General features: G+C 38.6%; 4 protein-coding genes and 1 long non-coding RNA gene across 21 annotated transcripts; 3 read left to right on the top strand and 2 right to left on the bottom strand.

Annotated features, from left to right (window-relative positions):
• Positions 1-9,051: 9,051 nt before the first annotated feature.
• Positions 9,052-130,608, top strand: EML6 (EMAP like 6). Of its 13 annotated transcripts, XM_042789657.1 has the most exons (44): positions 9,052-9,793; positions 47,537-47,696; positions 54,227-54,325; positions 56,414-56,482; positions 59,146-59,331; positions 61,222-61,357; positions 65,270-65,471; positions 71,169-71,306; positions 73,897-74,153; positions 74,534-74,746; positions 75,690-75,857; positions 76,746-76,852; positions 79,938-80,056; positions 80,724-80,910; positions 81,602-81,707; positions 85,273-85,366; positions 88,754-88,854; positions 90,725-90,927; positions 92,275-92,386; positions 93,118-93,245; positions 94,832-94,973; positions 96,180-96,332; positions 96,602-96,733; positions 98,464-98,552; positions 99,171-99,347; positions 99,458-99,659; positions 99,893-100,019; positions 108,802-108,816; positions 110,121-110,129; positions 111,716-111,794; positions 112,847-112,976; positions 114,174-114,272; positions 115,563-115,583; positions 115,949-116,122; positions 116,831-117,039; positions 119,049-119,206; positions 119,910-120,024; positions 121,203-121,391; positions 122,510-122,682; positions 123,278-123,440; positions 124,170-124,273; positions 125,456-125,609; positions 125,926-126,026; positions 127,860-130,608. In XM_042789657.1, the coding sequence occupies exons 1-44, from the start codon at positions 9,597-9,599 to the stop codon at positions 127,882-127,884; spliced, it is 5,922 nt and encodes a 1,973-aa protein (XP_042645591.1). In that variant the 5' UTR covers positions 9,052-9,596; the 3' UTR covers positions 127,885-130,608. The 13 variants fall into 13 exon arrangements, 8 of the variants coding, with proteins under 8 accessions (XP_042645591.1, XP_042645594.1, XP_042645592.1 ...); XM_042789660.1 differs by lacking the exon at positions 54,227-54,325; XM_042789658.1 differs by lacking the exon at positions 108,802-108,816.
• Positions 130,609-130,641: 33 nt separating this feature from the next.
• RTN4 (reticulon 4) lies at positions 130,642-179,182 on the bottom strand. Of its 5 annotated transcripts, XM_042789665.1 has the most exons (11): positions 179,075-179,182; positions 178,338-178,559; positions 177,106-177,576; positions 161,258-161,314; positions 157,978-160,419; positions 143,190-143,397; positions 140,156-140,294; positions 134,232-134,301; positions 133,510-133,556; positions 132,258-132,316; positions 130,642-131,774 (listed from the first exon to the last, which is right to left on the bottom strand). In XM_042789665.1, exons 2-11 carry the CDS (start codon positions 178,480-178,482, stop codon positions 131,732-131,734), a joined length of 3,681 nt encoding a protein of 1,226 aa, XP_042645599.1. In that variant the 5' UTR covers positions 178,483-178,559; positions 179,075-179,182; the 3' UTR covers positions 130,642-131,731. The 5 variants fall into 5 exon arrangements, with proteins under 5 accessions (XP_042645599.1, XP_042645600.1, XP_042645601.1 ...); XM_042789666.1 differs by lacking the exon at positions 157,978-160,419 and having other exon boundaries at positions 178,338-179,092; XM_042789667.1 differs by lacking the exons at positions 157,978-160,419; positions 161,258-161,314 and having other exon boundaries at positions 178,338-179,092.
• On the top strand, positions 147,137-161,247 carry LOC116960788. Its single transcript, XR_004406573.2, has 3 exons — positions 147,137-147,303; positions 157,728-157,825; positions 160,604-161,247. It is a non-coding gene; the product is annotated as an uncharacterized LOC116960788 (long non-coding RNA).
• Positions 179,183-227,791: 48,609 nt separating the features above from the next.
• On the bottom strand, positions 227,792-238,774 carry CLHC1 (clathrin heavy chain linker domain containing 1). Its single transcript, XM_042789799.1, has 7 exons — positions 238,578-238,774; positions 235,508-235,603; positions 234,195-234,362; positions 231,361-231,461; positions 230,223-230,465; positions 229,117-229,315; positions 227,792-227,984 (listed from the first exon to the last, which is right to left on the bottom strand). Exons 1-7 carry the CDS (start codon positions 238,772-238,774, stop codon positions 227,792-227,794), a joined length of 1,197 nt encoding a protein of 398 aa, XP_042645733.1.
• Positions 238,775-239,052: 278 nt separating this feature from the next.
• Positions 239,053-241,274, top strand: RPS27A (ribosomal protein S27a). The gene is made up of 5 exons (XM_032989209.2): positions 239,053-239,263; positions 239,738-239,792; positions 239,927-240,012; positions 240,682-240,813; positions 241,092-241,274. The coding sequence occupies exons 1-5, from the start codon at positions 239,216-239,218 to the stop codon at positions 241,239-241,241; spliced, it is 471 nt and encodes a 156-aa protein (XP_032845100.2). The 5' UTR covers positions 239,053-239,215; the 3' UTR covers positions 241,242-241,274.
• The last annotated feature ends 304 nt before the right edge of the window (positions 241,275-241,578 follow it).

Below are 241,578 nucleotides of genomic sequence, written 5' to 3'. Positions count from 1 at the left end.
CCATTGCGCTTCTGTGATGACATACATTTAATGCAGCTAAGGTGATTCCAAAGCTCACTATTTTCTTGACCTTGTCAGTGTTTCAAAGACCAGCATCTTGTCAGAATGTTCTTTAAATTGGATGCCATCTAGCAAACCATCTAAAGGGAATAGCTCCAGGAAACTCTAATAGGTATTAGGAGTTTTAAAATCAGTGAACTGTAAGGAACCTGATTTTTAATTTTTTGATTGTTAAAATACACTCAACTGTAATTTTAGGTAGAAAGTGGCTAGATAAGCTGCAAACTAATGTGTTCCTAAGCCACCGTTTCCTGAACATGTGACAAATACAGTGTCTTAATTCTTTTCATGGAGTATACTGTGTTTTCTGGGTTTTTCTTGTTTTCCAAAGTTTTTTGTTTTTAAACAATGGAATATTCATGCGCATGAGTTTTTACTTTTGTGATATTACATTGTTCCAGTCTAACTATTAGTAAAATGTAGGATAACACTGCTAGTCTTGTATAATTGAATACAATATAAAAAGCTGAGGTTTAACATTCGAAGAGAATATGAAACATTTGTCTTAGTTGATTAAAGTACACAAAAATGTTGATGCCTTACCATATTTGTCACTTCAATTAAGATCTTACAATGAGTAGTTTATCAGATTGATCTTGATTATCTGTTGTGTGTAATTGTGTAGTGTCTGGGTTGAACATGCCTTCAGAGTTATTTTTGTTTGTCTTGCCTCTTACTGCAAGTTTTTCCTGAAAAGTACTCGAATAAAAGTCCTTTCTGATTAGGAAATGATTTCAAGTTGCTGAGGAACAAGAGCAAATTCTAGTAAGCCTTGCCTGTTCTCCCTTGGGACTGTGAGGGTGCAGTTTCTGTGCAGAGAGAATTGGTGGATCAGGAAGAGCCTCCTCGGACAAAGTCAAGTCAGTGCGCGCACCCAGTCGGTGGGTGCGCTCGTTCCCGAAGGGAGGAGGAGTGGGGGAATCTCGCTTGGATTATGCGAAGGGACTGCTCAAACATATCAGGGGGAGGAGGACGACTCACTGTGGATGACAGAAACGGGACTAAAAGTGGAGCAGGTTGTCACTGCCACCGGTGTGAAGTGTGGCAGAGGTGGCTGTGTTACTTTCTGAATTGCACCCCTAAACATGGTTACGTCCCTGATAGGTGAAACGTTCTGTCCCTTCTGGTTACCACACTGAAGAATGAGGATTTGTAGTCCAGTTTACCACTATATTGCAGTTTCTTTTGTTTGCTGGGTTCATAAGCCAACCCTTATTTAGATTGTTTATATGTCCTCTGGAGGGAGATACATTGCAAAAGTAATACAGAACCTTAAAACTTTCAGAGAAAAATAATTCAGTCCAACCACTTTTTCAGCTACATTACTATGATTGTTATGAGGAAGAGAAACCCTCCTGTCTTTTGTCCTCTGGGGGGGGAGCCTCATATTGTCTTCTAGGTTGAGCTGTGCCTGGAGGGTCCTTCCCTTATCCTGGTGAATTAAGTACAATGAGGGGGAAAAACCCCAGCTCATTAGCCATAGGAATGAAGCATGTGTTGGGTGGGAGGGTTTTCTTTTAGATTGATGCAAATAATCTGTTAATCCATCTGTTCTGCATAGCAAATGTGTTCTATTGTAGGGTTGTACTCCATATGAGGAAGTTTAATGGTAAAGTAAATGTGTGATTAATCCCTGTTCCTGTGAAATACTGTTTTAGACGGTTTTTCACTTTACCATGTTCTTTTTATGATTGGGATCACAGAGAACGGACTTTAAGTGTCGAGGGTCTTTAATAATATACTTTTGTAATAAATAACTTGCAGGTATGATACAGTTTTGCTTTTTTATATGCATATTTTGGGTTTTGTACCTTAACTAATTACAGGTGGCTGAATAAATACAGAAACTGAAATCACAATGAGTTGGAACAAACATTAGTGCTTTTTGTTCAAAACAAAAAAACTCAGAAAATCAAGCTGTGCTAAGTGACTGACTTAATGTTAAGAATTAAATTACTGGAAAAAGCAGAATTCAGCTCTCTGACATGACAGCTCTGCCTCTGGACTGAACAGTGGAGGCCACATCCTGACACCAGGAGGGACAGGAGCTCTCGGCCAGCAGAAGTGGAAGAAGGGTTCAGCTTGCTTTTCTGTGGCCTGGTATGAAGAAGGCATGTTTTGAGGTCGAGCAGAACAAAACTCAGGTAAGAAAGCACTGTGTTCTCAATGCGTCGGGATTTTAATTGTCCCCGCGACGATGGGTGAGCAGGGCCTAGCTGAGGAGTCAGTATTCAGCACTTGAAGCTAATTGATTTCTTTCCTTACTGCTGAATGTAATTTATCCCGTTAAGCATTTTTCTATAGCCTTGTGACAGCAATTCAATGAATATTCTGGTTCTGGTACATCACTGTGTTTTGTTTCAAAAGACTTTAAACAAGATTGAAGTACAAACAAGGCGAAGCTTAAACCGAACCTACAATGCAGTGCTGGCAACACGGCACAACACAGGACAGCTAGTGAGAATAAAGAGAAACATACTGCAACACAGAGCAATTCAGTGATAAAAGTGTAGGAGTTAGGGGCTTTGCTTCTAATTTGGCTTGTACTTTTTGGTGCTCTGCATTCTGATGACAGCCTGGCAGGGTGAGATGTGCCAGACTGGGCGCTGAGGCCAGCGAAGCAGATCGGGGCGAGCTGCGTGTGCCCGCGCCGGGCCTCAGCCAGCCCCCACCCTCAGAGGCGAGAGCCTCTGCTCCCCCGCCCCGGGCCGGAGAACCGGGGGGCTGAAAACGGGCTGCTTTGCAGTAAAAATACTGATTTATTCTGTAAAGTGTGAAAGGAAGGATTTTGTGCATCAGCATCTATTTCCTAATGAATCCTCCCTTGCTGCTTAAGCTCGGCATCCCAATTAACCTGCTGATTGTGAACATCAAATCCACAGCGCAGTTTAATTACACATGTCGCTCTGTGCTTGAGGTATCATTTTATATTAACGAATTTCACATAATAATCTTTAACTGTTACATGAGATGGTGTGGTGGTCCATTATGTAATAGCAGTAGAAATCATCTGGGCCTAACATGAATTTTGTTACTACTTTCTTATTAATACTGCTATTCTTTTACTCCCACATGTAGCTGAGAAAAAATTTCCCTTATTCAGAGAGTCCCAGTGGTATCCATGAGAGGTCACTCTATCCAGAGAGATGCTTAGCTGCAACAGATCAGCTATCACTGAGCATTATATGTGCACTCGAGAGAATTAAGAGCTTGGATGAGAGTTCTTTTAACTTGGAAAACTCAGATTTTTAAACAGTTATGTAAACTTGTGGCAAGATTGAGACATGTCTCAGAAGAATAATCATAGAATGGGAGCAGAGTCAAGTATGGCAGCTAGGATACTTGGCTGAAAGGTGAGGAATGCCACCGTCCTTGCTGTGGCAGAAAAAATGGGTGAAGTTTCTGTGGGAAGATCCGAGATCTCTGCAATGGCGATAGTAATTTTAAATTGATCACTGAGATTCAATGAGAAGATTACAAGACAGCCCCAGAGGCATAAAGGCGGGCAGTAACCCACTGGAGATCAGGTCTCCTGTTAGGCTTGGGAGACCCTTCAGGCAGGAGGTGCAGCAGCGCGGCGTTTGCCGTGCGAGGTATGAGGGGCTCGAGTGGGCTGCTCGGGGGGCTGCATCTCCGCCGGCCACCTCTTCCCTCCCGGCCTTGGCTCTGCACGGGGATGGGCTTAACGCAGATGGTTTTCTCAATCTGCTGCACGTGGCAGTCCTGGACTGCACTTGGACGTGCAGCACAACAGTTGCGTTATGGTTGGTCAGAAGGACTTTCTCTCCAGGCTAGGGTTTGAAAGAATACGGTCTTTCAGAAATGGGCTTGCTTTGCCTCTGAGGATGAAAAAGACTCCTTTTTTTTTTTTTTTTTTCCCCTAACACTATTTCTGACCAGATCCTAGCATTCCATCAATGCAAATCAGTGCTTCCACCCACAAGGAATAAGAGCTTAGAGCCAATTCCCCTGTTACTATTTTGTAGTTAACTTGTAAAATCACTGAAAGGCATCAATCAGGATTGGATTCATGTAATGCCAGGCAACAAACAGAAGTAGATCACAGTTCCTGCTTCTGATCCCTCCCCCCACCTCATTACAGATTTATATAACTTCAAAAATTATTTACAGCCTAAATAAGAGGTACCTATTTTGAAATACCAATTAATATGCCATCTCAATGCATCTGCTGTACATTCATCCATAAAAATATGAGTTATAAATGGTATTTAGCGTAGCAAAGATCTAGGACATAACACAGATGTTTCTGGGAGGGAAGATCTCCATGTTCATTGTTAATCACAGCTCTTATGTATAGAGTGGGCAGGATATATCACAGAGGATTGGAGTTAATTTGAGATGTGTTGCTTTTTGGCATCTTCTATACAAGGCATGCTTTAAAACAAACAAGCAAGCAAAACAAAACAAAACAAAACAAAACAAAAAAAAACACAAAAAAAAAAACAAACCACCCCACAAAAAAACTCCCAAACCCCACAAAACCCTCCACAGCAGTTAATGATCCCTTTGGCAGAAAGGGAGTGTGGTAACTGTCATTCAGGTACTACTGGTACAAGATGCTGTATCAGTCTGTTTTTACATTTAAAGCAAAGAAGAAGTAAAAATCAAGGGATACATGTTCTAGGCTAGGCTAAGTGGCTCCTTGCTGCAGGGAGGAGGAAAAACAGTGGTGCTATTGCAAATTTTAAAGTATCTTTTAATTACGTTCTTAAATATATGTTAAAGCATTGATTTTTACAAGTGTTATGTTAAATTGGGAATACGTTCAGACTAGTTCAGACTAGTCATTTTTGAACATAAATGCCCTTTTTTACTGAGGTTCCTGCTGTCTTGGTTTGTATTGCTCCCTTTGAGCCTTCCTCATATTTGTGATATTGAGGATTCCAGAACTTCCCATGTGTTTTTCACAGCTGCCAATCTAAAATAAAGCTTATGTTATTAGGTCTGTACCTCAAGAATTACTTTTAGTTAGTTTTATACCCGATACTACACTAAAAACAAAACACAAAATCATCAGTGATATTTGTTGTACTGACAATGAACAGTAGGTTGCAGTATTGAGGAACAGTTTTAGCAACATGATAGCTCCTAGTGGGAAAGTAATAATGCCTTTTTTTTTTTTTTTTTAAATTGGGGAAAAAAAAAAATACCAAAACCAGAAAAAACTCATTGTGAAAGGTAATTCACACACAAAAAAATTTAAATTTCACAGAATCATTGACAGTACAGATTATAGGAAGATAAGCGGAAACTGAACTTGTAGTTCCACGTAATTTAGTTTTAAGGGCTTTCGGGATGTTGGTTCATGAGTAGTGTATTTCATTGCTACAATAATGATAATGATTTATAAAAAATATTTTTTTCTGAAACTGAGGATATATTTTTAGTAAAACAATGGCTATTGTTTAATGCCTCCACATTTTGATCATACTAAATATCACAAATGAAAAAAGAATATGCCAAGGTTCTAGTGAAGACTGAAATAACAAAGTTGACCAATAAATAACTTGACCACTGTTGCTCACAGAAAGGTGACAGCCACACAAGCAGGGACTTGAAACTAGTTTTTTGTCCTTGTTGAGTAGGTGAAGAGCGTATTTGTCATATGTATTCATTTTTAAAATGAGAATTATATAACAAAAAAATCATAAAAAGAAAGCTAAGATCACATGGAAGTTATTCCATTGAATATTACTGAGATGAGAAAGGATGAAGAATTCATAATTCATGGGAAGTCGTATTAGGTACCCACATCTGCTAGTTGACAAAACAATCTTCCACATTCCGATGTTTCAGAGAAGACAAAAATAAAATAATGAGATTGAAATTGTTTCATAGCTACATGAAGAAACTTCACCCAGGTTTCCAGCACAAGTGGGTTTGTGTGCCTGTGGGTAATGCAACACACAGTGTCTTTAAAGCTGTTCTTGCCCCTGCCCTTTGAGGCTATCTAAAGATTACAAATATACAAGGATGTGAGAGGTTATATCAAGTTTCTCTTCTAGGAGAAGAATCTCCTGCCTACATGTAGGTGGCTGTGGGACTACCCAAGTCCGTTACGTGACCCAAGAGAGGTGAGCAGATTAAAAATCATATTAAAAGGCTAGCTGTATTTTATTAGCTGTTTGTTGGTAAAAGAAGGAAAGTAACACTAAGAGAATAGTGTAAATAATTACCTACGTGCTGGGTAACTAAAACAATACCATAGCATATCTAATCGACAATGCCATCCGTAACAAAATGCTATATTTATGTCAAGATTCCATTATTTTGAATTAATGCCTACAGTGCAAATATTATTTCCTAAATACAATGTAGCTTAGCAGTTTGACATTCAGAGATAATATATCACCTTATTATTAATGCTGCTGATCCTAGAAATCTTTTAGGACAACTTTATTGGACAGAAACTCGTGTTCAGTATTAAACTATTTGCTCTTAAGGCAGGAAACATTAACTTGTTTATTCAGGGACATCACAAGGTTCTTCCAAGACTAAATCTTGTAACAACAAAATATAAGAAAATATAAGAAGCATGTTAAATCCTTAAGAGTTTGTTTATGTTAAAAGTTAAACACATTTTTATTTTTTAAAACGTATTTTCTAAAGTTACCCAAAAGGAGGTAGGAGAGGGGGTTGATTTAGCAATTACATATTACTGAAATATTCAAAGACCCTGAGTTACTTTATCTAACTGAGTGGGAGACAGTCACAAAGGCGCTCATTAAAATGCTACACCCTATGCAAATTTGAAATATTTTAAATAGCTTTTAGAAGCATTCAAATTAGGTGCAGAACTGACCTTAACATGAGTAAATAACAGTATGAAGAGCCTTTGCAACGACATTCCTCAAGGACTACTGGAAAATAAGGTATTTTTATACAGGTGTACCACGCGCTCTGTCCTGAAGACCTGGCGTATTACCACAGGTAATGTGATTCAAGACAGAAAAACGTGTCCCAGCAGCTTTTAAACCACAGAGATCAGCACACAGACATAAATGTGTTTGCCGTTTTCTGTGTTCAGTTACTATTCCTTTTGAAAAGGGCTTTTGTAGTAATGGATTGTGTGCTTGGTAACAACAGTCATTTTAATGGCTGTATGTGTTTGGACAAAACAAGATGTGTGTTTTGGTGTGTGGCTGCTATGCTCTCCTATGTTAACTGCTGCAGAAACAATCAACTGCAGTAAAAAGCTGACTGTGAAGAAAGGACCGGCTAATTTTGTTCTATATTCATTTTTATAAATTCTTCTATCCAAACGTCTCACAGCTGTGAATGGGAAGATGTTTTTTATTGTGTACATGTGCATGTGGCTAGTGGTGGCAAGCCACAACATTTGGGGGAAGGACTTGGGTGAACTTGTATTCAACATTCGACACTTTTATTTTCAGATTAATGGAACTATTCTGAAGTCACAGGATGGTTTGGGTTGGAAGGGACCTTGAAGATGATGTAGTCCCAACCCCCCTGCCCCGGGCAGGGACACCTTCCACCAGCCCAGGCTGCCCAAAGCGCCGCGCAGCCTGGCCTTGAGCCCTTCCAGGGACGGAGCCGTATGAGCGAGGTCACTCACACCGCGATTATAAGCGAACACCGCGGCAGCCCCGCGGCGCGGCCACCCCGCCCCCGCCCCGGCCTCCGGGGCCGCCGCGGCCGCGCCCTCAACAAAGGGCGGGAAGAGCCGCGGGCGGCCGTTGGCACCAACCGCCCCCTCCTCAGAGCCGTCACCACAGCAACCTCCCGCCGCGCCGCCGCAGGGCACGCTGGGACTCGTAGTCGCCCGGCCGCTGCCTCCCGGGCTGGCGGCCGCCCGCCGGAACTCGCATCCCCATGAGGCGCCGCGGGGGCCGGGGCGGGGGGAAGAGGGCAGAGCCCGGCCCTGAGGTGCCGGGGGCAGGTCCCCTCGCCGCGGGGACGGCGCTCCGGGAGCCGGGCTGCGGGGCAGCGCCCGGCTGACGGCGGTAGGGGTAGCCGGCCGGGGGGCCGTGAGAGATGGTGCTCCCTCTGGAGACTGTCGCTCTGGGTGCGAGGCCGGGTTTTACCCTCAGATTTGCTTCAGGCGTGGAGCGTAATTCACTGAGGGCGGGTTGTATCGCTTGCGGGTTACACTGCCCGTGTCCCTGGCGCTGTAACCCTTTATGTGAGCCGGTGTCAACACGCTGCTCTTCAGTTTGGGCAGCCAGCGCGAGGCGTGTTGTGTGGGGAAAGGCAAAGGGGTTAGCCCCGTGGCGGGTGGTTCACTCTTCCCTTCCATCTGGCTCTGTGCTCTATGAATGAGGCTTCGAGTTTGCTCCTCTGATTGTAGCATCCCTTTCCCAGCGTTTGTGGCCGAGTTTCTGGAAGGTTGGGTTTGGTCCTCTGTTGAGCAATACTATAAAGTGGTGGATGTCTGATCACAAACAACATGCAGCGACCGCGCTCGACCGATAGTGGCAATACAAATCTTGCTTTGGTAAAGGCAGAAGACAAGCAAGGAAATGTGTTCTTTGGGAATATCATGCCAAAGGATGACAGTAAATAAAAACACAGCCCCCCACTACTTCATGGCAAATTGGGAGTGGTTTGTGACTGAAAAACGGGAACAAAAAATTGTTTTAATTACATAGTTTATGTAATTATATAGTTGCTGTAGACTCCAGAAGGAGGAAATTTGGGGTTGCTGGGGTTATAAGGAAAGGTGGGGTAATACTACTGTATTTATGCTGGATGGTGCATACGAATCCTCTCTTTCAGTAGTATCTCATAGAAAGACTCAGAGCATTGGGCCCTGAGGAAAAGGCTTAGAAGACCCCAGACCACGTAGGACTTCCACAGCACGGATCCAAACAGTGCTCCCCGCCTCAAAGTAGTCCCTTTGCATTTTAAGTACACAGATATTCTGCAATTCAAAACCACGTTGGTTTGTGGTTTTTTGTTTTGGGTTTTTTTTTTTTTTTGTGTGTGTGTGTTTTTTGGGTTTGGGTTTTTTTTTCCTCTCTCTCAGTTTTGACCCAAAGACAGATACCTTGAAAAGAAAAGCACCCAGGAAGCTTTTTGCAGGAAGCTGGGAAGGTGCAGTAGGGGAGATGGAGCAGGGAGCCTTTGGCAGGTGGTGGTGGTGGTGACGCACAGAAGTTACTTTGCCTTCGGAAAGAAAAAGCCCTGTCTGCTGCCTCTGTAGGTGTATTTTCGCGGTCTCCCTTCTCCCCCAAGAAGTTGCCTGGGTCGCGCAGCGGCGGGGAAGCGGCAGCTCCTCATCCTGGGCGGCAGCGGCAGCGGCGGCGGCGGCGGCAGCAGATTATGGTGGCAGCGCAGCGGGAAGAGCGGCGGCGGCGGCGGCGGCGGCAGCCCTGATCCGCGAACGCGTTTTTCCGTTGAAGATCGTCGCTGGAAAGTGCCACCTGAAGCTTCGGCAGCTGGGCAGGGGCCGCTGACGCTTTAAAGGGGAAAAACCCTGCAGGGGGAAGGAGTTGAGGGAAGGAGGGGCAGCGCTAGGTTTTGTGTGTGCCTGTGGGGAGAGGGGATTGGTTATCATGGCGGATCGGACAGCTCCTAGATGCCAGCTCCGTCTGGAGTGGGTTTACGGGTACAGGGGTCACCAGTGCCGCAACAACCTGTACTACACGGCAGGAAAAGAGGTGGTTTACTTCGTGGCTGGAGTCGGCGTGGTCTATAACACCAGAGAGCACAGCCAGAAATTCTTCCTCGGGCACAATGATGATATTATCAGGTAAGGGGGCTGACTTTTCTGGTGGTGGGGTGGGGTGGGGTTTAAAAGGAAGGGAGGAGAATGTAGGGCTGGCAGCATACCCTCTCCCTGATTCTTACTGCTCTGCTTGTACCTGTCGTTTTAAAGCAGCTCAGATTTGTTACCAGCAGGCTGGGTGAAAGCTGGGTTTCTACATACTGTTGATTTTTATTATTTTTGTAGCAATGATTCGAAATATTGCAATAATAAGAGAGAAGGTAAGTTTCTCTATTACACTGCACCAAAAGCATGGCACTTTTTTTTCGGTATGGAAATGCACTGGGAAGATCTCTGTGCAACAGTGCTGCAAAATCGTGGATCTGGCACCTTAATCTTCCCAGAGCTGGGACCACAGCTCACCGATTCTCGTCCTACAGAAGGCAGGTGTAGCGCTCTCTACACTCAGCAAATCCCAGCACAAGAGTGCCATAGACCTGGCACATAGGTCAAACTAATCATTTTTATATATATCATCTGGAAAATTTCACTCAAAATTAAGTTTAGCTGTTTGTACTCCAGCCAAAAAATCCCAAGCATGCTGGTGCAAGATGGCTACAGAAGCCCAGGTCTTATTCCTGGTCTGACTAGGTTTCTTGCCTCTTTCTCTCAAATTCTGCCTAGGAAGTAGATTTAATTGATGGTGTCCTACAGAAATACTGATTTTACTGCACCCCACAAAATAACACACTAAAAATGTGGTTTGAATTAGTGTTGTAAAAAATCTGTCCAAAATACAGAAATTCACACTAATAAAATAGAAAATTAATGTTGTATCTACTACTTTGAGACAGAAATCTGAACCTAGAATATCCTTAAAGAGGGTGTTGCATGGTAATGACACTCCTCTGAGCACAGCAAAGTGCTGCCCTCCCTATTCTAGCATGAATGAAGCATTTTCTTGATGATGTGAAACCAGAATAGTCCCAGGTGACTCACAGTGTGGTAGAACTGTGGAAACATCTGCTGAAGGCAGAGTTTTGACACTCAGTAGCAAAATCACGTAATTGTCATGTAATCATTCCAGAGCCTTGTTTACAGAAAACCATCTGCTTTTCCCAGTGAGAACTTTTGGCTGCTGTGTATCCTGGTATCATTATTCTTCTCCTTTTTATAACATGTTAAAGCAGCAGCATTTCATGAAGTACAGTGGATGTGCATAAAAGTTTATTCTGGTTTCAAAGGTATTATCAGTTCCAAAAGGCTGTTGAAATAGACACTTGGCTGCTCAGATCCTTCAGAGAAGACACTGTATTTTAGATGTATCAGCAGTATCATGAAAATAGTTTTCCTTGTTGTATGGACATAAATATTGATACTCTATGGAATATGAAGTGTAACCCATGCACAGAGTAGTATATTTCTGAGCTTATGTTTGAATTCTCATTACATACTAGAAATATAATTTGTCAAGACACAGCTACTTATCTACATATATCCACTGGTTTTTGGTTGGACAGTGATGCTTTGGTTCTCCTTTTTTTTTTTTTTTTCTTTTTTTTTTTTTTCTTTTTAATATGCTGTCAGCTAAGGAAAAAATGTGCCAATGATTATACCTGATGACACCTCCCTCCAGAAACCAATTGCATTGTACAGCTTCTGTGCCTTTTATTTCAAGACATCTCATATTAGGAGACTGCTTTTGGCAGTGTCACGTTTAGAATGTACAATGGGAACAGAAGGACTATGAGTGTCTGATATTTGTAGTTTGTTGCTGCCTGTGCCTGTTCTGCTCTTTAAAGAAAAGTGACAGCTACCCAGTCAAATTAGCAGGTGTTTTGAGGGACTCGCTGTAGTCCAACTAAAGCTTTGGAAAGATGAGTTTTATGTCTGCTCTGCAACAAGATCAGAATTCTGTAGGACAACAGTAGTTTCAACAAAGAATGAAGCATTTGGATCCAGAGAGCATGAACAGGACCCAAATAACAATTAATTTCAGCTTTTAGTGTCCAAGGAACATTGATGTCACATGGGGTTAAAGGAAGTAGAGAGTCTCCAAGATGTTGCTAGAATATTCTGTCGTTTGCACCTGGTTATGGTTGCCTCCTTTGCTTTTGATTCACTTTGCAGTCCTTATTGATGTAATATCCCATCACTGTGAGTACTTTTAAGTAGATGGATTCTTGTGTGGTTATTACTGATATGACTAATAAATGCATAGAATTTAAGTTCTCACATTGTAGGCTTCACCGTGTCATCCAGTTGAGATAAATGGGATGACTGTACTTAACCAATTTTTCTGGTTTTGTTGGTATTTACTTGTCTGAGACCATACATTCCAACAGGTTGCAATTTCCAAAGACATTTGAAACAAAAATTAAAAAAAAAGAGAAAACTTGCAGATTTTGGAAAATACTGTGAAATCATTAAGACTGGAAGACCTTGAAGTGGGAAGATCTCCTGCTTCTGAGGATTGCCATTAGCTCCTTCTGTATTGAAAGGTTTCAGTAAATACTATTTTGTGGGGGAAAAAAAAATAAGAACCCATGATTCAGAGTGTTGAGGACCTGTGTATTACCTTGAAGTGTTTATTAAAATCATGAAAGTGAGTATTTGTCCTTGGTGAAAAGGTCAGATGTTTAAAAGTGTATGTTTAGTGTGTTCTTGCAAGTTTAATAGTTCTGCCTCCTGTTTTGTATCAAGATAATGCAGTTGGACATAATTTAGTTTGGGCTAAAGTAGGCCAGACTGTATTGGTTAATTGAAAAATAACATTTTTTCCAAGATTCATATTTGGAAAAGTAAGTACTGTTTGTATAAGGAACTTAACACACTGCACTCAGCTAGTAAGGTAGATGTTCAGAGTACAAACAAGTGAGCTCTGAGGCGTTCTGCTTGCTGTGCAAAGCCACTACAAGGTGCTGTGCTTCTCAGCTCTTCCTCCTTTTAACTTCACGATGAGGTGAGGTCCTGAACTACCCGATTGAACTTTGAAGTGAGCCTGCTTTGTGGAGGGGTTGGACTGGGTCACCTCCAGAGCTCTCCACCTAACCTAAAGTATTCTGTGCTTCTTCTGTTACTTCCAGTTGTATAATACAGTTCTTCTTGCGTGTCATGTAGCTGTGGAATATTTAATACTATTGATTAACATGTGCTGTCAGTATAAAAGAGGATAAACACATGATTGAAATGAACAGGATTGATTCTGGTCTCTGAAGACTACTGATGCATTTTGTTTGGAGATTAAAAAGACATGCCATTTATGAAGTTTACTTTATAATCAAAGAGCATGAAATACACACTATTCTTCTCTGTCTCTTTTTTTTTTTTTTTTTTTTCCTAATAAAAAATGAAAGCTTTGGTTATTGAGTACAGCCTAGCACATCAGGGGTGGTGAAGGTCAGAATACTTCTTTCTCTGAGCTGTGAGCCCTACAGTTTACCCTAAGGTCTGTGTTACAGACCACAAAGCACTCATGGAGCGTCTTGCATGGGAGCTCTACATTTGATTGTTCTTGAAACGGGATCTAGCTGAAGCATCATAGCTAATGTACAATAGCTATATAAAAGCATAGCTACTGCAACACTTTAACGTACAAAATGTCCTGTAGACATATCATTACACATGCAACTGATTTTCATTGAATTCAATCATTTGTGCTTCACAGGATTAGGTTTCAGAAGCTGTAAGATTAACATATGGGGATTGTTTTCCTTCTTCAGTAATTTAAAAGTGGGCTTTTGCAGCAGCTCATTGTCATAGCTGTAAGTTAATGTATTAATGACAGTCTTGCAATTCGTGCAGCATCACTGCTTTCAACAGAATTCATGCAAGTGTAGGATTTATGTTTAGCATAACCACTTGCAGGACGGGTTCATTAGTTTTGACAGTAATTGAACACTTTCAAAAGAACAGAAGGTTTTCTTACTTTTATACTGTGCATTACTTGTATAATAGCAAGCAGTTAGATCACTCCTCTTTTCCCTCCCAGTGAAATGGTGAATGGGGGGAAGTTCTTTCCTATTATTTTTTTGCAATGCATGTATGTGAAAGCCAAAAAAGCTTGCCACAGAAAACAGCAAAAATAAAAACATAACCAGTTGAAATACTTCTCATTATAATTTAAATACAATAGATTTAATTTATTTTTACAGAATTCAGTCATAAACAGAGGTTCTTAACCTTGAGAAATTTTTCTGATGGTGTAGTAATAAAATTGTATCTCTGTGTTCTTGTAGTTTCAAGAATTTCTGCAGTATTGAACAGTTTTCCTGAATACGTCAAAACTTACTGAGAGAAAACCTTTGACAGCATACGGAAGATTTCACCTAAACTTTTTACATACCCGTTTCCTGTGTTACCTGATATGGTGTAGTGATATGCATTTACTAAAGCAGATTTTGCATTCCAGTTGCCTTCAGGCAAGCCACTTGCTAGGCAAAGTGCCACAAGAGACTGTTGCCTTCCTCAGGTCTCTCTGCAGTGTTTGCTGCCTGGGTACAGTACCTGGAAAGCCATCCTGTTGTCTGTGGATACTAAAGCATGTTGTTTGTGTAAGGCTGCTTACAGTGTAATAGCAGTGTCTGATTTATCAGAATATTCCTGTAAGTATGCTGGTGTGCGTGTTCTGCTGTGCTGACAGATTGAGATTAAAAATGTGGATGTGCCACTGGTGATGAGATTTACAGGGCTGTGCGAGTGACTAGAGGCCTGGTTTCTTCTTTGCAGTGATTGTTTCAGGAGACAGGGTGCATATTGGAACATGACTGCACATTTTCCTGTCTTTCTGCAGCTGGGAAAAAGAAACGTGATGCTTGAAGCAATGTTGTATGTTGTTGACTGTAGTAAATGTCATTTTGGAATAAGTAAATTGATGGCAGAGGTATGCAAATCAAAACCTCAGAGTTAAAATATCTAACTTGTACGTTAATATTTTTATTTAAAATTATGGAATGTATGTAGTAATATTTCTGTTTATAGGGTGGTGCTTATTTGAAGTGATCTAAAATACTTCGAATTTATGTTTAGTTGCCACCATTCGGAGGGTAAGCAACAGCACTTGTTTGCTATAGAATGATGTTCAAGTTACTGTGGTTATTTCTTAACAAAAGTGCATGGTAGAATGTACTGTCTGTAGTTCATGCTTAACGTGGACTTTAGTTGCAGAAGGTGCGTGTGCAGGACTGCTGAAATGTAGTGACCTAAAAGATAGCAAAGTAGCAAGGAAGCCATCCGAGATTTTCAATGACAGAAATGCCAGACTGGTTTCTTATGTGAATGCTATGCATGTTGCCATGCAAAGCCATGAAAATTTGAAAGACATGGCTTTGGAACAGGAAGGCTGAAGCAGAATGTGAGATCTGTGTATACTAACGTGCTTGGGGATTTGTTCTGAGACAGTAGGTTGTTAAAGCAGTTTCATATTAAAGAAATTAATCCCCCATAAAAACTCATCAGCTTATTGCTTCTTTTCATCCAGTCTCAAAAATGCAGGGGGAAAATGCCATTTATTTCATGAAGTTCTAGTGGCCACTCTTTTTGCTTTGCTTGATTGCTGTGCTGCATTTAGATTTTAAGTCTTTACTGGGGCATGAGCTACTATAAATATTTGTTTCTTCAATATCCATATTAATGCATCAGATATGTTGGAATATATAGTTACAGTATCTTATTGAACATGATTTTAAAAATACGTGGTTAAAAGTGTAGAGAAACTCAGTAGCCATTTGTAGCAATATGTGTATGAGAATGGCTGTCAGTTAACTACAGTATTTAAGCGGACCAGTCTCTACACATCCCAGTGGTACGTCAGATAGGGTAACCGAAGAATAAGTAAGATTTATTTATTGCTTGTCCAGTCACAGCTCACTTGTGCGTTTGGACAAGTGTTTATTATTAGACATCACAAGTAGGGTTTTGAGTGTTTAAATCATCAGATTGATTTAACTCATTTTCAAAATGAGAAAGAAAGAAACATGCCCAACAAAACAGGAAGCACTTGTATTCCTCTGTAAAAAATGTTTGGATCTTTATTATGTTTTTATCTTTTCACAGCTGAAAAACAGACAAGTGTTTAAGTCTATATCAGCTACTATATTACATTTTTTATTGGATTTGTGTGAAGCAACTTATTTTCACACAGCACTGAGTATCCAGCTTATTAAATATCAGGGGTTTGGTATGCATTAGTCTTATATTGGAATTTTGCAGTTAGAGATTTCCCTGTCAACATTATTTTACCTTTTTTTTTCCCCCACTGCTTACAGTATCTTAAAAAAATAAACTAAGCTTAATTTAATTTTTTAAATTATTATTTATTTTTACATTTGCTCTGTGTTAACTCTCTGCAACTTTTATTTTATTTCAGTTTGATTTAAGATGACTAGACATCATCAGGTAGTGGTGCATAATTGCTGTTTAACAGGATGAAAGCTTGTAGAAAATGTTTTGATATGAGTAACCTTGATTTCAAATTATCTTTTCAGTTAGAAGGATGGGGAAGGACCTATGGGACAGTTTTGTATTACCATTTTCTACTACAAATCTTCCTGCAAAAGTATACAAATTCTAATTTTTACAGAAGTTTATAAACTGTATCTTGTAGGACAGAAGAGATCAACCTTCATGAACTATCATTCCATTCTTTCTTTCTGACTAAATGATGTCTGGTAGATTTATCTAGACAATTTCCAGACACTTTCTTTCTTCTACGTCTTGATTAGGGTTTTGCAGGAAGAATCACATATTTCTTTTAACACTTAATGGAAAAATAATAATGTGTATTTCAGCAATTAGTATTAAAAACTCATACTTTTGCCTATGATGACTTGTTCATAACTGGGTATCTCAAGAAAGAATTGTGTCTGGTAGGGGCTACAAATGTCCTTCCAACATTTTCACCATGCAAACTGGAAACTGAGACTTTTCAGATGAGGAGGTGCAAGTGGCTGCAGACTGCTTTGGGCTGGGCTTTTCCTCAAGGACACAAGGGCTGCACTTCGGTGGAAATGGAAGAGAGAGATTTTCGGTTTTGTACTGCATTGGAGAAGAAAACTCCTTTGCTATAGTATCTATTTGTGAATAGAAACAGGGTTGTCAGTTTGAGGAAGGTTGTTACTTATTAAAAAAAAAAAAAAGAAAAGTCTTGGACAAGAAGAAGCTGCGGCAATATTTGTAGCAATATTTCTGGTATATGTCTGTAGAAGGACAAACTGCTGGAACTGTTTTCAGGTACCATAAATACTTCTATGAGGTATCCTCAATGACTTTAGTACTAGGCTTGCACATAGTATCCATCTGCTTTCTAGACCTCCATGGGTTTGAATACTTCTCTGCAAAAGTAGGAGGGGTTTTAAGGTCTTTAAAAGAGTATTCTGCTCACTTGCCTACTGCTCACTCAATTTTTTAGGAACCTTGGTAAATGGGTACTTTTTTTTTTTTTTTTTTCTACTTAAAGACTCTTCTTTGAAACAGCAGCTTGTTTTTCATGAGATGCATTTCCACCACAAGAGCATTTAGTTGTCTGGAGTTTCTGTCTTAACAGACATGTTGAATTTAAATTCTTCTTTAAAGGTGGGAATTATAACAGACTTGGAATGACACCTCCAAAGCTTTAGGTAGGCCTGAACTTAAGGCCAAGTATAGACCATATGTTTATGTCTGTCTTGAAGACCGACATGATGAACCAACCCAAGAGATCTCTAAAGGAAACATCATTCAGCCCTGCTGCATCTTCAGGACCATGACATTGGATGCATCCAGGGAAAGAACATCGTAGTGCTTTTGTTGGGGTCACTGGTATTGCACGGGAAGGGTTAAGCGCATTATGCAAATATACTGGAAGTTACTGGTTTAGTTTTCACATCATTTCTATCTTACATTCTGAACAAAATTGTGCAAGTTGTTAAGAACAACTTAATAATGATGTATCACTCAAACAAAACAAAGAGGTATTGTGATTTGTGTGACTGCGTAATGGTGATTTGGATGTGCATTTGCTTTTGCAACCTCTTGAGCTATTTGCACTTACCAGACACAACTAGCAGCATGGTGAATCAACTCAGCAGTCAGAGATGGACTTGTTGATTCCAAATTTTGATAAGTGTGTTGTGTTGCTATGTGCATTCAGATTTCAGAATTATTGCTGAGGTGTTTTGCGTTAACTAATGTGGTTTTAATATAACATGTTTCAAGTTTCTTTAAATAGTTTAACAGTGTAATGAACTTTGGTAGTCTGTATCTTGTTGATATAATATCTGTTGATGCTGTTGTTGAAGTCCTTTCTTTTGTGACATATGGATTGGAATACACTGGAACTATGGTAATAAAACTAGAATAGGAAATAAACTATACTCCGAGGGAGAGATTTAGCAACCCCTTTATTTTGGTTGCCTAACACTCCTTGTTATGAAAGACTTTACTGCATTTTTATTGGGAGTTTTTAGTGCCTTCGTTATTTTTAGCAGACCTGAATGTTCAAGGGATAATCCTACACGAAAGTTGCTGACTAGTAATAGAGTTTATATATAGTCATACTAATATTGATTCATTCACATCAAAATTGGGCGTATATTTATGCAAAACATCTGCTTCCTTGTCTTCAGAAATTGTCTTCCATATGCAGAGATAAAATTGCAAGTGTCATTTAATCTTATACTGTCTGTAGTAGTAACTCGTTACTTACAAATATTAATTGCAAAATAAGGATATTTATAACAGTTTTGGGCAAGATGAGTTGAACTTCTGCATAATTCAGGATACAGTGTAATATTTCCCTCTTTTTTTAAAAAAAAAAAAAAGTTGTATATTCTAGAAATTACTAAGTTAACTGTAGTAAAAAAAAAGACAATAAAATATACCTTCAGCTTATTACAGCTCTACTTACAATTAAGGTTAGAGCATTTTTTTCCTTTCACCCTGACTAGTCAGACTATGCTTCTTTCTTCTTTGTATCTTAAGACATTTAACAAAAGGTAAGTCACAGTCAGCTTCTGTCTAACCAGAAAACATGTTAAATGTACATTTCCTTATTTGTTTCTTTCATATCTCTAGTCTTTGAACTTTATTCACAAGGTACCTAAATGAACTTTTGGCTTAGTTCTCCAAATGCTGAAATCTGCGATCAGGTAAAAGTTGACGTTTCTCTTTGGCCTGTCTGGCAGAATATGAGAAAGATGATTACATATATATGACAAGTTTCACTAACAGGACCAACTTTCTGGCTCTGCTTACGCTGGTGTAGAGTATGTACTAGTAAGCCTGCGTTTAAACAAGATTTTAGTAGTAGGTCTATAGAAGATTCCTTATTTTGAAATATGTGGCAACAGGAGGAGGCCACAAATGTCTAAAAGGATATTATATTGAGGCTTTAGGAAAACTCGTTGGAAGAACTATTTGAAAACTTTTGCTTGTCAGGCTGGAGAGGTCTGTCTGGTTATATCTGGGAATTAGATGTAACTATCTCAGTTTGACAAGCTGCTTTTTGGGGTGGGCAGTTCTGTGCTGTATTCCTTACAAGACTGCTTATAATGCAGTCCTCACTTCCCAAGAGGTAACTAATGTAAATGCCTTTTGGCTGTAGCTCTGTGCTCCCATGTCTGTGCAGCTGGCACCTTCACTGGCCGCAGTTAGGGCCAGCTGTATTATAAATTACCTTCCAGCAGCGGTAGGCCTTTTCTATGGTGTAAGAACGTAATGGTATGGTACAGATGAGGATCTAACCCAGAATTACTCATATCAGACTACTCTTGAAGAATACTCTAGTTTCAGCCTGTAGTGGCCATTTTGCATTCTAATCCAGGAAACAGGTTTTAAAGAATTGCACCTGAGCTATGTGGTTGCAGAAAACAGCATTTTACAAAAGGTACTTGAATCAAATAGCAAAATCACAAACAGGAATATTACTTTATCTTCTTAGATGCATGTTCATTTAACATAACACCATAGGTCTAGCAGGTGAGTATCATTAATTGGGTAAACAAGTAATAATCCGTTAAACATTTTAAGAAAAAAAAAACAAAACAAAACAAAAAAAAACACAACAGAGAACTTTATTGTCTAGTAATAGGTACCTTAGTGGTATGTTTTCATAACGGGTTTTATCAGAGCTTGTTCAGGTAGTGCTGTTTCAGGGAACCTGCTAGATTCATCTGCTTGAATATAACCACCTGGAAGGAACAGAAGTGGATTGTGCACTACGGTTTAACATAGACATGACATTTATTGTGGCAGGAAGGTTGCTTATCTGAAAGCTTGCTCAGAACCTTCCTGATATTTTTAGAAGATTAAGATTATTGGAAATGGGCTCATGTCCTGGTTTTGGTTGGGATAGAGTTAATTTTCTTCCTAGTGTCTGGTACAGTGCTGTGTTTTGGATTTAGGATGAGGATAATGTTGATAACACACTGATGTTTTAGTTGTTGCTGAGCAGTGCTTACACTCAGTCAAGGACTTTCCAGCTTCTCATGCTGCCCTGCCAGCCCAGGCTGGGGGGCACAAGAAGCTGGGAGGGGACACAGCCAGGAGAGCTGACCCAAACTGGCCAAAGGGGTATTCCATACCATATGGCATCGTGGCCAGTATATAACCTGGGAGGAGTTGGCAGGGGTGCACTGTGGCTTGGGGATTGGCTGGGCATCAGTCAGCAGGTGGTGAGCAACTGTGTTGTACATCACTTGTTTTATATATTTTATTTTTCCCTCCCTCCACCCCTTCCTTTTTCTCATTAAACTGTCTTTATTTCAACTCACAAGTTTAATTTTTTTTTTTTTTTTCCAATTCTCTCCCACATGCCACTGCAGGAGCAGGGAGCGAGCGAGCAGCTATGTGGTGCTTAATTGCCAGCTGGGGTTAAACTGTGGCAGCTCAGGATACAATATTTTTTTCTCTTTGAGACTTGATAAAATTTTTGAATATTTAATGTTGTTAAATAATGGTGTTAAAGAAATACCATTGTATTTTTTCTTTTATGCATGGCACTTTCCTCCTCTATGCATTTCCCACACTTCTTCATTTAATGAATTGGTTTCTGTACCACATGTCATGCCATTCAGAGTGTAATTAAAATTTTAGGAGGCTTCTTTTGGATATGGGACTCTTTTGAATATAGAATTTTGGATATAAATTGTATCACAGGTACCACATGAAATATTTCAATTTATAGATGAAAATTTGACACCATATTGTGACAGAAAATTTTAACAAAGAATAAATTTAAATCAAGAGAGCTAAGTCTCTTTATTTCTCTTCTATTGAATGGAGGGAGAATACCTTTTTAAAGAAATCTGCACATGTGATTTCTTGAAAAAGAAACCCACTTCGGAGGAGCCTCCTTCTCTCTGCCAGAGAGAAGCTGGGAGATGGTAAGGCTCGCTAGATGAAAGCTGGCCTTTGTGAACATCACTGGAGTCTGATGTTAGCTACAAGAGCTTTTGGACTCCTCCTTTCTTCTTTGTGTATACTCTCAAAAGTTTTGCAATGGTAGTTTAAGAAATGAGTCATGGTGTTGCCTGAGTAGGCTGAAGTGCTCTGGGAGCAAATGGGGGAAGAGAAGAGCAGTCTGTATGGTGTATGGTTTGGGATATGACTGCTGCATAAGTGACCTCAGGATAAACGGAAAATGGGCTAGCAGCAATAAAGAGGATAGTTAAGATTATTAAGTGGATAGGCCAGTAATAAAGTGGCTGTCAAGCAGTTTGTATCCATTTCCTATGCATCAATTTGTAAACTTTACTTCTGGATATTGTTAAATTGGCCTAATAGCCAATAAATAGGCACTAGTAGCCTACTGTATTCTTAAAAAAAGTGTTGATGATTAAGGTGAAGAACAACAAATTGATTTTGGAATAAGGCTTATGTGCTATCCATAATTAGTTTCTGCATTTTGTTACCTTCTGATCCCATGACTTTCTGAATTGAAGAATATTATACAACTGTTGCTTTGTTTCAAGTGAAACTTGCTTAATTTACCCAATAACAAAACTTCCGCTGGTGCATTGTTCACGGTTCAGAAGAGTTGTTCTAAGAAGCAGCTGTGCAGGTGCTAAATACTTTATTTCAAACTGGAAACTGAAAAGCAAGCTGCTTGTAGGTCACGCTACAGATCTGTATAAAAGGGTTTGCTCTTTAACGCTATTTACAGTTGTGGTCTTCTAAACGTTCTCTTTTTGTATGGGTGGGATGTTGCTGCAGTCAAGACAGTGACAATGAAAGCTGATGTTTGAGGAAGAGGCAGTAGCTGCAAATTATGTTAAAGAATAGATTTGTTCTGTCAATAGACGTCTGGAAAAACTGATTTAGCTGTAATTGCCACATTTTAAAAAAGTATTATTTTGTAAACAATGACTAGTCAGGATGACTAGTGTATAAGATGCATGCATTTATTATTGGTGGTGGTAAATCATTACTTTGAATCCAGCTAAAAGCGTGAAAGCTTGTACATTTCTGTTAAAAAATGTATTTTTATAAATAGATGAAAAAAGGTAATATAGTTTAATCCACACTACATAAGTATAGCCATTGAATGTAGATAACTAGATTAATCCATGCAGTTATCCTCTACAGTCTCTAAATTTATACAGGGGATCAGTGAAGGTATTTATTCCTTGCTAAGGTAGATTTCAGCATCTTTAAAACTTACATACACCCTTCTAAACTAAGGATAGTAATCCTAAATTTGTTTGGTTTTGTTGTTGTTTTTTTAGTTACCGTACAGGCTAATATTTCTGGCTGAGTGAAAATATTTATTCAGAGATAGAACTAAGATGAGAAAATGTTCGGGGACCTCCATCATAAATCCCTGTAAAGTGAAGGACAAAATTAAAAGACAGTAATACAGTGTGTGCACATGTGCGCATGCGCACATAAAGTAAATACTGTTTTAAGAAAAAATGAGGCATTAAAGAATCTTGATACGATGAACTCCATGTACCGACATTTTTATTAAATTTGCATTTAATTAAATCCTTCAAATTCTATCTCAAAACAGAATGGGATCAAAACATGATGTTTTTTATTTTTTGCTGTGGGCAAAATGTCTTGGGCTGTGTCTGGAATATTACCCAGCCAACTAAAAGGGAGATTTTAATTATTGGAAGGAGTATAGAGACACCAAATTATCACAGTTGCATTCTGTCTAATTGAGCAGCAAATCTATATCCCTATTCATTTTATATTACAAATTTATACCACTAGTATACAATTTTGGACTATTCTGGTATTCCTGTAGCTTATAGATTGCAAGCTACTTAAGTGCTCTTGTACAATGCTGCTTCCATTAATTATATGTTAGCTGAAGATGAACTGCTAACGAAATCACTTTTGATACTAAAACATTTCTTGTATGACTAATGTACTAGTCTGCATGGCAGCCTAAAATGACTTATTGCCTTCTAAAAATTATTCTTTCCTTTTAAATTATCCTTACATTCTTTTAAAATCTACCTTTCATAAAGTCAAGTCCTCCCTGGCAGAATACTAATGGTTTTATCAAAAAAGCAATTTTATAAATAATTACTATCTTAAGAAAATAGATATAAAGTAATTTCTTCATCTGAAATATAACCTAGCTAAGAACTTAGAGTTTTGAGGGGCTTTAATTTTTTGTTCGTTTTGTTTCATATTTCTCTGGATTTCTATCAGATTTTCAGATTTAGAAATCTTATTGGTTTGCTCCTTGTAAGGAGATTAATTTATTGGAGAGAGAAATAAAATGCAACATGAAAGAATATCATATTATTTCAGTTCTGTTTGCAGAGTGGGTGGAGCGCATACTGCTAATGAAGATCTCATACTAATTTTTGGCTGCTCACCTCCAAGGCATCACTGCTGTATCACAAAGCTAGGAAGGAGTCAGTAAAGAGTTGTTATGAGCAACCAGCAGTATTGTTATAGTAGAATCTATAGAAAATAATTCCTCTCTCCATGTAGGAAGAAAATATAGAAGTTGGTAAGTGTTGGTACTTTTTAAGGCTTTTAGCAGAATATGACCTATTGTTTTATTGCCTGCTCTGTAGATGTAGAGAAGAATTTTAGAATAAGAAATCTTAAAAGCACATATTGCAGAAGCCTACAGTTTTCAACTCTTGCATCAAACTAGTTATGTCAGTGTATATTTTAACAAATTTGATGGCAGTATAGATTAATGAGTTACCAGAGAAATTATAATACAATGCATTGTACAGAAAATCTATGGCTTGCATTAACATTGTATTTTTTAGCTTAGGTTTATACTGAAGTATTAGGTATGATACATCATTTTGTAATAGGTATCTAGCATGGATGCAGTTTCACTCCCAAAATCCTTTCATGGAGAGAGGATATTTTGCTCAGGAAACCTCTAAGAGAACAGAAGAGCAAGTAGGTATCTGAACTGTGTACAAGGACATACGACATCTTCTTTAAAAGCCTGTACTTTTTTAAAGCTTTGAAATGAAGTAATATCTTAAATCAGTAACACAGGCCTGTTTCTTTACAGCTCTGCACACAATTAAGTCCCTTGCTATTTCACACTCCTGCCTGTGTGCTGTCATATGGTTAAATCTGGAAGCCTGCTAAACCAAACCAAATCCAATTGATTAGCTCATTTGGTTGAAACAGCACTCCCTTAATATTAAATTGGGTTTATGCTCAAATACTCTGTTCAGTTTTAGCCTCCAAGTATTGTATGAGCAAAACCCACTTCCTATGTGTAAGGGGAGGGTGTAATGAATGCTTTGTCTATTGAGGCAGGAGTAAATAGAAAAGATGGTATGAAGAGGAAGATATATTTTGTTCTTCAGATGAACCTGGCAGTTGTGGTATGAAGCCTGCTTTCTCTCCTACTGTGATGTAGAAGGCAAAACCCCCTGTAACATCCATGACACCACAAGCTAGAGAAAAGCCAGAGTATTAGAAAATTACAAGCAGTAAAATAGATTGTAACTGCCTGAAATGACATGGTGCCAGGCAGTTACATAATTGCATGGAACTCGTCAGTCTCCACCATAGTACTGTACCGAAAATACAGCAAAAAGGTCTCCAATGAAACCTGCGCTCTGAGATTTCACAGACAGCAGAACTCCAGGTTCAGCATCTCTGCTTTGAACAGTTTGGTAAGAAATCAAGAGAACAAAAGAAATAATAATAGGCAAGAGAATTAGTCATAGTGCTTATATAAAAACATAAAAAGTCATAATTACATGTTTGTTTATATAACTGCTGGTATTAGTCTCACAAAAAAAGTTTAAAAGGCATTCTTTGGATAGCTGCAATCTCTCTCAAATAAGCATTTCATGGATTTTGGTAGTGTAATAACTTTACAACACCTGCTCTTTCATTTTTGCATCTGTGACTGCACATCCAATAAAACACAGGTAAAATTAATCACTGTATGGATAATTAATAACTGTACATTGCATAAACAGATACGTGAATTTTGGATAATAGGGGTGTCCTATGTTATGAGGGTACCTAGGGCAGCCAGTTCTACTGAAGAAAAAAAAAAAGCTGAAATGGTGTGTGAATATCTCTTCAAAATGTATGATCAGTCATTCACCAGAACATGAAGATTGATGAACACTTCCAGTGATGCTCTGGTTCCTCAGAAATTTAATACTGAAAATTTTATCTACTTATGTACAATATTAATTCAACTTCATGGCATTACTTTTTATTTGAAACTTAGGGCATTTACCTTTTGTAACAATTTATTTTTAAGCAACTATAAAGCAATTCTGTCAACATTGCTTAACTCAAGACAAGTTAATATCAAGTTAGATTGTGCATGTAGCCTGTGGCCTTCAAACAGTGTTTCAAGTATTTATGTAGTTTCTTTCCATTATGTAGCCTAGGTGCTACTTGAGAAACTAAAGTCAGGAGCCTAAGCTTATTCAGTTGTCAAAGGAGAAGTGTTTCCACACAGGCAAGTCAAACCTCTACTAGGTTTGTTGTCTAAAATAAGCTTAAGTGGAGGTACTGAATGATTTCGCTTTATACCTTTTTTTTCCAACTATCCATTTTGTAGCCAGCGCAGAAGAGAAATTATCTGATTCAAAGAAGGTGCTAAATTTCCAAACTCTGTCTTCATTTTTTGATATTTCTTTTATCTTTCTGTAGAGTTACCATAGACATAATTTGCTTTTCAGCTATCATGATAGCTTTGTGGGCACTACCTTATGTGGTAACATACAAATTGCTCTTGTTAACACAGATGGATCATTTTAAAAATTTGGAAGTAAATTAGTCTTCAATGTCTAAAATTTCTAGAAAATAACTTGAATTTTCAGGGCTTATATGTATGCTGTGATGGGAACTAGGATGTAGATCTTTAACTATAAAATACTAACACAAGAAATCTAAAATTCTTTATGCTTTTCCAAAATCTTTACTAATGTAACTCTGCTGAAACTTTTTATACAAATTTATGTGATTCAGTTGATGTTGAACCTAGCTCTGAATTGTATTATTTTAATACTGATGAAGAAGCTCTTCTCTTTTAAATCATCAGCCTGAAATGTCATTCAAATTAGATTGTGTGAGTGATGAACATAACAACTGCAAGAGGTGGTAGTAATCCTGGTGTAACTAAAGACTTCTGATTTAAGTGTCTGTATGTTATATAATTCTTCATGTGTTCGCTAGCAATGATAGCACTGACTCTATCTGCATGGGACCTCCACTGTTCTTCAAGTAGACTGGCTAGGCTGAGTTAAAAACAAGTGAAAAATACTTCAAATTGTATAAATCAGCATATTAGATTTTGGATGAGAAAGAGATTTTCTTTCCAAAATCTGGTGAATGCATGAGTGTGACTAGTCATGAGAGGTAATCTTAGATCTACATAGAAGATGGGTGACAGCTATTTATTTTTGTAAATGATGATCGTAAAAATATTTTAAATCTGGATAGTATTTTTCTTTGAGAGTTGGCATCATGTGAGATACAATATGATTTTTCTGTAAGGGAGCTGAGAGATCAGTGTCCATTTATCTGAGCAAGGAATGTTTTGGCACTTGTGTCTACATCAGTTTAATTTTACAATTAAATTTCAGTGAACTGTTAGATCTGGTGATAGGTCATAAGAGAATTTAAATTAGGAATAACCATGGTAGTTTTTTTCATCAGAGGACAGATTGAATCAGGTACGAATATACTGTTGTTAAATTAGACAGCTCTTTAGAATGCGCTGTTTCTTGCTGTACTAAATAGATATTTAATGGAATTATTCTGAATGTACACAGTACACAGTGTATTGCATTTCACATTTTCCTTGTGGCATCTGTTATTTTTAATTTTGAATCTATGGAACTCCCTACTGCCTAGAGGTAAATGTTCTTTTACATTGTCATTTAGTTTGGTACGAATTACTTTATACGTGAATGACAGTTAAGTGCATTGCACGATTTTTTTTCTGTCTTCTTCCTCCATATCAGATATAACTGGTTAATCAGCCTAACCCCCTTGAAACTGAGCATTTTCTGCAGCTGTCACAGGTTACTACTTGTTTCTGTGTACTGATCCACTTCAGTCTTTGGTCAGGACTGTGTTCTGGTTTTTAATTTTTTTATATATACATATATATACACACACAGAGAAATATATATATAATATAATATTATATAATATTACATATATATAATACACTATAATAATATATTACATATATAATACATGTAATATAATATATAAAATATATTTATATTATACACATATTATATATATAAAAATTATACCATTATGTGGAATTATAGAACACATAAATATAAAAATTATATATATTTGGCTTTCAAATTAATTGTTGACTAAATGTTTTATGTAAATGTTCAGTATTAAAAGAAGCCCCAAACCTCTATTCCATGTTACAGCATCTTGTGTGCTTCGGGTTTTTGGATGATTGAGCTGATCACAGCCACAGTCTATGCAATTTTGAGTTATCTCTAGATAAACAGGAATATGTCTCTCCCAGTAAAACATGTGTTCATACAGCAGCAAATTTGGGAATGAGCCTCCCTTCAGCTTTCCAAAAAGTCCATTTCAGATCAGTAGTATTAGAACTCTTGACAATGAAATTATACTGATTGTGGCCACCTTTGGATTACTCCTTTTAACTTCTGGACACTTTTGTCCTGATGGTAGTAGTAATGAGTGATGCTGTCTTTCATTCAGTTTATGAATGTACCAGATTTAAACTTGTAATTGCTAAGTAGTTGCAACTAAATAGAGATGCTCAATATCACGAAATCTGAGATTTTTCTGAGTTGTGACAGAATTTTAGACTCCTGGGAAACCTTACCAGTAAAAAACCCTAATAACTTGGATTGTGACAGGAGGGGGTTTTTGGCATTGGTGTGTGATATAAATTAAAAAAAAAAGTGATAGTCACCAGAAAAAAAGTGATAGTCACAAACATTATTTATTCTTTGTAGTTTGGTCTACTGGCTTTATAACATGTCGAAATCTAGTTTATTGGTAACATTATATTGCCAATAAATCACAAACAGAAGAGCTTCACTATATTTCAACATAAATTTAAGGCATGAGCATAAGACATTACATTCTGCTTGGAATATCATGGGGATTTCTAGCTCCTTTCTGAAGACAGATAATGACATTTCACATGTCATTTTCAGTTATCTTCTGTACTGATTACTGCTGTGGGAGTGTTAGCAGACTCTTTCTAACATGTTATATTCCAGTTGTTCCTCTGGCTCCCTTGAGTAAGTTAGCTACAGCTAGTTTCTCATTACCTTTGGCATCCACCACCCCAAACGGAATAGCTTTGGAGGAACTAAAAGCAAAGTAGATTTGTCTCTTTCCTATCTTGTTCTTGGATTGCTCACTGATGTGGGACATCCCAGACTCAATTTGTCATACAATGTGCCAACATATTTTACCTATCTTATTTTGAAAGTTTTAGCATATGTCTTTGATCAGCTGTTTCAGAAACCAGTCAAAAAGTCTTGAAGTATTTAGTTCATAGAAAAAGTTGGCAGCATGTTTTAAGTTTGGAACATAATTTTGTTGTTAGACAATTAATCTTTATTTTTCTTAATTAGAATCTTCATTTATATTTTAAAGCATACTTCTCTTAATTGAATAATTTTTTTTTTAATCAAATTTATTATACTTCTTACACTGTTGTAAAAAGGAAGCTCAGCTGACACAATGAATAAAAATGAGTGCTTTTGGCTAGCCTTTAGGGAGATGACTTCATAGTTATCAGTCAAACTCCCAAGCAGCTGCAACAATCTGCTTTGACTGATGACCCTGTGTCACCTCCCTAAAGGCTAGCTAAAGGTCTCTCTTCACACTAACTCAGAGACATTCTTTGACTAATATGTGGAAAGTTTTCTGGCTGCCTTATTTTCTCTTAATTCTGTTTAGCTTGCATGCTTTTTTTTTTTTTTTTTTTTTTTTTTTTCTGTTCTATTTTCACTCTTCTGTATAAATCTAGGTATTTGTGTTATAGTTCCTTGTTAAGGATGTGTTAAGATGGATAGCCCTTGGGTAAAGCTATAGTTTGTTATGAATCTGCATTGTTTCACCAAATCTGTGAGAGTTAGATGCTTATTTACACAGCTAAGAGTATTTCTTTCTCTAAAATAAGATTCAGTTGATTGTAACCTTTCAAAACAAGGAATACTGTTGGGTCAAGAGACAACTGGCTGCTTCTTCTAAATAAAACAGTGAAGGCATTTGGTTCTTCAGCCTTGAGAACAAATAGCATTGTACAACTTGCATCCACACACTTGCCTGGTTTTCTTCCTCAAAAGATGGTGACAGCATCCAGATCATAGGAAGTTTCCATGCCATGTTTTGTCTTCCAAACATTGTCCAGGCGTTGTCTGGGAAAGCCCTAAATACCATGGGCGAAAACCGCTGCAACTTTAATAGCATACATGGTAGTGGGTCAGTGCTGAATCCATGTTCTGGAGTAGTTTATCTGCTAGTATAGACAAACCTGGTAACATAGTTTATGCCCAGGGCTTCGCAATATCCAACTCTAAATAACAAAAGTAAATCAGGAGATTGCTAACAAATGTGTGTGAGAATTTGAAGACCCTCTCATGTTGAAATGCTGGGGCGATAGTAGATTCTCATCAGGCCACAGTGCCAGAGATCCTGGAGGTACGACAGGTCAAGGTGGATACGGAACTGGCACTTGGCCGCTCCAAAACTCAGTTACTTGTAGAAGCTCTCAGGATCATGCTGTGCGTCTCAGTATGTTCACATTTGTAGAAGTAGATAAAGTAAAGGTCATCAGACTGTAATAATTTCCCTTTCTCTTCTTCTTTGTTCTCGTATGAACTTAATACAAATATGACTGTCTCTGAAAATAATTTCCTTTGAAATTTGTTTGCATGCAGTACTGGTCTACAGATTTCCAGGAGAGATGGCATTGCCAGAAGAGTGTTGCAGAAATTAGTGGCATTAATCTCTCCCACACTTTGGTGGCTGAACTATTTTATTCAAACTATCCAAACTAGTATGAAACAGAAAGAAATAATGGAATATCTTCCCTATTTGTTATTATTTTTATTTTCTATACATGTCCATAGTGTCTTGCAATTTCAATATATGTTGCTTGTATTCAGTTGTGCATCAGAAAGTAGTGAAATGTTTACTGTGTTCATCAATAGAAATGTTCTTCCTGAAAAAAGGGACTTTGTTTCTTTTGAGGATTGTTCCTAAAATACTCAACTGAAACCTAAGAGAGATCATCTTTATATGTAACAAGCTATTTCCATCTAGTTGGGACCAACTGTATCTCAAATGTGTGTGTTGGCTCTAAAGAGATTAAATGAAAATGTAAAAAGGGTCCTCTTCCTAAACGCTAAACTTCCTATAGATATGAAGGTGGTTTTAAAAGGAGGAATTGTTGGGAAAATTTATGGCAATCTTCAGGTTTTATTTTTTTGTTTGACACCACTGAACTGCACCTGAAGGGATATTTATGTTTGTTCTTGTTGCATACAAAATAACAAAGTATATAGATTTATTCTGTTGTGGCAAAAAAACCAAGGGGTGACATCCTGCTGGACCTCGTATTTGTGAACAAGAACTGGTCAGGGATGTTAAGGTCAGAAGCAGACTTGGTTGCAGCAACCATGGAGGTGGTGGAAATCAGGATCCTGAGAGACAGCAGTGAAGAAATTAAGCAAGATTGCCAACACAGTTTTTGGGAGTGCAGACTTTGGCCTTTTCAGGGGTCAGCCTGGCAGAATCCCATGTATTGGCATTTGTTACATACTGCTAGTGCTAGTTTGTTATGTACTTTTAATTTCATTAATTTTAATTTCAAATCTTAAACGTGGAGCACCTTCTTGCTTTAATGTTGACAGGCCATCATACATAATTTTTAAAATTGTAAAAAAAAAAAAGTCCAGTGAGCCATATTTTCAGTCAAGTAAGATAACATGAATATCATTAAACTTAAATGCAAGTATTTCAGTCATTTTCCAATTAAATAAAAAAATAAGATCATCTAATGCCATGTAAAAAATAGAAAAACTGTTTTTTTTTTTTTAGGTAAGTTCCAGTCAGGTTATGAAGCTCATTTACAAAGTAAAAATGCAAACATTTCTAAATATATTTATGACTTCATTGTGAGATCATAAAAGCTGAAGTATATAATTTTACTATTTTAATATTTAAATCATGAATGCGGAATAAAGCTTTGGCTTTCAATTTTTTTAATTCTGAGATGATTACAGATCTTTTTTTACTTATTCCAGCTGCCTTCATAATACAAAAATAAAAGCAAATTTATGCAAAATACATCGCACAAATTAACATATATTAAAATTCTAGTTGTTTCTCAACTAGTCTGATATTTTTGCAAGAGAGAGAAGAATGTGGATAAAGCGTCACACTTCAGTCGGCTGTATTAATATTTTGCTTTCAAAAATACCAGTGTAATCAGAAAATATTGATGGCTGTATTGTTGGTTGAGCTGAGAGTGTATTAGTTCTGCAGACTATAATATTCTTGGAGATATTTTAAACTAGCTAGCTTAGGTACCACTAGCATGGAACTCAAAAAGGGCAAACTTATCCTTAGTTTTATTATTCCTTCTATGGCAAATCTGGGAATTCCTCCAATGCAATGCACCATTACTTAAAATATGCCTGCTTCCCACTTTATCTCTTTGCCTATACTGAGAGCACAACACAAGATATGAATACCTAAATCAACTCAGAAGCTGTTTTGCAACACAGAATTTTTAAAGCTATATCCTGAGTATGCTGCATATATGGTATATCCCATAGAACCTGTAGATGTGGATTTATTGTATTCAAGTCTTAAATTACATTTTAACATGCACTTAAAAGTTTATGATAGTGTAAACAATTATTGGGAAAACAGCATTTTGATTTATTTCACTTCTAGCAGTTGTATTTGCTGTCATACACTTCTGTTCTGAAGCTAATGAAGAATGAAATCTGTATATAATTCTTCTAGCATTGCAGCCAAAGCTTGGAACATATTAAGTAAGACAATTTTGTTATATATTCTTCTCCTTTATGGAATTTCACATTTATGAATGCAGTGCCACATAGTACGTTTGGCTTGCTCCTTGAGAAGATGTACTGGGTGCTCTCATCCTGTTCTTTGACTTGTTCTGGTAAAGTATGACTGTCCCATGACGTAAGAATTTACAGAATTTTAACTGTTATTAAGGTAGATAGCTTGAGTCTTTTTGAACTTTCTTATCTATCATTTCTATTGCTTTTAGCCATACTAATTTATGATGCTTCCTTTTGTACATCAGAGACATTTGGGAAAAGTAGATTCTGGTCTCCTCTGCAGCAGAGGCTGTTGAATCTCGGTGTCAGAACAGAGACAAAGCATGTCTGATGCACCTGCAATTTGTCTTTTATACAGTACCCAGGGTACATATCACAGGGTTGTTTAGATATAGACTGTATACTAGCTTGCATGTGCATACTCTTTATGTTGTATATACATTATTATGCAGATACATATAACATCTTACCATGCTTTCAGACAGTTATCATGAAGATTAGAGGAAGTCCATGTCTTTTTCCTAATTATCATTAAAATACTATGTTGGTATTAACTCCTGATTTTTTGAATTTATAATCTCAAGAATAAGATTTTATATCATAGAAGCCTAGGAATTAATTTAATTTTCTAGTCCTGATGAACTACACTTTCTCATCTGAAATCACTTCTCATGCCCACATTAGCCTGAAAAAATATATTTTTAGCACTTACACAGTCTTCTGTGAGTTTCCAAAAAGCGAAAGCAAAGAAAGATTTTATTTTGGCTTGTGTACTTAGTATTAGCATTTACATTTGAAGCTGCTTCTTTCTTTTACTTGGTTAGACAGTGGGTTGATGAAATAATGTAATCAACTTTTTAATGGACTTTGTAACTCCTCAGGCAGTCTGCTTTTGTATGGACTACTGCACTAGGGTGAACTCGGTGTACTGGGTAACTAATAAAGCCATTTACTTTTTTTTTCCTTGATTTATTTATGTAAGAAATGCATAAAAAGTACTTCTATAACATGGCAATAAATTGCTTAGAAGAAATACTCAATAATATCTCATTTTTATATTTTTTATACAAATTTCATAATTTTTAACTAAGGGTTAAAAAGAAAGTAAAAGTAGAACCATTAAAACATTTTTTGAGTGACTACACAAAGTTTATTTGAATATTAAGTATCACAGAATTATTGTAACACATAAAAATGATCAATGAACCAGGAAAGACATTAAAAATTTAAAATAAACCTTTTCCTGATTTCAATTTCTATATACAGTTAAGTTCTAAAAATGACCAGCTAATTTCTGTCTTTCACCAGATAAAGGTGAAAGAAACTTGTTTAATTCATGTAGTTTTGGGGGTTTACACTTATATGGCAAAGGGTAATATTTTCATACTCTTTTAGTGATTTCTGTGAAGATAAACTCAACAATATTTGTATGTGTTGAATGAAGTAAGATTTTTAAGCATTTTCAATGTGTTTATGTAGTTCTTGCAGTGTTTTTAGTAGTTTTAATAGGAAATGTAGGTCTCCGTGAAATGCCAGTGCGAGGTTAGTTTTAGTTAGCCAGTATCCTAAAATATAACTGTTACAAAAACTTGGCAGAATTTGACCCTTAAATTTGGAAAAATGACAGTTTATTGAAATAATTTGCGTTACCGTTCTCAAACTGACAAAGGCCGCAGGTTATATGGCCTAGATGTAGTCACCATTTACCTACAGTTTCTGAAGAAATAACTTTAGATTTCTTTTCACAGATATATTTGGTATCTGCCCTTGTTTGTAGTGGATATATTTATATGTACGGCCCTCAGGAAGAAAGGGTGCTTCCTTTATTATCGTGATGATGAGGGAAGCACTAAGCTAACTGTACATATGTTTTATCTTTTACATAGGCTTTTACAGTCCTTTAACCTTCACAGTGCCTCTATATGAATAGCAGCTAGAAGGAAGTGAGATAAAGTCTTTAAACCTCCATCTAGTTGGTAGCAGTAATGTGGAGATAGAGAAATTTTGAGTTCACTTCCAATTTCTGAGAAGAAATGGACCTTGGTAGTCCCACAGATTTCTGTTGCTGCTAGATTCAACAACTCCAACGTCTTTAGACATTTTCACCTCCTTGTTCCCATTTCCTGCATCTAGTGTAATAGTCAGAGATGGAGCAATCATAGCTGAAGTCCTGATGCCTGCATCTGGGATCTTCAGGGGATTCCATGGGCAAATAGGTATGTCTTGATGGTTATTTTCTAAGACACATGAGTTGGCCATAATTAGACATATTTTCACAAGTGCAGCAAAATACATACCATCCTTCAGCTTGAGCAGCTGCATTCTGGAAACATTTTAAATAACTGCAGGCTGTGCCATGAGCCAGATTTCCATTAAAATTGTGTCTTTTGATTAATAAGGATTTTATTTCACTATAAGGCTTCAAAATGAGCTACCTTTTCCTAGACATCTGAAATCCTCCACTTGGCCAAGTGAACACCTTAACTACATGAGATGTTTAGTGTAATATCTGTGTCCTAGACACCGGAGATTCCACTGGGAAAAAGACCCTGACTGTAGAATGAATTCTGTGATATCAAATTGATGTGGATGTGAATTTTAGATTTCTTCCGATAAAAACCAGGTCTGTCCTATGGGCATTGTCTGTTGTCTACCACCATTTAGGCACACATTTTTCTCGTATGAGTCTTTCACCTCTACTTAACCTGCTCAACTTGAAAAAGCAGAACTCAGTAGTTACAAATAGCAGTAGGCGATTAAAATACTTGCACCTGGACTTGCCAGGGTTGTCAATCTGTAACAAATGTGAATCAGCTGGTACAGAGAGGGGACTATAGTTGTGGGTTAGCTGGAGAATTCAGTTGTTAAATTGAACTCACAGAGGCTGCTTATAGGACTTGGTAAGTACTGATTTTGCTTATTTATGCTTTTCAGAAAAAAAAAAAAGTAAAGTATTTTCCAGTTTCATTTGATGAAGGAATTGAATAATAATTCCTCAAATATTTTAGGGTTTTTTCCATTAAAAGGTAGATTTTTCCTTACATAGTGGTTCAGGTTTATCAAGGTTAATTTGCAGTCAAAAGAAACATTCTATTTAAGCTTCAAATCAGCCATAGATGCAATCAGTTGGGTTGCAATGACTGACAAAGCCTGTGGTAGAAAGGAGAGAAGGTTAAAAGGTAAGTAGTGGAAAATTCTGATGAGCATTAATTTCTGAGTGTGTTTCTTTTGTTGTCTTACTGCGTACCCTTCTGGATTTTATGCAGAGAGTATTGGTATGTTGTTGGTGAACCAATTTGTTGTTTTTACCATGGTGCTGCATAACCATCATCAGAAATATAGCAGAGTATGATGAAACCAAGGCTTTGTTTTTAATCCTGAATTATTTTCTATCTTGGTTTTTAAAAAATAGTGATACTTAGCTGCCCTTTGCTTAATAATGGGCTATAGCTGGGTGATATGCCTTTCATATATGGTAGCTAGAATAGGTTCTGGGAAGCTAGATAAATTCTGTTACGTAAGAGGTTTAACATGTAGTACTGGATGAACTCTAGTAGCATCTTGTCATGGTAATTGGTAACTGAGATACAGAATTTTTGTATAATCTATCTGATCCAAAAAAGATACTTGATACTTGTCTTCCGGTTGTGTTAGACAATATAAAGCAAGCTAGCAACTGTCATATTTATTTTAGTAAGTACACTTTTTGAAAAATAAAATTGGTTTGTGGATTATTTTAAAGAAACTTTTCTTGTTTTAATGGCTAGAAAAAGGATAAATGGATTTATAATATGTATTTTGCAACAGTAATCTTTGAATTTTTAAAAATAGTGTCTGTATTTATGTTCTACACAATTAGCTGTTAAAACACAATTTCAGAAGCTTGTCAAGAGTGCTTATAAAACTGATATTCATGACCTTGCCACTGATGCACTGTAACTCAAAATTTAGGGTACAGGCCTATTTTAATGCTAAATGTGGCTTCTGTGTGCTTAGCAGTGTCTTTCTGCTCCAGTGTAATCTTTGTTGTTATTCACTTCAGCACACCAAACAGGGAACAGGATTTCTATACAATCATACAAGAATTGTTTTTCTCTTTCTGCTATTTTTTAACCTCTGTAAAATACAGTGAAAGATAGTTTCTCTGAGAATCAAAGAGAGCATGAGCTTTCAACTGAATATGACAAAATGGCATTAACAATTCTGTCCTTTTTGCAGCTCTTAATGGAGCAAGGTGTGTCAGTTTTAGGTGAAGCAGAAATACAACTCAGAATTACAACAGAGCTTATCTGATCTCAGACGCTTAACCATGCTGTCTCAGAAGTTTGACATTTTATTGCTGCCTAGATGAAGTCCTAAAACTGAACTATATCCATATATGTAGCCAATGCATCAGTATTACATGTCTTCTTCTACAGCATGCTTAACAAAGATTAGTGCTTTTTGCAGCAGCTGACTAGTGTAGATACTTCCAATTCCTATGTACTGTGCAAGTTTCTGCCCTTCGTTATACCTAGAGGTCTGTTAGCTTATGGAGGTGTAACTGCCCACAGAATGTGGACTGTTGTCATTCAGAAAGTACAAAAGTAAACTTAAATCTAATTCATTTTCCACCACAGGACATGTCTTTTATTTTCCTCAGTGTGATGTGATGCAACACCGTATTTTTTAAAAGTAACAAAATTGCTGGTCTTGGCTTTGCATTTCAGTGAGATAACAAGAAATGTCAGCTGGCAGTGTTTAAAGGGGAAGAAAACGTTCTTGCTAGCACTGAAAACTCCCCATAGTCTAGAGCGTCTAAAAACTAATGGTTTTCTTCAGCCATATTTACTATTGCCACACTTATAATTTCTGTAGACGTTCTGCATAAAAAGAATCATCATCTGCTTCTGACCAATCAAATGCAGCTCGGTGTGTGTTCATTTGTTATATTATTGAATCAAGCAAGCTCTTACTCTTTTCTACTTCTTTCCATTAAAGTTCTTACACTCAAAATGTTTCATGACAGGATTATCATGAGAAGAATGCCTAAGTAGGATGGAGCAGTAATGCCATGCATTCATTGGACTTGAAGAAAGAACAGCATTCCTAGGCTTAAAATCCTATTTCTGCTAATAAGTTTAAGGCAAACATATGCAAACATTATTAATCCAATGTGAATTTTTTAACAAGAACCTGTGAGTTTTGTCAGATCATGCAAGTTTTGATAAATGTGAATATACCCAGGGATTTTCAATGGAACGAGATGAAATCTCTTAAACTAAAAATTAAAGTGGGAGTGATCCAGAAAAGTTATGATAGCAGCTGGGGTTTTTTTCCTTGTTCTCTAAATGATTTCCTGTTTCTCCTTGACTGTTCTCTGGACTTTCTGGTTATTTTTATCATGCTTTCTGTATTTTATTCATTTTGTAGCTCCCACTTGATTCCTCTTTTTGTTAGCTATATCTATTGCTTGTCCTGTTTCCAAGATTTTTTTTTTTTTTTTTTTCCCCATTTCCTCTCTCTGCTTTCTCAGATGTTTCTGCAAATGTTTTGACTTGGTTTGTGTCTGGAGTGATCTGCATAGTTATAGCTATATTCAATGACTGTTAGCTATACAAAAAGTAGAGTAGATCCAGGAATTCCCAAAGCAGTTAATTAGTGAATCAGCCTCTGGAAAGAATACCTTCAGCTGTGCTGTGGAGCATAGGACCCATCTGCAGCCAACACTATTAAAACTTGATTGACATCATCATGCTGTGGGCAATTAATTAGTGCACAGATATTTGCTGTTCATTGTGACCACCAGTTTTAGAGATGTTGGCTTAATCTTTGCCTGAATTACAATCGCATCTCTGCATTTGGGAGAAAAGCCATGGCTACAATCAGTCTCTTTTCAGTTATTTCAGCCCCAGAGTGTGACAAAATCAGAAAAATAAACTGTTTGATTACTAGCAGCAATGTACAGTTCCTGTCATCTGTTTTGACTGCACTTTGAATCTGGTATTTCAACAGAGTCAGACTGAAATAGAGTGAACACATGAAATAAAGGAGGCCACAACATGTGACAGTGGACATGATTTCTTAACTTACAGATTTTATCAGTTGTATAAATTGTATTTTTCAATTGTAGTGTTCAGACTGGCCTTAACACCTAAACTTTATCTGGCTTTACAGCAGATGAACATGAAGGTTTTGCTAGTTTCTATTGAGCAATACCAAATTTACAGGAGTGTGTAATTAGTTTTCCATGTATTGAAAAATCATTGAGTTAATATGATATCGTTTATATTGCTGTTTTTATCTCAATGTCATAGACCAAGTGTCTACTTGATGTTTTACTATGCATTTTATTTAAAAACATTTTACATTGTCCATTTAACTATCATAAACATAGAGTAGAATAGGGTAGGGGGAAAGTATAATTGGAACTAAATACATAGCTCTTTCCTCTTTCCTGACCCTCTTAGTCTCCAATTCTAGTACATTCTTCTTTACAACTGATTGATTTGGCTCTACCTTACTTATTTTGTCAAATCACAGTGCTTAAATCAAGATGTTCCATGTGTATCTGTCTGTCCTGGGTATGTATTTACATGTCTTTTGGTCAAAGTCTTTATAATCTCAGTACTTCTCACTTTTAGTAGTTGCCATGATTTTCAGACTTGCATACCTGTAATTTTCAAGCAGGGCCAAGAATGAGGCCAAGCAGCAAGAGGTTATCCAGAAATCCTTCAGGTGTCTGAAAAGCCAATTCCTTCTCCTTTCTAATTTATAGTTTTGGTGGCTTCCTGCTCTGTTTCTACACAAAAAAATCATGAAGTTTTATTTCAGACCAGAAAAAGTACTATAGCTGTTTTGGCTAAACCCCACACATCAACACAACTTCATCCAGCGTGTGTTTGTTTAGCAGCATCTCTACTTCTCTCAGCTTGGGCTGAGACCCTCTCTTTCCAGTATATCTTTAGATCCTTCCTGAAAAAAAAACTCATACCATGCTACATATGACAAGTTCTGGAAAATGCATAGTTGTGTCATAGTTTGGGAGTTATTTTCAGATATTGCAGCATGCTGCAATCACCATCATGAAAGCCAATCTAATTAGACTCAGATGGAAACTCTATGCATGCGTGTGAAAGCTGAAGGGGGAAAACTGGTATATGGTAGTTTCATTTCAGAATTACCCAATAGGGTCTGTTTGTTGTAGTGCAGCTAATAAAAACTACTGCATGTTTTTCCTGATCACTTTTTGCTTAGAAAACACAATTCATGATGACATCAATCATTGTTTATACTTACCTTTCAATGTCATTAAATGGGCTTTGGAAAAAATCTCTAGGACTTTTTTTCACTGGCAGAAGCTCAGAGTTGCAAAATATCCATATGAGATATATAATAAATAAATATGTATGAGAAAAATACATCATTAGACAACTGTGTGACCTTCGTGTTGCTGCAGCCATGTGTGACAAGGAACCATGCTGCTGTAGGACTGTGCTACAGTGCTATTCTCTTTTATTAAATCTGCCAACTTTTTCTCTGTGTACAGATGTATATGAATGTAAATCAGAGCTCACTGTAATTAAAGTGCAGAACAATTTTGCTCAAAGTATTACATTTTAAGAGGGCTTTTTTTCTTGCTGCTTTCCCTTCTGTTTTGAGGGAAATTTTAATCAGTTGACCAAAAGCAATTTAGTCTTTAAATCTGGCCTGACTCTGTGACAGCTCTGTAGCTCCACGGTGCAGCCATAAATTCCGTGTTCTGCTAGGTTGCTTATACAGCCTTATGGGCCTGATCTGTCAAGACTTCTAATAAGCACTCAATAGCCGAACAAACCTTACTGAGATGTGGTGGAGTAAGTCCATAGGCTTGAATAACAAACACTGGCATGGGGAGCAGGTCAGCAGTAACTTCTCAAGGACAAAGAGGGGTAATTTTAGAGTGGCAGGAATGGTTATAATTTTGCATGCTTCTGGCACCCTGCTACCAGCTTATGTGTTCTGGAAAATGGAGAGAAAATCTTTCTCAAAATGCCCCTTGCGTTCCCAGGACACTTGAAGTATACCTTAGCATAACAACAGTTATTAATGTGTGTGCTTCAAAGACCTTTATTAAGTCCAGCTGAGCTGTTCATCTACTTCATAAATGATTAAATTTAGACTCAGTTTATGGCCAAGACCAGTTAGGAGTGCCAAGCCAAACACAGTAATTTTTCAGTCGCAGTCTGCATTGACTTTATTCAGAACTGTGTTTACTTCCACTGACAAGCAGATGGTAGCTGTCTGAAGAGGGCCATCAAATTCAGAAATTGCTGCTGAGAAAGTTAGCCTGCAATGACTTGTTCTAGGTAGGAAGCCAGTGTAGAATGATGAATAAATGCTAGAACCTCTAGCTGTATCACTCTTCTTCCTACACAAGGAATATGGAAGGGAAAAGCAAGCAGTAAGACAGTTAGTAAGAACTTAAGAACTAAAAAATGCCTTATTTGCCATATTATCTTAAAAACATATTTCTGTACACATATGCTGTTCTGTGTTATATAAGCAAGATATTACCATATAAAAATCAAGGCAGTAAATTAAAATTTTTGTCATTGCCCTTACCCAGTGGTGTTTCCATGAACATTTATATTCTTGTTTTTTCAGGACAAATATGTTCTGTACTTGTCTGAAAGAAGTGTGTGGCAATATTTTGTGTATTTAAAGGTGTTATTACAGCTATATGTTCACATGTGTAAAAAGCAGTTCAATTGTATGTGTGTGTGCATTGATTGCGTTATACATGCCTATATATACACATGCACAGTCTATGTATCAGAGCCACTAGATCTCTGTTGCCTCTGTTCTCCCAGTGAGACTTGTTTCATATGCCTGCAGTGCACTCCTATAGCCTCTATCACCTGTGCTGTGGTACGTGCCAAATAAAATTGGTTATCCTGGTGTGTGATCTGCCTGCCAGCTCTTTGCTGCATGTGGGAGTCACAGGCTTGCACTGGAAGAGCAAAAGGTTGAGAGCTGTGTATATGCATGAGTAGCAATCCCCTTCATTATTAAGAGACTGATTTTTTTCAAATGATAGTTGTGGTGTTTGTGTGTCAGAAGTAACCTGGGAGGAGATTATATGCAGAATGAACCTGCCAAGTTCTTGGAGTTTTCTTCTGAACACTCTTCTCCATTTTCACAGCATGATCGAGTGGGGTTTGTGCAGGTTGCTTTGTTCTTACCTTGTTGCACTTCCCTTTTTGCAGCTCCCCTTTCCTTTCTGTTGTTCCCTTGCCCCCACATTTACTTCCATTTGACTGCTGGTCTTTATTCCATTGCTTCTTCTAAGTAGGCTTAGTTATGGTTTTGTGTTGTATTCAGAAATAGGGATCAGGCTTCCTCTTGCCTTATTTTGGTGATAATATTGCTCTGTTTGTACAGTGAATTACAGTCTTCCCTTTTGGCCCCACAACTGAGGAAAGAAACTAATTGTGTACTGTGAAATTAGGAATTCCTGAGTGTTTGCTGACGTGTGAAGACAGCTCTGTCCTTAGAACTGTGTGAGCAGTAAAATGGAGCTGAAAAGCTCCCTGGTCTTCAGACATGCCTGCTGGCCTCTCAGGATCTCAAAAGCGTCACTTCTTTCTGCACTGAGAACTACCAGTGCAAAGCAGGAGGCGGCAACCAAGAAAATAATACCTATTGGCACATAATGGCCTCTCCCAGGGCAGGCTTGGAGCTTCTTGAAATTTTTTTTTCTTTGGAGATATTTTTTGCTACAAAATCTTAAGAAAAAACATAGATGTGTTATTTATCTGTCTGTCATTCAAGTATAGTACAGTCAGTGTGCCCTGAGTACTTCGCAGCAAGTTTGACCTAAATTCTGAGAGAAGACCCACTATGTTCTTTGTTCTGATAAGCTGTAGGGTTTTTAGGAGATTCTGAGCAAGAAAGCACCAATTCTTTCACTTATTTCTGAGGAGAATTAATTGCATACAGGCAGTAGTATCTGCATTGCTATAGGATTTGATTTTAAATTTTCCTTGCATTTCTCCCCAAATCTTCATTATCATTGTATAGCATTGTGTTACATAAAACTGCATAATTCTGTAAAGGTTTGTCTAAACATGCAAGTTATTCCAAATTTAAAACAGGGTGGATTTGAAGTAGAGAATAATTTATCAGTGTCTAACTACCTAGAGTTATTTTAGAATAACATTAAATTTGCACACTGCTTTAAGGTGCAAAACACCCCTAGCACTGAGGATGAATTGCATTGTCAAGAGACGGATGACAAGTCCATCTAACACAGTGATTTTTTCAATCACAGTCTGCATTGACTTAATTTAGAACTGTAGATGTTTACTTCCTGCTTCAAAAAAGCAGGAAGCTTCTTGTTTGTAAGGTGGGATATTCTGCAAACTAGTTTTAGTTTGTATGGAAAGTGTATTTGTTTGATTCATGTTACTCAAATAATAGTTAATAGGATGGTTATGAAAAAATTCAATTTAATATGGCATTCATAAATAGAAAACAAACCTTGAAAAACTATACACTCAGAACTTGCTTTTATGCAAATATTCAGCCTTTAGCTGCTGCAGTGAAAAAGTGTTTTAACTACCTGATAAATAGGATAATGCAGTGATGTATTTAAAAGACCCAGCATAGTGAGTTTTAAAATTCGCTTATCTGATACACCCATTTCAAGATTTCTATGAACCCATCAGTTCCATATGTATGTATTAAAGATAACAGGAGTTGCTTTCTTTTTGGAGCATCAAGAAGCAATTATCTAATGTAAGTAAACTGCTGTGAGCCAAAATATGTTTTTACTTTGATTACTTTAGACTTTATTGATATATTTCAGTATTTGGAATCATAGAAAAGTCTAGTTTGGAAGGGGCCTCCGGAGATCATCTAGTCCAGCTTCTTGAGAGCACGGCCTTAGATTAGGTTATCTAGGGTCCTGTCAAACCAAGTAAGTCTTGAATTGTTTCCAATGAGAGGGGGCTTGTACCACTTCTCTAGGCAACCTATCCCAATCTTTAATTCTTCTTATGTTGAAGAATGTTTTTCTTGTATCCAGATGGAATTTCCCATGAAGCAACTTTATCTCTCTTGCCTTTTGTTCTCCTATATGCATCCTTGTGGAAAGAGTACCTCCACGTTCTCTGTAACTGCTTTTGATATTCTGGAAGACGGTCGTTAAACCCACCGTGAGCCTTCTTTTCTCTCCTTGGAACTTCTCATCTTCAACCATCATCAATTCCCTCATCCCTTTTTTTTGTTCTTCCCAGTCATCCATTCTTTCTAGTGTCAGTAATTCTCTGGTTCTTTGTCTATGTGCTTTATGAAGAAAAAAAATTATCTGCAGAGTTTCGGAACAATTTAAATACAGAAATTACAATTTAATATTCAAGTACTTGAAGTAGTTTGCATTTCATATCTAAGCTTCTCTAGTTCCATCTCCATTTTAAACTTGAGATCTGTATTATATATATATAAGTGTATGGAACTTGTTGTGGAAAAACAAAAAAAATACAATATAGACAAGAAACAAATACTTTCAGTCCCTTGAAATTCTAATATGGTTATAAAAGAAAAGGAAAATCTCGAAGTGGGATATTATTGCAATAGAAATTGCAGAGGTAATAAGAGTTTACCATCTGGCAAGGCCTCCAGACCAGATGGATCCACTAATGACTTTTATAAAGCATTTCATCAGACCCTGCCAGAACATGTGACTGGCATCTTTAATTATCCTAAATTAACAGGGTTCCAGCCTTGGATGCTAGATTCAGAATTGTTGATCTTGGAAGGGAAGGAAGAGGAAATGTTTCCTGAAATCTCTTCTTCCTAACAGACCTTTTTATTAATAAGGTGTCATGTTAAAATATTACCTAAAGTTTATTGGTTCATCTTTAATGGATTGTTTGCTTAAAAGAAGTGCTGATTGAGGGACTTTAATAAAAGACATTTTTTTGCAAACACGTCAGAGTGCTTTTGGAATTCAGTTAGCTTTATGCATACACAGAAGCATTCAGCTGCTCAGCAGAGCAGACTGCCAGGAATCCCCTTGCTTTCTTTGCCCTCCCTGGAAGGAAGGGAACATGCGCTTCCAGAGCAGTTGATCTCTGCCTCTTTCCCTAGATGTGCATCTGCTCCTGTTACTGCTCCCACAGAGAGGTCAAGTTGTGTGGGGAAGTGACTGCCACTAACCAGCAAACAGTACCAGCAGCAATTGCTGCTACTTTTATCCTTTCTGTTTCCACCCCAATTATTTAGCAAGGGACCATCCACTTCTTCTTCCCACGAACTGGGAAAGAAGAGAGAAATTTTTCTGTGAAATTTCTTCTGCCCATATGCTTACGTCTTGTGGGACTACTCCCTGGTCAGTGAGGGCACTGCATGTGCCACTACGGCTGCCCTCGGTTCCCTGCTCATCTCTCCTCATGGAGCAACCCTGCTCTCACTGCTTGTTGCTGGTAAAGCCTTTGCTAGTATAATTTGTATAATGGGCTTGTGGGAATTCTGCGAAGTACTTCTAAGAGAAATCCTTGTGATATTAAGATACTGATTTTATTTTTTTTTATAGATCTTGATTTTATTTTTTCCACTTTATTTTCATTATAGCTGTTAGGTACTGGAACTGTTATGTATTCTCAATGATGAGAATAGGTCTGCAAATGTACATCCACTAATAAGACTGTATCACAGTATTTCAGTATTTTCCTGTGGCACAAATAGTTTTGTGGTATCATTATAAGGGCTTTAGATATAGGATAGGGTGTTTGCTTAGAAAGGTTGAAGAAACGCACCTAACAGTTCAAAACACGAGCAATGAAGTTTGTACTCATTTTAAAAGGCAAGGAAAGCCACATAACCTGTGCGAGCAGGAAATCTTACAATCTGAAGACAGGAAGTGACCCGTACAGCAGAGATATTGTATAGTTGTGCATACAATTTTTATATTTTAATTCACAACAAACATGTAAATAGTATACACAAGTATCAAACAGTCACCAAGATTTGTTCTTGAAATTGAACTCCCATTTCCTTGCTCTGTAACCCACTGTTCTATCTGACAAATATAAACACTTGGTTATCTACTAGCCAGACTGAACGTAGGCAGTTACAGTGCATTGTAAAGGCTGTTAGCAGGAGATGAATGTCCTTAGCAGTTCTGAAAAATCAGACTACTCATTTAGGTGCGAAAAATTTATATTAGTTCCTAGTTTTGGTTCTCCCACTAGTCGACTTCATGTATCTAAAGGGATAAAACAAATAACAGACATGTTGAATAAAGACAGTAAATTCAGTAATTTTTTTGTTGTTGTTGTTGTTGTAGGAAATGTGTTCTTGTTCTTAACCTTATATCCAGGAATGGAAATACAGAACATAAAATAGGAAGATCTAGTATGTGAAAACCAAACTGTACAAAACAGTGGTAGATGTAATTAAGCTGCAGTTCTGTTCTAGCAGTGAGATGGATTAGCCTAATTAATCTTTTCAATCTGCTTTTTATCATTGAAGAAAAGTATTCGAACTTAATTATAGGTATCACAGCTTAAGTACGGTGGAGTCATCCTTTACCCTCCTTATAGGTTTGGAATTGAGGTGAACTAGTTGACACACAGTATAATGTAGAATCCAAGCCTAGTAGTGCTGGGGCAGATAACACAGTTTTATTGGGCACTGTGCTAAAATTGTTCTTTTTGCATGAGTTGTTCTTTAACATGAAAAAAATCAATACATACATTTGTGAAACTTCCTTAAGTTTTTTTGATTAATTCTTCTTAATAAATAGTTATTACCTACTCCTGGGATAGAAGAAATACTCAGCTTTCCTAAGCCATCTGTTGGATGTCAATTTATTAAAAGAAGATTTTTCCTTATTCCATCTGTAACTCACATACTTAGACATTGTTCAGATTTGTTTCCAGGATAACAGTGTAAAACTGTCTTTCTATTCACATTACTTTAGAGAGGGTTTTTTATTATCAACATCCCCAAGCTAGATTTTCAAACCAGATCCTCTGGGTTTTGTCAAAGAGGATACATCAAAGGTTTAAGGATAGCTTGACAACAGCTCAGAATAATTGCAAAGAGCAGCTTCTGATATTGTGTTGCTACTGGTAGCCTGCATTCCTCTTGTTAATATGGGGTGAAATTTGCTAAATGGTGGCCTTCTGTCTTTTGTATTACCATGAAAATCTGTTATGTATGATGAGGAAAATATAATTTTTTTTTTTTAAATGATACTACTGCTTGGTTCCAGAAAATGTTTGACATCTAAGAGAAAATGCTTCCAGCACAACAAAATGGAAGTAAATATTAGTGTTCACACTTAGGCAGGGGTGAGAGAGAAGAATACTGTGAGCCGCCTGGTGCAGATTTTCGTATCTTAAATATTGTGAACAGAAACATAGTTGGTTTCCGCAAACAGAGCCTGCATTAGAATGCAGTTTGTAGTAACATAGCTCTGTACAAATACTACAGAGAATAAAGTTAAGTGTTTAACATGTTTAATAAACGTATATGAAAGAGTTGGTCAAAGCAAGTCCTCTGAATGCTAGTGGAGCTAATCACTGAAAACCAGGAAAGTTTTTGAAACGTTGGCACCTTTCTTGGATTTAGGTAGTAGAAATACAGCTTCATGTGACAGTTTTTGTTCAAAGTACTGTCTCTAATTGGCTGTTAGAGAAAATGAGGTAAACTAATAAAGATACAGTAAATTATACCTCTCCTTAGGCATCAGTAACTAAAAGATCTTAAAATACGTGTCATTGATCTTCAAATACAGGAGAGATAATTCTCTGTCTCTTCTGAGGTTACTATCTTTAAACATGTAAAGATGAGAGGTTTTCTTACATGTATTTTTTATAGTCAAAATTGTCCATTTCAGTCACTGGTCTGTATTTCAGAATATTTGAGCTGATGTGTAAAAGAGGAATAAATTGTAGAAAATCATCTGCTGAATTTATAAAGCTATGAAAGACTCAGGTAAAAGCCTGTGTGATCAATCAGCTTATTAATCAAAAGTATTTAAAAATTCTCTTATTGTTTTCCTTAAATGTTCTAGTTAAAATATTGTTACATGATAAATTCTGTTCTGTACTAGCTATGCTGTTCTCAGTAAAGCATATTAATTTAAGTAAATAATGGAATAGACTGTGTTCTGAAGACAGTTGATATCATTCAAATAAATCAAAAGAAGCTGAGGTTTTCGAGGACTAAAAAGTTATTTCTTAATTAAATTTTTACATTTTATACTATTTTGCATATTCAGAAAGTGTATTATAACTTCAACTGTGTTCTATTTCAGCCTTGCAGTTCACCCGGATAAAACTTTAGTAGCTACAGGGCAGGTTGGGAAGGACCCTTACATTTGCATCTGGGATTCCTACCGTGTACAGACTGTGTCTGTTCTTAAGGATGCACATACACATGGAGTTGCCTGCTTAGCTTTTGATTCAGATGGCCAGGTTTGTATATCTTTTTTCTCCGTGTTTTGAATATAGTTTTATTTCTGGTTCTAGAAGATATGTACATTAAAGCGTTTTTTGTTTAGGTAGCTACATGGCTGAGGTACTGAAACTCCTTTTACAATCAAATTTTGAATTAATGGACTGCAAATACAGCTTTCAAAGCTGTTTTTGAGATGAAAATCACAACCTAGCATTCAAGTCAAGACATTGGGTGTTGGACAAATATCCATAGAAGAAATGGCCCTCTGTGGCTCAAATGTAATCGCTTTGCCACATACGTGTCACCTACTGTTCAAAGAGATCAGTTCCTGGCAATGTTCTCACAAACCTGCTGCTCTTTTGGCAGAGAAGCTCCAATAATCTCACTGCTAGGAGAGTCTCATTGGCTGGGGTGCACAGTCAACTTAATTGAATAACAAGGTTAGAACACAGAGTATGTGTCTTTGTATAATGTGATTAGATTATATAATATCTTGAGACAAAATTTAAAATATGATTTGGTGGTGGGCTATTCACAGCTAAACACACTGATTCTTAATTTATTATTTTTTTTTTCTCCCAGAAGCAAACTATTAAAAGCATTTAGTTGTAAATGTGGTAGGAGGAAAATAGATCTACAGTTCTCATAAACCTGAGAAATATTTCACATCTATAGTTTTATAAATACTTATGGAATTTTGTCATTATTGATACCCAGATCAGTTTTCTGGTGTAACACTGTGGTCATGCCTTATAACTGGTTACTAAAGTATTTTAAGGAATGCTTAGATTAGCTGATGCCTGGATTCTTGCACGGATCATTATTGGTTTTGCATTTTCTTGTGTACCTCAGAATTGTATCCCAATAGGGCAGACCTGCCCTTTGATGGTTTTCTTAAAATCATGTACTAGATGGTTAGCTGTCTGTTGAAGTGCTTTACTATCATATGCCTAGCTACTCTTCCACTGACCACACAGTGCTTTTATTACTCTTTCTGAGATCAGAACTGTCCATACAATGCATAAAATGTAGTCTCATGTGAAACAAAAGTACTTTTATTTGTTCATGATCTTGTGTATATTCAGTTTAATGATTGGTCTGAGATGAAGGGCACCAACATGAGTAATTGCCTTTAACATCTTTAAAAAGCAGTGGGTAACTTGAATTGCCAAACAGCACTATGGATTATATTTCCTCATCAAAAATTGGAACTAGCTTTCTATTTTTAGCCCAGTTTTCAACTGTCTTCCTCCAGTTTTCTTAAAGTAAAGCCATTTCCTCTGAAATCTCCTGTGCCAGTTCTAATTAAAGAAAAAAGTGTTCCTGGGAATCGTGGAATAAAAATCAGATGAGAAAACTCTCAAATCAACAGAAGATTTCTAATACTGTAGTATTTTTCAAGGTACGGTTCATTCAGAAATACCTGTTCCTATTTTTAAATCATTTTTAACTTCAGAAGACTGGTGGATAAACTTTAAAAAAACAAACAACGACAACAAAAAACCCAAACAAAACAAAAAACCACACATCTATTAAGCACCTAGTGGGAATAAAGGCTCAACAAAGAGCCCAATCAGTAGGAGTTAAAGGTGGAGGCTCTTCTGAAAATCCAGCTGAGTGCCTCGCTATAATTAAAAAATGAATTTACTGCTGTGTTTACCTTGCAGAACAGTAATGTTCTGTTTCTGGAAGTGCTGGAGAAGTTGCAGTTAATTCTGGAAATAAAAATTTGCACAGAACACTTTTATATCTGGAGAAAGACCAGTGCTGGAAAACATAAATATGGATAATGTATCTTGGCTTTTTGCTGCTCTTTCTGGCTTGCAAAAGAAGCTGCTGTGCTGAGCCAAAATTAAAGGGCATGGTAGAAAGACTGAGTATTTGGAATTCAGAGCTGCTAGCACTTCCAGTTTATTTAGTCAGCACACCCAAGGGAGCTGGCATCTTTGTGATAGGACAAAACAGACTTCGCATACATTGCTTGCACCTTTCCTCCCAATGCATACTTTTCATTCTTTTATATTGAAGGTCTATTAATATCCAGGAAAGATTTGTATTTTAGCCCCAAAACACAAATAAATTAAACAGCCATGTGAGGTACAGATGCAATAAGAAAGGTATTCTCTGGTCTGCTGTCAGCTGTCCACTTTCTAATTTAAAGTAGGCTGAGAAGAAGTCCAGATAATTCTGCCTCTCTACCTGAGCTGGATCCCCATAAAGTCAACTTGGCTTCCTCCTGCTCTGCTGCGCACAGCTGCTGGTTCCGAGGGTAGCTGCTTGTTGAGCGTTGCACAGCTCCTGTATGTGCATTTAGCACGGGTCTCAAAATAGTGATGCTGTGCATCTGTATTTTAGCCAAGCTAATTAGCTCTTCTTGTACCAGAAACTCTGGAGTGTCTGTTTCAGGCATTCTAATGAATTAGTTCTGAAATATTACTCCCTGCTGGACTTCAGCTGACACTGCATGGGGACAGCTTAGTTGTCTCTGCAGTGCTTCCCTGGCATAATTTGCCACAAACTGGGTAATGGAGAGTTAACAGCATTTGTTGTCTTTTGTAATATGTGGAGATCAATATGCAACCTAAATCAGGGTCTGACTTATGCTTCCTTTACAGTATGTACCTTCAGTGCAGCTTTAAATTTGGAGACAAATATATTCTGGGTAAATTTCCTGTTTTGTACAAGACCTGTAATTAATACAGTATTTTAAAAGTGCTGATGGGAGATTAATATCTTACAGAACTGTTACTATTTAAAAATGTGTTTTAGTTTTGGCTTTTCCTGTGTGACCAGGAGATGACATTTGGTGGGAGGGAAGCTGCGCTTGCTTCAAATGTTTAATGAAGAGCTGTCAGTTGGCCTGTAATTAAAAAAATGTCTCTTTGTTGAATCAGGAATTAATTGCAGTTTCTCCTTAAAAGGACTAACATCTACCCTTCACAGAATTACCTACAAAGCTGATGTCTTTTATACTGAAGTGTTTCACCGATTCTAAACAGTTCAATTTCTGTTCTATTTTAGATTAACCCTTTTTCTGTGCTTTCTAAAAATATTTTTTTTTTCAATGGAGGAGTGCACTGCCATAATACATACATAAATACATTTCTAAATTTGGCATAAAGGCAGCAGTAGGCTTCTTTAGCCAGATATTCTAAATCTATATAGACTTAAAAATAATTGTTTAATTATGTGCATAAATGACTTGGCTGATATTTTCTTCCGGTAGTTCTATGAATTCTCTGAAGACAATTCTGTTAAATTCTATTCCAGAAGGAGGACTATAAGTGTGTTTCAACCAGAAAGGAAATTCAGCATTTATCACTTTTCTGCCAGCAGGAGACCTTCCTCAGTAGACCTATGTTAAAATATAAGATACTTCTTCATTTCCTGTAGTACTTTTTTGCCCATCTGCCCCACTAATGGAAGTTTCCTGACTGGTAGTTACAGTTCAGGTCTGATGTTGTTCACATCATGAATCTAAAAGATACTGTAAGTACTGCCACGGTTTCCATGGTGAAGGGAAGATTATGAGAGAGGTGAGAACAAGTTGAAATTGGTGAAGGTTCCATGAAAAATATCTTGTGTGTTTTGATCAGTACATCTAAATCCCTGGGTAGGAGTAGATTGCTCAAGGGCAAAGAAAATTTATTTTTGCTGCAACAATAGTCCTTTCTCAAAATAAATATTTTTATGTTGATAATGGGGAGGAGCATATTCATTCTTTCCCATATTTGATTTTCTTTCTCCTTCATTACCATACACCTAATAATCAAGCATGTTGTCCTAGGTTAAATGCATATATTCTGTACACATCTGAGATGGAAAGAATTTGGAGTTCTATTGCTAGATGTGATAGAACCCCCAATTTTTTCCCTCTCTTCATCTAGATTTTAAAAGTCTCACATATGCAGAGTTGTCATGGTTTAACCCCAGCTGACAGATAAGCACCACACAGCCGCTCACTCAGTCCTCCCCCTGTTTCTGGTGGGTTGGGGAGGAGAATCAGAAAGGAAAAAAAAAAAAAAACCTCATGGGTTAAGAACAGCTTAATAATTTAAATATTTAATAAGAATAGTAATGAAAAGGAAGATAACAAAAAGAGAGTGAAATAAAACCCAAGAAAGATAAGTGATACCCAATGCAATTGGTCACCACCCTTTGACCAATGCTCAGTCTGTTCCTGAGCAGCAATCCACCCTTCCCAGCCAATTCTTCCCAGTTTATATACTGGCCCTGACGCCGTATGGTATGGAATCGTTTGGATCAGCTTTCCTGGCTGTGTCCCCTCCTGGCTTCTTGTGCCCCCTCAGCCTCTGCTGGTAGGGCAGCATGAAAAGCTGAAAAGTCCCTGGCTTAGTATAAAAACTACTTAACACGCTGATGTTTTTACTTGTTGCTATCAACCTTATTCTCACACTAAATCAAAAATACAGCACTGTACCAGGTACTAGAAAGAAAGTTAACTCTATCCCAGCTGAAACCAGGACGAGTCTTCAAACAGATTTTGATGTAATACATCCTAATCAAGTCTTCTGACTACTTGTTGTCTTGCAGTTTCCCGCAACAGATTCTCACAGTTTGGTTTAACAAGACCTTAGGTGTTTTTATTTCTGTGACAGACAATGTTAATGTAGACTCAAGTCAGAGGAACTTGTGGTATAAATCTGTAAATAGATGTTAGGTTTTTTGGGGGGGTTGTGTTTTGTTTTGTTTTCATTACTACCGTATTGCTTATTACACTTGCTGGTAGGATATTGGTTGGGTTATACATTATTCACTAGGCAGAGTTCAGGTATTGCATTAAGCATAATTCATGTTGTCAACTCCCATGAAACCAAAGTTTAAAAAGAGGTATTTCATTGCTCTAAAATAAAGGAACTGTACCTATTAAGAAGACAGTGAAGGGTGCGTGTGTACCTACTGCATTTAAATCAGAGACTTTTGATAGAGGATGTACACTATGATTTTATACTTGTAAATGACATGAAAGGGCATGGAGTACTTTGAATTATTTTGCTACTGAATGAAAACTGGAGCCTTCTTTCTATTTGTGATTAATGATTTCTTCTCTCAGTTGTACGGTAATTGATAGCCTTACTGCAATTAGTATCTCTTATTATAGCATTTTAGAGGAATCTCTGGTGATTACACTTGCTTTCTTTGTTGGCTCAGTCCTTTTGTATCATCATAGACACCTTTAAACAATTTGCGTATCGAAAAATTGTGGCAGATATTAGTGGATGTTTAGTTGAAGGAAATTCAGCTGAAGAGATTCGGTTTGCAAGTCATCTTCTTGAAGCAATTCTTTAAAGAAAGGGTCTAGTCAACGTAATCTCTGAAACATATGTTTGTTTGGACCAGATGGTTCATCTGCTGGTCTTTGATGCAAAAAGAAAGGTTTCATTTATTGCATGTTCTTGAAGTGCAGGCTTTCCTGTAACAGAGCAAAATGCTTAGGAGCTTCAGTTGGACTCTTAATCCCTAATGATAAAAAGTTACTAGACAGGACAATGAGAAGAACAAGGGACAGGCAGCATATGGCTATTCTTAAGAAGTCCCGTTACTGAGCTATAAGATTGTTTCCAATGAAAATAGTCTCTCATCTTCCCATGATGCAGGTTACTCAGGTATATTCCTTTTACCAATATATGTTGGACAGATCCATTATATATCATTATCCAATCTATTATATACTGTTGCAGTACATTTGGTACTAGCTTAGTCTTTGCATTGGTACAGATCACCACACCCAGTTCTACCATCTCAGGTCTGCAGTCAAAGATCTCTCACCTAATAAAAAGCTCTGAAGGCAATGGGAATCACCTCAAGTTGGAATAATTAGTGTGGTCACTGGAAGGGGAAAAACCTACAACCTCCACAATAACCGTTCATCTTCTGGATATGTTGCAAATGTGTGCAGTCTACCTTCTCCTTTCCAGATCTTTCCTTCCTTTTTTTTCTTTTTTTTTTTTTTTTTTCTTTTCTTGCATTATTGAGGTTTAAAAGTATTAAAATTATTAGTTATTGTAGTTGGTCATCAATTAATAATTTCAGTCAATTTGGTGATGAATAATTTTAGTTATTTTAATTAGTGATTTGATATACTAAGCTATGTAAAATGCAATTATTAAAAGTATATCCAATTCTGATTCTAAAGCTCAACAAAATGAGTATAATGAACAAAATTGTATTTGGAAATAGTGAGAGTTTTTATTTCCCATTCACTTTCATTATCAGGTTAATAAATCAAAATGCTAGCATGGTGTGCACCTGAAACAAGCATCTCAAATAGTTCATGGCAAGAGCTGTACTTGAGACATTGGTAACCTGAAATTAATAACCTGACTTCTTAGAAAAGATTAGATATGTCAGTGCTTTCTCCGGTGAGTAAATTATAAGTGTGAATATCTTGATGGTGCCTTTGCAGTGTAGTTCAAACACAAGGCACATGTGGGAGTAGCAATTTGTACGCATAATAATCTGAATTACAGTAAAGTGATTTTTGAGTTTATTTTCAGTTAACTGGATTACTGTTGTTTTTCCTTAGCGTTTAGCTTCAGTGGGACTCGATGCCAAAAATACAGTGTGTATTTGGGACTGGAAAAGAGGAAAACTACTGGCAACAGCTACAGGCCATTCAGACAGGGTAATTGTATGAAGCATTTTCACACCTCCCAGACAAAATTCAGTAAATGTTTTAAAAGTAACTTTGTTTATATTACATTAATGCAAAAATAATTTTGATTATTCTACCTGGCTCTTAAAATAGTGAACAAGGTATTTATTTCTTCTTATTATGCCAGACATAGCACAAAGCACTGTGTTAGTGAATGAGGGACATGATGGATTCTTGAGCTGACTGTCTAGTAAGCCTAGGGAGGAAATACTTCGTAGCTACACACTGATTAGGATGATTTATAACTCTTTACGTGAGGTATGAAATGCTAGCAAAGTGGACAAAGATCATGTTCTTCCTGAATATGTCAAGAAGACAGTTTATCCTGAGGGAAGGTTTGATTATCTCCCTTCTGGTTTTGTTTAAGACAGTTACCTGTACAAGAAACATAATTAAGATAAATATTCCTTTTCTATCTATTAACTTCACGTAAAGGATTGTAACTTCAGTGATGCGAGAACTGAACAGGTTTGAGTTTTTAATATTATTCAGGATTAGGAAATGTTTAAACAGGTTTAGCATGAGCAAAATACCTGCCCAACATATATAAGCACAAGGATGCATACATTAAAATAAATTCTGGACACAGTCTGACAACTCTTATCATATTATGATATTATAACATGTTAGAATGCTATAATATTGATTTGTTATAATGTTTTACTACACATGATGGAGTATTTATATATGCAAAGCAGCAGACTAAACCCTTCTGTACAGTTTGTGTGTACATACAGTCAATCTGCAACTTATGTGTCATCTGAATAAATCTGGTAGTTAATTTTTACTTACCATGTTCACAACACAACAGAATCTTAGTCCTTGAACTTCTCTTTCAGAATCAGTGAAGGTTTTGCTATTGACCTCAGTAGGTACAAGATCAGGTTCTGAATTAGCAGAAGACTCCAGGACAGGCAAGAAGTACTAAAATATTAGTCCCAGTACACATTCACAACCAGCAAAAGGAGATTTTGCACTGAAGAGGGAGTGGAAAGAATGCATATCTAATTAGGCCACAAATTCTGATGATTTAGTTTGCAGGAGTCATAAAACATTTCTGAAGGTGAAATGTCTTGTGTGTTCTAACAACATTTAAATAAAATAGTACTACAACTACTGTAAATCCTGATGTTTATAAAAAAGACAAATCTTCTGCAGTAATGTAATGCTTCCTCATGTGTAAGATGAATGATGGATGAGCTTAAGACAATATGTTCCTGTAAGCTGATGGAAATTCTCTTGTGATTTATATGTAACAGCTGAAGAGCTAAAAGCAGCAAAGAGTCTCACTGTATTTCTCTACAGACATACATTTCCTGAAGTAACTAATGATTGTGGTAACCTCCTTGGTTTTCAGCTTGGACATTGAAAAGCTGAATGCCAGAGGTATAAAGTCTAAAAATTACGTATTGCTGAAAATGACCCAAAATACAAACTTTTTGTACCTAAACTTCGTACAGTATTTTTCATTTGGTATAATCTCATAATCATAGAATACACTGTAAGTTTGTTCTGGTAAGGTAAATAGGATCTAATATTTATTTTTTTAATGCATACTGTTGTAAATGTAACATTATTGAAATGAAGAACTCTATTTTAACTCTGTAGATTATGTCAGATGGATGATATTCACCTGTTTTGTCACCAGGGTCTCTTAGTAATCAGGTTAAATTAGATACTATACCTTTCACCTGAAGTAATGAAGAAAGATAAATGTACCAATCTTTTATCCCTAAACTTGAGGAACATTAGCTTACACCACAATTCCCATTATATTTGAGACAGTAAATATTGTTTATTCAGTAATATCTTGGAGCTAGAATGGATTGGTAGTGTGAAGGCAGGAATGAGGTGTGTTGACAGAACTATCTGAGGAAGCCTGCATATTTGTCTTAATCTTTGTTTACAGAGAGTTTTTAATTTAACTAAATAGTGTTCTTTAATTTTTAGTAATATGTTGCAACAGAAATGATGCCTAAAAATTGGTAAAAGCAAACTGAGCCTAGATGCAATTACTGTATAATTTAAAATATATCAGCTTACCGTATTTCTTAACAGATATTCGATATTTCCTGGGATCAATATCAACCAAACAGAATTGTCAGCTGTGGAGTAAAACACATAAAGGTAAATAGCTTTTATTGCTTACTTGTTAAAAAGTAATTAAATGTCACAAAATAAATATATCCTGTTATGATGAGGGCTTTAAATATAAGAGAGCTTATATTTTCTTTCTTTACTCTGTGAACATTTTAGCAAAACTTTTTGTTTGAAGTCAGTTTAGACATTCAGCAGTGACTGAGGTGCAGATCCACTTAACAAGCAAGGCAGGAAGATCACTTGGTGTGGTTTTCATCATTATATGCTTGTAATTTTGGGGTTCTCTGCCCTCTTCTTTCCACCTAAATTGTCTCAAAATTGTCCTAGCCTTTAGTGATTTCTCTCATCAATCACGAAGCGTCACTGAACAGGTATAGGAGCAACTAAGTTGAAAGTATTAATTGAATGAACCACTATTTGGCCTATCATGGTAACAGCATTTGTAGGAATACCACAGGGAAGGTATGTAAGACCTGCAGAGATGAAGAGGTGAAAATTCTAGGGCTTCACGATTTACTCCCTCTAAGTCACCTTTTCTGGAGGTAATTTAAATATGAACCTGGATATATGCTGTAAGTTTAGGATAAAATATTATCATGCCTGTGAAAATCTTAGAAAGAAATCCTTCCATTTGCCAATATTCCCTGCAGGTTTCTGTTTTTCTCCTGTCTCATCAAAAGCATTCCTAACAGATGGCAATTATTTCACATGACTGGAGTGGGAAGTGTTTTAACTAGAAATTTAGGAAACCAGTTAATACCACTAGTTCTGGTTACTGAGAAGCTTGTGCCCTTAAAACCACCACTGTTTTCAACCTGTGGGTGGTTTTGGCAGCAGTGTTACCATCTGTTGTATTCTGCAAGCTGCTTTCCAAAACCTGTCTGTCTTTGGCACCTGTATTCTCTTTAAAATTGGCATAATTACCCTGAACATGCATAATACCAGGCAAGGTAAATACATATAGATATAGGCATGCCAAAAAAAAAAAAAAAGTGTGGAGGGGAAATGATTAGATATTCCCCTCCAGTGATGCTCAAACAGCAGTCTATATACTTGTCATTCATTATAAGGCTGTGGGTATGTGCTAATTACTTTAACTTGCAACAAAGGAAAAGAACAGCTCTAAAGTAATTATATCACTGTGAGAATTGGGACTAATACTTGGGAATAGTGCCATTTATTCCTTTAGCATTTCAGTTCTACTGGCTCATTTGACTGAGTGGATGTTAGGAGCTGTGGTAAAGCCTAGGAGCTAAGGCATCTCACACTGAGCTCAGGATCTTCCCTCCACCCATTTCCTAACACTACTACCTGCTCTCTTGCCCTTCTGCAGCTAGTCAGAAGTGAGGAGAGTGTATGTTTTACAGGGCAAATTCCCTGGGGGAAGTATTCTCACTGCCTTCCCATAAATTGGCTTATATTCAGAGACAAAGAAAAAATTTAGTTGAATTAGAAATAGAGAAGGATCTGAAATAATTCTTGATCCAAGGATTTTTTGGAGTTCAGCTCTATAGGAATTTTATAGGAGTAAGTACAAAGAGAAAGACCTAAAATTCTGACTTACAGCCATGACAAGATGTAGGCATATAAAGTGGGAATGAGGTAGACATTACACATCTATGTCAGACACTTCAATATTCCTGTTCAATCTCTGAAGGTATCTCTCCAGCGTGCAATGGACTGCAGAGCATAGATGCTTCAACTAGTAAAGACCTGAGCTGGCAAGTCCATTCAGGACTGCGCTACACCACATAGACTTACTGTTCTGGTTATGCATGTGTCCAGAACATCCTAGTGCTGGCAGGCCTGGATACTTCAGCACTTCTCTTACAGATCTAATTGAAATTCTCTTTACTCTGCCTTCCCTGGAAAGTCTGATCCTTAAGGGGGGGAGCTGAGTGCGAAATTATTTAAAAAAAAAAAAAAAAAAAGCACGCTGAACTGATTAAAAAAGAAATAATACGATTTTTCTAGCCCACCACTAAAGACACCTTTCTAAAACAAACTTTGTGTTCCCTTGACTTTCTCTTCCCAGTCAGTCTTATATTATTTTTTGCAGAATGTTACTGTGTCTGTGTAGAAGTCCAGAAAGTCACCATTCTACACTTAGAGAACCTATTACTCTCATAATCAGAATGAGTTGTTTCATGTACAAGCATATGCAGTCTCCATCCAAGAGAGAGTTTCTCAGTAAATGTAACTATATTAGAAAGATGTATCTCTTTCAGTGCACTGGAAAAGTGCAGAAATATCTACTTCAGGCATGTAAGTTCTTTATCGTATTTTATTACTTTACAACTGTAGCTGTATTTTAAGTTTTTCAGACAAGAAATGGGACATTCCTGGCCTTAAAAGCTATGCATTCATATTGACAGGTACCACCCAGCAGAACATGATAAAAGATAGTGAGATGAGAAGGGGTAGTGTAGCAATAGTGAATCAGAATTGTGCCTCACTTTCTCAAACAGTTTTATCATTTTGTTTTGTTCTTAGACTTACTTCATTTGCCTGAGTGTTTCCTTGGTAAGTGGGTAGTTCTTGGAGTAATGGGCATTCTGATAGGGCTACAGGAGTCATTTAAGTGTCTGTCCCGACACTGTTCTGTAAGGAGGTACATCTGTGAGATCTGCACACTAATATGAAACACTTTTAATAATACCATTTTTAATAATAACATATTTACATTTCAGTTTTGGACATTGTGTGGAAATGCACTGACAGCAAAGAGAGGAATATTTGGTAAAACAGGAGATCTCCAAACCATCCTTTGTTTAGCATGTGCAAAAGAAGATATCACGTATTCTGGTGCTTTAAATGGCGACATCTATGTCTGGAAAGGCCTAAACTTAGTCCGCACAATTCAAGGAGCACATAGTGTAAGTTGTGTTTTTAATTGCAATTTCTGAAATGAACTGTTCATTGAATTGAAAAACTTCTTGAAGACTTGTCTACAAAAACTTTCTTCTGTTTCAGGTCAGAAGAATGCTTAAGACTGTTCATCAATTAAGATCTTATATGTAATCTTATATTTTGTTTACGTGTTGTCAACAGATGCTAGCTGCTGAACAGAACTGACAGAACTGCTGATATTTATAGCATTGATTTAACCAAGCAGACTAAACCTAAAGTGAAGTTTCTAAATGTAAAGTTTCACAGATTGAATAGCTTCAGTTATGTTCAGTTTACTTAAAAATAGTTGGTAACCAAATGATCTTATTTAAAATAGAAATTTAGCAGTAAAATTCCCAGCACTGAAGACTGATTGTTCATGAAAGCTTAAATGTGGAGGAAACCTGTTTAATCTGTGAATTGCATTCTGACTCTATTCCAAGGACATCTTACTCCAATTGGCTTCATAACAACAACCCCTAATTTGGAGCACCTATAATTACAGAGAGAAAGGGGAATGTATAGAATTGTGTTAGATTTCTAACCACTCTAATATAATAAATTTACATCTCTCTTGTTGCTGCAATTTAGGCACAGTAAGATTTTCATGTCATGTTGGAAATGTATTTGAGAACTATTCCTGTTTTGAATATGACTGTGGCTAATGACATTCTAGCATGGGTTTTTTGGATGAAAGGAAACAAGAACATTTTCCTTAGAGTGATACGAAATCTAGCAATTGCCACTGTATTTTTCTTCTAGAACCTTTCTGGAAAGAGTGCTGCAAAACTAACAGTTTTTTTCTGACCTCCCAAAATTAGTTACGTTGGCAGTGCATTAAGATTTATAGTATCTCTTCTAAGTGTGCAGTAGAGTAATTGTTATTTGTAGAAGTATTCCCTAATTTATGAAAGCAGTCAGACTGGTCAGTGGGACAACTTACCTGCAGAACTACTGTGTAATTGCCAGGTTGTGGTTATGTGCGACTATGGTAACATGGGAATATCTTTGGCAAACAATAAACCCTTGTAGTGTATTCTCAGAATTTTTTTTAGATTGATTAGAATGATTAAATACAATGTCTTTTTATATAATGTGTTCCATTTCATCCTTATAAATTGTGGGGTTTGACATGGCTAATATGCATTCTCTTGCCCAATTTCTAATCTCTGTAATTAATTATTAGAAATATTAATTTATTAAGATATTGAACAAGGCCACTTTGAAAACAGAGGTCTTCTCTTTGTTGTGTTAATTTCCATGCAGTTCAACTTGTCTCTTAACTGAGAGGTTTTCCTAATAAAATACTGAATCAGCAGGCATTCCATGAGATATTCCATTGTAGTACAGCCCAGTCATCAATAATGAGGCATTTTCAAAAATGAAGAAGAGATTCAAACTGTAATAGAATCTTGTTGTTCAACAAAGAGAATGAATTGACACTCTTTCAGTTCCTGTCAGATGCCAAATGATGTCTGAACTGAATTAATGAAAGAATGTCTCAGTCGTCTCCACACCTGTAAGAATATTTGTGTTGCTTGTTTGCTTGTTTTTGTTTATTCTGGGCAACTATTTATTTTAAGTGTTCCATTATTTATTTAATAGTCCTTGTAATAATATTAACTAATCTAAATGTAAAGGTCTGCAAATAGGCTATATCACTGCTATTTGTACAAAAATTTCTACATAAATCCCTAAAGTAAGAGCACTTGAAATAAAAGTATCCCCCTGTGTTTGCTGGTTTGCTTTCTGGATGGACAGCATTTTACTACCTAGCAGTTTCTAGCCTTTAATAAGAGTGTGTTCAAAAATATTTGCTTTGTGTGTTTAAATCGATTGTAAAGAACTTTAAAACTTGTTATACCATTGATTAACAGGCTGGAATTTTTAGTATGTATGCTTGTGAGGAAGGTTTTGCCACTGGAGGGAGAGATGGTTGCATTCGGTTATGGGACACTGATTTCAAACCAATTACTAAAATTGATCTCAGGGAGACTGAACAAGGATACAAAGGTAATGAGATATTACTTAAATGGTTTTTCACACCTCTAGATAATGGACTATGACACAATTTAATTTGAAGCATAGATGTCTTTGTGTACTGCTGATTTTTTTTACTTAATGACTGTATTGACTTTTGAGATTTGTATTCCTGTTTTTCTCTGACAATGATGTAGCTTGAAGAGTCTTCCATGTTTCATAGTATAAACAGAGGTATGCTTATAGTTGCAGCTCCCCACCATGCAAAGACAAGAGGATAAGTAAAAACTAATTAAATGCAAAAAGATAGGAGAAATAAGTTAGTCTTTAGCTTAATTTAATTGCAATTCATTTAATTAATTAACAAATATTTCTGGAACCCAAAGATGCTGAGTGTCTCAGCACTCTGTTAGGTTAATTTAGAATGATAGCACTCGGCATATTTAATAGAGAATGTCATTAAATTCTTGATTATCGTATTTGTTGAGTCTGATCATGTTTCCTATGAGCTTAGTCATCACTTTATGACTGGACTCTTAGAGCGTTTATAATCTCAATAGATCATAATGCATGCTTTACCAAGATTTTATTCTTCTGGAAATTCTGCACATCCATTTGGATTGAGAGTATAGCAATCTGCTGGTTTGAAGTAGGCTTTATACACTTTTGGCAGCCAACTTTGTAATGGTTGATGTTAATTTCCTCTGCTGCTTAGGGTATGCTTTTAGACCTAATTTTCATATTAAAATTACCATTAAAATAGTCAAGAGGCCATTAAGAAGGATAAAGTTTTCTTTGAGTTATGAATATTTTAGCCTGTGATCTAGTAACAAGTTCATTCTGTTTATTTTTCCTCTTACTTAAACCAGATGAGCTGATGATTCTCATACTTGTAAAATGCGTAGGTTTGCAATAGCTAGGCTCATCCAGCACGCAAACTGCCAACAGCCTTAGATGAACGCTGCTCCACCAGTTTGTCTTACTGTAGTGTAAACTCATGGAATTTAGCCCTCAAAAAAGTTGTCTAAGACACCCAACCAGTAGGCCCTTTGCTTCGTAGTTCTGGCTTTATGTAATGTTTTGCAGCCAGAATCATAATGTTTAACATTTATTTCTAGAAAACAATAGTAGTACCTTATGACCATTTACAGCAGTTTTGATCAATTTAGAAATACTTTCTAAAAATTATGCAGATATAAGCCTCTACATGTGGGTTAGACAGATTCATTCTGGCTAACACCAGTCTTGCAGGCAGTCCGTTCCTAATAAAAGTCAGAATAACATATATGAAAGGTTAACACAGAGAGCGCCGTGGTCACACATGAAACATGCATCTTCAACCTCCTTAGTTTTTTGTGAAATGATTCAGGGAGGGAGCTTTGTTACACGCATTTGTGAGACCAAAGTAGAAGCCATTTTTTTTGCTCTTACTACTGTCTGGGATGCGTCCACATTCCGTGCAAAACAGACATTAGCTGACTTGAGTTACTTTTTAATTGACTGCAGTTATCTTCTGTGGCAAATTATTGCTTCAAAATTATAATTTAGATTACAGAGCTGTAATGTATTCATAAAGGTGTTTTTTTTTTTTCTAGCACATTGTCTGCAGAAAGCACCTAGCTATCCTTGTACAGGTTGCCTAGGAAGTTTTTTATCTTGTTGGAAGTTAAATCAAGGAAGGGCTTATTGAAGGTGAATTCTCATTAGACATGCTATGGAGTGATTCTAACTTGATGCCATTATTTCTACCATCTCCTAAATGCTACAGGATACAGAATATATAGATGAGAGCAGCTGAGTAGAACCAGGCACTGTAACAACAGCTATATGGGCTGAAAGACAGTCAGTAGAGGTTTTTGCTATCTTCTTAATTGACAAAAGTAGTAAGAAATTTAATTTGCAGAAAGCAAATTGAGTTACCATTTAGTTATATATGTAGATGTTAACAAAACGAAACTTTTAAAAATTGATTTCTAAAAACTAAAACTAGAACGCTGTCCAAATCTTGTCTTAAAAGCATTTAAATCCTTCAGGTTTAGGTATGTTTGTCAAAATAAAAACATCGCCTATTTTAATGGCAAGAAACAGATTTATCAAAATTTTATCAAAGCTTAGTCAAAGATGGTATGCCCGTGAGCACAATCATTGAGATTAAGTAAAAAGACATCACGATGTATCTGTGAAAACTGCAGTTGGACTGCTGATCTGACTACAACTGTAAAAAATTAGGACCTTGGGGATGACTGCAGGTCATAAAATCCAAGCGTGCCCTTATACCCTGTCACCATCATTTAAAAAAATTTATATCTTTTTCCTGTTTCAAGGGTTTTCTCTCTCTGTGTTCTTTCAATCTTGCCTGCGATGTTCCTGTTAGGTGTCTGTCATCTTCTGCTGTTCCTGTCTCCATATGTCATCCACTGATGGTCACTTCCATTTAGTGCTTGCTGCTAACAGACTCTGGAAATTTTGTTTCATTTTCAGTGATGTCCATGGTACTGATTATTTCAAGCAGGTATTTAACTTCAAGCAATGATGGTAGCCATAATGGTTTACCTGTGACCTTCTGTCTCTCCTTTCCAATTACTTTTTTCCAAAGCAGTTTGCACAGGCATCAGCTTTCAAACTTAAAATGTCTTTCAAGAGTGCCAGGAAGACTTCCCCCCCCCGACCATATATATACTCATTCATTGGTTATCCCATACTAAAGACTACTAAACACTTTTTAAATGAAAAACGTCACCTGATCACTGGCCTGGCTTTTATATTTAAATATGCGTGTCTATTAGTAAAAAGATCCAATAATAGATAATCTTTATGTGCAATACATCACAGAATTCATTACCTTTCCCACGTCAAAAGATGTCTTTTGTATTCTAAAACTTAATACCCATTTTCCACTTAACATCTGAACTTCATTCCTTGTGTGGCCTTTGGTGTGTATCAAGAAAAAGATGTAAGTCATAACTTCAGTATAAATTTAACTAAGTCACAAAATAACATAATCAAAATTAAAAGGTACTGGAAGTGGACAACACAATAAATGAAGATTTTTGCCCTTCTCAAGAGATGTCACAAAATGCCTACAATATATTTTATTTATGTGACCAGTAGTTAATTGCACTGTGTATTTGGTTCCAAAAGATGTTAAAATGATGATGTCATTGACCTTGACTACATGACAAGTGAATTCTTTATCTATTCACGTCTCGCAGCATCTAGAACTGTTATTCAAACTTCACTTTTCATATACTGGAACAGAAAACACAAATTCTGCAAGCAGTCAACTGGAGAATGCTAGCAAATTGCTCAGACTGCTAAGAGGGTATTTTTAAGCTTTTGCTTAGTAAAATTCCAGCTGCAAAGTTAGGATTGGATTTGTGGAATAAGATCGAGCTCTCTGAAAGTTTTGCAAAGCAAGATTTTGTCAGTTTGGGGTTTGTTTTGTTGTTTTTTTGTAATAATCAGTTGGGACTAAAGTGGAGAAGTGTGATAACATGGGCACAAACTATTTAAATTCACCATTAAAATTCTATTCAACACTTTATTTGAATGTGCAAAAGAGTAAAGTACTGAAAAAAGGAATAAAACCAGCTTTAATCACAGGAGCCTTGCCTAATCTAAAATTTAGATCTTTAAATCATAAGAAAGTGAATTGTTTTTTAAAGTAAATTCCCAAGGTGTACACAAAGCTTGATCCCTTACGAAACTGGCAGCAGAAATGTTAGAGACTCAACATTTTCCCAGGGTTGAGCCTTCTCTTTTTCTGTCAAATGGGGGATAATTAACAGGAGTGGTTTGAGATTTTCATCAGCTGTGATGTATTATAAGACTTATAATAAGTGTCAAAACATAACAGTTGTAAAATAACTCTTGAAGTCTTAATGATCTTCACTGTACTATCACTTTGTCTTGTCATTAATCTCAGATTATTCTGTCCTCTGTCAGGTTTGTCCATCCGAAGCGTGTGTTGGAAAGCAGACAGACTTTTAGCAGGGACACAGGACAGTGAAATATTTGAGGTGCTAGTAAGAGAGAGAGATAAACCCATGCTGATTATGCAGGGTCATTGTGAAGGGGAGCTCTGGGCCCTGGCGGTCCATCCAAAGAAGCCTTTAGCAGTCACTGGCAGTGATGATCGATCTGTACGGTAAGACTAGATCTTATTTATTTTTTATCTATTCATTTATGTACACATGAATTTGTAACTTAATTGCTTTCTGGCCTTATGTTAAGACTCCATTAAGACAACATTTGTTATTTCCATGTTTTTCTTAGCAGCTTTGCTTTTTCCCTTCAGCCCTCATATTTGGGCTCCACACATCATGTAAAAGTAATCAGAATTTCTGTTCAAAACATGCTGGATTTATATACTCTGCTTTTAAGTATTAATTCATTACTGTTCTGAACAGCAGGTATAGGTATTTAAATGAAGAATGGTCACCTCATACTTCACTTCTGTTAATATGCAACAAACACAAAACATAAATACCTTCTACCAGTGTTTCACACAGCAGGTGTCTGCCTCAGCCTTGGGTGTTTAGAAAATCTGATCTAAAACCAATTCGGTTAAAATGCCAGAAAGTAAGATTAGTGAAAATGCACTGGTGTACCCCAATGAAAAGGATATTTCAGATGTTTGGTTGTAGCACTTGTGCCTCAAGGCTTTGTAGCAGAGATTTGAAATGTTTTACACCTATTGGTGGAAATTTTCACAAAGTCAAGGATGTTCCTTTTCCTGTACCCATTAAAATTTGGTAAATTGATAAGCCTCTGAAAAAAACTAAGCATTTTTGATATTCTTACTAAGATTTTACTGTAAAGTTTAGAGGTTAAGCTAAGATTCTCTCTCTAGTGGATGTACTCCCATACCCACGCAGCTGTTGTGTGTCATCTCAACAGGGTATGGACGCTGCCCATTGTGACTAATTATTTACCTGTAATTAAAGAGATTGAGATTTTTCATGACTGCCAAAGCTATCCATGGGGACTGGAGAGATTTTTGGGAGACCCGGCTTTATTATGACAATCCCTGAGTCTTTCTTCAAATTGTGGTTCTGCCCTTGCCCTGAAGCCCTGCCCCTTGCAGCACAGCACGTGCAGTGGGGTTCACAACAGCTTGGTTTCCCAAGCTCTCATTCCCTTGATGTACTCCTTAGCAGTTTCTCCTGACCCTAGTATCCTAGTTTCTAACCCCTCCATGAGGTTTTTCTCCAACCCTATGCCAGATGGATGATACTGCTTTTCATCTTATATAAATAATTTGATTGCATAATTTCACATCAAACCCAGGCACTTGCCAAACAGTTTATCAGATTTTGTGGACTCTACTAGTCAACTTATTTCAGAAACATACATGTGGATTCTACAATTTGGCCATATTTCAATGGGAAGAAACAGTCTTCTACCATATATATGGGTTCTAATTTATGCTCCTTCAGATTCCACATTATGATTCACCTCTGCCTTGAAGCTTGCTGGTCAGTTGGAAATTCTTTTTCCCTTTCCTTTCTGTCTCTTTACTTGTACTGGTTTCCTACTCCTGCCATCCCTCATCTCTTTCTAACAGCAATTAAAATCCACAGTGTGAAACTAACAAAACTGCCGGTTGTTCACTACAGCCACGTTATCTCCCAGTTCCCTACACATTAGTATTACTTCTTCCAGTTTATAAAAATGCATGAATAGTCTCTTCTTCTTGGGTTTGTCTGCACAGTTTAATAGAGGCACAAATTCACACTGCCTGCATTCTAGTAGGATGCAAGCCAGTTCTGAAACAAGGGCTGCAAAGCTGGGATTAGCATTGTACTGCCCTCAGGCTAATTAGCCATGCTAAGACTTTGGATTTATTGTCTTGAACTCATCTTCTGGTTAGCATGGTAATTCAGCTCTGGCTTGAAGATGGATAATGTACTGCTGACTCAGTCTGCTTGAACAAACTCGTGCCCTTCTAGGAAAGACTGTGCAAGCATGCTCTTTGTGCACATAAAGTCTTAATTAGTGTGCTCTTATGGTTATTATCATTGTTATAGTTGTTATTATTATATTACTGATGCCTTTTTACATTGCTATTCTATAAAATGTGTGCTTGTTAACATTGCAGGTATTTTACTGTACTACGTCATACATCCATTTAGCTGTTTAGGCACTAGAGAATGTGGGATTTGAATTCTAGTTCAGACAGTGGTTTATTTTAGATACTGTGGCTTCATGTGAGGAATTCCAGTAAAAAATATAAATGTTTTCAATAAGGTAAAAAAGTACGCAAAAACTTTCTTACAATTTTTTTTTCCAATAATAACATTGTGTTGACAAGAGTGTTTCTACATTGCTGTTCATTATGTAATTTTTCTTATAATTTGGTTATCACATTACTTTGAAAAGAGTGGCTATATAATATCTAAATTGTTTCACAAATAAAAGTATTTAGTGGGCTAGATTATATTCTGATGTCTAAAAGAGAAGGACCACTGTAGAGTTAAGGGAAATTACAGTAGATGTTCCCTAGCACAGCTGAGAAAGCTTTAGCCAAATACAGGTTTCCTACATTTTAAGCTTCAAAAATGCACCAACTAGGAAAGCTGCCTGCTTCCTGTCCTTTACAACAGGAACAGGAAAAAGGCATAATTCTCATCAGAATGCTGAGGCATACAGAATTTTTTATTACATTTGTTCAATGGTGCTCACAGATGTCTTTATGTAACCATAGTGCTAGAATGTCTAGCTGCAGGACCACAAGTAGCTGCCATTCGGGCAAAACATCCCCACTATGCTGTCTTCTTCCTGAATGATCTCCTTCTGTATTCCTGCATTTATAAGACTGATTAGAACATGGCTTTATATTAATCCGTTTCAGTATTTATACATCTGATTTTTTTGTGTGGAGTATTGTTCTGCCAACTGAATGAAACAAAGCAGCAGTAAAGCTTCTGTCATTAGCTGTGGCTTTTTCTGCAAATGAAGTGGTTGCTAGTAAGCCTCTTGGGAGGCTGTAATTGGTGTGTGCTTCAATAAATAAACTCACCTGTCAGGTATGTGACAGAGACTGGAATACTGACTAATAAAATAATGTTTCATTAGCTTGTTTAGGTTTTTTAAACATGGCTATTTAAACAAATGCATAGGAAAGTTGCCGAAGAATGGTAAAAGCATGTCTTTGCCTTATTTGAAAATACATACATGTTTTGTATGGAAACAGCTTATTTATCTGGCTTTTTCAAAAACAATATACAGAAGTATTTTGCCAGAAATACTTTTTGTATTCTCAGTAGCAAAGCCAGGCTTTTATTTTGTCAGTTGTGGATACAAATTCCTGTACTGTACAAAATGCTTTTCTCTGTTACCAAATTAAAAACCTTATGTTTGGAATTATCCTTCCATTAATTCAAAAAATGTTGTTTGTTTGTTTGCTTTTTAAGAGAATTGAATTATTCTGCTTATGCTACCATGTATTGCAATTACACTTCTAAAATATTGGTCAAGGTGATCCATGTGAAAACAACATTTTGGAGGAAAATTTTATCCTGGTGTCTCTTTGAAAAGCTTTTCAAATCCTTTCTGGTCCGTTCTTTATTATATTGGGCTCATAGCTTTTCCCTAGCAAGACTGCTAAGAATCTTGTATCTTATCTACTTCTGTTTTGTCTTTGAAAACAGTTTTAGCATCCCACATCCATTTTTTTCACCAGGAAATGGTCCTTGCTGTTTTTTTCAGAGAAGCCTTTTCAAGTTCCTTCTCATCCTTGAATTCTCTCGGCCTAAGAGGAAATGATCTTTCAGGGTTGTTGATTCTAGACTGATCCTAGTAATATTAACCTGACAAGGCCCAAAGGGTTTCCTTCTCAATGCAGGCAGTCAAATTCTATAATTCTTTTACTAAATTTATCAAACTCTATTTTTTTCTCCTGTTACTCTACTTCAAGGCTGTATCTAAGTGTTATTGCTGGGGTGGTCAGAAACTTCCTTCTTTTCAGGCTATATTCAATGTTCTGTTTATGCTATTTGTTCTAGTGCCAACATGGTCCTTCAACATAACTTTTTCTCCTTCTTTGACGTTTATCCTACTGATGTATTTTTGGAAGCAATACTATCCCTTCCCGGCCTTTGTTTCACTAAGGTATAAAAGTTAAACTCTTTTGGTCTTCTTTAATGTGATACAGTCTTCATTCTCTTAATCATCCTAATAATCCTTCACTGCATCTGGTCCTGGTTTTATTCAGATTCCTTGAATTAACTTGTAAAGAACATGCCAGATGAGGTCACTATGTGTTGTGTGCTATTGTTTTTGTGTACCTCCTGGAATAGCACCCAGGGTATATTTTAGGATCAAATTTCCTTTTTCTTGTCTGCAACTCACTCATGGATCATAGTCATTCTATAACTGAAAAATAGTGTGAGATCTTACTTCTTTTTGCTAGTTCCACTTGTGTTTTTAGCTGACAGCGCAGTGCCAGACATAAAGGTCTGAAAGTACAGGCTTTGGTTAAATTTCATTCCATGTCTATTTGTTTCATCATCAAGAAACCTCTGTTTCTTCCAATATGATAAATCAGTCTCTGGGTTCACAGTGCTTCCCGGCTTGCTGTCCATAGCAAATTTCATCAGCATTCTCATCTTTTGTGCCAGTGTCTTCAGTGAAAATATTAAATGTTACTATTCCAAAGCTTGTACCTAGAAATCTCAGTAGTATCTTCCATCTAGCCTAATTGTTTCTTTCTGTAAAGATTGCTATAAAACTTCACCCAGTATCATGTTACAGTTCTTGTACAAATTGTAATTTTCTTGAGTTTAGCCAAAAATCCCATAGGCTGCTATTCAAATATTTTATAAATCTTTTACAAATGCATTAGATTTACAACACTGTCATCAAAATATAGTTGGGTATTGCTGACTTAATTTTTCTAGCCCAAGAGGTCTTTTGTGCATTTTCTTCCTTAATTTTAATGATTCTTTTCTTTAAATTTTTTTTTAAATCTTGCATACCACTGAGATCTGATTAACCAGCTTGTAGTGATCTTGGAAACTCCCTCCATTCCTTCTTAAAAATACAGGTACATTATTTGTTTTTCTCCATCTTATGGAATAATCTGATTGATTCTTGTTACTTAAAAGTATATAAATAAGCAAATCAGCATGCAGTTTTGTCTACTAGTTCATTCAGGGTTATGACAAGAAAATTCTCCCTATAGTTGCAATGTTTATGCTTTCTGAGTATTTCACTTTCAGTCAAAATTTCAGACTGATCTTCATTGACCCTCTTCGTCTACAGAAACTGCTGTTTTTTTATAATTATTCATGTAGGAGAATTCTATTATATCAGATGAGTGAAGTCCAGAGATAGCACCAAATGATTATGTGATTTACCTTCACCCTGTTTTCTCTAATACTATCACAGATATTTATTCAGATCTGAGGTGCCATCCCTGCTAGATCTAGGTACAGTAAAGACTCATTTTGAAAGAAATTTGAACATGGAATTTCACTTGAAGGCATCTGAAATCTTCATTTGATATTATTTACTACAACATTCAGTGCCACTGTCAGAAAATTCTGTGTCCATTTATTGATTCAGGCAGTCATTGTATACCCTCTTTCTCTTCTTCTAGATTGATAAGCAGTTTTGAGTTTTTAAAAACTACATTTCTGTAAATCTGTAAGCTCATGTCACTGAAATTTATTTGTTCAATGGTTGGGAAGTAACTCAATACATTATAAAATCGTACTAAAAAGTGTGCATGCAAATGAGTCTCTGCCAATTGAGTTAGACTTTTTGGTTTTTCTCTTCATAATATTGAAATGTTGTGCAGTCAAGAAAAATCTGCTACTGCTTTCCATTTCCTTTGATGCAGATTATGGAGTCTTGCTGACCATGCCTTGATAGCTCGCTGTAATATGGAAGAAGCAGTGCGGAGTGTGTCTTTCAGTCCTGATGGATCGCAGTTAGCACTTGGAATGAAGGATGGCTCTTTCATTGTTCTTCGAGTGAGGTGAGGAAATCTTATATTAGTTTCTCATGTTAGGGTTTGGATTTTTTTCTGAGTAACTCAATATCATATTATGAAGTCTCTTATTCTTATAAAAGAAAAAATCATTGGGTATTGTATCAGAAACAAAGAGTAAAAATTGAGTACATGCTTCCATAATATCACTTGGTGTTTTAAAAGGTGGTAGTTTGGAAATGAGGAGCAATGCTTTATTTAATTCAAATATTAGATCTTAGTAATAATATTGAAAAATTTAAGATATTCAGGTCTGGCTTTTTTTCTTTATTCTGAAATTATGCAGATATTTTGTGTAAAGACCTGTGCATAACAGAGATAATAGTTTTGAGAGGGATCTCCTTGATCATATGGTTCATTTCTTGCCGTATACAGGAATGGACACTGCAGAATAGTCAATGACTGAAAGACATTTTTAAGCATTTGCAAGATATGTTTGAATTCTGCTTTTCATATTAGATGACAAGTCTCTTTTTGCATGAATGCGTTGTACGCAGTAAGCGTTTTGTGTGTGGAATACTATTATGGAAGACACACAAAAGCAGGTGAAATAAAATTGGCCATAGAGCGAAATAGCCAAACAGAACAGTGTGATTTCCAAATAAGCAAGCTATTTTAATTGATACTTGGGAAGAGTTTGCTGCTTCCTTTACATCAGTCCATATCTTTGATAAGCATATGTTTAAAGTACTTCGAACTACTAGCCTTAGGAGGGAAAAGCCTATAATCAATAGAAGTTCTGTGAAAACCCCTGTAATGTACTGCTTTACTTAAGTGATCTGTTTGTATTAATTTTAAATCCTTTACAAAGACCAGAGTTTTTCTGAAGAAATTAAACATCCTTATCTCACAGTAATCTTGTCTTCACTAATTTGGCTGTTACCTAACATTATTTGCGATTCAGCTGGTAGAGACTGATAAAGAAAAACCCAGCATTATTCCTGAAAGTGGCAACATCCTTGTGTAAGGCCATGAATGCAATTGCTTCTCCATCTGTTCATTTTCTGTGACATATCTTCTGACAGGGTAACAAATCTGAAGCCCCTGATCCAGGCAAACTGGACAATGGCAGTGTGTTTCATTGGCATTTTTTTGATTCATGTGCTCAGCAGTATGAATCTTCGTTCTCCTTTTTCTTGACCATGAAAGATCTGGATTTATGGAATAATCCAGAGAATTAGCTGATCTTCTTGGTAGCAGTATTTAACACTATTGGAATAGTAGTGTTACCGCTGTTCAGTAATAAGGCAGAGCTAAGATTTTTTTTTTTCTTTTTTTCCCCCAAAACACTTTTTGTAAGGAAAAAAAGTGCTATGGATAAATAAGAATTTTTCCAACAAAATTTCTATTGTTAGTGATATTTTTGGAGTTTTTCCATTTTAAAAGAAATTTCTAACAAAATACTTCTGTTAGGTTTTTTAAATGATCCTGATCATCTGTAATATTAATCTTTCAATTGATATCGGCATCTTCCAGAAATCTCTGTCTATAGTTACAGATGATTCTCCTTTCAGGAATCTGCTTTTAACAGTACTATGTATCAACATTTTGAAGATATATTAACAAAATTTATTGGTTTTTAAATAAATTTGAGTATTTTCATAAATTTGATGCTGCTAGCAATATTTAATTAAAGCAGACATCAGGAAAAATATTTTAAAACCTTAAAATGGAAAGTAACAGAAGCATGACATCTGCAGAAGACTTTCTTGCAAAATTTATTTACAGCCCAAATGTATAATCTGGTATGGATTGTCTTTGTAAATACAAAATTAGTGGCCCTGAGGCTTGGCTCATTGTTCAGTCAACGCCAGGGAAGATGTTAAAATTTATTTTTACTTTAGTTTTACTTCTTTTTTCATAGCCAAAGAGTTTGGGGAAACCTACTTGCAAAAATTCTGTTTGCTTTCACTAACATTGCAGGTTTTGATTCCTTGACTGATAGGAAAGGAGTTTATATCAAATGTAATTTGATAGGGAAGAATTGTGTGGTTTTTTGGAAACTAGACAATATAGCTGTCTTGATTTCCACCACCTCACCCCCTTCCAAACACACATGCAAGATACTGTCACTTCTCTGTTTTTCCACTGGTGGCTGATGGTGTTGCTGGTGCTGGAACCCCCGAAGCCAGTCTAATTGTTAGCCTCTAGCCTAAACTGTTTGCCTGTCTCCCCAAGAGAGTCAATATGGAGAAGTGGGTATCTCCCAAAGGCCATTTCAACATGGTCTTGAGAGACAGGATAATCACTCTTTAAATGGAATTATTTTTCCATTGTCTATGTTAAAGAAAAATTAAGACTGGTCTAGTTTAGACTAGACAGCTAACTATTTTACAGATCAAATTAGGTAAATGGAATGAAGAGTATCATTAACAAGTAAAGTTGTTTCTAACTTTTACTTTAAACATATTCTTCTAACCAATGAAAGCAGTAGAAACTTCTCAAAAGATTTTATTGGTGAAATGTACCTTCTGGAGTACAAATTATTCAGTTTATCTAGCTTCATATTTGTCTAAAGTATTTTTGGATCGCGTGTTCAGAAGTTTACAGTTCACATTTTCACTATTGGTTCTTGCAGAGACATGACAGAGGTAGTTCATATTAAAGATCGAAAAGAAGTAATCCATGAAATGAAATTTTCACCAGATGGCTCTTACCTTGCTGTGGGTTCTAATGATGGCCCGGTGGATATCTATGCGGTTGCTCAGCGATACAAAAAAATAGGAGAATGCAACAAGTCTTCTAGTTTTATAACTCATATTGACTGGTCTGTGGATAGTAAATTCTTGCAAACAAATGATGGTGCAGGAGAGAGACTGTTCTACAAGATGCCATGTAAGTTTACAAGTGGCTTATATTATGAACAAGTAAACATCAGTCTTGATTTGAAGAGAACAACAAAAATATTATATAAATAGTATATCTGCATGAGGAGTTTCTTGACTGGAACTTAGCTAAATATCTGATGTTTTTCTACTTTCGTGTGTCTCTAGCATGTTTATGTGCAGCTGCATTAGAATTTGTTAGATCTATGATGTTGTCAAATACCACAAATGTGAGATTACACTAATTTAAAGTAAAATTGTGAGTCTTTATAATTTATTGAAGCTAAAAGACTAATCCCCAAAAGAATACACAGATAAATGTGATAAAAAGAAATGGAATTTACTAAAAAACAAATGATTAAACAGATTATTCACTTGAATTATTTTCAGCTGGGAAGCATCTAACTAGCAAAGATGAGATCAAAGGAATTCACTGGGCCTCATGGACCTGTGTGATAGGATCTGAAGTGAATGGAATTTGGCCAAAATACACAAACATTACAGATGTCAACTCTGTGGATGGAAATTACAACAGCTCAGTGCTAGTGACTGGAGATGATTTTGGACTGGTTAAATTATTCAGATTTCCATGCCTGAAGAGAGGTAAGAATATTTTGCATTTCTGAAGAATGCAATATTTACTTTGATACCATATCAGTATATCATATAATGGTGGGTTTTGATTCTTGTGTATAATTCAAATTAGTGTGTGCACAATTCATATGAGTACTAATGGACACAAAGATGAGACTTTAACCCTCTATGTATCTAGTGATTTCCAGCCAATATGTATATACTTGGTTTTAGAACTGTTGAGAACGTATAGTTTATGTGCTTATTCTGATATTACATTTTGAGAAACAAATTCAGCAAGACTTTACATCACATCAGGATTGTATCAATACTAGATGTGCTACTATAATTCACCCAAATTTATGCCAGTAGCAATTTCAGAAACTTCAGTTAGGGTTTCACGGTCTGTTAGCGTGCGTCCAGTGTAGCTCTGTGTGAACTATTTGCTTCATATCTGTAGTAGATTTTTAACACAGATTTCTTTCCTCAGTATTTGCAGTGTGCTATGTATAAAGCCAAGAAAACTAAAAAAACCAAACAAACAAAAAAAAAAGTTTTGGCTTTCAATGATCTTCAGTGTTTAGTTTGATTTCATATCAGTATATTTTCTGATAGTGAATTAGAATTTATGTGTATAGTGTGATAAACAATATATGTGTATAATTCACATTAGCAGTAATGGCCATGAAGGTGAAAATTAAACCCTGTGTGTATCTAGTATATCCTGCCAAGATTTAAGTGCTTTTTGGAAAACTGAATTCAACATACCGTTCATATTATTTTATGCCATTTTATTTTTATTTCATAATTACTACTAGTATCAGAATATTTAGAGGCATTTAAACATTTTTTTTTTGTTTTCAGTTTTCATAAGTGTGTTTAGACTGTGTTTCCATTAAAAGCCTAAGTTCATTGGTTACAATGTTAATTTTTTTCTTCTTTCATACTAACAGTTCCATTTTTGTTTTTTTAGGAGCTAAATTTAGAAAATACGTTGGCCATTCAGCACATGTAACCAATGTCCGTTGGTCCCATGATTTTCAGTGGGTTTTAAGTACAGGAGGTGCTGATCACTCTGTTTTTCAGTGGCGATTTATTCCAGAAGGGATAACAAATGGCATCCTTGAAACATCTCCACAAGGTAAAAATGATCTTTTCTTATTTATTTAGTAAATAAAATCAATAGAGAATGCAGCATTGTTGCAAAAGCTTTTATTGAATTAGCAAAAATACTTATAGTTCCCTGGGATTACATATACTTAGAATATTTGGGACATTTTACGTCTCCTAGACAAGCATTTGTTTCAGGCAAGGTACATTAAAAACTCTTCTGCAGTCTCATTATATGTTTAGGAAGACACAAGTAGTATTTATCAAAGCATGTGAAAAAAGATATTTAGAGGGAGATTATTAGATCAAAATACATTTCTAAAATTAGCCATCAAACTTCCATTCTAAGCCTAACTACACATGTTGAATTGTTTAGTTTTCTTTTCAATGCAAATTCACATACACATGTGATCACTGTATTTTAGAATTTTTTTCTTGTTATATCCATGATATGGCTTTTGCAGAATATTGACTGATGAATTACATAGTGGCAGTTGTTGAAAATGGGATTCTTCTCAGCAAAAGAGCAAAATTCACTCCATACCTGCACAATTTGGTGAAATAACTGTGTTACAACAAATCTATTTAAACAGACAGTGATCACACTGAAAGTTTTTATTTCCCATCTCTGTATGTTTTCACTCCAAAGCCTGTTAAAAGCCCAATATTCTCTTAGATGATGGAAATGTACCAGTAACTACTCAATTACTCCACTTCCGTCTGCTACCTTCCTGCCCCAGGCATTGGAACAGGAGAAACAGAAATGAAACCCAGCACGTTGTCAGCCCCTGTGATATTTACAAGTTCTTGAATACTGCTTTGCACATAATCTAAATTATATGAAAACATCACATACTATTTTCTTGTGATTAGATGTGTTCAATATATTGTTTTTGTTTTTTTTTTTTTTTTAATGCAGAGGGTGGTGTTGATTCCTACAGTGAAGAATCAGATTCAGATTTATCTGATGTTCCAGAGTTAGATTCTGACATCGAGCAGGAAGCTCAAATCAACTATGATCGCCAGGTGAGTAAAAGTTAACACACTGTGCCAAATACCTTGCAATTTATTGTGACTATTCAGTAAAGATAAGTAAAGTTTGCAGCTAATGCATCAGACTGCTCCAGGAAGATTGTTTTGACAGTATTCAGCTGATTATGCAACCAATATACATAAAAACATATTTTACTTTAGCTGGAGATGAGAATTTTAAAAGGGTTTGGAGAAGAAACATTAATGTATATACAACCATATGTTAAAGAATATATCTTAAAAAGCACAAAATCAAACAAGATTTTGTGAGACCCTATTGCTATTCCCATTCCCATGATAGATATTAGGGAAGACTCTTCAGTCCTATCAAATTTAGAGCCCCAACTTGTAGAATATGGCTCATGGAGTTTTTGTATGACTTCTGCATATTCAAAGCAGAATACTCTTAGTGAGTATGAAGACTGAGTAATACATTTATTTGTGACAGATGCTTTTTTATTGCCAAGGACAACAAGGCCCAAGAATTAAAATTGCTCTAGTTTATGGGAACGAAATAAAACTGGTGTTTAATAATCACTTAATACACTTAGGCTTTTTTCTGTTTTCAGTACAACTATGTTCTGAGATAAATTAAGATAAATTGCTTCCATGCAAGAAAACAAATCAAATAAGTATTCTTTACTGCACTGATTTTTTTTTTTTTCAAGGATGGTAGTATGCCATTCCACTCTTCAACCTGGTCTTTCAGTGTTGGTTTAGGCTTTGGGCTTGCCTGGTGATCAGAACTATTTCCTGAATGTGGTTACAGTCACCAAACCTGCTGTGCTCATGCCACTCTGGCACTGTGGGACTGCACCTCTCTCTGAGGGTGCACTCTCTTGGCTGGCCTTGTTATCATGCTTGGCTCTTGGCTCCTCTTCTTTTACAAAGCAGTTTTACCCTGCTGCTCCCTGATGTGAGGTTTCACCCAACCTGCCTCTTAACAATTTGCACCCACACTACTATATTAGAAAACATTATTCAAGTCACAAAGTTACATGAAGTTTAGAAAATACCATAGTAAAATGTAGTTTTGCCCTTTTTAGGTGCATGGGTTACAATTATGCATTTCTACAGGACTTTTACTTAATTTGGTGTATGGGCTATTTAGTTCTTACTTAACAAGGAACTATTCACTCCTTTTTCATTCATCAGGCTATTCCATGGCCACCTCTATTGCACATTGCTTGGACATATCTCTGAAGACAGAAATATTTTCCTTATGGTTCTCTCCATTGCATTCATGATACCGAGTGCTTTGCAAACACTGATCTTTATAACAGGCTGTCATGTGGAAGGGTGCTGTCATCCTTGTTTTGAAGGAAAGGAAACATTAACATAAAATTCTGCTATCTGTCTTCTGGCTTTCACTACCATTAAAAAATACCTGGGACCTGATCCTTCCGGAGGTGTTGTCATTGTGAATAGAATATTACTTGTCACCTTGTGCTGTTACCTTATCAGTTGCAGTGGTGAAAGGTCAGAACTTCCTCAGACCAGAACTGGGAACATGTACTAAGTGTGAAAAATACACACTAAGCTTGGTTCAAGTTGAGGGATTTAGTGTCTGACATTGAGCTGATTTCTAGAATGTGGAAGGATCACCTCTAATGTTCCATGCTTCAGCCAAGGGCCATCCTTTGTCTTTTCACCTCACTTTCTAGATTCTGCAATAAATTACGTAAGTCCTTCTGACAACAGCTTATTTTACCTCTGCATTACAGAGATCAAGTGTGTTTCTCAAATGAATAAGATTTTTGTCAAATTTTCTCCATTCCATCTCTTTTACTCCAAGTCTCACTGGAGTGCTTGTCCCGTCCTCCTCCTCCTCTTCTTCTCCTGATTTTCCATCTGTATTCAAATTAGACAGCATCCTCCTCCACCTTATGTGTCAAAAAGGATGTCTGGGTTTAAAAACTAAAAGTGAAAAAATAGTTGTAGGCAATTAAACAGCAATATTCCAGTCAGGTTAATGCATGAAAAAGCTAGAAGCAACTTAAAATAGAATCTTATACAGGAAGTGTGAGGCAACCCCAAGCATAAGCTGTGCTTTACATTTTGTTAAAGGAAATAATTTTCAAAAGCACATAGAAACAAAAGCATTCATCTTGTTTTGAGAAATGGGTTTGGGTTTTTTTTAATATTATAGATGAAACACTATAAAGGATTCTAGATTTTGAGATGCATTAGAAAAATGATGATCCTATATTTTATTTCTATTGGTAGCATTCGGTGAGGAGCCAGAGTAAATGGATGAGAACACTCAGGATAAAGTACAGTACATACGAGTGACAGGCACAATATGTTAAGTCTCTGTTTGCCTCCCATTTCAAAAGCTCAGCTCATTATATGAACACCTTTCTTGTAAAAATCCAGTATTCCATCTTTGCAGTCAGGTAGATGTCTGTGGGAATGGCAATTTCACTGTCCTTTTGCAGGGTCCGAGAAATGTAGGCACAGAAAACAAACAATAAGGCTGTATTTCAGCGTTATAATGGATTTTGTTTGGTGCCACAGTTTTTGAAGGTGCTTCAAACATCTTTAGCAGCTCCATAGAGTTTCAGCATTTCTGAAAGATTTAAATGTATAGTATTTTGTGTATTTATAGAGCTGTAATTCTATTTCGGGATTGTGGACACATTGTCAAATCACTTAAATGCTGTGGGTTACTGTATATTTCTACATATTCCCTAGATAGAATTAATTCATTATGTTCAGCTTTGAGTATGTACACTGAAGCACGTATGAAGTTAAAAGACACTTAAAGACTTCCAGTCAATATTTAAATTCCTTTTTGCTAAGTGACACTGGAATCTTCTGGAAAAAATACACTCTGCTGATGCTACTCCAGAGTAACGTTCTGGGCCACTCACATGTCAGGGGACTTCATTGTCTGGAAAACATTTATTATTATCTGAAGTTCTGTAGGGAGCAATAGTGACTTACTTTGTTTTGTACCTACTGAGCATCACATTAACATATATTAAATTCAATACTTAAAATAAAGTCACTTTCATTCATATATACAAATATTTAGAAAACTGGAGATGTGCAATTAACTTTAAGAATTTTTCTTCAGGTTTACAAAGAAGACCTACCTCAGCTGAAACAGCAAAGTAAAGAGAAAAACCATTCTGTGCCCTTCCTTAAAAGAGAGCGAGCGCCTGAGGACAGTTTAAAGTTGCAGTTTATACATGGGTAGAGTAATATTAGATAATACTTTTTTTTTGTGATTGTTAAAACATACTAGCCATGTTAATCAATTCATGTCAGAGCATTTAGCAAAGCATTTTTCAGTGCTTACCCACAATTAATTTGGTCATTATTACTGTGGGTAATTTTTGGAATATCAGACATAGATTTTTCTTTTTCATTTTTATTTGTTAAGGAACAAGAGAAAGTTATAATGCTGTAGTCATGTAATAAATAATATATCATTGTTGCATTTTATAAAATTACATTTTAAACTAGCTGTTGGCTACACCTTATGTTTCCTGGAGCAAAGGTTCTCTTAAGTTGATAGTGATAACTGTGAGTTGTAAAAATACTTGATAGATTTCTACTTGAATCCAATTCCCTGCAAAATTTATCTGGACACAATTCTATGTGAATTATGTATTCTTTTTGTGAAATCAATACTACTCTACGAGTGAGATGCAAAGTGTAAACCATGAGAAGATTCATGAATGTCTGCTCTTGGTGGGAATAGGCTCTCACTGCCTGTGTGCTGTCATACTTTTGAGCTAAAGTTGACGCTGCATCTGTACTCTTTTCAAGTTAATGCACAAATTATTTGCACAATTTGTTACACAACTTACCAGAATAGTTTTGAAACAGAATATAACTTGGTTTGTATTTACTTCAGTTATAGAGGCTATGACTGTCGAAATAACTTGTTCTACACACAAACTGGAGAAGTGGTGTATCATATTGCTGCCGTAGCTGTTGTATACAATAGGCAGCAACACACTCAAAGGCTGTATCTTGGTCACGATGATGACATCCTCAGCCTAAGCATTCACCCAGTGAAAGACTATGTTGCTACTGGACAGGTGGGTATTTAGAAGTGATGATCTTAGCAAAACATGGAAATAAATTCCCTTTACAATATATAATTGGGAAAAATGTGTGATTCTTTGTCCTTCAGTTTAGTGTTTTCTCATAAATATGGGTAAGCTGTGTATTGTTTCCTGTATTCCTGACAAACTGCTGGGGAATACTGGACTGGAAACTATTTGAGGTGATTATTAAATCATTCCTATGTAACAGAAAAACTGCCTTTCTTATGCTGTGGCCTTACAAAAGAAATCTTATATTCACTTTGAACCTCTGCTTTCACCTCTGAAATGCAGGAGCTGCATTTTATCTTCATCCTAGGAGGTTTTGGTGTTTTATTAGGCAGTCTCAGTATTTTTGTATTGTAGTAGCGTTCAAAAGCCTTACTCAGATAAAGGCTACTTAATGTTGGGCACTCTACTGATATCTGGTACTGAATATGATATATTCAGTATACTCCCATATCATGATAAATTCTATTATTAACATTATACTGAATACTGATGTTTTTGAGAATATGTATTGATATTTCTCTAACAGAAAAAACAGATCTTGAAAAAGACAAGATGGGGCAAGTGGAAAAGTAGTTACCTCTGGAGTGTTTTGGAGATGTAATAGTGCTAATTACTGATACTGGTATGCTTTGAACTTCTATGAGCAGATATTCCAATTAACCCTCTGGTTTAGGTTGGAAGAGATGCTGCTATCCATGTTTGGGACACACAGACACTGAAATGTTTATCACTGCTCAAAGGCCAGCACCAAAGAGGAGTGTGTGCACTGGATTTTTCAGGTAAGCCACAACCTATATTTATCTAAATGGTTAATTAAAAAGCAGTCCATATGACAAAAATCTTAATTTGAATATTTAGCCAGTTTTATAACCAGTACAAATTTTACATAAGTCTGCTGACAGTTTTGATAAAAATAGTGTATGTAGCAAGGTCAGTCATGGGCCTTTTCTCAGTCGATCAATAACAGATTTTTGTTGTTGTTGTTTTGATGTCTAATACATAATACCAAGTGTTGCATCCAGGACTCTGGTGGCTGTCTATATGGTGGTATAATAATTTAAAAGCAGGTAGAATGGTGGCTTCAACTGTATAAATGAGATAGAAATGTCATCTGTAACCTTATACAATTCTTCAGATTTTCTAACGATTCCCACATTTTTCAGTGAGTTTACAGAAGTAGTAAATATGACAAACAGTTGTCTGCTATTTCTTCTACTTGTCTCTCTGAGATGGATGACCTAGGTTGTCTCAGTTCTTGAAGGATAATTCCTGTATTCAGCATTGAAAAACTTAATCTATATTGTGATGACTTACATACTTTTACATTTTTATAAAAGTGCTTACAAATCCATTCTCCCTTCTTCTATTAAAAAAAAAAAAAAAGGATTACTCTAGCTGAACTGTCCTTTTCTTAACTCTTTTTTTTTTTTTTTTTTCAATTACAAATAATTTATTTCATATTCTCCTCTCTAGAAATGTGGTAAAAATTCATTAGGACATAGCACATTTATGAGACAGGACTATACAAAAGAAGTGTTACTTCCACAAAGATAAGTCTGTGGAACTGAGTCATATTCTGTTACCAGAAGAGGAGCCTTGGTGTTCATCCAAGAGCTGGATTTCAAATGTGAAATTGCTGATCCACTGTGGCATGTTAACTTTGCTCTGAAAGTAGAGATGGTACCAGAAGAAGGGAAAATGGATAAGGATGATCTAACTGACATAATGTACGTAGATGTTTAAAAACTTCTCATTAAGATCCCCAGATGAACAAATGTTCATATATTTAGAAAATACTTTATGGTTTTCTTCTTTAGCAAAAATTAGATTCCTGTACAGATAGTAGTACTTCATGTGTTAGAATCCATGTATCTTTATAAAAGCATAAAGAATAAGCTGGCCACATATGTCTTGGACATAAATCTGTACAAAGCTCTTTTTAAAGGTAGCAACTGCTGGCATCATTACAGCATTGTTTTAGGACCTGATCGTGAGAATGCACATATTGCATTCCTAGCTGGGTTTAGTTAAGAATCTTGGCATAGAAAAGGAACAGATAGTTGTGCAAATACACACCTCACTGTGGGATCAGAGTGCTACTTTGGTCTACTTTGTTAGGGAGTTTTCACTGTGTTTGTAACAGATATTCTAAATTAGGTACGGGTCACACTAGTTGAAGCTTAAAGAAAGAAACCCAAAACTCCAAAGATACCTTTTTTTGGCTGGACTTGATTGGCAGCTGACTCTGTACTACCAGTTCTCTTTGTCCTTACTCACTTTCTAAAGCATCTGCCCTTGACCATTACTGAAAAAAGTGTAAAGGGCTGGATCACTTTTGTAGGATCTTTTTGATGACGTTATGATTCTAAGATTATAATTGCCTTCATGCAATGCTAGGTTGTGCCCTCTGGTGGCTAATTTAATGTCTATAATTTTGGATATTGATCAGAGTTTATAGTCCATGTTAATGCATAAAACTTCCTGTTTCAGGTAAATAATATTTAAATTGTATTCTTACCAGCAGAACTTTCTCAACCATGTTCCACTGACGTAATTGAGTTACCCCTAAAAATAATTATTCTCATCAAAATACACAAATATTTCTCTTTAAATACGTATTACATAATGTATATTTACCTTTCAAATCGGCTAACTTCAGAGCATATTATCTTGCTAAGACTATTATAGAATGCTTGTTACTGTCTCTTTTATTTCCTTTCTCATTAACTTTTTGTGTTTCCTTTTTTGTGTGTCTTTTCTTCCCCCTTTTTTTTTTTTTTTTTCCAAATAAACTCAATTTCGGTTTCCTATCCTGTTTTTCAATTTCATTCCTTCTTGTCTACCTACACTCCTTCCATCTAGGCCTGTTTCATTCAACTGTGAACTCTTTTCCTCTTTCTGTAATTTCCCTTCTCCTTGACTTGCTTCTTATAGAACTCAGTTGCTAAATACTGAGGCCAGTCTAGCCACGAGGACCTATTCAGCCTTATGAACTTTGAAGTAGTTCTAATGGATTAATCTATACCACTGGCACTCTTTCGATTCTTGAAGTCAATTATGCTTAAGCACAGAGTCTTTAACATCTGTTAATTTCTACAGAAAGTAACATTCTCAAATCACTGTTTTCATTCAGTCTTTTGGCCATCTTACCAGTTCCCTACTTCCTCCAACTTTAACTTCAGTTAAAAAAAAAAAAAAAAAAATCAGGTAATCAGCTCCTGTTACAACCTATAAATTTCAATTCTCTTATATACTTCAGCAATAATTGTTTGGTTTTCAAAATTTTTTGAAATTTCACTGCAGTAGTTTGTCTCTAAAAGTTCAACAATGGTGGTGTTTATTGTTATTTCATACACGTAGCAAGGATGCCAAGGTACTGCTGAATTATGTATGATGTTCTGGTTTTGCTTTTCTTCCTCTCATTATCACTACTGCTGTGTCTTTCCTGCAGTAGAAGAGATGATAGCCAGCATAATTTTCTATCATATTTATAGTTTCATTACATTGTCTATTAACTTTTAATCACCCATTTCATTATACACTAATAATTCTTGTCACCATTTCAAGCAAAAAAAAAGAAGCATCTGATCAGAAGTATTTCAAATAAAATGTAATGTGATTTTTGGAGTACTTGGAATTTATGAAATTGATTTTCATTGACTTGTTTGTTCCTACCTTCCTTGTACTTACACAGAGGAATATTTTGTGTCTGCCTTTGGGAAAGTTCAATGATTTGATTAGGAATACAAATATCTAAAAAAAAAAAAAAGGTCAGGTGTACAAACATAATTGAAGAAAATGAAGTAAAAAAAATGCCTTTTCTAGAAAAGAATACGCTGTCTTGTAATCATCCAGTTAAAAATTAAGTAGAAAAATCTTTCTGTGATTCATAACACAACCTGTTCTGTCTCTGATAAGGGTGAGACCATATTCAGAGTTAGTTAAGAGAAGGAAGGCTAGGTCATGGATTAGGAGAGTGCTCTGTGGTTCCCAGTCTGATGTGTCATCACCCAGTAGGTATTCATTCTGGTGCTAAGTAGTGCAACATGGATCCTCCTGGTGGATAAAACTTCCAGCAAGTGTAGACTTCAGTCACGTTAAGAGGATGGGAAGTTTGGCTGTCTTTCTCAGTTTGTCCAATTCTGTAGGCAGTCTGCTTTAGGAACTGAAGGCGATTAGTGAATCTGAACCCTAATCTCTCGAACTATTAGTTCTTTTTTTTTTTTTGCTTCACTTATAATGCATCATTTGAAATTCAGGTTACAATGTATTTGTGTTCATTGCCTGTTCTATTTTAAAGCTAAAGTCTTGTCACCTTTAACATGAAGTATTGCTTCTGTACAGCTGATGGAAAATGTTTGGCATCTATTGGGCTAGATGATAATCATGCCATTGTGTTTTGGGATTGGAAAAAAGGAGAAAAGCTAGCAACAACCAGGTAAGAATACATCTCTTTGTAAATATGCCCTGTGATTACATTCTTCTGAATAGTATCATCCACATGTGTTTCAGAGCAGTTCTATCAAGATTAAAAAGCTTGGGATCTACAGTTTAAGTGTTTGGAAATCCTGTGAACTATTTCTGTCAGGAGTTCCATAGTCTTTCTGTTAGGATAGCTACATTGATGTAGCTAAATTAGTGATTTTCAAGTTAAGTTAGTATTTTCTCCCAATTTTATTTCCTGATTCATGGCAGAAATCATAGATGTCATATTTTCCTTTATGCATTAGATGATATGCCAGATTCCAACAGTGTACATATGCAGATCACATTTCTAAAAAGAAAAAAAGTGTTCCCTCTAATATAAATAGATTTTTCAAGGTCTACTGATCTTGTTTTCCTTCTAAGTCAGCTTTTTCTGAGATATTTGCTTTTTGCAATTACTAACAGAAAGCTTAACTAATAACCCTGTAGTGAAGAAGCTTTTGCAATTGCTTGAAGGGACCAATGTTGGGAATAGGATTGGTTTATGGTTTACAAGTTTGCTTTTTTTCTTTTAAAATATTGAATTGCAACATTTTCTTTATACTAAGCTAATTGCACATGTTAGAAGAATCAAACTGTTTGAGGACCTGGTTTCTGTCCAGCAAATCAAACATACCTCTGAGGTCAAGGTACTGGAATGTTGAGAATTCATGTAAGCGTGGACTTAGGTACCGTAAAGGCAAGGAGTTCATTTCATATGCTGTCTGCAACCATGTAGCATCTAGCACTGGTCAGTAGAAATTATTAGTATAACTGGAAAGAAGTGCCTGCAAAAGATAGTTTAGTTTACTTTTATGTAAGTATTACACTATTATCACTATTACATGGTACATGTTCCAGAAGAAATAATGAGAATTTCTTCTGGCAGCTCTATCTGTTAGTAGTATACCATTAGTGAATAAATAAACATTTTGATCCAAGTGTGTGTGTACCATAATCTGTATTAGCTATATTGTTTTGTCTCAGACATCCAGTTTATTAGGCAGTAAGATTTTAAATCCTATTTAAAATTTGTGATGTACAGCTTGCTTAGCAACAGTGTTGTCTGTGTTGTTAAAAGGTGACATTTTAATTTGCTTTCCAATTCTAGTTTTACTGTCTCCAGACAGATTGTGCTTCAGACTCACAAGTGAAGAAATAGCTTATATATTCCCACAGAGAACTTCTGAGTTTTTAAAAACAAGATAATGATGGGCTGTATGGTTACCTGTCTCTTGTTGCTCACAGTGAGAGATATAACATTAAGTACTCAGGTTCTTTTCACTGTATAATACTGTATGTACCTAATTTATGTACTATTATTGCTTATATATTATTTTGAAAATACACAGGGTTCTCACAGCATAAGAAAATAGTTTATCTTCTAAAAAGTTCTAATTTAAGTTATTGTTTATGTTTTAGCAGTGCCTAAAGGGAAATCCCTCATTCTGGTAAGCACAATAGGACATATAAAGAGAGAGACCAAAACCAAGGCAGGAGAGTTTACATCCAGATTTTAGATAAGACCCTCGTGTGGCCTTAGCAGACAGGAAAAATAGAAAGATATCTTAAAATAATATAGACCCATAAGAACATTTAATCTAAATGACTAAACTTGAAAAATTAAGTGTACATTCACTATGTACAAATATTCATTATGTTTATTATGTAGTTATTTTATATTTTTTTGTGAATATTTTTGTTGCTTAATCTTGAGATGATTTATTTCAGCATGACTTCTCAGTTTTGTTTCCTTACCACAATGTTTGGAATATATTTATTTGTTTTAATTGCTCACTAGATAAATGATACATCTTGTTTCCCTATCTTGGCTCTACAGCCTTCTGTCTAGTTTTATTATACTACTTACTGAGTGAGCGTGCGGTGTTAGAATCGAAATGTTTCTGATCTTCTTTCACTAGCTTCTCATGCCTTACATGCTGATGCGGTGTGGTCCTGTTTGATCCTGGTGTTTTGTATTAGTGGACTGCAATCCGTAAGGGAGCTGAGGGGGGTCATTGTCAAATTTATTTACAGTCTGAATCACTGAACATCCTGCTGCTCTCCTTTCTTCATTCTGTAAGAGCAAATGTCCTGTGCCAGTCCCTTGGAACACAAGGACACAAAAAATACACAGGCTTGTATACGTGGTTTGGTCTGGCTGTTGCAGGAAACTGGGATGGAAACACAGGCCGTACAGTCCAGACCTCATGTGTCAGCACTATTCAGCCTATCACACAGGCAGACACACTCTTGTCATTTTACAGGGGACACCCATGCTGGGATACAGTTAGTTTGATTTCGGGCTCAGGGGAGTACATTTTGCCTATGTGATAGATGCTCCCAGAAGAAGCAATATAACCAGCCTGAGCTGACAGGCTGGACATCATTAGAGCGAAGTAGAGGAGCAGGAGAAGGAGTTGTAAGATGTACTTCAGATGTCAAATGTGTTAAGGACTGCTTTTTGTCTAGACTGATTCACCAAAAGAAAATACTGAACGAGATGGTTATCAGAACCATGTGATTTTTCAGATCTACTAAACTTCTCAGACGAAAGTGACATTATCATAGTACAAAACCTGCAAAATCATATTGAAAAGCTAGTGGTTTTTGCTTTTGGTGTTTTATAAAACGCTGAAATAGAAATTACTACTTTGTATCTGGGAATATTTTTTGCAGTGGTGTAACTTAAACTTACAAATTGCCATACATGCTTCAACAAGAATAACTTCAATTACCTGAGAACTACATTTGAAGGTGTATATGCTGCTAAATGAACTGTTTCCTAAATAATAATTTTATCATTTGTTACTATTCCTCTTGAAGCACACCAGGTTAAAGACTTCCTTGTTTTTCTTGGACAGAGGATTTTAAATATTTAATGAGTTCTTAGCCATTTAAATATTGATGTTGCCCTTCATACTTTCTCTTAATTGCAGTGACCTTTGTTGCCTGCTTTTTCATTATGACTTGACTGAACTGAAATTCAGTGGGAGGCAATTTTTATTCACCACATTTCTGTAGTCTAATTCCTATCCAGTGTATGCTCAAATACATTCTGCCAACTCTGTGTGTCAGACTTCCAAGGCTAAACTCTTGCAGATTAGAAGTACGGTGCTCTATCGTCACCCTATCTAACAAAAAGTAGTAGAGATAATGTAGACATAGCCTGTGTGACTCGTCTGCCAATCCTCACAATGTTATACAACCATACTGTTGTTTTTGTACCAGGAGTAGGACAGTCATGGTGATTAGATTCTCATTGTTGAAGACTATGTTTGGTTAGTCCAATACAATGAAATGCCATTTAGTTGGAAATGTTAAGTCATCCCTTACCGTGTTTTTTTCATTTTTATTGCAGGGGCCATAAAGATAAAATATTTGTAGTGAAGTGTAATCCACATCATGTAGACAAACTAGTTACAGTTGGGATGAAGCACATCAAATTTTGGCAGCAAACTGGTACTGTATTGAAAATTTTATATTTAATTTACTTGAGAATGTATATATTTTTAATACAGGAGCATCATGTTCTCGATTTAAGAATTTGTTTCATTTGTAAAGCAATTTTCTGAAGGGTTGAAAACCTATGTCTGAATCAAGAAACGTCACAATATTCCTTTCTTGTTGGAAGTAATTTCCAGCTGTTTCTTAAGTCATACTATTAAGGACTTCTGAACAAGCATCCTTGGCTCTCAGAAAACATGCCGTCCTGTAATTCACTTAGGCAGATTATGATCCTTGTTGTGAAAATGCCAGCTGGTAGCTAAGAATCTTAGGTGCCCCTGGCATGCTGCTAAGAGCAGTAGTGTTTGCGTTACAGGTACTGATGTAACACTTCAGTAGCCCTTCAGTTTCAAAATGGAGCTGATTTTCAGTCATCAGAGCCAAATTCCAGAGCTGGAAGCACATGTTTCAAGGTGCCAGTCTGGAAAGATAGATCTGAGTTTGGACCTTAAAATACATGCCTGGGCAAAGCAAAAAAGAAATAAACAGGTGTTTTGAAGAAGTTCAGTTATAGTTATTTATATTTTATCCATTATTCTAAAAATTATCCTATGGTATCACAAGAATCAAGATATCAAGGTAATATATTTTTCATATGATATAGGAGTTTTGTTTCCTTTTCTAAATAATGAAACATGAAAAAGTGTTTTTCATTATTTAAAAACAGAATAAAATTCTGCAAACTAATAAGCAAAAATTCAGAATGGAAATTAGCTATCAATCTAGACTGTTCTGTCAAACTGAGAAAGACAGCAAAATTGGTTTCTGATCACAGATATTTTTTATTCAGGTCTGGATTTTTTGTTCTTCATGACATTTAATTGTATACATGCTAGATGAATACTTGGTAAAAAGATCTCCGAAAGTATCGTCTGTGTGTAAAATTCAGCAAAGGTCGGCAGCACAAGGGCAGCTAAAAATAGAACTCAAGACAACTCAAAATTAGATGGTTTTAACAAGTTCCTATACCTGTACTGTACTTTACAGTATTCAAGTGGTTCAGGTGCTCTCAGATGAAAAATTACATCTATTTTTTTTCCCCTGCATTTCTTACATTTAACTTATTTTTCTAGTAATTAATTAGACTTGGATTGCTGTTTACCAAATTCTGTTAAAGGAATTTGCATTAAGCAATATCTTACTCCAAGAATAGTCTCTTCATCATAAAAATGTTATATTTTGAATTAAGATTTGCTCAGTGGAATTGGGACTATCAGTCTGGTGTTAACCAGGAAATACATGATGACTTGAAGCAAGGATCCCACTGCCTATAGTATTTCATAACTGTATGTGTATTTTTGTCTATAAGCACTCGATTCACGGGCACATATGGCTACTTTCTGTTGTCTGAATCAAAGCAAGGCTGTGGCAGTTTGGTTCTCTGAAAATCAGAAGAGGAGCAAATCTTGCCATATATTCTGCAAAAATGCTGTCAAGTCATCAGGTTGCCAATGGACAACTAAAACAAACCTCTAGTGTTTCATGTGTAGTTGTGATCACCTCTAAAGAGAACAGGCTTGGCAGGCTGTTCTGTGCAAAAAATATTCTGCCAGCCATTGTATTAATTCTTCTTACACAATTTGTCACCAAAATTTATCATTTTCTTGGAAATAATCTGAAAAACAAAGCCTGTACCACTGCAAAACTCATTACTAGACTGACTTTCTTTTATTATGTTTTTCTCTTGTGCACTATGTTTTCAGTATTTCTATTATTAACTATGCCTCCGGCAATCACAGGAGGTGATGGGTTCAAGACATTTGTCCTTTATAGCACTATGGCTAGAAACTGACATATAAAAAGACTTACTTTGTTTATATTGCAGGTGGAGGCTTTACATCAAAACGAGGAACATTTGGAACTACTGCAAAATTGGAAACTATGATGAGTGTTTCGTATGGGCGGATAGAAGATCTAGTTTTCTCTGGCGCTGCTACTGGAGACATTTATATCTGGAAGGATACTCTGCTGCTTAAAACAGTGAAAGCCCATGATGGGCCTGTGTTTGCCATGCATGCATTGGATAAGGTATTTATCATCTCATGTGATCCATTCATCTTTATTATTGATGTTTTAGTACTGCATTTTAGAAGTGTATAACATATCTCACAGTCAAGTTACTCAGGTTTTGTACGTGTATGTGTAATCAATATGTTGTTCTACATTGCACTAACACTGAAAGTGCTTTAATAAACAAAACTGTAACAGAAAACAAGTTGTACTGGATGAGTCTGTGATTAAAATCACAAAACCAATATTAATGAGTTTTGTTATTTAATAGGTGTACCATGTTATATGTGCTCACTACCTGACCAATAGCTTTCTGACCTCTAAATATGCAGAATGTATTTCTCACTGTGCTCATGCATGTCATTTTCATATTTGTAAACCACGGGAGAGTAACATGTAACATTCATTGCCTCTTCAACCTGATCCCAGAAATATTTTTGCATTATCAGTTTCCAAAATATGAAACATGAATGTTTTAATAATATTATCACTGTATCTTAAGCAAGTAAGACTTGAGATATCCAGAGGTTTTGCATCAGATACCAGAAGTATTTTCCTTCAGTTACATCAGTAAATCTTGGAAAGAAACTATGGCAAAATATATTATTGACATCACATAAATGAGGTTGGGGCAAAGTTTTGACACTTGAAATTCACTGGCAGTTTGAAGATGTTGATAATAGAATATCCTTTTTGAGATTATAGCTTCAACTTTAAAGTATAGCATGAGAAAAAGAATTTTAGCTATTTATATTTTTATATGTCAAGGTCAGCTAAGATCCCCATGGCTCAATCCTTTCTGGCCCTAATTGATTGTTCCTAGCTTTTTCATCAATTTTTCTATTTGATCTTGGCACTCAATCTTCTAAACATCCTCTTCAATTATGTTTTTATTGGTTAGTTGTTTATGCTGTGTTTTGCGTTCACTTGGCATAGATAAAGAGAATCGACCAAGGGAATTAATCAAAGAATTGGTCCCTATGCATTATTAGAACTCAGTTTGAAGCATCTGTTAAGTCCATTGAATTTAAAATAACTTGAGAGGCAATTATTACCAACGACTTCCTCTTCTAGGGATGAAGCACATATTTTTCCATAGTTTATTACCACATACAGAAAAATGTTATGGTCCATAGTTACTATTTACAATAGTATGCCCTCTGCATGCTTATATAACCCCAGAAAAGCTACTCTCTAAATCTTCTCCCCTTATTATTTTTCTTAATATGTATAGGCTCTGGTATTTTTAATTGCACACATGAACAAAATTCAAGGGAGAATTTGTACTGCCTTTGGACATGTCTTTTTAAATATTAACATATAAGTGCTGACATCTGTGTGTGTTTTCATACTGTGATCATACAGGGATTTGTAACTGGTGGAAAAGATGGAATTGTAGCACTTTGGGATGATATGTTTGAAAGATGTCTGAAGACATATGCTATTAAAAGAGCAGCACTGTCTGCTAGTTCTAAAGGTATTATTTTTCATTGCATTTTAGTAAGGAGTATATGCATGCAGGCTGGTAAAATGGTAGTAATGGGTGTCAAATCTTACCAGAACGCAAAAGAAACTAGTATACTACTTACTACTCTGCGCTGAATTTTTCTATTTTGATTGATATAAATTGTATTTCACATACTCTTTGCCTGTATAGTTTGTCCTGCTATTTCCTCCTCTATTCCATGGCATTTTGCTTTTTTTTCACTGAAGAAATGATTTTTAAAATAAATGTCATAAGCCTGTGAGTTTGGCTGTTCCAAAATCTGTCCTGTTTAGCAGCTGGTTTCCTCAGCTGGACAAATTTCATGTAGTGAGACCAGGGTCCCTATGAGTTGGAAAGACCTGTTAAATTGTACTTCCCCAGACATCTGTGTGGAAGTCTGTAAAGTGATATTCACACATAATCACAGAATTAATGTCCATGTTGCTGGAGCATCTGAACCCCTTATACACTGTCACCGTTAAAGCAGTAAAATACTGATCTTTATATTGCCACAATACAGGCTAGCACAAGCTCCCCTCCTTTCAACTATTAATTAAAATCCAGGGATTATGTAGTAGTTTAGCCATGCAAGTGTGTCTCATTTTTCGTTATTTTAAACAGAATTTAATTATAGATTATCAGCTGTATGAACTATAGGTGATCATGAGGCTCTTCTTGATTTCACAATAAAAACCTGGAATTAATACCTTTGTATTCTTCAGGTTTACTTTTAGAAGACAATCCCTCTATTCGAGCCATCAGTCTGGGACATGGTCACATACTAGTAGGAACTAAAAATGGAGAGATACTAGAAATTGATAAAAGTGGCCCTATGACTCTACTTGTTCAGGTACTGTATGGTTCTTCCATATCAAAATATTCTCGGTAGAAATACAAGACACAATAAGGTTTTTCCAGTAATTTTCTTCCTGTTTTCATTAATCCTTTTGGCCACGGTTGCTTTCCTTGCTCAGGCAGAAGTTGATGCTTTCTTATGTAAATGACTTTGAGAATCACTGTGGATTACAGAATTCTGAAGGTAAAACAAACAGTCCATTAAGTTCAAAGGCTGATGAAACTTTTTATTAATTTTTTTAGACATTTTAGTATAGAACCAAACATAAAAATGATAAATTAAGAGTAGAGCTAACACAACTTATTTGACAGTGTGATTCCACTTACTTGCTTTTAGTGAAATAATATAGTGTAACCTGAAGGATCCTATACTTTGTGAAAAATTGTTTGAGCTTTCTACAGTGACATGCAGTTGCCGTTGCACATGTTGCAAAGCATAGAGACCTCTTTTTGTGAGACAAAGTACTTTGCAAAGTTTGGTTACAAATTTTTCATATCTGTGTCCACTAATGTGTTTGATGTTGTTTTGGTTTAATGTCTTGAATAATTCTGATGTCTATATTTAGAAAATTGTATGTATCATTTACTGAGTTATAATTTGTCAAGTTTTTACTTTGTTTTCTATAACTGACTAAGTTAACATAACGTTTTACAAAAATACTGGTTTTTTCATATTTTTATTTCCAGTTATTTCTGATCACACAAAGTAATATTTCAAATTTGTGTTGATAGCCTTAGTAACATAAGATGTGTCGAGTTGTATTTTATAAATTATTTAACTCATTCACTAGTTTGGACTTGCAATCTTATCCTAATATAATTCCCTTTACATGAATTGTGAGGCTGCAAGATAATTTTAAAGTAATTTTTCTGTCTGATTGATGTGAGTTTTCTGATAAAGAGAAATGTTATAACTGCCATCCATCTTAAATTACATGCTTGCATGCATCAATTTGAGCCAAAATTAAAAAATAGATAAGCTATAATCAAGATGTCATGACAGTTCCTCCCCTTTTAATGGTATTTTTTTCATCTCGATAAAATCACCAGTTACCAAACTGAAATCCAGATTGAGAATACTAAGAAGTGATTTAGCTTTGAAATGCAGTGCTAATAAGCTGTATGCAAGTTGAAAGAAATCTAGGAAAAGCAGGAAGAGCAATTAAAAGTTTGAAAATTTAGTTCTGAGGAAAGAATAAAAGTAGTATGTATATGTTGGACAAACAAGTTCTCCAGGATCTAAAAAATTACATAAACCTTGAAGACAAATTAGCCCATATTTCCGGATAAAGTCCTGTTTGGGGAATAACTACTTCATGTTCCTTTCAAGTCTGGGAAAGCGTTGGAAGAACAGGAATTACAGCCAGTAGTAGTGCAGAAGACTATGGAAGAGTATATTTTAGATGGCTATCAGAGGAAACAGACCAGACATTTGGGTCTCTTTGAATGTAGAAAATTTTTGAGAGGAGCTGGTGAAAGTCCTATTCCCTGAGACTTGTAAAGGGAGGCAGGGCAAGTGCTAGAACATATTACATAAACCCAAATGCATTATTTTCTGTCATATTAAATTATTTCCTTTAGGGACATATGGAAGGAGAAGTCTGGGGCTTGGCAGCTCATCCTCTCTTGCCTGTCTGTGCAACAGTGAGTGATGATAAAACGCTTAGAATCTGGGAACTTTCATCCCAGCACCGCATGCTGGCAGTGAGGAAATTGAAAAAAGGTAATTCTCATTTGGTCATACACTGCGATAATAATGGCACTGCTTTCTGTAACAATTCCATCTTTGCTTTCGGTGCACATCACAGGCATTAATTAGGTAGGAAGAGGACACAGTCATTAGGAAATTGGAAGCACAGGAAGTAAATTGTCTTTGGCATGTGTCGGGTCCATGAAAAGGGTAGAAAGAAAAAGGATTATAATCTATTATAATGAAGAATAATAAAATGAACTTTAGTCTCTTTGATTCCAAGGGGAATGAGTTGACCTCACAATCATTTTCCTTCCTAAGAATACTTAAGGCCAACATATTTGTTGCTGACATGAAAAAGTTTCCTTACAAAGGCAAAGGTAAAATTTTCTGCATGTTGAGCACAATCAGATTTTAGTGGCAATATGAACTTTACATGTTATACCAACTTCTCTAGAAGTGAATGGTTTCTCTGCCTTCTCCTCTGTGTAAAGCTAGATGAGCTATGTTGAAATGCTGCCTTCTCAAAATTACTCTTATTTCATTTAGTTATTGAGATCCTTCAGGAAACTTTATGGTGTAAATCCAACATGCTTCATTTTCAGTGGCAGATCCAGAACACAGGAACTCTTACTGGCTGAGGGAAAACAGAGTCAAATGTTTTGGAGAGGTGAACTCAGGGACAGATGAGGACAGATGTATGAGAAAGTATGGTCATAAATAATGTGGAGGCAAAAAGTAAGTGGAGGAAGCGTAGTACATCTGTTTTAAATGTGCTCCACCTGAAAGGAACACATTATATTCAGTCATATAATGAAGAAGCTTTCAACTGTAGTATCCCTGAAAGACATGTGGTTATGCTGCCCATAACGAGTCTTTGAATTTTTCATCTGGGTATCCTTTCTGTATGTTTGTTTGTTTGTTTGGGTTGTTTTTTTAATTTAACTTATATCCTTGGTGTGTTTAGAATGTAGTTAGAAGGTGGTATTTGCACCTAAACCCATTTCAAGACTGATCAAATCACCATTGTCAACTCAAGAACAGCCTATACAGAGGGTACAGTCCCATTTAGTAAAGCATTAATAGGATAGCCATCCTATCACATAGCTGTTTTAATAAATAACAAATCTATTTTTAAAGTATGTATTTGATGTAAAAACATTTCAGTTGCAGCTTATTGTTTTTTTCCAATCCCGAGTTTGTAAACCTACAGATACTCCTTTCCATTTTCTTTTGTAGGTGGACGATGCTGTGCCTTTTCTCCCGATGGGAAAGCCTTGGCTGTAGGGTTGAATGATGGGAGTTTTCTGGTGGTAAACGCTGACACTGTTGAAGACATGGTCTCTTTTCACCACAGAAAGGAAATGATCTCAGATATAAAATTTTCACGAGGTATAGTCAGTTGATAAGGTGAAAGGGCTGTGTTGACCTCAGAGTTTGTTTTCCCCTCTAGATAAAAGATTGAATGTTTAGAGGTACACTGGCTTTATATGTGCTCCATGCATTTAAATATTTTAGAATTCTGTGTAGTTGTATGCAGACTAGTATAATGGGGCCCACCCCTAACAGGTGTATTTGGATGCACTACAGTAGTAAAAATTAATAACAATACTAATTATAACATGTACACCTTTAATAACCTCAGTGTCTCTTCTTTACAGAATCAGGAAAGTACCTGGCTGTGGCTTCCCATGATAATTTTGTAGATATTTACAATGTACTTACCAGCAAAAGAGTTGGCATTTGTAAAGGTGCATCTAGCTATATCACACACATTGACTGGGACTCAAGAGGTAAAATATTTGACCAGAGATACAGATTTAAAATGCCTATAAAACAGAATATCAGAAAACTGTTCTCATACCAGTTACTAAGATAAACTGTAATTACTAATGTAAATGATTTTTCAACATCAAGCACCATATGGGTTCAATCGGGTGCAATTACATTTCTTGGTGGAATTCATCCTCACTTGTAGCATTTGTACCAGAGTACGTGGTACTTCACTGCTGACAACATATGACTAAAATGTCACTTATGAACATAATATTGCTTTTCTTTGCCCTGTTCTTTTTATAGTTTTGTAGTGTGTGGCACATTTTTCTTTTCTGCCTTTTACCTCCAATTTCCTTTCTTCTTTGCTAAGCATTATACGGCATTCACTGCAATGAAGTTAGAGGGCCTTATTGTCACAACTAATTAAGTCTAGCAGGATTGATAATCAGCTTGTGCAAATAAGCCTTTCCAGACCTAGTATAGTTCTGTGTGGAACCACCTGTGTGTCTGAGCCCTGCTTCCCCTGTTGTGCTACTCCCAAAATGTGGTGCAAGATCACTGACAACAGGAGCTAAACTCCTTTTGGAACCTGTTTAGATCTGGGTGCCATTCCTGAGCTAGTAAAATATGCTGCAACCGAGCAGGCACTGTGTGCTTGCTTACAACCCTGATAATCTGACTACTGGTAGCTGTAAACATAATGATAGCAATTTGTCTGATAATACCTGTATTATCTGTAGTAGACCATTCTTGGATGTGTTGCATGTGCAGATATCAAGTATAAGAAAACCGAATCTTTGTGTCCTTAATGGTATTTATTGGAAACTCTAACTGAACTTCTAGATATAAAGGATTAATATACTAAATTGTATAACCTGTTTTATACGGGTCAGATAGGAAGGGCATGATACTACTATATTGCACTACTTGCTGTCAGTGATTCCAACAGACTGAATATAGCTCATGTTACAAAGGGCAAGATGCCCAGTCGAAATACAGCAGCATTGGAACTGCTCTAGTTCATATCAGCTGATAATCTGATCCAGTGTTTCTCAGTAAAAGAGTGCTTTCTCTGGCAGTTACAGATAATAAATCCCCACAGGATTTCTTACACTAGTATAGTTCTTATAATCTGAAAAATTCAGAAAAAGCCTTTAATTTTCTTGTATCAGAACTATATTAAAACCAAATTTGAAAGCAGTTTTTGCTTTTTCATGCACAAATACTTGCTGTTATACTGTCAGTTGCATACAGGTTTATCTTCATAATACCTCCTTATTTGTGTGGGTATGGTAAACTTCATTTTCAAAGACAGCTTGGTATGCAGCTGGACTATATGCCGGTTAGGCAATGCAGGATAGATAGAAACTTACAATGTTTTTAATTTTTGGCAAAGCTGTTTTGCAAAATCATTACGAAATGCATACGCATTTTTTTTATTATTATTTCTATTATCATGATGATGAAAGCACAAGAGAAATATTTCCTATCAGAAGAAAGTGATTTGCTGCAAGACAGTAACTTAAGGATGTTGGATGATATTTAAAATGTTACTGCTGCAGTGAATCAGGAGTATAGGATTCTTATGAGAGCGATTCTAAGCATCTGTTTTACTTTTGCTGTGAATAACTCTCTGGAGGATAAGTTCTTATCTTACCCTCAGAAATCTCTTCACTCAATCAAAAGAAAGTTCATAATATTCATAATAATTAATAAGATTCATAATAAACTCTTATTTCATATCCAGGAAAGTTATTGCAAGTCAATTCTGGTGCCAAAGAACAACTATTTTTTGAAGCACCAAGGGGAAAAAGGCATATAATAAGAATTGCTGAGGTACGAATTATGCTTACTGGATTTTTTTACTGTGAAAGTTATTTTTCTGGACTGTTGAAAATTATCATATTTTGTCTTCAAATGGTATGTTTTTTTCCTTTTAAAATATTGTATTTACAGTGGTTAGAATTAGAATTATTTAATAATTCTGCATGGTGTCTTTCCTAGCATTTGTAAATGGTAGAACTTGCAAGTTTCTGTTTGTGTATCTCAATTTATTGTTGTTTGTTTAATAGCAGTCATTTCCCATAATCCCCTTTCCTGTTTTCTGTGTAATCAGTGTGCATACAGTGTGCAACCATCTTTAAATAGAATGACCTGGCTTTTTATGATGTTGATTATTTGTGACACAATTCTTCTACAAAATTGCCAATATTTAGCACCTCAGAAAATATTTGAGATCTATATCCCAAACATGCTCTACTTGGGAAAGTGGGAATGTTTAAAGTTTTAAGTGTTTTGATGAAGAAATGCAGTTTGCATTAACAAGCTGGAACCACTGAACAGTTTCTAAAAACACAAAAAAATTATTATCAAATGTAGAAAAACATACACATGAAACTAGCGTGTATTTGGTATGTATTAAGATGCCTTCTTTTGGGGAAATTCTGCTTGCAGATAGAGAAGATTGAGTGGGACACCTGGACATGTGTTCTTGGTCCTACTTGTGAAGGAATTTGGCCCATGCACAGTGATGTCACCGTTGTAAATGCAGCTAGTCTTACAAAAGATGGAACGCTATTAGCTACAGGAGATGATTTTGGTTTTGTGAAGCTTTTTTCATATCCAGTGAAGGTAATAAGTGTATTTATTTCTGTGATTAGAAACTGCACAAGAAAAGGAATTAAGGAAGACACTGTTCACAATATGTCAGACTGCTAATATGCAAATTCTTTGTGCTACAGGGCCAACATGCAAAATTCAAGAAGTATGTGGGTCACAGCGCACAGGTAACCAATGTTCGGTGGTTACACAATGATTCTGTGCTGCTGACTGTAGGTGGTGCTGATACAGCTTTGATGATCTGGACCAGAGAATTTTTGGGCATTCAGGAGAGTAAGCTGGTTGATAGTGAAGAATCAGACACAGATGCAGAAGAAGATGGAGGTAAAAAGTATTGTATAAAACACATCTTTAATTTAGCCTTCATTCTGCAGAGACTCACACAGGCGTTTAACTTAAAGTGGGCAAGAAACTTTCATGTGCTGAAGTTCAGTGTAGGGAGGGAGAGCTTGGTAGGATTTGTTTCCTTCTTTTTATTGGTGCAGATCTTCTTGTTTTCTACTCTTCCACTATAAAACAAGGGTAGTTTGTTTTATTTTATGTTTTATTTTTCTAAGGTTATGATAGTGATGTTGCAAGAGAAAAAGCAATTGACTATACTACTAAGATCTATGCAGTAAGCATCCGAGAAATGGAAGGGACAAAACCACATCAACAGCTGAAGGAAGTTTCAGTAGAAGAGAGGTATGTCACACAAAGGCATTTGTTTCCAAATGTACATTGCGTTCTTTTGAATCTATTATCATTCAACTAAAATTAGTCCTTAGAAATAAGACAGGAATTGTAAAATCCACAGGATAACATTTCAAATGGTGTTCACAGGGTACAACATGTTAATGTGATGGAGAAAAATATGTGTACGTAAGTAAAACACCTGTGAGTGTTGTGTTCTCTTCTGCTGTTGGCATAAGCAGTTACATTCTTTCCTAATTAGTACGTGTAGCTGTACATATGTCTGCAGGAGGGCATTTGTGGTAGGGTGAGCTTGTAAATATGTTGTAGGTAAGGCTGCATCAGGTTGTTACTGCTGAAGCTAAAATTTCCCATGGCACACATTGGCCTTAGGCTGAATTATTCTGAAAAAGATAAACTGGAGGGAGAACAGTAGTGAAAAGAGGTAAGAGCTAAGCATAGAGGGTGAGGTCCAGTGAAACACAGACCTAGGGGAGTGGGTGAGTAAAAACTGACTAGGACAGGACTTCTGGAACAGGAGTATCTATAACCAGTAAAGTACATTCCTCTCTGTAATCTGGAACAGTAAATCTACACCTGTGAATCCAGTTGATGACTCAATTGTGAATCCATGCAGCCTCTTTCAACAGAATTTCTTTTTATAAGTGGTCATTCTTTTATCGTGAGTTTTCTTGCTTTTGCCCGATGTTGGGCACTGACAAAAAGGACTGTTGTGGGTTAACCCACAAAAAGAATTTAAGCTTAGTTGTTTCCCTGCGGTTTACCTAGACCACGTGACCAGTAACGATACCAGTAGCATGATGGCATGTTGTTCTCCCCTCGGGGATCCTGCCCTAGTTAGAGAACGGGATCCGTAGTCCTCAGGGAATACAGGGGGTGCAGAAGTAAGCGCTGGTGCACTGTAGGATCCCAGCTGCAGGTATTGCAAAGGATGAAAATGCTGGGTGTAGAAAGAAGCAGGGATGGACAGAAAAAAGCACTCTGGAGCCTGTGGAGAGCTGCCTTCCTGCTGTTCCTGCTTCTGTCACAGAGCATCTTGGTGATGCTTGGCAAATAGAATATTTTTACAGGCAGCCTCTAGCTCTGTGTACCACCTAATTTCCTGCTGTCAGCTGAGAGAAGTATGGCTGAATTTACAGAAAAACTGCAGACTCACAGCTGCAAGTGGAGATCATTTAAGCAGTTGTTTGAACAAACATGTAACACAATTACATTGAACAGATTAAGGTCTAAAACTCTTTTACTTGACTACTGAAAATTAGTGGCAACTTTTGAGATTTTTGGACAAATTAGTTTGCTTTTAAAGTTCTCAAAGAATGCCATGCTGAACATCATGGGCAGAAAGTAACAGTAATTTTGCACTTGGTATTTGAATATGAGAAGAAAGGTTGGGTGTGAAAGATGAGAAGAAAAATGTTACACCCCTGTTATTTTTTCACCACAACATTTTAAGAAAAACATGTAGCAGGAAGATTAGTGATTTTTTTTTTTTTTCCCCATTAAAATGCTGGACCATAACCATTTCTTTTTCTCTTCTTTTAGGATATCTCTTTCCATTCTTTCATTTACTCATACAAAGTCTTTGTCCCCCCCCATTTTTTAATAAAAAGGCATAGTATATCATCTAGTAAACATTAATGTTTTGAGATTGAGTTAAAAAGGAAAAAAACTTGTTTTGTGAGAATACTGCTAAATTGATATTACATGTGAAATAACAAGTGCCAACGGCCAGATGTTTTACACTAAAACCCCTTGTACCTTCCAGCTGCTTTATTCTGCTTTGGTGATGCAAAAGCAACTTTAGAGTGAGCTTAATTGACCGATTAAGCTGGGCTTACAAGTGTTTTGTACTAGTGAATTACCAACAATATCAGCATAAGCATCAGGCTCTTCTGCAGCTTTTCAGCACTGTGTTGAGTCCAAAAGTGAAAACCAGCACAGTCCCTTTGGCTCCCTAGGGAGTTTTCCTTCTCTGAAACTTGATCTTGTCTGCTGTCTGACTGAAGCAAGTACCCTGATTCTCAGAGGAGTATCTCAGTCTGCCATGTACACTTCAATCTGTCCACATTCTCTGTCCTGCACTGTGAAAACTGATTCAGCTGAACCCGCTGTGTTGCTGTGGAGGAAGGCACCCCCTGAATGAAGAGGCAGTTTTCCTTTTTCAACCTTTTTAACAAAGCCTACAGCACCTGCAAAGCAGGTACAAATGAAGCAGGCTTCCTGTTTGTCACGCTAAAGCTGATAATCCATAAGGCAGGTGAAATGTGCTTTGTGCTATCTAACCCCACAAAGCAATACTGAAACTGGTAGCTCCTCTGGTGTTCCCACGCTACCCACTCTGTTTATAGCTGGTGGGCCTAATTAAATGGGTAGACACCTCCTCTGCAGTGAGGTTCCCTCTGATTTCCATAATAGTCTTTTCATAATGACTGTACATGAAAACAGCATTCTGTACCCTGTCTGAAGGAATACTCTGTCCCATAACCAGTTCTACACTGAAGAGAGCAAAAAAGAAGGTTTTAATATTTTCCATATCTTTTTTTCTTCTTACTGTCTCTGTGTAATCCACAGTTTGGTACTCCATTTTAAAATAGCTTAAAAATAAACCCTAGTAACTGTCCTTTCCATTTTTCCTGCTAAAAAGTCACAGCTATTCTACACATTTTAGTATATATTCTCTTTCAATTACAGCTACTTCAATATAATCACATCTTTGGTATTTGGAATTTGGTGTTCTGATAAATTTGTCAACAGATCCTATACTTTTAATATATAGCTGCACAGGCAAAGATATATTCACTTCCCTTTCTTCGTCAGATCAATATAAATTACCAGAATTTATAGCCAAACAATTAGAAGCAGAAATTTTATGATGAAATGTAGGCAAAACTGCAGTTTCTGAGGGTGTTGTGCTGGGATAGGGCCTTAAACTGTGAAAGGTACTGGATTTTGGATGCAGTAGGATGACATTAATGTGTTGGCTGCTACAATTGTCAAAAACTTCCATTTTTGGCCACAGTTGTATCAATATGCGTACAATTTATGCAGAATCTTGACACTCCCAATTATGAGTGCTTTGCAGTGAAGCTGACTTCTCTCATAAAACATATGAATTATGAGGTAAGCTTCGTAGCTGTGCCAGATTTTGTCTTTTCTGACAATACAAAATAATCCAGTAGCTAGTGAAGGGTTTGTCTGACCATATTTTAAAAGCTTCCTGGAAGCACTGGACTGACTTTTCTTTGTACCCACAAGGGTCCAAAGTGACAGTCAGTCAAGCCAGATGAAATTAAAAGTCTACAAGCACTCAGCTGTCAGCGTTCAGGAAAACCTAAGGTCTAAATCAGCAGGCCATGGACTCTTGACATCTCTGTGCACAGGGTTGCATGAGATGGCAACAAGTAATATCGAAGCCAGTTCACAAAGCTTTACATTTTCTGCAAAAGGCACGGCTGGACTAGCCTCTCCCTTCAGCTATGAAGAAGGGAACCAAGAGGATATATTCCATTCTCTTTCAGGCAAGTACCTGGGAAAACCTGGTGGACTTTTGAGGGGGACGATTGTCTGGAGAAAATATTCTAAATCCCAAATCCTTCCTCTTTGTAATTGTGCTGTATTTCTGTATGAAGGCCCCAAGGATTGTGCATTTGATGGGATTTGCACACTATGAATACACTGAGATTGCTAACATACTGTCCGTATTTTGAAAATTGCGTTACAAGCTGGAAGGCCGTTTAAGACAGAGGCAGCGAGTTAATCACGAGACCTGAAAAGCTGCTGGTCCACTGCAAAATGCAGTAAGGATCTAAGAAGTGTCCCCCTTGCTGTACTTTCATTGTGTGCCTGAGAAAGGAAAAACTGTGAGCTATTTGTAGGTATAGTGGGTAGAAACCCAGAATGAAGCAAAGTGAGTTTAAATTAAGAAAAGAAAGAATATAGAGAAAAACAAGCTTCCAGCTCAAGCAAGGAAGCAAAATAGCTGGGGCTGTTACTTTGAGCTCTTTCTTGGGGGCAATGATTTTAAGATCACTATGTTTCTTTCTTTAAATAGTAATATTCAGAAGGTGAATTGTTGCTTAAAAGTTATTTCCCTGCGTATATAATATAAGCGCACTTCAAAGGTACTCTGTGACACGTAGGAGTCAGTTTTGGTTCAAGAAGATGGCTGTTTTATTTTCCTTTTTATTATAGTTACATTTCCATTTTTCTAACCTTTGTGTTTGCTAGAATAAGGTTGCAGGACTCTGTGCTTCTGTACTAGTAAGAATGGTGAATCTGAAAAACTTCAAGTACATTATTTCTCTAGAAATAACAAATCATTGTACAATTTGGGAGGAGTTTGATCTCAGGAATGGTGATGGGTCTCCTGAAAATATTGCAAATATATGGTTGAGAGCTGATGCAGGCAGTGCCAGGTTATGAGGGGAAAGCTTTGCAGCAAATACCACCCTTGGAGAGGAACGAACAATTCACGAATGACTCCCCCCAAATTAATACAAAGGCTTACTCTGCTGTCTTTTCATCAAAAGAGAGGGGTCAGAAATTTGTATCCCTTCTCTCCCCAATCCTGAGAGTAGGAAGAGAGATTTGATGTAATACTTGTCATAAGTAACTGTGACTTTGAGCAGCTGCTCTTCATCCTCTGTTACTATGTAGCATGTGCTCTGTGCTTAGCACAATCCAGCAAGATGAAAAGAAAGTCTGTATTACACTGGTCTTCTCCAGATCTCCAGGGTACTGGGCCCTGAAGCAAACTGGGCAGAGAAATTTAATTATTATAAAGGGCAAAAAACTTGTAGATGACAAACTTGGGGATAATATTAAGGTTTTTTCCTTAGAAAAGAAAATTAAAGCCCTTTATCAAATGTACTTTTCCTGTCTCATTCATTTACATAACGAAAATAATGATTCTGCAAATATCTTGGAGGAACGTAGGAGTTACGTGATAGATTTTACTTGCAGGATTTGAAATAAATCATGGTCTAGTATTTTTGTGGGGAACCCAAGATTTACTGTCTCTGCCAGCAGTTACAGCTTTAGGATGGAAAAATAACAGGAGAGATGAGGCTGCGGAACAGTTTTTAAATGTCTTGCGGTTGTATTAGTTGGTGCATTCAGTTAAGATGATTAATTGATTGTTGTTTCTCTCTCCTCTCCCCAACCTTCTTGTTTTTCTTCTTCTCCCTTTCCATGTCTGTCCTCCCATCCTCCCCACCTACCCTTATTTTTCTCTTCCTCTTTCGCTCCTCTGATTGGCATCCTCTTCTTTGCTCTGCCTGTATGGTACAGAAGTGGGGTGCCAATGAGAGGTGCTGCAGGAGCAGTCTCACGGTGTGGGAGCTCCAAGAGCAGTGCTCCCACACCACGGGACCAGTTGGTCACTGGTGGGACTGTCCCAGACAATCCAGGACAATTGTAAGCTATACCGTGTGTTATGTAGGAGTTGTGCTTCGTTTCAGAAAAGGGCTAACCTTTGAACTGGGACCGTTTTAACTGCCAAAGAATTTATACGATAAGAAGTAAAACAAGCTTGTGTGAAGATTGTATTTTTTTTTTACTAATACAAAAGGCAAAGATATATTTGCATTTTGCATTCTACTAACTGCTAACGTATGTCCTATGTTTGCAGCTTTCATTTAGTTTGATTTGCATGACTCTACATAAACTGAAATCTCTTGTAATACACCTGGTGATGGAAAACACTTTAAAGCAGGTTGAATGTGTAGAAAACAAAAAGCAGCATTCGCATGTTTGTCTAGTTTTCTGTTTTCTTAACGTACTGGCTTGTCTCGCTCCCCGTAAGTTACCTGTCTCAGAGCCTGTTCTCAACTGTGTTATTCTGCATTGTTTGTAATCATATGCCCTGATAAAGATGAAAAGTTATGGAATGTTAAGAGGTTGGATTTTCTCTTTTCAAATGTTACCTTGATTATTTATTTCTTTAAAACAACATGAGCTGAATTAAATGAGCTTTCAAAATAGCCCCCCACAAGTGCCAAGTACAAGCCTTTGTTCCGTAAACTGAATTATTAGACATATGGTTACAAAATTTGTTCATGCACTTTTACATGCACACTTCTGTGGGTGCAGTGTAAAAGCTTTGAATGTGAATCTGTGTTGTATTTATGTGTAGGTGGGAACTATACAAAATGGATCTGGAAAAACAGATCTCTGGGGTGGAGAAAATAACTTTTTGGGCTTATTTCAGCAGAAACCTACTGTTTGAGTAGCAACCTTTGGAATATTCCCCTTTACTTTCTCAACAGCATTATGTCAAGTTAATGCACCCTAAATGTATTTGGCAGCATGCTGGTTTCATCACATTTGTCCTCAAGGCGTGAACACATTGTGACTGATATTTTTACAGTCCCTGCCAACCTACTGACTCGCGAGTCAATCTCGCTTCTCCCACAGGTCAGCAAAAAGCTGGCCCAAAGGTCTTTTCATTTGTGTGACACTTAGTTGGTGTGGAGTTGAGGGGATGCCAATATTGTTGCAATGCAGAGCATGTTACCGATATTTCTCTGAACTTGAGCACTCTCTGCACTGAGGTCGATGCAAAATATTCAGCTTTTTTTGAGGGTTGTTGTGTAGGTTGTAGTCCAGGACAGATCAAAAAAGCATTGTTTCCTGATATGTGTTGTTATGCAGGGGAAGGATCTGCCTATTATGTTTTACTTCTAGCCCAAAAGTTTTCCATAGGCTATTGGTTGAATACTTTTACTTACACAATGAGCACAGCTTCAAAACATGTCAGAGTTTATATAAGGGATAACAAAACAAATGAAAAGGACTCCTCTCAAACATGACCACAAACCCTGAGAGAAGCCTAAGGAAAGAGGGAGACCTTACAGAATATGCTAAAGTTGGGTTGATACTGTTGCCTTGATGTGATATATGGAGAGTTCTCTTGAAGTCTCATGACCTGAGGTAGTCAAAACTTTTTAGCTCAAAGACGGAAGTTCAGGCTTATCCTAAAGCATGTTACAATGTGTTCCTTCATGCCTGTTTTGGCAAAGGGGGCTGAGGGACCTTCCAGCCAGCACTGTCTGTGCAGTGTATTATGTATGGCAGACATCTATGCAATAGGGCCAGCCTATTTACAATAGTTGTTTAGATTAACAGCTCTACAAGACATTTGGAACAATTAACTTCTTAAAAAATAAAGGCATTCAGAATTAAAACACAAGTGATTACCATTGTTGTTAATCTGTTTTTCTGCTTGTTTCACATTTGGAGACTGAAATAGAATGACATGTGAATGCAATGACTAGCCTCCCTTACAAAATATCAAAATGGCTATCACCATCATATGTTCTGCAATACCTTTCTTCTTTTCTTTTTTTAAAGAGTGCATCAGCATACATGTGAAATTATAAATATTGTAACCATGCAATTGATGTTTATTTCTAGTTTCAGCTTTACTTTGATCTACTGTACTAGAGAGTAGGATATTTTCATATTGAATACTATTTTTTTGTTGTCTTATGTTATCTACAAGTAAAGGGAAAGTAACGGCAGGAAAAAGCTGTATGTAAAACTCCTTTGTATGTTGGGATGGGAAAATGCAAGGGTCTATAATTCACAAAAACTTTTAATCACTTCTTAAAGCTCTAGGAGTTTTGCAGCATATTTAGGGCACTTGGGAGTCCCCTTCCTCCCAACCAGTGGAAACGTACTTTTAAAAGCTGCTTTTGCATTTTTTCTGAAATGAACAGTACATTTTTAAAAAAAATTTTTGATTTTACCATTCTCTTGTCTAAACAAACCTACCAGTAGTGGATCGTCTTACCTCTATCTGAACCTTGTTTTCTTGTCTTGGGAGCAGTCCTGCTCATTTTCACTTTTGTGTAGCATCCAAATATGTTCCCTCTCCATTTAGCAGCCATCGAAACGCACACGTTAGTCTCCCTTTTGGACTCTCTTCAGCTTCTCTACCCATTTCTGCTGGGCCCAGCCCATCACCTTCTCTGTGTCAGGACTTTTCTGTCCATCTGTCCCTGCTCCAAACCTCGTTGTTTGTTGCGTTCATGCAATGTTGTTTCTGAAGATCCAATTCTGTTCCCATTGCCTCAGAACAGAATATTTGTGTTCTCCCCAATTTGTTGCTGATGCAGACAGTATCTCTCCTCAAACAGCAATTATGCCATGTGCTCTAAAAACATGAGTTGGTTATCCCTGTCCCATGGAATTTATCATAACAATTTTTGATCGGCTTTTTCTTTCCTTTATTTTCCATCTAAATGGATCTTTTTCTTCCCCTTACTTTGTCCCTGTTCTCTGAGGTGACATTTCTTTTCTCCCTCAAGGTGTCCCACTCTTCCAAACCCCCCCCAGCCCAGCTCTCGCTATATCCGTCCGTTATTCTCTGTCCTAGTGCTGCCTGTTCACCCCACCCATGATTTAGGCTCCTCTTCCTACTCATCGGTCTCGGTCATTTTAGATAGCCTTCTTGCTTAGGTGAGAATGAATGAATTGTCACTTGCTCCTTTTTACATTTCTGTATGAAGACAGTGGGTGAGATTTTTGTCATTTTAAATCTGATTTATAACTGTGCATACTTGTGTAAGCAATCAAGATAATCATTAGTAACAGAAATTTTATTTGCTGTATTCACAGTATCTAAAGAACTGAAAGCCCTCTAATGTCTGACTGTGTCTTATCTTTCCTGGAACTCATTGATCCCATAACGTAATATAAGCACATTTATTTTAAATTACTGGAAAGAAACCGTTAATGCTTGTATTATGTTTTAACTTGCTTTCCTTTGGAGGCAGGGAATTGTCAAGTAAGTACTAACAACACAGAGCACAGAAAAAGCACAGATTGCTGTGAATGTACAATGCAGATTGCATAGGTCAAAAGGGGTAAATATATGTGATGTGCTATAGTGCAAATTTCTTGTCTTGACACTGCCATCTTATGTATCAAAATAAATTAGGTGTAGTCACAGACTTGTTAAAAATGAAATGACTTCTTAAAATGTTAAAAATTTGATGCTGCTTTAGATTTGATTTATTAAGATAATAATAAGGCAATGAATGCATACATGTGTGTATATATACATCTATATGTATATATGAATGCACACAACATTTGTGTTTGTGTGTACTGTGGCTAGATATATATAAAAGTATCTGTGTGTATGTGTATGTTTCCAAATTAAATCTCATGCTTACAATCCTAGTGATTATCAATCATGTCATAATGGTAGTGTTATCTCGTTTTCATGAAAAATTTTGGCTTGCTCTTGTCATAAGCTTTAACTGATATTCCTAGGTAACGAAATGTAAAAACGATCCATTTTTAAATTACACTAAAACAGAAAAAAGAGCAGGAAGCATACAAGAAGATAAATACTATTTTTATAAGTGCTGATTCAAAGGCCTTAGTAAATCTGGGCTGAAATGTTTTTTGCTGTTCTAGTATCACATAATGATTTTATTTTGTAAGAGAATTGAGTTTGGTAATAATTTCCTCCACCCTTTCTCTACTGGTGACTGCACTGCTGTTTGGTCCAATTACCACTGATGGTTATGTAACGTGACTTGATTGACCACTTTCAGAGAAAATAAAGGTACTTGTTTCCCTGTGAACAAAAAAGTACAAGCTGTCCCTGTAAGTAAGTTGGCCTACCAGTGAACAATTACAAGGCTAAATTGCAGGCTGAACGAGGATAGAAAACAAGCATCCATTGTGTGAAATTCTCAACAGTGCTTATGAGACTGTTAAGTTTCTACCAGTTTCCATCCCTGTCAGGCACCTGAAAATAAGCAAATACGTGGAATCACCTTCTCCTTCAGTATAAAATGTGCAAGAAGCATGGATGTAGCTTCCTTTTTTTTCCTCCAACCTGTAGGATCTTTAGTTCAGAGTATACCCAGGGATGCCAGGGTATGATGTTTCTGAATTTGTAGACTGGTGCACTCTTTAATTTCTGTTTTAGTTCTTGCTGGCATGCTTGAATAGCATGTTTTGTGCCACAAAGGAATGACTGATCAACTCTAAAAATGCTTGTGCATGAGTAAAGTGGTCAGAAGTACACCTAAACTGTATTAAGTTTCTTACTTGGCTTTGTTTGCTGCTTACAAGGGGATCAAGGTAACTCTTTCACTCCTTTAATGTCACAAGGTCACCTGCTAATGTACTTTGCTAGTACTTAGTGAGTTTGCTTGTTTGCTTGAGAAGCGGGCTCGTTTGTTTACCTCCAGCTTTGTTCTGTCTTTTTTAGAGCTTAGATTTTTCATGCCACTTACTCCTGCAATAAGTATTGTAGCTGTGTAGCAATAAGTGTTCTAGCTGTGCATTTTGTCAATTGTCGCCTTTAATACCTTCCATAAAAAATGCAATTTCAGAACAAGCAGCTCCCTCTAAGCAAAAGGGATTTCATTCTTCTGCAATTATTTTTTGCAAAGTGAAAATTAATGCTAGTTACAGTATAAGGACAAGAACAATCTAGTTTTCACAGCGTATATATTGTATATCAAGTTAGCACCTTTTTTAAATCTTAAACTATGAAATGCTTTCCAAATTTGAGTGTTTATTAAAAAAAAAAATAGAGGCCGGGCGTTTTGGTTCTTTACTTACAGAACCCCACGGTTGTTTAACCCTGTCTCTAGAATCTGCGTTTGGAGTTTAAAGGCATGCAGTGGAGTGTGTTTTGTATTAACAGCAGCCATCTAGTGATGTTTTGGAGCAAGCATTTAACCGTCATTTCTGTTTTTATTCTTTTGCCATCAGCACTTCTACCCCATCCTTCCAGCAAGAGCTATTTTCTAAATAAAAGGTGATCAGACATGGTATAGAATCTAGGCCAGATTTCTAGGGGCTAATTTCTCTACTAATCCAGTGCAATTTTTACAGCTCTGTTCTGCTGTTGACAGGGTTGGAATTAGCCCTCATGAATTTCTGTTAGCAGAAAGGGAGAATCTTTATGCTTAAATTAACACAATGGTCATCTAAAGTGGAGCCTGTGCAGCAGGCGTTCATGACTCTGCTCCTCTTAGGTTTGTGCTGCTGCTTTTTTTCTTGGAAGGATCAAGTCAAATAGTAGCAGTAAAGCTTATCTCTCTCTAAAGACCATTTGCACGAATCAGACTTTGTTTCAGTCTGTGTTCTACATTTGTCTTTTTAGCTACTTTTAGCAACTGTATATAAAAATGCTTTGCTGGCCTTAGTATCTATTAAATTCACATGGATGAATGACTTGCACATTTTTAAATGTAATCATTTCATCTCTAATACGATTTTGAGTAGATTTTAATAAAGTCTTGTCAAGGTTTTGTGATGGAGTTTCTCAGAAGCAGCAAGGTTGGGGAGAGGTCAGCTGCCAGCTGTAGAAAATCTCTTAGATCATTTCTGAAAGCAACAGTTTACTGTCATTTAGTATTCAAGGATTTTCCCATGGATTTAAATCGTTACAATTTTTAAAAAATAAAATTGTTGTACAGTGGTGTGTTCCACCACTCATCCACAAAATCGACATCAATGTTATTTCTGCTCTTTCCATCAAAATGCATATGATTTTAGTCAGTTTATTGTACAACTCTAAGAAAAGCTAGGCATTAAGCTCCTGTAGTTGCAATTGACCGTTTCCTGTTCACGTACAAAACATATGCTGTGGTTTTGAAGGTTTTATTTTACTTTCAAACATATTGATTGTCTTCTCTTTTAAATGTTTATTTCAGGCCACCAGTTAGCAGAGCTGCTCCTCAACCTGAAAAACTGCAAAAGAACAATATCAACAAAAAGAAGAAACTGGTTGAGGTCAGGCTTAATACTTTTTCATTTGCTTTAGAAGTAATATGTGCTGGGTGACATTCATCCCTATTTAGAGGTCAGCTAAATTCTTGTATAGGGAGAAGAGATGAGAGAGAAATTTCTAGAAAGTGCTTCTAGCGCTGGTGGCAAACACCAGAAGATGTGGTAGCAACCTCTGTCAGAAAGAACCTCAGATTCAGGATGTTAAAGCTTACCTATAATACCAGATCTCTCCAAACCCCAAATTTATCTCTTAATTTGAAGGGTGGATAGGGCTAAAGTGTATGTGTGTCCACAGCAGAACCCATAATTGCTACCTAACCCTGAGGGAGATAGAGTCAGAAACTGCACTTTCACACATGAAAAATTATGTGCGGGATTTTGAATGGTGAAATTTGCTCCTTTACTTTGGAACATAACTTTTTTCCCAAACTGTAGGGCCCCCCAAAAAACTTTGCTGAGTTTCCACATGATATGCTGAAGAAAGACTATTCTGTTATCTGTGTGGACAATTTCCAACAATTGCTTGGTCTGACAATGTAATTCAAATTGATCAAAGTAAGCTGTAATTATGTTTGGGACAGATTCATTACGTCTGTCTTCTGGGCTATAAAAACAACTTCAACAACAGTTTATTAACCATCACTGTTTTTCTGAAGGAAATTTCCTTGGCAGTAGATTATTGTAAACTGAAATTACACCTCTGATTAATGTTTTAATTATAGAGTTACTTATAGCCTGCCTTTGCTTCTTATAAGGGCTTTAAGGTCAGAATTTGATCTTTTAAGATTTGGTAGTTTGAGACTGATTTTTGAAGACTCTTAAAGTAGAAGTAAAGATATCTGCAAATATCTGATAGCCCACATAGATATTAAACTGTGATGGAAGATTAATAAAATTGGACCTGTTTTGTAAGTCGTATATATTTTGAATGGAAATATACAGAAACGAAACATTTACAGCTGGCTGAATTATTATAGAATGATAATAGAAATGCAGTGCATTAGTTGACCAACTTCATTTCACACTTATTCTTTCTTTTTGTTTTCCTTGACCAGGAGCTGGCTTTAGACCATGTTTTTGGATACAGAGGATTTGACTGTCGCAACAACCTTCATTACCTAAATGATGGTGCTGATATTATTTTTCACACAGCTGCAGCAGGCATAGTTCAAAATCTTTCCACTGGTAATTCAACTCGAAACGATACTCTGTGATAAAAAATGTTGTACAAGTAAAATATTTCTGATTGAAAGTCTGAACATTTTAAAATTCTTGTAACTTTCTCACATTTTGTGTCCTGATAAATAATGCAAAAAAATGTAGATGGCTATTATGTCAGATTGACTGACAATTTCTCCTGTTCGGGTCATCCTGCAGAGCCATCCTGTTCCTTTCAGCAGCTATGAGGTTCTGCTGGGAAGTGTAATAAAATCCAGTTCTAGTTCTGCAGTTGTGCCTGATTAAAATCCCTGCTGAAGGTGCAGGAATGGCTTTCTGCAAGGAGGGAGCCCAGGTTATGGAATGACTAGTACCCCAAAAAATGTTAGGAGCAGTAACATCCCTTGTTTCATTTTGAGGTGTTTTAGCAGAGTCATGCTCCAGGGAAGGGTGCATTTTGATGCAATACAGCGTGAGCTAGTTGCTCTTTGGAAAGGGTAGAAATATTCTCTGCCTTTCGGATAATGAAGAGGAGGAAAACCCAAAAATTTATCTGGCCCCTCAGTGTAGCACCAACATCTCCTTATTCTTCATATATCTCCAGGAACAAAGATAGGAATTAAAGGGATTTGGGATTTTATATCCTCTTGGTGCCGCAGCGAACCGAACAGTCCCAGCGGTGCACTCAGAAGGGGCGGAGGCAGAAGAGCTGTCACATCTGGTGGCTCCAGTCCTAGAGCGGCCTCTGACCCGTGGAGCTGGGAAGCACCACGGTCCCATCTGTCCTTGTCAGGCCCTTTCCCCTGGGAGGATATCGCAGAGCATAAGCTCCACGGGGCTTTGTTCTCCACTTCACTTCCCACTGACCGCTTTGGTTCGATGGGAAATCTGCCCTGCATTTGTCAGTGTTGCTTTTTCTTGCAGTTCCATACGGCTACAGGATGGTTCTTAGGCTGATTCCTGGTTCCCTGCACACAGCTAGTTTACCAAATACTGCTTTTATAGATGTGTGTGTGTGTGTGTGTGTTATGTTTGTATTGCATTTGGTGATGGTGCCTGGGAATGAGAGTGGAGCGACTGTTGACATAGCTATTGCCCTACCCCCATCCATCCCCTGGGGAGTACAGCAGGAGTGTAACAACCCGCTGCTTGAATATTCTTTGCTTCAGTGGTGGTTCTTTCTTCAATACTGTGGTGAATAAAAACATGTTTGAATTTCATTAGGTAGTCAGAGTTTCTACCTGGAGCATACTGATGACATTCTCTGCCTAACTGTGAATCAGCATCCAAAGTATAAAAATATTGTGGCTACCAGCCAGATCGGTAGGTAACTCTCCATATAACAAAGTTTTACTCAAAAATCATCAGGGGCACTGATTTATTTTTGGGCTTTTCTGTGTAGGAATTTTACCAGGAATTTTAACACTGGCATCGGTGTTACTGTCCTCAAAATTTTTCTTTGATTTTAAAGAGAGGTAATCAAGTTTCAGGATTTTCTTACAATTTCAATTTCATCTCTGATTGTGAGTCATTGGATTCCAGAGTTAATTGTAGTATAATCATATTTCAGAAAGCAGGCTTTGATAAAGTGCACTAAATCATCTCATTAGTCTGTAATCAGAAGACTTAAAGCATTCCCTCTTTCCTTCCTGTATCTGAGGCACAGATTAGCAGTAAAATGCTTAGCAGTGAAAATACAATAATGAAAATTTCCTATGCAAAAGTACAAAAGCTATACAGAAAAGGAAAGAAATATAGTAAAATCTCAACAGAAGTTAGAAAACATGTAAGGGGCCAATTGTGAAACCGTGTATATTTATGTGCTTATTATTTTCATGGTGAGTCCTGTTAGATTCCCTAGTACCTCTTGCAGGAGTAAACATTGTATGGGAAATGCAGGGTCATTTGTCTCAAGCCTTGAGAAGGATCTGTTGCCTTTCACTTAAACCAGTTTAATACTGGATTAATTAACTTCATGAAAAAGAATGGTGTCATTCTAAATTATAACGTTCTGGAAGGAGACTCAAGTCCATAGATTCTGTAATAAATAACAGGGGGCAGAAAAATGGTAGTAGATGAAGACCTTGACAAACCGTCTTTTATACCTGTACTGAGTGCAGTCATTTCAATTTCAATGTTGAGTAAACACAAAAATCTGTACGTACTGTCAGAGCTCCAGTTCAAAATACTGATTTCTACGACACAGAAAAGGTGACTGTTAAAGGTCCTTTTTCTAGTCTGTCAATAAGAGCCCATGAAATCAGTGTTTCTGATTTTGGTTGATATTCTGTATAGCTACAGCTTCATTTTTCTTTAAAATTTAATAATTTTAAAAAACTGCATGTCTTTAGCTTTTCTTTTAAATACCATTTTTAAAACTCGAAAGTATTAAATATTGTTGCGATATTTGTGTATAAAGAACAATATACCCAAAGAAGTTCAACAATATTCCTGCTTATTTGTTTTGTTGATTTAATCCATATCCATTTTCAAATTTTTAATTTTTTTTTCCTTCTGGTGCTGATGCTGGCACTTCAGCATTAGAAACATGACTTATTTCACCTATTGTTTTCCCTTGGTGCTTCCTCATTTGCCATTGCTCTCACAATGCAGGTGATATGACAGAATTTCCAGGTAAGGCTAATTCGTTTGTGAATTTTAGTCAGCAGAGTTATGTAAAAGTTTCATGTTACCTCGTTGTATCTGTGTGAATCGCGGATACAAATGAAACATCTACAGACAATTTTTTTTGCATGAGGCTCTTCATAAATGTTATGTTGTTCTTTTAGAATTTGTCTTCATGGAGTACAATGACTTCCCCCTGTGTTTTGCAAGTTATTATGATTTTTATTTTGCATAGTGTTAATCTTAAAACAAAACTAAAACCCGCAATTTATAAGTGTCTGTTCAGGTTAAATGTTCTTGAAAAATGTCTGTTTTGCATTGAAGCTTTCCAGATGCTGAATTAATTCTCTTTTAATACATCTTTTTACACGTAGGTACAACTCCCACAATTCATATATGGGATGCTATGAGTAAGCAAACTATTTCAATGCTACGGTGCTTCCATACCAAAGGGGTCAACTATGTTAACTTCAGTGCAACTGGCAAACTTCTGGTTTCAGTGGGAGTTGATCCAGAACATACTATCACAGTGTGGAGGTGGCAAGAAGGTAACTCTGGAAAAATCGTGTTCCTTCAGCCTGACAGAACTGTGTACAATTATTTACTTTTCCTTTCAAGTCTTTGGAATAGATTTGCATTCTGACTCTGAGCATCATAGCTTCCTAAGTCACAAAATCAGTTAAAGGAGATAGCAAAGTGCTTGAAAATATTAATAAGTAAATAAGTTTTAAACTTCTATTATAAGTAGAAGTAAATGAAAGAATGTTGTTTAATATAAAATTCCATGAAAGTAAGGGAAGTATTTTCTTTTTCTTCCTAAAACACTTGAAATTGTACGCTATAGATAGGCCTTTGGGAAGTCATTTCTAGAAAGGAGTTGTCATTGTCAGAAATGGTGGAGGAGAGAGAAGTGTCTCAGCTCATTAGATGTGTCCCTGTGTGTCTCACCAGATGGTAACTCACTGATGGTGTTCAAAACTTCTGTGGTGTTATTCCACTGACCAAGGAGACAAATCATGCTATGAAGACCTAAACCTGCATTTCTTAAAACTGTCAGATGCAACGGAATAATGGGGGTCATTGCATGAAATAATATGTTTCATACACTAAATAATGTTGGGATTTGCTTAGCTTTCAGCATCTGGGACACATTTCTCTAAGCCGATTACAGGGTCGATTTATTTTATAAAATTGTATGAGAGCTTAATTTTGCAGGTAAATTTAACTTTATTTTTATCCTTTCCTAATTAAAACAGGGGCTAAAGTTGCTAGCAGGGGAGGACACCTGGAGAGGATATTCGTTGTAGAGTTCCGCCCAGATTCAGACACTCAGTTTGTGTCTGTTGGGGTAAAACACATGAAGTTCTGGACATTAGCTGGCAGTGCTTTGCTTTATAAGAAAGGAGTCATTGGTTCCATGGAAGATGCCAAAATGCAAACCATGCTTTCTGTTGCCTTCGGAGCAGTGAGTTCAAATTACTTGCTACAGAATTTTATAATACTGCAAGTGTCGATTTCCTTTGTTGAAATCCTTTACAGTGTGGACAGTGCAAGACCATGGAGATCTTGCTTATTAGTTACACTTTTAATTTCAAACTTGTACACCTTTAGAACCTCATGTAAGTTTTCTTAAGCAGGGTTGGGTTTCTCTGTTAGTGAACATTTTTTTTTATAAATGTCTGTGCATACCTACAGCATCAGCTGCCGTGGCTTTTATTTTTTTACTTTGCTAGTTCTTTAGCACTTCACTGGGTAACTTAAAAATGTGATGTTGTTATTCTGTGTATAGGCTCTGCAAGCTTTTTTTCTGCTAACGGTATTTGTTATGACATAAATGCTAGCAATTCAACTAATGGTAACAGTATATAATACTTTCTGGTATGATCATTAAAGAACCATAGCATTATTTTTTAGACTTCATAGTTAAGGAGAACAATACGTATTAACAGCGAAAAAGCAGTATTACCATGATACTGAGGTCTGAAATAGCTTCTGCTTCATCCGGAAACCCTATAGAAATTACCTTTGCAAAGGTTAAGCATAAATAATACAAATCACCAATTCAGAGAAACCCCTTGCTCCTAATTATCCACCCTGGATGGTAGTACTAATGTGTGAAATGTGACCGTATAAAATTAGGCTCCCAAAGCCTCATTCTTGTGCCCAAACAAGTGATTTTGTTGTCAAAAATTGTTTAATACTAAACATTTCTTTCTATTCTGATAGTGTTTTTCCAGTATCGAATAGGAGTAGTGTAATAGTCACTAAAGACCCCAAAAGTGATTTTAAAAAAGAAGCAGAATGTAATATACATAAAACGAATTGCTTGTCTGTACTTTCCAAGTATAAACAGCCCAACAGACATTTTATTTTCTAAAGCAATAAGAGTAACGTCCTGCAAGGGGCACCTTCAAAGCCAGCAGATGAACTCTACTTGGCTAGCACACGTCATTCGTTCAGGACGGGTTTTTTCTTCCTCGAGTATGTGTCACTGAACGCCACTGGAAGGATGAGCCCGTGTCACAGGAGCCTGAGTAAATCGCTCTTAACAGAGCAGGGGCTGTGCACATACCCTCTGCTGCGTCAGGCGCCCATGGACCTCACTCGCTTTCACCCCGGCCCCTCTGATGCCGAAGCCAGCAGGTCGTGCTGGGATACAGCCGCGCTGCCTTTTTGCCTCCAACGGTGCCACGTCATTCTGGGGCGTCGTTCCTTCCGCAGGCACCGCTGCTGTTCCCTGCGGAACATGAGGCTTTCCTTGGAACCCCTATCAAAAGGGTTCCCTTCCGATTTTGCCTGATATCTATTATTTCAGAGGCAATGAACTTCAAGGTCAGACCATCTTTAGTTCTTCAGCAAAGCTTTTCCGTTTAACAGAGCACGTTCCAAAAGCGCATTTGCAATGCCGAATGCTTGCTACTTTTTCCCATCCCTCAGGGAGTCCCAGATCTCTGCTCCATGGGGCAGGTTTCACGGCTTGTAGGAGAAATTATGCCGTTGCCATGGTGCATAAAGTAGGTAACGGGTCGAGTTAGTTCTGCCTTTAAATTTACGCACTTTATTTTCAACGTCTTGAAGATAGTGCTTGCCAGTCACCTGTACGGAGGTTCTCACTGACACATACTCAAAGAAGAAAGAAATGTCGCTTAGAATTCAGTAGTGGTAACCTGCTGGCCACCTCGCCAGCAGGAGACGTGACATGGCACGTACACAGCAGAAGCAGTACGTGCATCTGAAAGGCCTCAAGAGGAGACGCGTGAGGTGAATGTGCCCTACGCATATGATTGGTAGCATCTCGAAGAAACACTGTTAGAGTGCAGTCATTAAACTCATTCTCTCAGTGCAGATTAATTCCTACATTCATTGCATAGTTGACTTTTCTCAGGAAATTCAGTAGCTAGAAGAGTTTTAATGCAAGCTGAACAAAAATGCTAAGGTATTTATTATATCACAGATCGTTGCTATTTGTTGCAGAATAACCTTACATTTACTGGTGCCATAAATGGAGATGTCTACGTCTGGAAGGATCATTTTCTGATTAGACTTGTGGCAAAAGCTCACACAGGGCCAGTGTTCACAATGTACACGACTCTTCGAGATGGACTCATTGTTACAGGAGGGAAGGAGAGACCGTAAGAGACACAGTCTTCCTAAAGCGCACAAATTTTGCGGCTCTCATATGTTGTCTTCTTTTATTTGTTTATTTATTCAATACCCTAGACATACACAATGCTTCCCAGAGATAAATGGTATCTGTACTGTAGCAGTTTCAATCTAAATTTTACGTAACATGCTCAGGTGTCTCAGTAAAGGACTAATAAGTAGGACACTCAAGGGTCACTGCAATGCACGTTCTGTGCAAAGGACATGCTGAATCACAAATTAGCAATTGATATGAACACCTCTGCAAGCTACTTGCTGCCTGAGCCCCTGCCAGCCCGGCATAAGTGGGCTTTTCTTAATTTTTTAATTCTGTCAAACTACAGACAGCCTTTCCCAATGGAGACTCTGTGATTAGTAAGTTCTTTGATTAGAAATAACATACTTGCCGAGCTTATCCTGGTGACAGGGATTTGAGATTAAGTGACAAGAGAGAACAATTTGGTTTTTAAAAATTAGGCATGATACTGTTTAAAACATGAAGTTGTGATAGGATTTCAATTTTTATTATTTACTTTCCATTGCACAATAGCGAGGTGCCTTTCTATACAGAAGAAGCTGATTCATTATATGTTTATTATTTAATCGGAAAAATACTGCTGGGATTTACATATGGGATTTGTTGTAGCCTATGCAGAGGGAGACGTCTGGGTAACACAACACACTTCTTTTCAGCACTAAAGAAGGGGGAGCTGTAAAGCTGTGGGATCAGGAGATGAAGCGGTGCCGAGCATTTCAGCTTGAGACAGGCCAGCTCATCGAGTGCGTGCGCTCCGTCTGCCGGGGGAAAGTGAGTGAGCTGCTGCACACTGTTCTGGGCAGAGGTTGGGTGGGAGACACGAGGAGAAGGCTTTTGTGAAGTTACGGGAGGAGGCTTTGTCTGCCTGCCCAGTGACATTTCCTTGCTTGTCTTCCTGAGCTCTAAACTGCTCGAGGGTCGCCTTGCTGGTGCTTAGTGCCTGCCCTGCCTCCGCAGTCAGCCGGGAGCGGGAAAGGCCTCTGGAGGCGAGTGCCAAGTGTAGGAACATATTTCTCCAGGGTAGGACCTTGTCTCCTGCCTTTCTTTTCAAACAACAAAAGCAACTCAGGTAGCTACTTTACAAGGTTTGCTTCCCATGAAATGTAAGCGCAGCTTGGGCACTTCGGTTAAGCAGAATGGATCCTAGATTTTTTTATTTTTAAAATCACAAATAAAACAAGTTACCAGTGAGAATTACTGATTGACTCGAAGTTTTGGTAAAGTGGAAAACAATAGAAATAACGGAGTAATTTGATATGCTAAGGTCACTCTTGCACATGTTTAAATTGTACTTACGAATGTTGTGCAAGGAATGTGTGGTAACGCAGGAGCGAGTGTTACTTCCTGTGATGGGTACCTGTCCAACCAGCACTTCATGAAATGGTCTCTAGTCTCAAGTCTCAGGAATTTGACACCCTCTTTGATAACACCACCACTGAGGAATGTTGTTTTATATTTCTAATCAAGTAGTTGTTAATTAATTCCAAACTATATCTACTTAGGCTTGTTCCAAGTATTTGCCAAGAGAGCTCGTGCGGTTTAGATGATGACAGTATGGCTAGAGTAGACGCAAGGTGCTCTTAAGCAGTCTACCTGAGCCTAAAACTCTGGATTTTCTTATTATTGCCCAAATACTATACTTAGTTACTTCAGAGGTGCAAGAATCATACTTTGCCAACTTGTATGTTGTAAACACTTCGATCTGAATTAAAATCCTTAACGGCAAGCTAGAAATCCACCGCAGTCACTCAGCAGTAACACCAGAACACGATATCAGATCTCAGGATGTGAAAGTGTCAGAGTTTTACTCTCCCGTTTTTCAGATGCTGTGTGAACAAGCAGGATGAGTTATCACAGATATTTCTGCAATACAACAGTATTTTACTGCTATTGGTATATTCTGTCTGTCATACTGGCAACCCATCTCTCTTTTTTTTGGCTACAAACAGGGGAAAATTTTAGTGGGAACAAAAGATGGAGAAATCCTTGAAGTAGGAGAAAAAAATGCTGCTTCAAACTTGTTGATTGACTGTCACATGGAAGGGGAAATCTGGGGCTTAGCAACTCACCCCTCCAAAGACATCTTTATCTCTGCAAGTAATGATGGAACAGCAAGAATCTGGGACCTGTCTGACAAAGTGAGTTTCGCTAAATTTAAAAGTATATGATTAAAAATGATCATTTTATACAACCATGCGTTTTTCCAACTGCACGACGTGCCAGCTACATACGTACCTTTGAGCAGCCGTGTGAAGAGAGCTGAGTTCTGCTTCTGTTTTGGTACGGTTCTTTTTTCTCCTGCTATGTGGCAATGTGGAAGGGTAAGTCCTTGGTGAGGTAGCCTGCTGCTCTTTCCAAAAGCAAGCCATTTGCAGAGAAATGCGGTTACTTAAAAGCACTCGTGCTGATGGAGTGCTTTTTCTTCTGTGTTGCGTATTTTGATCTAAAAGTACAGGCTGGCGTGGATTAAGGAAGCATTTTAATTCCAGGCTGACAGGCTGGGTGACACAGATTGTCCTGTCACTGACTAATACACAGACCCTGACAATAAGCCTGCCTTACTGGCAAGCACGGCCGTCTCGTTTTTAGAGCCTGTCTTTAGAACTGATCATGTTGTGTATGTGTAGTTCAGGATCTTCTTTCTAAGTCAAATTGTGTAACAATGACCATTTTTTGAAATAACAAATCAATAATCCAATTTTAATAAATAACAAAAAGGTTTCTGCTTTTGCTAGCCTACATAAGCCTTTTCAAAAGGCAGTCACCTGAGCTAACAGAGATGATCTTTAATATGGAAGATGAATATAAGTACAATCAGGTAAGTGAAAATGCAAAAGCATTCTAGGAAGTTTTCACATAGCAAATCAAATAGAAAACATCAAATGGAGAAAAATCTACCCTGATGAGCAGTTGCAGAAGCTATCAAAATCACCTTTCAGAAAAAATGGGAAATAGAATTTTCAGCCTGCTCTTCTAAATATCATTCTTTCTGGTGTAAAACTTGAAGTCACCCTGCAACAGGATAGATGCAAACATGAAACTTTCATCTGAATTACATCTTTATTTTGAAGTCTGCTTTGCGACATATGCCTGGTGGGATGTGATTTGTGATGTGAAGCTTCAGATTTATATTTAGAGGAAACTACAGACAATTTGTTTTTAATAAGTGACTTTTATACTTTTTGTTTGGAAGCTTTCCATTTGCTTGGTAGTTTTCTCCAGGGGAGGTATGAGCCTGTTGCTTTTGTTAATACAGAAACTGCTGAACAAAGTGAATCTAGGTCATCCAGCAAGATGTGCTGCATACAGTCCTGATGGTGAAATGGTTGCAATTGGCATGAAGAATGGAGAATTTGTTATTTTACTTGTGAACAGCCTTAAGGTTTGGGGCAAAAAGCGAGACAGGAAGTCTGCAATCCAGGATATCAGGTATGTTGAAATTTCAGTTGAAGCTCTCTGAATACCCAGCCCTTACTCAAGAAAAAGTCCATCAAGTAACAAGTTGACTTCCAGATTTTTTTGTAACATCATCTTTGTTGAAACCTGCATGAAAACACATTTACTGGCTGACTGGTGGCTTTAACTATACCTAGAGCTTGTATTTACATATACCTAAAGCTTATATGCCACACACATTTTTTTCCATGTGATTAATTCAGTTATATTCACTTAAATTTAGCCAGTAATTTGTACACTGTGGAGCTGTGATTATAGGAATTAATATTATAGTACATTTTAAAATAGCAATTCCTGTTGCTTTCTCACAGATGATTACTGTTACTCTGCACGCTGTGCTGTGCACTTCATGCCAGTGCATTAACAACATCAATTAACCACATACAATATCCTCAATCTTCCTCACCTATTAAGCGTCAAGATTTGGCTTGGCTTCAGTCTTGTTATTGATAGGTTTTTCTTGTTTTCCAATAAAACAAATTTGTTCTCTTGTGTTAACATGAGAGGCAAAAGAAAATTTTGCACAGAAACAGTAAATTCTATCCCCGTTCCATTTTTTATTGTCTAGGATCAGCCCAGATAACAGGTTTTTGGCAGTGGGTTCACAAGAACATACAGTAGATTTTTATGATCTCACTCAAGGTACAACCCTAAACCGAATAGGCTACTGCAAAGACATTGCAAGTTTTGTCATACAGATGGATTTTTCTGCAGACAGCAGGTACATTCAGGTAGGTCTCAGACCTGCGTGTGTGTGTACGTATTGTGACTTACCTGTTACCAGACATAATAACGAGATGGAGGTAAGAAAGGGTGAGGCAGGCTTTCCAAAGTTTTCTGAACTTCGGGGTGCCTCTAAATCTTCTGAGGGAGGCCAGCTAACTCAGATTGCCTTCAAGATGTTCTCAAGAGCTCCATTTAAAGTCCCCTTTCTTGCTAAATACTTGGGTCTTCCCCCTGGGTTCTGCATCTCTGGCTGTAGCGATGTAGCTCAGTTCCCTTACAAGATTAATGGTATGCCAAAGGTGAAGCGTTCTCTCATTTCAAGGGAATGGGTACAACACTGAGAATGAAATTGTGGATTATAATCTCAGTATAGAAACAGCCTTCCTCCCTTTCCCTAGGATGGGATGCATAGGATAGCTGAATTAATATGTGAGGTTTCTGTCTGGAATTTTTCTGATTTAGTGAAATTGGGTTGAGATAAACCAGGGAGTATATAAATAAATGGAAATCTGTCAGCTGTGCGGTATGCATATGAACACCTCTATCAGTTATCATCCTGTATCATTGTTATTACTTCTTATTGCATATAATGAATTAGGAAAAAAGAGAAATTTTATCCTAGATGTTTATTTTCTGATAAAACCTGTTGAGACGATTACTGCTGGGTATCTTGTAAAGAGAGAAAATTATGTCTTTATGGCAAAGTCAGTAGTTTTTTCCTTTCCTACCTTCAGGTATCAACGGGTGCCTATAAGCGTCAAGTTCACGAGGTACCACTGGGAAAGCAAATAACAGAACCTGCACTGGTAGAGAAGATCACATGGGCCACGTGGACAAGGTAAAAATGTAAAGACCAGCGTTCTGCCTGATCGGAGACAGGTGTAATACAGAACTCAGCTCAGGAGGCAAGAGCAGGCTGTGTAAGCCAAGTGATTGACTGTCCCCAGGGTTTGGCCAACCTGTGGGAGAGAGCGTACACACTGCCCTGCCCCAAAGCTCTCACTTAGTTTTTCACAGGCGTTTGTAGCTGGTTGGTGTCTCTAGTCGTTACTAGTGTCGTAATACTGAGGGCTGTAACTTATCCCCAGTGGCTTGGTGCCCTTTGTCCCTGGCTTCCCGGCACGGAGGTGCACGGTCCCTCACGTGGCTCTGCACCGCTTCAAGCTTCCCCTTTACTGGCATGCGGGTGTAGGTGCTACCTCACCCCCCACCAGCAAACACAAGCAGCACAGGAGGCATGGAAACACGAGCTGATTGTATTAAGGAAGGAGTTGTGGGTATCATTAAAATATTTACGGACGTGGATTTATATAGGGCCCTCCCAACCCAGTTACAAAACGATGACTGTGCTCTTACTGTAGAAAGTGGAACAGGCCAAAAGCAGATCCAACAGTAAACAGGGGGTGATAATACAGGCAGGTTTGGGGAGAAGGCAGGTGAGAATCCTCATACTCCTACTGCTCTGCTATCAAGCAAGCAAAAATCTGCCCTAAATTACTCATTTCTAAGGACTCTTGGCAGATTGTGGGAGGGGGGCAGACGCATCTGACAGTTAATATGTGGGTAAATGGGAATGATTATAAAGAAACTTAAACTAAGGGAAGAACAGCTATTTTAAGAAGTATTCTATATCCATGCAAGCAACCCTTCATTCAAGAACTTATGGCTAAGGAAACATTGCTGTCAAAAATCCCTGTGGGAGGGTACATGCATGTCCAGAAGGAAAGGGGGAGACCACAGCTGCACAAGCTGCTTGTGTAAAATGATGCGCGTGGTTTCACAGGAGACAAAAACCTCGGGATTAATGGGTGGAGATGGTTTAAGAGGCACACAAAAAATATGCATTCTTGTGATGTTCTCCATAACGAGATCGCGTTCAGTGCAATAATTTAGAGGGAAAAGACTTCAAAGGCAGCAGGTGTTATTAGTGGGCTATGTTGCCTGCCCGTGCTGTGGGAGAGCGTGGTGGCATGCAAATCTTACGGACTAATGCTCTTTTTTTAACTTGGTTTTGGAACAGCATTCTTGGGGACGAAGTCATTGGAATTTGGCCGCGAAATGCAGATAAAGCAGATGTGAACTGTGCGTGTGTGACCCATGCTGGCCTAAATATAGTCACAGGAGATGACTTTGGTCTGGTGAAACTGTTTGATTTCCCATGCACAGAAAAATTTGTAAGTGGGTATTTTATTTTATTCTAAACGGCTAGCTTTCCCCCGTATTCAAACTCCTTAGCAGACGACTGTAAGGCGTCCGAAGGGCGCGCTCCAGCAGGTGATGTGGAGGCAGGTCCCGGGGTGGGTGCAGCAGAGGGACGGTCCCCAGGGGAGCAGCTGGCGGGGGCCAGGGTGGCAGAGGGCACAGAATCAGGCGCTGGGCTGGGGTTCCCGCGGGCACGGCTGGGGACGGGATGGGATCTTCTCTACGCTCACAGGGCGGCTCCGTCACACTGCTGTCCTAACTGCTGAACTTCTGCTCTTCTTCCCCTAGGCCAAACACAAGCGGTATTTCGGGCACTCTGCGCACGTCACCAACATTCGCTTTTCTCATGATGACAAGTACGTTATAAGTACAGGAGGAGATGACTGCAGGTAACCGCTTATTTATTTTTAAGATGATAAAAAACCTCTGTGTGCGTGCCTTTATGCCAAACCCACAGCAATGCCTTTAGCACCTTTCTCAGCCCACTCTGCGTTCGGTGAAGCCTGCTGATGGGTGATGCTTGTAGCTTGTTTTTCTTCCTCGGGAATTGCTTTATGGAGACTTGCAGCTGATTTGCTCCTGCCACCTTGGCGCCGTTCACAAAGTCTGGGCAAAACTGGGCCAAACCTCTTGCCTTTGGGTTTCCTGGTGGCGCCCTGGCTTGCCGTCCTCCTGCGGGAGGGCAGCCGAGGCAGACCGTACCTGCTGCTGCGTGGCCGGCACCGACCCCTGAGGGAGTGGGCGCCAAGAGGAGCCCCGGCTGCTGGCACCGGCACTGCTTGGTGTGTCTGAAGAACATTTAGATCAGACCAAGACAGCTGGTGGGGGTGTCAGTCACACAAAAATAACTGAATAGCTCCTGCCCAGCAAAGGGGAGGACAGGAATTCCGGCTGAACAGAAGGGTAGACGGATTTAGAAAGACATTTCAGATAACTAGGAGGCTTCTCAAAAGGTGCCCTAAGATTGTGTTGGGATGTTTTGGGCTGGGGTATTTTCTTTCCTCCCCCTACCCCAAAAGAAAAAAAAAGATAGCTCGTGTGTGTGTGTGTGTGGGTGTGCACACACGTGTGATTCCTGCTGGAACCCCGTCCACTCCCACTCCCTGCCTATTGGAGCTTCCAGTAGCGCTCAGAGGGGACACTACTGTCAAGCAAAACAAGGAGCAGAAAGGTGAGGAATAAAAACTAAATGTGGTTAAAACACAAACGGTAAGACTTTTTAAACAGCAAAACGTAGAACTTGGAGAAACTGAACAGCAGCGAGGTAGGAAACGAAAGGGCACAAATTCTCACAAGGGCAGGTATCAGGAAGCTACAGTCAGGAACCAGGTATTTATAACCGCTTACTTGGCAGATAAAATAGAAGCCAGAGACTGCAGGATTGAGTCATTTTTGCCAGTGAATGAGACTGCACATCTTTTCTATAAAGCAGAAACCTAAATACTGATGTGTGTTCCCCAATACAAGGCTCCCCTCAGCCTGCAGCATCGAGCTGGGGCTGCAGTCAGTTTGTTCAACACCCTGCAGCCACGTTAACTCTCCTCTCACCGCACAGGATGAGTTGTTCTTCAGATTTAGCATTCAGAGTCTTTTGTGCAATCATGCTGGAAATAAAGGACCACCTTCCACCTCCTCCCACGAATAATTTTTCTTTTTCCACTCTGGGAGAGGGGGAAAAAAAAGGGAGAGGGGGGACAGAAAGGAAGCTTTTTTCTTTGAAAATGGGGCTGCACAGTGGGAGGGCAGGAAGCTCTGTCAGATCAGAAAACGGCTGCAGGAACAAAGGCTGCTTTTACCTCAGTTCTCACCCTGCAGGCTGGAAGTTACATAAGCTCAGAAAAGCTTATCAGCTGCCTTGATTTTGACAATATAGTTGTGACGAGGATTTCTTAAGTCAAACTGTAACTGTACAGAATAAAATAATAGCTTTTCCAACCTCCAGGCCATCACTAAAACACATACACACACACACACACACACACACACTGCTTTGCTTAGTGACAGTGCTTCAATTCTCTCCCCAGAAGAGGAAGCGTGTTTGGGGGCTGGGGTTTATTGAGTAACTTCAGGGCTAAATGTTGCTTTACCTGGCACCCTGCTGGGAAATCTACATTTGTAGTCAGGGCTGTATTTCACGCAGCTGGTCTCTGGGTAGGACAGGCTGAAGGTTGTCACTGAGTTGCTCAGAAAAATAACCCTGGTCTCAATTAATTTCTTTGTAGTGTGTTTGTATGGCGCTGTCTCTGAAATGAGACTCTTCCTGCTGGTTACTGCCACCACCAAGTGACTGCTCTGGCCTGGACAGCCATGAATGCCTCTACCCCTTCGGCTGCTGTAATTTCCATACAATGCTGCATGGATTACACATTTTTCAGATTATTCATACGAATTTACTGAACAGGAATGTGAGCTTGCATTTGAAAGGCCAATATCCTTGAGAAGGAAGCTGAAGTTTGAAAGGGAATCCTTTTGTAACCTGGGTAGGCCAAAGTGATGAACAGTTCACTCACGAAGCTGCTTTTGCCTAATACTGTGCTATTCAAACTATGTCTGAAAAAAAGGAGCATGCTGAGAAAATGCTGGGCCCTTTAAATTTGCATAATTTCAAAATTTATGGTTTAGACATTTGTTCAAGGAAGTAGGTGTTTTCAGAACACCTGTGTAAAAAATTTGGTGCACTGAGTAAAACTGCAAGCTTTTAGCGAGCATGCTGGGGTTCACGCTTCAGCTTTCAGTAATCGAAGGAACAAAGTATCATTTTTTTAAGTCCGTTTTATTTTTAAACATATATATTTGGCAAAATTTTCTATCCATGAAGTGCCTTTGAGTAATTTTCTAGTAGTATGGGCTACAGTCTTGCCTCCCACCAATTGCTTTCAACATACGGTGCTATAACTTTCACACAGAGGAGGGCTAACCATTAACACCTTTTCCAGCTGTGTACTTACATTATCCCTGTTTTCTGCTTTGGTTTTTAATACCTTCACAAGTGAGTTCCAAAATGTTTCCGACAGCAAGAAGCTATGTGCTGTTCTAAGGACAAATCCCTGAAGGCATTACACCTCTTGATAAGCTGTTCACAATTGGGTCGTGACGGTAGCTCGACTGCAGCCAGAATTTGAAGCGTAACTCAAACGGTGAGTAGAGGGGGCGAGAGAGAGGTTAAAGACATTTTAACACAAATATTGAAGAAGTTGTTCCCTGAGTGTTCCTGCAGGCTCCCTGGTTGTGGGAAGATGTGCTTTATGGGTAATGACTTTCCCGAGGCCGTGGCCATCGAGTACAGTTAAGAAGTGGGTTGAAAGCCTCCAAGAATCCCCATTTTCTGCCCGCTCCAGAGGGGCTTCCTGGGGCCATCTGAAGGCACGCCCATGCCTCACTGGTACAGCACAGCATGAAACACTGATACCAGAGAATTTACCTGTCCTCAAGAAAATCATCATCTTTGCTAAACACAGGCTCCTCTCCCTGACATGGTTCTCATGCAGCCCCTGCAGCTGCGACGGGGCCGGGGGAGCAGCAGGGGGGAAGGAGAGGTGCCTCCCCTGGGAAGTGGAGACCACCAGGAGATGTTCACAAAAGGCAAGTAAAGCTGTTCAACATGGGCTAACAAACACTTTGTCAAAACCAAAAAACTACAGGGACAGTGGAATTGGAGAAAGAAAAGTAAGTTCATCTTTTTCCAGTGAAACTGTCTAGAAAGGAACAGAAAATGTGGGCAAATCAAAACAAAAGATTTTTGACATTTCCAGCATGGAACAACATCCACATTGTGAAATTACCTTTCTTTTAAAAAGATGGATTCTGTTAATCAAAAGAAACAAAGGCCAAAATGAAACATTTAGACTCATGTTTAGTCTTTGAAAATAGATGTTAATTAGTGCTTTAGTCCCAGTTCAGGAAAATACAATTTTGAACTGTGGAAACTTCCTGCCAGTCCACTTCTGATGGCCACTGTGTAACAAGGTAGCTGTGAGATGCAACCAATATCCAGTTACAGGGGTGGATCAATGTACATTTAACACACAGAAGTGCTTCAGCAACCTCAAAGAATCACCTTTTTTTAAAATGGAATTTATTAATGCCTTATATTACTATACAGAAGATGAGTTTGTCAGATACACAATAAGAGTCCCTATGCAGTCTTTTTTTTTTTTTAAAGAAACTTTCTTGATCAAATGATGTAATCATGTTAGGTGGTGATGTCAGTGAGCACCTTCTTTGCTTATGTTGTAATAATGTTTGCCTTCTTTCACATTGATTGTATCCCAATTCAAACCAGTTGTGTGGCAGAATGAATTAATCAATGGTGATGTGAAAAATATCTTAAAGCAATAGTGTCTGTCAGGAAAACACTTAAAATTTGTATGTTTATATGGTTTGGCTTTATGTATAAAATGTTCAGAAGTAATGATGTATTATACTGTAAACTAAAATATTAGTGCATGAATTTATTTTTCAAGGGTGAAGATGCCATTAATTTAAAATCTGTGTCTCAAATAAATTTGGATACAAGTTTTCAATGCCAAGCTCTTAACTCAGAGTCACCAAGTTGATCTGAAAAGATTACTGGGACTTGCTTTACAATTTCCTTCAAACTAGAGTACGGCATCATACATTATTGTCTCAAAGCTAAAACAAACCAAGGCTCTTCACTTGGTTTAGCAGAACCTAAAATTTCATCATCTTCCACAATTTTCAGTAACCAACTCACAACACTTGCGTGGTGTCTGCCAGTGTCCCCCCGTGCCACAGCGGTGTCAGGCCCCGGGGCCCCAGGGGCAGCTCCTGGGACGCTGCTCCGCCCCTGCAGCGGAACACACGGCCTCCCAGGGCCCAGAGGAACAGGAAAGGTAGCATGAAAAATCCACCTACTCACACCGCTCTACAGCTGACAGACAAACTATTTCCACCACCATGTACAATGGATATTTAATCACGATCAACTTAAACAAAATAAACACAAATATATTAAGCTTGCCTCAAGAAAGCAAAATACCGATATTATTTTAAGTCTATAAGCTTTATTGATACTTGGGGTTTTGGTGTTGTTTGGGTTTTTGTTGGTTTGGTTTTTTTTTTTTTTGCTTTTTTGTGGGGGTTTTTTGGTTTTTTTTGTTGTTTTTTTTTTTTTTTTTTTTTTTTTACACATTTCACAATGCATTCCACAGACTTAGTTCAATACAGCTTAAACTGCAAGTATATAAATTTCCACTTATCATTTCTTGCATAACAAGGGTTTAAGTTTCCAAACACCATTTGCAGCATTAGATATTCGGTCCACAGATTATCAGAGTTTGAGAGACTGTAGAATTATTTGCTCAAAATCAACTACTGTACATTTGTGTAACAAAGTGTATGCTGTAATTTTCTTTTAATATATGTGGAGGTTCCTTTGTTCGTTTCTCTTTTGTTTTTTAAAGAGATGCTAGTGTTTACAGAGACATTTTAGTTTTTCAAGCTTGTGTGCTATGGAGCTAGTCCTGGAATCAGTCAATTCTCTGAAGTATGAAGCACTGTGGAGCAGCTGAAAGATCTAAGCTTTGTGAAACACATATATATATATATATATTGGCAATTGATAAAACAATAAAATCACAATACAGCTATACTCATACCAAAAAGGCAAGATTTTTCAAAACTTGCTAAAATGGTATATTCTTCTAAAACATCTCATTTTAGAAAATCTGCATCAATCTACACAGACCATACACAGTGCACAAACTGGGAAGTGTTATCCTCCGCGCCACCTGCACTACCTCTTCTGGAACGCAGCAGGGACTACCTCTGGTCAAGCAAAATGTACAGCTTCCTCAAATCTTTTGTATTAGCCAGTGCTGCACACAGGATAAAGAAAGATGATTAGTTTTAGATCCATACATAGCAGCTTACAATACTTAAGATGATGAAACACATGGCAGTCAAAACAGTTATTTTTCCTCAAACACTGCGTTGCTAAAAAATAAAGATCTGTGAAATTGCACTGCAATGTCAAGGGTTTTGTTATTCCCTGACCCTCCCCATGTAAATCCAAATGAGTATTTTTTTCCCCCTTAAAAGATGAACTTCCTATCGATAAGTTGCTTCAGGCTTTTTACTCAGTTTTGCGCTTCAACCCAGGGATCTTTGCTTGGATCCTACAAGAGGAACAGGAGAGAAAAAAGAACAGCATTTGAGTAGCAAACACAAAGAAAAAGGCATAAACATAGTCTTAAAAACAGCAACCTATGAAGGTAATTATCACGGCAACATAAAATGATTACACTCAGAAACCAACAAAATTGCTAAATTCCTCTTCATTCACCCCTCAGCTGCAAAGGCTGAGGGCCTCAGGTTTCACTAATGGTTTGAAATACACAGATTTCTATTAGAAATAATAAGGGATTAACTTAACAGCATCAGCAAGAAAGGAGCTGATTTCATAACCGTTCCAAATTTAAACAAAAGACTTTTTCCTCCTCGGAGTAGTGCATGTAAAACATTTGTTGTTATATACAATAGTACCACACACACCAAGAACTGTGAACATTATTTATAAAGTGAAATTAAAAAACAAAAAAAAAAAAAAACCACACCAAACCAACCAACCAAACCAACCCAAAACCCCCACAACTACTCACTTGGCCATAGCATCTTTGACATTTTTGTTCACAAGTCCCAAATAATGGTCAATTTGGGCCTGAAATGGAAGATGAGAGACGTTACTGCCCCGCTCTTAGGAGCTGCTGCCGAGCTGCCCGGGAGGCAGAGCCGCGCCAGACACAGGGGGCCACTGACCCCAGGAAGGGGCTCGGCCATGTCCAGTTCCCAGTTGGCTGCCAGAGCTCCCGCAGCTTCAGCCGCAGCTTGTGCCGGCGTTTGCCTCCGGGAACACGCACAACAGGAGGGAATAGCAGGTAAACACCCAAATAAATTAATTCCCAGCTTCTGCCCGTTCCACTGAATCCATCACTAGCCGTTTCCCCCCTCACCACGAGGCCACTCCCGGAGAAGGGAAAGCTGCATCGGTGGACTGGGCCTGGTAACCAGCTCACGCCTGGGCAGAGCAGCCTGAGGAGCCAGGGCTGAGCCACACAAACTGTCCATCATCTTCCCTCTGGGCTGCAGGGTTTCCTGTCACTGCCGAGTACCTTGTTCTTCCCTAGGAGCTCGGAGAGGAGCCCAGGAGGCTCCGCCATCTGCTCCATGCCCTTTTTCCTCCCTTTCCAAGTCCCAGGCTGGCCTCCATGAGCAGCGTTGTTTTTGAAAGAGGAGAAGGAATTACTAAGCCAGAGCTGGCTTCCCCCATCCTGTGCCTTGACCTGCTGAAGACAGTCCCTGCTCAAGCTCAGCTATAATTTAATCGTACACATTTTATTTTGGCTCCTTCTTACCTTTTTTACATTAACTTCTCCACAGGAGAAGCACCAGACTGTGCCGACCATTTCCCCCCCTCCCATTTCTGCCAGGGCTACAAATTCCCCAGGGCTTCAGGACACGAATCCTGAATATCAGCTCCAAATAAGTTTCTTCAGAAATTGTTTTAAAAGCACATCAGGATTAAGGCACCGTGCCTACTGCTGCTTTAGTCCTGACCGAACCTGGATCAGGAGAGAAGGCCTCCCGGTTCATCAGGCCTTTTTCGTAACTGTTCTCTGGGGAAGCCTTCCGACTCTTCCACCAGAAAGGAGGAGGGGAAAAGCACACACAGTCTGGACATCAACGGGAGCTTGATTTTCTTGGCCCTGGTACTGACTCCTGGTAAAAGGCCTGTCTTTTAAAGGCTCTGAAGATTTTAGAAGATTTAAATGATTTTTCATTTTATTCGCTAGTGGTTTTGCTTCAAGAGAGCTAGTTTCACGGAGCATTTCATGAATCATATTAAGCACTCACCTGATGTCTCTCATAAATAACAGGAACACTGAAGAGCGAAATCAAAGCTGGAAAAGAACACATCAGAGGTATACATATTGACAAAAGGGATGGTGTTCAGGTAAAATAACAATTTCCACGTCTTGGAATTTCTTTCAAAAAGGTACAAGAAAAAGAAATAACTAAGCCACATACAGAGGCTGTTGGCCAGTAATTTAAATAATCCCTATTAAGGAGAAGCTGGGCTCCTCTCCAGGTCTCATTAACAGTACAGTAAGTCTGGTCACAGTTCACATTTTCACTGTGGGTTATACAATGTCTTCCAAAAGGATGCTTAGGCTTCTGCCAGCGTTGGGCAGTCTCTGACACCTGAAGCCACCCTGCTCTGGGATGTAAGAAATAAAACTATCTGCAGTGGGAAACGGCCAGAGCTACTTCTGTACCTCCCCCAAAGTCACAACACAGTGATGATACTCAAGTCAGGCTAACCCTGACAGGGACAAGCACAGCAGAATGTGCTTTTAAATGATACAGTGTCTGGAAAATGTGGATTTCAACTATGCAATTCAAAATGATTTGTTCTGCAGTGTTAGCAACGTCCTAGAAAAAGGAGGCACAGCTGTAACATCTTGCTACACTCTCAAGAACACAGCAATAAGCCTCACAGTATCCAGCAGAGATCAGTGCTTTTCCAGGGTTATTATTTATGTCAGGTACAAATTAACACAATTTAAAACACTTACCCAGAATCAGTAATGTCAGGCCATTAAACAAGGCACCAACATAAGTGAATACCCACATCAACACTGCGAACTAAAAAGGAAAAAAAACAGCGTGTCAGTCCACAGTCTGTCTTACCAGCACAGTCTAGTTTGAGCAGTGAGAGAACTTCTCTAAACACACACATAAAACTAGAACACCCCAAACTCCACCCCTGTACATCTTGTGTAATCATAGATGAGTGACAAGATGGCTGAAAGTTCAGTAATGGGACACGTGGCCTCTCGCGCCTAGGCCGTCGGGCTGAATTCAGCAGTGACCAAAAGCTGTCAGTCAGCACTCGGTGGCTCCTCAATGCCCTCTGCATTTTTACAGCACTTCCAATCCCGCATTTAATAACGGTGGGTAAACGTAGTTCCTACCTCCCACCCTTCAAAGAGATGGAACAAGATGGGCAGGTGAGAGGTTAAAGGGCCCACATGGCACTCGGCGACAGGGCCGGGAAGCGGGCACGTCATTTGTCTGGGTGGTGGCACAGCAGCCAACATACGAGCGCATCCACGTTGAGGTTGCAGCGCAAACGGCAGCACCGAACTATCAGTGTCACGCGTTTGTTCAGCAAACGTCTCAATGAACTGCTGCCTAGGCTAGGCACGGGTTTCTGTCACACCAGGGGAAAAACCTGTCTGGAAGGTAATGTGGAACCGTTGGCTTAATTGACTTTTTTGCTCTTAGAAAAACATAGGAGCTTTGGATACTGAAAAATTCAGGAGAGAGAAGAATCAACAGTGCCATAAAATGGAAGCTGGCTCTAAGTCAGAGACAAATTCAGAAGCAAAGACATCCTCCTGTTAGCACAGAGCTAAACCCCTACGCTGTTATAATTTCTGGCTTCATAACCCAGCCCCTAACTCATCCCCAGACAACATTCCCCAATCCCCTCGCTGATGGCCCTCGTGCAGCCCCCCCCACCATCGCGCCCGGACGGAGATCTGCAGGAGCTCCAGGCCCTCCGCCTTCTGCCAGGTGGAGAGTGTCCTGAGCACACCTCTGACCTATTCTGGGGTGGGAGGGGGCCGAAGGCTGCCAGCTCTATTTCTGTGTAGGATTCCTCTCCGAGGAAAACCAGCCCATTTCTTCTAATGTTGCACAGCCCATAAGGAACTGAGCTGAAGCCAGGATCTGGGTGTCTGACATAGTGGATTTACCAGTGCTTATTTCTTGCTAAGCACTGAATTACGTTTTGCGTTGTGGGGAGCACACAGATGAGACCCCCAGTCCTTCAATTGACTCAGCACATCTGGTTATTTCCTGCGCAAGACACTGCACAACACCGAGCAGCCTGCCAGACACAGTGAGGAGGTCACTGCTGGCACAGGGAGAGAAGATCTGGGCACTGTTACTAAGCAGAGGTGAAGCACTCTGATAGGAGATACAGGCAAGGAAAAAATGGGTAACAAAGCACTGGAAAGAAAAAAAAAAAATGCATTTTGGACTGTGGGTGTGGACAAGGATCTAGCCTGCAGCCAAGTTTATTCAGAAGTTGTGTCCAAACATCCATTTTTAGCTTATAAGATGCAAAGTAGCCAAACCAAACAAAATCTACAGCCAACAGTAAGGGCATTACAATCAATACAAGTTCAATTGCATGACCCCTGTAGTGAAATGAAGTTTGCTTCAAGAGCTTAATTCAAAGCAGCTGAACCCATTCAAAATTCAGTAGGACTAACCTCAAATGATGCAGTTGTTCATCTGTCAGTTCTTTCTAGATGTGACACAAGCAGCACTAGGGGCACAACGTTAACCCTCAGACAAGGCTGCAATGTTACCGTCAACTGCATTCCCACTGAAGGATTTTGGCAGGTTTATCAAGAAAAATAAAGCACATTTCTCTGAACTCCCTCATGTTTCATTCAAACCTTGGCCCAGTTCTGCTCTCTGCAATGCCAGGGTGAGAGCTGGCTGCCAGCCTCTTTGCACAAGACATTTTAACAGAGCAAACACTTTCCTTTCCAAGCAAGTCTGTACATGCAGCACATCCCCCTCCCTCAGCGAAGGGGGGAAAGTCAACAACTTTTACTACAGCAAAAAGCCCCCAAGTTAGTGATCATTCAGAATTATCTCTTGCAGGCTGTGCATTCAGTAAGCTACATGTGCTAGCTTCAAGCGCACTCTGCAAAGCCTCGACAGCCATCCAAGATCTCTGCAGGAGCACAAGTACTGAAGCTAAGCACCACTCCGGTCAGGTGAGCACCTTGTCATATTGCTGAAGACTATGACCAAGTCAAAAAATGTAGGTTTATGTAAGCAGAGTGGTAAGAGATATGAATCAATCCCGAAGTCCAACAATCATCAGAACTTTCCAATCCTATTTAGTGAGCATTACATTTATGGCCCAAGAAAGAATAAAAATCTGGGAGTTAACATCTGACTGACCCAGGCTTTGCTTCTCCAAAAGTCTGCCCTGAGCAGCATCAGGGTCTAACAACTAACTGCACTGCCTGTGCAATTTTTAATCCACTTTTTCGTACCAGTCAGGAGAGGGAACCACTGAGCCCAGTGAGACCACTCCCCTCTCTCTACTGCACCATCAGGGCCACCTATTGTAAAAGCTGGGGCTACCAAAGCAAATGAGGTTCAGCAAAAACCTCAGCACTCCCCCTCCCACAACTCCTTCCCTCTTCACACACTTCTGGCAGTTAAAACAACACTCCCGGGATTAAATGGAGTTGATCTCAATCCCACATTTCATACTGGTCTCTATTTTTGTATTAGTGTCTATTTTTTTTTTTTTTTTTTTTTTGCTTAGAAATGAAACAAACTCAGAGAATCTTACACATGCAAAAAGCTTTACCTGAAACACACCTATGCACTTAAAGCTCTTAAGATTTGGGGAAAAAAAAAAAAAAAAAAAAAAAAAAAAAAAGGCAGAAAGCCGCCTGGGCTTGACCTACAAAGATAATATTGCTCTTCCCGCACACTAAGGGCGGAAGGAAAGCACAGTGCCTGAGCTCAGCCTGAACCTTACAATGATACGTAAACCAGTACAAAGAAGCCCCGGTATATCTGATGGGCTGAATCAAGTTTTTGCCTACCTCATGGCAATGATTAATGACTCCCCAGTACCCAAAGCACACCGCAATTTAATGGCAAATCCCGATATGCCCATCTATCCATTTCTTTACTATAAAATAGTTCAAATACAGCAGAGAGCTCTGTTTCTCTAGACATCAGTTGAGCAATGACAAATGGCAAGCAACTGTGCCCCAGTGTCAGGGCAGCTGCCATCGGCAGCTGGGGGTGAAGCACTACATCGCTGTTTATCAGGACAAAGTGCAGTTCCTCCCGGGACTCTCTGGCAAGGGCTCCTTTGGAATTACTCCTAAAGAGCTGTGAGGAACTTCTTGCGCTGCATAAATATTTAGAATCCATTTTAAGACTTCCATGACTGAAGCATTGTTTAATAAAAACCAAAAACATCTTAACAAGACAGATTTTACAGCCAGATCTATTACACACAATAAACTGACCTTCAGACATTTTCTACATTAAAGCTCTGTAACTTTAATTATACACAAACATGCTGTTTCCTATAGTGAAGATGTTTAAACTACATGAGCCAAGATTTTTTTTTTTTTCTAAACCAGGGCCATTATATTACATAAGACCCCAGTACCTTAATGTTCTGCCTCACGAACAAACTCTTCAAAATCAGTAACTTGTGCTTGTAAACTGTCCTGACATTCACTGGTTTCGTATAAGGGTTGCTTCCAACTACCATGAATTAGACTAATTAACCTACATAAATCATTCTAATTGCCAAAAGAATGGGGAAATGAATTAGTTCAGCTGAATAAACACATCTTTCCTATATACCATAGTATCTGAAAAGTGATTAGAGTTCCTTGAATACATTCTGACTCGAATTAATTCTAATTCTAACATAATTTCTCTGAAAGGCCTAATTTCTAAAACAGTGTTAACTCAAACAGCAGGTGGCTGTTCACTGCTTCCTTTTCCTTTACTGAAAGGGATTGTGATCTCCAAACAAATGGTGTGGAAATTCTTATAATTCAAGTGAAGGAACGTATCACAAAGGGCTTAATTATTAAAGAAATACAACTGACCTTGTGACTACAGGTTTTTCTATGATGTTGTTTAATCAGATCCAAACAGGACTTAAGCAAAATAATTTTTCCTTGAACATAAAAACTCAATGCCCTTAAAAAACACAATAAACAAATAATATGTTCCTTTCCTTCCTCACACACCAATTTTAAGTCAGCAAAATACAATGCTAGCCATGTTAACAGTAATTCTTTTGGTCAAGGCTGTGGCCTTAAGATGCTGCAGAGACGAATCTGAAGTACTCAGTCACTTAAGAAGCTGTGTCATGTCTTGCCTTCATGCTTACAGACCAAACCGATGGGCAGTCATGAAAGGATTTAGCCATCAAAATGCAATCCCTGTGTGGAAACACTGGCAAGGCACAGACAATAACTGTCCTATTTAAGTCATTCTGCGGTAAAATAATTGCAGCAGTATCAATCGTGTCCAGAAAAATGACCAGAAAATAAGAATGTACAGCCACCTCATAAAAAACCCTCTTACTGCACAACCCTTTAGAAGCAGGAAGATGATTACACAAAACCAGGCTAATAGCCCATCTTCTCTTTCCCTTCTGAGAAAATTAATCTTCACCACAAGCAGCAGAGCCCAGGTAATAACCCTTATAACCTTTCATGCCTCCTGAGGGAAAGGACTCTTACTGCAGGTGTTTAAGTTTGAACATAATGAAAAACTGGATCTTACCCAGAGTTTCTAGATCCTGAGAGCTGCCTCTGATTTCTATTCCACAAACATCAGACTTTTACAGCCTTCCTATTTTCTTCCAAGTTTCACTACAAAGCCCTTCCCCCAACCCCACAACAACTCAAAGGACTTTACAAAGCACTAAGTAAGGGATTTACTGGAGGATAAATGCAACTTTATTTCAAGAAGATTAAGCAAACTGAAAAGGGAATGGACAACACATTGTACTCAGTAAAGGAAACAAAGGTGATTAGCTTGAAAGGAGAAAATATCAGTCTCACAGAACAAAACAAGGGCTTTCAGCCAACTCCTTTTGTTTTTTAAAATTATTATTCTTCACTGCCAGTTTTGCTCCGCAACCTTCGATAAATCCCATTATATACTACTAGAACATATTCAAGGTACCTGTTAGGCAGTATTGCACACTTCAGGTAGAGTAACTTGCAAAGCCCTTTTCAGTAATTCGCATCATTAAAACAAGCAGCTATTCCCACCCAAATCCTGGAACTGAAACAAGCGTCCACCCTCCAGTAAAACAAGGGCATCGCTCAGTCCCCACTCTTACAGAAAAACAGGGGACACACAACTCCTGCTGTTTAAGGCAAGTAACTGTGCACTAACCACTTGCTTGTCCCACACAGAAACAAACAGGGAAACAAAACGAGACTCTATCAGTCTAGCCCAAACCACAGATTTTTCAGGAGGGACCGATATATGTCAGTGACACATACTGAATGCACATATTGGAGCAGTGTCTTGTTTTCTTAAGAGGTTTCTGCTGTTAAGCACCAGTGAGGAGGTGTCACAGCTGAACTACATGCAGCCAGAGCTTATTTCAGTTTTCCATTCATTTTTATTATACTGTCAAAATAAAGTACAGATAAAGGTATCTACTCTATTACTGCACACAGCACTTTAAATTCAGCTCAGTGTGGCTAACAGAAAGCTATACTTCTAGAAAAACAAAAAGTCTTATTACTTCCAACAGGCAAAACAAACCTCATTATTTACATAAACAGAGCCAAAGATGCTATTGTTCATTCATGTTTATAAGGACTAGAGGGTTTTGCTAACCTAGGTCAGCAAGGAATCTATTTACACAAGGCTGCTGTACCTAAAGCTGAAGTACACTTACCTTCAGAGAATCAACTAAGTCATCGACTAGGAAGAGACGTCTCAGCTCTTTGACTGTGCCATTAATGTGACCAAGCACAACATTACTGTATTTCTGAATAAGCTCTTCAGACACAGCCACATCAGACTCCAAGTAAGCCCTGCAAGAAAGAAGATCTTATGAAACTTTAAGGGTACTGTGAAACAGCTGTATCAACGTATGTTATCCATACACAGTATCAACATGCATTCTTTTTATGTTATAAAGAAAAAACCTCACAGTGTGAAGAATGCTAAAAGGATAGAACAGAACTAACTTATTCTTAGAAGGTAAAAGTGAACCTTAAAAACACCCCCATGAGCTCTTGGAAGGAAAGGAAGAAAAAAAATGTTTCTTTCTTACTGCTATGCTGTGCTAGTGCATTTATCAAGTCACACAGAGTCTTACCTGGACAAGGCAAACAAAGGTGTGCTGGCTAACATCTACATGTGAACAGAGGAGGCTGGTGAGTGGCCAGAACAGCGTCCAGCACCACTGACCCATGTGCTGCTTGGTCTGTGAAGCCTCTTCCTACCCCCCTCAGCATATGCTGCACTCTAGTATGATGATAAAGCCAACGTATTCAAAAAGAATGAGAGACAGACAGGCTGTAGGGGATAGGGGGGTGTTATTCTCAGATTTTGCTATTGTATTAGGCAGCCTAATATTCTACCATACTTGAGGTTCCTTCATTTCTCAAACAGAAAAAAATCCTACAAAAGCAACATACCCATTCATACTGCTGGAAGACACTTCTGAAGTTATCATCAAGCTCTAAGCACACACACTAAGGCATGGTAAAATGAATAAGTTTATCAGTTGTTAAGAAAATTTCTTACAGTTAGTGATAGGAGTTCTTTTAAAAGAAAGATATAAGCTCCTATCTGGTTACGTGTTCCGTTCACTACACTGCAACTTTTATCTATAGTTGCAGTGGCTATGGCAATTTAGAGTCTTAATAGAGAATAATTTATTTCTCTCATTTGCAAGTTGGAGGGAGAAGCAGCAATGCAGCACATCTCTAACATGGCACTCACTTTACAGTTACTACAGTTATTAAACTTCCACTTTCATTTAGGGGAAGATTCTGCTTTGGGGTGATTTAAAACAAAAAACCAAACAAACCAAACAAACAAACAAACAAACAAAAAAAAAACAACAAACCAAAACCACCAAACAAAACCAAAACCAAAAATTCACTGTGCAGGCTCCCATGTATGTCATTTAAGGCAAAGCTAATAATGGCCTTGCAGCAAGTCCAAAACAAATCAAAGTGTTTTAAACAGTAACTACAGAGTGTGGCCATTTTAAGGCTACATTCTGCTATCCACACTTGGCTTGAATCCGCACACCCTTCTCAACTCATCAGCAAGATATTCAGTACCTGATTCAAACATTAATTTCATGGATGTGCTCTTTACTGTCAACCCAAATTAAAGTAAAAATACCCTTCTTGGAGTACAAGGTATACAGATAACAAGTAAGCAACTAGGTATGTTGCACAAGAATGTCTGGAAGCTTCTTGTGAATATCTGTGTTTTAAGAAATAAACTGCAGAAAGAGCACAGGTAGAACACGTTTTGCTCATTCTTGATGAGAAAGAACTTCACTGGTAAACTTGGAAATGCTGTGTGGATACTGAATAACACTACTGGGTAGACAGAGCAAAGAGAATTTCAGCTGGGAATTCTTTACACTAACGAAGGTGAATAAGGAGGGCCATACAAGGCCTTAATGGTTAAAAAACCCCCAAGCTAAGTTTACAAACGATACATATTTCATACTGCTATACTGAATTTTGTTGCCAATTGTTCAGATGTATTTTTTTATATTGAATCTAAGCTTGAAAGCAAATACTCCTCTTTTTTTCCCCAGAGTTTTGTTCTATGGTTGTTTTAGGCACAAATTGGCTTCCACTGGGTATGTAAGGCAGTATACATAGTCAGGGAGAGATGGAGGTAAACCCAAGAAAACATTTTACTTCTTGCTGAAGATAAGAGCAAGACAATGAGAATACTTGGAAACACTACAAAATTAGTAAGAGAGCTGTAAATAGGAGGGCAAGCAGGAGTTTCTTAAAGGTGCAAGGGAAGCTGAGATTGAAACATTTCATTGGTTAATAAAAAGGAGAAGCAAGTCGGAGCAGTGGAGGACAGGGCTGGCATGGAAGCATGCACTCTAACACAGGAATAAGTTCTTACTTCTCTTACAATGCAGCTTTGTAACAATGGGCATCACTGTGCTCCACACAGGAAAGGATGAATACCATGGATACCGCATTCCCACACAACAGGGAAATGCACACATGGTACGCCCCAAGGACTTAGCTCATCACTTGAGGCAAAGAGCTCACAGGTCCTCTTTGAGAACCTAATTTAATGATACAGCTCCTCAAGTCTTAGTATTCAGAATCCAAGTTTATGGATTTCTGATCTGGACAGGCTGCAAATGAACCTAGATTCTGCTGACGACAAGGCAGCCTCATGTGTGGAGAGCACAGCTATGATGCTACATACTAAACCACAAATTTTAAGAGTATTTAAAAAAAAAAAAAAAAACAAACGTTCCAAAAAGATAAAAGTATCCCCTGCTACATTTATTTTTAATTTTGCTAAATATATTGCATTGCAAGCCCTGCATCTCCAGGATATTCTTCAAATTTTGTAAATCATCTGCCTGGTTCACATTCTGAAGACTATACCATTCTAAAAATGCACGTCCTACTCCATTAGAGTGAAGTATTTAATTTTTTTAAAATGTAACTTAAGATACTCTAGAATTCCCCAGGGAAATCCCCTGTATCAAGTGCTCAGTTCATTTTCTTTACCACTGTATGTCTACTGAGGAGAACTGAAAGAGCAACAGTCATAGGCTGCGTAACAGATTTGTCAGTACAGGGACTATTTGCATTATTTTGCAACATATTACAGCAAATGTCATCTACTGCTTCTAACAGCATCGATCCTGCTGTATCCCAAAACCGCATACTTTTTCTTAATTAAAAGAAAAATCTCACCTAAATGGGTGGCCTTCATCAGACTTTTGGATTGCCTGGATAACTCCCTTGTATATCCTAAAGCTGATGGTCACAGAAAGCAGGGCCAAGGCAATGTAAGCTGTCACACTCACGATGCTGAACACTGTTAATGAAAGCAGCAGGAACAAGCTGGCACCAAACACCACTCCTGTCTTCTTAATGTCTCGCCAGTAAAGGAGGTCAACAACTAAAATTTAAAAAAAGGTAAGAAATTAGAACATGATACCTTTCGCATCCATAAAATAACAGCAAAACATGATTCACTTGACTGCTGAAACAGTCATGAAGAACAGAACTTGCGATTTCACTGACAAACCGGAGCTGAAATTACCATTAGAAATAGGTTATTTTATCACTGACTCTGCATTGGATTTCAGATTACTGGGATTATTGTTACTGGGATTACCTCAAATGTAATTGCTAAAATTTAAGAACAATTCTGCCCTTAAACAATGTCAGAATTAATCTCTTCAACCGTGGTGCTGCGTTCTGCACCAGAGCCACAGCAGTTTGTGCTTCATTTCATTTGATTTTTGTGCACTTTGTGGAGGTCAGTCACTGAAGAGATGGATTCTAATTCCCTGCTGGGACAAGTGACAAGACACTAACAGGTCCCTAAACCATTCTATGTTTGCAAGTCTGATAGAGGCAAAGGCACTGCTCAAGACTCATTAACAGTTCATTTTGTTTCCTTTTGACTGAAGACATTCCCATCGAAGTTTATGCTGTTCAATATGGGTGACAGCTACTGTGCTCCAATGCAAAATACCTCATTTGTAAACCAAGTTTGTTTTTTCGTTAAGCAACCCACATGAGAGAGCACAATATTATGTCATTTTTCACATCATTGTTTCAACTACACCCTTGCACAAGTCATAGGTAACGGCTAAAAATATCCATTGCAGATTTGTTTGTTTTGAGGTGCTGTTGCAACTGGCAAGCATCAGTCTCCATTCCCAAGTACATCTAATCTAGTTTTATACTTCCTGGTGAAACACACAATAAAACTCACTCTTCATGATTTCTACTTTCACAGCTTATTAAGTTTTCAAAGGAACAAATTCCTCTTCTGCATCAAAACTGCTTGTTAATAGCAATAATGTATTAGATAATGAATTCAATATAAATTATAGAAAAATTATTGCTATTACACCACAAATTTAGTAATCCTATCTCATCCTAAACATCACCGAAATTAATTGTAAAATCACAATTAATCACAAAATATCACAATTCAGAAGAGATTCTTACTCTGAATGACTGTAAAAGAAAAATAAAGAAAATTTAACTGCTATTTCTTACAGGATGAAAACGTGGTAATGCACCAGCACTAAATACTTAGTAGCCTCTGTAGGGCACATTCTGCATAATCTCTTTGTAGGTACAACATGAAATTGGCTATGGTGCAATTTCACAGCGTTTCAGAAGCTGAAGTTCTTTCCTAGGTATTTTCAGGGAAACCGTACTGAGCAGCAGGTGCTGGGAAGGTGAGAATCCTGGTCAGAAACTCAAAGTTGCCATTCTCACAACCCAGAATATTTTATCCAAATATTTAACGCACATATCAGTAGAAATTTCCAGAAGTTCTGCAGGCAGAACCAGGTTGCATGAACATCTTACATTTATCACCAACCAAAACTGCTGTGCAAAGAAACAGCCTCACTCCACCACCACTCAATTCCACTCCTTTCACATGGCCACATGCAGATCCAGCCTGGTTTTCTGTACGCTGCTGACAACTACTGCACCAAAAAAAAAAAAAAAAAAAAAAAAAAAAAGAAGAAAAAAAAGAACAAAAACTAAGCAGGCAGCCAGATCAGAACCTGGTTGTGGTTCACCATGTGACTCCACAAACATATGGGGTGAGAGATAGAGCAGCCAACTGAAGGAGGTGACACTCCTGCTCCCAGCACAGCACCAAGCTAAAGTCCTCATCAAATTGCAGCCCAACCTATCCACGCACCCTGATGACCTGTTATTTTGCCGGGTCTCTTCATGTTACAGAGCTGCACTTCTATGTTCCCTGTCAAACAGATGAAGCTCTAAGCAACTTTTAAAAGTATTTGTAAAGATTAAAAAAAAAAAATCAAATCATTGTAGAATTCCTTCTGTATGGGCCATAATCCCTAAATTTAACAACATTTTCTTTGGTTTATTTGGCTTTGCTACTAATCACAGAAGTGTCTATTAGCGTCTCTGTACATCTTACTTTAAGCAAGTTTAGCATGTAAAAAGAGCTTACAAAAAAACCTGTGAGCTTGACCTAAAATCCACTGTAAACTGTAAACCTAAATTGAGCTGCAAGTATCTATAACACCTGGATGAGATTTTCAAAACCAGTCTTGCCCAAAATAGTTGGTGGATTTTGTGCTCCTAAATAATACAAGAAATCTTTGAAACAACATTTTTTTCTGAGCATTTGCAAATACTGAAACAATCTTTATTTTTAAATGCTGCAATTTGAGCATCCATACATTCAAATTTGGGTGCTGCTCCCGTATCATGTGACACACGAAGTATGAGCCCTCCTCCGCTCCGCTTGCAGATAGCATTAGATCGGTAAATGAGATACTCCCTCCTCTGTAACACAGCTTTAAAGCGTCTCCATGGATAGCGGGCTCTTAACTCCTCCATGGGAAATCACTTACTACAAGCAGTAACACATTATACCCACACCCAGTTAAAAGGACTGTAAAGACAGTAATTCATCTGTATTACTGTTTCTAAAATACAAGAAACAAAGGTAAATTCCAGGAATTAAAGCCAAATGGTGGTAACATCTTCATGTCTTTTGTTCTCAGTAATCATTAAGAAAAATCCACAAGCTAGGACCTCCCAGACCAGAGTTAAGCTGCACATAAAGCATTTTTTCCTCATTCTGTCTCCACGACATTTGGAGAACTACCAAACCTGCCTCAGCTTAATGACATACATATCTGGTTTCACTGCAAATTCCTCAAAGGGAAATTTGGTGTTATAAGTCACTGAAAAACTGATATGATGAAATTGGTTTATATTCTCCAACTGATCAGAAATAGGTATTTGCATTTCTTTCTAAAGTAACAGAAAAGATTAAAAGCATTACTATAAGCAGATTTCTATCTTTAATTGATACACAAGATACTCATGGCAGATTTAAAAAAATCAGGAAAACAAAAAACAATCCTCAGGAACAGCCCTGCCAAGCAGTATCTTTCCTCATGGAAACTGTTTCAAGCTTTATTTTATACGATATGAACTAATCTCATGCATTTAATGCAAGTATTCCAGGCCTATTCTAAAGCAAGAACAGCTGCCTACATTTGGTAAGCACGAACTGTCACTTGGCACTTCTAAAAATAGTACAGCTAGCATCCGTGCCTTACATGCAGAACTCATCCAATTACATTTTGCTTTTAAAGCAAGTGCCTTGATAGGTTTATCACTGTATTTTTCTTCTGGACTCTCTTCTTTCTTTCACAGACATTTCACTTAAAACTGAACAATTCATACTGGTTTTTGATGACAAAAACAAGTGGTGCAATATATTTAACCTGATAATCCTCTTTAAAAAAAAAAAAAAAACACCAAAAACCGCCTGAACCTAGTAACCCTCTCTTTTTTTAGAAAGAGAAATTAAAAGCCTCCAGCTCTACAAGCGCGTTTAATTCACATCTACTGAAAGAAAACCAAGAAAAAGGGACTAACCCATTTTGGCATCCATCTTGAGTGTGCCTGCATGCACCCAGATCTTGCACAGCTGACTACCCAGAGCTTTTTCACTTCCTGCTGGGGCACTCGGAGGTCGGCAGATATACGCAACCGCCTGCGCCTCGCCGCCAGCCAGCCGAAATCTCGCCGGCCCCCGCCAATGGCTGCCTCGCCGCTAAATCCTTGGAATGCAGCTGCGGAGCGAGGAGAGGCTCGTCCACAATGAACAACTACTCTCTATCCAGTATTTGGAAACAAACAAAAAAAGGGTTTCAGCGCCAAAAGAAAGGCTGTTTGTGTAAAAGGAGAAGGAAGAGTAAAAAAAAAAACGCAAACAGTGTGCGACTTACAAACATTGTATGAACAACGGACATTACACTAGAACCCTTCTATAATCTGAAAGGTAAGTAGAAATTCTTTATATTCTTCAAATAATAGTAAAAATAGTGTAAAAAAAAAAAAGAAAAAAAACACAAGATCCTTTTCTGGATCAATTTAAGAACAGCAAGTGTTGTACTAATAAAGAAATGTAACAGAAACATTGAGAATGGGCAGCTTTCAAATGCATCTGAAGTGCACAGTGACAACTGTCACCATAGCAGCGTACAGGCTGCTATGAATAAAATGAACTCCAGACTCGCAAAAATGAGTACACGACGGCAAGCAGGCAAATTGCCTCTCTAAACGGCAATGAAGAGCATTTTCCAGTTACGCTAAATGAATTTCATATTTACACATGACAGCGACTGTAAGGGTTTCCACTGACCTTTTACACAGAGCATCTAACAGGCAAGCTCAGACCCCGCCCTTTCCCTTGCCAAGCCTGGCCAAGCTGGAGACAGACCAGCCCCAAGGAGAAGCCACCATGGCATCAAATGCTCAAAGTCTGCCAAACACAGACACCGTTAGTAGACCGGGGTTGGAAATTTTCAAGATTTCCTACATCTGAATGGCCATTTAAAATGACATCCTAAGCAGGAGCAGTCACAGATTGGGCCCCAAAACTCAAGGTTCCTTTTACCCTGATCCCACATGTTGGAAGCCAGTTTGGTCTTTGACTGCCTTTGTGGCAAGTCAGTAACAACAGTAACAATAAAACAAGCCCAGACTGGTGAAACTGGGCAGTTATAGCGTGACCGCACGTGGTGCCAAACTCGTGGAGCTGAGTTGAACCAACAGAGCTTTCCCTGTCCTAGGGACAGATGTTACAAAGGAGCAGCACGTCCAGTGGGACCGGCAGGCTTGCCTAACTGCATCCCCAAGGCCAGAAAACAAGGGTGCATCACACGCAGGTCAGGCCTGGCACATTGGCCCCACAATCCCTAGCAAGAAAAAGTACATGCTAGAATGAAAACAAAGACTGACACTACCAGATTGTCCTCCCAAAATGCAAATACTATCTAACAATTACTAACGAGCCAAAGCAGCACTTTTCTTTCTTTTCTACTTAATCATATACCCACGCATAATGTACAAACTGGGAAAATAATTCTAAAGCCCCTGATTGCTCTTAGAAAGATCAAGGGCTGCAAAAGCCTGTGCAACCTTTTCTACCATTTAACTAATTTGAACCAGAACTCAGATAGATTTTCAGCACATTAATTAAAAAAAAAAAAGAAAAAAAAATATCCTGGGATAGCCTAAGAGTATAGCTGTGGTGTTCATCCAACCATTAGCACTATTCAGCCATTAAAACCAGACAATTAATTGAAATCATCCAGAATTCAAGAAATGTTACATTTTAGTACCAATCACGCTGAAGGGGGGGGGCTGTCTTTAAAAGTGCTGAAAATAAAAATCATGCTATCCCCAGGGTAAACCTATTTCATCCTACCTACCTAGATGATCATTACCACGGGCATTAATCAATACCACAGTTTGTACCACTTTCACTGGTCAACTACTGTGGCTGTAGCACATCAAAACTAAATTTAGGAATATATTAATTAGGAAGTAGTGCTTTAGTTGGAAAGTCAAGCTATGAACTATACTTTTGGTTCTTTTCTGGTTTTAGATTTGTTCTTCATTTTTTCTTAAGGTTTTTTTTTTTTAGCATGGAAAGAAGCATGTTGCAATATTTGCTTCTATATTTATTTTGCAGCAAGATGATTAGTGCAATCACTCCCTGAACTTTACCCATCATTTTCCATGCCACCACAGCCTAACTTAACGGAAGAAGAACACATCAAACAAGGCACCTTCCTCTCATTATAAACAAAGGCTACCAGAAACAACGCTAAACCAGGCTTCAAGAACAGTTGCAAAAGGAGAGGAACCAGACTCTTCTGCTTCCTCAGAAAACCTTCTTCTTGCTTTGCTTCCATTTTCTTTTAAACCTTATGTCTACAAGTTAGATTATATTTAATTCTCAAGGCAATAGGGACTTCCACAGAAGGAGAAATAGGCACCAACCCAGCTTCCTCCACCTAAGGGGATGTCACTATGTAAAAACAAAGCTGGGGGGGGTGGGGGAGAAAGAAGAATTTAAAACACTGCTTGAAGCAGTTTTACCAGCACAAAACAGGCACGCAAGACAGGTTCGGGTTTGCTTTGCTCATTTGATGACAGTTCTGTTACAGGCTAGCCAGGTCCACGTTTTGCAAAGAAGCCAAGTGCACAGAGCCCGCGGTGCTGGCCTCCACGCAGCTGTAAGGGCAGGCATGGCTTGCCCTGGTTAGCGGATTCTCCCCAAGTGTGCCATACCCGCATGCTCATGGTGGGCAATTCATTCACTCCAAACAAAGACAGATGCTATTATTTTCAAGGCCTCAGAATCTGGGCTCAGAAACGTCTGCTTTCAGTTGCGGTGAGGGACAGACCACCACGAACCCTGCTTGTCAGGTTGTAAAAGAACACCTGAGAACTGGTCCTGAGTACCCAAAGGTAACTTGCCTTTTGATTTTTACAAAAACCTTCTGATCTCACCCTCTTTTCCTTTTTTTTCCAACCCCAAGAATTGCAGGCCTAATGTATGGAATGATGAACATTTAAACTAGTTACACACCAAGAACATATTAATAAACACTGCAGAATATTTTTTTCCTAATTCTTTACAGCCCCTTAAATGAAAGATTAGACCTTTTAGAGACTTGTTTTGCAGGGGCAAAGATTTTTTTTTTTCCCCTGCAAGGATTTTTCTGCTATGTATTTAGGTTCTGATAGAGCATTCTATGGATTCTAGACAACTGGTAATTTTGTCCAACTGGAAAAACATAAATTTTGAACAATGGTTATAAAAAAAAAGATTAAAACTTCACAAGTACAAAGTATGACAGGGCCCTTTAAGAAGATATTTAAGAATCCAGAGATGATAAAAATTTTTAAAGCTTGTCTTGTTGATAGAAGTTTGAAGATTACACATTCAAATAAGTCTTAAACTCTTACACACTGAGCACTAATATAATGATCCACAGAGATTTACACTGGTGATCTCCCATTGGTGGTTACAGGAACAAAGGTCAGAACCACACTAATTTAAGGTTAGCTACTTATTTACCTAAAACTATTTGATACTATGGCTGTAAATTCTGAAAAAAAAAAAAAAAAAAAAAAAAAATCAGACCGTTTTACCTAGAATCCAACAGCATTATGAAAAATCCAAAGCAAACGTGATTAAGGGTAGATTCTAAACATACTATGCCAAACAGGAAAAAAAAAAAAAAAAAAAAAAAACCAAAAAAAACCAAACCAACAACCACCACATCACCCTGCTGCAGTCTGCATGCGATTTCTCCTCATAAAATTATTAAACTACATGAACTACAGGCACTATATTCTTTCTAGTTAATGGTTAGTATTGTTAAATTATTAATAAGCTAGGAATCTGAAATGAACATCAACTGAATTCGGATTATGCTGGTATTTGTGCAGTGCATACCAAAACAAGCTGGTTTTTAATACGCTCTGTAGGACTGAAAAAGATCTGCAGTGTCACACAAGCTATTTCACCTACATAAATAATTTATTCCTCTGCATTGCTCATCTTTACCCATTTTAACCTACAGCTTTGCTCACAGTACAAACAGATCTTACACCTTCAGACACATTTCACAATCAAATACATGCTACAAATACCATCTGCTAAAAACAACGCGCATCTTTAGCTTTTTTTTTTTAAAAAAAAAAAAAAAAAAAAAAAAAGAAGAAGGAAAAAAAGGTGAAAGAGCAAATACCCTTATCCTTCCAGCTGCTCGGCTGACTGTCCATCTCTCCGCAAGCCATCTCCCCTCCAGCTGTGGCTATCAATTACGCATACCAAGGGGGGAGCCGCAGGAGAACCGACCCACAGCCGCTGAGGGGAGACGCGGGCCTCCCCCGCCGCCCGCCGGCGCTGCTGCGCTGGCGCTGCGGCCGCGCGAGGCCGGTCAGCTGACGGCGGGGCGTGGAGCGCGGCTGACGCAGCGCGAGCGCCCGCCGGCCGCGGGCGGCCTCTTCCCTGCGCGCCGCTCGCCCACGCGACCCGAAAGCCGTGAGGGCTGAGGGGGACGCGGCCGGCACGAAGGGAGACCGGCTTCTTCCCGCGGAGCGGTGCCGGCGCCGCTGGGAACGCCGGAGCGGCAGGGCTCAGGGCAGGCTAACAAACGCCAAGCTGCCCTAAGCGGCTTTTCGCAGCGGAGCGGAGCTAAAAGTACTCGCCAGACAAGCTTTGAACAGATTGCTCTTCAAGCGATGGTTAAAACGCTGTTGCAAGCCTTCTAGGTATACGGCTTCTCCTAATTTTTTGTAAACAAACGTCTGGCTGTCTAGAAGACTCAGACATCTTTGTAACACATCTCTCCCTTTAAAAAAAAAAAAAAAATGCAGATTGGGACCCTTTCTGTGCCTGTGACAAAAGCAGGAGGCTCTGGAAGAACACAAGTCTTTTTGCTGGTATCTTTAGTCCTTACGAACTGTTCATATTTATTCATCTTAATGGAGGCTGCAGAAGAGCAGTTATCCAGCCCTCTACCTAATTCCTACAACCAAACACCTTCCCTTTTTGATTTTTACATCAGTATCATACCTTAGCAGCTGCAGACCTGACAACTACATGTTCCCTTCATTTAAATAAAAACAAGAACCTGGAAGTTTACTAACATACAGAAAATACCATACAGAAAGTATCATAGGGGCATGAGACAAGCATAAACTAGAAATCAAAATCTAAAAGAGAGGAGCTGTGAGAACAATGCTGTTTTGTTTTCCATCCTTGCTGAAAAGGAACATATAGCTACTCTTCTAGTTTGGAATCATCTTACGATCTGGGGCTGACAATAAAATGCTGCTCCCCAGCATTGCTCCAACGCCTCTTAAAAATTTGATACACCATTTTCTAAACAACTAGAAAAGGGCATTCACACATTTCCACAAAAATACTGTAGACTGGCTGGGATGGAGATCCTGATTCAGTCCTTAAATAGAGTTTTACTTTCCATTTGAACAGACATCTTACATGAAGAAAGGTAACCACAAAGTTACCTGAAAGCCCTGTTTATTGCTTCAAATGATACATAAATGTAAGGCCTTCTTTGACAAGACTAGGTATATATATTTTTCACTTATTTAAAGAAGTGCATTATCATTCACAATTTCAACAGGTAAACCAAAACACATACTACAGGAGGGAAATGGGAAATGTATAGGCAAACATAGTGCAAGAACATTTAAAAAGCTGCACTATACAAAAAAAAAAAAAAGTACAAAAAATGTCTGAAAATCTACTTCTGTCTTTCAGCTGAAATTCTCAAGATCAGCTAGAAACCACCAAGATCAGTGATTCTCTCTCCACATTTGTTTGGATGACTGCATTGTCACTAAATTAGTCAAAAATTTGATGCTTTCAGAAAGCTTTTTCCATTATTTGTCAAGTTGCTAAAGGCACACAGTTAAAACCTCTGAATTTCTGCCTCATATTCCTTATATTGCATACTTAAAATAGTACATTTATGCAACACATTGCTAAACAGACATTTTGTTGCAGCCGCAGCAAATCAGCAGCAGCCAGAACATGGACACGCACGGCTGCATTACCAGTCCCTATCCTCCCATCTCGAACGAGCCACCCACTCCCTCCACAGGAGTTCCTCCCTGCCCTCAAGATCTTCCACCTTTACTCTTTGTAAACTCAGTGTTCACCCTTACCGGTCCATGCAAATGATACCTAAAATGAAGTCTGTAACCCTCTCTACTCACATCTCTTACTTCAGGCAACATACACCCACGTAACCCTATTCTACATAGAAACTGAGTACCAGTACTGTCAACAAACTTCCCTGTAACCTGTATTGTTTCATTAGGGAAATTTCATTCCTGTTTCTACATCAACATTTAAACAAAATCCACTGTCAGGCTACTTACAAGATGGTATTATCAGGTCTCCCAAACAACCAAAACTAAATGTATTCCTCTGTTGAATGCACCTACGTTCAGAGGGGCTCCGTGCTTTACTTGCTACACAGACATTAAATCACCCTGGGCAGGTGGACTGACAACAGTATTTTGGCACGGAAGAGCGTTCCTGACTTCCCACAGGAGAGCATTTTGGATGACCACCTAATTCTGCTCTCGCCTGAAGCCTCATTCAATTCTGGCTGCCTGTCTGTGTCTGGGAGAATTGATAACTTACCAAAAATGATCCATTCTTTCCATAATTCTACCACTCTGCAAGTAACTTTCTGGAGGCTTTGCTCTGTTAGTGGCCTTTGCTATACAAGCCTTCGCTTTTCAACACGGGTGACCTGAGAGCTCTAACAAAACACAGCAGGTTTAGGTCTTTCCTTCAGAAAATTTCACTCAAGATTGTTTGGTTGGGTTTCTTTCCCCTCATTCCTCCTACTCCTTCACAAATTCTCCACCCTGGAACAGAAGTCTCCATTTATTATTATTATTTATCTGGTAGCATAAGAGGCAACCTGAACAATCAAAGAATCTAATAACACAATCAGATGAAGTTAAAATAAAGATTTTATGTTCAATTAAATTATGTTTTACAAGTAATTTGTTCCTGAAAGAAAGTCCAGAGGCATTTTCCCTAATGAAAAACCAAACCAAACCAAACACTCCCCATCTGCTGAATGGCTCTTTTTAGCTAACTACAAATAGAGAAACTAACAAAAATTAACCAAATGGGTACAGTGCTGGTGTAAGGCAGCATTTCTAACTTCTTTTAAGCGTCACATAACTGTAATGACCTTGCTTGCTGTTACAGAATCACAGGAAGTATTTTATTTCTGCCCCCATAATTTGGGAGTAAAAAGAAAAGCTTCATCGCTAGTATCACTCAGCCACCCTCTCAAAGTATGCTTCACTTTTGAATTTGCCCCCTCAAGAAAATCCCAGAAATGTAAGATACTAGTAATAAGCTGCATTTCTGCAATTCAATTACAGAGTGCCTTGTAGCATATATGAAAACAAGAGATCTGTAAACCTGTAAGATTTAACCTGAATGCCTACAGAGGCTGATGTTCAAAACCACCACGAAAAAAGGGCGTCCTGTGAAACTGCCTTCCTTGAGAGTAAAGATCACAATACCATTTTCAAATACTATTGCACTGCTCAACATGAATATACTGAGAGATTTAAACTGCCAATGTGGTTACACTTTGGTATGTAACTTTCTGTCACGGTCAGAGGTCTAGATTTTGGAGGGTTCTACAATATACTTTGATTGGTAATTCAATAATATGAAATCCTCCACATCGCACCAATCAAAAAAAGGCTTATGGAAAGCATGGGGCTTACAGCCTATCTGGGAGAATTAATGATTTCTATCCAAAAGTAAGGGGTCATAAGTCAATGAAGTCTGTACGACAGAAGGGCTAAGATATGTAATAGGTATATTTAGCTTTCAACTCTAAGAATAGGAAACTAATTTCAAGAGTTCAGTTTCTCAAAAGCTGGGCTGCAACCCTCTGAAAGGCACTGTGTACTGGAGTTCCAGATCATTCCTAGACACTAGATGGCATCAAAGCCCTCCTTTTGGAGCACACCCTGACCAACGACCCCTGGTCCCTGCTGCACTGTCATGATGGGCACGCACCCCACCAGCACAAGCCCTGGCAGAAGCTGGGGCTGTTCCACACCTCAGCAGCATCTGAACAGCCAGGAAACAGACACTCTGAAGTCACATCTCAATAGGCAGTGTTTTTATGGAGATCAGAGATGTGTATTTTGAAGGCCAGTAAGCAGAGTGAAGCAGCAGAACTATCTGCTAGGGTACAGCAAGCACTAAGAAAGAGAAAGAAAATTTAAAAAAAAAAAAGGATCACTGTATCCAAGACAGTAAGAACTGCTGGTGTTACAGGGCGGTATTTGCTGTTGAAATTGTTACAAATAGGAGCTTCTTACACAGAGAGGCATTTCTTCATAGTTAGCTACAGTTCTCAATTTGGGTTTTCTGGTTTTGTTGGTTTTTTTTTTTTTTTTTTTTTTTTTTTTAAGTGTGTGCAGCCATGGTCCCTGGGATCCGATACCATTACAAAACCAAAACAGGTTACCCAAGGGTCAGCCAGGCAGCATTGAACAAACATCATTCTACCCCAGAGGCAGTTCAAAGCTTTACATTCGTATGGCTGGAGAGGTGTTGTTTAAAAAAAAAAAAAAAAAAATCTGCAACCCTTTTCGGATTTCCATTAGCTGCCTGCAGTCCACTGGTACGGTTGAGAGTTACACGTTCAGGTACACAGACATGTTGGCATTTAGGTTAGCTTTCGAGTTCAGATTAATGTTTTAACAAGCATCAGTCATACAATCACACCAACTGATTTCCAGAAGTCTTAAGGCACAGTAAAATCTATTTCAGTTCCACGGATGGGAAGACGGGAAAAAAAAAAAAAAAAAAAACAAAACCAACCAACCACAAAATAAAAGTAGACTCAGAAGGCCAAACACATGAACAGATCTGCTTCTTGGCCTTGTGATGAATTATCCCTCCTTTCTGAGAGTGTGGAAGACAAGTGTACGTGTTAGTTCTTTGATGCTGCTTTGAAACTGTGCTTAAGCAGTGTGCTATTAAAAGCAGACAACTGATTTTGTTCACAGCTTGTCATTAGACTCTTCCAGTGGGTCTCAGAAGTCCAGTTCTGTATTCTGTACCACAGCAGAAGTGAGCAAAAAAAGTAAACAGCACAGTTTGGGTGGGGGGAAAAACAACCTAGAAAAAAAATGGACTATGTTTTTGAGTTAGCATTCTCATCTGTTTAGCATTAAAGAAGGTATTCTTCCCCAGTAAAGCAAAAAAATTGTATTTTTCTTCCCAAACAACACATCAAAATTTAAAATTGCAATAGCTTTCCAAAGTGAGCACAACACTGACAGAAAGACTGAAAGACTGCAGACAGTCCCCCAGTTTCCCACAACCCTCAATTAACACCGATGCGATGCTGGACAGATATGTGCCCTGTCCCAGCACTGTGCCATTAAATTGCAGAATGAAGACACCCTTTAACTCCCTCCTCTCCTGCTATGGCAAATGGGTTTATGTGCAGCTTCTCTGGCAGCTTCCCACAGACTGAAGAGCAGCAGCTGCGTCCTTCTCAGACCCAAAGTAAGAGTCTTCCTTCCCAAGGCAGTGATTTGCCACCCCCGGTCTGCTACATCCATGCAATGATTAAAGACACCTCTGCAAAGGCTTCCTGTTAAAAGAACTAACAAAAAAGCTGGTATATCAAGTGTAATGTTCTTCTTTTTTTTTTTTTTTTTAAAAAAAAGTAGTCTGATCTCTAAACGATTAACCCCTTGACATGCAGTTTATAATACACAGCAGCTGTTCTCCAGACAGTACTATATGCTGGAAGTCTGACCACAAGGAGAGAAGTCTTCACAGCACACACAAAGCAGTGTTTTAACAGTGCAGGTATCACAAGGGAAAAGGGGAACTCTCTCCTTTCTGCCTACCTGTATGTATAGAAGAGGTGAGACAAGACAAATGGTAAACATCATGCAAAGTTAAACATAAAAACTGCATTTTCTACGTTATTTTCCAAACCTTATTTCAACTGCACCAACACTCTGATGTTCCCCTCAACATCCACCTGCTACTCCCTTCCAAAACACATTTGAATGTAGAAGACATATTAGGACTATAGCATTTTATGAACTGTAGACTGCAGCTACTGCACAAATATACGACTCCCGAGTCGAACTAACATTTGGTTTCCTGTTTAGAATAGACTCATTGTGCATTCTGCAGTAGCTGTTTTTTAGCATGAATGCTTCTGGTGCAAGACTTAAGTAGCAGCAGAGTGCTGTGCTATCAAAAAGCAAAGTACTCTGGTCTATAAAGAGCTGAATTTCATGAGGCATTTAGTTTGGAGAACAGAATGCAACACAACAAGGGTCTTACCCTTCCTTCAACTTTCTGCTATTTTAACTACACTTTACTAGAAGAAAAAAATTAACTACCCCGAAGTGTAAGCCCCACCTGAAAAGAGAAATGGAAATTATTATCTGTGATGTGTATAAACCAATTTTAATGCGTGCAAGATACTCGCCTTCTTAATGGCCACTTTCCTAGTAACTGGAATACTAAACTCCCTTGTGCACTATTTATTTTAAACCACTGGCCTTGATCTAATGCAAGCTGCAAGTCACATGAGTGAAGATGTGCAGGTTCTTTTCCAGACACACACAGTAGCAGCGAGGGTATTTTCCCAAGTTTCAAAGTCTGGTGTCTGAACTGTATATGAAAAGAAGGAAATGCCTCTTCAAATCACATACACGCAGACCGAAACACCATCTTTGGCTTACTCTCACATATTAAAAGCAAGTTTGGAAGACCCTCTAATACCCAGTCTGTAAACAACCACAGAAGAGCCTGTAGTGAGTAGTGACTTATTTCTGTATCAACAGATCACTCGCAGGAGAACTGAAGGAGAAAACTGGAGACAGTGAGTCCATCCCTGATAAACAGAAAAAAAAAGTACTACAGCAATCAGAACATGAAAAAGGTAAAAGTGCAAGCACTGACATTTTCTGTTACCCTTGGCCTACACAGAGAAGTTTACAGGAAGTGATTTTAAAATAATAAGTTATGACATGCTCAAGTTTAGCTAAAGATTTATGCAGATTAGTGAAGTGCAAGACAGCGTACACAGATTACCTGAAGATTTATTCAGCTTTGCTGAAAATACAGCAGTAGGTTTTTCCTTTTCTTTAACAGAAGCAGCTTCTCGCTCAGCTTCCTTCTCAAAAGCTTCTGGTTTTACTACACTGACTATCTCTTTTTCAGCAGATAAAGGTGAGGTATCTCTAGCCGGTAAGGACATCATGGATACTTCAGGCACTTCTCTGTCTACAGCCTCCAAGGACTTTTTCAAGGCATTAGTATCTTCCTCAGCTTTTACTTCTACATTCTTTATAGACAGATCACAGGGTAGCTCTGGGCAAGGCAACTGCCTCTTCTCACCTTGGATCACCTTACTGACCTCCTCGCTTTCATCTTCATGCACTACTTCTCTGTCAGTCACTTCTGCCATAAATTCAGGAGCAGTTTTAGGATGAGCTAACATCACAAAATCTTCCACTGTGACTGGGGAACACTCCATGGGTGAGAGCCCTTTGTTGTCTCCTGGTTTTGGTTCCGTAGCAACAGATGCATCAGCTGCATAAGCCATAGCATTCAGCTCTTCCATTTGAAGAGGAATCTTCTCTGCCTTGGCTATTTTTGTAGGTGTTGGCTCAGACGGCAGAACAGCAATAATTTTGGAAGAGTCCAGTTTGGGTTGGAAAGACTCCAGATAAGGCTTGCCTGTGGCAGCTACTGATTCCACCAGTCGTTCCTCATGTTCATCATCAGCTACAATATTCTCCGTTGATTTACTTTTTAAGACGAGAGATGGATCTTCATTCATTTTCTCAGTAAAGTCAGGTATCAGCTGGCTATTAAACAAGTCCGATTTTCCAAACTGCGGAGACAGTTTTTCAGCAAGTTCCTTGTGTTCAGGCACATCCTGAGAAATGCATTCTGTTATCAGTGTCTTAGAATAATCTGTAAAGGATGGAGAAGTAGATTCTCCAGAGACCTTTGTTTCCTTAATTAAGTCACATGCAATAGATATATATGAAGTCTCTAGATCTTCAGGACTGGCACTACTCTCACGGTCAGGTTTTTTAAATGCTAATGCCTCTTTTTCTTCTTGGGCCTGTGTCAGTGGTACACTCACTGCCTCTTGGTATAAGGGAGGTTTCTCAAACTCTTTTACATTCTCATAATTAGCAGTAGGAATAAATGTTTCTAATGGGGAAGCTTCGAGCTGTGCAGCAGATGGTTCTGCACCAGCAGTCCCAGTGCTTAGTGGGGCTTCCATAACAATATCTGGCAATATTGGTGATGGAGTAGCTTCCGACCCTTCAAATGAGGGACAGAGTTGTGTCACGGGTTTCAGAGTCTCTTGTACTGACTCAGAGGTTTGAACTAAATCTATCTTTGTTTCATAAGCAAGTTTTGTACATGCCGCATCATGCATTTCACTTTCATATGCTTCTTGTACTAGATCAGGAGTAAGACCTTCAGGCATATTTGCTGCAGTGTCAGATGGCACTGTTGATATACCCTCTGTTTTAGCATAGTCAGCTTCCTGACCTTCCTGCTTGCCAACTGCTAGAGTGCTAAAATCACCTTGTTCTGTGCTCATCTGAGCTTTCATTTCTGCAATTTTTTTCTCATCATCGGTTCTATTTTCTGAAGTGCCTTCCTCTAGTGGAGAAAGAGATTTGACTTTGTTACCATCAGGACTTACAGAGGATTCAAATTTAGTACAAGTTATGTAAGTCTGCGAAGGTTCTTTTACAGCTTCTGGGGTACTTGGGAAAGAGTGCTCTTCGGGGCTGCCTTCACTCTCTCTTTCGTAATCCTTCTGCACATTCAGTTTATCTACACTATATTTGTCATCTAAACTGCTTTCTAGTTTGGCATCTATCTTACTTCCAACATCCTCTCTCACGCTGCTCAGTCCATGACTAGCACCTTTTACTTCCCATATCGGCTCAAAGGGTTTGAAGTCTGCATATTCTTCCCTCTTAAGAGGATCTTCTTTCAATGCCTCCTTTTCACCATGATCACCACCTCTGTATTTGTCTTTGTTATAAAAGAGATCTTCCACATTTTTCTCAAACAAATCTTGAGGAGTTTCTGGAGAGATTTTCAGCTGCTCTGCAGGCATTTTCTCCAGATTAGGTAATTCTTTAGGGCCCTCTAGCTGTGTTTCTTTAGCTTGAGATAAAATGGCTGCTTCTGCTTTAACAAATGGGGGTTCTGAGTATTTAGTTTCTGAAACGTCTTTTCCATTTCCCTTTGCAAGAAATGGATTTCTTGCCATTTCCATAGTTTCTTTATAAACCTCACTTGCATTTTCTTTGTAAATGCCTCTTGCAGGTAATTCATCTGAGCATGTATCAAAGGCTGAGTGCTCTTTAAAGGGATCAGCTGAGATAGGAGAGAAGGAGGGAAGAGAAGGAGCAGTATCAAGCGGGACTGCAGTAAAATCCTCTTGACCAAGCGACTTAGTGCTACCTGGCTGCTCCTGCAAGTCCATAACTTTTTCTGTGACCGTGGACAGAAAGGAAAGTTAGAGAATGCAAGTGCTCTTAAAGTCAATGCAAACTTTCATGACAGGTTCACATGATGTTAGTTATTAAGAGTTTCTTCCAAGTTCTATCATAAATACTATCAGGCATTAAAATAAAGTATTAGTTAAAAGTATGCTATTATGTTTCACCTCTTCTAGCAAAGAAGTATGCAAGAGGCTAGAGAAGCAGCAACTTTATGCAGCGCAAAGATCACAGTAAAGATGAAGATGCCAGACAAGTACAGAGCATCCAAGTACAGCAGGCAATATTAACAAAGTGAGAGAGGGAGGGTGCAGTGGCAGTGGTGAGACAGAGAGAGAGTATGTGTATTTGCTTGTGCATAAATATATGCACAAGCGTGCATGCCGGTAAGAAGTCTTTTTGACACTTCTTTTAAATGGAAATTTGGTGGACAGGGTAGCTAACAAAAAACACTAAATAAATACTACAGGTACAAATTTTACTTACATAAAATACTGCAGAAAGTTACTATGGATTAAATCTTTCTGCTAAATCAGTAAAACGACTATGCTTTGATGTGTTAACCTGTTAATAGTATCAACTTCTCTCCTATATCAAGGGTCCAAGAATTCACAGATGGCTGTAGCTTGTTTATATAACAGTTACCATGTAAAGAAATTAATGCATATTAAAATCTTGAACAGATCAGCTGAAAAGTCAAAACTGAAAAATGTGATAGAGGCTATTCTTGGACCCGTGCTGACTTTTAGTAAAGGCAGACTAATTGCAAAGGGTTAATGAGATCAGAAATGCAGGATATATTCAGACAAAGGTGAGCAGAAAGAACTTGCCTGCAGAGGAGTGCATCAGAGGCGCAGATGTAGCAGGAAGAGCAAAAAGGGTCTCATCTGAAAAACAAACAAATAACCTTAGCAGAAGTAAAGGCTAGGTTGAAGAGGGAAGAAAGCACGCAAGTAATCAGTTCCTAGTAAATCAAATAGGTCCATAGCCAACATCTACACCCACAGAGAACCACAGGACTAGATACAAGCTGGGTAATTTGGGAGAGACAATGCTCAAGTTTCTCCATTTACAATGGGATCTTTACTGAGGTAACTGAAGGATTTCCACCCTCCAAGCCAGCAATGAATCTTAGCATAAAATTCATCACAGCACCTACTCTTCACTTTCATTCTCGAAACTTCCACACTACTGAGGAGCTACAGTGTCTCTAGTACCAGAAAAACACGTCTGCCATTGACAATGACAATCTATCCTTAATCAGCTCACTTTGTCAGAGGGTCTCCTAATGCCAACTAACTTGTGTGAGAACAGCATGGATAAGAAGACTCAACCAAAAATTGTGAAAAGTTAAAATGACTAAAGTGAGTTTTTAAACTCCCCACAAAGAGAGCACTGATCACGTGTGCTGATACGGATCAAACTGATAACAGTAAATGACTGTACTATTTTCTTTATGTTTATGTCTTTACTATTTGTTGTGTTATAACACAGAGAAGCTTCCAAATAAAGGCATTAGTTTTGAAGTCATCTTTAGCATGATCCAAGGAGCATATTTTGCTTTGCTGAATTCATTTTGACCCTAGTATTTCACAAGACAATCTTAACTCCAGTTTCCATTCAAAAAAACTACGTGAATATAAGGGCACCCTCTTCCTAAGCTAAGGAAGTCACCCTCCTTCACTCATGCACAATGGCAAGAAGGTGAACAATCCCAGAGTGTCATATTGCACATTATCTGAAGTAAAAGCATACAACTATGACATTTTACTAAGCTGCATGAAGCATTTAATGAAAATCCACTCTAGAAGCAGCAATACCATCCATCATTAGGAGCCAGGCAAATCAAAACTAGGCCTTCTCTAGATTTCTGTGTCACCAGCAGTATTTTTCCCAGGTCCATGATGGCCTGCTGGCAATATGTTCATGTAAAATAGTAACATTAAGGTAAACATATTTCATTCTGAAGAGAGTATAAAGCTTTCAGATTAAGGCTGTTAAAAAACATTTACAATTTGTATTATCAGAGAGCAAAATTATATTAAAGAGTTTCAATTAGATTTTGAATTTCCAATACAGACATCAACAAACAAGTTTTGTTATTTGCCAGGACAAAATCAATTGCTGAAAAATAATTATTTTTTTTTAATTAAAAACCAATAAATATAGAAGTAATTGATTTTAAATTATGAAAGGCAAAAAGTGAGAAATATGATAGACCCAGCAGCACATGCATAATAATCGAGCAAAGCAAGGCATTAAGGTAATTTTTGTTTTGGCATTGAACCATGACTTTCTGCAAAAGCAATGGCACTTCAAGATACTTATGACCTGTCTGGCTCACTCAATCTTACCAGCAGTTTTCCAAAAAGGAAGTCTCCTCACTACCTACAGTTCCTGTCACAATACACAGTCAGTTGGTTTTGTTTTGCAGAACATTGTTATCTTCAAGCAATGTTCATAATCCACAAAATACAGCAAGATATAAGAAAACAGAGCAATAAAGTTGGAGTGTAGAGCTCAGTATTTAAAAGCCTCCTCAACTCCTGCCAGGCCAAAGGGATTTCTGTTCAATTTTATAGAAATTACGTTTTCCTATCAAGGACCACACAGAAAAAAAAACTCAATTCCAAATTTAGAACACATTAAAGCAGTGTTCAGTGGTGGCAAAAGCTTTTAAGGACAAAAACCACACTGGAGGACAACTGATCAATATGTGACACTAAGTCACAGAACCGCAGTGCTCATCCATACACTGCCAAGCATCACCGTATGCCCTTGATTTCAGGAAACGCTTGACTCCGCACGTCCTGGCTTGCTGGGGTCTTTTCAGCAAGCAGACTGCTCGCAGGGGGCCCCCCTTGAGAAGTTAGCAAGCCACCTGGTTTGGAGAGTGAAACAAGGGGCTCCAGTGAGACTGCAGCTTGGGGCTAGTCAGTTCAGAGAGCTGTGCTGCCCTCCTCAAAATGCAGCTTTTAGCAGTAACATCAGAGGTTTTTCTTCAGCTTCTGGCGTGCCTGGTAACTCAAGGGTTACAGCTGAGCTTTCAATTTTAAGCTAGCAAGCCTTAGGGTTTGCACCAAGCAGCAGCACACTCCTATTTTCTCTCAGCATTACGCCTAGATAGACCAAGCAATTAACATTTTCTGACCACAAATGTAGAACTCTGTCCCTCTACGTGCATACTGGGTGCTGCAATACCTAATCCCTTGTTGGTTAAATGGAATAGCAATATCCATGTACTCCACCCCTGAGCCCATGTCAGCCTCTCAGCCCATCTCTTGCCCGCCTGTGGCAAGCTCCCCTTGGAGCACTGAACACACACACCCCCCCCAAGTCCAAAGCCTCCAGGGGCCTGTGATGTGACAATTCACCAGGAAGCTGGTAACAGAGACTATGCCTCAGCCTGCACTTTCCCCAAAACCACGTGCTCTCACCTCTGCCGGGCCATGCCAGAGCATCGTAACCTTTATTTCCTGGAAGCGGTTTCTACTCTGGAGCAGAGGAAGAGAAAGCAGGATGGACCTGATGAGATCAGATTGTGCAGCATGAAGTCAGAGAGAGAGCCCTGACAAACCAGCAGAAAAGGATCTCACAAGGCAACCAAGAACAAGTCAATGGAGTGGAGGTGCTGAAAATGTGGAAATAAAAGAAGGGCAAAGAACAAAGACAGAGTCCATTGGGATAAGGAGGCAAAGAGGAAAATGCACAACTCTATGAAGGTGCAGGACACGTGGGATCCAAAGACCAACTGCAATCTCTATCAAAAATTATAGACTTAAAATCTTTTGAATACTTCCCAACGCCGGAGAGAGAGGTTTCAGTTTCTGGTGAGGAACACTGGTTTTAGGAGCACGGGCACTGATTTTTCAGTGCTCCATTTAGACAAGACAATGCAGAAAATCCTCAGGTTTGGCTTCCATTTACTCATCACAGAAACATACAATAGCTGTGCCAGTCACTGAATTCCAGGTTCTCTTAATGGAAGGCTATTATGCCCACACCCAGACTTTATTTTCCACACACAGCCGGAATGTGAAAAGCGATTACATAAAAGCAGTATTTCCTAACCAGCCAAGGAGAAACACCCACTTTCCCTCCACCCACATCAGAATGGCATTTTTTCCTGCTGAAAGCAAGAAGATACAAAGACTTTTTCCTGCTGTGGGCCCTATATAACACCTCCAATGAAGTAACAACAGAGTAGGACCTCTGCAACTCCAATCAGCATGATTGCTAATGGAACCAACCATTCTTTTCAGATTGTAATTCGAATGACATGGTGAAAGGACTGGCATTTCTCCCACCTCCCCCCAATGACATTTGCACAGAAGGATCCTTACCTCCAATGTTGGAGGTAGAAACCTTTCAAAAACAGAACTCTCTGCAAGCTTTGGTAGACAAGAGTAAAAAAAAAAATGCAGCATCTATGAGACTATCACCTGGCATACAGCAGGACTGCCCAGGCACAAAGGCATCAAACGGCTTCAGCCAATGCATGCAGAACACTCTGGAGAACTGACTGCCTCTTCCCACCGTTGCTGAAGTGGCAGCACTGGAAGCAGCTGGCAGCAAGCGCAGTAAGCTTTGTAATGAAGTACTACATTTAGTCGAATAACTTCATTTGTAAGAGAAGTGTGAGGAGGATAGATCACCAAGGGTGATTTTTCCTATTTGCATATCAATAGCAGAAATCAGGTGATTGAAACAAAGAAACAAAGTTGTAGTACACGACTACTAGAATCAAGTAAACAAATTTCAGAATACATTAAGATCTAAGCAAGGCCATTTTCAAGTAAAGGTGCATATTCAAAGCTTCTTTCTCCACCAACGAAGTAGGCCTTTGCTACAGCAAAGCTTCATCCAAAGAAATAAAGAAAAACTAGATGAAGTAGTATTCAGTTTTTACAAATCATAACAAAAAAAAATTCACTAAGATGAACTGCTCAATTACTGTTTCCATCAGAAAACAGATTTTGTTTCATGAAATACACAAGAAGGAGACCTCTAAGTGAACACTAAACCTCCAGGAGAAAACAGTCTTTACTCCAAACTTTATCTGCCAAAAACCCTTAATGGTGCAGGTTGGAAACCTACCTTCAGCATTACAATTAAGAGAAAGACAGACCTCCTATTTGTGAATGGTATTATTTTATATCAGTTGCTGATGTAGTCCAATCAGTGGTTTTTAAAAGAGAACTTTATAGACAGACTCAACCGGGTGATCTTATAGCATTCAGTAAAATACTAACATTGTATTCAAACATATACACCCACTCATCACCAAACCAGTGACTGCATGACTGCTCTTTGACTTACAAGAGAGAAAGTTAACAGCTTTGCTCACTACCACACACTCCTGTGGCTTTTTTTTTTTTTTAATTATCCACATCTAAAAACACATCCCCTTAATGTGAAAGGAAAAGCATTTAAGGAACAACAGAACAAAGACATGCACAAAGTGTTTCATTCTGATCACATTCCTATTTTTAACCCAAAACATTCTGCAAATTTTACACACTGGCTTAGTGCAAATTAAATACTCCCAAAAAAAAAAAAAAAGGACCAAACAACCCTGTAGCTTCTCCTCTCATTAACACAAACTTTCGTACTTCAAAACTTTGTATTATGGTTTCAGCTAAAACATAAGCTCCAACAACAAGAAATAGATTTCAGTTTTGTTTAGAAATAAAAAACCTGACACCAGCATGACAAAGAGGTGTTATTGCCCACTAACTGGTGTTACAAGATACTGATGTTACCAGCGTAAAACTTTAAATTGAATATCAAAGTTTTGGATAAAAAGCAGAGAAGTTAATGGAGAGAGATTTCCCAGACAATTAAGAAAGAGAAAGTGAAGTTAGCTGCAAAGATTTCCAGAGAAAATGAGAAAAATATTTAAAATTAAAAAGTAGTAAAAACTGTCAATTCCAGGAAAAGCAATTTATGAAAAAAAACAAAACAAAACAAAAAACAAAACAAAAACAAAAAAACCCAACACACAAAGCCAAAAAACCAAACAAACAAAAAAACCATGACAACAACAAACCAAACCTGCCCTTTTTCCCCCTAAAAACGTACATGCCAACAGAAAGCAGAGGACTTAAATCTAGTCCCAGAAACTAAGAACACAGCAAGAACATGTTCTATCCCTTATTGCTGGATTTTTGGTAACCAATGTACCCTTTCATCTGCTCTCACATGTGACTCCTTCCAAGCATCAGCTGCGGGTATATGGCAAGGTAGGTTTATTGTTCTGATACTCTCTTTATTTTTATGTGTGAGCTCAGCATTAGGGGAAAAAAAAAATCCATATATTTTATTTTCTACATATAAACACTGAGTAAACTTCAACCTGATGCACAATTTAGCTTTGGTAGGGGACTGTATTGGGCTGCTAGATAGCAGTTTCAGTCTTCAGAAAATAACAACCATTTTCTGGATTAGTTTGCTGGAAAATATATGCTATTCTTAAAATTAAGAGTTGGCAAGAAACAAGTTTCTAAGAATCCACTTTGCCTTTGCATGTTTAGAAAACAAGCAAAATGCCTAACTAACAAGATGGACCACTTTTATCTTACAGACTTAACAGTGGGACATTGATTTTGAAGGGCCTCTCCTGTTAATACAAATATTTAACAATAAAAGAAAACAAAGTAAAATTAATACTCAAAGGAATGACATCTGTGATGTGACTCATAGTGTAAAAGTTACATTTGCAGCAATCCCTCTAGGGCAGATCTGAAAGAGAAATTGTCTGCTGCTTCAATGCACTGGGTTGTTAATCTGCCCATAGTGAAGACTGCCCTAAGCAGCATTACTAATCTCAAGCTATTACCCAAGCAAAATACACATATGTATTACTCCCACGAAGTTCTACTCTTTTACAGATTCAAGAACTACAAAAAGCTCAAAAGGCTTTTGGAGACCAGTGCAGTACCCTCACACTTCATAACCATAGGGAGGAACTGCCATGCTGTTGGGTTTTGGGTTTTTTCCCCTGTATGTGTTGATGTCCAATTACTATCAATAAATTGTTACCGCTTGCCATAAAGTATCAAAGACAACATACCTGGCCATTTAAAAGTTAAATTAAGTGATTTCAAGGAGACTCAAGTTCTTGGATGCTGAATTTCCTACAGCAGAGTAAACAAGGGCACACAACTTCACAAGAATTTCCTGAGAAAAGCAGCTGCCTACACAAACTCCATTTAAATCATCTCCTGTTATGATGTAATTGTTCTAAATATGGTATTTCACCAAATATTTGAAGGATTCAAGATAAAGAACATTAACTATTAACAGCATCTTTTCACATCATTAGATCAAGCTGCAGAGCCACATCGAGCAATCAGGTTTTCTCCTTCGTCTCTTTAGTTATACATGTAAGTTTATAAAGAGAAGTTTCCAGTTTAGGAAACTTAGACTGTAAACTACTTTGAAACCTTTGAAGAAAGTATACAAATTGCTACAGAAGGTGGAGATCGCTGAAGATTTAAGTGAAAAAAAAAAAAAAAGAAGCTTCTTTTTTAGCATCTTGAGGGTATCACAGCTAGGATCACAAAAGGATCCAAGTGTTTTGATTATTAACAAGGGCAGCTGTAGGTCATCTCAGGTCTTCATGGTAATTACTGCAAAGTGGTATCATGCATTGCTTGCAGAGCAAGTTGCACTATATTGCACAGGAGATTTCTCATTTCACATCATTTGAAATAGATAAAGAACACAAGTTCAAAACAAGCATTTCAAACAATGCTCCCTGCTTTAAATAGTCTCTTTATGGAAACAAAAGTCTCCAGCAAGAAGCAAGTGTTGTCTTACTGTCTAAGCAGAAATCTATAACCAAATTGGTTTAAAAGAGGTTAGTTGTTTGTTTGTTTTCAATATCATATTTACAGGGTCCAACTCGCAGCAACTTTTTCTCTTTTGGAAAAATTACATTTGAGGCAAGTTGCCTAGCAATGCAGATACTGTAAAGCACACGATGACAGCGATAAGGTACGAGTCATTTCATCTTCTTTTGATCAGCTATAGAGAGAAATGCAAGAGACAGTACCACTCCCCTGCAATACACAACAGCCAACCAAGGCAAGAATGGACAGACAAGGAAGATACGATAATTCTGGTTCTATCACAGTTCTTTCCATTACAATTCCCAGATTGCCAAACTAAGTACCCACTACAAGGGTGTTTTTAAAATGCCATTAAGTACCTCAGACAAAACTGCCAGCCGCATCTCACTCTTACAAGCAAACATTTTGATCAATAACACTACGGACAGGATCCCAGCAGCATTTCAGAGGATGGTTCTATAATGTCACTTCCTATTAAAAGTCCCTCATCCATTTGAGTGTCACCGTCTCCTCAGAGCAGGGACAGATTTTTATCTGTCATATTTTGTTATTAAAAGTAAACAAACAAACAAAAGACACATAGGTCAGCTCCAAAGAAACTTTTCATTTTTCTTATACCAACTATAACAAGAGAACAAGGATTTCTCAGAAACAGGATGCACGTACCTATCACAGACCAGCAATCCACAGTGGCACACCATGAGGAAGGTTAAATCCTCTGAAGAACGAAGATAAGCTATTTGGCTTCTGAGCATAAACTAAGCTCACAGGCAAATAAGTAACACACAAGTGCCACATAGATTAACTGTGCCCTGAAGGCCTGTGCCTTCTTCCCCCAAGTGTATCAACTGACCTAATCACATAAATTCTGCCGTCCTACAGAGTTAGGATCAGGTGGTGGGTAAATGCCTCCCTTTATTGAAGTCAGGTGGCCACAATAATCAACTTCAACTGTTCACAGCCCATCTCTGATGGCTTGAAACACCCAGTTCACAGATCACAACTACATTTAATATGTAAATCACAAATATATTTAATGGCAAAGCTTAGAATGGATTTAGAACAATCTCAGATATAAACGTTCACAGATCCAGCATTTACAGTTACCAATTTAAATTATTTTAATATATTTAATTGGAAAGAAAGAAGCAGACAAACAATCAAGCCAATGGCAAACACATGTGCCCAGCTAATCATGGCTTTAAACAGAAGTATTCAGTCTTTGGCAATATTTGTAACAAAAAAGATACTAGATGATTCCTTTAAATACAAAGTAACTCTTCGTTAAGACCCAGACGGTTTAACCATACGTTGAAGTAACAAACAGAAATTTGGGTTCTGGCAGTGACACAAAGGAGAAAAATATGCTAATTACACCAGAACTTATTCAAAGGCAGGAGGTCTGAAGAGCCATGTAAATCCTATCATTATGCAGACATTATCCAATTTAATTTTGGAGATTATACCAATCATAAGATTCCCTTTCATCAATGTGTACAGATGGAATTTTTCCCTGCTTTCCCCACAATTAAACAAATCAAGCAGCATTTAGATTAGCAACTTTATCATTGCAGAATAATATATTTATTAGCTAAATTAATCTTTAAAGAACAGAGAAGAGATGCTACTGATTTCTTTTAGCATCTATTCCCAACACATTACCTTGCATGACAAGCCTCTGACATAAGACCTTATAATCTGTAAAATAAAAACAAAGATACCTTCATCTCAAAAGAGGGGAAAAGAACAGGGACATTCATTAGAGGATTCATTATAGCTATTAGCATTTGTATAAGAATATCTTTAAATGAAATGGATAAAGTAGTGTGACGATTATACACACTGTCCTGATGTCCTCATCATCAACAAAGAGGATCAAATATCAAGCAGCACTGCACCTCCTGGGCTGCAATAGGTTTTGATCAATACAAGTTTTAGCTATCCACTTCAGTTTTTTGTCACTCAGACACAATTTACATACACAGGAAAACTGATTTTCTTCTCTAACAATGTGATCTTTTAAAGAAAACTTGAGTTTAGAACACTGGAAATTCATCCCTTTCTCCTTTGAACAGCATTTCTCAAGCTGAAGGCATGAATACTTGAAGACCTGGCTGAAGATCAAGAAAGAAGCAACCTTTCTTCCACCACTACACATACATCTTTCTTTCTCCAGATCTTGCTTGTTCCTTTCAGTTCTGCAGCTACAACCTGCTTTTGACGGCCTTGCACATGCTCTTTCATCTGTTTTACTTGGCATTTGTTTCCTTGTCACACACAAAGGACCAAGAAGGACAGGCATTAAGAAATTTTACCTTCTGTCAGAAAAGAGAGAGTTCAAGAAAAACCGTCACAAACCAGTAACGACTGGATAAGCAGCATGATTTTGACATTAGACCAACAGCACCTAATAGAATGAGAACATTTTTAACTGGCAACAGGAAAGTTTATATTTATCTCAGTCTTCTGTCTTATTTAAAGACATCTTAATTAACATATTCTTCCTAGTTGATGACATGATTGCCCTGTTCATTAAAAAGCTGCAAATAAAATTCACAGTGCACTCCTAAGACACAAAGCAAGCCTTCCAGCAAAACCAGGGAGAGTCAAAAACTGGTACTCCCTAACACTTCTTCATGAGGGTAGAGGGGAATAAAATTAAAAGTATTCTTTCTTTATACATTAGAAAGCAGTAAATGGAGACAAACCCATTAAAAACCAGAGAAGAGCAGTAATTTAAAAACATCTCTAAGTTAAAATCTTCATATTTTGACAACTACAGTTAGCAGTAGATTGATTATTTCCACTTGAAAGATAAAAACATTCTACTGAGATAATCTGATTTTCTCAGACTTTGTGAATATTAATAAGGCCATTACTTTATTGCTATTATAACAGTTCTTATTGATGGAAGTAGCAATTTAAAAAGCTATCCAGCAAACGTATGTCATACAGCTGTAGTCCAGTGATCTCAGTGCTAGCAGTACCGTGCTGCCCTAAAAACAGTCTTAAAGTAGAAAACATTATGCAGTGTTTTCAAAGCCTAACAGGAGTCATTTCTGGTTTAGATCACAAAACAAGAAATTAAAAAAAAACACATGAAAACATACTCAATTGTTCTACTTAGAATAGGTTTCACCATTCACTATTTTTTACTTGGTAATAATAGCTTGCTTGCTTTCCTTTTCTAAGGCAGCTTGATACTTCCACAATTTTCTTCCTACTTCATGCATAATTGGTTTTGAATATCTCAGGACAATTTATCTGTAAACGACACATTGCTTTACATTTTCTAGCCAGCAAAAGACCAAGAACTGCTTCCTTGCTTACAAAATCTCTAGAACCTGAAGGATGTTTTCAGATTGAACTATGCATGGCTAATTTTTTTTATCTGAGTTTCATAGTTACTATAGTAACATGCCAGCTCAAAAGAAGAGCTTATTTCATTCAAAATATTACAGAAAACAAAGAAACATAACTCAAGCACACCAAGACATGCCTCAAATTGTAGGTTAACTGCCTTTCGTTATTCTAATACCTTCCCAGCACACAAAGGCCAGGCTAATCTGATGAGAGCCTCCAAGCAGTCGGGTGGAGCAAATTGGACATTGAAACAGGCAGTCAAAGCCACTAACCTCCCTCCAAACCGGGGGGGTGGGGGGCAAGCAGCAAAGTCCCCACACAATTCTAACAGCATGGGAGAACTGATCTCCAGGGTTAGAATGATAATGCCTATATGGCTTCTGCTCAGCAGCCAGGCTCCCAGACTGAGTGCTCTCCAAAATCCTCATCCTCCCCTGCCCTGGGCACTGGAGGAAGAAAGGGAAGTGAAAACAACATCCTCACAACACACCAACCAGAGAGTTATACTAGAAGAATGCATTGCAAATTACTGAAACACCACAACATGCCTCTGCAAGACAATTAGAAATCATATTTTTCTAATCAGAGTATCTATTTTAAGACTGTCTTTTCACCATGCCAGTTACCAACAACCTCAGCTTATTTCTCTCCTCACGAGCTGCAAAGTTTGAGTCGCTTGACCTTAAGCCTTTATATTCCAACAACGACTCATTTCTAACCCATCTGTAGGTCAGCTGTTGCAAAAGGACTCCACACTTTCCTAGCAACTTTGTACCAGCCAGCAGAGAAAAACACTGACTGGGAGGCTTAAATGTTGTCCTCAAAATATAGGAGTGCTTTTGTTAGTGGTTATCTAGGAGATAAGAGGTTCAGTGCTCACCAGTGGTGATGCAACAGGGTGGACAAGATAGCATCACTTCACAGATATGCTGCAAACTTCCTTATGTACAGATAGGGAGGATGGGGAAAAAGGGCAAACAGACAGTAGCTCTTCAGTGTCTCCTAAGTTGTGGTTTGTAGGAGTTAATTTCCAAGAGGAAAACTCCCAATGCAATTCAAAACCTCCCTGAGGGCTACATCATTATATGGTAGGTGGAAGCTGTGTGGTTTTATCCTGGAAAGCAAGTCAAAGGATACACACACAAAGCAAATATACTACCAAACTTGGCAGGATTATCCTTGCACATACTTCTGGTTAACAGAAGAAATAGCTGTTCTGGGGGTTGGAAGCTCTTATACCAGCTGATTTACAGAAGCAGGCCCCACTGTGCTAGACACTGCACATGAAATAAATAAAACGATCCTTGTTGAACTCACCTAGATGGGAACACAAAATATGAAAATAAAGATACTAACTTTACCCATCAAACTGCTGGCTACTCTCCTCTCCATATGTCACTATAGTAGAAAGTGGGTAATAGAAAAAAAAAAAATCACATTCTCCCTTTGATATACCTAAGTTTTGTCCACCTCCCTTAAAGCTTTACTGACTACACTTTGGAAGAGAAAAGATCTTGGCACCTCAAGGAAACAGTGAAGATCAGTGAGAGCATATTTTAATAAATGAATGGTGCAGATGAAAGTCACCAGTGGTAGTATTCAAGGACAGAGATATTTTTTCCAAGTCATGCTGCATTCTGTCCTTAAAATCCACACAACTCTTGTGTATGAATCTGTGCATACATAGCAGCACACCAGAAAACTCAGCAACACAGAAAAAAAAAACAGCTGAGGAGCCTATACACTGCTTTAGAACTTGTGTAAAATGCAAATTACAGGATCTGCATATGCCCACTCAGGATGAAAGGTGCACTCTATACAGCGAGCAGAAGCAGGTGTACATCCCTCCTTTTAATCACCACCCACTGCAGCTGGGGTCAGCTTGGTGAGGGTAAACTCTAATACAGAGCAGTTTGTGTGCTCCTGGTACAGCTTGGGGCATCCCTGCCGACCTCTGCTTGACACTGTCTGGCACGTAAGCAAACTCTTCATGAAACCACTGCTCAACATTGATGAATTAAAGCCAAGTCCTATAAAACTAAATGGAAAACCAAGACTAATTAACAAACTGCCCTTCACGACATTTGCATACGTATCGAACCGTGGCAGAGTTGCAGGCAACTGACACACAAGGAGACATCTTTATTCACTTTGGGTGCTGGTCTGGGGCCAGTCTGCTGGATTTAGTATACAGGTTTCTTGCAAGTGCAGTTTAACTTCAAAACACGATAATCTCTTCCAACAAAGTGATATATGACCTCCCTTCAAAAGCAGAACCTAATGCTGCTAGGATTGAGAGCTTTAAAGATGGAAAGTGGTACCTTCTCATCATAGCTTACTGGTTAATCTTACTTTGGACAGCTAGCAAAAGAAAAAAAAGTGCATTACTTTAACCATGTACAACTACCTCAGATTTAATTTTTCTTTGCACTGTATGTAAATTTAGGTAATCAAAAGCTTTAAGTAGTAATCTCTAAAGAAGAATTGTTAGTTTCGCTACACACATAAGAGCGAGTAGTGCAAAAAAACAAAAAAAAAAAAAAAAAACCCACACCAAAACAAAGTGACAAAGTGTCCAGGAGAGCATAAGTTTTACTGAAGTCCTCTTGCTTGTTTTCTTCTTCAGGAAATATTTATATTATCTCTTAAGGCGGGAGGCTGCTGATACACAGCTGGAGATTCGTATTACATACAATTATGTCACAGTCTCTCATAACAATGATACTGAATACTCCTAAGTATGCAGCTAATAGTAATTACAAAGATCTACTTTTTAAAACACCTCCAGATGTGTAAATAATACATTTTAATGGGCCATCAAGTAGTCCATACATTTTCTCTATTGTTATACAGACAAAAAGCAGCACCATGGCCTATAGTTGCAGATAAAAGAATCCCTACTATTCTTTGCATGCTTGCTACACACAATACTACTTTCTCCTCTTGGAAATAGAATTTCAAAGTTACTTGCCTCAAATCCTCACTAAATCAAAGCCTTAGATTTTAAATATGAAGGGAATAGAATACTTTCAAAATTTTTAGATTGTGAACTGCTACTCTTTGTTTATATCCTAAACTCATACAACAGAGCTGACAGTAAATGAAACCATAACTCTCCAGAAGACAGGGAACCATCCCAGACACGTGGCTATCCATGCCATAATCACAGGCATCAAATCGATTTTGCCAAATTCACAGCACAACTGAAAGTGAACTAATTTGAACCCAAGTTAAATATTTTTACCGAGACAGTCTTAACAGCAACTGCTAGATGTAAAACTAAAACACACTTGATGTTTAAACAAATACTTAACATGCTTGAAACTACGTACTCCTGCATCTGAGAGGACAAAAATATTCATGACACAACCAGACAATGCTTTTATCAAAACAGTTTCATCTCATCTAGTAGTTTCAGGTACTTAAGACACAGCCTCCAATATTCCAACCCATCATTAGATGAGCATTATGTGTTACAACAGCTTGTCTTTGGAAACCAGGCCTCCCAGAGACGCCAGGTCCTCACTTCAGAGCTCTAAATTAGTCATCACTGATAAATTAAAATAACTCTTTGACACCACTTCTCAGCTACACTACCCAATTCTCACAGAGTGAGGTCTCCTCTACTCTAATGAAGAAATATTTAATGAATTACTGTGTTCTTTGCCTTATCCTTCAGGGGTCAGAGTAGAAAACCAAGTCAGCTCTGGAAATCACACATTTATCCCTACTTTTCAAAGCAACAGCAAGAACTGGTTGATCCTATTCCTTCCATTCTGTTCTGCTCAAACCTTCCAGAGCTCCACTCAAAGAACCTGCCTAGAAAAAATTCTATTCACCTTTCCTATAGGATCTGTTAGTCTGCTGCAAGATTTTGTCATCATCTGTCCTCCAAATGGTGGAAATAAAATAATCTCCTTAGTATATTGCTACACAGAGAACTACCAGAAGAACAAAAAAAACTAGGCTTCATGAAAGACATCAGCACAACTAACCATAAAGTCCTGTCACATATGCAAATAGAATGTGAAATTCCACACACACACCCCCCAACAAAATCCAATTTGGGTTTAAGAACACACCTTTTTTTGTTATCGTTCCAGGCGCTTTTTTTGATTAAGTCTTGAGTATCACGCCCACTCATACCATGACATCAAATTATGATTGAAACCCTGTATCATTAAAACATATGCAATGTACCAATATGACAACAGCAATGAAGATAAGAATGCACCACCATGATAAGGCACTTTGATTTATTTGTTTTAACGGCCTCAAGTTAGCTCTTGCATTTTTTGAACAAAGCAAAAAGCAGAGCCAAGGCAACAATCGCCAACCGCATGCAACACCTTAGTCATACCGGGTCAGCTCCTGGATTAGACCTTGCAGGAAGGGGTTCGGCGCTCCCACAGCACTAGCAATTGCTCAGGGCGCGGCACGCCCCCCACCACAGCAGCCTGAAACTGCGGGGTACCCCAGGGCAGAGGGGCCAGCCCCTCGGACGAGCCCCAGGTGACAGCTATGGCTAGCTGCGGTGCCACACGCAGGATGCGAGGTTGGCATTTTCCTCCCAATGCTGCCACACCTACAGCTGCGAGCAGCCCCTACGCCTTCTTTTGTTGCTTCCACGCGTACTTCACTAGTTTACCTTCCCTCTTGGGGCTTAAGATTCGTTGTCTGAGGGCGGAGAGCGGCGTTTCCCACACAGAGACGCTTTGCCAGGCCCGCAGCGACGCCCATCACCCTTCCCCTGGCTCCCGGCCTCCACGAGGGAGGTTTAGGAAAGGAGGTAGCGCTGCTGCCCAATTCCTCTCCCTCGCCCCTCCCAGCGAGGTGATTCGTTTAAAACGAGTAAGACTCAAAGCATCTGTATTTCCCCTCCTCCCCCACGCTCCCGCAGGGCTGCCCCGCCGCCCGCCCCCCCCACGCCCAGTCCCCGCCGCAGGCCGCGGCGTGGGGCCGCCCTGCGGGAGAATCTCTGCCCGGGGCGTTGCGGCCAGAGGAGGGGAAAGCAGCAGCTTAACGCCGTGGGCAGGTTTTTTGGGTGGGGGGGGGGGAAGCCGAGAGAGGCGGGTGGGGAGGGGCAGCCGTCTCCTCCGGCTCCGGCCCCCGCCCCGCGCCCCACGACGCGGCCGTTGCCAGGCGGCCGCCCATGTGCGACCCCCCCCACACACACACATTAGCATAACACAGAGGGGAGGAGAAAGGGAAGGGAAGAAATTTTTTTAAAAAAATAACAAGGGGAAGAGGGGGAGCCCTTTTCCCCCGCATGAGCTACGGCGGGGCCCCCGGGGAGCGGGGCCGCGCCCCGGCGCGGGAGGGAGCGATGCCGCAGGAGGCGGCCGAGGGCCGACAGACAAAGGGAACCTCCCGGAAGGGAGCGGGAACCGGAGCGATGAACCCGGCACCCAGGACCCGCTGCCCCCCGCCGCCCTCCCCGGCCCCGGGGCGGAGACACTCACCGGCCGAGCCGGAGGAGGACCCTCTTCTCCGGGGGGCGGCGGCGGCGGGGGGCTCGGGCTTGGGCGGTGGAGCGGGCCGGGTGGGGGCCGAGGGCTGCTCCTGCGCGGGGGACGGCGTGGTGGCGGAGGAGGAGGAGGAAGAGACGGCTCCCGGGGGGCTCCAGTCGGGCTGCGGTGGCTCCGGAGCGGCGGGGCGGGGCGGCTCGGCGGGGCCACCGAGGTCCAGCGGCTGCGGCGGCCGCTCCTGCAGGGCGGCGGCGGCAGGCTTCCTCTCCATCACCTCCAGCTGCTCGTCGAAGTCTTCGTCTTCGTCCTCCTCTTCCTCCTCCTCCTCTTCCTCCTCCTCCTTCTCGTCGTCGAGCACGAACTGGTAGTGGAACTGGGGCTGCTGCGGCCGCGCTGGCCCGGAGGAGGAGGAGGAGGAGGAGGAGACCAGGGGCGACTGGTCCAGCTCGTCCATGGTGCCTGGAGCTGGCGGAACAATGAGTGCGCGGCGCTGGGGCTGTGCCTGTGCCGGCTGCGGGGGAAGGGCGCGGGCTGCGCTGCCGCCGCCGCTGCGGGACCCAGACTCCACGCCCTGTTGAGTCACCGGTGGGGGAGGCGGTGGGGCGCGGCCGCCTGCCCCGCCCGCCGCCGCGCTGACCGACGGCGGCGACGGCCAATAGGAAGGGGCGGGGACGCGGAACCCGCCAATGACACGCGGCGGCGGGGCGGGACAGTGGGTGTGGGGGGTGTGTGGGGAGGGGGCGAGCACCTCATGAATATGCAGCGCGGGGTGGGCGGGGCGCGAAGGATGGCGGAGCGGGGATGGAGAAGTCGGGTAAAGTTCAGCGCGGAGAATGCGGGGTGGGGTGGGGGACACCCACCTGCCCGCCGCCCGGGGGTCCCGCGGCGTGGGCGCTACCCGGGGGTCCCGCGCGCCCCCTGCGGGCCAGGCCCGTGGGGAGGTGGCGGGACGGGGGGCCGCAGCCCCCCGCGCTAACGGGGCGGTGTCACCCTCCATCCCCGCCGCGGGCCGGGCGCGCGAAGCGGCGTGACAGACATCTTGTGATGATTCATCACTTTCCTCTGCCAGGACTAGTGTTACTTCCCTTCCCCCCCCCCCCCCCGCTTTTTTTTTTTAAACAGCGGCCAGAAACCCTTAACTCTCTTAAGAACGGACGGGGTACCACGGGGCTCCCCGGGGCCCGGTGCTGCCGGGCACCGATCCACCGGCACCCGGTTCCTCTTACCCTGGATGTGCCCGCGGCGCTGCGGGAGGCTCCGCACTGCGGGGCCGGCGGGAGGGGCTGAGGCTCCTTCCCGGTCCCGGTCCCGGTCCCGGTCCCGGTCCCGGTCCCGGTCCCGGTCCCCCTCCGCGGGCACCGGCAGGAGCATCGCCCCTGGGGCGGGGAGCGGAGCCAGCCAGCGCCTTCAAGGTTGAACTGAAACCCGATGCGGAAACCTTAATGTGTCTGAAAAAAAACAACAAAAAAAAAAAAAAAAACGGAGACATTTTCAGAAGAGACAAACTTGTTTAACTGCTCGTAACCGTTTAAGTCAGCCGTCTGAACAGATCTATCGCTTTAAAATTTGAATTATGCAACTTGTGCAGGAAAAAATGGCAGCTTGTTCACAAAGCAAAAATTGTGGCGTATCTCTGTGTTAGGCTCTGGTGTGGTCTCCTGCTTTCTCCTCAGAGATGGAACATTGGCCAAAGCCCTTAGGGTAACACTAGAATTAACTAAAATGGCGTATATTTGGATGCAGTTTCCACCCACATAGCTACCACAATAAGACCAGAAGGACTTATAATTCTATATTTAATACCATTCCAACATTATTATGGATTTCTAACCCACAGATGATTTATTCTCCCACATGTGCCCGTATAAAGAGATTAGTTCAGGGAAACATTCAGAGCAAGCAAACTGCAAGTTCAGTGAGACACAAAAACTTCAGGAAGAGGAACAACTACTCTATTACTTCCCTTCTGCCATGTAGGATGCAGAGATGGACGTTGAGGTGAGCCGGCCCATTCAGCAGGATGACTGATGGCCTGGCATTGGGAGAATTTCCCACGTGGGCTCTGTTTGGCGTATCCGAACGCGTGGAGGCAGTGAGGGGGCAGCTCCATTTCATACTGCAGTGGGAAGAGTCTCGAGCGTGAAACTGGGTTAGATCTCCAGCATTCAGTCACTTTCTGAAAAACAGGATGGCAACACAGGAATGGGGAGACTCTAAGGGGTCCCAGCACTGAGTCCTCTCTTGCCTCAGGAAAACGTATCATGTTCTTTGCATGAACTGTTGTAACCCACCAAATATCTGAGCATGGGATGGGTTGTTGCTGCTACTTGTACTGGGAAGGCCGTTCTAAAATATCTAATTTTTTAAGTAACTAGAGACCTCCTTCTAATTTCCAGACTTAATTTGCTCCACGCCAATGTACATGCTTTTCCCACTTTTCCCTTTAATTTAAATAGATCTTTTATCTGAATTTTAATTTCTAACCTGCTTAGAAGAATACACCTTGTACCTTGCTTTCTTAAGCTAAAGCTAGAGAAGCTCTGCTGTCACCCTTTCCCTCGCACCTCCGAGCAGCCTTTCCTGCACCCACTCCAGTCCCAGTTCAGGCGCAGGAAGTTCCCGATGAGATTTGTTTCAAGAATGTGCAAAGACATCAATATTCCCTATCTCTACCAGCAATTACTAGAAGGAATGTGACAAGTATTTTTCTGAATACGGTGAAGGCAACATTGTTATCCTGATGGAGATAAAAATTTCACAGCGGGTGAATAAGCACTTAACCTGTGAGGTCTTAAGACCATTCTTTTCCCCTCAGATTTTGTATCTTTTTTTAACAATTACCCCTGTGTATTTTCAAGTCAGCCCTTTTTGGAGGATGTTACAGTGGCAGCAGGGTGGATGGATTAAATTCCATGTACTGTTAAATGAAAAACATGGAAGTTCTGGCTAAATTCTATTCTTAGTTTTATTGTTACATCTCTGCTACAGCCAGTGGACTACATATGCATAAATAAAGACAGACCAGGCTCAGTAGCTCCCATCATCCTAACTGAAATTTATATTACACTACTTAGGACAGAGTGTAACCCAACGTTCAGCTCAGTCAGCTTAGGTATCAACCTTGAACTTCACCTAGCTGTCAATTATCCCTGAATGGTCTTTCTGATGTGGTAGAAACGGTGGGTGCTGGCATGGCGGCTCACAGCACTAGATCTCTGCTGGAACTCCAGCACCAGCATTTCTACTTCACCGAGACAGTAATTCATTTGGTTCTTGATTTAAGATATAAACTGATACCTTCAGTCTTTTTACTTATCGATTGCCACGTCTACCCAGTGTCATACACCAGCTGCCGCAGTGCTAAGTGCATGTAAAGAAAATCTTAACAATACTTTCTCTCTTTTCCTACCAGCTAGTCAGTTTGGAGAAGGTACCTGGGGGAGTGCACTTGGTTCTCGGTAATGTAAATACTCAGAACATTTTTACTCTTTCAAGAAGCTCAATATATTAAATTACATTATGAAAATAGTAACAATGTGGTGATAGCTTTTATCTGAGGAAAAAAAACAAAACAAAACAAAAAAGAACAGGCCAGATTTAATGACCTTACTGATGAATAGAGGTCTGTAATGTTCGGTGGCATTTTACCTTATTCACAGTAGATGACTGGGCCTGAAATATTTTACTAAAAGGAAAATTCAGCTTTTCTGTGTACTCATTTATTACATACCAGGGAAGTAAATATACTTTTGGTTTTGTATTGTAAATCTGCACTTTTTGTATAGCAAATAAAAATACTTTGACTGAATAAAATCTCTATAATTTCACCAGCCTATCTATTTTTTACATCTCTTGGTTAAAAAATAAAATGGACTGTTAACATTTCATTAAAATATACTCCAAGGCAACAAGATACTTTTAAAAATTTGTAAAATTCTGAGTACAGACACAGCACTGAAACTAATTTTAACATACCTAACTGCAGTGATTTTTGGTCATCTACGAGAAGGAAAAATCTATATATAATGCAGCTGATTTTATCATCACGCTTGAAAGAGATTCCATCATCAGTTGAAGACAAATGAAAGGGTTTTTTATGTAGAGAAAGGAAGTGACTAAAGGTCTTGGAGGGAAACAGGAAGGGAGTTCCAGATAGCCTGTGCAAGTCAAATTAACAAGTGAGAGGAAAATACATCTCTCCAGTACAGAAACTACACTGCAAAACACTTTTTCTTTTAGCTCTTTAGAAAAATATTTTACAATTCTTATATGAAGATTGTCAACCGCTACGAGTACTCCACAGATATTCAGCAAGTTAATTTACAAACTTAGTTATCATGAGGTGTTTTCGTATAGTGAATTCAGGAAGAAAAGCATTCACCGCGTGAAAGAGAAACACCGGTTGGGGTGTCTCTGAATTTCCACAGCAGTGCTGACAATGGCTATGTACTGGTTGGATATTTTTCTGTCCCCTGTGACCTTCTCCTTGATCTTACACAGAAGTAATATGATCTCACAGCATATTGTAGACTAGGAAAATAATTATGATGGGACAAATGCAGTATTATCACTTCACAGCGGGATCAAACAGGAAAAAAAAATTTGGTCTCAGATAGCAATTTAAAAAGATAGAGCTAAAATTGCAGAGATGGTTGGATTTCTGTCCCTTCTTTTAAGCTCAAAGTACAATTCTCCAGGTTTCAGGCATCACGTCTCTATCTCTGGAAGAATAAAACTCTGTGATTCTTTTGTTTCCAGATTATACCTGTGCTGCAGTGTCTTGAGCATCAAGCATATTTGCCTAGCAGGTTTATCTTTCTTTGAACACCTGCTAGACTTCTTTTCAGGATCAGCAGTGGAATATTGTGACAAAATCCCTGCTTAGTTTATTAATACAGATGTAGCATATGGAGGGGAAAAGTGTTAAAACAATAGTACAGAGGGATTACCATCTCTGGATGGTAACTGAGTCAGATTCAGCTTTATCAGAATCTTCTGTGGGGCCTGCCTTTCAGCATGGTCCTCTGCAATAATTAACATTTTCTCGACAGTAGCTTTTTAAGCCTTTTATGTTCCTTAGTGTTCCGGGCACTTCCTATTCTGGAATTGTTTCTAACATCCCATAGGCCAACTTAGGTGAAGCCAATTTTCCCCTTTTTTTTTTTAGTGCCCCCACCATCATCTTGATAAATCAAAACAGTACTTTTCTATGGTAAATGTCCTAATAACCATTACAATATACAGTATTCTGGGTTCAGATATGTCACAAAACAATTTTTAAAACTTCTTTCAGCCAGCCAGATGGGTGCTGAGGCAGTCCATCTGCATAAATGAGAGTGGCTTAAGGACAACGCTAAATTACACCAACAGCCACAAGTGAAAAGTTGCCATTAGCTGTAGCTTTAAATTCCTACATTCACATAGTTTCTTCCTAGACCACAGCTTGGTCTGTTTAAGCTTTCATTCAAAGGAACCACAGCTGATGCATAACATTAAAGAAGATGTTACAACAGTGAAGAAGAATATATTTGCTCACCGTTAAAATATATCAACATTTGAAATGAATCAAAGCAACAACAGTGCTCTCCAGCAAATGAGACTGTGACATGAGAAATTCACCTCACCAAAATTGCACAGGAATCTACTGTTAATAGGATTTTGGTCTGACTACTCTTTTCCTTGGAAAGAGCCATTGGGTCTTAAAAGGCAATCCACAGTTAAGACACCAATTTTATGTCTTACTGATGTATAGGGCTCTAAGCAGTGAGGTCCTTCCACACACAAAGAAGACATTGTTTACACTGAAGAGAGATGAGACTTCTGTGCAAAACCCTCAAACATTTCCTGTAACACTTCCATGTTCCTGGATAACCTCCTATCTAAATACTGATCCCAGCGATCCCAACAAGCAGATAGTGTGGATTTAAAATAAACATTTTCCTTGAAGTCCTTTCCTCCCTGCCTGGTCAGGGGGGTGAGGGTTGAACACTTTGAGGGACCATGCAGTCAACCAGAAAAGTCCTCAAGTGAAAATAAAGACTAAAGACTTAACTTTCGTTATTATAATGAGGCAATATAGTAATAACAAAATTGAATCAAATGTGTCCACTCACCTGTAAATAATAGTGTATTAGGAAAACAAAAGCACGGGAATGATGTGCACTAAATGATTTTTAATACCACTTCCTAAATTCATCAGGTCACTGTAGAAAATGTAAACATACAAGAATGTGAAGTCTTCTGAGACTCTTTGTGAGCATTCCTAAAATTTTCTAAGGAATTAGAATGAATGGTGAAAACTTTTCAAATTACCCAGAATACAGGTAATTCCTCACTTTAGTTTTAATATTGCTACTCTTCAGCCCCTCACACTCTGAAGAAATACAATTAAATTATTCACTTACCAGTTTGGCCATAGTATTTTATACTCCCGAGGAACGTAAGGACCACCAGCTTCATTTGGCCTAGACACAAAAAAATCAATTCTCTTTTAATACCTCTTGCAAACAGATCCAGGTAGTATCATAACTACTTTTTCTAATTCATGTTCTCCCCTCCTATTTTTCATTTAAACATGAATGCTTAACATCAATATCAAGGTTAGATCTCAGCATTCCTAAATCTGTACCCAGGGACATGTCTAAATTAAGACTTTTCCGCCTTAATACAGAGATTTTTTTTTAGGGTTTTATTATAGTTCTGTACTATGTGAATATCCCACATGCTGTGATTAAAATAATGAATGAGCAATGTTTGTTCCCTGGGGCCCAGGGGTTCAATGGTGGAAAGTAAGTCCATTGATGCACAGTACCTTTTGGGTCATTTGGACTGATATATTTGTGATATTCAATTCCCAGGGAGTGAAGAAAGGAGGATCCACTCATTACATCACAAATTAGAGCGTGGACAGAACAGTTTTACAAGTTACAGGTGTAGTTTTAGAGCAGGAACAGAATTGGGATGGTATGTTCCAGGCTCAGAGTATCTAACCTCTCTCTAAATCAGGGGTGCTCAACCTTGGATTTTTTAACTTGGAATGTACAAGTGACTGAGCTGAATTAGCTGAAGAGACCAACTGAAGAAAATATGTTCCCTGCATGTTCAGGGGAAGATGTACATGGCAAAAGCTGATCTTGCAGCTCCACCATTATGATTCCAGATGCTGGGCTGGTGATGCTACTAGCTTGGTGACTAGAATTTACAACTCCAACAGCAAGAATGAACTACCTGAAATCACAGTGTTTTATCTACATTATTTTAATAGCTTTTTTAAAATGTAGGAACTCATAGAAGTTATAATAATTTGTTTTTTAAATTGGTCTGCTTTTTAAAAGAAAAAAGTGCATATAATTTAAATTATAAATAAATTTTTGCTCTCTTTCTGCATCAGTATTTACCCTCTTAGGAAAGAAACAGCCCAGTAATCAGTATTCAGGGTTGTTCCCTTGGCTGCCAAATATGCCTGAGGAGTAAACAGATTGATAGTAGAGACATTTTCACCATTACTGTAGACAAGGTTGAAAGCATTGCTACTGGGACTATGAAACTTACATATACAGGCAAAGCTTACACTGGAAGCAACGGTACTGATTCTAAATAGCTCATATTTGAAAGGTACTGGCCCACCATCTTTTTGCGCTTTGCTCACTGTTTAGTAACTTGTCCCTTGTAACTGCTTTTATCAGACTACAGCAGCTGGAATCTTGACTTGGGTTATGGTGGTGTTTTGGGGTCACAGTGCATCTTTGACTTCCAAAGACAGAAGGGATGGCAGCTTTGGAAGACATCACCAAGACTGACTGCTGCTTCTTTCTTACGAGCGTTTAGGGAGCTCTTCCTTTTATCTGGGTCAGACAAAGATAGGACAGCTAAAAAAATTTTCAACATGACTACCCTGCTTTCTCAGTACCACATCAAGCTGATCAGACCCTGAAGCCCTTTATCACCCTCATCTTTCCCCACATAAAGCGCTCCAGCTTTTGAGCACTTTGGACAGTTTCAGTTAGCTATGGCAGTGGCAGAAGATTCAAGGATATTACATTCCTGATAGTTTTGTAAAAATCAGCAGCTGGCTAAATAAATTACAGAGAGCTGACAAGCTCTCTTGTGGAGAGGGACCTGGGAGAACTTGGTTGTTACCCATTCCATTTGGGAGCCATCAGCTAGTAGGTAGTTTTTACACGCCTGTCTGTCTTTTACCCAGATGGCAAAACCAAAAAGGAGGATAAGAGACATGTAAAAATGACTGAAGATATTCCAGGATAGAGATGCAAACGATGTAAGTCCTGAAGCTATACGAAACCTGAATTTGCTAGTTTTACTGGTTTTGGAACTAGTTTCTGACTGTTGTGGGTAGGGATGTATTTTAGGTGAGTCATGCCAGTGGTGAAGACTACCTAAGGTGCAGCCACAGTTTTGGTGAGGACAGAAAAAAAAAAGGGAGATAAATCTTGTAGGCTGAATTCTCTCTGATATATCTTGTGAAAAGGAGCAGAAACAAAAGGAAAAGATCCTGAAAAAACAGCACACGAAAAAAAAAAAGTTACATAGGGCTACTTTACTCCCCAAAGAAAATCAAGGTTCTTCAGACTTCCTGAGGCATGATGTTGAACGAGTATCACTTATTCTAAGCTACTTTCAAATGCATTTTTTTTGCAGTGCAAATATAGTTTTTATTCTTCTCATTGTAACTTGTGAAAAACTAACATATTTCAGTAAAAACCGACTACTTGAATACCATGTAATATCTGCTCAAATTACTACTTCAGCACAGGCTATTATCTAATATTAACTGGGTTTAGTCCATGAGGCAGAATCAGGTTGCTAAATAGTGCACGTTTTAATGTATGAACCTGGAAATAACTATAACATGACCATATCCTGGGCAGAAATGCCTGTGTAAATTGGAAGAAATCCGTTTGGCTTTAGAGGTAGCTAGCTGTATGTTATCTGTTTCTCACCTAAATCTTACCCACTTTAAGCTTTAGAAAATAAAATCAGAATTTAGAACTAGCAGTCTTTAAGATTTATCCCACTAAATTGATTGAACAGAGTTCTTGTAAATTTTACATTGTGCTATTGTAATGTTGAACAGATCTTTCTGATGGAGCACATTACAACATTCCTGAAGCTATTACAGATGAACTATGATGGCTAAGATAGATGAACTAAGATAGCAGGCAGTGTCTACCCTCAGAAAATTATTTAATTCTCCATTTCTCTTTGCTTGCAATTTTTATTTTTACGTAATCTCTGTTCACTCAGATTTTTCATGAGAATAATGACTTCCCTAGAATTTCCATTTTTTTCCAAAATGTCACCTGACAAATCAGTTTCAAACAACTGCTGCTAGAAGAATAAAATCATATAATGCTTCAAGTGTGTAGTCTGCTCTAAAGGCAACCTCACTGAGTGATGACAAGCAGCTTTTTGACACTACGCCAGTAGTAATTTCTCTTACTTAGACTATAATCTAGAGGAGGAACAAGTTAATAAGGCATACAAATATGTGCATACTTATAGGCTGCCACCGAATTCATGTCAATATTATTTATTCTTTCAGCACATTGGATTTCTTACAGTACAAAACTGTTTTGTACGTATCCTAGCAAAAAAGAACGAACTTCAAACAACAGGCCTATTGACTGCCATTTTAAATAAATTCTTTCGATGGTGAGAAGACAGCCTCCTTGTTCCTATTAGTTGAATCTAAGATTTCCCCTATTTTGCTCTGTAGCTGTGTGATCACAGACAATATCCATGCAGTTTCTTCACACTTTGGCATGCTCATGTGACTGATGAGATGGTAAGATGTACCTCTGATCAATCATGTGGTCTCTTTTCAGCACTTATGCAAGTGCCATGCTTACCTTCTACTCTTGTCTTAGAGGAATCCTCAAATTCAGTTCACTTTTAGACAAATCCCCTCACCAGATCATCACTGTCATCATATTGCTGCTCATCTGACCTGGTTTAGCCCTTCTTATAGCTTGCAGTTTGTACAGATGTTCAATAGTTGTAATGAATTCTTTCTTTGAAGCAAAGTATCCTTTATTTTTCTTCAATAATATAACAAAAAGAGAGGTTGTAAGATACCAAGATGTGTATGCATTTTATATTAACTGAACATTACACTTCATCAAAAACTTCTATCCTAGCTTTTCTGCAAAGTGGGTGATTGTTATTACTTCTGGAGACTCAGCCTCTCTGCCCTGATCTGCACTTTTGTTCTTTTTTTTTTTTTATCTCCAAAATCCATTTCTGTGGCTGCCTCAGGATGCTGAACTTCTGAAAGTAATTTATGTATCCCACTGCGGGATAAGAGGAAAGACAGCTGGGGGCAGACAAAAAGGGATGCTAAAATGGACTAGACTTCCAGCTGCTGACCCACAGAATAGAAAGATCAGCACTGGCAACTGGCACCATCTAAAACTATTAACTTTAGTGCCCTCAGACTAAAACAGCCCAGGACTGGTTAATTCTTACTTTTTCATTTAGCATCCAGCTAGCTGCAACCAAATAAAAATAAACACATTATTCCTAAAAATAGAATATCATCTCCCATATTTTTCAGAAATAGTAAGTGCTATTTGAACTCCTTTAACAATGAAATCAGATGCCCCCATATAAATACACAGTATATGATACATTGGTTCAATTTTAGATCATTTTATAGCAGCTGAATGACATTTAAATTTTTATTGCATTCCAGCCAATATGTAACTTTTAAACACACTGTGTTAGGGGTTTTGTCTTCCTCTCTTCTTGGAAATTTCAGTTCAAATTATGGATATTCCTTCAGCCCAAGTATTTATGCGTTTATAGTTGTGTGTGGCATATATACGTACATATGTATAAATGTATATGCAAAATGTGAACCAAAAAAGCAAAATATATCATCTCTGGCCTGACCGGCTGTTTGGCTTTCATTAGGTTCATGTTTACCCTATGAAGTGCTTAGGCTTCCCAGTCAAGTACCAAGGCCTACTGCGTTATGCAATGTACTGGCATGTTAAGAAGTTGATTCCTCCTACACACAGTCACAAAACCCAGTACAACAGGTGGATGAAAGACATGTTGCGTGGGGGTGTTTTGGAAAAATGAGGTAACAACAAACCAAAGAGGTCAGTGGAAAAAGAGCAGTCAGTTTGCTACCTACCATTATTGGTTAGCTGATTTCTCTTGCAGTTGTTTTGGATTTGCTTGGATTTGAAAGACAGATCTAGAAGCAAGCAAGGAAATATATACATGCATTGAGAAATAAGAGTCAAGAAAGTATAAAAAAGTATCTCCAGTGACCTAAGAATAGTATCCTATAATACTAAATTTAGATACATAAGCAGACCAGAATAACAGATAGCATATACAGGCATTATATGTTATATTATAGCTAACTGCACACACTTCATAACACAACAAACCCACAATCCTGATCACAGCCCCTGTATGATACATAGATATTATAAATACCTCCTGCCAGGATGGGCTTTTTTATTTCTTTTTCAATCATATTTTGCACACTCCGCAATCAGGCCAAACACCTGGAAGCACTGCTGAACCAGGTGCTGGTAACCCACACTGCAAAACTTCAGAAGAATCATTATGCCCATTAAGTTAATGGCACAATATACAAAACAATTTAGTTTCCATTTATTCTGCTTCATAGAATGGGTTGGAAGGGACCTTAAAGGTCATCCAGTTCCAGCCCCCCTGCCCCGGGCAGGGACACCTTCCACCAGCCCAGGTTGCTCCAAGCCCCGCCCAACCTGGCCTTGAGCCCTTCGAGGGTGGGGGCAGCCACAACTTTTCCAGGCAACCTGTTCCAGTGCCTCACCACCCTCACAGTAAAGCATTTCTTCCTTATATCTCATGTAAATCTATCGTCTTTCAGTCTGAAACAGTCATCCCTCATCCTATCCCCATACCCCCTGACAAAGAGTCCCTCCCCACCTTTCCTGTCGCCCCTTTAAGCCCTGGCAGGCTGCTGTAAGGTCTCCCCTGAGCCTTCCCTCCTCCAGGCTGAACACCCCCAGCTCTCTCAGCCTGCCCTCACAGGGGAGCTGCTCCCGCCCCCCCGAGCATCTTTCTGACCCTACTCTGGACCTGATCGAGCGGGTCCATGTCCTGATGTTGGGGGCCCCAGAGCTGGACACAGCATTGGGAGGGGGGGTGTCTCCCAAGAGCAGAGCAGAGGGGGAGAATCCCCTCCCTCGACCTGCTGGCCACACTTCTCTCGATGCAGCCCAGGACACGGTTGGCTTTCTGGCTCACAGTCAGTTTTCCACCCACCAACACCCCCGAGCCCTTCTCGGCCGGGCTGCTCTCAATCCACTCATGGCACAGGCTGGATTTGTGCTTGGGGTTGCCCCGACCCACGTGCAGGACCTTGCACTTGGCCTTGTTGAACTTCATGAGGTTTGTATGGGCCCACCTCTCCAGCCTGTCCAGGCCCCTCTGGATGGCATCCCTGCCCTCCAGCGTGTCCCCGCACCACACAGCTCGGTGGCATTGGTGAACTTGCTGAGGGCGCACTCGATCCCACTGTCCGTGTTGCCAGCATGTCAGGCTTCATGTCAGCACATGATCGATTTATTTTAAAATAATTTCTGAATATTGGCAACACACAGATGTGTGGGCAATGTTTGTAGCCACGTCACCTGGGGCAACGTCACATGTGATTTGACAAGATAGGCAGGTTTGAGGTTTGGCAAGGCTTGGATAAAGAACCCGCAAGATTATTAGAAGAGATAATTCTCAATGCTGCTACACAGAAACTCTGACACTGTTCTAAGCTGTGTGGTACTCTTACAAAAATAATGGCCACCTAAGTATGAAGAACAGCTGGCTGTTCTTATCCATGTGTCTGAATGAAGTAATTTTCTCAGGAAGAGCAACGCCATACTGAAACTAGGAGTTTTGGGGCTTGTCAGTGATGGTTTAGTGGGGAAAAGATTGAAATGGCAAATTAAAAAGGTGGGAATTTGTGCACAGAAACTGTGAATGATAGCTGAGCAAGCTCCTGGTGCTTTGCAGCCTGGATGGGAGGACACGCTACGTAGTGTCAGTCAGCAGCAGCTGGAGAAGAAAGAAAATAGGCAGAACAAAATGTAATCTGTATCTCTAAGTTTTTGAAAGAGTGGCCTGTGGCCAGACATGAGAGGGTTAGGAGAAAAAGAATGAGATTAATCATGAGCTCAATATACAGAAATTGTAAGAGATGAAGATGAAAAGGAAAGGGCAAGAAATCCCCTTTTCTAGCACAAAAATAGATGAGGCACTGAAACAGTGAAAAATGTAATTTCAGGTTACCTTGCTGCATTGAATGTATTAATAGTTTGATTCAGTTCTGTTACTTGAAATGAAGATAGAAGAAAGGGCACAAAATCCTCCTTACAAGCAGAAAACCAGATGAGGCAGAAAAGCAGCAAAAAAATCTAACTTCAGGTTACCTTGATGCACTAAATGTATTTATAGTTTGACTCAGTTCTGTTATTTTAGATATACATTTAAGCCTATATTATTCTCTACTCTCTGTTCTCATTCAAAACCTATTTCTAAGGACCAGTTTTTCTCTCAGGCATGTGCATGTAAGTGTTACTACAGTAAAATGCAGTTGTTTCTGGGTGTCTGAAGGGAAGAGGACTAAAATCTGGTGCAAGATAAATCAAGAGGCAGTTGATAGTGGTTTTCGAATGACGAGGACTGACTTTGCAGCCTGACCTTCCATTCTACTTGTTCCAGTTTCATGAAAATACTAAAATAGGAAGGTGTTACCCTAAGTTAGACAATATTCTGCAACAACCATGCATTCATTTAATGAATAATAACAAATCTGAGTCTCTGCATTTATGAATACACTTGGATTGAACTTCTTATAGATTAAGAATTCATCCTCAAATGACTATTAAGCAAAAAACCCACCTACAAATAAAAGGTGAAAAGACATTTGAATGTATAATAATAGTAATAAGCAAAACTATGATTAAATCATTAATGTGATTAAAGCATTTTGGAAGGATTACACCTAAAACCCAGAAAGCACAATAGAGCTGGGGAAAAAACCCAAAGGTATTCAAACTTGGAAATGAACTGTTCAAGACATGCAGCTATTTAACTCATCGCTTCTTCAGCTGAAGCAAGTATAACTCTGGTATAGGCATTTCATACCCAGCGACTGGTGTGATGAAGTGAGAAACACAAGTGAGCTGAGCTGACAAGAGTTTGGGAGAGCAACGTGGACCACAGCTGGCAGGGGGAAAAAAGACACCTAAAAATAAGTTGGTGTTGTCCTAACATAAAGTTACCAGTATTAATACAATCCTCAGTGTTCATGAGGATTTGAAATACCACAAGAATAGAGCTGAAACCCTGCTGCATCAATTTGAGAACTGTGGCTTGTAGACCACTTTCTGGGCATGCAGCGGCCCTGCAGAAATCATCTCCCCCTTGTTTCTCCAGAGGGAGATTTTCTTCTACACAGCTCTGCTGTGTAAGGAGCACAACCTCATTCTAAGAATACCACAGCACTTTGTCACAGCTTTACACGTTAATAACATTGGTAGACTATACTACTTTCAAAGTGCAACCCCAGAAACGTGTGAAATCATGCAAATGTATATTTTTGTCTTGGAAAAGTGAATTGATCTTGAATTTTTACCAACCTGGATAAAGATTAGCCCTAGGGAGTTTATATTATTTGTTTAAGAGAGTTGCCACTAAAATCAGATCCAACTTTCTCATACAAAGTTACTGGATTAGATCCTCAGCGTGTATAGATACAGGCTGCTTCATTGAAATCAACATGCTCTTGGGAATTAGTGTTAGCTGAGGATCTGGCTTGCTACAGTTAGGCTTAAGAGGTTTAAAATTAACTAAATGAAACGTGGGCTACATGAAAAGCATAGTATTAGAAGATATCTCTGTGCAGAATAACACTCCAAGCTAAAGTCTGATACCAAATTTACCATACATCACAGAGACATGGAAACAGATGGGACCATCTGACTCCCAAAGTCCACCTTCCCCATGTTTAGTACAGAAAGGTCAAAATATTATCCACGCTTCACATACCCATATACCACAAGCTAAAAAACACTTCCCAATATCCTACTACAAGCTTTCAGCCCGTAGCAAAGACCAAAAGCTAGAAATTTTTATCTTCTTGTTTTTCATACAATTTTTAAATGAATGACTCTTCTCAGATAAACTTTAGAAATACTCTACCTCCAAAATTAATTACATTCTGTTTCCTGTTCTCGTCTCTAATGCCCTACAGCAATCATTCTCTGTATATTTGAAAAAAGCAAAACTTAACTGTGAATTATGATACCGTTCAAACTGGAGCCCATATTCCCACTACTTTAGTAATACAGTTTCAATTTGGGCTGTTATGCAACACTGACACCAAAGAAATCAGGAGATGGATTTAGCAGGACCATGCTGTGATCTCAGGCTGACAAAGAACAAGCCATAAAAGGGCTCTGCAAAGTCTAAAAAAATCAAGGAAATAAATCTTTAAAACAATTGTTGTTTATAAACTTTTTTTTTAGAACTGCATACTAGGTTTTGTGCGACATCCATTTTTAATGATATCTGCCTTAACTATTAACTGTGTCTTTGACAATAAATGAATGTTGACATTCCCTGTATTTTTGAGAAATTAATGGAATGGGATGTACCCATAAAATGATCTTCAACTACAATCATTTTCTTGTATCTGCAGATTTCATCTAATCTTTGTACTTGATTCTAAGCTGAAGATTCTCCTGAATAAAGTCCACATATTTCTAAGAACAAGCAGTTCAGATATTTCTATTCTAGTTACCACCATACCACAAGAACTGAAATAGCATCAATTAAAATTGTCATTGACCTCTTACAGAGCACTGATATAAGTGCCATTCTCCTTGTGTCCCAGCTGCTTTTTATACAACGGGGTATTTGATTTCCTCTGAACATTTGATAGATTAAACTGCCCAATGTTTCCAATTAAAAACAGTTTGTGTTCTACAGTGGATTTAACTACTTCATTAAATCACTCGTTATGGATCTTCTCACAGCACTATTCTCAGTTCTTTCCTTCAATCTGTACATTTTTCACTTATAGATCTAATAAAATCATCAGGAAGCTTAAATTTCATTCATATGCCAAGTATCACAAAGATGTAATTAAAAATCATTACCACTATCCCATCTGCCACTTCTGTGCGTTGTCAGTGCACCTGACTCTGTATGCAGAGTGTTAAGAAGCCTGCAAATTAATGCAGTATGAACAGAGCAAATGTCCATGTTATCTAGATAAAATTTAAATTCTGCATTTCTTTTACAACATCTCATACTGCTCTTTCTCAAGTCTAGGAATCTCTGGTCCAGTGCACAACCAGTGTGCCTTCATGGGAGTGAAATGTTTCTCCTTTTTTTGGGGAATATTGCCAATACTCTTCCTTGCCTCTTTCAGATGCAACTGTCCTTCTTCATGTCTGTGTTTTGTTCCATTTAGATCAGCGTACTGTTAGACCCTTTCTGCTGATGTGTATGCATGCAGAATTAATAGACTTCATCTACTACAAAAAGATGCTGGCAGGAGTTTTGTTGGCAGCAGACAGAGTAAGCACATAACTCCTTTAGTGGCTTAGTTACCCTGGTTGCCAGCCACATTCAATATTGGCCTCAAGGTGCTTCCTCTTGACCTTTAAAGCCTTGTGGAATCTCGACCCAAGCGCTTTCTCCAAGGCAGCAATTCCCTCACCTTCCCAAGTGCCAAACAGGCTCCCGCGTCCTCCCTGCCTCACCAGCAGGTATACAAATGTGCCCAGCTAACGAGCACCTTGCCTGCATTTACCACCTTTCTCCTGCAGAAATGTCCAACCTCCTGTGATCACCAAAGTTACACGGAGATTGTATTCAAGTGCTTTTTTCCTTTTTTTCTCCAAAATGCAGGTTTGGTATCCAAAGTTACACCGAAGTCCTTTATTTTTATGTAAATGCTATATCAGGTTGTTATAAATTAAAATAAAAATTAGAGTTGTCACTCTTGGTCACACTCTTCCCTTAACAAAATAATACTGAGCCCTAAGAAATAGGTGCCAAGCATACACTGATCCTGATGCAATTCATATTACTTCGTAGCAAAGTATTTTCTGGACTGGACCTAAGAGCAGGATTTATATATAAAAAAGGTTTTACTTTAAGAATATTAGGTTATATTCTGAAAATAAAACACAATTTAAAAAAATTCATAGCCAGCTTTTGAGGGGAGAGGTCTAGATTAACGATGCAGTAGTTACCTGGAGACCCTTTCTGCCCTGTGACTCCTTTGGCCTTTATGGCATTTGCCTCAATACTGCCAATAGTGACAAAATGTAACAAGTAACAGAGTTTGCATTTATAGTCATAAATGCATCTGCAAATAGTGGTATGCAATTATGTAGGCACAACTGCATTTCAAAATACTATTTTAAGCACCAAACTCAAACTAACTGAAAAAACTGCTTAAACAATAGTCAATAAATATGGTCACTAAAATAAGAAACTTTTTTTCTTTTTTATTTACTTTGCAGGGAATTTGCACATCAGCCTCTCGCAAAAATGTTTTTTCATAGATGAAAACTTTAAACTTATTTTTCACCAGTCCAAACTTCAGCTGCCCGGTAAAAGTTCAGCTTTTCCAAATATCACCTCTTGGGAGAAAACTTACAAACACTGCTTCTAGAGAAACACATAGTTGTGTTTGAATGGAGGGCATAGCTTGTGTTTTTAAAATGGTGATTATGCTTAACAAAGTATTGACACAGGCCTGCATTGCAGAAGCCTTATTTCAGATCATTAAAAGACAGCATAAAATGAGAAAGCTGATCTTGGCCTCTTTTCATTTTACGGGAAAGTTTGGCTCAACTCCAATCTTCCCTCAGTTTAGGGAGTAGTTAACAAACTACTTATTATAAGAAAATAAAATTATTCAGCCACTTTACCTTTGTGGGATCATTTTCCTTGAGGTCTGTTTCCTAGTCTTATTCCATGTCCCAGAGCTTTTTGTGACACTCACAGGTTAATATAAAGTGAATGGGATAAAAACCGCAAGCAAGACCTTCACTGTAATTGCTGCTACAGGTACACTGTAATTGCTACAAATAAGCAATCATTTCTGTCATAGTAAAAGAAGGTGTGGTTTAGTTTGCGCTTGTCAGAGGGTCTGTAGGAGTTTTCACAACAGAGCATCAACACTGCTTTTATTTTAGCAACAAGAGCTGTTCAAGTGATGGTATTTAAGGAATGAGGTCACATATTCAAGCTGCTTAGATACAACAGTGTTCAAAGATGTCAGTCACGCTCCAAGTAGATAAAAAGTACATCAGCTTATCAGCCAGGCATTTCTAGTGCTGGTGTGCTTCTCGCATTTAATAAAGAAAAGCATGCAAAGTGAACTCCATCCTGGCACAGAAAGATGCTTCTGAAGCCCTTTACGCTACGTATCACAGCTAGAAACCATGAATTACAAGACCTGATGCATGTCTCTGAATGCCTATGCTTCAACACTTCAAGAAAAAAAATCAGTGTTCTTACCTGAATCAGTAGTTTTTCTCTGTATTAAGAAAGATATCAGTAAGACTGATGTTGCAGCAGGAAATCCTAGGCAACCAAACACATTTCAATTACTATATTGGTGAAACTTATTCATCAGTGTAAAACACTAATCTGATTTATTACTTCATCCAGATATATTTAACTAACACAGAAGATTTGACCCAAGGTTTTTGGCCAGTGGCAGAATATATTTGAGTATTTCAGTGCATCCATAGAAAGACCAAAATCTACTCTTTTAAGTGTCCCACTATGTAATAAATTGGGTCAATGGCTGACATGCTCTGAAATTAGTTGGTATGACTGTAGCTTCAGTAGAAACTTGCTTGATCACAGATAAGGCTTAAATTTGATCTTTTTTACAAAAGATCAACAAACTGTTGATAGTCAAGTGGTCCAAACCTGATTTAACATATGCAATTCAACTAAATCAACAGGATTATAAATGCTGATACCAGATTTTATTTGGCCCACAACCTTTACAATAAATTTATTTTCAAATGTAGTCAGTTAAAAAAAACCTCCTTTTTTTCTAAATACATGTAGCATGATTACACAGACAAGTTTATCTGAAAAATTTAAACTTTGTCTCCCAACATACATAAAATCAATGTTATTACACTCCTATAAATTTTTCCTTAATGGTAAGTGATGTGTCCTTCCTCAAAACACATTTTAGAAAGAGTATTTGCCATGAAGGTTTTTATAAATATATTTCTGATATGTGCTTAAATTATCATATCTGTTACAATAGAGCCAAAAAGTAGGCATTACAATAATTTCTCTGAAGAATTTGCACTGACCAAGACTCCACAGTGAAAATATTTACATTCATGAGTTCATTAAAAGTATTCACATAAATAAAATAATTAATGTGTATAAATATTACAGATTTTAGCCAAAAAGTTGATAGCACTCAGCACAAAACCACTGGAATTGTCTTTAGTACACACAAGATAAACCAGGCTGTCAGGCATTGACCTGTATTAATTTTTTATGAAACAGTTTATGCCAAATATATTTCCTCTGACTTCATAAATGTAAAACAATTTATTTCCAGGCCTCACATATCTAGCAGATACTTACATTAGGCTTTAGTAATTTACATCATTGCAAGGATATCAAGATTGAGCCTTTGTACCGGTAAATATTTCAATAAAACTTATTATTTAGTTTCTAGCTTCTTTTACATTGTATTTTACTATTTGTGTATTGAAGCAACAAGATTGAAACAGCGACGAAAAATAGTTACAGCTAGTTTGGTTTGCACTGATTCATGTTTTCAGAGAAGCCAAAAATATTCCAACAAGCCTCATCTGTACATGTGAACTTTACTCAAGGTAATTAGCCTGTGTTGCTTAACAGCAATACTTAGGTGCATAAAGAATTAGCTCCAAAGATGGGACCTGAATTTCAGAAATTAACCCTGAGAACCTGCTGAAACACCTGCTCCCCTTGTTTTTGTACAGCCCCAAGGGACTGTAGAATCAGCCCTAGTACGATACCAGAAATCGAAGAATACTTAAGTATAATTCAAAGATAGCAAAGCTTCTGTTTTCCAAATGTGATCTCAGTTAATATTTGTTATGATAAAGAGGAACAGAAGATGTATGGCTAAAAATCTCTAATAGGGACTTGATTCACAGCAGTCATGTGCACTCCATGATATAGTCCTTCAATTCTAAATATTTTTCAAACATAAATATCAACAGTGAGTTAAGCGGAAAATTATTTCACTAAACTCTGACCAAATAAAATTAACAATTCAGTAACTACTGCTTTCCCACTTTTAACCTGGACGTTAACCATCTAAGCTGTAAGATATTCAGTATTTATCTCTAGACAGAAAAAAGAAATGTGGAATGCCCAACTGTAGAAATGATCAGTGAAAGTACTGCCATAGAAATTGAAAGTACTGAAGGGAGCAGCCAGTAGGTAAACTGAGACAGTCAAAACTGAGTATTTTCCATTTGAAAAAAAAAATATTTTCACTGACATGACTAAAATTATTTTAATTTACACACTGTACCAGTCATTCTTTTTTTTCTCTCCCCTCACCAATAGTAGACACAGATAATTTTTGTCCTTTCCTTCTTCCAAAAAAAAATTAAAGCCTGTCTGAAAAAGACTGATTTTTCCTTTCAGGAACTTTCATCTTGCTCTTTTGCCACTGTTTGTTGTCTCCATTGTTTAGCCTGCGTATGTAGTCTATGTACCTGAAGCTGTCCCAAAACAAAACTACAGCTTAGGCTAAAAATAGAATAGCAAAGTGTATTTGGACTCCCTGTTGGAAGTATAAATTGTTTATATTAGTTGAAAAAGAGGAAAACATATTGCTAGCTACAGGAAATATCTTTCTATTAGACAAACTTGATTGAAAGAAAATCTCCCTAGACAGTAAGTCCCTGGACAGTCTCCCTGCTCTCCAAGGCTCCCACTGGATATTCTTCCTTCTGAACCCTCCATGGTAGAAGCTGATGCAGAGAGTTACAGAGCTCTTACTAAGGAGCGTTTACCTTAACATTGTTTGTACACACAGATTTCACTCAGGAAGGCTAATGACAGTGAGTTAGTCCTTCAGTTAATGTAAGGTGTCATGGTGACCTTTTTGGTTTGGGTTTTTTTGGGGTTGGTTTTTGGTTTTCTGCGTTTTTTTTACAATCATGGTGGCATTACACTGAACATCCATGTTGAGATATGACAGGTTAGAGGTGACAGTTGCTTCATTTCTGTGAGTCATATAAGCTGCAGAATTTTATCAGTGCTGGAAATGCGGTTTTCAAGTTCAAATGGGACTACCTTATTACACAGCATCAACTCTACATTAAAAAGGGTTCTGATGAGTGTATTTTACTTTTCACAGTTTTTGACCAAAACTCTCATGTCTGTACAATACAATAAACATCAAAATAACCTCCCAAACAAATGAAACCTATCTTAAGTTGACCATTAAACAATTTTCAACCAAGGTAATTTACTTACATAACCAATTAGTGGGGTACTAAGAGCATTTGATCACTTCATTATTTCATGTTATCGAAATGCTGGGTGATCTACCATGTTCAAATGTCTCATTTCATGGCTGAACTAAGGCTATCACAGTCATTTTACATATCTGATTCAGAAAAACTGCCATTGCTTCTTACAGATGAATTCAAATAGAAATGGATGACTGAGTCTACTTCCGTTATTTACCAGATATACTAGCAACTACAAGTGTTTCCAAATTTCTGTTAACTGAAGGTACATTAAAATTATGCTACATGCTGTACTTATTTTGGCCAGATCCTCAGCTACAATAAACCAGCAAACCTCAATTATGTCAATTAGCCTGTGTAATTTAGGCCAACTGGACATAACTGCGTTCTGGATTTTTCTATATTTTTATGCTTGCCCAGTTAATACACTTGTTTCTTGTGGAGAAGCAGAATTACTAACTGTAAATGCAAACAGAGCAAAGTCCAGAAGAGTGAGCCTGGAACAGCCTCTTCATTTCTCTACTATTATTGGGTAGACATCACATAACGGCTTTAAAAAGGAATACCCCAAAACTGGAATGCGTTGTCACCTTTCAGTCAGCTATAGCCACAAACCATTCTTCCCTTTGACATCCCCAGCAGAGCCTTCTCCAGTCTGAGCTTTCGCCAGCAGATCTCTGAAAATGCTGTCAGGGAACTGATTTAGCCCAGTCACACAATGATGCTGAGTAACTCTGATCCTCAACAGGAGTAATTTCTGCTGCTGTCACTTCTGAGTCATCACATCTTCTGAGGTTGTAGCCTCCTCTGCTAGCTGAAACTTTCTTTGCTACATCAATGTTGAGTTCAAAGAATGCCTTGCAACTTCCCACAATAAAACAAAACATCCAAGTAAGTTCCTCTGGGGAAAGAACAATAGCCAATCCCTAGCTATGACTTAGTATATACTTCTGCCTTCTTTTTGATTCTTTTCTTTACACAGGAGTAGTCAAATTATTTTTTGAAATCGTACATTTAAATCCTCAAAATGAAAACTTTTTAAAAGCATCTTCTGACCTCACTTCAACACACTCTGCCTTCCTTCCCTTCGGTTCACATAATCTTCTTCTTTTCCTCTATAGCTATTTGTTGTTCTACATTTCTTTCCTTCAAACATCTTCTAATCTTTTTATGTTTTTTAAACAAAAATATATCTTAATTTTTTATTTTGGGAAATAGCAATAAAATTCATCACTCGATAGCAAAGAGAACACATAGCTTTGAGGTGACATCACATCTTCTTCCCCAGCCTTAGACTTCAGACTAACCCAACTCCTTAGTGAATCTTTCCACTGAGTTCAATAGACATCAAGTCTTCACAGTTTGACTTCAGCATCTTACAGACACATACAAGGCACTATTCTATACTACAACATGCTTTTTCTGTTCTTTCTGGCTTACTTCTAGGGTAGCGAACAGCAGAATTAATTTCCTATCTACTACTTACCTTCCTTTGTAAACATAAAATTTATCTCCATATGTTACCTAGTTAAACCAAGTCGATTTATTGTTTAAGACTCTGGATTTCTTAATTCAGTGCCAAGAGAGATGATAATGAAAAGTCATGCTGCTCTTTACAGATAGATACAGCTTGGTGGAAAAGGGAAGGAAGGTAGGGAAGAATGACAGCTCAAAGCTGTTTGATGCTTTCCGTCAAGTGTGACCTAACTATTTAAAGCGAGTGCTCTGTGAGGCCACTTCCAAACACGAAACATTTGCAGGTTCTTTTATTTTACAGGCAACTTAAGCCACTGTGCAATCTGCAAATACTTGTGACTCCATGATTAGGTAAGATCACTCCATACTATATCTTTTACATCCTATGTAGGCTGCCAACATTCATGTTCTTAGACCAATGAAGTCTTCAAACCATAAGCACTAGCATCTGAATCCTTTCAAAAGCGTAAGCCAAGGAAGAAGCAGTCATAAAAAGCTTTTTTCAGCTCTGAAAATACTAAGTCATGCTCTGCAGTGTGCTGAAATGAATTTTCTTTCTCAGCCAACCTATGTCACGCCTTTGCAACACTGGCAAACCACAGATAAGCTTTCTATAATAGCTCCTTTTTAAAACTTCACACACCTGTGAGAGTCCAAGAGCTGATCGGTGTTGCACCACTTCAAGTTTTAGTCAGGGGAAACTCTCTCTCACTTGCAATGTGCTCAGAGTTAATCACCTCCTTGCAAAACAAAACACATTTCTTTGGATTGAGCTTGAAACTAACAATAAGCTTATTGCAGACTATTCATAAATGTAGTGTGTTTGGTCTTTTTAAAATTCATACACACCAGGATATCACTCAGCTCTAAGAAACATGCCATGCAAACTCTCAAATATTTCAGATGTACTAAGCCAAAAACTGTGGCTTAAATTGTCTATACATTTACCCGTCTGTGAAAGTACGTTTCTCTTTTCCATTCCCCACTGTCCTTCACACATTTTCACCTGCCAAAGCACATTTTTAAAAACAGCGGTGGGGCAATTTCTTCTCATAGACACCCCAGTAGGAATACCCAATTAAATAATCTCTGCACTCTTTTACTACAGTGTAGTGGCATAACCATGCTGGGCTTTTGGAAGAATTTCATGCCTACATCTGTTTGGGGACTCCATATGCTTTGAAAAAAGCCCAAATCTTCTCAGATTCTTCATCTTTGAAAAAAGCTTGCCTGTATTAAAAGGGTTTTTCTTTGCTGCCTTACAGCAGGCCATACAGACTCACTGAAGTAAGGACATATCATCAGTACAGACAGCAATTTTTTCTAATTGAATTATAAAGGTTTCTTTTTCTTTTCTTCTTCCCTGCCCCCTCCCCGCCCCCCCCATAGACAGCATTATTCTCAGTTCATGAACCTCCCTCATTCTTTTTTTCAAGACTTCAAAAGTGAAATACTGACCCAACACACTTCCTACAAACACTGTGACATTGCCTATGCCAAGCTCTCTGAAAATAGAGTGCAAACATAGAACATCAGGGAACTTACTCCACAGTTTTCCTTGAAATTGGAATTATTTGCTAAGCTTAAGGATAAACTAAAATTTTACATTTAACTTTATCAACAGAAAAGCTGTTTGTTGTACGTATTCTAGATCATGGATATCTGGAAATCCAGTACCTTCTAAAAATGCTGAGGGTGGGCTAAAATACCGTAGAAAATGTGAGGGTTTGCAGTCTTTTCTCTCTTCATGATGTTTACACAGCATGTTTGAACATGCACAGATGCAGCTGCTTAAAGAGGAGCCAGGTAGTCATGATGGTTGCAGAAACTAAGTGTCCAGAGCCTGGTAGGTCACAAGCAATGAGGCTAGCCACATCTCGTTACTGCCTTGGGGATGAACTGCATTGGGGCAATTTTTTCCCATAGGCACCCCAGCAGGAATTCTCACTTGGTAACTGAAAGGTCTCCTTGTTACCTCTTGGTCTCACACGGTTACAGTGCAAGAGCTGAGCACAAACCCTACAGATAATGACTAATCATCGAAAAACATACCGTGCTATTTTCCCAGTGAAATGTAGCAGCTACAGAAAATCCATTTACAGCCTGTCAAGGATGGGTGAAAGAAAGAAAGGAAAATCACAAAGGAGCTAATTCTTCATCTTTTTTCCTCTTCAGTCATTAGTCAGAGCCCATTAAGCCCAGCTACGAGTCTCCTATTAAGGACAGAAGACCCCTGCAGATATAATGGGGAATTTGAATGTGAGGAGACCCCTTGCAGCAGTCTGTGCACTGCCATCTGCCCACCACCAGCTTACTGTTGACAATGCTTCATTACCGTGAATATCTTCGATTAGGGATGTTGAGCCAGCTGTGCCCACTTGGTTTGAGTCTTGCAGTGTGTCACTGCAGCAATACAAATTTAGCCAGTCCATTACTCTCAGGTTGTCTGACAAAGCAACTTTTGGCTGAGAAAATGTTCTGTTATTTCACCACTGGGACCAAATTTTTTTTTCAGATACAATCCTGCAGTTTTAGCAGTTCCTAGTTGGGGCTACACTTCTAAAAATCCAAGGACAGACTTGGCCCTTACTGGATAAACGCTGGTGACCAGCTCAGAAAGGACTCCACAGCTAAGCCTCTTTTTGTCATCCTGAGAGTTAACAAAGGGGTGACAGGACACACAAAAATGGACAGAAAACAAACTGTTAAAGATACCACAGGATCTAATTTTATTCTCAGTAAAATATTAACTGGAGATATTCTGTAAGAATATAGTGCTAAAATTACTTGTCTTTCCAAGGGCAAAGAGAAATATTCAGTAACCCTGAGTCAGGTGTTCCTAGTTAAAAGACTATATAATATAGCAGTAATACCATATGCTATAATTTTAATGCGATATTGACGGATGTTTTGGAACATAATTCATAACGCTAGCTTTTTATTTACTAAAGAATATAGGAGTCATGTCTTCAGAAAAACTTCCTGACATAAAAAATATTAACTGCAGAAAGGTTACCTCTCAGGGCAGTAAATCTGGTGCCAAAAGTAACTTTCTGTGTGCATGGAAATAATGTGGCAAGCTCTTATAGGCTGACTACAGATATCTCCCTCTTTACATTCTGCACACACTCAGCTCTGTACTGCATGAGCTGGTTTTGTTTGCAGATGACAGGGTTTCTAGCAACGTAAGAATGTGAAGTAGAAACAGCATGTGTCAATAAGAACAAAGCATAAAGTCAGTCTTGGTTTCCTTTCACAATCTGGTAGTTTGCCTTTCATGCATTTTTTCTACTATGTTTTTTGCCTGCAGATTACCCAACAATTTTCAGAGCTCGTCTCAGGTGCGTTCCTGCTGCGTACACAAAAATGCCCCAAAAGAAAAGGGGAAATAAAGGGCATAAATAGAAGTACATAGACAAAATTGTTCTGCTTCACATGCAGCTACATAATACACACAAACAGATCTAGGTCCTAGTCTATATAATTGGGAAAATCTCAGACCTGATGCAGTTTTCAGTCTACTAATAAGCAGAATTGCGGCTTCTGAGTTTAGCTCTAATATTCATCCCACCTGGATATTATGAATGCTTCTGAGCAGTCGTACCAGTTTCATCTGACCCAAGAGTGGGTAAATTAAAAGGGCTGTAATAATCAGTCCTAAAGTACTGGGAATATGTATACTAGCAAGCCATTTAAACCTTTTATTTATTTATTTATTTTAATTGCTTATGTCTTCGAGTAGAACCATTGGTCTCTTTGGCCACATCTAACTGCAAATAACATTCCTCAGCACTGATGTCACCATATTAGTTATCTTTTAAATGCAGCTCCCTGTCACTGAGAGATGATTCTTCACCGTTGCTGAAATTAATTATCTTTTGCATCAGGCCTCAAACTGATGGGCAAGGAGGTGAACTACAAAAAGCCAATGGCCCAACGTAGCCAACACCAACACGCGCCGTCATTTACGCCAGCCACTCTTCAGCCTGGGAGAAGCAAGAGCTGCCTTGAGATTCAGCCCTTTTGGCAAACTACCTAAACCGTATCCACTTACCAGTTCTAGCTTTGTTTGCAGAAGTTGAAACCAAGTGGAAAACAATACCAACAACTCCTCACCGCTCAGTTCGGTTTGTCCTCTAATGGCTTATCTTGGGGAAGGAAAGAAACTTGTTGCCGTACAGCCTTCACGCCTTCATAAAAGGAGTACAAAAGAAGGAAAGAAGTCATGTCTCAATTTCACTATTCCCCACAGGCTTATGTCCTGCATACTGTCAATCCAGTCCTTAATATTTATATCACTACCAGTCAACAGACTCTGTTCTTTCACAAACTGCCAGCCAAAGTGATTTCTCACAGCCAGACAGCTGCTATTCTTCTCTGTCCTTTCCAAGGGCTCAACTTCACAGTCACTAGATAAAGATCAGGCTGAACAAGGGGAAAATTCATATGTTGTTCTTAAGTCTCAAAATAAGAGAGCAGACAGATTCATCGACAGTCACAAGGATCAAGAGCACAAGAAGTAACCCGTTTTTTTGATCCAAGATCTTTTGGAAGAGAAGTTGTTTTAGGAGACTCTATAGAAATAATGTTAACATTTTGGTATCTAAGTCTGTCAGGAAGGTGGTTTGAGCATCACAACAGAGATGACGTTTATCTAGCCACATGTCTGCCAGCTTGAAGGGATCACATGCTCTGCCTGATAGAGGAGGTGATGAATTTCAGAACAGTACAGAAACTATAACTCAGCACTTCCAACACACTGCATGTCATCCTGATTGTTCACCTAACACGTCTGCCACGTGACTAAAGAAACTGGGATAGAAATTCTTTCTGTCACTGTCATTCCCATAATTTGTCATCTCTTAAATTACCATATGACCAGACGGGATAAGTGTCAAAGTTTTAAATCTGCAGCATCTGTCCCACCCTTTCTTAGCAGGGTGTGGGGAATATAACATTTTACTAGCAATATTTGAAGAAGTTACCTTGTAAAGAGAGTCACAGACCTGTTCTGCGACTCATTCATTAGACAATGGCTAATTCAGCCTGCTTACAGCATAGAGCCAGAATCAGCTTCTCAGAATGTTTTGTTTCCAAAACTTCCCTCTGAGGCAATTTACTTACCCAAGATAGTTCGATTTTATTTTAATAAACCCTCTTCTGAAGTTGTTATGGAATTTCCCCATGCTCTGCAGAAGTAGGGTTCTCCTTACTAATACCAAATACAAATCTTGGGATGTTAATTTTTATTCCTCTCCTAGGCTGTACACTGTTTTTGACAGTGGGCCAGACTCAAGGACATTATCAAAGAAAATTAATTTTCAGAAAAGCACATTAATTTTCCTATTCTTTAGCATGTTTCACAGACTCATGACAGTGGCATTTTCTCAGGAGTGTGACTCCAATGTGAAGACAGGATCATCTTTGAAATGGGATCTTTGAACAAGCAGAGGTTAGGATATATATTCCTCATTGTTCCCTGGATATTGAAAACTGCATTATTTTGCTAAAACTGCATGACTAATATGAAGACTTTGAAATGCTTGTACCATACAGTTCAGAGGAGACCTCCTGTAGTTTGAATGAAAATAAAAAAGAATGACTCCTGATATTCTTGTCTCTACTGATCAAGCCTCGCTCCAGCTGGGCACACTGATTTCCCGCTGCAAGCCAGTGTGTCCTTCTGCCACAACCAGCTAGATCCCCTCTTCCAAGAAACAACAAAGAACCTCCTAGAAGAGGGAATACTCATGGTCCCTTCCACGCTATATGCGTCCCAGGACTCAGAGGCCACGTGCCTGGCATTCAAAGTACTTCCATGTCTGCTAGAGCAAGCTGCAATTCAGGTGCCAACAGGTAACACCACTGCTATGTTCTGTAAGGACTGAAGTTTTGTTTCCGTACAGCATTTAACTTTTCGGTTATCACCTTATCTCACGAGACCCAACATTTGCTAAACTTCATCCCCCAGTCCAGGCCTATGGTGGACTACTTTGACAGGACGTGTAGGCACTGCCTATAAGCCATACCACTGTATGTGTACCTCAGCTCTCCATTTGTCTAGAACAATAAACAGAAAAAAATGTCGAGGAAAAGATAAAAGAACTTTCCCCCCTTTTTTAAAAAGACAATATTAAATTAGCTGTGTTGGAATAGACCCTAGGACCATGCTTAGATCAAACAGTTATAATAAAAAATTAGGAAAAGATAGTAGCTACCAATCACAGAGCAAACCGTGAGATCCATTCAAAGGTGGTAAAAAGAAAAGTCTAGAATATAAATCTTACTTTTTTCCTGCTTCTGAAGCAAAAGGCAGAACGGGAATGAGTCCAACCTACTCCAGTCACTGCTAGATGATGGATGACTTCATTCATTCAAGTTGTAGCATTCCCTGAGGTTGCCAAGACTCAAAGGAGACAAAAACTGCTTCTGCGAATTCCAGCACAGGTCCGCAGGCTTTGCACCAGACCAAGACAGCTCTGCACAGCCTGGCGTTTCTTTACTTGGGAAGCACTCTGGTGCATGGGAGATAGATATTACAGGAACTCTTAAATGGCCAGGTGGACCTTAGCAGAATTGGAAACTGTTGGTTTGAAAAAGTATTAAAGCTGTAAAGATGCTTTACCAAAATTGGCCAAGTTTACTTCAGCCTTGGTGCCTAAAACCCCCAAACAGATTCCAACAACACTGTTTTTTCCAGCTCCCAGTGTCTTTTAGCATAAGCAGCAGTGCAGTTTTAGGCTTCTGGTTCTTTTATGCAACGGGGACCTCTGTTATTCTGGTGCTACTGAAATGGAGAACAGTTTCTGCAATCAAAAGAGGAAGAAAGCTGCAGTCACATGCAATGTCACACAGATGAAGTCATATACTGGCATAACAGTGAGTGTTGTCAGTTGTCAAAGGCCATCTGTAGCCAGCAGACTTAAACTGTCATCCTGGAAAAAGATGCAAACAAGCCTAATGGGAGATTGCATTATCCTCTCCCTGGCATTCAATCAAATGAAGCTTGTTCCCTGAACAGATATAGAAAACAAAGGGCCACATTCTTTCATTTTCTTTTTTTCTTTTCTAAAAAGAAAACCATTACTTTTTGGCAGTTGATGTGTTTTCAAAATTACAGGAAAAATTGAAGAGTTACTTGTCAAATGTGGGCTGTGTATACTCATTTGATGCTATGGGGAGAGAGGGATTGCTCCACTGTTTGCTCTACAGAATGGACTCACAGACACTTGATTTGAGTCATTTAGGGGTTTGCTATATAAGCGATTTGACACTCTGTTTGTGTGCTTTCTCTGGTTTTTGAGGGTGGGGGGAGTTACTTTTACAGTGCCAGACACACTGTGGGAACTGCTGGAAAAGGACACTAAGTAAGAGATCTATTCCTTGGAGCAGGAAATGGATATGCACTTAGAGATGTTGCATTAAGCATTCTTGAGGGGAAGGACGGTGATAGCTCCCAGTACACTTTGTATATCCTCCAGCTGGTGTCAGATTTCCAAATCAACCTGCAACTGAAGACAGGAGATGTGCTCAGGGAGAGGTACACTTTTCAGCATGTGTAGGCCCCAGTGATGCAAGAAGGGAAATATTCCTATTCTGTATGCTAGGAGGCGAAGATAAATGTGCTTGCTTGGTTGGTTCTAGTGCAGGCAGGGGCCAAAGAAGAGGAGCACTCAAAAACTGAAAAATGAGTCTTGGGATCTGTGCCTGGTACTGATGCAAATGAAGGTGAAACTACACAAACAGCAACACAATCAGACCATTCATCATTCCTTCATTAGCAGCTTTTCTTTGCAACACCACCACCAAAGAAAAAACCTTCCCTCTTTTTATGAACGACCAAGAGGATTGAAAAGAAAGCCTAATTGGTGAGTGTACAGTATGCATGCTGTTTGTAAGACCGTTTGTTATGCAAATAAGATAGCCCTGAACCCATAGGTGGTGTTAGTGTAATTCAATTTACACAACCTTTGTAACACAGAAACCTACTACGTGATATGAAATCTCAGTTTAGTGATATGAAATCTCAGTTTAGTGCAAAACGGTTGCCTGATATGAACAGAAAAGCTCCAGCCACAGTGCCAAGCAGATACAAACTCTACATTCCAGATGAAATCAAAGACCTGGTACCTTGCTCAGATTTACAGGGAAGGTCAGATGTGCATAATACACACAAACCTAATATGCTAGCCCTGCCTACCCACATAAACACAACTGCTATCAGTGAAAAATAATTAAATTATTTTAAAATATTTGATGTTCCTTTAACAGAATAAAAGTCTTTCAAGTTCCATTCAGTTGGACAATCTAACATTAAGGTCATGTTTTCAAAAGTGTATTATACTCTCGGCTCACGGAACTCCACACCGTACAGCTGCCTGCCACTCCTCATGAAAAAAACTTGACTTCAGCTTCTTATAAACCTTTGCATCAAAATTTTCCATGCCATTGGCTGAAACTTTGGAGAGCTTTTCAGTGAGAAATTATTATTCAGCTGTTTCCAAGAAATAGATCAGAGTGAAAAATACACTGTCATGGCTATATTAAAAAAAAAAATAAATATTAAGAGGGTTGGGGTTTTTTGGTAGTCTTTTTTTTTTTTTTTCTTAATCTTGAAGTGCATGTAACTGGTAAAATGTTCATCTTATTGTCCCTAAAATAATTTACATACAATCCTCAGAAAAACTCTAACTCATATGTACTTTGTAGAGTTTCTCGGATTTGAAGCTACAAAATTCCTAGAGATCCCAGTTCCTTTTACAACTCCATACATAATCAGACTGTCCAAGCACAACCCACTTGCAAAGTGTGAGCTCCAGCGACTCACAAGGACTGTCATCTGTAACTGCTGGACCCTGATGCTAGAAGGCCGGGCACTAAACATGAGGTCAGGAACCACCCTGTCCTGCTCACAGTCACCTCTTCCTCAGCGCAGTCAGCCTGGAGGAGGTAGCTGTTTTCTTCAGAGTGCACAGGGGCCACACAGATTGACACGAGTACGTTATGAAGGAAATGAGCAGAATGGGGTAAGATGTCTTGCCTGCACAGCAACAGGCGACTGATTCCACCTATTAAAGATTCTACCTATCAAAATAAAATAAAGCATTGCCAGGTTACCTACAAAGATCACAGATGGGCACTTTGGGCAGCACATCTTGTTTCTCAGTTTTCCCTTTTTGTTCCAATTGTAATATTTGTAATGCTTATTAATGCATCACACTCACTAAACTGTTGATCTGTGGTATGATGGTGCTAGGAAGATTTCCGTGCTCAGTTTCCAATTTTTAACCACAGGGAGACAGGGGGAAAAGTGGAGGCCACATGATCAGCTCAGACTCTTTGGAGGGGTGCCTTGTATCACACTGGGATACTGCCTCTGGACTGACAGCACAGCACTGATGCAATCCAAAGTATGCTTGCATGTCAGCTGAGAGAGAGTGCTGCACAAGTAGGATTAAGTAAAATTAATACTTCAAAAAGAAAGTGCAAAAATACCAATAATCCATAAGTGATGTGAAGGACTGCTTCAGGAAAAATAAAACAGCAGGAGCAATATCATTAAATTCTGTGGAGGCATAAGGAGGAACAAACAAAACTCAAGACAAAAAGAGATTAAGCCTTTGGAAACAGACCAACAGTCAAGGATTCTTTGGATTTAAGGTCAGCCTTAGCCACTGGCTGCATTGCAGAAATTGTATCTGAACAGATTAGAATAAATGCAGATTTCAGCATTGTGGTGCCTGAGCCTGAATACTTGCCAGCCCTGTCCTTGATTTGACTTATGTTTAACTCTAGGCCAAGTCTGAATAGCACTTCTTCAAATCATGGCTAATCAATAAAGATCTTTAATGCATGAGCTGCCCTATTATAAAATATACCATACAGATAACTGACAGCAGGAGACAGATGAATTCACAGAAGCAAGCTGAATTTCAACATATGATGCACTATTAACTTATGCAGTGCATGCTTGTGTGCCCGGATCTTACAGATAGCTGGTAATATGGGTATGCATATGTGTTTCCCAGAATCAAGTACTAGTGAAATAAAAAAGGTAGATGAAAGTTTGGTTATAACTGAAGGTTAGCTGAGACATCTGTGCCTGATATAAAAGCTATATAAAGATGACCAGCTCCAGAAATTCACAAGTTGTTCTTGAAATCTTGTCAATTTGGAAGGAACTAATTCCTTTCAATCAAAAGCTGGGGATACAAAACAACAGGAATCAAAACTGGAGAAATCAGTTCAGATTAACTGTCCACGATGTTCCTAAAACATACACAGGTTCAAATGGAAAGTTTTAATTCTGGCTAAAATTAACACAGCTGATATTTGTCAACCTTGATTTATTTCAGACTGTTTCTACATCTACTTTGCCATGAAAATAGCATGTCTTTAGAACAATTTAAAACGTACAGCTGCTGAACCTGTTTAAGCATGACTCAGAATGAAACATGAACCACACAGTAGGAAAACATAGCCTTGCACTGGGATTTTACAGTCTCAGATCTTGATTTTCCATTACTCACATGTCTCTCATTTGACTTCAAGAAGACTGTGCTTAGGCAACGGCCAACATGCAAGTGACCATATTGAGGCCTAAAAGGACCCAAACCAGGACCAGGAACAGAGCAGGGTGCTGAATACTGGGACAGCTTAGTTTACTTCCTCTACAATTCTACAATTAAAGTCCTTACAAACTGGAATTATATGCAGGGTGCAACATCTCTTTTGCAAAGAGAAGAGACAGGAGAGATGATGAAGCCCTTGACCACCCTTAGGTACAGTTCTGAGAAAGAAGAACAGTGAGGAACAGTAGCCAGCTGACAGAAGGTTTCAGATGGTCTGGATGGGTGAAGGCCCAGGGAAAAATGAGTCAGTTTTGCTATCTTTATTCTGAATGCTTGTTTTCACCTTAAAAAACAGGGCCTTGCTCATTTTCTCTGGAGGTTCTGCTCACCAGCCTGCAGAGTACAGCACACATGCACAGTGACCAAAGGTCACCAAAAGCATGTCTTTATAATTCTGTATTGTTTCTATAAGTAAACTATTCTCAACCTCAAATGTTGTGAGATTGATTTGGTTCAAGTTTGCTAGTTTTTCCTTAAGTGACACTTACCCACAATTTGTAGATTATTAACAAACAAATTTTCAGGAATAAAATAAAAAAGGTCACAAAGGAAACTAATGAATATTTCTGACAGGCATTTCAACCTTAAAGACCCTTTACAGAGAATACTGTGAGAGAGTAACATGGTCACATGTGCTCTTTGAATTACGAGCCAGTGCTAAAGCCACTTGCAAGTATAACTGGATTTAAAGCTGGATACCTAATTAAACTCCACAGATTAAATCAAAATAATTAAAAGCATTTTTTTCTCATTCATCATTCTCAGGAATTTAGTTTAGAAGTAACAAAAGAGAGTTATCGCTGTTTCAATGCAGACTTAACATCTCTTCTAGAAGGAGAATGGATAAAAGACATGATCCCCTTCTACTCCAGCATGCTTTCTTGCCTAGTTACTGATGCTAGTGTAGCCTTTAAAAAATTAAAGACGGTCTACAAAAATTACTTGGCCCTGCCTAACACTTGTTATTCAGAACTGATAAAGCTTTTCCTTTGGCACACATAACATCTTCCCTAGATTAAAGAGGGAAAACCAGAACTAGACAGATCCTAACTGAAGCCTGAGATACAATGTACAGAAACCAAAACAAGTTTTAAACAAGCCCAGCTTGTTTGACTGTGAGACCAGGAAGCTCTCCAGCTACAGCAATGCTGAAGAGAGTCTGCCATGGGCTAATTTTCCTTGTTTCTGGACAGTCTAGTTTAGGGTCAGCTTGGATACCTCTAAGCTACACTGCAATCTCCAGTGCAGACATGTCCTGAGGGAGAAAAACGGTGACTTGCTAAATACATTCAGCCTACAGTCATCAGGACTATACCATCAAGATTACAACACACCTTGATTTACTCTTCCTTTTTTAAAAACAATCTTTTCAGATGTTGCAGCTCAAAAATAAAGCAAAAAAAAATAGCAACAGAAACACACTGGTTTCTTTAGTTCAGGGACACTGACTGTGGTGAGACACCAACAGTACTTATTAACAATTCTTATTTTTATTTCCTTAAAAATAAAAAGAAACTTAGTTATTCTTCAAAAGCCCTTGTGGAGGAACTAATAATGAGTGCTGGTAAATATTTGTTGTCACCAATATATGCTTGGAGAGAGCTCTGAAACAGTAGCCAAGATGATCTATCTGCAAACAAGATGTCCTTTTGACTGGATATTAGTCTGCAAGAAACACATTTTAAAGCAAAGGCACAAAATGACAGTTGTACTGAAAAGGAAGGGGAAAAAAAGAATATTATCTCATGTGCCTAAGAGCTTGCCATATGTTTTAGCACTGCAAGAGGAAAGCCTAGTAACTCAGGTGCATGAGATATTTCTGGAAACCAAAACACTTCCATGTATTCCAGTCCCCTATTCCCCTAGATAAAGAATAATTTATTTCATACAATTCAGGAACAAAAATATGAGGCATAGCCTTTCTATATTCGTGACAAAAGTTTTTATCACAGAGGGTAAATGGAAATTCCTTTAATGGCAAAATGAAAGGGTTTTTTATTCTGTCAAGAAGTCTGCCAGCAGTGATGTCAAAGACAGAATATATACTGGACATCCAGATTGATAAAAGATTGTCCTTATCTCTAGCCTAGGGAAAATTCAGAACTAGAACTGATCTTCAGCAATTAAGCTTATGATAGGAATCACATAGACCTTCAAAACAGCCCCTGCATGTGAGGAAAGCTAAGATCCAAATTAAAGCTGCTCTTTTCAGTCCACTGTATGCTTGAAGATATCTGCTATGCAGATACAGAAAATTATCCTATCCTGAAGTGTGGTAGTTCAAACAGAAGCATAAACATCTCCCCAGGACCACACTCAAACCAACTGAGAGTGGGTCTTCTAATTTGGAGAAGTGAGTTCAACACCTGCCAACACCAATCTCACACACAAGTAGAACTGCAGCATCAACTATTGAAACTATTATGCCTATGTTCCTTATATTAAAATTCTACATAAAAAACTGCTAATAGATGGTTATGTTACTTGTAACTAAAAATTAGAGTAAGCCAAGTAAGTAAAAAGCAGCAAAATTTCAAACAAATTTTCATTTATAGGTAAACTCTTTCAGAAATTTCAGGTTAAATTAATCACAGATGCAAACTGTTTACAGCCATATTGTGAATTATGGAAAGACTGGAAGCAGAGAGCCCAGTGTCTACCTGTTCATTTTGTATGAACGCAGTTTGCCAAAAGAAGAGGATGCCTTTGTCAGTGTATGTACAATGTCAAGGACAGCAGTGCTTAGCACCATAGCTAGGTACACTTATTCTATCATAAGAAGGATTAAGACATACTTCTACTGGTCAACTGTCTCAGAACTAGGGAAAGATTTATTCTTCCAGTTTCTTCTAAGGTAGAAGCAATTTTTATTCTAATTTTACACAGGGGAGAATGGCAATGGAGGCAAATCAGGTCACTTAATTTGTATCCACAGAAAACTTGACAGCGTAGTTCTAGGTTAAAATTTTGTTTTGTAAGCAAATATATTTATCCAGTGTTTATCTCTGTCTTTATCCCAGAAGATGCGAGCGGCTCAACAGGTATGTTCAGAAATTGTTGCTTCTCTGCATTAGAGGCTTCAGTGACTGCAAACTGATGCGCCCACCCGGGCAACACACAGCTACAGCAGTCAGGGCTTCTAAACTGCGCATGTGTTTTAGACAAGGACATTTTCAGTCACAAGTAATATCAAGTCCACTAGGACACAGCTTTTTGCAGATAGTCCAAGCCAACATTCATATCCACTGACTTCAGGGGGAGACACACTTAGCACCTCAGGGTGTCATGCCTAGAAACTAAGTTTCATTTTCTCTAGCAGCAAATCAAGATTGGTATTTACTGCGGAGAGCTATTACAGGGGTTGCATAATGTTAGCAGAGTGCTGTGAGCATGAAATATGCCTCATATCATTAAATATGTGACAGATGTACCTGCAGAGAACTCATTAATTCTAATTTCTATTCCTGTTAGTCTAGAAATTTTAGCATATAATTGTTAGTTTCTAGAATATTCTGGCAAACTTTTTTTTTAACTGAAAAACTGTGTCAGCATTTATTTTGGAATATCAGATGAAGTCTGTTCTCTTGTATGCCCCTCAAGTCATGTGTTACAATAACCTCAATTACCTAACAGGAAACGTTAGAGCTTCAGCAAGAAGGCTTTCTGCAAGCCTTTAAGTAGGAGCTGTGAAATTTATTCTCAGTAAGCCTAAATGAAGAAGCCATCAGTGTGACAAGAAAATTCAAAATGGACTATTCTGAAAATGAAAACTCAAACCAGTGCATATGTAATACACAAACAGACTGTATGGCAGTATTACATGCATTCTGAGATGGTATTGCAGTGCCCGTCATGGAGGAAAAGGCTGAGTGAAGGAGCAGCCAGCACCAGCAGTAGCATGCTGTAAGCGTGTTGCTAGCTGTAACTGCAGTCTGATATAAAGAAATCCAAAGGAATTTACATATCTCCTTTCCTTAATGGGTATGCTAGGTGAAAAAACACTGAATTTCTCTCTTCTGTGTTTGTTTCCCCCCCCCCCCCCCTCCCCGGAAGTCTCAAGATCAGTGCATTCTCCACAAAATCAAAGTCTCGAAGTAATATCAGACTAACCGACAGCCATGTACAAAAACCCTGCAAAAATGAATACGTCCATCTTAGTGACAGAAACAGCTCGCATTCACACTGCTTCCCTAGTAAGAATGGCAGAAGACCACATGTTGTTCCATACAATGGCATATGGGGACCAGGAATTTATTGTATGTTCCTCCAAACTGCAGCTTTGGGGACAAAATCTTCTGTCATCTTAGACCTCTCAGCCTGCCTCTTTAGCATCTGGTGACTTGAAAGCCTGACAAAGGAAAACTTCATTTAACCAGAAAGATATCAAAAGATGGATGTGCAAACAAAGCACAGCAGTATATTTGCAAACACTGCGTAAGAATACCAACTGTGTATGAGTAACTAGACTATGACAAAGAAACATAGTTTCAACTCTTTCATAATGCTTAACACAGGGATATTTTCAGCAGTTACAACTCAGGCCAACAGAAAAGCTGAAAGTAAACATACTGGTCAGTAGATCTTTGCGGGAAATAAGCTGTTTAATTATTTAATTATTTTGAGAGGAAGCTAAAGAGAAGAGAAATGCATGAAATAAGTGGGTGGAAATGTAAACACTTGCATAGCATGGTATCATGAAGTGTGGACAAGAGAAATCACGATGTGGTTTTGCTGAGCTGTTTCCCACAGTATGTGATTACATGATTAAAGCCTATATAATAAACCATGTACACAGGGGGATGAACTTAATTTGCATAGGCAAATCAGGGCAAACTTCCCTCTCTGCTCACTCATGCATAGTTTGTTTCTGATTAACATAATTAAATAAAAAACAAATAATCTAGAACACAGATCTGTCTTACTGAAGCTGAGGGCTGTCCTTATTTATGGAGTAATACAATAAAACACCATGCAGCAGAATTCCTCTTCTAGTTACTCCAAAAGCATCTGCTACTCAAAGTGAGCGTCTTCCAAGGTTGTTCTTCGAAGTATGCACAGTGAGTTGAAGCACATTGCGCAGTATATGAGGTGGTTTACTGCTTCAGCTTTTCTTTTAATTCCTACTAAACATTCACAACTACACATCTACCTCTGACTTTTTTGTTTGATTAATTTTTTGAATCAGCACAGTGTGGCATCTCACCATGAATAAGAGTTTACCGTCTGCTTAAGCTTTTCAGACAGATTCCTACAGTATCTTGCATTCTGCAATTTCGTAGGAACTGAGTCCCAACAGAGCAGGATAAAAGTCTTTGATATCTGTTTCTAAGCAATATCATAACCCTTAAGCCTCTATTAATATGTGTACTTTGAGAAACCAAACTAAATGTGGTTTCTTGACTAGTATCTGTGGAGATGATTTAAAAAAAAAAAAAAAAAAAAGGCAGTGAAACAAATCATGGTGCATAAGCAAACAGCATACTGCATTTCTGAACAACTGCTAAGTAAGGAAGCAAACCTTATGAAAGGATAATATCGCATTGCATTAAAGTGTTGCATGCCTCAGAAAATGCTTTTTGACAGGTCTGCATGATGAAATTCTGCTCAGTTTGGCACATTTTCTTTGTGCCATCCTGACCTACATCAAGAATTATAAGGAGTGGTTTCTTTTGGAAGAGTACACATGGAAGAAAAGAGACAAGGGGACTAGTAAAGGGTCAATTAGTTTGACAAAAGCCATGGAATACATGGAAATTGTATACAGCAGTTTTATACTTTCAATCCAACGTGACACTTCGGTACAACAGCGATACACAATTTATGCTATATATTAACCATATATAGCTAACTAACACATTGTATGCTATAAGTTTTAAGCAACTTATGTCACATGTACTACGCAGGATTTGATCTGTAGGACTAATGAAGGGTATTTGTGCTACTCTCTCACAGTAAAGCTATTAGTCTGAATGGGACCAACTCCTAGTGTCACAGACAGCATAATGCTGAAAGGTTTAATAGGCTATTTGGCAGGAGACAGACAGAATAGATTCAGCTGCTAAAATTGTGACACTGACATTTTGCCCTTCGTTACCAGTGTTCTTATCTTTCCCCACAGAAAAATAAGTGTGCAATGGTGCAAGCTGTCAGTCTATTGGTTTCTAGTTAGGCTGCACTACAACAGCCCGACTTCACAAAGAGAAATGTATTTCCCAGGAATATTTGTAATCTGTTGCTATTAAAGGCTTAATTAAACATAGCTTTAGGGCACTAATTAACACATAATAATTACATGCTCTGACTATCCTCCATACCCATTATCTAGAAAATACACAAGAACAAATAAAAATTGGTGCACAAAGCATATACATGTCATGGCCTCACTTCCTTCCCATTGAATTCAACAATACATTTCTGAAATAACCAGGCAGAAAACACTGTCCTAGAGAATAAATTGCCTAAAAGTAAAATTTTGTATCTTGACAAATTGGAATTACACAAGAGATTTAGTATTCATTTATGGGTTACAGTTTTATTTCCAGTTCTACTGACATTTTAAGGCACGTGGGATACATCAGGAAAAGGGCGTCTGAATAGAATTGTGAAGACACATTGGATACCCTGAAACAGTTAAAAAGAACGACTGGGTAAGGGGGAGGGGAACAAAAAGAAAGCTGCAAATCAGATAAAAGCCAACATAAATACTGTGCTTTTCCAAACCGGGAAGGGGCCAGGCAGTTTTTCTCATCCTTCACAATTAATAGGCCAGAGCACTGTTCCCAGCGTTCTCTGCTCCCTCAGGAATGCTTATCTAATCCATTGTTAATCCCTCTGCGTGTTTCACCTGAGTGCTGAGAGCAAGAGAAGAAAACTCGCACATCTAGGCGTCCTATCTTATTCTCTCCAGTATTTATGAGAGTAAAGAAATGTGTGAACATATGTTGCAAAGCATGACTAAGTAAAAAAAATTAATTCCTGACATACCATCACTATTACACCCACACAAGCAATTATTTATTTGCAATTAGCTGGCCTTCTGCAAGGCTTTATAAGGGTTTTGTTTACCATATGCATTTGTTTCAGACAAGTCACTACTTCTGAAGTGAAGCCACATCTGGCACAAAAGATTTTTTTCCTCCTGCCATGGCCATTACCCTCTGGAATCCTGCTGTGCTTCTCTTCCCCTGTCACTAGCACTGCAAAGCCACTTTTTGTCACAACCAACCTCCAGACAGTCTCAGTTCTTACATGTAGCAATGGGTGGTTGTCAATTTGGTGTATTACTTGTTGTTCTATGAATTAATTTAGGAAGGCATAATATGTGGAGCTTCTTAAGAGCAGCATGTAAAAAAATGTTCAGGTAATAAAGCAAATGATACTGGGTCCCAGTGACTCTGGTCTCAGCACTCAATATTCTTGGGCGCCATCTGCCGGCATTTTATTAATTAGTGACACCTCTAATGATACAAAATGCCCAGGTCACAGTTGAACATTTTTTTCCTAAAGACATTTTCTCTTTCAGTGGTGGAAGTATGTCCACCCACAACTTCCAGCAAAGGTCTGGAACATAGAACTTTCTAGTCTTCCTCCACTCCCACTCATGGTAACTAGAGGAAGGCAGGAAAGCCCACCCAGCATGGGACACAACTCCTCCACGGGTGGAGAAACTCCAGGTAGCACCTTGGCCTTTCATTCCAAGCCTGTGATCTGCAGCCAACCACCCTGTCTCTTACACCCTTGCCCTAGAGGACAAAACTCAGCAATGCCAATCTCCATGCTCTGAAGTTTCCTACCACCAACAGCAAATCATCACAGCAGTGATGAATGTGATTTTTTTGTCCAAGCTACTAAAACCTACAATATATTCTATTTATACTGCTGTTGTTAACCCACTGTATGTCTCACACATTTAGACAACAGTTGTTCCTAAGCCACAAAATGTTGGTCTTGACTATAAATATGACTCTAAGTCTGTGGTCATTCTGACCAGCAGTATCGACTGTGATTCACCTTCTTCATAAGAGCTAAAAGTGTGTACTGGGCCAAGATCTGGACTCAAAACCATGAATCCCCATTTCCATGCAGCTCAGAAACACATGGATATAAGATTCCAGTTCATGCCTATTCCTAGTATAGACATACTCCCTCTTTGCAGGTGACGACACTACACACTGTTGTTTGTACAGGTCTCTGTCATTCAAAGCCCAACAGAATAAATAACTCTAAGAGTCAGATACTCCCATTAGGCTCAAGAGAATCAGGCTTTATTCATGTGTGACAAACAGAATCTAAATTTACAAGTGTATGACTCAAGAAGGGACTTTCCAGAAGCATTTTAGAATGAGAAGACCATTTAGCCATCCGTCTCCAAACAAACCTTCTGCCACATGTGGGCTCTGGAATGAGGAAGAAATTCAACTCTAAAATTCTCTGCCAATGACACAAAACTTAATGTGGAAACATTAGCTAATGAAAAATACAAACCTGTTCCTACAACCACAGCTATAAAGACAAATTGAGTATACTCACTGAATGGAAATTAGAAGTATTTTAAATAGCTGGGTTTAGCAGAAGCAAGCATACGACTATTAAACCCTGTCATACATTTTTTTGCTGAAGGACCAACCCTAAGAATAACTAAAACCACCACCGTAAGTATCTCGATGTAAAGAGGATTTAGACATGTGCAACTAATGAGGGATGTATAAATCCTTATGCATAAGAATATTTATGCCCATACTTGGTGCTGAAGGAAAATTCCGAATATAACCTCCCTGAACAAATATCCCATGAGCAGCTGCCAGTTCCTGACTGCACTTCAAATCCCAGCCTGGAATACAACTGTTGGGATTCAAATTCATGCAGCATTTCTTGTCTGTGAGTCTAATTCAAGATATAGACCTACTGCAAATGTAGGGAAAGCAGAGCTGGTTCAGCTGCATGTGACAGCATGCTAATTCTGCATCATTCATGTTCACACACAGAACATTTAGTAATTCACCAGTCACCTTTCTGGTCTTCTGTCCAATCCAGTGTCAAATATCCCAAAGGACAAAACTACAATCTCCCTTGAACAATACTTCCCTAATATTGACACTGTTAAGAAATACCTCCTCATAATTGGAATAATTTAACTTTTCTGAATTTTCAGTTCATTTCAATACTGATATGGACTGTAAACAATTCCATTCATTCTTTGGGCTTCTATATCTCCTTCTACTGAAAAGCTCAGTGAAAAGGAAGTATCACAAAAATAAGACAGACTCCCCTACAGGAATTCAAAATTAAAGGCATAAAAGCTATATACCCATCAGCTGAAGGGCCACTGGGTGACAGTCTTTTCTACATGAAAAATAAAGATATGCCTGTCTTCTGACATTCCTTCAATCTTTTTTTATGAATTTGTGGTTGCTTTCTTGAGCAGTTCCTGCTGTTTACCCAGAAACACCTACATTATTTGTTTTTCCCAGCTCAAAGATTGCCTATGCTTCCTTAAATTTCTGTATCTTCTATCCTCACCTAGGGTTCTCTCCTGTTTTGGTTTTCTCCCATCTGAAAGTTTGGAAACAATATTAAACTTTCCTCTTATCTTTCTCCTTCCTCACTTCCATATGTGTCTCCTCTTTCAGCATTCCTTCCTGCATTTTGCCTTCTGTGTAGCTTTTTCTTCCCTATAAGCAATATACTCGCTCCCTCCACTCTCCCTCTTCTTGAGCCATCTATGCTTTCACTGATGAAGAGGGTAACAAAACAAAAGCAATTATTTATGTATCTGATGAAATGAAACTTACATTTTCATGGAATATCATTGCACATTCATGGTACAAAATTGCAGCTTTGAATCAAACGTGAGATCCTGGATGCTCTGCCTTAAGACATTAAACACCAATTCAATTAAGTGCCTTGGATCCCTGGGCCAGAACCACCACTGCTTTTGCCAGCTCCCACCTCCTGTTCTTTCCACAGTGCTCATTACAGAGTTCTTCACCTTCCAGGTGACACTTAACTACCTTTTCTTCCCCTTCTGGCACCTTTACACTTATTTTATTAACTTCACCCTGATTTAATGAAATCTCTTTATTCCTCTTACAGATTCTAAACCCTACATTTCATTCCAAAGTATTCTTTCTACACTGATGCAAATTTAACCAACACTTATTTTCAAGAGATGAACTTCAAGTGAGGAGGCAAAGTGTAAAACTCTGAATGAATATTTGTTCTGAAGCAGTGGCAAAACCACTTCCACCAACATACTGCAGCCTTTGGGAGTGCTACACAGCCCAGACCAAGCAGCATTAATGAATCTGTTAATATCATCCTGCTGCTGACATCTCTACCTATTTTAATAAAATATGCAGGAGGAGGTTATGATTTCTATTATCACACTGCACAAGACCCCCAGTCATAAACAAGACTTTATTTGCAGGGTACTATATATAGAACAAAAGACAATCAGTGCTCCAAAGAATTTACTGTCTAAGATGACAGACAACACATGTAAATTTTCTACAGTGGAAGTAATGAGATAATAATATTGGCCAACATGACAAGTACTAATCATACAGTTGTGATCAAGATTTTTGTAGGCATCACTGTAAGAATTCATACCAGAACTTTCAAAAAATGACTGTGAAGACAAGGAGGTTGATTCAAATATTATAATTAATCACAATTAAGAAAAATGGAGTTGTGAATAGAAGTTGTGATTGCAATGCACCTTTTAAATAGTAAAATGCTTCTTTTTCATATGGACTGTGTCAGATATGTGAAGTTTTTTTGCTCAAAACAGCTAACAGAGAACAGCAATAAAATGTATGTGAAAGAAAACCTGGATCCTTCATAAGTTGTTATAAAAATAAATGTTAGTTTGTCCAATCAATATTAACTCATTGGAAATCAGAATTGCAAAGACAGAGTGAAGTAAAGCCTACAGTGTATTCATGTTCTGTTACTGATGAAATAAAAAGAAATAGCTATTAAAACAAATTATAATGAAGAGGTAATGTTTAGAACTAAGAAATATTTATTTTTCATCAGTGTTAAGTTTAAAGAAATTTCAGTAACAAGACCTCACATTTAACAGCTTTGATAATGGTATCAATACTGCAAGTCCATTTGTAGAAACACTAATGGAAAGTGTGTGGGGTGGTGGTTGTTTGTTTGGTTTTTTTTTTAAAAGATTTTCTCTACTCCTAAAACACGATGACCATAGGCACCACCTTCCCCTGCTTGGTAAGCCAGTTACCAAAAGCCTCCATATAGCAAGAGACCTAAGATATATGCCATGATCTCCTGAGAGCCAAGGGGAGAAGATGCCCCGAGTGCTGACAATGGCTCCCAGAGGTCCTATTGTTCCTCTAAAGGGTGCAAGCGTGTGCCAGAACAGATTTGCTGTTGGCCCACACAAACCTCAGCTTGCATTTGACTAGATCAGATGCCTCGGATCGAGTTTACCAGGTAAAGGCACCTATATGACTCCTTCAGAATGTTGTTTCAGTGTACAGGAGGGTATTATCACCATCCAACACCAGGCACCTCATTTGATGTGCTCAACTCTTTCAAAAGTCAAGAGAGGGAAAGAAGCTACTCCAAATGGGAAATTTAGAGAGAAGCTTAACTGAAGTGCTTTGAAACAGACTCTATGAAACAACAAGGGCAAATATCTTCTCTGAGACATGTACCAATATTCTTCCTTCTCTTTCCTCTGCCCTTTCTATAGCCTCTGGGAAATCTCTCTCCTCCCACTCCTTACAGTTTCCTTCTGTGCTTTTCTGCTGCTGAATGATCTTGTTGCCTGAGCAACTGCAGCTGAGGAGGGGAGCAGGGAGAGGGTTCTGGCCCAGTTGTGTGCTATCAGCAACAGCACTGCTTTCTGACCCGGGGATGCATGATAGCGACAGTGGCAGCCTCAGGAAATTAACAGTTCAGCTGAGTTCGGTGCCTTGATTGGGTGTAACCTCCTTACTAGGTGCTGGGGATTCTGGAGCCACCTTATATTTTTGTTCAAGTATGAATAAAAAGGCCTAATACTCAAGACTGTCAAACAAGTCGTCATTGAGCTTATCCACAGACCCAGATTATAGTCACAAAGCAGCCACATTTGTTACACTTCAATTCTGGCCCTAATAGAATTTAGAAGTACAAATTAACTGGCAATTAATCCCTAGAATCAGAATAATACACTCTAGAATTTTCAGATTATGATGATGTGTGTGTCTCTCCCTTTACTCTTTTAATTTTCCATTTCAGAATTCAGAAAAGTAACCAGAATAACAGCATCTATCAATGACCTTTCCAGGTCCACTTCAGTATTTGTACTTTGCTTTCTTTTCATCTTTGCCGCCTCTTGGTATTTGAACAATATCTAGTAAAAAGAGAATGTAGTCTCGGTGCTATCACTGTACAAGAAATAATAACCTCTGCAAGATATCAAGCATAGATTTCTTTTCTAATATTGCTTTATTGAAAAAAATACTTTTCCTTTTTAAAAAATAGCATTCTGCTTATAAGGCTTTGTGTTCCTACAGTATATGAAACACTAGGGTTTGCCTCCCCCCTCCCACAATGGTTTATGATCAAAATTACTGTAATTGACTACTTGCTGCTCTGCTGATGGCAAGAAGGAGGGCTGTGCAGTTTTTCCTGCATTTGAGCAAAGTATCACTTTGAATATAAAGCATGGTAATGTCTGTGTTGATACTTCTTAACAGATATAGGACCAGTCTTGTTAAAATAAAATAAACATCAAGGATTTCAGACCTAAATCAGTGTAGCTACTATGACACTTCACTCTATTATTGTTATTTAGTTTTTCCTTCCAAAGTAGAAACACATGGTTAGTTAGACGTTCCAGTTACATCAGTTTAATGATAAGTTACTGGAAAATTACCTGGTGTTTTAAATTTCATATCAGTGTGAGCTTCATTCAAAATTAATTTACTCCAGCTTATCAAATCTGTCTTCAGCATATGCATGGTTTCCATTTTTGTCCCCTGCACTGTATTTATAGAACTTTTAAATTTAGTTTTTAGACTATGTTTATTTTTGTTGAGCATAAAATAGTGAACAACTGGAGTTTAAGCTTGAAGAACCCAACCACAACAGCTCAGAAACTAATACTTGAGTTTTTGCTCTGTTATCTTCAGAGATAACATACTTTCACTTTAGGCTATTGGGCAGAATAGCCAGAGTGAATATCACTGGAGTAAAATACAGTCCAGAATTTCTGGTTTACTAAATTCAGTGAGAAGCTTTAATTAATGAAGTCTGGAGCACTGTGACTAGATAACTGATTCCATCAATTCATTTGGAATAAAACTATCAAGATTTCTCAATGTATCTGGAAGTTTCAAAACCATCTGTCAAAACAATGTTAATACAGCGAAGACAGAAGTAACTGTGCTTAGGAGACCTTAGTTAATTGGTCAGGTACATCCAGTGCTGCCTCTTCAAGAGTTCTTTCTGACTAATGGCTTCAGCCATGATGCAAATCAGGTGACTATATTTACAGCTTTCAAAAACAGAAGGGAGGCTCAGAGTTATAAAATTTAGTGAAGGAAAAGGCATAAGGTCAAACATCCTTAGGGTGACTCATGGATTTCAGTGGGATTACAGAAAGATGAAAATAGACCACACTTACTGTATTTGGTCACCATGCTAATATCGTTAATCTTCTGTCAGTGAAAGATTGCTCTCTACCATTCCATGATTTAAAGTATGAGGATAGCTGGCCCACAGGGATACAAGAAAGCTAGGAAAAAAAAAAGAAAGTGAAATAATGGGAAGAGCCTGGAGAAACATGAGGGGAAAAAAAAAAAAGTTTAATTTTCCCTAAAAGGTCTTAATGAATATTTCTGATGGGCTCTTATCAATACAAACTCTTTTATACTGATAACCTTTGACCTGTGATTTGCATTTGGTGAAGCTGTATCACAAAATTTTATTTTGCTTTTGATGACTTTAGAAAAACCTCTCACGTCACATAAGAGTTCTGTGACTAGAGCATGCAAAAAGCTAAGTTACAGCTATCTCCTCCTCTCCATAAAACTTACCAGAGTAACATAAAAACCCCCATCTCACAGAGACAATAAAAATACTACCAGAATTTATTTAAGCTCTAATTAAATTTCTTAGTGGGGGTGGAGCAAAACCACGTTATATGTGGTAAGGGCACCCACCTGGGAGGTAGATCTTGGATATGCTTTGTGCTGTTTCCAGTGAATACTTTATTATTTTAAAGACAGAAGATGAATAATGAACGAATTGTAAGACAGAAGAATTCCATGAAGCAGGAAGCACAGGTTACGATTTCCTCCTTCCGGTAAGTGTCCTGGGCACTAGGCTACATAACCAAACTCACATTTCCTCTCATTCTGGTATCTTTAATCTCCCATTCAGCCCCTAACTTCTAAGAGCCTAAATTCTAAATTAAATCAAAGCGTAGATCTGTGGCTGACCTTTATGAAGTTTGCATTTGAAGGTGGTGAGTGCAGCACACCAGGCAAGTAGAGCTAGTCAGAGCTTGGCAATAGTAAATTGCAGAGGACCATGATATTGTGTACCTGTACATTTCATTCATTCTTGAGATACTTTTAAAACTCCCAACCACTTTATTATATTTTGACCAGACTGTTTTATCCAAGTCAAAGTCTATCAAACACTGGGAAAACAATAAATTATGAGTTTGAGTAATAAATAAGAGAAAAAAAATAAATGTGAGTACTGCCAGTATCCAAAATGTTTCAGAATCTTTCTTTGCCAGCGAGGTGACAAGACAGGTCTCCTACTTTTCCATCTGTGAAACTGGATAACTCTTCTTCAAAATAACATCTGAAGCTGGGGACAAAGTTTTGTAAGGAATGGACTTCTAAACTTGCTTGGGCATTTACAGATGTCTAGTTTTTTGAAATTCCATCTCTTATTTATATGTAACTTTGTGTGTTTGAATATTACTAAAATACTACTTGGCTTTTAAGGATGCTTTGGGTAAAAAGTATATTGTCACCTTGCTAAATACAACTTTTAAGATTGTTTATATTTTTTTCATAATAAAGTGACTGACAATTCTTGAGGTTGCTGAATAAAACACATAGTTCTAAATCACTTTAAATCCCAACAGATGATTAGCAACCAACTCCTGGATTTGGAGGCACCAAGGTGGGTCTGAAGGATAATAAGGCAACACCAGTCCAGTCCTCCCCACTAACAGTTGTGTTTGCTCTAGAGAGTATACATTTGACACTGCACTTGCTCTGTTTTTCTTATGTAGCATGATTTCTAAAACTTCCAGAGAATGCTTAATACAAAGGCGCTAGCAAGTAAATAGGCCAACTGAAGGAGCACATACCTCAGGCCTTCCGTCTGATCCTGTATCCCTTCCAGAAATCACTTCAGCACAGTGAAAATGGCTATAAAGAAAAAGAATAAAACTTTATGGTTTAGCCCATCACTGTCGTCTTTGATTTAAAACACTTTCAGTTTTCAGCTGCTGCAAACATTAAACAAGAACCATGAAATCAGTCTGGGGAACATTGCAGTTACATCTGCACTGCCTTCTTGTATGATGTCAGCTTTTGTGTAGTAAGAATGTTGGTGATCTTTTTATTAATTGTTTTCATCCTTCTGGTCAAAATTCAATGTATGTTACACTGTAAATCGAGTTATAATATATACAGTGTATTTGAGGTCAAACACTCCATCTTATCTCATAATCAGTGTTACAACTAATCAGATAGTGGTCTTTTGTCACTGATTACATAACTAAGAAATAGCACCATTAAAATTAATATACATCCACCAGCATAAAATGAAATGAGAAAATTGAACCTGAAGTTTCAGTAGGCATAGCAATGTATAATAACAAATCAATTTTAATCTAGCAAGGACTGTCCATTTTTTTTTGCCATGAAGGTGTATTACAACTTCTGAGTTTACACCTGCTCTCCTTTCCTGTCATACAAGATATATTTGGCCATTCTTTCTGATCCCTTGCTTATGCCTGGTATTTAATTATACTTCAGGCTTGAGCTTCATAATGCAAGTTGGTCACAAGTAAAATTCTACAACTTCATAACTAAATTAAATTCTACAAGTGGGAAGAGAAATGGCTATTGATCTCTGCATTCATCATGTGTGATGATACCAGACTCCGGAAAAAGCTCTCATGTGGAATTCAACTGCTCTGCATTTCATAATCAAAAGGTACAAAAGCCTGCAGTCACTCAGGTGGTATCAAGCTGAGTTAAGGAAAAAATCAGGTGTCAGTAATGAATGCTCTAGTTCTGCTATAGAAATAACATCCTGGACAGCTAAAACAATCTCAGTTTGGAAAATAAACATTTCATGCTCTATGCATTTCTTATGTAACCAAGCAGTCGCCAAAGTATACCAGCCTGTATTTGTAAACAGTGTGCAATACTTTTTCCCAATCATAAGCATTTGCTCAGGGCTCCATTCTGTAGATGTGCTGTGTCCAGAAATCCCACAGAAGCCGCCAGCACTGACCTTGTCACCTGACTGCTCCTGGAGTATCTGCATCAGCATATATGTTTGTGATGGCAGGATCACCTTAATTTCAATAACATGAATAGCAAGAAGCACTGAAAGAGAAAATGACATCCTTAATTTGTAGCTCACCCTGAGTAACTCTGGGGAAATGTACTCGAACATTAGTCAGAATTCAGCTGCAACAATATGTAAAGTAGATATCACCTAAGTAATCTATTCCTGAATATGTTCTTTAAACTGAGGCTTTAATAAATATTTTAAATCTCGGTTCTCACATTCTTTTGACAGTATTACCTCTTTCTCCCCCCTCTCCTGCAAATAGGATCATATCAACTGCCCTTTGACTTTTAAAAATGCTAGAAATTCCTTCTCAGCATAGCAGATAGAGTACAGAAAATGCTTTATCAGATTAAAAAAAATCTCACCTAGGAAAAGATGTGATCAGCTAAGACAATTACAAAAGCAACATGGCGAGGCCAAACTTCCCAGGGTTACAGAATTTACCTTTTTCTACAGCGTTGAACACACTTCAAGTGTCATTAAACTGGCCAGTCTTTGACAGGTTTGAACCACTCTCGAGGTAGAATTTCTAATGCTCATTGCAAAGACTGTATCCCTAATAAGGACTGCATCAATTACAAGCTCTTCACAACAGCAATAATTCACAAGCATTCGGAAAGACACTAGTAAGTAGCAGGCATTACTAGAAAAAATATTTAACACTAATTTATTTGAGAAAATATCTCTACATGTATATATTTAACTTAAGGGTTATATTTACAGGACATATTATTCTACATGTTGAAAAATGAATTTGCATACCTTTCCCTGTTCCTCATCCACACAATGCTTACAATGTCTGTAGACTTGGAATTATTCTCTTTTAAATGAAGTTCTCTTATGAACCCTACCTCTGCAGATTTAGCTGTATAATAAATATGGCCCAGCACCTTTTAAAAAGTGCCAAAACATATTAAAACTGAAACAAAACAGCAGTAGTTACAGCTAGCTTAATTATAGAGATATCTCTTATTTGGGAACATGTAGCACAGTGACAACAGCAAATGATGTTCAGTATTCTTCCCGTTCATACTGGCTGTGGGCCGAGAGCTAAAAAGAGGCTCTGCCAACATGCACCCAGTGAATCTGCTGGCGCAAGACTGCAGTTGGACATATTCCTTCCCCTAAAACTGAATTACCCATCTCCTCAGTCTAAGCTAAGTTCCCATACCATGTAATACAGTCCACAAAACACACAATTCCCACAGCAACCCAAGGAGGATACATGTAACTGAAGCCGACATTTGTTCTACAGAGACATTTGTTGTATTTTGACAGGATTGGTTAGATTATCTTGATAATCCAGTGATGGCTGTCTCAGGGGAAAAGAAAAAAAAGACCAAGGTTATGTCTACGCTGCTGTCCCTTTGTCCAGCTTCCTCAGAACGATGCAACCAGAGCAGTTTCCCTTACCCACGCTGATTCTAAACCCTATGCAGTATCTTCCTCCTGCAGTAAAGGACAGCCATGACACACTGAAGCTGAGAACAGGGTGGTGAGTATATGCATACCATTACCATACCATACCATTCCAGAGCACAATATGCCAACTTTCTTCTACGCTGAGAATGCATTTTCGATTAAACAAAATACAAACATGCACACAGTCTCTCACGGACATATTAAAAGGGACAAACAACTGATACTTGATGGTAAAATAACTCCCGGCACTGTTTCTGCATGCTTAGTGTTTACCGCGGTTCATACAAAGAGCTAAAAGGATTCTTCCCTTGACTGCTGTAAGAGCTCCCTCTGTTGTTACTCAGAAAAAATACCAGAAAATATGTTCCATTATCCTTGCATCTTCCTCATCTTCAAGCGGTGAATTTTCACACACTCCATCCTGTGAGGTGAGAATCGACACGACTTTCTGAGATAACTTTTCATGCTTATTATCTGCACAAGGAAATGCTATCTTACTCCAGTCTTCCAAAGTACAGACAGTATAATTCAGAATAACCTGTTCCAATGCATCTAAGAAAAAAACCAACCGCATTTACAGATCCTGCATTTGTCCTAGTCAACTTTGTACTATTCATATTAAGCATACTGCACAAATCATTCACTGTTTTTCCAGATGGATTATAAATCCTAAAACTGAGTTTTTTTAAAAAAATAAAAGCTGATGAAATTAAAGATCCATAAGAAAAGCAGTGTTTATTTTAATTGAAAATGCTGAAAGGCCAAAATCCCCAATTGCACTGAAAATCACTTCTGAAACCCTGAAGAGCAATAGAATGACAGGAGAGTTGCAGGCACTGGCAGTTTATTGGAACAAAACACAGTAAGCACAATAGATGCAAATAACCGTCCATGGATGCAGAAAAACTAATTTTCAGAAATATTATCTTTAAATTTAAGCACTTCCTTTAGCTTAGTCCAAGAATATAAGTATTAGTTTGCCGGCAAAGTAATTTCAGGACCTGGCATTTGCTGCCCATGTGCTTTGTTGCAACTGCCACCCTCGGCTTCAGTTCATGCTACCCGGCAGTGTCAAAAAAAGCGCCTCTGAAAACTTGCAGGCCTTACAACAAAATAGGATTTTGTTTAATTTTTTTGTGTCCTAAGCAGGAAGCACTGATGTTTCAAGCTGTCCAAGAGCCAGCCTATAGAGGCTCTGGTAGAAGCCTGCTTATTACTAACAGTTATTTCCCAGTTATTTCAGTGGCAGGGCTGCTCCAAGGGGTGCTCTGTGCAATGGCACAGACTGAACCTGTGTATGAGTGCAAGCAGGAGGGGCCCTCAAGTCTGACACAGTGACCCTCATCCCTGTGGGATCTCTGGAAGACACGAGAATGCACAGCTCAACTCACTGTGAAGGAAAAGCTTTTATTCAAGGTCACATTATAAACTAGAGAGCACTGAATCCAAAGTAATTTACAGGCTGAAATGGAAGTTGAATTAAAGTTCCAAGCTTGAAAGTTTGTTACTAAAATTTTGCTGTGCTTACTTTTCTTGCTCATTTCCTCTAATAGCTCAAACCCATGCTTTTTGTGATTGGCTGAAATAAAAGAGAGGATTGCAGCCCCCACAGATGAAAATGGTGGTTTTCTAATCCATTGTTGACTGAGACAGCAAATTAATGCAGTGCTAGATCCGTTTTCCAAGAGAAAGAAGTAATCATCTGAAAAACCAAATACCAAGATCATTATGTATTTGCATATGGTTAGCTCTTCCTTTCCTCACCATAAAACCCCACAATGGTCTTGACTGCTTCCCCTGAACAGTGTGGAAAAGCTAGTGGTGACATTAAAATCTAACCTTTTACTTGGAAAAAAAAAAAAAAATGTTTTCCCCTGTAATTATTTTAGAAATCTCATAGAATGAGAAAATCAACAAACCCTAGAAGATATGATAACCTGAAAATCCTCCTTAAAATTATATGAAATATGGCCAGGAAATAAAATAAGAATGAAAAATTCTAAGTTAACTGAGCAACAGTCTAAACAAGAATACATATAGAAGAAAAAAGGACGCTGCCAGAAGGCAGCTAAGTAGAAAGGAACCTAAGAAAGAACACAGAGCACCCTTTCTTTCCTTTCATAATTGGATTAACAAACTCATGATCCACCAGAGAGAGCCAAATCAACCTTGGGTTTGGAACTGTAGGCTATGAGAAGCCCCCAGCCTCCTGCTGAGCTCCTTGCCAAAATGCTGTGGAGATTTTCTAACAAAAGGTGTACAAAAAGTAATTCCTTATTTCATCAAAGCACGCATATATTGATATTATGGTAAAATACATAGCAACATTTAACAGAGCTCTTGACATCTCAGTAAACACAATGACAGAAGTTCAGATATTTGTATTGACTTCAAACGCTTTCTATACAAGTGTGGTCAAAAACATCACAGTTAAACCTGAAATAAATATCTTGCAGAACAATCATGAAAGGCAATACAAGTGACTTATCATTTACGTAAAGAAAAATTCTCAAGCTGCTGAATATAATCCATTGCTCCTGAAGTTTGGCCCTGTATACACTGGCACAGAGCAACTTTTTTGTGTGTGGCAGACTGACCATATGCAACCTGAGCCAAAGCCAGGCATCTTGACTTGTGGATTGGTTCTACTTTCCTGTAGTCATAAATAATATCTCCTACTGCCTTAGAAAAGGTTAACCTGAAGAAGACAAGGTCATAAAATAAACCAGTATTACAATGTGTTCTGTAACTTTGTGTCATGGTTTAACCCCAGCCAGCAACTAAATATCATGCAGCCACTCACTCAACCATCCCCCCCAGGTGGGATGGGGGACAGAATTAGAAGGGTAGAAGTAAGAAAACTCGTGGGTTGCGATAAGAACAGTTTAATAATTGAAGTAAAAATATTAATAACATAACAAAAAGGAAAATAACATAAATAGAGATAAATAAAACCCAAGAAAAACAAGTGATGCAAATGAAAAACAATTGCTCAACACCAAGCAGCAGCAGCTTCCTGAGCAGCAGCCCCTGGCCAGCTTTCCCCTTAGTTTATATATTGGCCATGATGCCATGTGGTATGTAATACCCCTTTGGCCAGTTTGGGTCAGCTCTCCTGGCTGTGTCCCCTCCCGGCTTCTTGTGCCCCCCAGCCTGGGCTGGCAGGGCAGCATAAGAAGCTGAGAAGTCCCTGGTTTAGTATAAACACTACTTAGCAACAACTAAAACATCAGTGTTATCAACATTATCCTCATCCTAAATCCAAAACACGGCACTGCACCAGCTACTAGGAAGAAAATTAACTCTCTCTGAGCCAAAACCAGGATACTTTGGAATATTTCAAAACAAGCTACAACATGTAGATTATGTAGATGGGCATATTTCTGCCTGTGCAAGTATTAAACTGTACCCCTTTCAGCTCTTCTGCCCCTCTTGCAGCCTTAATTCTCTATATTTGAGTAAGTAGCCTCTTCCTTCTTTAATCTCCCAACTGCAGCTGAGGGCTCTAAGAGCACTGAAAGCAATAGGAAGCGATGGGACATTTCTTCCAGGGATTACCACAATTCCAATCCCTGGCAGTTGGGAGGAAAAACTGCAGCCTTACAGCATTCCTGCACATGGGAGATTCAAGGCTTGTTTCAGGGAAAAAGGAAATGCTTGTGCTGCTCCCAAGCTGTGATGGAGGAGAGCAACCATTGCTGCCTGTTCCACAGCACGGCCTGTAGAAGTTGGTCTATTCAGTACCAGCAGTATTTGTAATTTTTGTTGTTAGTCTCACAATAAACTCAGAGGAACACAACCAAAAAAAGTGAGTTTTTGAAGCCTAGTCAGATTTCCAGGGAGTATTAGAAAACTAGAAAATGGCAACACCCAGAGCCATTTAGCTTGCTATTCAATTCACATTTTCTCCAAAGTACAAAGAAGATTCAAAGAAAGACTGAAGGAAATTTTGTCATATTAACAAAAGCCATTTTATAGTATGATCCTCAGGAGTAGCTCAGCTGGCTTTAACACTTTCCTAAGAAATTCTACCTAAGAACACAGGAATGGGAAATAGATAAAATTTTGCCACACCTAGAGTGGCACAATACCGTGGCAATTATTGTATAATAATAGTGCAGCAAAATAGCATGGTGATTACAGGGATTTAAACTGTCAAGTGTTATATAACTTGCCTGCTACACATGTTGCTACCAGGTTTGCCCACCATCTAAATGGTTTAGGATTCAGTTATTTCTTTTTACTATTTGCAAAAGCCTGTTGTCAGTACAGAACTTTTTAGTTTTGGAACAGGAGGTAAATCTCCCATTTACCCACACAAACAAGGCATCATTATGTTTAAGTAACAGAGTATTTTTCAGCAGGCTTCTTCAGCAACTGATTAAAAGCAATTTGCAGATCCCTGACTACTGTAAACATCTGTAATACTTGAAACTAGAAACTACAGTTATTTTTCACTCTTCCACCCTGAAGCAACTAAGCTGTCATCTGCTAACTAACATTGCATTTAGTAATATTTTATGATTTCCAAGGTGGCCATAAAGCATGGCTTGAGAAACACAGTTTCAGCGCGATGACGTAACTAGCTAGGTCAGGCCGTAAAGGGTTTTTTGCATTAATAGGATAGATTATGGGTTAGGACTGAAACAAAGTAGTGGTATTTTGATACTGAGACAAGGTGGTTTAGAATCTCAACTCGAAACTAAAATATGGGCTAGCGTTCAATAATGCTGTTGCTCTTCACAGGAATGTTTTAGCAGAGATGCAACCATTATAGTTGATTTAATACCAGACTGTTCTAGTAGGCTTTTTACCATTTCAAACAAATCTACATCGGATTAGGAAAAAGTATCTCTGACAGCTTAATGTCTTATCCAAATCAGAAATGCAGAAACAGATGCATTTCTAGAAATTCAAATATGATTGTATCCTATCCCCATAAATGGAAAAAGAGAGGTCAACTACAAGTATAGGGTCTACTGTTTAAACATGTTTTTAGTGTAATTGTGTTTGAAACTGTGGATCTGGTACTGACATCAACAACAAAATGAAATAAATAAATATCCTAGTAATTATTTTTTTTTTTAATCCACAGAAGGCTCTGAAAATATTATATCCATATATTTTTTAAGTACAGTGTAAGAGAAAAGAATTTCAAACAAAACTGAAGTCTACAAAGCTGCAAGAAAGGCTGACAGAAACCAAAACAAAATGCATCCTCCAGAAGGAGCTGTTGATACTGCATTTGGTCTACACTTGTATTGACTTTAGGATTTAATAAAATAATAATAATAAAAAAAAACATTACTGTATTTGTTGTCGTTTTTTGTTTGAAAGGATTTACTCTGAAGAAAAGGCAAAGTTCATGACTTGGAAAGTAACAGGGGACGGCACACCCCTCCGTGAATCTCCGTGCAGAAGAGCCATTTACCTTTGCTGTTCAACCCAATGTGTTACTAAATTTAATTGCTTTTCAGACAACGCACATTTGAATGCTTCCAGAGTTACAGTTGAATTTGGAACGTGTCCAGCTGCAGCACTTGAGTTTATCAGAGTATTACAATACTTCAGCAAAGGGATATTTCTTCCTTTAAGGCAGCTAACAGCCAAAGGGATTAAAGTGAGTCATTGGCTGCGCACCCAGAAAAGTATCTTTCCATGTTTAAGACTGCTCAACTTTTAGACTTTATTTGCTGATACCCACCGAATGCCTCTGATAAAATTCTAAATGTTTTGTGAGGTTGAGTCATATCAGATGCTTTGTTACTTACTCCAAAGGAAGATTGCTCAAAACTGAAGGCAGAGGATTCATGGCAGTATTTTACCATTGACAAGCAATGGATAAAACTTGGAGGGCTTGTGGGGTCTTTAAAACATACAGGTTTTCAATTGAGAGTGCAGAAAGTATAACATCTGCTGAGAAGACTATACATTTTGTAATTCAGATCCTTAGGACTAGCTTATCGCAGTTTTTCTCTCAGTTATTGCCTTTAAAACTTGAACAAAAGACAATAAAATATGCAGAGAAAAAACTCAACATTGATCTTGTAAAGTTCAGCAACGCCCCTATGGCTCCTTCCAAAGGAAGAACAAAATACTTGACTGCTTCAGTCTCTGACATCATCAGTATCACTGAATTTGCTGTTTCCAAATGCAAACAAAAACATTGAGAGGAAGACAAAATTATAAAGACTATTTTGCATTTCTCTGGGATACTGAAAATCATCGTTTTTTATACACCCTAGATTTCAGAAATTAATTTTAATGAATCTAACTAAAAGAATGCTTTATATCTCAAAAGACTGAGCTTCAGTAATTAACACAGATAACAGTAAGGACTGGATTTTCAAACTAGCAGCTAGACCTTTGCTCTCGTCTATTACATATAGTTTATCAGCTGAAAAAGAGTTTCAGCATGGCATTAGGAACAGCTTTACACGGGACCTTAAGATCACTGCTGAACCCAGCACCTCACCAACAGCAAGGAAAGCAGTGGTGGTGAGTTACCTACCTCCCCTCCTACCTCTGAGGGCATATCCTTAATATACAACAAAGTAGAAAAAAAATAAAAGCCTTACAGCTTTTCTTATCTTCAGTTTGAAATATTAAACATAAGCTTCAAACCCACACAAACAATTCTCATTTGATAAATCCCAAATTCCTAAGCACTGAAATGACTAGACTGACATCAACTAACATACTGTAAGAATGGACCAAATTATCAAGTTCTTACATTTAAGATACTTCAGAGCTTCTTCATTACAGAGAATTCCCCTAGGAGAGTTTAGACTATAAATCGCTGCAGCATCATACTGACCACTTGAAAGTAATTCACTGAAACTAGGAAAGGGAAGTAAAAAAACCCAAACAGATTATACACAAACACTAAAAAAAATACACAGATACATACATAAAATGGTTAGCTGATGTTATAGCAATCTAGTCAAGAAGCCCAAACATTGAGAATACACAGCTTTAAAATATATATATATTTAAACCTACTATATCTTCACACCATTTTCCAGTGTGAAGCAGCAACGTTGTTTCCACACATCCAGTTACATCTCTTCTGCCACACTAGCTAGTGCTTCTGACAGTATCCTTAATGAAAACTCTGAGAAACCAAGGAGGGAGTTAGTTATCTATGGGCCACGGGAAAGAGAAATGAACTATATTTTAATATTTGTCTTGTAAGAGACTGTGATTTTGGAAGGACTAACCTAAATTAATCAACAGCCAGAAACAGCAGAGAGCTACTTCTGCGTAACAGTTATACAGCAAGCTATATTAGATAAGTTGATGAACTACTTTTTCTATCAAGGTATTATATTAGCAATGAGATCCAGGCATCAGTTGCATTACTGGGATTTTCAAAAGCATTTAATGTTCAATTTCCTTTGGGCATCTGGACACTTTTGAAAAACCCTTAAGTTGTACATTTTCACCTGTATGCACAGAAATATATTTAAGACTATCTTGTCAATTTTCACAACACATGGAACAGCTGGCCTCTTCAATTTTAGTTCCTCTAGAAAAAGGGCCGAAGAACCACCTCTGAAAACGGATTAACAATTGACTTAACATACATAGCTGCAACACCAGCACTTTTTACAAACACCAAAAGGGTCACAAAAAGATTGTGTCCTGGAAGGACTGCATTCAATAAGATGTATTAACTATGGTATTACAAACTGTTAATGCAGAGCAGAATAACCATGTTCTTTTTACCTCTGAAAGTACTCAAGTGAATCTTCAGCCATTTTACTAGGGACATCAAGAGCTGAAATACAAAACATGGCAGTGTAAATTTCAACAGGCAAATCAGAGTTAAAAGTGTTAAAGCATTCAAAAAACCACAAAACTCAAACAACAAAACAACCAACCACAAGCTTTATCAGCTGATACATTTATATGAAAACATACTGAAAAATAATTTTATTTGTTTTTTTAACTAACTGAAACAATCCCCTTAAGCAGATGATTGTTTAGGAAACACCTTTTACATCATCAGTTAAACTCAGTTTTCCTGCCAGTGCCCTCAAAAGTTACCAGGCAGGAATAAAAAAATACCATCTTGAAAACCAAACTCTTGGTCCACTATTGCTGATTGTCTAGCCTTATACTCTCATCCTTGATTGTTCTGACATTTCATTTTTAATGACTTCACTTCTTTCGCCTTTTTTATTTTTCATGATCTGAGAAAAGAGATCTTGTAGAGTGACAATCTTGTCTGATTATGCCCAGGCAGAAATAGCATTTGCAACTAACAAAATTCTAGCATATCTGTGGATAGTTAGAGGGAAATATGTATGTGATCAGCACAGTTATCCAAATCAATAAATCTGCATCATAGTATCAAGACTATCTGTTAATAATTGATCAATGTACAGAACCTCAATCTGTAAGACAAAAATAGTAAGTCTATAAGACATGAGGAACACAACTAAATTAAAAAGATTTGCAGATATGGATTTGAACCTGAGCTGCAGCTTTTCTCTCATTGCTTCAGCTGTATCTCGTAAGGCCAGCAAGTGCAGAAGTTCTTGTTCTTAGTCTTTTTCTGCCAAGGCATATATTTTTTTTCCCCCTTTCTTTTTTCAATTCCAGCATCCATCTGTCTAACTGAGTGAGATGTTTTGAAAGAGAATCCAAGCTAAGTGATTCTACATTCTGGCCTGTGGGAGAAGGAAATGCTTTTCATGACCTTCCAACTGTTGGCAGTAAAGCTGGCTGGTAACAGTAATACAGGATGCACCTCTCCTCATGGGCACAATTAAAGGGTGTGAAAAAGCAAAGGAGCAGGGGCTGTGCATTTTAATGTCTTAAAATACCAGTCCAAATCAAGATTTAAAAGCAGCCCTAGTAACCCTTATTCCTATTCATCTGGAAAACCAAGAATCTTTATTTATTCTTGGCATCTCACATTTCAGTCACTATCTGAAAGAAGCAGATGCAATCTGCAGGAGGCAGGAGTCCTTCAGGCACTTCAGCAGTAACCTTTCAGCCGAACTGAAGAACCATTTGTGCTAATACAGGGCATATGGGATATATGTCGTGGGTCTTTCTAGTTATGTAGACCTTCTCCTGGCTTAGGACAGCTTTATAATGCTTCATAATTTCAAAAGTGGCCTAAGAAAAGTAGTTATCAAGCACGAACCCTACTGTAACTTCTGGTAGTACAAACTCATTGGAGTGCCTTCTGTTTGACTGCAGTGTATACATGGGTGCAAAAGACAGCTGAGAAGATACAAATCCTTGATTTCTGTAACAACACCAACAGGTCATAATCAGTCTGCTTATACCCTTTTCCCCCAGAAAACAAAGAAACAGCAAACCACTTATTACTTATTATCGTTCATTGCTCATGTACCTGAAAAATATTTGCTACCTTGTCAAATGCATTACTGTATATCATGTCACACTCCTCAGATGGTCCTTGCCCAGCACAACCCACTTTCTCAGTTTCTGTCAATATATACGTTTGTTTGCTCTCCAGAAATCTCATGTCCTTCTGAAGAACAATGGAAGTGAGGACAGAATGTTTCTCTGCTCAGATGCAATGGTTTGGCATAGCAACCTAGCACCTTTCTTACACAAAGTCTGAACTTGTTTTCTCCTTTGTTGAACAACTACTTCAGACCAAAACCTAAGAGTTGAAATTGTTAAAACGGTATCAGCTGATACTCATGTATTGAAGCAAGTCTTTGTTCTGCTTTAACCCTTCATATATCGAATTTGTAAGCAGAAAACCACCTAATAAGTAATTTCCAAATTAACTTGACTCTCACTGTTCCTCCATTCTTAACTTACCTACGACTTTCCTAGTTCTAAAACCATATGCCCTACACACCCAGATGAACTTCGCATTGATCTCGGCGCATCTGCTAGTGGCCGCAGGATGTTCTTAAACTGCCTCCACAGGGCTGAACTGAGGAGGAGGACACCGATTTCTGGGATTTCACGCTGCAGCGCAGACCTGTGGAAATGTAGCTGCGTGGAAAAGCCCGCCATCCCCCAAACCACGAGCAGCCACACTGCACAGAACGCTTCCCTGTACGGGTACACACCCCGGCCCCGCGCCGGCACCCTCAGCCGTGAGACGGGCTGCAGGACCGGCACCCTCACGGCGCCGCCGCAGCGCATTGTGGGAGCAGCAGTTCCCGCCCCATGACTACACCTCCCAGGGCGCCCCGCGGGCAGGACTACGACTCCCAGCAGGCCACAGCGCGGCAGGCGGCGGCGAGGCGCGCTGGGAGCCGTAGTCACCCTCCACCGCCCGCCCCATTTCCGGCGCGGGTGGAAACCCCGTGCGGGGCGGGGCGGCGCCCTCTCGGGCAGCCGCCATTCCGCGAGCAGGGCGCGGGTGAGTTCTCGCTCCGCGGCCGCACGCGTGGCCGCGTCCCGTTCCGCTCCACGCCGCCCCCTCCCCCCCCAGCAGGTGCCGGCCTCGCCATGCAGATCTTCGTGAAGACCCTCACGGGGAAAACCATCACCCTCGAGGTGAGCCACCGCGGTCCCCCTCACCGCACTGCCCCGGCGGGCGAGGGGGAGGCGGGAGCGGGGGTCTGGGGCGGCGGGGTGGGGGTTACCCCGCGGAGGCGCGACCCCCGGGCCCGGAGCGGTGCGGGCCGGCAAAGCCTCCCCGCCGCCCGGCCCCATGCGGCAGCAGGGCCGCGCCTGCCCTCCTCGGGCTTTCCGGGCCACCCCGTTCCCTGCGGCGTGGCTGGGGCCGGGCCAAGGGGGGCCGCGGGCCAGCCGGTGCCTCCTGCCGCACCAAAACTTAAGGATGAAGGGGAAAACGCCGGCCCTGCGGCTTCCCGCGGCGTTTGGGCAGCCCGCTTGCCGGGCCTGCCTTCAGCTGGCTGCGTCGTGGTAGCACCGGTGGTGTGGCTAAAGCTCCTCATGGTTCTTCTGCTTTTCAGGGCTAATTAAAAGGCAGAGTGCATTTTCACTCGTTGCTTTGTTTTGTAATAGGTTGAACCTTCTGATACTATAGAAAATGTAAAAGCTAAGATCCAGGATAAGGAGGGTAAGTTCAAGATGCACTTACTGTTCTGTGTTGTATATCTGAGGCAGATGTGATTGTCTGCAGCAATCTATTATGTTATTATAGAATGCCATAGTTCACGTTCCTTGTTTAATCTTGATTTATGCCACCATTAGGCATTCCTCCTGATCAGCAGCGACTGATTTTTGCTGGTAAGCAGTTAGAAGATGGACGCACGCTATCTGACTACAACATTCAAAAAGTGAGTAGGAAAGGCTGAACAGAGTGTTGTAGTACCAACTAGCTGGGACTGTTGGAGCAGACTGACCTTTGCTGCTGAATGTAAGAAATGTTTCAAATATATTCAACCAAATCAATTGATTTAGGGTTGGGTAGCACTTCTGACTGGGGAAGTACTGATGCTAGGACTAGAACTGACAGCTGTTGCAGCCTAGTCTATAGTTTCAGGTCAGAAGAAAATATTTCAAACAGCTTCCACTTCCAGTGCTTCCTGTTTGTCAGCCCTGGCACAGGGCATGCTGTGGTAAGCTGCTTTAAGGGGCTAATGCGAAAAATCCTACTCGCTTCTGCCAGATGAACCTGACAGCAAGGCCAGAGAGCGTCACTAGAAAGGAGGAGCTTTGTCAGTTTGGCTTAGCTGCATCATGAAACTCTTTTGCAATTGCAGGTAGAACTGAGAAATGTAGTCACAACAGATTTACAGTAATTGAACTTTCTGGGGTTGGGGATGCAGCAACCACCATTTTCTGGAGTCTGTTGATTTGTGGATTTAATACGAAATAATCCTTTTAGAGCTTTCTTAAGTACCTGGTGCTCAAGATCCACTTTATGTAGATAAAAGAAAAAGCCTGCTTAACTTATATTCATGTCTTGAAAAGGCATTTTGAGTCTCTATGTGTTTTACAAATAGGAATCAACTCTTCACCTTGTGCTGAGACTTCGTGGTGGTGCCAAGAAAAGAAAGAAGAAGTCTTACACTACCCCCAAGAAGAACAAGCATAAGAGAAAGAAGGTTAAGCTTGCAGTGCTTAAGTACTACAAGGTATGTAGAACTAACTCTAGGAGAAACTTGATAAAAACTTCACTCTTGGGGAAAAAGGACAGGAAGCCTGTAACTAGTCTGCTTGTAGCCTGGCATTCTGTTTGCAATTATCCCACCGTTCACTGGAAGAGAAACTGACTGTTGCAAGTGGGTACTTCTGAACTTAGCTTCAAGAAGTTGTCACAAAAACTACTTTGCCAAAGAAAAATACTCAAAGCTATCCTTGGTGCTAAAAGGTGGCAAGTATATATGAAATGTGGATTCTTTGCCCTTCCCAGGTGGATGAGAACGGCAAGATCAGTCGTCTGCGCCGGGAGTGCCCCTCTGAGGAGTGTGGAGCTGGAGTCTTCATGGCTAGTCACTTCGACAGACACTACTGTGGCAAGTGCTGTCTGACATACTGCTTCAATAAACCAGAAGACAAGTAAATGTACTAGACAATAAAAATCTGAAGTTCTGTACTGTTCAAGGATTTATTTCTACGTCACGGGGCACTGTGTTTCTTCTGCTGATAAGTGAGAAAAAGAAGGGCTTTGGTTGGTTAAGTCTCCTTCAAAGGAAATAATGGGTGGCAAGGGCAGAGAGGGAAAAAAAAAAACCAAACCCAACACTCTAGCTAACCTTAGCCATGGTCTCCTTGAACATGAGATGGGGACAGTACAGTACTGCTAATCTGGAAAAAGAAGAGGTCAGGAGGGCTGAAGTCATGCCTAGAAGGGGGTCGGTGCTAGAGAGAAGGGGAGCAGGGCCCTCCTTAACCCAGTG

Source organism: Tyto alba, unplaced genomic scaffold, assembly GCF_018691265.1.
Source record: "Tyto alba isolate M040663 unplaced genomic scaffold, T.alba_DEE_v4.0 Super-Scaffold_16, whole genome shotgun sequence".
NCBI classification, from domain to species: domain Eukaryota; kingdom Metazoa; phylum Chordata; class Aves; order Strigiformes; family Tytonidae; genus Tyto; species Tyto alba.
Note: the sequence above shows the minus strand (reverse complement) of the source record. Positions and strands in the feature narration are given on the sequence as shown.

Bases quoted from the DNA above. Each gene is read 5' to 3' on its own strand.
- RPS27A (XM_032989209.2), top strand. From the start codon at position 239,216: ATGCAGATCTTCGTGAAGACCCTCACGGGGAAAACCATCACCCTCGAG. The intron at 239,264-239,737 runs GTGAGCCACCGC...GTTTTGTAATAG, and splicing joins GGAAAACCATCACCCTCGAG to GTTGAACCTTCTGATACTAT. The intron at 240,013-240,681 runs GTGAGTAGGAAA...TTTTACAAATAG, and splicing joins CTGACTACAACATTCAAAAA to GAATCAACTCTTCACCTTGT.
- RTN4 (XM_042789665.1), bottom strand. From the start codon at position 178,482: ATGCTCCTGCCGGTGCCCGCGGAGGGGGACCGGGACCGGGACCGGGAC. The intron at 161,315-177,105 runs GTGAGTGTCTCC...TTTGTTTTTCAG, and splicing joins GTCCTCCTCCGGCTCGGCCG to ATGAGACCCTTTTTGCTCTT. The intron at 133,557-134,231 runs GTAAGTGTTTTA...GTTCTTTTCCAG, and splicing joins CCTGACATTACTGATTCTGG to CTTTGATTTCGCTCTTCAGT.
- EML6 (XM_042789657.1), top strand. From the start codon at position 9,597: ATGGCGGATCGGACAGCTCCTAGATGCCAGCTCCGTCTGGAGTGGGTT. The intron at 61,358-65,269 runs GTAATGAGATAT...GTCCTCTGTCAG, and splicing joins GACTGAACAAGGATACAAAG to GTTTGTCCATCCGAAGCGTG. The intron at 80,057-80,723 runs GTAGAGTAATAT...TATTTACTTCAG, and splicing joins AAGTTGCAGTTTATACATGG to TTATAGAGGCTATGACTGTC.
- CLHC1 (XM_042789799.1), bottom strand. From the start codon at position 238,774: ATGGCGGGCTTTTCCACGCAGCTACATTTCCACAGGTCTGCGCTGCAG. The intron at 231,462-234,194 runs GTAAATGGCTCT...TGTCTTCTTCAG, and splicing joins CATTGGGTTGAACAGCAAAG to GTTAACCTTTTCTAAGGCAG. The intron at 227,985-229,116 runs GTATTTTTTCTG...TATTTTTTCTAG, and splicing joins ATAATGGAACATATTTTCTG to TAATGCCTGCTACTTACTAG.